This window comes from Pelmatolapia mariae, linkage group LG7 (genome assembly GCF_036321145.2).
Source record: "Pelmatolapia mariae isolate MD_Pm_ZW linkage group LG7, Pm_UMD_F_2, whole genome shotgun sequence".
Lineage (NCBI taxonomy): Eukaryota > Metazoa > Chordata > Actinopteri > Cichliformes > Cichlidae > Pelmatolapia > Pelmatolapia mariae.
The window spans coordinates 41,280,948-41,569,305 of NC_086233.1; the positions used below are offsets into that span (position 1 = coordinate 41,280,948).

Below are 288,358 nucleotides of genomic sequence, written 5' to 3' on the forward strand. Positions count from 1 at the left end.
ATAATATCTGTAACATAACATGTATAACATCAAAATCAAACAAAACATGCAGCTTTGAATAGTTCAGCCACCTGCTGGTATTTAAGTAAAGCACACAAGGATGACAAAGAAGAAGCAGCCAGCTTCTGTTAAATTGTAGAAACTTTTTATTTGGCATTTTTTCAAGTGTTATGCTAAACATATGGAACATAAAATTATTTCAGTGTTTTTAGCATGAATACAAAACACATTTGCTAATATTTGACATTTCAGCTGAAGTTGCTTTAGGAAAATAATTCATAGTGTTGACCATTACACACCCTCTATTTGTTTTGTTTTTTTCATTTTTGAAACATGCTGGGAGATTCTCACTTTATTTTGTAATATTACAGGGTATGCATTGTTTATATTAGGACATTACAATCTTATCCTTTTGACTCAACAGACAAATGTAAGCAATTTTTTCATTAGTCTTTACTTGGCTTTAAATGTGGTATTACTATCTTCTTAAAGACCTCATTTCTTTTAGGGAAAAAGGCCCGAATGAACACAAAAACTGTTTGTTTGGAGGATATAGAAGGCCCATTGCAGAAAATACCAGAGCATTTATTACATATTAATTAAAAAGCCATTCCAAGAGTGTGCTACTTAATTACTTGCTGAAGAAAGTAATCCATTACACTACCCATTACATTACTTTTCCGTTTCTCCATAACATGACCTTAAATGCATTGTCACATAATTACCAGTTAACATTACAAACCTTAGGCTATAGTTTCACACACACTGACACACCCCAACAAACACAACAATGTTGACGAAACGTTTTGCACCGTCAAAGGCAACCGCGGGTGCCGCGGGACTAAAGTCTTCTGATGCTGAAAGACATCTTTTAAAATGAAACCTCCCACACTAAACAAAGAAGGGGAGAAGGGCACAAGATGATGACTTAATACTGCTGCATGTGTCTACCAAAAAGGATGATGTTGCATTGGTGTTTATGAGCAACAATACCTGGAAATGAATAAAAATAATTAAACAAAACTAAATTTGCCCAGAAACATGCTAAGAGGAAAGTGGCAGAAAGGGATGCTGTGTGACACAAATGAGAATTGCATTTTGATGCAGGTTTTTCAGATTCCCACTAGAGGGCAGAATGAGCTCTTTATTTGAAATGGAAAAGCCTTTGAAGTGTTCACTGACTTCTGCTGTCTGCTGTTCAGTCCTCCATTAGGTTGCACTCTCACCCCAGATCCTTCCTGAAACTTATTACCTCCCCCCCTCAGACCCACTGACTTCAACCCCTGCAGACAAAATAGAGCACCTATATTCTTGACCATTGACAAGACTATCATGTAGTTCTCTCCAGCCTCTTTCTCAATTCTCTCTCCATTATTATCCCAGCTTCCTTGAGGAAAACTTTCATCTTGCAGGTGTGCATGAACCCGTCTTACTGCTAAAGATCTCTGACCCAGTTAGTTATCCTTATATAATAATAGTCCACAGGCCCTCATTTAAATCACCAGCTGAATCTTATGCCAGCCTCACCCTCCTTTTGTGTTGTTAAAGTACAAAGCGATTACAGATTTAATTAGCTCAGGACCTTGCTCCCATATCTGTACTGATATTTGTGCAGAGTTTAGAGATAAAAGTCTCAGCTGTGCGGCAATAAGTTGCAAAAGGAAAGTAGCAACGTTTCTGCTCTGCTTATCTGAGACCAAATCCCTGCTGTAAGGTGGTAAAAATCACTTCCCACCCTCAATCAAAACACAAAAAACATCACTTTAAATAATTTCCTAATCTGATTTTCAGTTTTAAAACAAAACAGGCAACATCTGCCAAGGAGATCTCGTGTAAAAAAAAATCAGCATGTAGAGCTGTACTTTACTGACACATCTCCTAAATGTATTTGAGTGGGCTTCCAAAATCTCTGTTTTCTTCGCCCACACTAAAAACAAGTCAGTTTTCAGATTCATCTCCTCTAGAGGCAATTTTTAAAAAAGCTGGGCTTTTTGAGTGGTGAAATGGCTTGATATTCCAACCAGTTATGGGCAGCACAAGGATGTCTGAAAGAGGCCCTTTACAGAAATCATAAGCATAAAGTTACCATGGACAGAAGGTCAAAAGGGAGGGAAACAAAGACGAACTATGAAATCAAGAGTCTCAACTTAAGGGTTGTGATAAATACTACAACCTTCCACCCTTTCAGTCATGTTCTATAGGTAGATAGTTAAACATTACGTACAGACATGTCAGCAGTCATTGATTTTTTTACAATGTCATTTTTAAATAATTTGATCATATAAAAGTTTATGTTGTCATATATAAAATATACTGACCGAAGAAGTAAAAGAAGCACATCCAGTAAAATCAGATGAATGGGGTTATCTCTTCATTCTGAAATTCATTATAGGGCTGTTATTTTTCTTAGGCATCAAACTGTGTTTTTATTTGCATTACTCTCAAAAGAAATTCAAAAAGAGCTTTTTTAAAGAACCAAGTGCTGACAAAGGTCTGTGAGGACGACTGGGGTTTTAAAAAAAGAACCACTGTGACCTTTTCAAAAGACGCATTTATTGCTAAATGACAGCCACAGTATTATTTATTTCTTTTACTTTGCTTGAATTTAGTTTGACTTAAAATGCCTTTTTGTACTTCAGAAGATGAATAGGGTCAAGGAAGGTCTAAATGTGTAAGACAGAAAGAAATAACGCATAACATGCAGAAAAACATTGTTATGATTTTGTAACTTTCCGAAAGTCCTTTAAACTATGGTAATTATCTAACAGAGAGTTGCCAATAACTCTGGATCACAGCAGTGTAATTATCTTCTTCTATGGACAGACAAGGTCGTGCTTTGCACCTTTCCACACCAGCTATTTATACCAGCTTCACCTTTCACCTGCTCCTGTGTGTATTCATCCCTGACCTGAGAACATTCATTAAAATATGAATGAAACACTCCTTCGGTCTTCCCTTGAGACGTGTACGACCTTTCTCACACATTTCAGAACTTCTATTTATCCAGGGAAGGGTTTTTTCAGCATGCTGTTTTTCAGCTCCAAAAGCTCTGTGTTTATACAATATTCATAACTGAGAGAGATACCCAGAACCGGGAAGGTCTTTTACTGCCAATGAGTAACAAGAGTAGTGTGAAAACTTTTTTTCCCTGCAGACTTATTAAAATCAGATGTTAAAAATTATTCCTGTTGTTTTGCGGAGCAGCTGTCTAATTGCTGACCTGTCACACTCAAAATAATTATTGGCAGCAGCTAATCAGCTGGTTAATACCTAAAAATGACAAGGTAACATTGGCCTCTCTTGTGCAATGACATTAAATCATCATTCAAGGATAAAACCATCATTGCAGAAGATGATTCACCAATTTACAGTGACCTTAATAAACATCAGTGTACTATGATAGAAGCATAAAAAATATACTTTGACTGAGGAATAAGAGTCTCACTATCTTTAACTGCCCAAACAGCTTCATACCACATAACAGAGACCTGTTGAAGGGTAATGGCTAAGTAAAGCTAAGTGAAGAAGTCCTCGAAAACACTGACAATTACAAATGAATAACATCTAATAACAGAAGTTCTGAAGACGTCTCTAGAAATATTTGCTCCACCAAACACGTGACATTTTTCCAGGCTGAGGAATAAGCACTACACAAATTCTACAAAGGTTTTTAAATGTTTGTCAGGACCAGTGTTGGGACTAACGCGTTATTAAGTAACGCGTTACAGTAACTACGTTATTATTGTGGTAACGAGCACGGTAACTAGTTATTATGCCAAAACCAGGAACGCGTTACTCGTTACTGGGATTTAGATAGGCTCGTTATTCGTTACTTCGTGTGGTGGATATCGCGGAGCTTCCACAGATTCAGTAACATTAGCAAGTGGTGGAAGCCAGCAGGTGGATGAAGGAAAAGGGAGGCAAGAGGAGAGACCCGAAGCGGCCGCCGGTCCGCGTGTCAGGTGAACTGAACTTCAGGTAAGAAGTTATGACCTGCAGTCTATCTGAGTCAGATATAAACCAAGTTTAGGTGGAGTTTATTTTCGGTATGCTGACATTTTCGTACTGCGTGCTAGCTAGCATGACGGAGTTTCTATACAGCTGGGTGGTGCTATGTTACTGATGTTGAACTTTATTTTGTTCATACGGTTAATTATTAGAGTTGCCAACCGTCCCCTAAAAAACAGAATCGTCTGGTATTCAGAGAAAATATTACGCGTTTCGTACTGAGGTGAAAAGAAACACAGTTTGTCCCGGACTTCAGCTACAATGAAAAAGACACAAAGCTGGAGCTGCACAGCTGCCTCTTCTTCTCTCATTCTCCCCCCTCTCTCTCCTGTTTCTACTTCAATCACGAAACTGATCAATGATCAGCTGATCGGCTTTTCTCTCTTGTTTATTTATCGCCCACTTTGCGCCAGAAAGAGGAAACCAGCGGAGGTCGCGCTAAACAACAGCAGCACGTTTAAGCTTGATCAGCTGTTGTTAGAATTTATTTAATATTAATTTCTAGTATCAGCTGATGTTTGCTGGAGCCACAGCTGTAAAGCTGCTGGTCATGATATCAGTTTGGTTATCTGGTGAGAGGGAAACATGAAGATGAAACCAGGAGATGTCCTTACTGAATCATCAGAGCTGAACAGGTGATGGAGAAACAGGTTTACCTTTTAGGTGACATGAATGAGTTGAAGGGAAGTTATGAACTGTTTCTGAGAGACAAATAACACCAGGATCCTTTTCTAAGTAGCTGACAGCTGGTAACTGTGCAGGGGTGGGTCTAGCAAAGTGTTGCCAGGGGGGCCAGGTAGGGCATTAACAGGGAAAGGGGGGGACAAGGAAATACTTTTCTTTATTATTCTCATTTAAAATGTCTCGCTTTTAAAAAAATAATTATCTGAGTCTTACAACAAACAATTGATAGATTGATACATGTATACCATCAGAACAGTGTACATCACTGTCACAACAGTGTTTGTTTTCATTCAAAGGCTTTATGATTTTTCCTATAATGGTGGGCCGGTCTCTAGTCAAAATGCCCGGGACAATTTTTTTGTCCCAGTCCAGCCCTGTATGCAGCTCATCTGCAGTCTGGTGTTACCTACATCTTCCTATTCAGAAGGCAGAATTTCCCAGTTCTGAGTTCTGAGTACAATCGAAAGCACCACGACTGCAGTTTTTGTGTTGGATGTAAAAAGCAGGCTAGAATCATGCGGCGGTCAACGACGGTCCAGGCGTCCAGGAAATGTGCACATTATTTTTTCCTTTCTATTGGTAGGTGGCACAGTGCACTGTGGCAAGTAAGCAAGCTAGAAGACTGGCAATCCTGCTGCGTATCCAGTTACGGAAGCAACACATTAACAAGAGAATTCTGAGTAAAACCAAAGTTACTTTCCCTAGTAACTAGTTACTTTGAAAGTAACGAGTAACTTGAAGTAACTGAGTTACTTTTTTAGAGAAGTAACTAGTAATGTAACTAAGTTACTAATTTAAAGTAACTTACCCAACACTGGTCAGGACACAGTGTGGCACTGGCGAGCTGACTTTCCCCCCTCCCTTGTTTAATTCTTCAATTACACAAACATTTACTTTTTTCAATGCTACTGATATTTTGCAGAGTAGGAGTATGAATATGTTGTCATTCTTATGCTGCTAGCGTTTTGCTCAAAGCGCTGCTGTGCTTAAATACAGCCTTGCAGCACCTTACAGCATGGCTGTAGGCCCTTTCATTCCTTTTGCAGCTTTGCTGATTGACATTTTAATAGTCAGGTTTAGTATTCAGCCAGGCAACTTTCCACTCACAAGTCACTGTCACCTACATTTTCTCTTCTCCGAGGTAAATTATGCTGAGAAGTGTCTGATGTATTGTGCTCGACGCCTTTTTCAATGTGGGTTCAGTGTAAGAGTGGGAACAGGGCGTGGACACAAACTTGAAAACAATTGACTGAGTGCAACCTTTTAATATCTCCCCCTTGTCCCCTGGAAGGTTTTATAAAAAGTCTCCCATTTCCAGACTGTCTGCCGGGGTGCTGATAAACTGTGGTACATGTGACCCTCTTAACATGTGAATCAATAATGCACTGTGATATCTTCTTTTTAATCTCCCCAGTCAATTACATTGTACCTGACAGGCTAATCTAAAAGAACACATTACTGTTTGAGTGGCCTTTGGCAAAAGGGTATCGCTCTCCGCATAAGAAAGGGGTTTCTGGCTGCTTGTCTGAATTGGAGTACAGACAGCAAAATGAGCATAAATCAAATTGGAGAGATGTGGTAGAAATAATTCACTCTTCATATGAAAATCAATATAAGCCTATGTTTGCAAACCCCCACTCAATTTCTGCTCCGTCACAAGATGGTGATCTGTTGAGCTGTTGAGCTGACTCTTTCAAAAACTTTTCTAAGTGGAGCAATTGATCACTTGTCAGCTATTTGTCAGTCCAGAATGACACAGAGCACAATCCAAGGATGAGTGTGAGAGAATTACTTCACCATAAATACACCTAACAGTATAGAGTGGATGAGTTTTCTCTGTGTGAATCTATACTAGTCTTTATGTAGAAAAAAAAATACTCCAAATTTCTTTCATACAAAAGAAAGAAAATGTTATTTGTTTTTGTGTGTCTCCATCTTGGGAATACAGGATTAAAATATTAGCGCTTCCTATTCATACTCTTCCCTCTGGTTCAAAAACAAAAATCAATATGAGCTCCATTATGTAAAAATGTTCAAAGAAACCTGGTCCCAAGGGTCAGGTCGCTCACTCTGAGTATTCCAGTGCATTTCAACTTGAGGATGTACACCCCGCTGATAGAACCAAAGATTACCTTTAGACTGAAATTTTCCAAAAGATCACTTCAAAGTAAAGCCTTTTTGTTTTTGAATAATACATTTTTAGATTTTTATGTGAAGTATTCACGATGCCTATGTGGTTTGTGTATAAATACTAATGGCACTGTAGCAGTAGATGCTATAGGACTAAAGTGCTCCAGCCTCTTGATGCTGGTTGTATTGATGTCGAAATTATGATCTTATCTTAAAACAAAGAATCCAAAGCGTCCGAGCAAATCAGCTAAAGCTGCCAAGGTAAAGCTTTGAGATTGAGTGCCATGCAACCACGGGAGGCTTTTGCCTTAAGTGAACAGAATGAAGATTTGTGTTCTTTCATGCCACGTCTTTACTCCCTGCCAAAATTAAAATATGAATACAATGTGAGTAAAATGCAATTTCTTTCATCTCTGGACTTGGGCTGAAAAAGAAGAAAAGTAGCAGCACAAAATGCCACTCAAACACACAATTACTCCAGACCTCTGTGGTAATTCTGCGCGATTCCAATTACCACGCCCTGTCATTTGTGCCATTCACACTTTAATGGGCAGCCTAACATAAGAGAGCTAAAGTATCCAAAAATAATTTCTTGCTATGAAAATGGAGGAGACCACTGAGCTAGAAAGTGGTCTTGCTGCTAATTAAAAAGCCACCGTCTGTGCGAGTAGGCTTGCTCATTAATGCCTTCAGTCCTCCCTGGCTCGAGGAAAAACTGTGTTCCTATAATGACCAGGCATCAAGATGAGGGACAGTCAGAGGTTACAACTAAGGAAAAGCAAGGCGGCTTTTTGGAGGATGACATCCAAACCCAAATTAAGTTAATTTGAGGTTCTGCAGTGAGCCTGTCAAATCCTCACAGCATCAGAACTCCAGCACACATAAGACTAATAGGCAGGACAGCTCTGTGGATGAAACACTGTGAGGTGCAGCGTTAGTGTCACATTCTATCTGTGCCTCAGCCCTTCTCATGCCCTTCCCTGACACTGAACATGAATGACATTTTCAGGAAGGAAATTAGAGTTTATTTGTGTGAGGTGTATCTCTGTACATTTTCTCAGGGTTTCTGGTAATGCTTTAAATGACAAATAGTTGCTGTTGTGGGTTGCATGTTGTTATCTGTGCTACTGCACAATATTCTCATTAGGGAAATAAATTGACTTGCTGAATTTTCGTTGGACAATTGCCGTAGCACAATGATGAGGCATAAGCGCCAGACATCAACATCCTCCTTCTTTGATTTATATTCAAATGAGCTGTACACAAGGAATTGAATTTCATGTCATTTCCCAAAGGCTTTTTAATATTCCAACTCACAAATTAGAGGAGGTTATTCCTCATTTTGCATTGCCATTTGATAAAGGTATGTCCACAGTGGAGCACGAACACAAATTAACGTTAATTCCACCCTCTGCGTGGAATCCCTGCCTTTTCTTTTTCGTTTGTGATTTCCTGAAATAATTAATTATCACTTGGCTATTTTCACATTTATACTTTAAAGTCCTTTTTTCCTGCCAATGAAAAGATCGTAGAATTAAAATGAAAACAGTTTGACTGTAGTTTAATATGCTGACATAAATTGTCTTTCTGCAAGGTCTAAATGTTAGCTATGACATTAGATATGCATTATGCTGTATATCATGTCATCAGTTATGATTGTCTGAATTAAAACAAGTGTAGATGCAAACTGAAAACTACAGGGCACCTTTTTGAGCAGAGAAATTCCACAGTTGCTCTGGTCTGGTGTAAGAAATACATTTGATAATATCATTGAACTTCCAGGAAATCCCTTGAGAGCTCAAGGAAGGTCTCAAAACCCAGTACCCAGGTACCCTTCCCCTGTGAGGAAGCACTGTGCGACAGCGGGGAGGAAAAACTCCCTTTAAACAGAAAGAAACCTGCAGATTAGGGAGGGACAGCCATCTGCCTCAACCAGTTGGCGGTGCGAGGACAGAGACAGGACAAAAGACACATGTTGGTAGAGAGCCAGAGAATGACGACTACTGATTAAATGCAGTGAGTTAAAAAAGGTGAGCGAGGTAAAAACACTCAGTGCATCAATGGAAGCCCCCAGCTGCCTACGCCGTGTACATAAGCAAGAATTCTACTAAAAAGGGTTTGTCTCCCAAATGCAAACTGGGAGCTAGTTCCATTGACAGTAAAGTGCTCTATTGGGGTATTATGGAACTATGAGGTCTTTACAATAAGATTGAGGTTGATTAGTCAATTTTTATTCCTAATCCGATGATTAGTTTATTTTTTAAAAACAATTTTTATTTATTTATGCACAGTAATGAACTATATCTTGCTGAATGTTTCAGAGATATTACATATAGAAACTGGATGTCAACGAATAAATATTCACCTGTAGCCCTACCTACAGGTGGATGCTCCTGGGGGGTGACAAACAGCAGGCACCAAGGCATGCCTGTGTTTAGGAACAGCCAACATGATAAATGCAGTGAGCCTATACAAATGACTTCTGGCTTTCATCAGTCAAGCAACATTCGAGGATGCTTTTGTCATGATGCTGCTGCAATTTAAGGAGCAAGAAAGAGGATTACTGAGCAAAAAGCACAAAAACAAGAACTAAACTCGTTGAACCAATTTTGAACTGTAATGGAAGCAAAGATTAACAGCCACAGCTGGTTGTTAAATACTCCGTCTTAATGAGGTTATGTGCTGCAGGTGGATGAGTGCAAAGGGCAGCCCTGCCCATAGGCGGAGACACAGGTATGCACACCTCTCCACCTGAGAGAACAGAAGAGAGTAATCAGAGAAAAACCCAGAGCCTGCCCAGACACTGACAGGTTTTTGATTTCTTCCTTATTAGCGATAAATAGGCCACCACGCTGCTTGACCTTTCTAACGGCCCCTTTTTTCCCCCCTTCTTCATTGCGTACTTAATTGATATCTTCTGTTGGCAACATTTCTGTGACTTTTACTTCCATCTTCTATGTGTTCGGTCCTCACAGAATAAAGACATACCCGAGTGATTTGTACATGGGTGTAATTAAGATGCGGGGCTGTGATAAGAAATCTCTCAGAAAGTTTACAAAATGAGGAAACATGAAATGATAATGTTTAATTTATGTCTGCGCCTTTCAACATTTAATGATGTCCTCTGATGTTCTTTGGGGAGGAAACACACATATTTCAATGCAAATGAGAAGGCAACACAAACAAATATGCTAGTCTCCTGGATCACCACATATCACACAGAACCAGACGTTCAGATTATGCCAGCGTCTGAACAAATATGCCCTTGTCTTCTTTATTCATGGCTCTTTTTTTTTTTTTTTGTTTAGTTTGTTGCCTTGTTTGTTTGTGCAAAGAGAATTATTCTGTTCCAGCAGTTATCCCGCTCATATTGTCAGATACTGGCCAGTTCACTGCTCAAACAGAACGAGTCTGCTGGCGGAGGCTTAGAAAGAAGTGTTTTAATTCAAATAAAATGAGACTAATGTGCAATAAATTTTCTACAACAACAAGGGAAATTAAGCACCTCTATTTGGCATGAAAAGGTGTGATAGGAGGGAAGATTAGCTTAACTGGTTCAATGACACACTGTTCTCCACAGGGGAATCAGTGCTGTTAAATCTTTTTGGTGACTGGCTGTGATTAGGTGATGTCTGATAAGTAACTCCTGATGGGTTTTTGCATTTGTTAATGAGAACACTACAGAACTTTCAGCTGAGGTTTTGGGATTATCTAAACAATCTAACGCATTCAATTTTGAACCCCAAGTCTGCCCGATAACCCTGTTTTATGTTCTTATCTTTTAGGAGTCACATGTAAACACCTCCCGGTTAATATACTCTGTCGGCAAAAAAAAAAAAAAACCCATACATTTCTGCAGAGCTGCAGAATATTCACCTACAGACAGAATAGCAAATACATGATTTTGTTGTTCTTGTTCTTTGTTTTGTTTTTTGTGGGTTTTCTGTTGTTTGCCTGGGAAAGAAGACTTTCAGTGCTGTACCTGCCAGAATAATGGAAAGCAGAATAATGGATTCCAGTGGGAATCTGAGGAATGATGTGTTGAATGCTGTAGATCATCACTGGTAAGGCCACAAAGGGCTTGTTATGTTTGTGCCGTATAAATAAAGTTTGAGTTGTACGAGTTCAGTCATTATTTTCTGTCACTCAAACCCCAGGCACACCTAATTGCAGCATAAACAAAAGACAATTAGGCTGAATCTCAAAAATGCTGTTTTTAGGGCTTCGTAGCAATCAGTGACACAAATTGGGAGCTATATTAAACGTAAAAAAAAAAATAAGTAATTCTCTAAAACGTGTATTCCAAAAGTCTCACTAACGCAAAGTAAGGTGTGTTGCACATTATTAAATATTCATGTCATTTCGATTTAATGTGAGGCTCAGTTTTGAAGTCCAATTTTACGACCTTAAAATTCCACCAATCAGTATTATGAGTGTTTGGGTTTTTACTCAATAAAACTTCACGTATTAAACACATTACTTGTTGCGTTTCTTAAAAGTGACGCATTGTATTACTTAATTACTCCATATCATGATGTGAAATGCACTGTCACTTTGTATACATATGAGCACAAAGAAAAGTTGAGAGACTCAAAAGCAATTGGAACATTGAGTCTACTCTATAAATATGTTCAGATAGAAATGGAGGCTACAATGTCACCAGACTGACTGCTGCAGTTATGAGTTAAAGAGTTGTAGTATTTTTTTTTTTTTTGTGGTTGTTTGTTTGTTTTGTTTTCATGGAATATGAAATCTTACATAATGCATATAACTATACAACATATCTACAATTAAATATGTGTTAGCAAACAACCCTAGCAAGCTTGGTTAGCAAGCGTCATAAACCGTAGCCTACAATGACGCATACTTGCTAACTGGCGCTATGTAATACAATACAACACTAGAATTTTACTCACCAAAGCTGAAGTACAAACTTATCAGGCAGCCTGTACTGAACTGTACAGAAAACCATCTTATTTGTCAGATAATCTCATTAAAAAGGCTCCTAAAAGGACCAACAGCACAGATATGATGGACAGTTCCGTGGCTCTAATTAGCAAAGGTGAAGCCTAACATCCACCCGTCTGCCACAGCTGTCTATGTGTCTGGACACCTGTCAGTCATTGAGGTCTAATCCCTAACTTCAGCGTCCAGACAGATGACTTATTATAAAAAAAAAAAACCCTTTCCTCTAGTGTTGTTATGAAGAAGGAACCTTAAGGAAACTGTATGCATCGAAAGATGGCACAGCAAAAGGTTACTGTGGCACACATCATCTGTGGAATGTCTTGTAATGTAATTTATTATTGCATTGTCAGCCAATGACTTCTGTTTCGTTAGATTGTGGTGTGATGTGTTGCTTTTTCAGATCTTTTAATTTGCTTCACTTTGTCAGTCAGGCTCTATGTAAGTGATTTGTTGAGTCGACATATCTGGCAGTAATCACAACTCAGCTGTCCAAAGAAATGTAGTTAATCACAGTTAATTCATGAGGGGAAATTGCTTTTTTCAGGGTCATGTTTGGATAAGTCCCCCCCCCCTTAAAAACTGAAATAATCTTTTAAAAACTGCATTTTATATTTCTTCTTTGGTTACTTTGTTTAATATCAATTTTTTGATAATTGGAAACATTTAACAGCAACAAATATGCAAAAAACTTTAAAAAAATCAAGAAGAGGGCAGATATTTTTTTCACAGCAGTGTAGCTATCAATTTGCACACAGAAAGTGCATTCAATATGTGGCTGCCGTCATGATGGGCAATGAATGTGAATCATCACATCGAAATATTCGTCTCCATGTGCTGTGATGCATGGAGCCTTGCTGGGCAGCCAATCAGTGCTGGATGTTGTTTGCATTAATTGCTCGTTATGATGGGTCATTCTTCGGTTAATGAGACTCGCTGCACTATTGTATTTTCTTTTGCGTTTTCAATTAATCATCTGATAGTTTGGGAAGTGGTGTTATCTGTTGCTCTCTTGTTATCAGAACACTGGGTCAATAGATTTGTCATACTGCAAAGCACAGCACATTTCTCCAAAACAAAAGGCCTGTCAAAACATTTACTGGACTCATTGTATCTAACTTTGTCAGAGGAATGTAAACTATATTTACAACAGCAGGCTGCTGCTTATGAGTTGTGACATGTTAGCCTCTATATTTCAAAGAGAGGATGAGATTGTTTGCTCAGAAACAATGGTGATTACCCCTGACACTTTTCGTCAACACCTGATTTTCATATCACCGCTCTCTCCTCCGTACTGGCGGCTCTCTCTTGCCCTCCTGCGTTCACCTGTGTCTACGTAACGTGGCAGCCCGCCAGCAATGTGTGCACAGCGCTGCAGAGAGACCTCCAGCTTCAAATAAGAGAACAGAAAGCTGAGTTCATGCTGAGCCAGAGCGTAAAAAATAAGGAGTACTGTGTAGCGAGAAATGGCAGCAGGAGACGTGACAAAGGTTGACAGCTCTGAAAGGAGACAAAGGCTCTGTCAGTGTCAATGCTGAGCCCCGCTGCTAAGTCAAGGTGGTGTTACCTTTGTGGGTATTAACGTGAGCTTTAAGGACTGATGTAAGGTCTTTCCGACGTCTTGCTTGAGGAAAAGGTCAGAAGGTCACGGTGTGCTAAAGAAAAATAAACAAACACAGAAAAAAGAGAAAAAAATAGTCATGCTTTTAATATGCATTATGTGGTTATGATGAATTTCATAACCATCTTACAATGTCCAAATTAGGATTGGACCATATTCCTAAAATATCTTTCACAATATGATAAAAAACATAAGGTAGAGCATAAGCAAAAGATTGAGCACTAAAAGCAAAAACACAAACAAACAAACAAACAAACAAAAACACAAACATCTGGTGACAACAAAGATGTGATTTGGGGGAATCTATTAGCCAGTCATATTATTCTGCTGAAGCATGGTACAAGTTCACAACAATATCAGCTGTATGGCTACTGGCCTAGTTTATATGTAGCTAAGTGCATGTATTGTTTTTCTTGGCTCAGTCTTTTCATACTGTGAATTAGCATTTAGTATTTGCTTAGTGTTTATTATATATGAGCCAGGCAGGTTGAACATGTTATCACTGTGGACTTGAGCTGGAGCCTTAATGTTGTACACATATGTGATGTAGAAGAATTAGTGGAGAGAAAAACAAACCAACTTTTTAACCTTATTTTTAGGCAAAGTCACCAAAGCTTTCAGGTGGGTTTCTGTCAGATTCGACTGATCATTCTATAGATCGAGTTTTTATTTCTCACTGATATTAATGTTTACTCTCCTATACCCTTTAATAGGGGCATCAAAATTACTATCCAGAGGTATTACCCAGATGACTTCCAAGACGCAAGACTTTCTTTTAGAGGGAGTTTGGTATAATGTAAAAGCATCAGTGTTTATTTGCAACACCAATACCACAGATATGGTGTGAAATACACTGTGATAAGTGGTGTCTATCCACTTTAAGAAAATAGCATTGTCCTTGATCTGAGAAGTGAATGACTCTGTTGCAAGTGTGGAAGATGTAACATGAATTGCATGCTAACAGGGCAGGCCAGATTCAGTAGAACAGTTAGTTTTGTACACCATGTTTGTTGCTCCATAAAAGGAAACACGGACCCCATTCGTTGTATCAAGTCGTTATCACTGCACAGTTGACCTGGACAGCGAAGGCTGGTTACCGGCTACGACAATCTATTTTCCTAACTGTTTATCCAGGTGGATTGGAGCCAATGGAGAAACGGACAACCACAAACTCTAAACAAATCACATTAAACAAGATAGAAGTAGAATAAATCAGAATCCCATAACAAACAACAAAAGTGTTTCTGGGAGGACAGTAACCTAATGGAATAGCTGCAGAAGGGACTAAACCCAAAACATGCAAAAAATCACACTGAAGAAGACTTAAAAAACGAGGAGGACTCATCAGTGTTGTAAGGGAAAAAAAGATTCAAAATAATGTGTGTTTTAATCACATGATTCATATAATGCTGTAGATACATGTTTGTTCATAGCTGTTTAGTGTTAGCTTATCACTTCTTTGGCTGGCCTGTCATGTTATTGCCTCTCCAAAAACACTTCTGCTGTGTTTTGTGAGTTTTTTGTGTGAATTTTCGCAGCTTTTTTTCTTTCTATTTCCTTTGTGCTGTATTTAATTTCTGTTGTGTTTTGTGAGTTTGTGCTGTGTTTTTCTATTTGCTAGTGTTTTCTGAAATTGTAGAATGTTTGACCTCTGATCTAAAATGCATATCAAAGGTAACCTGCAATATAAACCAATATTAGATTTTCTGTCACTTCAACAGAATTGGATGAATATGAATCAGTATCTCACTATTTCACCCATCCATGGGATAAGCAAGCCTTAATTTCATTGCATTGCTATAATGCAACCTATAAGTCAAATACTGTCTGGTGACTGACTGGTTGGTGACTCGTATTTAGTCTGTTTGTTTTCCAAGCCAAGTTAGAGCAAGGATTTAGGTACTTCTAGGCACTAATTGGTACTTCTAAGGAGCAATTGTTCCAAGTGCTTCCATCAAATTCTGATTAGTTTTCAGCTTGCCTTGGCACCTGGTGTTTATTTACTGTCTGCAAGTCTATATATTATATGTAATTCTGAAGTACTGTAGTTTCATTGTAGTCAGTGGATATATGGCACGTACCTTTGTTGACCTCTGTGGTTCCATCACATCTGGGAGCTGTTGAGATCACAAAACAGCGTGCGTATGTCAGAGTTCAGTTGTGTGTTTCAATGTGTGAATTCCTGAGAAACTGCCCTGAGATGGACCTGGCAGCTTCACAACAATTTACACCTTCACATGACATATGAAACATCGCTGGACACTGAACTACAGAAGTCATAATAACTCAAAACTCAAAATAACATAACTGAAGGACCACTTTAGCTTCCCTTGACATATGACTGCGTTTAATATTTACCTGTCTTGTGAAGTCATTGTGCTTGACAAATTAAGTCGATTTAATTGGACTTTTCATTTTTACACCATTTTTCAGAATCAACAAATATCAGAGCTTATTCATTCTTTTTTTTTTCTATTTATTCTCATACACACAGCAATTTACTGACATCAGCTGTAACAGTGTTTGGGAATACTAGGTACATGTGTTTTTTTGGGTTGCTCCAATCTTTTGGCATGCATTTGTCTCAAAAGAAAAATGATGTACAAATTAAGTCCAGAGGGAGCAGATGAAGGCCTCTGCACTGGCAGTTCATGTTTCACTGAGAGCTGAGCCATACAATCCGACAGAATCCTGAGAATTTACTGAAAAACACTGCAGGCCACGTCAACCTGCCGACATATATACCTACTGCATGCAGATTGATTCAGTTGAGAATGCGACTAATCACAAGGCATCAGGGGAATACAAACACAGATCACACATGTGGCTAAAAACCTCAAAACATAGCTCTTCACTGAACAACTCAGGCTTGGAATGTTTTGGAGTAGCAGACCGTCTCCTTAGAGAAGTTTCCAGAAGTGTTTTTGCCATGCAGATGGTGCGTGACTTTCATAAAAGGCTTAACAAATGGAAGGAGTAAATGAAGTGGACAGTTCCTCCCAACCGGAACATCCAGGAGGTTCTACAATCTTGGAGAAAATAGGTTCACATCTAGTTTCACTGGTCCAAGGAAATAATGACACAAGAAAAAAAGTATCCCGCAGCAACTAACTTTGTTGGTAGTCCGACTCAGGGAGCTTGATACCCTTTAGAGCCAGTGTTTGTCAGACAAACTACCCTCTCCCTCCGGGTGTGTGAATACAACAGATCTATTGTTATCCGTTTCACAGTTGTTTGAACATGGTGCACAGAAAAGGTTTGAAAAACAACAGCAATCTATATTTCAGTGGAGTCTCGCACGTTTTGAAAGACGAAAAAGGCAAAATATTTCAGAGACTGCTTTAAGCTTCTTTACATATGATTTGTACTGCCTGATATGAATGGGACTCGCACAAGGCAATCAGTTAATTAATCTAAATTTCAATTAACAAGGCAGAAATGTTTGCGTTACCTCTGCTGCTTCTGATAAAGGGAAGCAAATTAAATGAGCATCAGCACTTGGATGGGCATCAGATGGAATGCAAATGCCATTGATGATTATAATGAGTTGTACTGTAGCTTGACTAACAGGTGTAAGTAATGTTTTTCCATAAAAGGCATGAGGGTACAACAATAAAAAGTTAGTTATTAAAGGCTTTTTTGTTTCATTTAACGTGGGTGTTATGTTCATGTGTAGCTTTGGCATAGCTGTCATTAACCAAACAGCTACTGAGAACAAAGAACACGGCCTCTTAAACTATTGCCTACTAAGTATGTTAGGTCAAAGCACTACAGGTCTGAAGCCAGGCCAAAGTGATATTTAGTGCTTTTTTGCTTTTACACTAACCTCGCTTTAGATAAATGTCCACTGTGATTATTTTATATATTATATATATATTGATTCTACAGGAGGATGCATTTTATTACAACTTTATGCATTCTGGATATATTTGTGATCATATTCTTGATCCTTATTTATTGTTTTTGTATATATCTTGTATATATCTTGTAAATTTCAGTCTGGCTTTAAACCACATCATAGCACTGAAACAGCTCTGCTGAGAGTCCTTAATGATCTTCTCCTAATTGCAGATTCAGGTTGATCTGTGGTCTTAGTCTTACTGGACTTGTCCTCAGCCTTTGATATGGTGGACCATAATATTCTACTAACGAGGTTAGAACATACAGTTGGCATTAGAGGTGATGCCCTTAACTGGTTTAAATCATATCTTTCGAACAGTCCTCGTCTGTCACACTGGGTACCTATTCTTCCTCTGTTGCATCCTTCTGCTGTGGCGTGCCTCAAGGCTCTGTGTTGGGCCCAATGTTATTCTCACTCTATATGCTACCTCTAGGCTTAATCTTTGAAAAGTACAACATGTCATTTCATTGCTATGCTGATGATATACAAATTTATTTTCAGCTAACTGACGATGTTGCTCTGTCACTGCACTGCTTCCTAGAGTGCATGAGAGAAGTCAAGGAATGGCTTTTGGGCAATTCTCTTATCTTAAATGAAAAGAAAACCGAAATTGTGGTGTTTGACAGTCATTTCCCCCGGGGCCAGCTAGTCGATACCTTTGGATCCTTCGCCACTTTTCTCTCTGACACTGTTAGTAATCTAGGTGTGCTGCTGGACAGCTCTTTCAAATTTGACAACCAAGTGTCCTCTGTAGTCAAATCTAGCTTCTACCAACTGCGTCTTATTTCGAAGGCTAAGCATTACGTACCACATAAGGATCTTGAAAAGCTTATTCATGCCTTTGTGACCTCTAGATTAGATTACTGTAATTCCCTTTACTTTGGTCTCCATGCTGCTCTTCTCCATAGATTACAGCTTGTCCAAAAGTCTGCGGGACGCCTTTTGACTGGTGCCTGAAGGTTTACCTCTATCACCCCTGTCCTTGCTGATTTGCACTGGCTTCCCATCAAATACTGTATCGAATTTAAAATATTGCTGCTTACCTTCAAAATTATAAATAATACAGCACCTAGCTATCTTGTCGAACTTCTTAGACCATACACCCCTGGGAGAGCCCTCAGATCATCCGACCAATTACTCTTGGTACAGCCTAGATCTCGGCTTTAGACCAGAGGTGACTGTGCAATTTGCCCTGGTTGCACCTAACCTGTGGAACAGCCTTCCCATTGCTAGTCGCGCGTCTGACTCCATCCAATCATTTAAATCACGATTAAAATCTCACTTATTTAATCTTTCTTTCCCAGTTAGTTAACGCCTGTATTTTATACTTAACTCCAATTTTATCTTTCTATATATCTTTTTCTACTTAAAACCTGTGTGTTTTTAGCAAGTTTGATTTGATGTTCACTTTTATTCTTGTGTAATTAGTGCCACTGACCTGTTAGTATATTCAGTACTTTGTTAATGGTCTTATATTATTCATGTTTTAACCTGCTGTTTTATTGTGAAGCACTTTGGTATACCGTTGGTTTTTAAATGTGCCATATAAATAAAATTGTATTGTATTGTATTTATTTTTTGGTTTTTAAGATGGCACATGTAACAGTGAAGATGAAAGTCACAGAGGTAGTGAAAGTGCATGAGCCATTTAAAGCAACGTGAAGAAGAGAGTGCAAGCAAGGTGGAGTGGGTGGAGACGAGTGTCAGAGGTGATTTGTGACACAAGGATAGCAGCAAGAGTGAAAGGGAAGGTTTACAGGACAGTAGTGAGACCTGCTATGATGTATGATGCAGAGATGGTGGTGCTGACAAAAAGACCCGCGGCTGAGCTCGAGATGGAGTTGAAGATGATAAGATTTGGACTGGGAGTGACCAGAATGTATAGAATTAGAAATTAATATATCAGAGTGACAACTCAGGTCGAGTGTTTTGGTGACAAAGAGAAATAAGACTGAGGTGGCTTAGACATGTACATAGAGGGGATAATAGATGTATTGGGCAAAGAATGTTGAATATGGAGTTGCCAGGCAGGAGGAAAAGAATGAGCTCTGAGAAAAGATTCATGGATTTTGTGAAGAAGGACAAGCAGAGGGTTGGTGTGATGGACGAGGATGCTAGGGAGAAGGTGAGTTTTAGGCAGATGGACCCTAATGGGACTAGCTGTTATTTTTTACTGTGGGACTACTATAGAGTGTGGCATTCTCAAAGCAATGTGTGTCTGAGTGATGAGTGTGTGCTGTCCTGCTGTTTACAATGGAAGAAACTACTGTACTGTACCTACTGTACTTGCAACTTATCTACTCACAGCTCAGAGAGACCAGATAATGTTTCCAAACAGGATTCAGGATTAACAAATATTATAGCTGCTGCTGTGTTAATTATTGAGTAGTTTTGCAAATTCAGTGATTTATATGCAAACTCTTAATCTGTAATGTAAATGGCAACTCAAACTGATAATGAATGGTGAAGAGTAAAACATTTTCTCAGAGTTTGGTAAGGGAAACACCTCTAATTCTGTCTTTTCTGCAGATGAAAAAACACTAAATTTGCAAAAATTAACAACTGAATGATTCTAAAAGTCCCTGCTTTGCATAGAAAATCCACTTTCTTTGTTGACTCGATAGAAAAGTTTTGACTGGTGTGTGCAGCATGGAACGAGAAATGTATATTAGCCACTGTGATCAATAAGGAGTTTTAGGCTTATTGCATTCCGATCAATAACACCAAAACAAACTAAATGTTCATTAGATTTCGTGATACATTTGTGAAATCCAGAAACAATAGCTTATTGATTCTTACAGAAGTTTTATATCGCACAGATTTCATAAGCCGATAACGATTAACACATTTGACTCTAAAGTTATCACATTATGGTTTATAGCAGTATTTTTGGAGCTCTAGTGAAGTGCCACAGAAATCTTACAGAAATTAAAGGAACAAGTGGCACATTACAGCTTATGTATATTACATGCACTGCTGTGAAAAGTATTCTTTCTTTCTATGTATTTTTCCATATTTGTCACACTTAAATATCTTAGATCCTTCCTTTCTCTTCTGCTTATCTTTATCAGGGTTGCAGGGAGGCTGGAGCTTATACCATTTATCATAGGGCGTCAATCTGACACAGGGCAAATACAGAGAGACAGAAAGCCATTCACACTCTCATTCACACCTATGGGCAATTTAGAATCACCAATTAACCTAACCGCACTAATTGCACGTCATTGTACTGTGGGAGGAAGCCCGAGTACCTGGATAGAACCCACACAGATCCTGGCCAGATGGTGGAATCAAACTCAGGACCTTGTACCTGTGAGGCCACTGTGCTGGCATGTCAAATAAATGTTATTATCAAATGAATATAACCCAAGTAAATACAAAATACAGTTTTTAAAGAAGAATTTTATTTATCAAGGGAAAAAAGCTATCCAAACCTGCCTGGCCCAATATGAAAAGGTAATCCGGTCTTTAAGTGATGATGTGATGAATCCTGTTTCCAGGCCCAAAGTACTCTGCATTTAAAAAGGCTGTTGTGTTTTTAACATGTTTTAATGCTTTGTATGTTGTTCTATTTAATCTCAACAAGACCCTAAAAACAGTCAGTGATCACTGTCGGCTTCTCTTGGTTTTTATTACCGCTAATCATTTTAAAGCTCAGTTTTTAAACCCTTATGATGTAACTACAGCCCAGCCCATGCAGTAGTATATTAATGACTAACCTCGTATTGTGGATGGATTATCTCAGTTGTTCTCCTGACTGACGTTTGGTCCATTTACAGCATCCTGCCATGCGATTGCATGGAAGCTAGCGAGCTAACTCCCTGCTAACTTCTAACTCCGTTAAATATCATAAATTCTGTTTTCATGGATGCCTGAATGTTAAACTTAATTGTTACACCTGGTAGAGCAGCCACACTGATCATTTTATTACAGATGAAAGAATTTAGACAGTTTTTCAACTCTCAGTAATGCTGTAGTGATAGTTTGACTTAGGGACCTGCAGGAGAATGTGGGCCCAGACATGGCTAATGATGTCAGACTTAAAGACCGGATTGCAACCCCTGTTTCACAGCACTGTATCTAAATAAATAACAAATACTTGAAAATAGAACTTAAGGGAAAACTAATGAGGTAATAAGGTTTCTTCTGCAGCTGATATCTAGTTGACCACGTTGCTGTGCAGGTTAAGCTTGCCTGCACCAGCCAAACAATGCAGGCGGATATAGATGATAGGGGAGTGAGTCCACATGAAGAATAGTTGAATTACATGGTCTGTGATCAATACTCCAATACTGAGCACTAAATGTCACCTCTGTCAAGACACTGTCACGCCACAGACACTCTGACGATCCTCTAAAGATGCTTCAATAATATTTGGCAAGGTTTTTGTTTTACTTCCTTTGCCAATTAAAGATTGAACTTAGCCTACATGCAGAGTATGCATTTTGTGGTATGGCATCAAATGCATTTAAGAACAAAACTGGATGTTTGATTGGCTGAATTTCTGAATTTGTAAGAGACAGAGTAAAGATATTATCTTCAGAGAGACAAATCAATAAGGCCAATCTCACACACAGGGTGGCTTTACTGCCCTGACAGTTATTGATGCGTTCACAGTTGTGGCCCTGGTGTGCCTTAAACCCCTCAGCTCATACTTCTGCCCCTCAGGAATCAACTCTGAAACGACCCAACACTGTGGAGATACCATTTATTTTTCAGTTGAAAGCTTTTGCTTTTGATTCTCTAAGAAATTGCTTCTCGTTGAAACATTTTTACCTTATACCGTGACATTAAGTGGCACAAAAAGTAAAATAAGTCATTTTTGTGCTGTTGTTAAAGTGCTGCCTCTTCATTAATCCTCCAACTTTATCTGAGTTCTGAGTCCAAGCTTACTCAGAGAGAAGTTTTTAGAGCTGCTGGTGAGGGGGTGGGTGTGGGTGCAGTGAGGAATGGTGAGAGGTACGCTCGCACCAGGAAGCAACTCAATGGCTCCTTTTGATGCTCTTCAATGATATACAGTATTTCATTACCACTCTCACCACACACACACACACACACACACACACACACACACACACACACACACAACTATTATAAGAAAGACCATCACAAATGGTATACACATCCATGTAACGTCAATAAAAAACACATTTTGTTATTTATAACCACAGCCGTTTCACACACAAGCACATAGTGTATGGGCACAAGAACAATGACAAAATGAAATCAAACAAACAAAGAAAAAACATTTTGGTGAAAATTTGCATAGAGCTAGTTCTTTTAACTTGAGACAGAATCAGCCTCGTCTCTCTAATAATGATAGTCAAATGGAGGATTTGTCTTTAGTCAGGTTCCAAACTTTCTTCACAGAAGGATAGACTGCTGCTGTGGTAACATATCGGTGCTCATGCTTCATGTAAGTTTTAACAGTTTCTGTTCCTTCTTTCAGCATATGGACTTTAAGATGAGTTTTTAGATAATATACAAGTTCCTAAAGCACGGAAAACACTTTTACAGTTGAGCTGACCTATTAGGATTAGCGGGCACTAACCCATTAACCCTAATCCTGGGCAAATGGTATGGGTCTACAACTGCACTGCTATTCAAATCGTCATGTTACATCACAGGCAACATATTTATAGATATTTTATGTGCATATATGCATTTGTGGTGTCCAGGCTAAATACTTATACTTCTGGTTCTTTTTTTAAAATTTAATTCGTTCAATTGTCAGGGATACTTAACCGTAGTGCATCCTCTGATTCCGTCTCATTTTATTCCTAACATCCTGTCACGTCATTCCTCTATATGTCGCTCTTCACTACATCCAAGTTATGTCTGATAACTTCATATTCAGCAGTCTTTTCAACAACCAATATATGTACCAGTCTTTGTTCAGAGGAGGAATAGTGGGTATTACTGTTTCTCCTCTGAAGATGTCCAAACCATCACAGACTCGCCTCTCTCACTTTCTCTCTGAACCGCTCAACCTGAGCTGCCCTTCTGATAAACTCATTTCTAATCCTGTCCATCCTCGTTACTCTCAGTGAAAACCTTAACGCCTTTGCCTTCTGTCTTATTCTCAGTGCCACCACCTGCAAATAATATATATCGTAGCAGGTCTTTCTACCAACTTGTAAATCTTACATTTTGCTTTTGCTGCTATCCTTCTGCGGCAAAAAACCTCTGACACTCATCTCCACCTGCTCCACCTTGCCTCTTATTCACCTCTCTTGTGCGCTGTCCATTCCTTCAGATGGTTGATACTAGATATTTAAACTACTCTGCCTTCACTAGCTTTGCTCCTTGCAGCTTCATTAATATACCCTGATTATTTCCTCTTATTCACACATGTATCCTGCCTCACTTCTACTGACTTTCATTCTTCTTCATTCGAGAGCATACCTCCACCTCTCAAAGCTCTCTTCCACCTGCCCCTTACTCTCTTTGCAGATCACAGTGTTGTCTGCAAACATCAATGCATTCTGTTTTTACAGGTCGCTCCAGCTTTTTTGGAGCTGTGGTTGTCCTGTTGTGTGCGTTGGCTAGATAAAGAATGTAACTTGCAAACAAAGAAATCTCAGGAGTGTTTTGTCTGAGAAATAAGAGCTTACTCTGAAAAAACTAAATTGGTTATCAGTTATCAAAGTTGCCTGTGAGTTTCCTGCTTGTCCATTCTCCACCATCACTGCCACAGGGAGTGATGGTGGAGATTTGGCTGCCTCCCCCACCTGCAAGCTCATGAGAAAAATACATGTAGCAATCTGAATCAAACCTGAAAGAATAATTCTGGGAATAATAACTATTTTGAAATGGTGCTAACCTTGCTCTCTCCTCTGACAGTCCTGTTGTGTTTGCATTCTCTCTCTCTGCTGTAATACTTACCAGCATGACACTTACTTGAATCCTGATTTCACTTTAATTTGTGTAATTAAAGAGCTAAAACCTGCTTTGAGTCCATTTGATGTTCTCACCATTTGCACTTAGACGTTTTTGGTCTCCTCCAAAAAATCTGGAAAATCTGGAAAGTACAGTCGTTGCAGAGTGACCACTGTGTTGGTGTGGACAAAAAAATAAAATAAAATCCTGCATACTCAAGATAAAGCCACCAAAGTCTCCTGACATTGTCATATAGCTTTGTCTGATCTGATATGACCACTTTGGGTTTGGAGACTGTGGACTTTTCTGGGAAACTGATGTTTGCATTCTTGGCCCTACTTTTGCTCTCTCTTTGAGTGTGAGGTCTGTGTTAAAATTGGACTCATAAAAGCAGGTGGTCAGAACAGGGATTCTGAGGGGAGAAAATGTAGGCAGTGAAGGAAGGAAACCTTGAAAGGACATTCTCCCAAACTTAAATCAGGTATGCTAATTGTTTTTCATGGTTGGTGATGTGTAACTTTTCGAATTCACCTCATACATACATCAGGTCCACTGTTCAGCTTTCCTCTGAGTCACTGATGATGGCTTAAAAGAGAAAAGAATGTAACAGAAGTGGCATCGTCACACATTCCAAAACTAGTAAAACTTCTGTAATCATGTCTTCTGCAAATGTAAAAGACCACTTACCAAATAGCCATTGATCAAATGAGCAATTTAGCCATTATGAGTCAGACAGCATCACTCTTAAGTGTTACATTTTCTAAAAATGGCAAAAATAGTCCCAATTTTCCCCACATGAAACCCTGCTCCCCTGTGCTGTCCCTCTAAAGCAATTTGTAGCACTAGATTGCCTCTGTGCAGTATGACAGGGAGAAGTGGCTGTTTATCAGGCAAGCTGGTATTTAACTTTGTAGGACACATTTGTATTGATTGGGCTTTGTAATTTTCTCCTGAGTAGATTGAGCTGCTGGTTGCAGGCTGGTGTGCATTAAAATTAACAGGATATGCCTCCAGCATGGCTGAGTAATGCCACAGTGTAGAGAGCAAGGCATGATTCTCACACTCATTTGTGTAAAATGGAAGATTGCCACAGGAGAGGTCTTTTTCCTGGCTAAGAGAAACTGTGGCATCTTTTTTGGGGCTACTAGCTAAACTTGTAACATATAGCTGTGCTGGATTTTAAGATGTAAAATTCGATTTTATTGATGCCTGTAGGGAAAGTTAAAATTATAGATAAATATGGTTATTTTAAAAAGAAGAGAGGACTATGCTTCAGTATAATTCAGTATAATTTGTTAACAGCCTTCAAACCAGTGGCCCTGAAGCATGTCTATGTAGATTTTCTTTGTTTTTCCTGTAATTAATGGGAAAAGCTGCAAAGACAGCCATAGTGTTAGTTTTTCTTGTCTGTTTTGTTCGTCTCATATTTGAGACTATGACCTTTTGCTGAACCAGTAACAAGATGTAAGTGAGTTTATTTATTAAGCCCTTTTTTTTCTTTTTTTTTACTTTACTTTTCGTTTCTTTACTCTAGCACCACTAATGTATACATGCATACTGAAATAAAGATTCATTTTTAGTGAGAAAAAAAGAGGCCTGTCTAAATAATTAAACATTCATGCAGACATGAAACCATACATATGTGCTAAGCTGAGCAATTAGCTCATTAGATGTTTATTGTAGACAGCTGGTAGGAACCAGAACACAAAGAATTAGACCTAACAGTAATAAAAGGTGAGTTATTGTGAAGAGCTAGATGTAGCAAAAAATGTGATTGCAATAGAAAAAAAGGTCAATTTGCAGCAAGAGTCTGTTAAAGTAACCATGTCTCACAAGAAAGTTGTTTCTATGCGGAGGTCAGTTGGACAAATTAATTATTAAAATTCTCAATGCTATTTTTTTTTTATTAGATCAACTAATACCTAAAGCAGTTCAAATTTGCTCCACCTCTTGTAACTGCAACAGTATTACAATACAGTTACAGGCTTTTTGGCTTTAAGTGGCATATACAGTGCTTTTGTTGATGTTCTTAAGGCAGAGGTATCAAATGTATTTAGTTGATAAGCCACATGCAGCCCAGTTTGATCTCAAGTAAGCCAGACCTGTAAAACCATGGCATGATTGCCTATTTTTAAAAACAAAACAAAAAGAACACTCCTAATTTTTCCCTTTTTGTAAAGAAGTAAAATGCATTCTTAAATTGATCATATTTAGTAATTAGTGCATTCACAAAGCAGTTGAACTGAGATGCCTGAGATGTTTGAAGAAAAAAACCAACAACTTTGTTTTTCCAGTCCTTGTGTCATGACAAAGAAACGCTACTGCTGAAGAAAGCGAAATTGAAGAAAAGATTTATTTTAAATTTTTTGCCTAAATGTCTTTGTCAGTAGGTTTCTAACAGTGACATCATCAGACCTCTAGCTTGGCTAAAATTAACACTTTTTGACAACCTGTTTCACCCCCAACTGGCCATGGCAGATAACCACACCTCCCTACGCCTGGTTCGTCTGGAGGTTTCTCATATTTAATGGGAGTTCTTCCTTTCCACTGTCGCCAAAGTCTTTGTTCATAGGAGGTCCTGATTTCTGTTGTTTTCTTTCTTTTCGCTGTGTTATTGTATTGTCTTTATTTTACAGCATAAAGTGCTTTAAGGCAACTGCATGTTGTGATTTGGTGCTGTATAAAAAAACTGAATTTCACTGAAAGTAAGTCAATAGTTGCATAGCAACAGCAGATCTGCCCAACAAGTGGACAGAGGAAGACTCTTTGCTTTTTGATGGCACTTCATGCTATTAGTGACACATAGTTTACTTCAGTTTTGCTCACTCCAGAATTCAGTTTGTCAATTTTATCAGCTTGTCATGGTTTACTGCCTCATTCTGGCTAATTTCCATCTGAGCAGAGATGTGATTATGCTCAAAGTGAGAGGAAGTCCTGATCAACACTCTGGGTTCCCTACTGAGATTCATTATCTTCATTCGCAGCATTATGCCAAAGGTCAGACTTATTTCTGTCCACACACGCACACAAACACACAACAAACATACGTGTATATACACACTGACAAATTATGAGACACTATTAAGATAAAAAAAACATTTTTGTTCAAACCTATAAAAGACATACTAAAATCTCACCGCATCAAATATCCATCTACAACATTTCAAATACTTTAAAAAATAAATCTATCATTGTATTCACATGAAAACATTATTTCTTTCAAATGTCTGTCAAACATTGGTACCATCTATACATTGCATATTCCCTGTCATCGTCATAAAATACTTATGTGTAATAGTACGAGAAAACCATTTTATGACTAAAATAGTGTGAAATTTCTTGTATCTGCATATCTGCATTTCCTTAAAGACCAAAACCCTGTGGGCTCACACTCTGAGGACATTTAGTTTGCTTGGATACGTTATGCGTTTTTCATTTCAGGCTACTTTAGAATGTAAAAATAATGACACAAGTCATTTATTTCTACTAACCAACCAGGCATTTATTAGAAATTTCCATTCCTAATCACTCTCCTTGCACCTTCATGACAACGTCAATAGTTGCAGAAAAAGTGTTACTAAACCAACTATTCCAGCAAGGAAACAGAAAAAACAAAGGCGTTTGTATATACCAATTGCTGTCAATTTTTGGGTTTAACAACAGTGCAATCTTCTCCTTCCCTTAAGAGGGTAGGAATATTTTAGAGCATGATCTGGGTTTCTTTATTAAACCAGAGAAGGTTAAACTCAGGATTGCTCGAGCAGCAGTGTTGCCCCCTCTTTTAAGTTTGAAAAGAGCAGAAGAAACAAAGTGAGAAGAGAGGTTTGTATAAATATATTGCCGTATTTATGCTCTATGGAGTGTTTCATGGCAGTAAGCTAAAAGAGCAAGGAAGGCCTGGATACAGTTCAATCTGATTGTGCCTGCACTTGATCATCCTCTGGCTCTCAGCGCCTAACAGGGGAGATGAGTTCTGCTTCCTCAAAGCAGGTTACAGCAATCCCAGCGGTCTTTGCAATGCTGGGGTGGTCCCTGGTGTAAATGTGTGTCTGCAAGGATGTGTGTTTTTACACTTAGCTGTACCTGTGTGCATGTCTATGTGTGTTTGTGTATGTGACTACCCATATACACCTTTCTCATAGGTGTGTGTGAGTGGTCCAGGATGGAAAAGAAACACCACTAATAGCCCTGTCGTCTCTGTGGGCTCTCTTCCAGGCTCAACCGACCTTGAGCGGGGGGCTCTTAAAAGATGACATGCCCAGGCTTTCTACTTGCGCTCGGCTCCAAAGAAATATCGTGTAAACCCTTCCATTAATCACGCAACTCCTGGGTCATTAAGCACCTGAAATCGCCTACTGCAACATCTACTTTTACAGGCATGCTATCCCCTAACAATAGCCAGGAGCTGCTTTTTAATAACAACCGCACACATGCACACACACACATATGCAGTCATGTATCCATGGCTTTAAAGGACATTACACTGACCTATATTTATTTCCTGAAGACTTGCTTTAACCTTAAACATAACCACTGCTTGCCTAACCCTTACTCTGACCTTAAGATATGTCTTCACCTTAAACTTAAACAACCTAATGATTAATGATTTAGGTTACTGTTTTTTTTGTCCTCATAAGGAAGACACATCCCAGGAATGTGACTATGTAGAGATTTCTGTCCCCATAAGATGAGCAATTCCTGGACAGCACACACATCTCTTCCCGCTTCCCTCAGTCCTTCCAGCCCAACACTGTTTGGGTGTCAGCTACTCTGCTAGTTAATGCAGAGAGACAGGTGTAAATCAGAAGATAATGGAAAATTCGGAAGCCCTGAACTGGCTCCATGTGTTAATACCTCTGCTCTCTTCACTGGAGGCAAATAGCACAGCAGACATGATTTCATGCAGCACAAAACCGTTTCCCTCCATTCACAGGTAATGATAAGTGGATAAATACATGGCATGATGGGATATTTGGCGATACAAACAGAGCTCACAGTGAGACCCACTGAGCACCAATCATGATCAGACAAAATCTGGCAATCTTCCTTGTACAATGTTAGCTGAAATAAAAGAACTGTGTGAATTTACTAACTTATCGCATGTAGGGGGTTTAAATTAGTAATTTGTTTAGGAAGAGAGCCATTTGGAAGAGCAGCTAGTTTTATTAAAGAACTGGCCATAATTGGACCCTGTTTCAAAACTGTAAAGTGTACACATTATACTGAGCTCATTATTTTGGGGTTTCAGGGATAACTGAGCAGCCCATTTTATTTTACTTCTCCTTTCCCCCTTTACTATCTGCTATCATAATCATTTTATGAGTTGTCCTTGGTGGAACAGTTGGATGCAAAAAATAAATAAATAAATAAAACTAAAATATGGATCAAACAACAATTGCTTATACATTCAAACAATATTTTTGGTCTATTATCTTTGTTAAATTCATGTAGATTCATATAGAATATCCTTCAGCAAAATGAAATAAGGAAACCCAAATTGCCAAAACCTAATAGTTAATCTGTATTAAAGCCAGTCATGGGGCTGGATGGGTGGGGGGTGGGGGAGACTGTGTACTTCTACAGTGTACCAAGCTCAGAAAAACAGGGATGATTGTGTCAGGAAGGACATGCAGATGGGTGGTGTGACAGAAGAGAATGGGGTGATACGGTGGCAGGTCATCTGCTGTAGTGAGATGGTTAATATGCATTTAAAATATACTGGGATCATTTGTTTAATTTATTTTTGAGTGGTAAGTATTCATTAGATTATGTTGTGATTGAGATCTATATAATTCTTATCAGTGGAAAATTCCAGTGGACTTAAAATACATATATGGAAATATAGTGGCAGATGCAAACAGACTGCACAGAGCGCTGTTCCTCTCAGCTCTACGTGTTTTTTTTTTTTTTTTTACATATTTCAGACCACTGTTTTGGTTTAAAAGGCCACAATTTAATGAATTATTTTTAGCATGTGAAATCTGCTAAGTATGGGGCATGCAACAGGGTAATGATCTCAAACACACCAGAAAATCTAAATTTATAATCTGAAAAGGGGTTGCTGGAGTTGTTGCAACCCTAAACAGAAAAAGTAGAATGAATACTGGAATTAACTGGATAGCCAGAAATACAACTTTAATTCCAACGTGATTATAGCTTTACTGGATTTGGAATTTGTAAGTGGCTGTTTTCCATATTTCTTTTCTAAAGTAACATTGACATATTAATGAGACTGTTCTGCTGGTCTCAAAATCTCATAAAAAAAAACAAAACTTTTTTTTAATAAAAAATGTAATATAAAATTTTAAGGCCTTAACCTTTATGTAGTGCTTATAATCTGTGTATTCATAGCACGGTCTGGGTTAATTTTGATCGGACCCAAGAATGGGTGTCTACAGCAAATTTTGAACAACAGATCAATTTAGAATGTATAAACAGCTTGTCTGATGTTAACAAATACGTGCTTAATTCTTGATTAATATTTTAGAGCATGGAGGGAGTGCATTTTTTAGCTTTTAAAGCACTTATTTTTGAAGAAAATGAGTGCTTCCAGTATTCTCCAGTATTTTTTTTTACTTTATTACCTGCAGGAATCTCCTTTCAAATTTTCATCTTCATAGTATTCTATATAATACTGTAAAGTATAAACACTACATGCGAATGCTCAAAAAGATGAAATAGCTACATAAAATGAGTCAGTGCATAGCTGTTTTTTCCCAGAACTCACCTGATCATTTGCTTACAATTAATGACTTTTGACTCCGGTCTCCTGTCTTTTGAATCTGCCAAGATAGTGCTGGTAAGTGAGCCAATGGCTCTTCTTTGTTGCTATAATACCAGATGGAGTCCAGTTAGATTGCTATGGCCACAGTCTCCCTTTGTGCTTTTTCAAGCAGGCTTCACCATTCAATTACTTTTAATTACTGAGAGGAGAATACACTCAGCACCTTAGCAACAGTTGGGGCGAATGGAATTCTGAGCTCATCGGTTGCTGATGGGGAATTAGCAAGCAACAAGGCTGACATTCGTGGTTTATGAATGACTTCTTCTGTGGCTCGTGGGGAACTTCTGTCTGTGCTCCTCAAGGGCTGAATTAGCCCTCTGATCCACTAATCAACTTGGAGAGGAAGGGGAAATGAACACAGGTTCTTGTGCTTGAAGTCAAGAAGGAAATATACTCCTCCCGGGTGTTATAATTCACTGCTTGTGTTAAAAAAAAAATGCAGTGATAAGGAGCAGGTTATTTGTGGCATAGTTCTTCATTATTATTTCTCCGTGATTTATGGAACACTTTTGCATTTGTTGAGGATTTTTGAATCAGATTCTTGGCTGAAACAGGCCATTTTTGAGGACTGTTAGGTCCTTGTGATCAGGTAAGAAAAATGTATGAGAACCATCCATGACCTGTATAAATCATATCCACTGGCATATTTAAAGTATTATCTTCCCCTGATGAAATATTCAAATGCAGATTGCTTTCCCCCCAGCACAATGGAGAAGGTAAGTCTGTAATGATGACATAATGACCTAGGAGAAATAAATGGGATTCATGGGAAATGAATCAGAGTCTCCAGGACTCACATTGTGAAGGATGAGGCTAGAAAGTGGGTCAGAACCACGGGTTGGTTGGCTGCACATCTGGGCCAAGATACAATGCCTAGGTGCGATCAGGCATCAGTAGACAGGCTATCCCTGCGTTCAGTGACTCTGAACGCATATCCTGAGGTCAATTATAGATTGTAGCTTACCAAAATGAGGCCATGGGATGTTAAGAGGAGAAAATGACAGATAATTAATTTCTGTTTTGCACGTGAGTTAAAAATGAACTTTAATATCTTTTACCCAACCTTATTCATGACTATTTCAAAACTCCAGCTGTCTCCCTGTGTTGGAACAAAAGACGTGTCATTTTTGGTCATCAAAAGGAACTAAATTGAGCCAACCTTTGACTAAGTTCTGAATTTTCCACTAAGTCAGTCATAGTTTAATCATACCAGCCCTGCAATTAATCACCGAGGTGTTTAGTGTGATTGCAATGAATATTCAGTTACCTACTGAAGTCTTTCACCCAACCTTTCCTCTCCCGTCACCTTAATTATATTCTGTTCAGCAGCCCCGTGGTGGAGCAGTGCCTGTTTGCCTTGCTCACTCAGTCTCCCCTTAACAGTCATTAAGAAAAATGACATAAGCGCAGGTAGTGAAAGTACTTCAGTATGCAGAAATTAGTTTAAAAGCAGACGTCACGAAGCTTGCCGGAATGAAATCCCCTCTACCTTCTCCCGCTCAGTGCAGAGAGTCATAAATCACCATGTGCTACTTCCTGACAGGTGAGAATCAGAGCATTCTGTCTTTGAAAGTGTGAGGGGCTGGGACATCTCCAAATGCATGACTGCTACAAACTGCCCTTCAAAATGCTCACGCACTTGGATTAGTGTTGATTATTGGATATTCAGTGTAAACTTGGCAGTAAGAGGAAAAGCCTTTGTACTGCTGAGGTGCTTCATGGAGTGGGCATATAGAGATAAATAGCTTTATTGACTGTTAAAAATAATATACTACATATTGGTACGATGCTTAATAAACTGAGGAATGTTGTAGTCATGTACTTTCCTCATTATTCATACAGACATTGTCAGCATGTTGGCAAATTATTTTGTTTTTGTTTTATTTTACCCCAAAAGTTGGATTGTTGCACTGATCACTCAACCACACTTAATTTCTCATGGACTGAATTTCAAATGATGGAGCTATTCATGTCACCTCCAAACCTCATTGGCTAACACTGATTTTAGACTAATTTTACTTAGTAAACAATTAAATGTGTGTGACTGGAGTGATTTACAAGTCTGCAAGCATGCAATGCAAAACTATGTGGAAGACATATTTAAATGTAGCATTGTCAAAATCTTTGAAGTTTTGGAAATGAATCCACAATCAGTTTGTGTTTTTAATGAAGTTTTATCATTGTTTTTTAATTTTTGTAAAAATCTGATTTCAACTCTTATCGACTGACTGTGATTTTGTGGATGAAACCACACATCACTTCTCATTACTTTTATTTTTGTGATGTCTATCACTTCTGAAATTGTCCTTGTCACTAGCTGATGGCTGTTAAAACTGCTTTTGTTTTGCCTTTTTTGTCTGTAGACACAAATACACTCTTGTCTAGCCTTTATTTTTATATGAATTTATTGAGTTTTTATGGGCCAATCTCTTGACGTGTTTCCTTTCTGAAATATAAAGTAATTAGAGATGGATGGATGGATGGATGGATACCATGCTATCACTAAAAATATTTCTGGTGATAGCATGGTATCCACACACAAGCATCTACCCAAACCAAAACAAATATATAAACGCACAGGGTTTCTTTGCTCACATAAAAGAGTGATATTTAAAAGCATTTACATTAGTGTGGTGCAGTCACAAGGTTATTCTCTGTTTCATAATTTGGTGTGCATCTCATGTTAAATGAAGGTTGGAAATGTCAAAAATTTTAATAATAATTGCTTTTTAATGAAAACAGTGTGACACTTCATCTCCATTAAATCTGCCCTTCAAAATAACTTGCTGCTGAGTGTTGATTACATCATATTGGAGTCTATCATAAAAAATCAATAAAAAATCAAACAAAAACAAGTAAATTCAAGGTTATCCTTTTAAATATGTGAAAAATACAAAATATATGAATGGAAAAGAGTGGTCCTTGTTCTTTTTTAATACATAACAATAATAATAATACATACACAAGATGTATGCTTAAATAAACAACCACCTTTCTGTTACAAAACTAAATGTAGAATTTTATTAGGGGGCACGTTTCCCCACAATGTGGGTAAGAGGCTGTGCCATGAGCTTTTCGCTTTCCCAGTTTGATTTTTAATATTATCAGAAGTATAATTCCTCAGTAAAAGGGGGATTCGTTGACATAAGTCTTTGGTACAGTCAGGATAAAAAAAATCCAACTGAACCAACAACTAAATGATTAAGAGTTTCCTGATCTTAAGAGGTCACTGAGCTGACCTGCAGGACAGCATAAGGTGACTTATAGGTGTACAAACATTCTGCCTTCCAAAAGTTGCCTGTGACTTTCTTTCAGACCCAACAGATCACTTAAGTACTACATTATCTACAAGTTCTACAAGAAACATGGTTTAAAATGCATGATTTAATAACTTTAACATTGAATATTCACTGGCAGCATGACCTCAAAAATAACTCTTTTACAATGTTTGCAGTATAATAAGGAGTCATTATACACTTCACGGCTCTCTTGCAATGCAGTGAGTTATTATTATAATAATTAATCACCCATGTTAGTTGCCTGGGGGCAGATTTGTTGATCTCCCATGGACAAAAAAAGCGTCCTTTCATCTTTCTGTGCAGATCTTGGGAATTAAAAAGACTTGGTGAGAGGATATGTGGATTTGTCTGCTATACTCAGAAACTACTCAGACATGCTTCCTTAATACTAATTTCTAAAGATGGCCTTTTAGAGAACAAAAAAGAAGGAAATTATAGTGAAATGAGAGAGAAAATTGAAGATAATTTGACTGCTTAGTGATAGAATTCCTTTTCATGTTATTGTATGACTTAGCTGCTGACTTACATTAGTTGAATGTGACACCTTTGGCAATGTAAAGCAGATTTGTTGAGACTCCTGCATGTGTTGCTGTCTACCCAAGACATTTATTTTTGGAAACTGTTCAATCTGTTCAATGAGGCGTCTAACATTTCAGACCAAACAACTTTATTGTGATAAATTAAATCTTAATGTTTATGTCAGTTCTGAAATTGCTACCATTGTGTTTCATGATGTTATTCTGTGATGATGCACAATAGCTTATTTGGTAAGCAATGTAGCTGTCACTATATAAGAATGTGATTTAGTAATGGGAGTGTCCTATAAGTCTATCTGACACAAATAACCTGTTGATTATTCATAATCATATCTGAATATTCTATATTCTGAATATGTAGAATTCAGAGATCTAAATTATAAAAACAAAGAAACAAAGAAACCAAAAAGTAATTGTAATCAGTGGATACAATGACAGTGAAGTATGTGCTCTAGGTTGGTACAGTGTTCTGTAATTTTAAACAAAAACACTAGAAAATATTAAGAACAAACACAGTCTCTGTATTTGTACAAGCATACATTTTTAATCATTCAAGTTTTTAAAAAAATGTCCTTCCATCCATTTTTTCCCCATAAAACACACAGCACTAAAATCTACATACCATCCGTTCTCTTCCACTTATCCTTGTCAGGATTGCACAGAGGCTGGAGTCTATCCCAGCCACCATAGGGCGAGAGGCAGAGTACAACCTGGACAGGTCGCCAGTCTGTCACAGGGCTAACACATAGGGACAAACAACCATTCGCACCTATGAGCACTTTAGAATTACCAGTTAACCTAATCCCACTAACTGCATCTCCTTGAAATTTGAAAGGAAGTTGGCGTAACCCAGAGAGATTCCACGCACACACAGGGAGAACATGCAAACTCCACACAGAAAGGACCTGGCCAGGTCGTGGAATCAAACTCAGGATCTTCTTGCTGTGAGGCAACAGTGCTAATCACCGCACCACCAGAATCCGCAGACCTCACAGAAAATAAAACCTGAAGTGAAAAGTTGAATGTCTAAAAAGTGGAGTAAATTCCAGAGGTGACACTGTTGTAGACATTTAAAATGTGCACACTTATGTTCTGTGAATTGTGAATTAAAAATATGACTTTATCATTTGAGTGGCTGTTGAAAGGTTTTCATTGTTAAAACATCAGTGTGGCTAATGGAAACAGGGAGAAACATGAATGATAAGTAGGCAGAGTACATCTAATGTGATAATGAGATGTGATAATGAGATTTCCCACTGATAAAAACTATCACAATTTCTTTACATTGGGTGATTAATGGACAGAAAGGTGTCAAAAGACCCATGAGAAACTAACATTTGATTACCATGAATATACCAATATGTGGTTGTTCCATGAAAAGTGAATTTGGTAAGGAAAAAAAAAAAATTTATATCCCTAAATGTTCACTGGCGGTTATTTATACAAAGACATAAATGATCTATGTTTCAGAGAAAATTGGCTAAAAAATTTTAACTAGTGCAAACAGCTAAACAGCAAGAAAAAATAAACAGCATATGATAACTACATAAAAATCAAAACAAAGCTAACTTATTTGAGAACAATGTGTGAAGAACATATTTAACACATATTTAACACATTTAACATATATTTACCTTTGATGGATCCTGACAGGCACACAGACATGTTCATGGCTCAGTAATCTAAAAGGGATAAGGACAGGGTGCATGGAGAAACTAGGGGACTTCTTTTTATTTATTTAGTTATTATTATTTTACGCCATGAGAATGTATATTTTTTTGCTTGTCCACAATCTTTTCCCAACTTTGTAAGTGTTAATCTATTAATTCTATTAAGCTTCTGTTAATCTATTTATCAGTAGAGGTCCAATAAAAAAAAAAAAAACACATTAAAGAACTGTGTTTTGCATAGCCACATGGACAGATCCACCACCCACATTACTGTCAGTATGAACAGTTCTTTCTTGTGGTGATAATTATTTCTGTCTGACAACCAGTAAGCTGAAGACGAAGCTTCACCTGCTTTGTCATAGCCAGCTTAGCTCACTAAACTCATACACAGCTCAGTGTTAACTGTATTAATGTCAATCTTCCCTTTTTTCACTGTGATTGTTGGTTTATCTCCTCCATGCAGTTTAGCAGATAGCAGTTAGGAAGTGTAATCCATTGTCCCCATTCTTTCATATCAGCTTGTTTCATCCTCTTGTACCTCGCTGCTATTATTCATGATTATTATGGGGTTACAGGAATGCTAGAGTGCCTCCAGCTTAAACCCCTTCCTCCTCTGTAGGCCTGGTGATCCAGGAACTGAGGCTCAGACTACTACTGTGCACTTTCCATGTCCTTTTAGGCAACAGCTAAATTGCTTGCAATAAAGGATGCCAATTCAATGCCAATCAAAGTTATTTTCAAAAAAGGGAGGTGGAGTACTTTTCTTTTTAGGCTATATATATACTCCTATTTGACAGATCGACTCTAATAGTGTTGTCAATGGCCTAAAAAGTGACAACTGACAGATCGAGCACAAGCTGTTGTGTGTGTGTGTGTGTCTTAGGACATTGTGAACATGTTTCAGATGGAAAATACTTAAATTATGTCATCATATGCTGGCACATACCTCCCAGGGAACAAAGGAACCTCATCAGTAGAGCAAGGTTAATGTGGAGTTTTTTCACTGCGTTGAGGCACAGATGGAAATAAGAAAACGTCTTAGAACACACTGTTTATATGCAGCATAATAGTGTATGAATAATTTACTCTCCCTCCAGATGAGTCATTAACACCTCGGCCAGACCACTCCCACCCCCCAGGCTCCAGTAACAATGCTTTCGTTCTCCAGTTTGATTGAAAAGTCAAAGTGATTCTGATTTCTTGGACAAGTTGGACAGCTGTTAATTAGTTTGTCTTTTTTAATCATTTTGGGATGATCCAAATGAAACCTGCCTGTCAGTGTTAATAATTGCGCCTTTTCATCTTTTTCAGAAGTTTTACTAGCACTGCAGAGACGGTCTTGTCATGTAACTGTGTCTTGACAGCTGTGACACCGACTTTACCCAGGAGATAAATGTGCTCTGGCACAGTTGATAGGATTCAAAGATGTAACTTATGTAGAAAAAAATCCAAAATCTAACTTCAGTCTAGAGGTGCTTGAGTGATGTTAATTACCGTATTCCTTGCCAAGGGTGTAAAAAAAGAAAGAAGATGAAGCAAAATTAGCATGTTTTTTCTTTTGTCAAAAGTATGACAGTGCTCTACCATTTAAGCTCTAGCATTTCTGAGAAAATAATCTTTCAGAGTTACATACTGAAATGATTAAAATTTAATGCAATACACAAATCTAGGACTTTTCTGTCTTGCACACAACTCTGACCCTAACCACATCCAGCACCTTCAGAATAAACTGACTAGAATGCTGACTGTGACCCGAGCCTTATCACTCAGCATCAGTTGCAATCCTCAGCAATACTCTTGTGGCTGAATGGGAACAAATCCCTGCAGCCAGGCTTCACATCTAGTAGATATCTTTTCCAGAGGAGGAGGAGGGCTTTAATGAAGCATATTAAGACAAATGAACTACTGTGGTTTTAACATCTTAAAACCAAAACAGTTCATTTGGTCCTCATGTGACTGGAGAGCAGTCACATGAGGACATCTGCATACTTTTAGCCAAGCAGTTTATGTTCTTGAGCAACAGACTCTAAAAAAAGATTCAGAGCAATAAAAAGAGGGATTTTACTGGAAAGGTTTTTGCATCATGGAAAAAGATAGTCAGGAACCTTTCTGGTTGTTTCTCTGCACTTTTCAAAGGCACAAGAAAGTTTCGCTATGTGTCACCCAGGAATGAGCACTCACAGCACATTTACCTTCACACATCACAACAAAAGATATTTTTGTCATACGTGTTACAAACGAAAAAAAACTTCAACCCTTTTTACACCTTAAAAGCATCGATTACTCTACACTGTTCACTCTAATGCTTCATATTTTAAAGCCCAACCTTTCTGTGCACTGTATCTAAATCATTTGTGACATATGGATAAATGTCGCAATAATGAATTTCACCATTAGTTACACAAATACACACACTACAGAACTTCACACTTGTATCTTTAAAGAGGGCTAAAAATGGGAATCAACAGATTCACAGTTACATGCATTTAACGTTAAACAACAAACATGTCTTATTTTCAAAGGCATTTTAACTCTTCACCTGTCATTTAAGAGTGTATGTATGCCTGATATCATTTGACAGACTATAACAAGTATGATCTGTCCTGACAACCACCTACTCCGAAGGAGAACAAGGATTCTGTGTCTATAAATGCCATCTTTGCCATCTGACTGAGAGAAGAGGGTGTTACTTTGCAGGGATGTTCATTGGTCTAAGTGTCCCTTAGCATGATTGCTGGATCAGTAAATACCAGTTATAAGAGCAAACTGATGGGGTCAACAAAACAACTCCTGTGTAAGGAGTTTACATTTAATAAAATCCTTGTGCTGGAGCTGTTTTGGTATGTGGATCAATCAGCTTTGGGGGGGAAATCGCTGACGATATGAAAAAATAATTGAGAGAAATACTGGATATCTGCAAGTGTCTACATTTTATATAGCTACCAGTTGCAATTGAGACTCAGACTGAACAGCCCTGGCCTCATTTATTTATGGGTTTTGTGTGTGTAAAACAAAAAATGTATTTAATTTTCATTTGAGATAAAAATCAAGTCTCTTCAAGTGATTTACTCTATTTTTAGAAGTGTCTGAAACTGATTTTCAAAGTTTTCAAAGAAAAATGTATTGTGGCTTGTAATAGATATATTCTATAAAGTTATATATCTAACTAAAGGACAAAAAGTGATAAATTCACTAAAATGCAGCTCCAGGATACAACTTTTTAGAGCAAGTAGAACAGTTCTACCCCAGAATCTGTTTGGTCAGCTCTTTCGTTTAACTGGAAATTCTAGCCAAAGGTGGCTGCCCCTGCATCTGCTACCCCAGCAATTAATGAGATGGGTCTCAGGAGTCACTGAGGCAGATCCCCAGATAGAGCTGTCCACTTTATCTTAGGCTACATGGAAACGTTGTGGCTTAGACAATGATTTAGTACCTGGGCCTCCTAGAAAGGTCATAGCTTCCTGTACCTCACCACAGGACCTCCCCTACTGTATCCACCAAAGAGTAATGGGGGCTGACTCTGCATGCTCCACAGCTAACATTAACATTTTTCTTTTCTGACATGCTTTCGAATTCTTCAAACCTACTGTAGACTACAGTTTTTCTGCAGTCTGCTGTGGCATACTTGTGGAAATCCAGAGCCAAAATAAAGGTACTATAACATTTTTAGCTGTGTTTTGTTGCCCTGAGGTTCATTATGTTGTCCTGTAGTCAAACCAACTTGTATAATGCCATTTCTAACAAGGATTAAGTTCTCATCACTAACAATATTGGTCCAACAATATAGTACAAGTGTTGCGTTACTTTGATGTCGCTTTGATCTCTCGACTTTCTGAAACTGCTCTTACGATTAATATGCCGTCACATAACTGTTGAGCCTGTTGACACAAAATGTTCCTTACCACATGCTGCCTTGCGTGTCATTTATCGTATCCTCTGAGATTTTGTTCCTCTCATAATTTTGAGCTTGCTTCTTCTATAAATAGCATCAGGAGCACTTTTGTATTTGTACCCAAACTGCTGTCCAAAACATCCATTTATATTTACTGACAAGGCCTTCAGCATTCTTGAAGCAGAAGACAGGGCATGTGAAAACAACCAGCATCACAGAGATGCCACTTCACACAAGACTAACATTATCACATCATATTTTGTGAAGCATAATAGGCAACTTGCACTGAAAATTTCACAGTACAAATTACAGTACAGATTGGCATAGACTAGATTAAGATAGCAGATGACCTCCACAGCTATGAAAACCACTACTAATACGTCAGAGTAATTCAGCCAGTCCAGAGCATTCAGCTAGAGATGACCTTTCAGATTATTCTCCACCAAAGAAACTAAATTCATTGTGTGAAAAAGGAGGATAAGACAGGCCATTATCTGTGCACTTTATGAGGGGAGCCTCGATCACAGGCATTTTCTCCATCTGCCAATGTGCATCTGAACATCAACTTTGGCTAAAAGATTTGAAGTGCCTGCTCAGCTGCCTCTTTACTTCTAATCATCCTTTCTTACCTCTTTTCTATACCTTTAATTATAAAAGAAACTTTATGGATTTAAACTTTGTAATCAAACACCGGTCCAGCAGGAATGTATCCTCTTGAAAAAAACGTATTTTCAAGAGGACATGGTTAGATTTTTGTGAACCAGCTGTCATCACTTCTGTTTCTGCCCTCAGTGACCACAAATCATTCTTTTAGTTCCTTGTTTCACCAACAAATTACTGAAGACTCGAATTATCTAAATGCTAAAGCAATCACATTTATCTGGATTAATGACTTCAGATAAAGACTATTATGCAGTGCAATTCAGAAATCGGTCTGTAGATGTAACGCTGGAGCAGTTAACACTAATGAATCAGCTTTTGTTCACAGAACAAGAAGCCACAGAAATAATGTGCCATTTAAACTGACACTGAGCTTTTGAAGCTCCTCTGCTACTTCATGGTAGGAGTTTTATTCATGGCAGTGGGGAGTTCACACCCAGCACACTCATCAAACTGCTAACACTGAACCATTAAACGAGGAAAACTCTCAAGCTTTTAAGAGGAAAATGCTTCTAGAAATGCTTTGCAATCTATTTAATGTAATGAAACACACACACACACACACACACAGAGGTATATGAGGGTAATTCTACAGAGGCTAAACGAGGTTACTCACAGGGTGCTGGTAAGAAATATCTATATTGCACGGAGATCATGGACTAACCATCTACCATGAGAGCACAGATGCTTAATAGTTCAGTATTTTTACCTTTTTTAAAGCTACCAGTTTAATACGATTCATAACAGAAGGCCAATTAATCAGCTACACATTTCATAGAATTTTCAACAGAAACCCAAAATGATTGTAGTATGTGAAGTTAAAGCTGATTTAATTAGGTGACCTTGAGACTACATCAAACGGTGTGTAGCAATTGACCACTCCTGTTTTATCTCCATCTCTGATCGGCTACCATCGATCTCAGCTGCCTGGCAAATGAGCAGGGGATGCCATTTATTCTCCTGAGATGGCCTTCCGGTCGTCTCGGATGGCCTCCCGGTGAGATCTGACTTAGGAGATACAGGAGAAAACGATTAAGTAAGGCTGCTGCAGGACTCAAAGGACTTTCCTATTGAAGGTGATGTACAGAAAATCCTTAAACTTTGTTTTCCTTTTTTTTCTTTTTTGTGTTTAAGTGAAAACTGCAAGAAGGGCAGGAATGATTTTTTTTAATTGAAAATACACAATTTTGTATTTTTGTGAAACCTAATTTATGTTAGAAAATAAAAGATGTTGAGGCTGAAAATCATATATCCATTAAGAACAGTAGACTTACAGTCCAAACACTGTCCTGACTAGCTGGCTACTAAAATAAATGATATGAATACATTCATGAAGAATTTAAATGTATAATCTTGCAAAATTTTTGAAATATAGAGCTGTCTGTTGATAGACAGGATAAGCTCGCTGTCTAACAACAAAAACTTTCTTTAGAAATATAGCTTAGCATTTGCTTACCCTAACTCTTTTGATGGTTAGGGTTAGTGGCTAGGGAAAGCATTATGTCAATTAGATGTCCTCACTAAGATATGAAAACAAGTCTGTGTGTGTGTGCTCCTGTCTAGCTATCTTTGTGAGGACCGAAATCTGCATTCTACTATACTTGTGAGAACCAACAGTCACTTGTGAGGACACACACCGGTCCTCACAAGTTTGAAGACCTTTTTGAGACTCAAAATGTGGTTTTAGTGTCAGGGTTACAATTTGGTTATGGTTAGATATAAAGAGAGTTTGATTTAGTTTAGTTAGACCGTGCACCAAAAGCTCTTTTGTTAAAGCTTTTGGTGCATGGTCCTAGGGGCCGTTAGGTTTAGGGTAAGGGTTAGGGTTAGGCATTCATTTTTAATGGTTAGGGTTAGGGTAAGGGGCTAGGGAAACCATTATGTCAACGAAGGTCCTCACTAAGATAGCTGAACGGGCTTGTGTGTGTGTGTGTGCGCGTGGTGTGTGACTTTATTTATACGTCAAAGCCAGCAGACGTGCAACTGTGCCCATGCAGGTGTCTGCACTGAGCTGATAGTGCTCTCAGCTTGAGCCTACGACTCAACTGCACAAATAGCTTTAAAACTTTGATTCAGGTGAACCGAGCCCAACTATTATCTAAAACACAGAAGCAGGCTTTGCCACTCACACACCCTCGTCACCTCCTGGCAATCGCCTGTTCGAACTTTTCAAAGAAGTTCCTCACAGAGACGCGCTTTTTACTCTCCCTCATCTTTCTGGTCCGTCAGAATTAAAAAGAAAGCTGATCTTCAAATAACTTCCTGTTCTGTAAATGACGTAAAAAAGGCATCAAAACACCAGCAGGTATGGCTGAATCTGGTTGCAAGTGTATCAGCAGTGCTAATGCAAGATGAGAATGCGAGATGAAAATCGTGCATGCTCAGAAAGTTAGCATGTTTGAAATTCAAGCGAGGAGGAAAAAGTTTTAATTTCATATGAGCAAGAGATTCATAAGACTATTTTTGAAATTTCACTATTTAAAGGCATCTATGACTGGTGAAAATTTCTTGCTTAATATTAACAGATTCTCTTTGTATTTATTTTGCTGTCAAACTATCCCAGGACCCTTATTAAAATTGGTGTCTGTCTTTTATATTTTGGTTCAACAGCAAAAACAGGAGCACTGAATGAGATGTCATCACAGGTCACCATGCAGTCTTTCTCCTATTGAATTCATGTTTCTGACAGAGAGTAATTTTATAAAGGAAGATATGAAAGAGAAAAAAAAATCCCGAGGAAAAGGAATAACATAGTGTCAGCATTACTGGTCATGTAATTGGCCTCTCAGCATGAAAATAAGATGGCTTGGATCAGGTATTGCTGTTCCCTGGTCATAACTACACCTGTCTGTCATTTTTCTGAGGAATGGCAGGAGAACATCAAAATGCTAGAATATTAACTTAAGCTGAGTCTAAAATTGCTGGATGCACTCTAAGAAATAAAATGTTGCATTTACTCCACCCAGTTATGTCAACCGGTTCCACATAACTGGGTTAGTGAAATATAAAATGTATGATACACTTAATTTGAACAACAAATTTTAAGTACATCTGTCAAGCTTTGGCTAATTAAATGCAAATCACAAGAATGGTGTTGTATTAACTGAATATCATAATGTTGATCTAACTAACATGTTGACTTAAATTGACAACACTAAATAAAATCTACTCAACCAAAACAAGCCCTACTTACTCTATAAAATAAGATGTTGCATTTACTCCACACAGTTATGTCAACCGGTTCCACACAACTGGGTTAGTGAAATATAAAATGTATGACACATTTAATTTGAACAACAAATTTTAAGTACATCTGATAAATTGACTAACCCTAAACGAGCTCTACTGAAACTACAGGATTAAATTACTTTAACAGAATTGCAACTAAATAAATCAAACACAATTTTATTCAGTTAACCCAACTTTAATAACACTTGGTGTAAAACGTGCTGAAGCAAACTCTGAGCTGTTCAAAATTCTAGATCAATGCCTTTTTCCTAAACAAAAATATCTTCACATATATGCAAGTGCATATTAAGTTCAGGAAGACATAATACAGAATGTTAAAATCAAGTTATTAAAACTGGAAAGTGTTGTGATTCCAACATTTTTAACATTAACATGACTTAATTTAAACTTGCTTCGGGTACAATGGAAAACTCACAATACAGTCCTATAAACAGCAGGTAGAAATGACTTTAGTGGCATTTTTGTCCATATTTAAAAAACTTTTTTTTTTCCAAAACTTAAACTGAAGTCCAAACTTAGGAGCAGTCTTGTTCAATGTAGCTGGATGGTGGTAAAAGTTCAACAAGAACAAAGAATGCCAAAAAGTAAGAGGCCTTGCAGAAGTTCTTGCGGAATTCAAACTGAACAGTTTATAAAGTGCAAGGAGAAGGGTTTGAGAATCTTGTAACCAGTTCAGTGTCTTCTATAGTTCAGTGCAGGCTGTTTCACTCAAGCAGTTTGTTTTTCAGAACTTGCACCTTCATGGATAGGATGTTCCCATCCAACTCCATCAGTACCTTCTGAAGAAATTCAAATGTGTATTTCAGGTGCTTTGGGTACCTCAGATTTAGACTGTAGATTAGTCCAAGCAGGAGGGCACACCCCTTTGCCACATCACTAAGAGCTTGCAGCACAGTGCATCCTTCTATGATGACACCAATGTCCTCAGGTGTATCTGCAGAGTCTGCTCCTTCATGTCTGACAACACAGACTCCTAAAGTCAGCTGCTCCGTTTCTCTGCTTGCACTAAGATCCACATCCTTAAAATGAAAACATAGGGGGGAAAAATCTAATTGCATATAGATACATATGAACAAATGAGCCCACCTTCAATTTCCTATCCCAAATTAAAAAAAAGAAAATAACTGATCTTTCTCCTTTTCTAACTTACCAAGAATTCCTTGAATAGGTCATCTGGCTTTTTATTTAAGTAGACACAGATAGTTTTTAGAACGCATTCCCGTCGAACATCAATGCTGGTATTCTGGTGGAGATAAGAACTCAATGTGAGACAAGATTTTGGTTCTTTTCCACCTCTTTCCAAAACAAAGTCAAAAATATTAACAGATGAGTGATTAGCGATGAGTAATTAAGCAATGTTTGACAACTCACATTAGTGACATTCAGCGAGGTTAATGATTGGTAAGGCACTGACTCTTCTGAGTCAGATCAACAAATATATGAACACAAAACTAGAAGCTTTTCAATTTTGACAATGCATGAAAGCTTTCACTTTTGCTTTAATCAGTTCTAGACTGTTCAACAATATAATTATTAATTGTACCCCTAAAAATATTAAAATGAAATAGAAGATTAGAACTGGACAATATGAACTTAAAATGCTATCACAATATTTTCTGGTATTTATTACGATAACAAGAGTTACAGTAAAAGATAACAGTTCATAACCACAACCACATCTGAGCCACTTTTGTTGCATCTATTGACAGACAGAACTAGCTGACCAACGTAAAATGAAGGGGGGAACACACAAATTGTCACTTTGATAATCAATGGAAACTGATACAAGGAGTTAAATGCATTACATATAACTGTATTACACATAATGCTGCATTTTAATGACAAAAGATAAATGCATGTCTTACACTTAAATCACTGAGATTAACACTAAACCAGATATCAACACGGGGTAGAATTCCTTCAAACAATGTAGCAACTTATTTGATGCATGTTTCTAAAATACACTATACATATATTTCATTTTTCAAACGGATAGGCTCGCTGGCGCTCCTGGTGGTCATTACTGACACCAGGGAGCATGCACGGTAGATGTTGGGAGTAATTTTAAAGCTGCAGTTCTTAGTAGGCAAGTTGTAGCTTAACATGAATCGTAAAACATTTTGGGAAATTACATCGAAGTGGGCCCAATAATATTTGTTAAATGCCTGACTACTAACACCTGTGAGAGGCATACAAGCTAGAGTGTTAAAAAAATTACCAGACATCATTTGTTTTAAAATAAAACATACAGAAGTACTCCCGAAAATGTCGGATGTTTATCATTTAGTATACATTAACCAAATTTGTCATCCTTAAATTGTTGTACTTACCAAATAATCCTCAAATGGCAATGGATTCTATCCAGGCTTCTGAGCAGGATGCAAGTCTCGGTTGAAAATGGCGGTTGTTCAAACTTTCACACTGCACATGTGCAAACTGAGAAGTACGGAGAGCCTATTAGGACAATCCTCTTCAAATTAAAGTGCTGTTCATTTTAAATGAACTTTTTACGTTGGATTTAATGTACTACATTTTGTTGTATTGAAATATTGTGTTGTTAATTAAAATCAAAGCAATATCCTTGTGTTTAGAGTTAAAAATCAATTGGTGACATTAATTTAACATAAAACGTTTACATAATGCTAGCAACATCAATGTATCATTTCTTAGAGTGTGTTTGTGTACCTGAGAATTATGGAAATTCAACCAATGCAGTCATACTTGCACTTGTCATAATAGGCTGTGTGGTTGCAGAGTGAGAACCCAAATGCAGGACTCAGATGCAACGTTAAACTTAAACAGCATCTTTATTGCTAAACTCCAGAACTCAGGGAATGCAAAATTTAGGCATCATCTGAAACTAAGAAACATGGGATGCAGGAAACGCACACACACGACAATGTGACAAGGAACAAAGGGAAACTGAAGACTTAAATACACACATGAGGTGTATAAAGAAATTGTTGCAAACTGGGGAATGAAATTATAAGCTTTTACAATTAATACTATTAATGTTTCACTGCATGAGAAAGAAACTCTCTTCACTTCTAAAGATACGACTAAAATGAGTTCTTTAACCCACTTAATCGAAAACAAAAAATACATGTGTTTATAACAATTTTAACTGCTAGCTTTACAAGTTTTTTTTCTTGCTTTCAATTTAGTCTGTAATAATTCTTTGGAGCATAATTTTTTTGTTTTTGTAAGTATAGTAAAAAACTGAAAATGGTGCTCCAAACATGTGGTCACTTCGTAGTCAAAGCAATAAAGCTGTGTGCTAACAGGTTTTATTTTTTAGCTATCAGTGATTTTTAGAAAACGTGATCTACAGCATCTGATTAATTATCAACTCCTTCCCAAAACGAAACCACACAAACACAGACACCCTGCAGAAATCTGCTGGGGCTTCAGACACACCTTCAGGCATCTGTGTGTAACAACTCTGGTACATGTTACTCCGACACAGTACTGCGGCCTTGTGGGAGGTATTTCATGATAATATGAATGGCTGTGACCTTTCATAGAAACCCAACACTAAATCATTGCCGGTGCTCTATGTTTCTGCAAAAGCTAAGATAAAGTGAACAGCTATGCCTCAGGATCTGCCTCAGCAACTCTTGAGACCGTTCATTAATTGCCGGGGCTGCAGACTGTCACCACAAATCCACTAATTCAGTAACTGAACACATGATTCACTGTAACAAGCACATGAGTCATTGTAACACAAACAAGAGTTTTAACAACACACAGGTGTCCATTGGAAAGACAGATTTCAGCCTAAAGTTACAATGGCAGTGAAATAAATACAGCTGCGTGTATTTTCACTCCACCGACACATTCCTACCCAATGACAAGTTTCAGTTTGCATAGATCGTGTTGATTTGTGACTTAACAGTAGTTTTATTTCTTGAACAGGTTAAAGAGAAATGTTAAATGCAGAACCACATTTATTTTAAACTTTATATAACAGAGGATAGAATGGGCTGAGTGAATGTGATGTACTCCTGTAGACTTCCAGTTCCCCAAGAGATCATAAAATGTCTTGACTTTGACCAACTAGAGCAGAAAAAAATGCAGCATCAACAACCAGATATTATTGTGCACCTGCAAGTGTATGTTGAGTAAATTTTGCTGACATACTTTTATTCTTAATGTAGTATCTTGGGGAACACTGTTTCTATCTGAGTCTCTTGCATAGATTTGCCTATATACAGCACTCTATTCAGAGTGAAGGAAAAAAGAAAAAAGCACTTTTCATTGCACTTCAGTAAAATTAGGTAATAATGAATTAATACAGTAGAACAACAAGGTAATAATATGTAAATAACATGTTATTACTGCTTAATTATAAAGTAATGTACAAGCAAAGCAAAACAATAACTAAATAATATGTTGTATAAACAATAGTTTTAGTAGAGTACTATTATAATGAAATTCATAAAATCTGCTAATAAAGGACCAGAAACTGGGGCCAAACTGTGGAAACAAAAGTAGGCCTATGACGTGAAACCTCTAATATTAAAGTAATACATAAGTAACAATATTATAACCTGCTAGCAATATATTAGTATCATTTGTGCATGAGAATGTTTATAGGATGACTTTAAACTGATACCTGATAATAATAATAATAATGTAAAGTTTTTGATGGTTTAACATTTTAACATACTATTCCCATATTATAATGCTGGAGTCAATCCTACTATATTCTTTGTTTTTTGAAGGCATCAGTGTCAATATCATGTTTTATCCTGAGGCTTATGACATGAAAACACTTGTGGCAGTTTCTGTTTAATAACCAGGAATCAGGGCTGGGAAATGCAAAACTTCATGTTTCTATAAAACTTCAGGGTAATTTTTCCTATAATGGAAAAGTTTGGGGAGTAAACTATTTGATTGATGCTGCAACTTCTCAAATCACAGTTCAGTTCTCTGATTACGCCATAAGTCATACGAAGGGAAACAAACTTAAACAATAATCCTTTCTTGTAGCTGAAAAAAATGTACTCATCAAAATAATGCATGAAAAAAAACAGATGAAAAACATTTAGCATTTGTAACGTCATGTTCAGAGAACAGTGACAGTTCAGTGATAGTTGTGATTTTGTTACGGTTTATTATTTTTAACCCATTGTGGAGAAGTGGGCATTTCTTGATTCCAGATCAATTTGTTAACATTATGTCTGATAGCTGAAACAGAATAATTAAATAGATTGGTTTCATATGTTTTTGCTTCTATAGGCAGTACATAGGCTCTGTGTAGGACTAACTGAACTATTAGCATCAGAGGTCTGAATTTACTATCTGGACTAAAAGTTCATGTTTAAAAATTTAAACAACCAGCGGTTTGTTGAACTGAATACCGAGAGTTACTTAACTGATTATCCATCCATCCATCTTCTTCCGCTTTATCCGGGGCCGGGTCGTGGGAGCAGCAGCCTAAGCAGAGAAGCCCAGACCTCCCTCTCCCCAGCCACCTTCTCTAGCTCATCCGTGGGAACACCAAGGCGTTCCCAGGCCAGCCGAGAGATATAATCTCTCCAGCGTGTCCTGTGTCCTCCTCCCGGTGGGACATGCCCGGAACACCTCACCCAGGAGGCATCCTTGTCAGATGCCCGAACTACCTCAACTGGCTCCTTTCGATGTGGAGGAGCAGCGGCTCTACTCTGAGCCCCTCCCGGATGGCTGAACTTCTCACCCTATCTCTAAGGGAGAGGCCAGCCACCCTTTGGAGGAAGCTCATTTCCGCCGCTTAACTTAACTGATTAGTTTAGCCAAATGGCTAAACTAATCAAAACAATCATGACATCGTTGACTGGATGATCTGCTCAAGAAAGAAAAAACCTTACATAAGATGACCTTAAATGGGATGACGACTCTCTGCTGAACTGCAGAAGAAAGATTCAGTGTTATTTAGCTTCATAGATGTGTCACATGATCGGTCCAAAAAGAAAGCCCCGCTTACTGCAGCCCTTCAAGACACAGTCATGTGGGAGCCTTCCATATATCCTCAGGCCTCCTCCTGCTCGACACCTACCCATCAGTCATCCTGGGCTGAGGTGTTAGTCTGAAGCCACAAGGGGGTCTTGGATGGAGTTTTTTCTCCCCCCTCTCTGATCTGTTCCAACTGCTACGTCACCTTATCTGAAAATAAGCTATCAACTCAGCTGATGCCCTATAGCAGTTCCATCTCATCCAGGTCTGCACCTGAAAGCAGTGCCTGCTGATATTATTATCTCTCCTTCCCTACATCTGATGCCACTACCCTATCACAGAAGTTGCCTCTCCAGACACACTTCATCTGAACACACAGTATTCATCTGGTCATCTCCTCTTCTCCCCAACCACTTATATATTTGCCTGTTAAATGCTGTCACACACTGCTCAGTGCCCAGCAAACACTTTGTGACTGCATTAAATAAGTCTCAAACTGTTTAGTTATTGTTGGTCCAATGTTTAATGCACACAAACCTGGTAGGTCTGCAAGATGTGGTCAACTGGTAGTCCACAGATCTGAAACGAAATAGGCTAATAAGGCATTGCATTTGCTATGCTGCCCAAAGCTGGAACCAACTATCTGTTAGAGTCAAATGGCAATCTTACCTATTATTTCAAAAAGAAGCTGAAACCAGCAGCTCTATCATTGTTGGTATTCTATTTTTTATAACTACACTATAAATGTTATTATTATAACTACACAATAAATAGTGTTTTTTCTGTCTTTTTTTTTCTTTGTTTATACCAATATACCAAGGCTGTCTGTGAAATGTTGTCTGTCTTTCTGTGTTAGCCTTGCAATAGACCTGTACAGGGTGCACGCTGACTCTCGCCCTATGACAGCTTGGATAGGCTTCCACCCCAAATGCAAGAATCTCAGATCAACGTCTGAAAAGGAGAAAGAGTTTATCTGCGTGTCCAATATTGCTTCTAATCTAAACTGTATATTACAAAATTGTCAGTTGTATTGTGTTCTTCAGTTCTAGTCACTGACATATTTAAAACATGCATTTATTATTGAATTATTTTTCAATACATTTTATGCCATGTAAGTTTTATAGAATGCAATACATATATAGGGTTTTACATTTACATTTGATATTAAGTTATTATGAATAATTGTTACCGGTAATTCTCATATGTCTGTCTGTGGATAACAGGGTGAATAAGGCTTATTCATCATATGATTCATATTTGATTTGAATGACACCGAGCTGAATGCTTACTATCGTGCAGAAGGCTAAGTTGAAAGAAATTCCTGATAAAGTACAACGTTCACTTGATGACTTCATTGTTCACAAAGCCAGTCAACTTGAAAGCCACTACAGCAAAAAGCAATGTAATTTCAGCTTCTATTACAGCTACATTTTAAGAAGTCAGAGGAAAGGGGAAAAAAAAAACAGTCTTCATTACAAGTAGTTAGCCTTGATGGGCGTCTTCAATTGACTCTTAAAAACAGCTGTAATGCTGCCAGAGAAACACATGCTGCTATGCTCTAGCAAAAGCCCACTTAAGGAGAAGGGAAATATCTGGGCTGATTTACAAACAGAAATGAGCCCGTTTGCAGTGTGCTCCACCTAAAATTAGGCCAGAAACTCATGCATTTTTCTCAGCTGGGAATGGCTGAAGAGCCGTTTCGGGACCATTTTAAGCAACCACGCCACATGCGCTATTTGCTGTATTTTAGCAGCTACTTGAACTGCCTTTTGCATCACAGATGGAAAAGCTGGAGTGATCTCCCTGCTGCTGTCAAGGCCACTTTAAAGCTGGCGGAGTTTGCAGATCATCTAAAAAACAAACATTTGATGATTTGTCCTCAGAGGGACTCCTTTCAATTATTCTGGCAGCATTTGAAAAAGAAAGATGCCATGCTGTCTAGTCTCTGTCTGTGCTAAGAGATTGTTCTCTTACTGTGTTGTTACACAGCCACCATGGCACATTTGAATTTCAAAGTTCAATCTTCCCAAAGAAAGTTTCAAGAGTGACTTTCACAAAAAAAAGCTGTGAAAAGGTATCATTCACTCCATCAAATCCCAAGAGACATTGTTTGTCAGTGCCAATTTAGAATAAGTCCCTTCACATATGGTATTCTGAAGGAGAAGACAAGTATTCAAAGGGATTCTCTTTGCCAGGGAAAAAGATTTCTTTCTTTCTTGAAATATATAAATATAATGTTCTGATACAGCACAGTAACCTAGATCCAATACAATATATATTAATTACTGCATACAATTGTCAGTGCAACCAAATTTGCTCAGTTTTAGGTTATAAACAGTTTTCACCCAGTCCAGCTGGTCAGGAGGTAAAGCTGGAGAATGTTAACATTCACATATATGAACTCATGCATATTAACTCATTAATGTTAAAATGTGAGTGAGACATGTTTAGAAATCCTCATAAAGTTTTTGTGGGTATTTGGCTCAACACTTGATTCAATCTTGTTCCATGTTTGTAAAATTGTCCACCTTAAAAATGAAATAATATCTCTGAAGGATCAAGCCTATTTCATTTCAATTTTCAAATCAATTTTATTTATATAGCACCAAATCGCAACAACAGTTGCATCAAACTATTTTCCATTGCAAGGTAAACATGCTTCAATAATACAGATAAAACAGAAAGAACCCCAACAGTCAGATGGCCCGCTATGACCAAACACTTTGGCGACAGCGGGAAGGAAAAACTCCCTTTTAACCTCCAGCAGAACCAAGCTCAGGAAGGGGCAGCCGTGTGCCGTATTTGGGGTGAGGAGAGGAAGACGACAAAGACACACTGTGGAAGAGAGCTAGAGAAGAAGAATAACTACGGATTAAATGAGTGGTGGTGTATAAACATAAACAACTGTAATATGCAGCTGTATGAGTAATGGCAACATGATAACTTCAGCTTAGTAGCTAAAAACAAATGTTTACAGCGGTACCAAAGAATAACGAGTACAGTATTTACAAACCAAGTAATGCTGACATAGTTTTATGGTTTTTAGTGTGCTACAGCACACTAAAAATCTTACAGCTGCCTAAGTTAAAACAAAAGGTCGATTATACAGAAACAGAAAGGAAATATTAACCAGATCTTTCTTTAAAATCTATTCAGATATTGTAGATAAGCTCAAATCATGACCTGAGAACATCACAGGCTTTGTGCATGTCATACAGCTCAGGAAAGGGCTGACAGACCTCACTGACTAGGAGCGACATTTCCCATAATTGGGAAAACAGCCCTGCATCCTCTGACCATGAAGCCACATTGATTTTCTATTTATTCATCCCTCTGTTCCTGCAATTCAGTAGTGCAGCCACTGCAGAGGAGAAGCAGCTCCCAGAATGTCTCACCTCCTCTGGGAGCAGCGGCACTCTGAGGAAGAGATGCTCCTGATGTAAACAGCAGGTTGGTGTGGATGTGTGTTTGTTAGTGTGTGCTTGGATGTATGCGCCCTGGCTTCATCTGTCTTGCTCTTCATGTTAAGGGCAATGACTCATGCTACAGCAAGGGCCAAGAGACAAACATGGTACAAGCTGCAGACCACCTGCTGGGCTGGAGAGCAGGGCAAAGGGAAGTGGCTCCATCTGACATCCATCTCGACTCTGATTCATTATCATCTTTATATGAGCAAAAGGTTGCCGTCTGTAGATTCGGTGGAAATAGCGTGTGATGCATTTGTCCGCCTACTATCCCCCAAGGCTCAGCAAACCTTCCCTCCCTCGCTGCCAGCTCTAAGCACTGTTATTTAGAGTGATGCATTTCCCTCTGCCTTCTTGCTGGAGTGGACTCTTCATCACCTACACAAACTCACACACACACCAACAGTGGCATTCACAGCGTGAAGACACACATGATGGCTAACGCAAACAGACACACTAACACAAACCTACATACACATCAGTGTCACTAGTGTCTAGCGCAGGAATTGGAACACACATGTCAAAGTGTCCAGGGGCAGCAGATCCTCTCCTATGCAGCACAACTTTATTTGAAACAGCTTCGTACTTTGCTAAAGCAAAAGACAAAGTCCTCCTGCTGACACTCTCTGACTGTGCACATACTGAAGGCAAAAGTTTCTAGGTTAAGGTTTATCTGAAGAAACAGACATATAATTTTGTTGCTTACACAGGAAAATGGAGAGAGTAATTTTTCCAAAGTTAACATTATTTTCCTCTAAAAGAGTCATTTTTACTCATTTTGGACTGTAGTCATTTTGATTGGCCGCCAGAGATGGAGCAAAAAAACAGAGGAAATTCCACTGGAGTAATATGGCATGACCACGCCCCGCAGTGGAACATAGACAACTGTCAGCGGTGAGCCAGGTAAGTGAGCAAAGTGCTCAATAATGATTTAACTTAGGATAAAATGGGGAATTTCTGTTTATTTGAAAGGTCTTTAAGTAACATTACAGCTTGTGAGTTTGTGGGTCTTACATGCTGCATAATTAGCAAGGTTGATGCTTACGTTAGCTTCTGCTAAATTAATGTCGTTAGGCTACTCACAGACAGCATTAAGGTCTATATCACTAAACTAAATTCAGCATTGCTCAATAGCTGCTTTAGGTAGTATAATTGACCAGGGTAGTGTGTTTTTAGCAAATCCGGTGCACCAATGTTTTATCCAAAAAACGTCGGTGAGCACATGTGTTTTACTCCAAATTGAGTCATGAAAATTGACTTATTTACCTGATTTTCTGTTAGTAATATGTGTGTTTTATCGTGGATTGACGTTTGTGGATGTTTCACCTGTTCAGTTAGAAAGCACGTGTGGTTTACTCTGAATTGAGTCACATACACCGACTGTTTTCGCCTGATCTTTGGTTAGGAGCATGTGTGTTTAATGGAGTGAATCTTGTATGTGTACTGGTGTTAGTTTAGCAAGCACGTGTTTTACTCGAATTGAAAAGTATACATGGTTGCAGTCTGCACAAGTGTGCAGATTTAGATGTTTCTTAAGCCCTATGTGTTTTGTGTGTGCCTGTGTTTTGTTCAATTTTGTAAGTATTTGTAGTAAATCTAATTATTTAAAAATATCCTTTTCATATCATGAAGGATGCAAGCTGTGCGTGTGAAGTGCAGAGAACAACAGAAGTACATCTGTTTTGAGGGCCAACTGACCTACAGATCATTTTTGGAATGCGGTGAGTAAAAAACGTCAACATTTCCTGCGTGTTTCATAGTGTGAATCAGTCAAGCTTTGGGGATGATGTTATAATAGCTGCTATACCAACTGTTTAGGTTTATTTTGTTCAATGTATTCAATTTCACTTTCTTTGCCTTGTTCTGGTGTTTATTTCAAATGTATAATACAATTTTATTATTTCAGTTAGAGCTGGGCGATATAAGATTTTTTCATATCACGATATGTTTTTTTCATTTCTGGCGATAACGATATATATCACGATATAAGCCAAATAACTATATTTGTAAGATTTAAATGTGCCGTTGCTCACAAGTAAAATGTGAAATAATTAGCAGCTTGTTTTAATTTAAATATTTATTTCCCATAATAAGTTCAACAGGGTAGATGTACTTGAACATGAAACTTCAGTTTCAGATAAATAAAGGCAAATATTGCAAACTACACAAAACGCAGCTGCTAAAGCGTTTAAGTTTCAAAATAGAACAAACAAAACAGACTACTAAATTGTCAATTCCACTTAGAAACAAAATTTTAATTCTAAAAATAAATCTTAGTTTGTTTTACAGAAGAACAGACAAAATTGACTAACTTTTGTCAATATCAAATAAACTGAGAACTAAAAGGAAATTCTCAATCTCTCCTTGTTGTATAGCTTAGCTTTTCAAACAGTTTTAACAGTTACTTTAGTCTGACAAAAGCCGAATGACGAATTAGCGCTTTCAGTCAGAGATTGAGCATGCACCGGTTTATTGTATTTCCAGACTTGCTTTCGGCACAATTTACAGTGCGCGCTACTCTGTTTTTTGTCAGACTTGAAATAGCCGAAATACCTTCACACTACGGAACTTCTATGGCCCTTCCGTTCGACAATCTCTCCGGAATTGGAACCATCATTGTTTTTTTCTTCGGTAACCTTCACTCACGCTCTCGGTTGATTTTTCTCTAGTCGGCAAACTCATTTCCTTCATTACCCGGGCGGCCCGGCTGCAAAAACAAATACACGTGCGCCTTGGCACTTGTGCTGTACGTAACAAGTCACGTGACGTGACGCTGCGGCTGTGATTGGTTAGGCTCTGCGCTACTTAATTTGGATTGGCTGTTCTTTTTTTTTTTTTAAGAGGACAAGAGAGATGAGGCCTATCGCAATAGTTAAATTTTTCTATCGAGAAAAAGTTATTTCGCAATACATATCGTTATCGTTCTATCGCCCAGCTCTAATTTCAGTGTTGCCAAGAAGTTCAACATCCCAAACATATGGCTTCTCTAAGATACTTGATCCAATTTTGAAGGATATGAAAATCCTGGAGAGGGATGGAATTACAATTGTCCTGTATGATGACCCAGTACATGGAACTATTGTCCAAGTTACTACTGACAACCTTGGTCTTCACTGTCTGTTTGGTTTTCTAGAGTCATTTAGTGCCAGATATTGTTGCTGCTTTTGTCTTGCTGAGAAAGAGGACTTTCAGACAGAGTTTACAGAGGATTTACCCAAGATGATCATGCAAACTCAAGCACTTCATACTGAACATTGCCAAAAAAATGGAGGCAAATTCCAGACTGCCTTATGTGATGGGTGTTAAGGAGTCTTCTATTCTAAACTCATTGCAGTACTTAAATACATGTGAAAATTTCTCTGTTGATATTATGCACGATATCTTGGAGGGAGTCACACAATATGAAATGAAACTGATTATGTTACATGCAATAGATCAGTATACAACATCAAAGGAAGTGGGCATGAGAATTAACAGCTTTAACTATGGCTACATGGAACAAAACAACAAACCACCTACAGTGAAGATGGGAGAGGACTCAAATGACTTGGGGTTAAATGCATTCCAGTCCTGGTGTTTACATCGGCATCTACCACTCATCTTTGGAGACTTAGTTTTCCAAACGATCAGCACTGGTATTTGCTACTGCTGTTGTTTCAAATAGTGAATATTGTATTTTCAGCAGTGTTATCAAAAGATATCACTATTTTCTTGAAACACCTGATCGCCAAACACCACAGGTTATTCAAAAGTTTGTGTCCACACAAGAAGCTGCTACCAAAGCATCATTTCATGATGCAGTATCCTACATGTATACTTAAAACAGGACCACTTTTGCATAGCTGGTGCATACGCAATGAAGCAAAACACAGCTTCTTTAAAAAAAACATTTGAAAAATTTCAAAAATGTAACTAATACGTTGGCAACAAAACATCAAAGTCCTATTGCTTTCAGTTGGCAGACATTTGACCCCAAGAGACTGACCACTGGACCAGGTAACATGCTTTCTTGAAATGCATTGGACTGGGGCTGTGAGATGGCAGAGACTCTTCAGCTACCAATCAACACCAAGGTGTTAAATGTTAGATGGGCAAAACACCATGGAAATATTTATCGTGCAGATTTAGTTGATTGTATAAAAGTCCATTGTGAAATGCCAGTTTTTCACAAGTTCTACCATGTTGTTGTGAAAGATGAGAGGTTATTGTTGATTACTTTTGCACTGCAAACAGTGTGTCTCACTGAGCATTTAAATGCTTTTCAAGTTCTGTGTAAAAGAGACGGACCTCATGTAATTTATGCTAAAGAGCTTTTCTGTTGTAAAGCATTTGATTTACAGGTGTCATCCAGTCATGGTGATTCCAGTTTTTATATTGTACCATACTGTTTCCTCTGAACACTAAAGGTGGCTGTTAAAATAAAAATATATTTTTCTGATTTATTTATTGTACCTTTAAAACCTTGCAGTGAATGATTGAAATACAGTTACATAGTGAGTGAAATAAAGTTAATTTTTCTTCTATTTATAATTCTATTCAGAGTAAAATTCTGTTCTATTTAGAATGAAATTAGGGTGGAGTTGTTTTTATTTTATACTAAACTGAGTAAATTATCATCATGTAGAGTAAAATATTTGCACTAAATAGAGTATATTTAACTCTGAAAGTATAACTCTGCCATAAGAGTAAATTTTACTCCATTTAGACTTTTCAATTCAATTCAATTCAATTTTATTTATATAGCGCCAAATCACAACAAAAGTCGCCTCAAGGCGCTTTATATTGTACAGTAGATAGCACAATATTAAATACAGAGAAAAACCCAACAATCATATGACCCCCTATGAGCAAGCACTTTGGCGACAGTGGGATGGAAAAACTCCCTTTTAACAGGAAGAAACCTCTGGCAGAACCAGGCTCAGGGAGGGGCGGCCATCTGCTGCGACCGGTTGGGGTGAAAGAAGGAAAACAGGATAAAGACATGCTGTGGAAGAGAGACAGAGATTAATAACAGATATGATTCGATGCAGAGAGGTCTATTAACACATAGTGAGTGAGAAGGTGACTGGAAAGGAAAAACTCGATGCATCATGGGAATCCCCGGCAGCCTACGTCTATTGCAGCATAACTAAGGGAGGATTCAGGGTCACCTGGTCCAGCCCTAACTATATGCTTTAGCAAAAAGGAAAGTTTTAAGCCTAATCTTGAAAGTAGAGATAGTGTCTGTCTCCCGAATCCAAACTGGAAGCTGGTTCCACAGAAGAGGGGCCTGAAAACTGAAGGCTCTCCCTCCCATTCTACTTTTAAATACCCTAGGGACAACAAGTAGGCCTGCAGAGCGAGAGCGAAGTGCTCTAATAGGGTGATATGGTACTACAAGGTCATTAAGATAAGATGGGGCCTGATTATTTAAGACCTTGTAAGTGAGGAGCAGGATTTTGAATTCAATTCTGGATTTAACAGGAAGCCAATGAAGGGAAGCCAAAACAGGAGAAATATGCTCTCTCTTCCTAGTCCCTGTCAGTACTCTTGCTGCAGCATTTTGGATTAGCTGAAGACTTTTCAGCGAGTTTTTAGGACATCCTGATAATAAAGAATTATAGTAGTCCAGCCTGGAAGTAATGAAGGCATGAACTAGTTTTTCAGCATCACTCTGAGACAGGATATTTCTAATTTTAGAGATGTTGCGCAAATGGAAGAAAGCAGTCTTACATATTTGTTTAATATGTGCCTTGAAGGACATGTCCTGGTCAAAAATGACTCCAAGGTTCCTCACAGCATTACTGGAGGCCAAGGTAATGCCATCCAGAGTAAGAATCTGGTTAGATACCATATTTCTAAGATTTTCAGGGCCGAGTACAATAACCTCAGTTTTATCTGAATTAAGAAGCAGAAAGTTAGCGGCCATCCAGGTCTTTATGTCTTTTAGACATTCCTGCAGTTTAACTAATTGGTGTGTGTTACCTGGCTTCATGGATAGATAGAGCTGCGTATCATCTGCATAGCAGTGAAAATTTATGCTATGTCTTCTAATGATGCTGCCTAGGGAAAGCATGTATAATGTAAATAGAATTGGTCCTAGCACTGAACCCTGAGGAACACCATAATAGACCTTAGTGTGTGAAGAGGACTCTTCATTTACTTGAACAAATTGGAGTCTATTAGATAGATATGATACAAACCACTGCAGCGCAGTACCTGTAATACCTACAGCATGTTCCAATCGCTCTAATAGGATATTATGATCAACAGTATCGAACGCTGCACTAAGGTCTAGCAGGACAAGCACAGAGATGAGTCCACTGTCAGAGGCCATAAGAAGATCATTTGTAACCTTCACTAAAGCTGTTTCTGTGCTGTGATGAGCTCTGAAACCTGACTGAAACTCTTCAAATAAGCCATTCCTCTGCAGATGATCTGTTAGCTGTTTGACAACTACTCTTTCAAGGATTTTTGATATGAAAGGAAGGTTGGAGATTGGCCTATAATTAGCTAAGACAGCTGGGTCTAGAGATTGCTTTTTAAGTAAGGGTTTAACTACAGCCACCTTGAAGGCCTGTGGTACATAGCCAATTATTAGAGATAGGTTGATTATATTTAAGATTGAAGAATTAATTAATGGCAGGACTTCTTTAAGCAGTGTTGTAGGAATGGGGTCTAAAAGACACGTTGATGGTTTGGAGGAATTAATTATTGAAGTTAACTCAGAAAGATCGATTGGAGAAAAAGAGTCTAACTTAACATCAATGGTACTAAAAGTAGCTGTAGATAATATTACATCTGTGGGATGATTATTGGTAATTTTTTCTCTAATGATAAAAATTTTATTTCTGAAGAAGTTCATGAAGTCATTACTAGTTAACGTTAAAGGGATGGTTGGCTCAGTAGAGCTCTGACTTTTTGTCAGCCTGGCTACAGTGCTGAAGAGAAACCTGGGGTTGTTCTTATTTTCTTCAATCAGTGACGAATAGTAAGATGTTCTGGCTTTGCGGAGGGCTTTCTTATAAAGCAGCAAACTATTTCTCCAGGCTAAATGATGATCCTCTAAATTTGTGACACGCCATTTCCTCTCCAGCTTACGAGTTATCTGCTTTAGGCTACGTGTTTGAGAATTATACCACGGAGTCAGGGACTTCGGATTTGAGGCCTTAGTTTTCACTGGAGCTACAGTATCCAGAGTCGTACGTAGTGAGGAGGTAAAATTATTAACAAGATAATCGACCTCTGTTGGAGTAGCGTTCAGATAGCTGCCCTGCTCTATGTTGGTACAGGGCATTGAAGATGATAACAGTGGGTGGATTATATTCTTAAACTTAGTTACAGCACTTTCAGAAAGACATCTACTTTGATAAAGTCTACTCTCCATTGCTGTGTAATCAATCATTGTAAATGTAAATGTTATCAGGAAATGATCAGACAGCAGAGGGTTTTCAGGAAACACTGTTAAATGTTCAGTTTCTATGCCATATGTTAAAACAAGATCTAGAGTGTGATTAAAGTGGTGGGTGGGTTCTTTTACATTTTGAGAGAAGCCAATTGAGTCTAATAACAGATTAAATGCAATGTTGAGGCTGTCATTTTTAGCATCTACATGGATGTTAAAATCACCCACAATAATTATTTTATCAGAGCTGAGCACTAAATCAGATAAAAAGTCTGAGAAATCAGAGAGAAACTCTGTGTAAGGCCCAGGTGGACGATAGATGATAACAAGTAAGACTGGTTTCTGAGTTTTACAGCTGGGGTGGACAAGGCTAAGCATCAGGCTTTCAAATGAATTAAAAGTCTGTCTTGGTCTTTCGTTAATTAATAGACTGGTGTGAAAAATTGCTGCCACACCGCCCCCTCGGCCTGTGCTTCGAGGTTTCTGGTAGTTAGAATGACTCGGGGGTGTTGATTCATTTAAACTAACATAATCATCCTGCTGCAACCAGGTTTCTGTAAGGCAGAGTAAATCGATTTGTTGGTCAATTATTAAGTCATGTACTAACAGAGACTTGGAGGAGAGAGACCTAATATTTAATAATCCACATTTCACTGTTTTACTCTTTGTTTCAGATGTGGATTCTGTATTGTTCTTTCTTTTTGATTTTTTATGTTTAAGTTTTTTATTGCTGGTTTTTGGTTTGTTTTTTGTCTTTTTGGGAGCTGACACAGTCTCAATGGAGATGGGTTTTTGGGGGGGTAGCAGGAGGAGAGAAGCTGCAGAGAGGCGTGTAAGACTGCAACTGGGACCAAATACTGTCTTAGAGTAAAATTTTATTCAATTTGAGTAAAATTTACTCAGTGAATTTTACTGTGTAGCAGTGGGGAAAGCCTCAGTGGTTGCGTAAACTGAGGAGATCTGAAGTCTCATATGTTTCTCATGTATAAGACCTTAGATTTAGAAAGAGGTAATAATCATGTTGGTTAACTCAGTAACTCACACTTTAGCCCAGAAGATTGATGCAGCATGGTGCCTTTTATATCTCATCAATGTGAATGACCAACATTCGGGTTTGGTCAGAAATAATACATTTTGATTTATTTTAACCAGAAGGTGTTTAATTTATCACCACTTAATGCTCTTCTTAAAACACACATTTTTCAATTAACGTAAATAAATAAACAATCTGTATCATAAGTTGCAAATATACTGATACTGAACATAATGTTCACTGACATAAATATTTTTTTTCCACTGAAATATCATGACTGTCAGTACAACATGAATCTGCAAGCCAAAAATGCTTTCATTCATTTCTTTTCTCATTTTCAGCATTTTTCAAGGTTACATCTGACAGTATGTGATTAAGGTTAAGGAAAGATGAAGGTCTGGTCTAATACAGTGACAGTCTGCGATGACTTGAGACATTATGAATTTGTCCATGTTTAACCACACTCCTGAACTTTTCTTAACCTCAAAGAGCTTTGGGGAGTCAGCCAGGACTATTTTGCACACCCAACTGTCCACTTCTGATTCCTAAAGCCAAATCTAATGAAGTTCATAAACATTTATTTATGAAAAGTTATTCAGCTACCAATCTTCTAAACCAGAGCTTCCCAAAGTGTGGGGCCCGCCCCCTAGGGGGGGGGGCACAGAGCCATTGCGGGGGGCACGGTATGAAAAGGGAAAAAAAAAACCAAACGCTTGGACACTGCTAGTACGGGGCGCCCACACAAATGCAAAGCAGGAGATGAAGCATAGCTGAATATGTTTCCAAACCAACTTCATTCTAAGCCAAAGACTAGAAAATATGGTGAAGCATATCTTCCCTTTGGTTTCACCTGCACAAGTGCCAAGGTAGGTCTCCCCTGCATAACTGGTTTTCCCTTCGTGGGGAGCAGGCGTTGGGCTCTTCAAATCACGGACACACAGTATCCCGCATTCTTGATTTTTAGTTCACAAACACTTCTTGTAATGACTAACTACTGACATTTTGGAGATGTTAGCTCTTCATACAGTAAAGTTACAGTGGGATACAAATAATATCAGGCTGATCCTGCCACGATTTGTTCCCCCGGTTCAAATCACGGACAAACAGTATCCCACAGTTGTTTATGTTTTTAAACCTATTTTGCACAGAGAGGCATTTTTTGAAAAATGTATTGATAGCAATGTTGAATATTATTACACGGGAAAAGAACAACTACACGTAAAATAATCACACCGTGACGCCTCTGCCTTTCTAACTGGAGGGACAGTAACTGCGTGTGTATATGTAAGCGTGTAAAACCTGAAGATAGTCAGATTAACAGTAACAGTATTTTGTCTCTATCTGCCATTCTGCAATTCATCTCATGTAAACAATAACGTGGCGCACAGCGTGACGTGAAAAAAGGCACATACCTTTGACGAACTCTGTATTCCTCGTCCACACGTAAACGCAAAAAAGGAGTTTTAAAAATATCTCCGTTTTCGGTGATTCGAAACGCCGTTTACGTGTGGACGAAACAGCTGCATTTTCAAAAATACCCGTGTAGGTGTGGACAAAGCATAAAAGAGTTAGTAGTTTATTTTATTACTACCTGTAATTTATTGCAGACTACTTGTATTTGCTTAATTGTTTACTAAATGTTTGAGGTGTGAAATAAACGGCAATGGAGCAAAATATGGGTGTGTGTGGCTGGAGGATGTGTTTGTGCGTGCGTGCCCGGGGGGGGGGGGGGAACATTTTTCTTGTAAAACAAAGGGGGGCCCAGCAAAAAGAGTTTGGGAACCGCTGTTCTAAACATTACAAATACACAACAAAAAAGTCCAGAATATGATACAGACTTGCATTACAATAATGATTTTGAAAAAAATGTCACTGCTGAAATATACTTAAATACATATATTCAATATCTGGACATTGAAGGTGTTTTTGATTTACTTCAGTATTTCTAATGCAAGAAACTTTATACTTGTACACCGCTGCAGATGGAAGGAAAATTTTATCCTTTAAAGGTTGTAATTTTTTATAACCTTTCCATGCAGATGATGAACGCCATTTTTCTTCACAGTGAGTGACTTTAATTTTACTTTTTTTTTTACTTTTTTTGATGAAGCACAGTTTTATGGGTTGAGAAGACTTTCGTGTATCCTAAGTTAAGTGCATTATTTGAAGGCCATGCTTGGAATCACCAGAAAGCACCTTCACCAACTCTAAATTTAGGATCGCTTTTCATAGCTCATTAATATTTTCGCTACAGATTTTATTCAATAGCAATGTTAACATATAATCATCTTGTAGAATATGATGCATTAGCGTATACTAGGGGTGTCAAACATAAGGCTTAGGGGCCAGAATCGGCCCGACAAAGAGTCCTATCTGGCCCACTGGAAAGCTTTAGAAAATGTAAAGGAGTGCATAGATTTGAACTGTATTGTCAGACGTTTTGCAGCTTTTCTTGTCAATAAAGTCTACACCTGCATTGCCATCCATACCACACATGCTACAGCAGTTAAGTCATAGATAAGCAATTAAATGACAGAAAATTTTCTGCTTTTCCACTAACGATACAGGACAAATACAGGACAGTTGGGGTAATAAACTATCAGAACTATTTTCTGTCTTTTTACACACTTCTCATGTAAAGGAACTGAGAACTACTGTTAAATTGCACTTCTTTTACTTATATTAAAATGTCTAAGGGATTAAATGTTTAGTAAAATGTATTTGCACTGACAGAAAGGGCAGTTTCACTAGTCCAGCCCACTTGAGATGAAGGTGGACTGTATCTGTCCCACATTGTAAAATGAGACTGAGCTATCCATCAAGTACAATCTTGAATACTCTAGTAATATGCAACATGCATATTAAACACAACACAATTATGTAAAATGATTGTTAGTCTACATAAAAATGTTTACCTACAGGTAAGTTTTTCAGTGCAGTCCCTTTACTTTTATTATCATCATTTTCACACTAAGGCCACTGTTAGTGTTTCTTCAGATAATCCAAAGGAGACATCCACCTGGTTACAAATAAAGAGTCACTTTTATGAAGAAAAAGGTGAGTGAGAAGAAACGCAGAAGTGCATCTTGTTCACTTCTTTCTTCTAGTTTGAATTCTAGCACAGAGTTGAACAAGACTGGTACAGAGGTATAAAGGGAAATACAGGACTATAAAATGCACAGACAAGTAACTGAGTAATAGAACATGGGTAAATTTAAGTAAGGCTGAGAAAGCAATCCTAAAGACTTTTTAAAACTGAGACACATAAAGCAAAGAGAGATTAAAAAAAAAAAAGGTATATCAAGGAAAAATAAAATCTGCAAAAAGTGTAGACATAAAAGAAAATATAACATCTCATGTTAGTGTCTTGCTCAGTCTTTAAGACTCATGGAGAGCTCATACTGTTCTCTGTTGTGGTTTATCTCTTGTGATAGAAATAGACAGTCACACAAAGAGCTGAGATGTGAGTTATAGTTTGGATCTCAGCTTGAACGTCTGGAAAATGAAGGTCTTTGCTTCAGGATAGAGTTCTTCGGATTTCTGCTCTGTTTTGGTTGAAGTTCTTCAGCTTTTCTAAGCAGCTCTTCTAGCCATATGGACCCATCTGCATTTCAGGGTCTGGCAGTCAGCGAGACACTCTGAGGAGCCTCCTTTAATGTTTCAGCATCCAGCAGCCTGGCTCTATAATTTTCCAGCCAGTGTGGCGGAGGGAGCTAAAGTGCTAAATTGCTGTCTGGAGATACTCAGGGATTCCTAAAAAAAGTAACCCCCTAATATGTTCTTGTGCAGGACTGCGCAACCTAGTGCATATTTAATCCCTAGTTAATCAGTGCAGGCGATAGTGCATGTAAGCAGATTAGTCCGACCCTTATTCATCCATAACAGGGCAGATCAATGTCCGTCCATTTTGCTGGAGGAGATCACTGACGTGTGACTGGCTATAGCTGGTCCTTTACTTACCAATAAGATTTTTATAAAAAATGTAATTTTGATTCTAGTCTGCTATTGTCTGCCTAATCCTTAGGCGTAATATCATCACTGTCTGGTGAGGACCCTGTAGCACTTAAAAAAAAAAAACAAAGTAAAAAATGTTGTCTTTGTCTTGATTTGATCACCCTCTAAAATAAATAAATAAATAAAATTCTAAATTACGTTTTTTCTGAATAAAAAGATCGGTAAAGTTCTTCCCTATCTGGAAACTCAAGATCCTAACAAAATGAAAATATTCTATGCAGATGTTATAGCTGGTGCTGTATATGAGCACTTGAAAGCATGTAGAAAGCATGTAACTTTCATAAAGTTTTACGCTGTGAGAAAACATGAAACTCAAATTTTTGTAACTCCAGAGATGAGTCCTCAGTCGCTGCACCCCTGGGAACATGCAGATTGTGAACAGAGAAAAGAGATGGAAATAGTTCCTTTAACAGATGGAAATTGATTTTTTTTTTTTTTTAGTTAAATTAGTATCAAACTAAAATGCTACAAAGGGACTAAGGTGTTAAGGACATATTCATTTCCTCATAAAAAATACTTCCTGTATGTCAGTGTTTGCTACAATTGCAGACATCAGTACAATAAGCAAAATATGTTGTGGGATAGCAATGGTCAAACTGTACAATACACCATCTATGGTTGCTCACAGTGCACAAAATATGACAATGGGATGAAAAACTGTCATCTCACAGCAACAGACACTGACATCAGAAATCTGTAGCCCTTTTAACACTTTTTTTAACTGGGTGTAACTTTTTTTTGGAAAGGGCTACAATTCCCGGGTCATAGATTTACAGTTTTCATAAGCAACTTTAATCTTTTTTCAGATCGATACTTTGAAGTTGTTGCTCCTGTCAGTGACTTCTGACACTCATCTTCCCTGTCACATATCATTTTCTGTAAAAGCAGTTTTTTGATCTGTGTTCAGTTTGAAATACCTGAAAGTAAAAACATATAGAAGTGTCACTCGCCTCCATACCATTATATCGAATGTTAAATTAAAAAGGGAGTATTAGCCTAGTATTAGAGTTCTTTTGTAGTCACAGAGGCTCAAGAAGAGGACTAATACACATAATCCTTAGAAGTTTCTTTATTCTGCCACCTTGCCTCTTTGTTGCCAAAAATAGACATCGCTTTTCTATTTTCAGATGTTTTGTTTTTTGTTTTATAAAGTGAAACAGATCAACATACTCAAATAAAAAAAAGAAAGAAAACAACCTAGTGTGGTATGAGCTACTCTTCAGAGATTACAACCAGAGGATGAGGCGCAAAATGCAGGAATATGATTAAACCCAAAGCAAGTAGCTGGGGTCAGAAGTCGTTTCACTTGCTAACTGAATATTCATCAATTTCACCCTTAAACCGTGCAGTGATTAATTGAACCTCCAGTGTGATTAAAATATGAATGAGTTCCTTTCAAAGCCTAAACTCTCAGGGGTGGCACATCCAAACTGAGCAGCTCATGTTTAATGCATGAGCTACTTATTGGTTTATCTTGGTGAGACCACTTACTCCTGCCAGGTAGTTTCTTTCCTCACTGTTCACCTCCACGAGCATAAATCACCAAGAGTTGTTTGTTCGTGGCCTCACTGTTTACCCCAGTCAGGTGTCTTTAGAGGCAAAAAATATAAAAGTCAGTGCTGCTAATGAAAGAGGAAAAAAAAATGTGCAGAGCGTGCCATTTTTGGGAGCGCACAGAAGCTCCTTCATTGCCCTGGGCGTTGTGTCTCGGCCCAGTTGTGCAGCCAACCAACCTGTGGTTCTGTCCCACTTTCTGCCCTCATCCGTCACACTGAAAGTGTTACAGACTCTGATTCATTTCCCATGAATCCCATTTATTCCTCCCAGGCCGCTGTGTCATCATTGCAGACTTACCTGCTCTATCGTGCTGGAAGCAGGCAGGCTGCATTTGAATATTTCATTATAGCATGATAATACTTTAAATATGCCACAGGATATGATTTATACAGGTCACAGAAGATGTTCACACATTTCTGTGCCTGGGTGTAATTGCCACAGGTTGCGATCAGTGACCTGACATGCGAATGTAGTTTTATATGATGAATTATCAACTGTTAGAAAAGGGTTTGTTCCCTGAGTACAGTATATTTTTTATTCTTCTTGCAGATACCAAAACACATATGTGTATGAACCTGTAGCATTTAAATTCACTAAGAGGATCTGTAAAAAAGAAAAAAAAGGAAGAAAGAAAGAAAGAAAAGAACAAGAAACAAGCGCTGTGTTAATTTCTCTTCAAAATGATTAGTGGATTGGGGGGTTAATTTGACCCTTGAGGAGCTACACTTAGACAGAGACTCCCTGAGAGCCCCAGAAGAAGTCATCCATAAACCACACATCACCCAGCGGTTAGCCAGCCTGTCCCCTTCCTCCATACACTTCAGCTGCAGTCTGCTGTGGAAAGAAATTGAGCCAAACGTAATTGAATTCACATTATTCCCTAAAGAGCAAGAAAGAAACAGAGGAAAAGATGACAAATAAGACGATAATGAAAAAAAAAAATCCAATTAAATCCTGACATTGTTGCTTAAAAACAAGTTGTCCTTGTTGAGCACACAGCATCACACAAACACGTAGCATGATTACATGTTTCTCACATTTGAAAGAAAAGACAACTGATTTTTCAAACCCATTTCAGAAAATTTTGGGATGCTGTGTAATACGCAGATTAAAACAGATTGCAGTGATTTGCAAAGCTGATGCAGCCATAGTTTATTCACAATAGAACATAAAAAATGTATCAAATGTATTAGAAACACATTCGCTCATTTTGAATTTGATGGCAGCAAAAAAAAAAAAAAAAAAAAAGTTGGGACATGGGCAACAAAAGGCTGGAAAAGCAAAACACCTGGAGGAAAATTTGGCTGCTCCTTAGGTTACTTGAAAACAGGTCAGTAACACGATTAGGTGAAAAAAGAGGGTCTGAGAGAGACAGGGCTTCTCAGAAGTAAAGATGCTCAGTGTTACCAGTCTCCAGAAAACTGTATATAGAAGCTACTCAGCTTGCACATCTGGATAGGCCCCATCTTTGGTGAGCCTATGTGAATTGTAGCCTCCTGTTTCCTGTTCTTCGCTTACAGGAGTGACCCATCCTGACCTTCTGCCACTACAGCCCAACTCCTTCAAGGTTCAACGCTGTACATTCAAAGAGTGGTTATGTGAGTTACTGTTGCCTTCACTCAAAGCAGTCAGGCCATTATCTGACCTCTGGCATCAACAAGGCAATTTCACCCAGAGAGCTGCCGCTCATTTGACATTTCCCTCTTTTGGACCCCTCTCTTTAAGGGGTCCAGGTGGATGGAGAACCTCCCATTATGTTCTCCTCTCCTTACTGTGTTTAATACTGTTATTTTTAGTTTATTTTGTGTTTTTTCTCTTAGTTTTTTTTTTCTTCAAACACTTTCTGCAGGTACACTATATGAACTATATGGGCCATACCTCTTAATCACTGAATTCACGTATTTTCAGTCCCAGTGTCCCATTGTAAAAATCAAGCACCGAGCTATGCAGTCTGCAAATGAGCTATTAGATCTGAACTGTGTTTGATGTCCTGTTTTACCTGGCTTTTATAGAAACACCAACATTAGTGGTGAAAAAAAAGTAGACTACATTAAAACACATAAATCAACAAGGCATTTCTCAGGACGGATAGTGTCTAATATCTCAACTGCTCACTAATTTGACTGACTGAGATTCCAAATACACTGACTCTAACATAAGTGGTCATTGGAGAAACTGATGGCCTGAGGGAAACACACACCGAGTTAGTAAGTGAAGGTTCATTGGTCATGATCAGGAACACCCTCAGAATGACAAATGACTGCTGATGGCTAGATTTTTGTTTTGAGCTAAACCTGAAACACTTTTGTAACTAAAGCTTAGTCTAGCCAAAATCCTTTGCTTGATTATTAAACTTTTTTTCCCCAGCTGAAGAATAAAATGATTAAAAGGAAGAATTCCCCATTGATTTCCTGTTGGAAGCATTCTGAGACATGTTTTGTTTATTGCTATTCTGCAAATCAGTGGAGCACAGCAGGAAGAGAGCAATTACAAATGCAAATTCCCAATAAGGGCCTGGAAGGTATGTTGAAAGGTCCTCCAAAGGATATAATTACAGCCTGACTTGATTACATATAAAAAAGAGATGAGGAAGAAATATTGCTGAATTATTCAAGCAAACAAAAAACCCTCCAAGCCTGTGAGAAGGAAGAACTTGTCAGTATAAGAATTTTTTGTCTATCCTCAACTTAAAGATTGACATCAGTGCAATGATTACATACAAATCCTATCTTGATTGTTTGCCTAATGCATTTTTGGTTATTTCTCTCTAAACGCTTCATGTTCCTCGTCAAAAATGCATCTCCACTAGAGGAAAATCATATCTTTTTTTCCAATAAATGAAGCTAGAACTGAGTTTTTATGAGGCCATCAAGCCACATTATACATTTTTTATTACCACTCCCCCTAACATTAGCTGAGATTAATGTGAAGTGGAGTCGTTGATTAAGCTTCTCTCCAACTGGTCAGGAGTCACCATCAACCTCTTCACTCTTCTCTTCAGTGACTGAACTGAGATGAGCGAGGCTAAAGTAGAATTTATTTAGTGTGAAACACCATGAGAAACCATTTAAACCCAAACCTTTGGCTTGGGTGTGTCTTTGTCATTTTGTCATACATTAGCTTTAAATGTCTGAAATGATTATTAACTTATACCCACTTCATGATCATGATCTCTGTCCAGAAGAGCGCAGTCCTGGGAACAGCTAAGATACTGCGCAGGACCCTCAAGCTCTCAGGCCTCTGGTAGAGGACCCGAGCTTGAAGGATAAACCGCCCGCAGGGGCGAGATGGGTGTTTTTTTGTTTTTTTTTTACATATATATATACATATATGTATAAACCACTGAAAAGGTCAAATCTGGTCTAATTTCAAATTTCATTTGACCAGATTCCATTAAAATTTACAAACATAAGCTACATACATACAGAGTGTAGTTAAAAGTATGTTACATGAACAAGGCAACACACCACAGCATTTATAGGCTAAGCTACTTTGCAATGCTGGTCCCTAGTTGGCCATTTACAGACTGCATATAAAAGCCTAACTTAGGTATTGTGACATCCCTGGGTGGTATGTGGATATGAAACTGGAAATTCTTATTGTAAATCAAGCTACATTGTCCAGACTGAGAAGGAGTGGGACCATCAGCACACAGTTCAAGCATCTGGGAGGCATGCAGAACTTGCACATCTTTAAAGGCACTGTTAATACTGAGCAACATGTGCTACCATCAAGACAAGATCTTTAAAAAGGGCTTTACATCTGCCACTCCAGCACAGTCATTAAAAGTTTTATTCTCAAAGTTCTTCCCAAAATGTTCATAAACATTCTAAAAAGCAAATAAATGATGCAGAGACATAAATATGGCCCTGTCATAACTTTTTGAAGCAACATTTGTCAGTTTCAGAATCTGGTATTTGGTTTTTGGATAATTTGTTGATGATTTACAATATATACATATGTATATACTTGAATGAACTTTACAGAGTACCAGTTTCTTTGGAAATAGGATTGTAGGAAACAATAATACACCGTTTTACTGAGGTTAGTTTACACTATTGGATAAAACTAGTCTCAGTAAAACCGGACCTTTACTAGATTCCTGGATGCTTCTGATGACCTGAAGACCTTATTGCTTAACTTCAAACTTTTTTCTAAGCTCCAACTCAGCAAAACTAGCCTCAGTAAAACTAGTCATTAAAGTGCTGAGTTAAGTATATATTAAGGCTATATCTTAGCTTGTCTGATTTGTTAATTTTTTCAGTGGGGTTCTCCCTCTATAGGAGTATGAAATAGAAAACGTATTTAAGGCAAAGCCATGTCAAGCAAACTCAAGTTATAAAGAATTAATCTTATGCAGACAGCAGAGGCAACAATAGTGGGCCTCACTCAAAGAGGATCTGCGGGAAGGGAGAGAGACGCTCAAAGGAGGCCGGTGCTAATGGATGTTTCTGTCAATTTCTGGATGTTTTCACAGGCTTACCTGTCCAGGCACAGCGCTGGATCAAGAGAGGGGGGTGCTGGTGGGCAGAGTTCAGAGATAGAGAGAAAGCAACTCAGCAGAAAGTGATTCCAGGTATGTCACTGTTTCAAAGGAGAGTGTCAACCAGTATGACAAGGCAGTTCTGAGCTGGCTGCGACTGTTTAGTTCTAGAGATTTATTAGCCTTTTATTTATCCAGGTAAAAAATCTCATTGAGATTAAAAATCTCATTTCTAAGAGAGACCTGGTATCATGGCAACAAAAGTCAAAATACATGTACCTCATAAGTACATAACATTAAAAACAAATACAATATCGTTGTTATGTTACCATACAATAGATGGTAACAGGTAGGTTTCTTCAAAAGGGAGAGGCAGGAATTCCAGAGAGTTACTAGAAGGAAGAAAATATATGGGAATAGCTTTGTGAACGTCAGCAGCTTTAGTGACAAAACGTTGCCCAACGGGCGTAGAGACAACGATCTGACGGAGAATCACCGCCATAGCCGAGCCTTAAGTACCCCAGCAGGTGTGCAGCAGCGAGTACGGGAAACAGCGGCTCTGCCCAGCTCTCCACCTGAGAGCGAGAGCAAGAGTGAGGGAGAAAAAAATTGAAACGGGGGGAAAAAAACCCAGCCTGCCCCGGATCTTACCCATACCATTAAAAAAAGAGTCTTTAAGGACTATCAAATCACTTTTATCGTGGCTCTGCTGATTTGTCTCACAAAATGCCAAGAAAATGAATAAAGAGATAAAATAAAAAGGAAATAAGGAAAGGAAAGGAAGTTCTGTCAAAAATGAAAAAATTCTAATGACCTTTAAGCAATATTGCAGAACTTTAATTTCTACATTTCAGTTGTGCTTAACAAAAGGAGGTGTCCAGTGTATCAACACAGAAATGGAGAAGATTAATCTCTGTGACCCATTTGGAGCAGTTTATGTGTGACTGAAGAAGTCAGTGTGACCTTTGGTGTAATGGTATGAATGCAGATAATGATTCTCTGCAGGGAGCCTCGTGTGTAAATTAGGGCTGCTTTTCAGTTTGTTATGGAGCATAATCAAGATTGTGCTCTGGCACCTCTGGATGGAAATTAGCATGGCTGAGGCGGTGAACTGTGAAGGGCTGGGGTATCTCGAGGACAGGTGCTCGCTCATACAGATAAGCTAACTCACTGATACACTTCCCATGTGCACAGACACACTTATTCATTTTGAGACACATGCACTTGACCTACAGTGATGTTGTTCATCCAAGGTCTCGCTTCCTTTGAGATAAAGAATTCGAAATGTCGAGGGAGTCCAGTGACGTTTAGATCAGCAGGTACTTTTTAAACAGGTTACAGCAAGTGTTTAGTGTTGATTCAATACTAAGATCCTTTAAGTTGAAACCTGTAGTGTTGTGACTTTCTCTGACAACGAGTAGGCAGGAGTAATGTTAGTGGGACAATGGTGTCCAATGGTGCATTAAAAAAAAACCTGGCAATAGATTTACACCTTCATGTGGCTGACTCTTTTCTCAGGGATTCATAAGTAAAGTTATTCCTGCAGATTGTCAGGCTAGTTTTTTTGTTTCTATCAGAACTTCTAGATACACCTTATTCACAGGAGACAGGTACATGGCAATTAGACACCAGCATCCCTCACTGTACAAGTGTTTTATCTGCCTCTCTCTCAGCTTATAATTAAACTTCTTTTTTGTCCACCATACTGCCAATTAAATGTTTTATGAGAACAGAAACTCCTCCTTGAAATGTTGTTTTATGCTGCTGTAAGAAAAATGTTTCAGGATTAAAAACATGTATGTAAATGCCTCTGCATCGAAATGGCTATGTAAATTGAGAGTTTGTATAATGGAAAATTATGCATGTGAGGATGGCAATACTAGAAAAAAGCAAACATGCTCGACACACTTTTAAAAGGAGGAATGAGGCTTAGAAGTAACACAAAGAGAATGATGCACACATCTCTTCCTTCTTATCAACTGCCACCCTCCTTGATCTGGCAAAGCCATGCCGAGGATCAAATGTGCTTACGAGCTGCCCTCTTTTCATTACCCATCATGTCAGCGTATGTCTCAGCATCTGACACCTGCACACCAAGCCCCCTGAGCCTCTGTTTTTACACTGCACCTATTTTCACCTTCCCAACTGCCAATTGCAACCCCCCAAATCCCCCCTTCCACCTCCACCTCCACCCTACCGCACTACTACTACTCCTTCTATTTGAACCTGTTATATTGCTCATTCAGCAAATTACTATTCATGCATGGAACAATTTCTGCTTCAGGGATGTAGCCGTCCATCTGCACCACTTTATTGTTCACTCACAGCACAGCTTATTGTGGAGAAGGAAGCATATTCTGTTCATGTTCATTCACCCTCAGCACTCCGGCAAAGGAGGACATGGTTTATCTGCCTGCCCTGCAGCGTGTTACTCAACAAGGACCTAGAGATGTTGTGTCACCTAAAGATGTGTATGAACTTGGTCCTTCTATTAAAGCAGTCCTATTGTTTTTGCCTTTTTCCCCTTAATCTGTTTCTGAGATAGTGCTAGAGCTGTTTGAGAAACAGAGCGAGGGAGAGAATGTTAAGAGAATTTGTTTTGTCTCCATGCCAACATGTGGGGCCAGAGGTGGATATTTTAGCATTACAAAATATCAGTGGATTAAAAGATGGCCTGCATGCTGCCAAGGAAGGGGCTTTAGTAAACTGAGTGGAAAAATACAGCACCTGTAAAACATGGTGCGATACATACTACAACATGTCAAATTTTTTGCAGGAGTTCACTGTTTGTGTCACGTCTTTTTTCATACAACTTGCCTCACATTTAATTTGTACAAATCGGGCAGATATTTTTGTCCAAAGCAGTGCACGAAGGCGCTATCTTCCAGGAGAATTTACATGTACAAAGGTGAATAAGTGCTGTTGGAAGAAGTGCCTCATTTTTTATTATCAAGTGGTTCGAAGGCAAGAATTAGATTTTTCTGGGGTTTGCTAGTCATTATCCTTAGGCCTTCCAATGTCTGCCTTTCAGAGATGTTGCATTATATGTAAGATTTTTTTCTGTACCTCATTTCTGCATAGCAAGAAGCAGAATATGCCAAAAATTAAGCTAACATGAACATTGCCCTCAAGTAAGCAAGTCAAAACTAAATTGAGAGAAAAAAATGGCAATTTTAAGAGAGACGGCATATATTTTAAATACTGTGTGGTGACATGAAACAGCAATAATAAGTGTTTTTAGAAAATATAAAAGAGAGAATAATTTCATCACCTCCTGTGCAGTCAGTCATACTGCAGACAAAGCGAAGCCATTCACTCATCTTGCATCACTTTAAAGCTGATGGATGTTAGCTTCCTGACCTTCTAGGCTCCTGGTTACCCAAGTGACCCTCTAATGTATTTACTACCAGGTTATATTAGTAGCTTCATTTGTTTGCATGAAAGCTGAGAAAATCTTATCTCAGGTCCTCCCCTTTTTTTGTCGTCTGCGGTTATTTTGGCCATGCTCACCTGAATGTCACTTAGTTTCTGTTGTTGCCATGTGGGTGCAAATTACTTAATGTTTGTAGCTTATGGCCCTAGTCACACAACACACACACACACACACACACACACACACACACACACACACACACACACACACACACACACACACAGAAACACATCAGGCAGTCACTTTGGAAAGGTTGAATTGTAACGATGAAAAATTAAGAAGTCGCTTAATTTTTATATAGTTTGCTCATTTTGTACAAAGAACCATAAAATGATCATTGACTATATCTTTCATTTTGTGATACCCCAGAAAAGCAAATCAATATGAAGAAGAACTTTATGCGTTCTGTTCTTCAGTTTCACTCTGAATATTTAAACTCAGGTTACCTGAAGTAGTTTCAGTCATACTTACTGAACAGTATGTAGTGAACCTTGAACCTTGAACCTTGAAAGCCAAAAGCTAATCTCTGCGGGGCAGCTGTCAAGTTTTCAGAGTTTCTGTGCTGTTTTCAGTTTCTGTTTGGCCGGTCATTATGTATTAATGGCACTAAATTAATATTAACTTATAAAAATGAAACTTGTTGTCAGTTGCTGTCACTCTTTTGCTCTCCACTTAGACTTTTTACCTGCATCCAACAAATCCTTCCTCAGATATCACTGATTAATATCAACACAAGCAGGCTAAAAACCAGACTGCTTCAGGTACGGAAAATCTTGCCCTTTTTCTATAGATTCATTTACTGAATGCTTTAATAAAAATCTTTTGCAATGAAACATTGTTGTCCCAATGCTTAGATGATGTCATTTAAGTTTGTTGATGTTATCATGAAGCCTTAAATAGGGACTGGAATTGGGCCACAGAAGCACAAATTCGGAGCCAAAAACAAAAAAGAATACTGCAGCTTTATTATAGTGGTGTTGCTGTCAGATCATATTATTATATTTATAAGTTCAAGTTCACGTAGATGTCTTCAGCTGTAGGCATAATATTTATTCTCTCTGTAGTATCATGAATACAAATCACCATGAACACACATGCACACAGTTTTGTTTGTTTTACCGTCACTGTTTTGCATTTCAATTTGACATTTGCATTTGTTTTAAATTCTTGAGGGTCAAATATTAAAAACACATTTCATCTATCATTGAAGCATCTTTCCTGCACTCTTAGGTCTGGTAATGGGATACCCTTCCTGCTTGTTATCTACCTCATCTGCTTACTTAACTGACCCATCAAGTCAATTCACATCAATTTAGTTTTACTTATATAGTGCTAAATCACAGCAAAAGTCACTCAAAGGTGCTTTGCATTGTAAGCTAAATACTATGCATAGTTTTTAAATCAATACACCCACAACAATTTATGTAAGCATACAGTACTTAACAAATGTTTACTTTATCCCACCTCAAAGCAATACAGATCACATATATGGTTAATATTTGGCATGTGTTTAGAGCACATTCATGAATAAAAGTGCTACTTTTTTGTGGTGAAATGTAATTTTAAAAAACTCAATCATAACCAAATCTTTATCTTTATCTTGAACAAATATACTGTAAATGGAGCAAGGTTTATGTCTTTGGACATATTTGAAAATGAACAGATTTGTGTCAGCCTACATGAATCTACACCAGTCCCACTGAACAAATAGCATGTTTGAACCCGCCTAAAAATACACTTTTTGATGCTACTGAACCCAGAACAGAATTTAGATGATGAACCTCGTCCAATCAATGATTTTCTAGATGGCATCTGGGATGAAAAATAAAAAGTCCCATTTGATGTCCTGCACAAAGGTAACTGCCATTTTTTGTTGGCCTTGGCTGACCACATTGGCAGTCATGCAAAGAGTCCCATTCCTTAGACCATTCAGTTTCACTTTTTTGTGACATCAAAATCTTTTGGCTGGCTTAGGGTTTCTTCTGTCAGCCTTTTAGGTTTTTTTTTTCCCCTGGAGGTGTCTATGGGTGTTTTTTGCTTTCATTCAGTTGTTAACTATAAGCATCAGTGTTCAGAATCTCACCTCAATGCATTTGCCTCACAGTTAATGAGATGTTTCTTTCTCTGATCCAAAGCGTTTGTCTTCCATTGTAGAAATGCCATTAATCCATAACTTACAGGTGGCTATTAAGTCCATGTGACACCTTTAGTAGTTTGTGGTGTACAGTTCAGTTTTAAGATCAAAGACTCACCCTCGAGAAAAAGGAAGCAACAACATCATCTTGGCACTAAGCACTGTGGATATATATTTATAGTATTTACCAATCTGTGCCCAGATCTTGTCGTCTGGGCCAGCTCCTGTCTGCGTGCTTTCATTGTAGAACTGACGGCCTCTTGGAAAGATGGCACTGATGAAGTAAATGAGAAGAAAAGGCTGCGGTATGCCAACTTATTAGCTGAAGCAGAGGAGAGAGGATGGGATGTGAGGGTGGATCTATTGGAAGTGGGCTGCAGGGGCTTTGTTGCCAGCTCAACCATAAGGCTCCTGAAGGAGTTGGGGATAAGAGGGCAGGCCCGAAGAAAGGAAATAAAAGAGCTTGCAACTAACATAGAAAGGAGCATTCATTGACTTTGGTTAACGTGGAAGACAGTGTGGACTGCAAAATGACCACGTGAAACTACCATGTGACACGCACCAAGGTCTGATCAGCCTGTGGTGGGCCAGCCTCGGATGAGGGTATATTGTAATAAACACCCAAAACACTCAATGAGTCCGGGGTATACAGATGATGTGTCAAGCTGTCAACTTACAGAAGAGTTGCGATGTCCCATCAGGATTTGTAACACCTAAGGCCAGTCGAAACAAAGGATTAGTTGGAGTGCTTGCCCCAGTTCCAACCCACCCAAGAATTGTTCTGATTATTTTAGGGATTCTAACACCCAGTGCTATCAAGCAATGTACACACAAAACATGCTACACGCATGCATATATGTGCTACCACAAGCTGTATAATATATCTTCAATCACAGTGTACACCTGCAAGCAGGTGTTCTTCACATAACAATACAGATATAGACTCACATATACATAAACACGTGTATGTGAAGTTCAGAGAAAAGCGAGGTTGAAAAGAGAAATTTGTGTACTCATGGCCATGTCAATGGTCATTATAAGATTGGGGAAACCTGCAGTCAGCTGAGATTGCAGAAGTCACTTGGATGTGACGAAACGTTTCTCCAATTAAAAACGTTACGTCCAGATGAACAGAATCAACTTTTTGGCACTAGGACTTTTCTTATTGCTTGCTGCCAAGCCAGTCTGAGTGAATGGGGTAGAAGGGCCTTAGTTAGGGAGGTGATCAAGAGCCCAGTGGTCACTCAGACAGAACTCAGATTAACCCTTTATGGTAGGGTGGCCCGACGAAGTCACTCCTCAGTAAAAGGCGCATGGAAACCAGGCATTACTCTTGAGACCACTTTGCCCAACAAAGTATTGAGAAAAGGCCGTGAATACTTCTGTTTATGATATATATACTTAAAGATATAATATAGAATACGATCATAATGTATAAGGATGGTGTTATATGGATGAAAAATGGCACTCAACAACCCATGATATAAAAAATATCTGTGAAAATCCGTAACGGCAAAGATGGCTTTATCCTGCTCCTGCCCCGAACGAGCCAATCAGCAGCTGATTCAGAAACATATGAGCCCATTGTCTTGTGGCACTGATGCAAGCAAACAATGGAGATTTATGACCGTTTTAAATGCTGGTGGACCTATACCTTTTTATACACTAATCAGTAGATACATGTTGTTATCACTTTTCTTGGCTTACTGTATCTATAATAAAATGGTGTATAATTTAAATTACACTACCAAGTTTAAAAAGTGTGGTAAAATAACTTGGCTGCTGCTACAGTAATGTGGGGAATTTGCTAATAACGACATTCATTTTGACTTCTTGACATTTTATAAACAATTTATACATTATTTTCCGCATGACTATACAGAATCTAAAAATAAAGACTCCTTTTCCCATTACTTTTTTAAAGAACATTTATTACACAAACATTGTTTGTAGTATTACAGTACGAAATATCATTAAGCTGCTCACATGACATGCAAAATAATTCAGTTGGAGCAAAAATTGGATTCAGATCAACTTGCTTTATCAACTGCTATGATCATCATCTGCATTTTCTTAATAGGCCTGTTCCTCTGCAAAATAAAGAAATTTCACTCTCACAACTCAGCGTGTTCACTCTATTTTAAGGGATGACATGCTTCTAATGAAGATGACATTATGCCTTGCTCAATGGAGATCCATTTAGACAAAAATGTATCTGTCACCCTGAACACTCATTTATCAAGGAAATAGTATGCATCTGTGTATATGTGTGTGTGTGTGTGTGTGTGTGTGTGTGTGTGTGTGTGTGTGTGTGTGTGTGTGTGTGTGTGTGTGTGCGTGCGTGCCTGTGTTTCCCATTACATGACAGTGACACAGATGAAATTCTGATAAGCTGGTGTTAACATGTGACTATACATCTAAAGCAAGTAATGTCTATTTATATTAGCACGTCTCACAGACGAAGATCACAAAAGCTTTATAGAGCATACATTAACAGAAAAAAAATAACTGCACAGTTATAAATATTACACAAACCTTTCAAATTATCTTAGTAACAATATAACTGTTAAAAATGTAGAGTACATAAAGTATCTACATTGGACCCGAGCCACACAAGCCTAGAGACAGTGACCAGTAGGTATTACCTGACCAGTTGGATAGCTCCAGGTTGTTGGCAGTCTCAGAATAAAAATGGTTGACATACCAAAAATCTACTTGTGATTGCATAGTTTACATGGAAGCTGGTAACTTGTCTATACACGCAAAGTGGTAGCTGTGTGGGAGCATAACTGTGAAAAGTGTGATGCAAACCACAAGCAGAGAACGTTTTCCTTCAAAGTGAAAGTTGTGCTTTACTGCTGCTACCAACCTGCTTCAAAAGTCAAGCTTTTAGTTTGTTCTCTTTTTCCAGTTTGTGTAGTACTTTCTTAATTTTTACAGTCACTGCCAAGTTGGTGAATGTTTATAGACACATCAGCATTTTCCACACAAACTATGGGCAAGGGGCCAATTTGTCAGGCTCCAAAGAAATCACAAGAAGGATTAGGGTGAAGCAGCCTCTTTGCAACTGATTTCATCTAGCAACAGACAGCAACCTCCAGCAACCAGAGCAGCGACAGGAGGTTCCAAGGGGACTGATGACAGGTCTCTTTGTGACAGTTGGTCATTTAAAAGAATCTACAGACTCTGAAAATATCGGCAGAGCAGTCCACAGGTCAGCCTGTAAAGCTCAGTTAACTCATCTTTGGATGGTTACACGTGACAGATGTGTATTTGGACTAACTAAGCAAAATGAGGGATGATGAAGATGACACGTGCGATGACACGATGAGCGTTTGCATGCTTTGTATGGAAAGATCACAATTTTAAATTATATCCTGAATGCAACTGGGAGCCCTGTGAAGAGATATAAATAATGGGGTGATATATGTCTGTTTGTCCTATTAAGTAGTCCAGCAGCAGCATTCTTGATAGCATGCAAGTGATCAAAGGCTGACTCACTAAGTGAGAAGAAAAGTGCATTAGAGTAATCAATGCTAGGAGAAATAACAACATGCATAAGCGTCTTTAGCTCTTTGTAAAATATAGGTCTAAGTTTATTGATCCCAGAGAAAAAAACAAGTTCTACAATCAAAATTAACCCCCATTTAAACATACATATATAGTGTACTATGTAGTTGTATTGCACTATCTAATGTGATTGTGATTATGGTATATGTGCATCTTTGTGTGTGTTTCGGAGAAACTAGGGGAACACTCATGGACATTATTGGTCACGACAGCTCTGGAGCTGAGCCCAGCCTTGAGCCACGTTAACTGATGCGTCAGGTGTTAGCATTTCTTTTTCCTACCATCTTGTCAGATCAACAGACAGATACAGTAAGTCAAGCTGTGCCAAGCAAATCCAAACCAGGCCTTTTCCACTCCACTGCTTTCAGCACACCAGTTTTTGCACTTGCCCTTGGTCAGCACTGACTGTCCCCCACCCGCATATTTTTTGGGGCTGTCAGAAGAGCACAGGGCATATCTAAAAATGGCAACAAATTGGACAAGATTCTGAATCAGATACTGGAAAAAGGATAAAAAAAAAATCTTATTGACTTAGGTTAGTTTTATTCAACAAATCAGAATAATTTGAACCTTTACAAGGAACATTTACCTGAATTTATCATTTGGATATAAATATTCCTAGACCTATATAAAATCTTCTAGAAATGATGCTATTTTGAATGGAGTGACAGAACAGATAAAAAAAATAGATAGAAAAGACGTGTGGTATTGCTCGACAAAGACAAATCCAGATCATGTAAATTCAGCAACGCTTATTGCTTCAGCAATAACAGGAGAAATGAAATAAACACTACAACCACTCCATTCACTGGTGTATTGTCGGGAAGGACAATTCCACTCTATCGTATTGATCTAACTATATTGCCACAACATGCTCCAGTGCCTTCCTTACATTCGTAAATGGATGAGCACTTGTAATCTCTAAGTTCAAACACAGATTGCAACCCTTTTTCACCAAAGGTTTATTGCTCACAAACGTAATATATTACAACAGCACATCATGTCACACTTGCCTCAGGTATAGCAATGTACTGATTAGCAAGAGGTGATTAGGATGAGGATAACACTTGGGCCAGACAGTATTTTGTCATGATTCTAATTCACGTGAAGATTGCATAATTAATCAAATAGTTTCTGCCTGACTATACACTACAAGGTGTGACTTTCTAGGTTGCAAACTAGAAATCTGATCCGCTTTAGCATGTGATAGCAGAGCTAGGTGGTACCCCCACCCCCTCCCCTGATTTGGATGTTTATATCCAAGTCAGAAGAAGGAATTGTTGCCTGTCATATGTCTACGAGGGACATCATTTGTAACACTGATGATATTTTCATTTTCATCTTAGCTCTCTGAACTTCAACACTTTAGTTTGGTCTTTCACAGGTGATTTCTGATGTACTGTAGGGACTTAAAAAGGAGAAGAGGTAAAAAAGGTTTTTCTTTCTTGCTGACTGGTAGGAGAACAAGTGAGCAGCTGAAGGAAGCTGAAGCTGTATACTGCATTGAGGATTGTCATATGATGTCATGGACACATTACTCAAGAGTTGGCAGCCATACTGGATTTGATACAACAACAAGTTGCAAGGTGTACTGCCCCATGCAGGGTTTCCTGGTTGTTACTGGCTGTTGCTATTTGAAACTGGTTGCAGAAGCTGCTGCACCAAAATCCTCCTAGTTATAGCTTTCCTTGCAATGCATTGCTTGCAAGAAGATTGCCACAGTTTGCTTTTGATTGTCATATCTGTCTTTTAAATTCTCGCTAACTACTAGCCAAGTGGTAGTAAAACTTAAAAAAGTACGATGCAAAACCTGAAATGGAGGAGACTTGCCTTTAAAGTAAAAAAAAAAAACTGCTTTAATGTTACAGCCAATATGTTTCAAAGGACAAAAGTTTTACTATGAAGGCAAACAGTCTCCATTTTTGTGTCAATCTTAGCTAATTATAGGCCAATCCAAACGTCCTTTTCCTGAAAAAGGTAGTGGAAGAGGGTGTCCTGATGGTCGTACTGGTGCTCAAGCACCCTCTGGGAGCACTCTCTGTCCTGCTGGGAGCACTCTCTGTCCTACTGGGAGACTTCAAAGCTTATAGACATAAGGGTGTCCAAAAGTACACGTGGCACCAGGACATCCTAGGGCGCAGGTCGATGATCCATTTTGTAATCATGTCATCAGAGCTGCGGCCATATGTTCTGGACACTCGGATGAAGAGAGGGGCTGAGCTGTTAACTGATCACCACATGGTGGTGAGTTGGATCAGGTGGTATGGTATGGATCAGGTGATTGACACATGGAAGGATCCTGGACAGACCTGGCGCACCTAAACGTATAGTAAGGGTGCACTGGGAATGCCTGGCAGAGTTCCTGGTCCACAAGATCTTCAACACACACCACCGGCAGAGCTTCTACAGCGTTCCGAGGAATACTGAGGACATTGAGTCTGAATGGATCCTGTTTTAGCACCTCCATTGCTGAAACAGCTGCACTGAGCTGTGGCCGCCAGGTGGTTGGCGCTTGTCGTGGTGTTAATCCCTGAACCAGAGTTGAAGGGAGCCACCAGTCTGAAGGAGGAGTTTTGGTTAGCCTGTGGGACTTCAAAGGCAGCTGACAGGTACCAACAGGCCAAGTGGAATGCAACTCAGGCAGTGATTGAAGCAAAAACTTGGGTGTGGAAGGAGTTCGGATACACACTGGAAAAAGACTTTCGGACTGCCTTGAAGAAATTCTGCCAAACTGTTAGGCAACTCAGAAGAGGAAAGCGGTGCTCTACCTGCATTGTGTATAGTGCTGGTTGAGCACTGCTGAGTTCAACAGAGAAAATTGTCGGGTTGTGGAGCAATCACGTCGAGGACCTCCTTAATCGCACTGGCACGTCTCTTCCTTGGCACTCACGCCTCCTTAATCGTACTGGAGGAAGCAGAGTCTGGGGAGGAGGGGGACGATCTCCAGGGGTGAGGTCACTAAGACAATTAAACAATTCCTTGGTGGCAGGGGCCCTGGGGTCGATGAGGTTCGCCCTGAGTTCCTGAAGGCTCTGGATGTTGTAGGGCTCTCTTGATTGACACGCCTCTACAATGTTGAGTGGAAATCAGGGGCAGTACCTCTGGACTGGCAGACTTGGGTGGTGGAATCTTTAAGGAAGGTGGGTAATGGATTCCGCCAGTGCCGCCCTGTGTAACAAATTCTGTTCATAATTTTTATGGATAGAATTTCTAGGCTATGCCTAGAAAGAAGGATGTGGTTCTGTTGGCTTCAAGTGAAGGACTCCAGCTCGTACTGGAATGGTTCGCAGCTGAGTGTGAAGCAGTGGGAATGAGAATCAGCACCTCCAAATCAGAGGCCATGGTCCTCAGCTGGAAAAGGGTTGAACCCTGGATAAGAAAAGAATGGATGGATGGATGGATGGATGGATGGATGATTTGTTCTTGAATTTGCACAATAACTCTAACAATAACTAAGACCCGTTTATGTATTTGTTACTTGTAGGCTGGACTATTGTAATTCATTATTATCTGGATGTCCTAGAAACTCCCTGAAAAACCTTCAGCTGATCCGAAATACTGCAGCAAGAATACTGACAGCGATTAGAAAGAGAGAGCATATTTCTACCATATTAGCTTTTCTTCACTGATTCATAATCTGGCTCCATCTTATCTTAAAGACCTCTTAGTACCGTATCACCCCAATAGAGTGCTTCGCTCTCCTGGTTTACTTGTAGTTCCTAGCATATTTAACAGTAGGAAGAAAGGCAGAACCTTCAGCTTTCAGGCCCCTGTTCTGTGGACCAAGCTCCCAGTGTGGATTCAAGAGATGGACGCCTTCTGTACTTCTAAAATCAAGCTATCCAGCAATCACTTGCAACCAGTCGGGGAACATTCATTTTTCCCTTGGGTTCACTGGGCCAAAATGACAGAAAAGTTAACATGACATGTTTAGTGGTCATATGTCTGCAAAAACCTCAGTAACAGGACAAAGATGATCAGACAAAAACACTGATACTGAGACTGATACAGTATATTCATGGTGATATGGGTAGTTGTTATTCTCATGGGAATGAGCAGCAACAGTGCAGATGACTGTGTGGTGAGGTAAAAAGAAAGTGTAAGACTGGAAAGATAGAAAGGGAATGCGATCATCGCAACATCATAAACTGAATGTAGCTCCAAGAACATTTGGTTGCTTAAGAAAAAGTCCTTTGTTGTCTTGTAAGATCTCTCTTTACCATTTCTCACTGCACTACATATATAGAATACATTAAATAATAACTTATGTGAACGATGCATGGACACAAACATGCTACTTGCTAATACAAACTTTGTCAGAGACAATATCAGATTTTTGGAGTTCAGACAGATCATTTCTTCAACAAGTTAACAGGATCTGATATCTTTCTTTCCTCCCAGTCGACAATTTCTAAAGTGCTAATGCATACACAAACACCTGAACAGACACACACACACAAAGGCATTTGACATCCCCAGAGTCCGCCATTATACACAGCTTCATTTGAACACAGTCCTGGGGATGAATAATGATGCAGAAGTGTGAGCACTTTGTCTGCTCACAGCAAGAGCAGCTCAGCTTACTTTCTAAGAGGCTGTCAGGGTAGTCAGCATTTATCTTGTCATTGGACAACAGCACCCTGCTCTTAACATAAACGAACACAGACACATTTGCATCAGTATACACAAGGGACCTTTTCTGCCTACATCTACTCCTGAAACATTAACCCTTGATATTCAATATTTATTGCAAACCTCTTTGCTACCAATGTAGCCTTATCTTATAGAAAACGTTTGTATTTTTAAAGATATATAAAATATAAAAATGTTGTTCATGTAGGTTTTTAGCGAAATGACAGCAGATATTGGGGTGGATGCCACAATTCAACTTTTTTGCACATAATAGACGTTTGTGAAGTTCAGAATTAGACAGATGTGACTTTGTGGTGAGAAATCCTTAACAGTGACCCTTCCCATAACCTTAACATATTGCATCCTTACTCTGTCCAAACTGATCTTACTTTAAAGGTTGAAAACTCAAGGTGATTTTCAAAGCCTAGCTAGTTACACACATACACACAATATGTGTCTACCCTGGACTCAGTGGGAGCCACTTTTTGAAGACTTCTTATTTGTATTTCAAGGTTGCGCACTGCTCACATTGCTGGAGGGCAATGTCTTTGTGTTGATGGCACATTGGAGTTCATGGCAGAAACAGTGAAGTCACTCTGCTGTAAAATGAACAGCAAAATGAAAAGTTTGTAATTTCTTTAATATTAAATGTAGATTATGTTTGCGACTTCTATAGAGGAAAGATGGGCATGCTGCAGAGAGTGCACTGCTTGAATTAAATGTGAGACCGTATTATTACTTGAGAGACATTAAATTATTTTCCATTTACTGCAGTTTCATTTGCAGTGGGTTTTTTTTTTAGGTTTTATGTTTTCATTTTTGAAAAAAGTAAATAATCCATCATGCCAACATTTAGAAGATAAATGCTGGCTAATAACAGTCTCAGGAACATAGCTGTTTTTCCCCATAATTTCTTTTTTATGACAATCTGCATTTTCATATATCACAAGGAATACAGAATCTGTAGAAGAGAGACAAACTTCAAGTTTTGCTTTAGGAAAACATACCAGAAAATGATTTCAGGGTTTTTAATTTCATTATCTTGCACAAATGAGTCCTACAAAATACACCATTTGAGAGCAATTCAGTAATTATAAAATGCAATCATAAATGTCTTAGGAAAATAGGGCTCTGTTATAATTTTCAGCTGTGCCAGTCTTTCTAATATCGTGTACCTCGTCTGAATGCGGTAAACACCATCAATCTAGGTTAAAGAAAACATGAAAATTACAGAAACCATCTGAGGCCAGTAATAAGACATTATTTCAATGTTCAGTGAAAAAAATAAATAAATAAATGTGCTACTAAAGTTAAAGAAAAAAAAAGTCTCATTGTCTGTTTCATGGTGCATCACTGGGTTCTTGTGCTTCAGGCATCCAGTCACATCATTTTGTAACTCTGAAATGTGGCACAGCTGTCGAAGCTAACAAAACTCCTCGAGTGTGTAAAGAGGTGATTAAATACACTTTCTTCTGCTTTATAAGACTTTGACGTGATACTAAGTTCATCTTCATTCACTGAGCCTCGGGGCAATTTAAATGAAAGTGTTGAAAAGGGGTTATTGAGGTCAGGAAAGCAAATTTAAGAAAGAAATATGGAGGTAATAAATTAACAAATAAAACTTATGTATCTTTCATTTCGAACTTATATGTTTGATCTCCAAAGAGTTATAAAAAGTATCTTTTTTTAATGAGAAGAGGATTTACATAATGCATCAATCCTGGTGTTGATTTAGGGTTAAAAGGACAAAATACAAGTGTATTTAATTATGGTTACTAGAAAATAAAAAGGAGTAAATACGTTATTCCTATAATTTACTCACTTTGTCATTGAAAAGAGGAATGAAGTTGTCATGAAAACTGTGGCTGTAAGATGACTCTAAGAGCCTACATGTTTTTTGTATTTTGTCCTGTACTTTCCTTTTTAACTCCTACTGCTCCTCTATATGACATGAGGGGGGCAATAGCCTATAATATAATAATATATAGCCTAGTATAAATTTAAAGCTATTTATACATGTAAATGTCTTTTCTTCACACAAACAAGTTACATAATGTCAAAAAACAAATAACTTTACCTTTCTGGGAATTAACATGACATTTTTGTTTTAGTCAAACATAAGATTCAGACTTGCAGATTGTGGCGGAGCCTTTAAAAACATTTTGAAATGGAAATAAAAGTCATGTCCTCTCTATATATCACATGTGTCTACAGCAGGTAGTGGGCTTTTTAATTACTTCCTCTTTTTTTAATTAGCAGGCGTTCTTGGAATTTTGTGCTGACAAGAAGAAAATAAACATTAGCAATCAATTATAAAGGGGTGTAGCTTTTGAAGCTCAAGGAAAACAGCAAAATGAAAAGTTTTTTCATTTCTTTGTTTACAAAAATATTAAACCCAAGCATATTTCTGGAGAGCTTAGCTGAATCTGTCATCTAAAAAGCAGCCAAAGTCATAGCTGACTTCTCTTTTTGAAACAGGTCAACCAGAGGTCACTGGAGCAGCAGCATTGCCATAGAAACTCATTCTGCGTGATATGAAACAAACATGGCCACCATGGTCATCCATCATCTCTCTAGTGAATCCCATCCATCATCGCAGACGCATGCTGACATCCACTTTGCTCTGGTTCCTCTCGGCTGGAGTGTGATTGGACGGTGTTAGGGAGCTGAGCTGCCTAAGTACACGGGTGCTTTCATGCTTGCAGAGCAGTGAAATGCCCAAACTGTACAACCTGACAGAAACACACTAATTTAGAAATCTATAGAGATGGGATTCATCAACCTTGGAGTGTGGTTCACAAGAAAGATTACTTTTTTTCTCCTTTCAGACAAAAAGCAGTGTGAAGACCATGAAGGTGGACAAAACAACAGTAAAGTATTTTCTGATACACACCAGTGTATGTGGGTTTTTTTGTTTTTGTTTTTTTAGGAAGATGAAAAATTCACTTTACCAGAGTTTTGGTGAGAAACATCAAAAACTGGATAATTCCTACAGGGAAACACGTCAACATGTTACTACAGAAAATTTCAAACCACGTTAATAGCTTAATGCACTTCCCTTTCCTTCCCTTGAAGTTCATAAGCATTAATACATACTCAAAATATAGTTCAAACGATATGCCACCACACCATGTTGAAAAAATACATTTATATCTCTAGTAAATGAAAAACAAATGTACTTTTGTTCAGAAGGAAAAAAACTTTTTAAAAGTTTGTTCGTCCATGCATCCATTTACCCCGTGCTGGTGACTAACAAGAACTGCTATATCATTTTGCAGTCATGTAATTATAAAAAGCCATTCATCCATCCATGCTTGGTTTTTGTTTTATTTTAATTTTTCTGTGGCGGGATGGGTGGTTTTAAAATGGAGTTTTGCAACAATCTGACACTTCTAAGGCAGGAAAAAAGAAGAAGGATGTGATTTAACAGAGAAAAGTGAACAAAAGCACTTGAGTTACAGATGCACACATGTCAAAGTTTCATCACACTGTCAGCAGACATTTACTGTGACAAAGTGACAGACTCAAAGCTGATTCCATGAGCAACTTACATTATTTATCTCTGCCATTAATAGTAAAAAGAAAACTACTGATGCTGACATTTCCTCAGCTAACAACAACAGTGCAAAGTGCCTTTTCTTTTCAACTTTCAGATAGACTACGTTTTTTCAGAGATGAAAGCAGCATGACTGGACCAGAACCCATCAAGGCATCCAGATAAGATCCAGCAGGAGATAAGTCAGAGTGAGCCCTTCATACAGGGTACAAAGAAAAGAAAAGCGCCAGTTTCAAATGCTTTTCTTTGAAATTCCACTGAATAAAATGACATTTGAATAACATAGCTATCTACATCTTTGGGAGTTCTGGGTTGTGAAGCTGGTTTTTATCATACCTCATTGTCAAACCATCTCCGTAGGATGAATACCTAAAACACCTAAAACAGCCCCACGTGCAATAGACACCTGTCATTTATGAATCAGTATTCTTATGATGTGCTGTGATGAGAAAGAAACTGTTCAGTGGGGAAACAAGATGAGAGTGCCTCAATGTTTGTGATGCAGAGCGCCAATCAATTAAGTGGATAAGATGTGAATGATTACTCTAAGAGAGTGGCAACTTAATAGCAACATAGACTTCTGGCAATTACGTTAATTACTTCATTTAATTTACAATGGATTTTTGCAGATGGTGCATTACCGTTGTGGCTAACAGGAATGGTGGACAGAGTGAAATCACGTAAATATAAACAGACCCCATTTTACTGAAACTTTGAATTTAAAAGTTGAACAAAACGTGAGCTACCTTTTTAAATTTTGAAGATGTTTAGCTTGTGTCTTTTTCACTGCTAAGATAAGTGCAGACAATGGGTAGATTAAGTGTTCCTACCTTGTACAGCTTATACTACTGACAGCTTCATATTGGATGTGAAAAAAATCACGACCAGCTGTTTTAACTGCATGTGACTGCAGGTATGTATTTTATCTAATAACACTGAATTTTTGTCTTGTGATAATATGAGGTCAATTTTTCATCCAACCTTTCTTCTGTCCCAGCTGTAATTGTTGTTTCTTGCTCAGCATGCAAACATGTTAAACATGTTAAACATTACAGTTGTACATTAGCTGTTAGTGTTGGGACTGACACCACATTAACATATTAACCACACTACAGTTTTACCAAACTTTGTAGTTCAGATTTAACGATGCTTACATTTTCATTTGTTTGTTTACATTAACAGAACAATTTCAAAGATCCATAATTAAATAAGTAAATAGAAAGTAAGAAAGGCTGAAGTTCCCTTTTATTTAATATATGTAAATGGTTTTGCAGGTAATTATTGTGGTATAGTACCAAAAAAAAGTTATCAGTGAGAGGGTTTAATTTCTTTGAACAGATGTATATGAAGGTCATCACCCTCACAATCATTATCATTATCGTCTTAATTATTACCTCAATCAGCATTATCATTATCAGTAATACCCCACTCTCATCCCTGTCCCCGTCTCCCCAGTCAAAGCTTTAAGAGGCTTCATATCATAAGGAAGTCAAGTAATAAATATTTATTGGATTTCAGACTCCGTCTTTTTTTCTCGAGGTTAATTATTCAGGAAAAAAAATTGTAATTTGTACATCTTGGTTTTGCATATATAGTAAATGTGCAAGAGAAATCATTATGTTTTAACAGACTTCTGGGTCACCCAGGTAATTTGGTAGAGGCCGAGCTATGCTAACTGTCTGATAAAAGACATAGCATACTTCCCAGAATCACATTAGTGTATGTTGTAATGGGTTACCAGGTAATATAAGAAAGGACGGAGCAGAAAGATTGCTGCCGTATTCAAAAACGTCAGTAGAATTAACAAAATGCTGATCTGGATCCTGTTAGTCAGACGTTGTGAATATGTCCTTACAATAGATTTTTCATATAATTGCCTGATTACTTTCATATTTTCTTGCCATTTTACTCAAGTGCTTCCATTCTAAAGCCCTGTGTACTTGGCCTGTTATTGGAAAACAAGGTGTCCCCATTTTTTTGAAGGTTGCTAAGCATAGCCTTTTTCTACTGAGACTTAATATATCATTTGTTCTGCTTTATTTCTACTGCATCAAAATGCATTTTTGAGACTTTTTAGAATGCATTTATTTTGTAAGGCCTTTGATTATTGTCTAATTTGCAGTATTGATTATGCCAAAATGAAACTGTCAATATTTGCTGGAGTTTTACAAACCTCACTGGACTTATCATGTGAACAAGAACCACTATATTTTACATTTTCTCTTGACTGCACAACCCAGTTGTTTATTTGGCCTCACATTCTTTCGACTATTATTCATTGAATTAAGGGATATATTTCTGATGGCTTCATTGGTTAAGGCTTATCCTAAAACACAATTTCAGAAATTGCTAAATAAAAAAGCAGAATGTAGTTAAGTATTTATCTTACATTTGTGAGGCTCCAGACAGCTTTAGCTTATAAATACATTGCTATACTTGAAAACAGATCTACCTTATTAAGATTATGTAGACTGCATCTCAATTTACATTCACTGTTTTCTCTTTTGTTTTTTCCTTGCAGACCCTATTCTCATTAGGACATTTTGGCTTTGCCTTCATGGAGAGCCGTGGACAAATACACCCCAGCAGAGTCCATCCTTTTTCGGTTCAATTTTTTCTATTGGACTCATTTCCCACAGCGCAGGTTGTACTGCGTTACAGGGTTACTGTAGCAGAGAAAGTTTTCAAATTAATTTTAAGATTTTATTATTTGTTTTTCAGGCGTTCCACGGCTTAGTGCCCTCATACCTGTCTGATCTTTTAAATTGGTACACTCCTGCAAGATCACTGAGGTCGTGGACTAAATGCTCCTAGCTATCCCGAGGTCCAGATTAAAGCACAGAGGAGATCGGCCCTTTGCTGTGACTGCACCTAAATTGTGGAACAAACTGCCCCTTCACATCAGGACCTCCCCAACACTGGACACTTTTAAAACCAGTCTGAAAACCCACTTTTATTCCTTGGCTTTTAAATGAGAATGAGTTGGTATTACTTTTATTTCTCCTTTTTCTTACTCAAATATTCTTATTTTATGCTTCTTTTCTTAATTTTTATCATGTCTTCCTATGTTTTCATGTCTTTTGATTATCCTAATTGTAGAGAGCACCTTGGTTAACACTTGTTGTTTTAAATGTGCTATATAGATAAATTTGACTTTGACTTTGAGAAATCCTCTCACCTGACCTGTTCAGATGGAGGACAGATGGAGAAGAGTGGAGGTCTTCACTAGTGCCCCAACGACTTCACTTCAGGTAAGGACAAGTGAAGTGAGTGACCTGATGGTGAACATTGGTGACATTTCTTTTTTCAACACAACTCAATAAAATGTGATTTGATGATATTTGGTCTGTTTACAATTTTTTAATGTAATTTTTTATCTTACACCTTATTCCCCACCCTATTTCTTCTTTTCCTATAAGATTTATAATGATTTACACCTAATTATACTTTTTATGGGTTTGACAAGCCATTAAAGTTCATGAAGACTGTTGAGCAGCCAAATACTTTTTTTTCCAAGTTAAATGCAAATACCCACTGCATTATATAAACTGTCATAAAAAAAAACCAAAAAGTATAAATGATAATGATAGCTTTATATCCCTGCCAGATCAGCCAGTGTCAGGTCAGCTTAAAACTGCTCATTTGAGTTTATTGTGATTGGCAGAACATAGATTGATCTACCCCACTCCCTGGCAGTGAACTTTAACACTGCAATAGGCAGTGGACCACAGTGTGATGCAAATGCACGCCTACACTCTGTCACCCCAGTGGACAAGTGTCAACACTTTCTGTGAATATTGATCTTTGGACGACACTGGATTTAATATGCTTTGTACTTGTCAACAGCCACAAGAGAAGCATCGCCTTGGCTCTACTTACTGTGATTTGATGAACGTTTTGCCTTAAACTGAGAGGAGAAGTTCTATTTTGAGCAAACACAGCAGCATCACAAGGCTTACACAAATATGCCATCCAGTTGTAAATGCAATGATCTATCACAATGCCAATTCTGATTCGTTTTTTGGGCTTTTATTACAGTGTAAAATAATACTTTGTTGAATTGATTAACATCATTCTTTAGTATTTAGCTTAACAGCATTTATAAACATAAGTTGATAGACATACATGACAACGATATTTATACATCTGTTTTTAGATTATTTTATAATGTACAACTCAAAAACATTAAAGAACACATTTTCATCAGAGTGCAGCATCATATCAGTTAAACGTGTGGGATATTTATCTGGTCAGTTAACTAGCAGGGGGGGTTGTTAAACAGTTTCAGCTGCTTTAGTGTTAATGAAATCAACAACACTTGCACTAGAGGGGCAACAATGAGACAACCCCCAAAACCCTTTTATAGGTGGAGGACACTGACACTTTTGCCTCCTCATCTTTTATGACTGTTAACTAGTTTGGCTACGGTCAGTGTCATTGTTGGTAACATGAGCTGGATAATGGATCCAACAGAGGTTGCACAGGTAGTCCAACTCATCCAGGATGGCACATCAAGACGTGCCATTGGCAGAAGATTTTCCGTGTCTCCCAGCAGAGTCTCAGGAATGTGGAAAAGATTCTAGGTGAGCTGGACAGGGACATAGAAGGTCCTAATCCCATGAGCAGAATGGTGTCTGCTCCTTGGTGCAAGGAGGAACAGGATGACCTCCAGCAGGCCACTGGTGTGGGCTACCACCCTTGTTTGGTTGGGTATACACCCTGAATTCGATTAGGCCCTACCCTGAAGCTGTGGGTCCTGGGTTCCTTCTGGTGCACAACAATGCATAGGAGGAACCCTGTGGCAATAGTATGAAGGTAGTTCTTGGAGTTGGAAAAATACATATCATTGCTCATCCATGCTCAGCTGACCTAATCCCAGTAGAACACTTCTGGGACATTATGTATTAGTCCTTCTGAGGCTTCATCTCAAACTGTCCTGGAGCACAGTGATGCATCCTTTCACTCTTAACATATCACTCAGTCCATATCAGTGTAGATATCCAGCACGATGGTTTTCCCATTGAGATCTGATTCTGTGTTCTAAGTGTTCCTCTCCTTTGGGATTAATAAAGTATTCTGATTCTGATTCTGATTTAATTTTGTTTGAGCAGTGTACTAGACTGATAAAACGAGACAGCAATTTAAATTACACATGTATGTCAATACTAGACCCTTCAATAAAGTCAGCATTGGTGCAGTCGCTGATGCAGTGTATGTGACTGGTGCATTACTGCTTTTAAAGTAAAAATGTGTGGCATTTTCATCTGTCAGAGTCCTTGCTATTTATCTCTCTCTTGTCTGATCATTACAGCTTTTTCAGCCGTCACATACGACATGATAGCTTTCACAGTTTTACAGTTTTATAGTGATAGCAACATTGTCACCATGGACATATAAAGCTATAGATACGTCTTCAACAGGAAACCCATGGGGAAATAATTTCACAGCAATGTGCTCACTGTTTGACAGGTCCTCTGGGAAATGCAGCTCAGCAACATCACTTTTTTTTTTTAAACTGAAAATGCTATCAAATATTTAATATATTCTGTGAAATATATTTAATTAATTTATATTAAATAAAATGACTTTTCAACACAAGCAAAGGGGCAGCACGGTGGCATGGTGGCACTGTTGCCTCACTTCAACAAGATCCTGAGTTCAATTCCACTATCAGGCCGGGGTCTTTCTGTGTGGCGTTTGCATGTTCTCACTGTGTTTGCGTGGGTTCTCCCCGGGTACTCTTGGTTCCTCCCACAGTCCAAAGACATGCAGTTAGTGGGGTTAGGTTAATTGGAAACGCAAATTGCCCATAGGTGTGAATGGGGGAGTGAATGTGAGTGTGATTGGTTGTCTGTGTCTATGTGTTAGCCCTGCGACAGACTGGCGACCTGTCCAGGGTGTACCCCGCCTCTGGCTCTAAGACAGCTGGGATAGCGCCAGTGCCCCCCATGACCCTGAAAAGGATAAGCGGAAGCGAATGGATGGATGGAACACAAACAATATTGCTGCTATTTATGACCATCCTCTTAATTATCACTAATCTTGCTTCTGTGGGGTTTGTTTGTTTTTTTTTGTAATTTTTAGCTAATAGCTAAAAGCTGAAAAGCTAGTGATTATATAGTGAAGAAACAGAAATATTAAATAGCTATAGGGCCAGATTTTTTTTAAGAGTTTGTGGTGTGAAAAAGAAAAGATCCTTTAAAGATATATTCATCAGGTTGACAGAAATATGATAGGAAATTAATGCTAATATTGGTCTATGCCTGCCTGTTACAAATTTTCTTGCTAAACCATTACCATAACATGCCATGGCTTCACCCCCCCCAAAAGTTTCATATACAGATGAAGTATTATTCATTAGTAGCCAATATCAGTTAGCAATGACAGTTTTCTTGGGTGTTTTGTTTTGTGTTATTTTGTGATGCTTTCAGTTCTCTTGTGTAGAGCTACAACAAATGGACCTTGTTAGCTGCTTAGAGCAGGAGTGGACAACTTCTGCTCCTTTCTTGTCTTTTTGCTTTTTGTCTCTCTTATTGACTCTGGCTGTACACAATTATTTAAAGTGTTTCCTTTGTTTCAGCACATTATATATTCATGTGCAAATGCCTCTCTCTCAGTCTCTCAGCCGGAGCAAGTTAATGTGAATCTGCATTATTTATCCCTGAGCTGAATGAAGAGTCCTAGCTTCCCCAATTCACTGGAATATTACTTGTCCCAAAGTGTCAACACAAGCTCGGTTGTCGACATAATTACATCACATTATTAAATAGCCTAGCGTCATGCCTCATTCAGTTTTTGCATTTCTGCTTGTCTTTCTCTCATTTTATTAAACCTCATACTTTAATATTTCTTCAGTATCCAAGTGGCAGTTACTGATACTTGTCTGAAAATGTCCCCATCCGCAGCCTAAAGGTTTAACATTTATTTACATCACCTTCCAAATGAACAATTACTGGTGAAGGTAAAATTTGCCAAGCATGGTGGGTGGTGATTGTATGCCACACCAGTAATCAAAGGTAAAAATCTTCTTAGATTAAAGCAAGCACTTGCACAGTCCTCGTTGTGTCGATGTGCTGTCAGCTCAGCATGATGATAAATGTTTACGGCACTACATTAAGAGGAAATTACCTCTTTTTGCTAGAGGCCAGATCATTCATTCACAGGCGTAGCATGCCCATCGTCAGCCCTGTCGTAAATTAGTTTGCACCTTTCAGTAGGAAGAAAGGTGGGGAGGATTAGGAAGATCAATCTTTCAGACGGGCAGTTAAAATCATTATTTGGCTTCCTGCAGGACACAGGTTGCGCTAAGGAGTGACAAATTGTACCACACTGTCATAAACATCCCTATTCATGGCAACCCTGGGGTACGGTCGCTTTGTGTTCCTCTGTATGGAGATGACCAAAATAACATAGGGGAAGAGAGGAGACTGAGTTAGTGAGGTTATTAAGGCTCCTGGACCTCCACAGTTATTCATAAGGAGAGACCATAACAAGCCCACAGTGGCTTTTCTAGCCAAAGATTTACAGTGTATTTTAAAAAAATCCAGCCATATCTCCACAGAATCTATTATTTTGACTCCATCTCCTCTGTCAAGGTTGGAAACAGAGTTGAATGAAAGTCTTCCTCAGGCATTGCTTTGTGCATCATCTGTCTAAAATTAATCACAATTAGTTTGTTTTAAAGATGTTAAAAAAAAAGTCCTCATCGCTCTGTGACTGACAACAGTTGCATTCACGTTTTTTTTTTTTTTTTAAAGTAGAGATTTGGGTTTTTAATAAATATAGATCTAAACACTTTCCACACTGATACAATTCAGACCCACAGCAATCACTGCTTGGCCACATCATCTGTTTGCTAATCCAGTTAATCTTTCCATTGGCAACTGTTCTCGGAATGATGCTTTCCCTGTTATTTTAGGAGAACGATTAAGCATTGTGGAATTAACAATGGCTTAACCTCTTCACAAGATTCCTTTACATCCCGCCTGCAGAAGGCTTGGGAAAGTTTTCAATGGGGAGCTCTCCTGCTCTTGCTTCCTGCAGTGAAAACAATGTGAACCAAGATGTCCGGACCAATTACCAGATATAATTCACTGCACAAATGATACTGGGAGAAAAGGGCCTTTCGTCCTCTATTGTGAAATCTTGAATTCTTGTTAAGCGTTTGTTTGGCTGACGTGAATTATCTAGTGTTGTCCTTTCAGCACATAATACACCTCGTACTGTACATGCTCTGTGAGATATGAGGCACACGGTTCTTGTTAAATAAAAAAGCTTAATTATTGGTAATTAAGCTTTTTTAATTACAAGTCAGATCAATTTCCCTCTTTTGTAGCTCAGTAATGACTCATTCCAGGAAATCAATTGATATATTAAGAGGGCAACAGTAAAGTTACTGGAAGGACTTAAAAATAGACCAGATATTTTGCATACTTTGCACAAAGCACAAACCCATAAATTCAAATTAATGCATGGCGACTGGGCCAAACCTCTATGAAAGAATATATGGATCAAATTTAATATATTTGCTGTGTAATATACTGTAGGTTACTGAAGTTTGCTGAAACATGCACAGTATCTAGTGTCCTTTTTTCACGTGAATACAGCACAGGCCTATCATTACTGTAATTACTGCACTATGTCATCATGCTTTGTTTTTGGTGATAGCCACGCTGTTGAATGATGAGAATAATACTTTCTCATTTAAACAAGATGTTTATTGGATGAAACTTGTGTGAGGAGGAACTAGCAAGATGGTGTTATGTTTCAACCAGGCCCACAGCTTCATGCTTGAGATGGATTGCATCCCAAAGACTGTTCTTTGTCAGTCCATATATCAATAGATTGCTCAAGCGTACAGCTGAAAGCCTCTAAATGTTCATCTATATAAATGTTCTAAGGCAAACTGAGATCCATCCAGTCTTCGATCAGATCAGGCTGTGATCAATAATCTGCAGGCATTGTGAAATGATGTAAAATCATGTCAGATGAGGCCAGTTTGTGCAGCCTGCTTTCTGCTTCAAGTGATCTACTCATATTTACCTCAGGACTTAATATAGCGTATGCATGTTTGTAATATTTTTGTATAACTCATTCTATCCACCCAGCTGTCTGTAGTAAAATATAATTTTTTATTCTGTATAAGGATAAGATAAGAATTCATAGATGTTGTGTAAACAATATTTGTTTTTGTAAAAGTAGTCACGAAGCAGTAAAGGACTTATTGTGATATTATGTAAGTCCATGAAACAGAAGTTAGTTCACATAAGAAATTTCTTTTGTATTGTCACCCTCCCTTAACCCCAACTAGTCGCAGCAGATGGCTGCCCCTCCCTGAGAATGGAAGTTTCTTTCTGTTAAAAGGGACTTTTTCCTTCCCACTGTGTGCTCATAGGGGGTCTTCTGATTTCTCTGCATTATTGTAGGCTCTTAATTTTTCAATATAAAGAACCTTGAGCCAACTGTTGTTGTGAGACGGACGGACGGACGGACGGACGGACGGACGGACGGACGGACGGACGGACGGACGGACGGACGGACGGACAGACAGACAGACAGACAGACAGATAGATAGATAGATAGATAGATAGATAGATAGATAGATAGATAGATAGGAGACTTCACCGTGCCCTGAAACAAATATTTGTATTTCTTGCTGCTAAATTGTTTACAGTTGGTATATCAGAGCAAAGCGTCAGAAAACAGCTGTTTGCTGCATTTCTAAATGATGCTGATGATACAGCAGCTGTAGGCTCTAAACCCAAATTAATGACCTAAAACTTGCTTTAAAGCTGTGAAGAGCTCCTCGCTATGAGTGCCATTTCTCATACAAGAAGTTATGTGATCAACACGTCATGGAAGAATATTTACGATGGTGGCTTTAAAACAATAAATGATGTTAACAAAAATTTTCTTCTCAGCTGTGTATATATTATATTGGCATACACTGCAACCCCTTTGAAATGGAGTGTGATTTGTTTGTTTGTTTGTTTTGTTCTGTTTTTTTATAACACTTTATAGAGCTTTTTTAAAGCTTTTAAGAACATTAGCTCTTCATAGTGTTTTAAAAGAAACTAAAAAAAATCAGGTCACATCTATGTCTTTACATAATGTTGATAATCAAGTTATGAATGCAGGCGATAAAAGAATTTGAGTATTTTCTTCCTTTAAACTAAACTCTGACCTGGACATGGAAACAAGAAGTATCTGATTTCAGTGTCGAGAAAAGTATCAAATGTGTATGTAGTCCAGCTCTATTAAACCTCAAGAGAGCCAAACCAGATTCTCTTTCCCTGAGGTGCATAAAAACTTCTCTCTCTTCTTAGTTTTGTGCTGAAATAATCTCTGCTGAGAGCTGAGGGGCTGGAGAGGGCTTAGGATAAGTCAGAATGACAATTAGTGGAATGACACATCTTGACACATCAGACCTCCAAACACCCACTAATGAATCATAGGAGCATGTCCAGAAATAGCCCCTGCAGCCCCCGCAAAAGAACAGCCGAACGCCTGTGTCAACTCCGTTTTGCATCCTAACCTGAAACGGTATCCTTAAGCCATTTGTACTTTACGAGGGAAAGCAATCCAACGAGTCCTCTAATCTACATCTTTACACAGCTTGTTTGTCCCTATCCTCTCATATATCAGGTCTTTTAAGCAGAGGACCAGAGATTGATATTTTGGATTTGCTCAGTGAATTAATCAGAAAACAAAACAAAACACTTCTATCAATAATGAATCTCACAGCACTCTTAAAGTGGCATTAAAACAAGTCGAACATCCTACTGATGCTTACAGAAAACCCCAAATGCATTATATCTGACACACTCACCTACTTTTAAGCAATGAATTGCATAAAGATACCAGATGTAGCACAAATGATACAAATAAATCCAAATTTATATTTTACTATTTTTATTTTTTATTTTTTTGCATTTGTCAGAAGGTTCAGGTAACACTCAGCTTTTCACATTTGGAGTTCTTTAGCAATTATTTCATGGTTCACACTTTTAAGGGCTAATATGTGGACATGCATGTAAAGAAGTCCTGCCTGTCAGTAGAATATTTCAACACTGCTGTCAGAAGTGAAATACAAGAAAATACAATATTCGGTGACACAAGATTATATGCGACTCGTGAGATACTTTACCCGCATCATCTATCAGTAACCATTTAATTTGTTTCAAAATGGATTAATAATTCAAATGTTTCTGTGGTTCATTTGTTATATACAGTGAAGCAGTTGTTGATGACCACTGTTGGGGTTGGTGTTAGTCCCTCTGCTGTGTTCGTTCCTCATTTATTATGTAAGAGGCTGCTGTAAAGGACCAGCAACAGGTTTGTGTGAATGCATAAAATACAAGGCAGATCCCCTGTGCCCCTGCCACACTGCAAGCATGCCCCTGTATTAGATCTAAACATGGAAGGCTGTTTACATTATTCTAAGAACCTCCAAAACTGTGAGGGGGAAGGGCTATTTCAGGTCAGTGTAAGAGTCTCTACCACATCTTTCTGCATTCTCCTCTGGTCTGTTTAGCTGCACAGACCTACAGCACCCTGTCTCTGGTTTAAAAGTACTAGTCTTTGGTGACTTTCCTGGTTAGGAGTCAGATAGTTACCATAAGAATATCAGTCAGTCACATATTATATGAACATATTATATTCTCATAATATGTGGGGGGATGAAATTATAACCACAGAGAAGGCAATTCTAATTTTTCTTGCTACCTTATTTTAATCGGAAAATGATGAATTTTACAAAAACAAAAAAAGAGAAGCGCTTGCATCAGTGAACTTTATTAAAAAATGTTTTTTAAAAATGTACCAAAATAAACTGAAATGCATTTCTTGAGTAAAGACATCCTATTTTCCATATTATATCTGCTGGAAAATGAATGAAAACTTTGCCAAAGCTCAAATGTTAAGAGATGTACTGTTATCAAGCTAAACTTCCCACCGTTTTTGTATCACTCGCAGCGCTGATGTGATTTAGGAATATAGTACTAAGTAACAGTGGCTGGCTTTCTTCGTGTACCAAAAAATAAATATTTACATCAACAGTGATACACAACTAAATGCTATAATGAAGGCATTTTCATGCACATTTACACCCCAGTATTATTCAGGAGGCTCAGTATTTCCATTTGGGCCATGAAAACAGTGTTTCCCATCTGGTATAAGCTCCCTTCACAATTATGTGCTGGGATAGGCTCAGGATATCCTAATGTTATTTTGCTGTCACACTAAGTTCTCTATCCATAATAATATCCAAAGTATTCAGCTCAATTATGTGTGCTGAGGTATTTGTGATTAGGATATGAATATGCATATAAACAGCTTAGCCCAAAAATGACCTCAAATGGAGCGTGAGCTGGTACCAGCATTTTCTCTGAGTGACTGTGTTCTTTCGTGCAAAGTCATTTTCAGTGAAAATTTCCAATCAGCTTGACTTAATAGGCCCACCATGGATACTTGTGATTATAAACAGGCTAATATTTTCATGCTGCATATTTCTTTACTGATTAATGTCAGGGCTTTCACGCTGATATCAAAGTCACATTTTATGGATGATTAATTTTCTGCTTAGATATTGAGCAATTTATACATATAGTCAGAAGTCTGAAACTATACAGGCTCAAAACACAATCAAATTATTTTTCAATTTGACAGCTGTCATCATAAATCAGTTAAAGATGGTTTGAATCCTTCTTCCCACTTATTAATGTATTGCGATTTCAGTTATTGAATATATATATATATATATATATATATATATATATATATATATGTATGGATAGATAGATAGATAGATAGATAGATAGATAGATAGATAGATGATATGAATATATGGAAAATGGCAAAAGATAGTGCTTTCTAATCCAGGGCTCAGGGTCTTTAGGTTATTTCTGAGAGGTCACTATCAAAATAACATTTGCTTCAGTTTCAGCCTGTTATCTTCTCCTTCAATAGTACAGAAAGGGAAAAAAAGGGACCTGCAATGAGATCTGAATTGCTTTTTTCACATAAAAATGTGAGCAATATGGCTCTAACTTTAGTCAACGATTTCTTCTCTAACCTGGCGCATTCTACAGCATGTAGAGGGTTTCTAAGCAAATTGCTGTTATTTGTTAAACTTCTCCCAGAGGAGGAGGGGGTTGGACAAATGTACATCCCTGTTGGATCAGAGATGGGATCTCCTAAAATGTTATCAGCGCCCCTGGACCCGAGAGTTATAGCCTGTGAGGTATGTCTCATACTCGGTGCATTTTGAATAGGACACATGCACTCTGTCTTGCGATAACGGCTGAATCCTGGAGCGTTCGTGCCACGCATGCACCGCTGGAGCGCACGAACCCAGTCGCACCGCCCTCCTGTCCGCCTGCCGCCGGGAGGAGCTGAGGAGAGAGCAGACCGGAGCGCAGCGGTACCTTAGGGATGTGGCAGCAATGTTTTATGCTTAGAAATAACCTTTGAAATTGGCAAAGTTTGTCTTTTGCTAGAGCTAAAAGAGAATATCAAACCGCGTGTGAGAGAAAAACAAATGTCCATCGGTCGTTAGAGAAATTTCTTACGGTGCCTGCCCGCCTTCCTGGGCTCTGTCGTAGGAGATTGCGAAGCGCATCGGAGCCGGTGTCCGCGCCAGTCTAACCATCAGAAGACAAGAAAGAGAAACAGAGAAAAACAAAGAGGTCGTTGGCTCTGCAGAGCCCCCGCTGACACCTGCCTTCGGTCCACGATAGAGTCTGCCGGTGTGGAGGTGAGTGCAGATGTCATGTTTGTGGGATGTTGGCTGGTTTGATATCCAGTTGAGGTGACGGATGCTGAAGGTAAGGCCACGTGGTTACACTGATAACTGTACCAGCACGCTTGTTCGGGTTCTTATCAAGCTCTGCACAGCATGTCACCGAGATGCGGACCAAGTCATAACTTTTGCACATTACAGCCTCCCTCGCTGCACAGGCGTCACAGCATGTGGGGTTGCGTGTCTGATAACATCAAAAATGCAATAAGTCACACTCGGAGAGCGTGTGTGCAATTTCTATCCAGCCTAGCAACCAGGCAGCACCAGAGGGAAGGAGTTCACATCTTTAACTGTCTTAAAGCAGCTGTGGGAGGCTTTTATTTATTTATTTATTTTTTTAAATCTAAATAAATCATTTCTCGAACCGCCACATAAACATCCGTGACATGTGATGTCATAGCTTCGGGCTGTGCCACATTTAAAAGATCATGGCTCAGGATTCGGTAATATTGATATTAGGTTAATAAACCATAGCCATCTATTGGAATATCAAGCACGTTTTAAATTGTTCAAAAAATGTAAAAATCTTCTACAAAAGGCTTGTTGTTATGAAGATTTGGTATTTAAAAAAAAACAAACAAAAAAAACACAAATAATTATTATAAATTAAATGTCTTTGGAGTATTTTCTGACCAAACTAAGAACTTTGGACAATTTCTTTTGTGTGTCTTCTTGTAAACTTCTGCACATTTTAAAGACTTAGTCATTGTGTAACTGTAGTATTCAGTAGGGTTATATAATTACATTTTAATTGGCTGAAACTGTTCTGCAAATCAAAACAGCATCTGCATCACCTGAATAATATAACTCAACAAAAGGAGCAATAAATATGAATATGAGTGTATTATTTCAAAGCATGAACAACTTTGTCCCATACTATGATATCCACAATATGAAAAGCACAAGATGCGATTGCACTTCTGAAAGGCTGAATTAAAACTCTAACAGTAAGGCTTCACCAAAGGCATGCATTGTCCTTAAAGTCATCAAAGAATTGCATCATCTGCCAGAGCTGCTCATGGCCTGCGGTGCGAATGACAGCTCCATGGCTCATCTGAAAGGCCTGTAGCAAAACAGCAGCTCATTACAAGAGCAGCGGCTCGGGCTTCCTCTGGCGGGAGGCTGCTGGCTCATTAGGGGTCACAGAGGGGCGAGTCTCCCACTATGAGCTGCAGCTTGTTACCACGGCACTTTGTGAAATCACTGTTATTTGGAATGAATTCATTTTTACAGAAAAACTGAAGAGACGCACAAAAACCAGTATAAAACTTGTGCTATAAATAGCTTTTCAGTTTAAAGCTACAGTAAAAATGAACAAAACCCCAATGTGTGTACATTATACATTATTATATATATATATATATATATATATATATATATATATATATATATATATATATATATATATATATATATATATATATATATATATATATATATATAATTCATATATAGACACCTCTCTTCTAAATCCCTCCCATCAAACAAACATGTCTAATGTATGCGAAAATAAAGCCGATGCAATTGGCTTCACAGAATGAAGTACTTTGTTCAACCCAGTGTGCGACTATCTTTATTCCATTTGTATTCTTTATACTTCTTTATTTTACTCATCTGATCTGGTCTGAAAAGACCTGTAATTGGCCAGCCTGACACTACATTTTTCCTCAAGTCTGAAAATAGAGCCCAAAGGAGGAGAGAGAGTCGACTTCTCTCTAAGGCCTCTTGAATAACATATTGCTTATCCCAGCTTTAACAAGGCATCGTTGGTCATGGAAGTAGGCTTTGAATTAGATATATGGAACAACAACAACAACAAAATAGTTAGAATACTTCATCACTGACATTAAAAAGAAAAATAAATAAATAAATAAATAAATAATCCACTTACATACTGCAGGAGATGCTGCTTCTGATTGCCCCAGTCCTCAGTGTAAATATGTGAAGTAGGACATTTCTGATTATTCAGTGTATAATGTTGCAACTGATATCAGCTCGAAAATAAAAAAAAATAAAAAACCCATTGTCAACCAGAAGACAGCAGAAGAGACAGGGCCAACTCCACAGAAGTCATCAAATAAAAATCACAGTGTACATACATTTACATAAGATCACTGACTGGTCACTGACCCACTGTTCAAGCCTACTACATGTAGACTTCATGAACATAAACTTTACACTGCCCTGTTTGGTACAGTAATACTAGGCAAATCTCACTCTTAAGTGTGAGCATGGAGTAGAAGTCTGGCTAGAACCAACAATGGAACTACACCCCTCCCCACCCGCTCCACTCCTCCGCCTCCACCAGTTTAAAAAATGACTAGACTCCTAAAAAAAAATGAGTCATGCTTTTACATTCATTTCTACTGTCCAAGCAATTTAAATAAAGTCATACTTCTTTAAAAGGATAGAGAAACTGTGTGCTCAGGCAGAACGTAAACCTAAAATGCTCTAATCCTTTCTGCTTTCTGAATGGAATTACATGCAGGCTTATTTCTGTTGCCTTGCCACAGTTAATACAGACGTTCTATGTAGTGAAGATGGAAGTGTCCATCCTAGTAAGACATTTACACTTGAATCCATTCTCAGCTGTTTTTTTTTCCAAACATTGTCAGTATAACTTCACTCTTACTGTAGTTTATTTGAGAATTTTCTAGAACTGGCAAGCGCAACTGAAAATGCTGTGAGGATATCCCTCCTATCGTTAGACTGTTTTCAGCTTCCAAAATAAAAGAAGCGCTAATTAGATTTTTAAAAGAGTAACTTTATCCTTGTGTAAGATGCACTGAACTTTTAGCTGTCTGGAGACACTGAAAATTGCCACAGCATCCGCTCAGATAGTCTGGGCAGCCACTCACTTGATTTATCCGTGAAAGGTTAGACAAATGCCATAAATAATTGTTAGTCTGCCTCCTGACCATACTATTCCCCCTAGTGACTTACCATGTTGATTTTCTGAGGTGGCGCAGGTCATGAATTTCTGGGCAGCTCGAATCTATTGGACAGCCACTGAGCTTTGCTGTGACATGAAGGATGTGAGGCGTAAGCGTTGGAGTATGAAGGCTGCTTCAGTGATAGTGGGATCTTAGCTCTGGTATATGTTCAGTTGCTGTGAAGAAAAATCTTAATGTCAGTGCAATGACTGAATGACTGAGTTGCTGACTGGTTTCCTGGCTGGCTGAATGAGTGAAAAAATGGACTTTACTTACAGCATGCTTAACATCGATGCCAAGATTAGCACAGGAAGGAGATGAAACACTCCAGGCATGAATCCAGACTGTATATTCATACACTCAGAGATGCACTGATGTTGCTGTCAAGTGCTTAGCCGGTTCAGTGAGCATTGTGATGCAAAGCTTGAATATCATGTTTATTAAGAGAGGAGAGGAGGGGTCTCTGGCTGTGGGTATAATATTCAGCCCCATGTGCTCAGCATAATGTTTTCTTTGGGTTTTTTTTTATATCAGAGTGTTTAATTGAATTCACCTTAAATGTTGGCAGCTGTTCCTGGAGTTACTTTAACATCTCAAACTTTCTCGTTTTTTCATGATCCTGTCAACAAAAACAGGAATCCTTGCTGTAGGTAGGTTTTATCTCAATTTGATTTGACCAAACCATCTCCTGTTTAACTTGCATTACTTTTCAACTATTTGACCTCATTAGCAGCCAACAACTCTAACAAACACAGGTCAGATTAATGTATTCAGTGCAAATGGACAGCAAGAATTTCCTCAGATGGCAAGAGGGCTACAAAACTGAATCAGGTGGTGACAAAAATGACTATTCCTTAAATATAAATGTAATTAAATATATTTTAAAAAATATATTTTAAATATATTTTAAATATATTTTTAAATATATCTCTTGACCTTTACTCTCAAGAGAGATTTTTTTTGGCATTTTTTTCATAAAATATCAATTTTAAACAAAAAATACAAAATTGAAAAGGGAAGTTTTATTTTAAATTGTACAGGACTTGAATAGATGTATTTAAGTTGCATGACATAAAAAAGTCCCAAACAAATTAAAGCTATTTGAATTGAATCCACTTGTGGTTACATGTGTTAAATTTTTTGTCCACCATAGCAGAAAGAGTCGGCTTTAATGTGACAGCACTGAGCTAAAAAATAGTTCAAGCAAGAACAGCTTATTAAATCCATACCAGGAAAAATACTTATACCTATTAGCTGAATTAAGTCTTATGTTTGGAGATTGACCCGAAACTCAGTGAAGTGTTCTTTGCCTTTGTCCTGTCTACAACTATTTTCCTGCAGTTTTTCTCCTTGTGCTGCTCATTTATTATAATGTGACTTCTGGCCCAGTGGTGGCCAAGAAGAGTCATGCTCACAGTTTATTGCTGGATTTAGATTAATGAAGATAGACTATTCTTTTTATAGGAAAATTTAGGTATTTCTAAAACTAGGCCCATTTTTTGGCATTTTTCATGGTCTAATATTTTACATGGACCAAAAAACCTTTGGAATTGGTTCAATATTGCGTGAGATCATTATGACCTCAAAGTCCTGTCAGTGTAATCCCATGGAACAGCTGTCCATGTCAAAGTAAAGGTACTTGTTTGTTGCAGTGACAGGCTCAGATTGTTGAGCCAAAACGTCTGAAAATATTATGGAAAGCATTACTACAGAGATCTGTCTAACATGTTTCAGAAGTCAAGCTCATACAGAAGTCGTTCTCTGAAATCTCACAGGAGTTGAGTTGTTGCAGGAAGACAACAAGACAACAAGCTAAATGTGAGTTAGAGAGTTGCAGAGAGCTTTTGGCTCTCTGCAAAGAGGAGTGGAAAGGTATATATACATATATATACACACATATATATATATATATATATATATATATATATATATATATATATATATATATATACATATATATATACACACACACACACACACACACATACATACACATATATATATATATATATATATATATATATATATGTACACACACATATACATGGACAGCCATATATATATATATATATATATATATATATATATATATGTATGTATGTGTGTGTGTGTTAGTGTAGAGAGAGACTACAGTAAAGTCAAGTTAGAGTAAAAAAGAAATTGCTTGTGGCTACTCTTTTTCTAAATTGTGGCAAATATAGCAATCAATACTGGTCCAATTTCCTATTAACAATTTACAAATTTTGGACCCAAAAAAGAAATACCAAAATTTTCTTTAAAGGATTTATCTGTTGTTTTTGGAATATAGTCATCACCCAACAATGCCTCTTTGTAATTCTGTTATACAGCCTATTGGGTTTGGCTTGTAGTACCATAATGTATAAAACATTTAATTCTAATTAAAACTGTGCATATTAATAATCTGATGTAATGACTAACCATGCTCTTATACTCATCAAATCAATAAAAATAACCTGAAGCGCATTGTCTCTCAATTATCATTTAACAGTATAAACTCAAGGCAACAGTTCGCCACAACAACACAGATTCCCATCCTAATAACAGTAGTGTTTACATATGAACCCAAAACATGTAACCCTCACTGCTCATCACTGCATTTGTTACCTGTTGAAGTTGTGGCTCTGGCTGCTGAACTGGGGTCAGTATTCACACAGCTTTATTATCACTTTGTGCTCTTGGCTAGCTTGGCTAGTATGTTAGCGTACTGTCTGTGCATATGCTTGCAAAGAGCTCAAGTTATGATTGCAGGACAATGCAGTTGCTTCCACCCTTAATGCTGTTTGCCCTTTATCATTGTGCTGTTGTGCTTTTGTGCAATAAAAGTAAAAGTAATGTCCATATTTCCACTCCTGAAAAACTGTAGACCACCCCACTATTACCCCCGTCCTGCACATGAAATGAAATCAGATGATTGAAGCAGAACGAAAAAGGCAAATTTGTTTGATGTTTTTTTGGTTTCTATGCATCCATCATGCAGGTAACTGAGAAGCTTTTCTAATGCAAGTAACAAATTGCAACTGTAGTGTAATTAGTAAATTTTGTACATTAACGCATTACATTGCCGCTTTACTGAGAAATGTGATTACACCCAACGCTTGCTTCATAAAAGGATGTGAATACCAAGGAGTCTGGAAAGCGGCTTAATAAAGATCTCAGTATGAAGCATTACACTGTGGGGAACATCATCTACAATTTTCAAACAACTGCTAGTTTGTTCAGAAGTGGAACCTCTGTCGTTTCAAGGGCAAACTATTACAAAAACCAGTCTCCAAATTTCTGTCAAATTTTACTGAAGATTCTGTAGGCACTCTGCTACTGTTATTGTTACCAAACATTCACAATGAAGATGTGCATGGGTGCCAGTAAAAGTAATGTGTTCTAAATGGAAAAATCACAGAGAGTTTCTGTCACAACAATATTAGACATGTTTGCTGTGGACCAGAAACTATTTTAATATGTGAGGTCTTCTTTCCTAAAGTTGAAATTGATCAAGAAGTGTACAATTTCATATAGGGATAGAATCATTCGAAGCACATTAACAATGTAAGATTATGAAATTTTCTAGTCAACATCGTACCTCTTGTGGGGGATGTTAAAATGTGTAGTACAAGCAAGAAAGACTTTAACCATTGCACATAGCTAAATTATTTTTTCAGGTTAGTCAGCAATTTCATGTACTTACTTTGTCACGTCTCTAAATATTCATTTTTTAAATGCATCAGTTCTGTTTAAAGTGTATGAAATTACTTTAGCGGTGTGTTTTATCCTAACAGTTAGAGAGCATTTTAGAGAGCAGAGCTGAGATGTAATATACAGTGTATTAGAGTGGTAAGAGACTTCTTGCTATCTCTGATAAAGACTGTAGAGATGATAATGGGCACTAATGTATTGCTAGACAGCAGCACCAAAGTGCCGAAGAATCAAAGCAAGACAGTGAATTCCCTTATGAAATATGCATCAATGACAATGAAATAAGACCAAAGGCAAGCTGTGTTTGTTTGGAAAATAGGGTGGAGCGCTGGTTGAAATAGGTTGCATAACCATGCCATATTGCCATTCCTTTTTTAAAAATCTTTACACCAGCTGCTGATGAAGACACAAGCAGCTTTGATCAGCAAGAGTAGGTGCACTAACGTTGACAGTGCAGATGTGGACCTGAAGGCAACTGACGCTGCCTGTCTTCTTGATTTATTTGTTTATTTATCCTAAAAGAGTTTTATTGCTATACATTTCTGTTTGGAAATTCAACCGAGGTAAATATTTTAAAGCTGAGTTTGATTGGTTAATTTTGTCCTAAGAAGTTTTGCTTTACTTCCCCACACTTAACAGTTAAAACTGTTAAAAGTGGTAAAAGTATCGTGGGCCAGCTTGTTTCTTTAATATTCCGAGTGAATCATTTATATACAAACGCTGCCAGTTTATGCAGGTGTTATGCAAAACACATTCCAGGACACACTAAAGCTTTTATGAACTGCTTGTAGATTTTCTCCTAATAGAGTCACAAGGATTACCAAATAAATGACTGAAGAAGTGGCTGAATGTGCTGGTATTTTCAGTTAATAGGTCTGAGTGAGCTATTAAAAGCTGCTCACTAAAAGCTCAGATTGACAAAAGGAGCAAACTGCAAAACTCAGCATATGCACAAGGTACCTTGGGAAGGAAATTCAAATAGCACAGTTGATGCACCTGCGATTGAAGCTGTTCGTTGCCATCACTAATCTATCAGTGTAATTTCAGGTAACACAGGTGTTCAGACAGTATGTGTAAGTCTGAAGACTTCTGCTGGATTTGGTTCATAAGGTGCTTCTGTAAATTTTCCTAAAATATTTTGACACATTTCTAGCAGAATAATTTGAATAATACAGGTCGCTGGTTCGAGGGGCAAATTTCTTTTTGGGGTTGTGTTAGGAAGGACATCTCAAACCCAAATTAAAACATGTGAAGTCACTCACTGTGGCGACCAGGGAGCAACCAAAAGGAGCTTTACAAATAAATACATTTAGTACGTGTTTGTTACACAGTTATATTTGACATCGAGTCTTTAGCAATGTAATTGACAATGACACCTGAAGCCGTTTGAATTTGATATATTTGATTTCTTTTTCCCATTTAATAGAACAAAAATATTGTCAAGACTTGCATTGTCATAGCCTCCTGTTCAGGTTGAGCCCTTGTCACTTCAGTTTTTTGTAGCTTTATTTTGAAATTGCTCCATTTGTTCATCTTTTAAAAGCTCAAAGCTTTGGTTTAAATGGTTATAAGATGATACAATTAGCATTGTAACACTAGTTCATTACTAAGTAACAACATTTAATAACATCAGTCACTATGTACCACTGTGCACTACTTTCACTGTCCAACAAACAAAATATTTTCAGTCCTTAAAGGGTAAATTTTAAGGGATTAAAGAGCTGGCCTCTACATCCCTATTCAGTGAGATTACATTGCTGGATTTAAATAAATGTCCAACTGTGATGACGCTGGTTGGAAAACTTGATGAATTTGAAGATTACCCTTAGTATTTTGGGCCTAAACCAAAATAGAAAATGTGCTTAAACATGCCCAGCACCAGGGGAGTGGTTACATGTCATAGTCTTTACACAGCAATTTAAAACAAAAATGCAAAAAAGAAGTGCATCTAATGGTTGGAAGGATGCTTGAATGACTTGAACACATCAAACCGTAAGAACAAACCAAATCAATAACTTCTGTTATTTTTGACCTGAGTATTACATTAAAAAGCACTGATTTACCTTTTATTATTATGCCTAATGACTGATACATGAACAATATATTGTTTTTGTGGAAAGAAGATTTGATGAAGAAATCATAAATGGCCCCTTTTTTTTTACATAAGAGCTGTTCTACCAATCACACTGCTATTTAACTGCTTACTTGTCTCTTTTTTGAAAAATATGATTTCCCTGTTTGAGCCAGTTACAGGCCACACATACCTCCAGACCTCTTGATGCTGACAGATTTGTTCAGTTGCCAAAAGACTGATAAATGCAGGAGATTACTCGATAGCCTTTCATTTATGCCGTGTATATCTCCAGATACACACACACATACACAGTGTCAACAGGGTGTCTCTAAGAAAACCTAATATTGCTCCTTCTGCAAGCTTCGCTACTTTAGGTACACATCTGCCGTCACCCTTTAAATTGAGCTCATGAATTATGGATGTCTGTCCCGCTGCTTCAACCCCTAAACTGTAATTAGTTTTGCCCAACACTTCTCATCATGATACACTTTGTGAGCTGCAAGAACAGAGAGGGGGCAGGGTTGAGGGGGTGTGAATACATTGTTCCTTTAAGACAGCAAAACAGGAGACCGGAGGAGAATAAAGTGGAATGAACCAATAAGAAACCAGGGTTTGCAGAAGCTGTTAGTGACACCTTGACGAGGAGAGTAAGGCTTTGAGGGATAAAGAGGAAGGTGTGGTGGGACTTTTGGAGTGTGGGTGGGGGCTCTTGAGCTAGTCAGCAAATGCAGGAGACAGACTGGAGGGGGGGTGGAACAGAATAATGAAAGAAAGAATGTCCACGCGCAGAAGTGAGAACACAAAATTATTGCCAGGCTACTCACTGCCATTACAATGAGTGTTTATCCCACTTTTCTGAACGCCAATTATCTGTTCCCGCATGAATCATGGAGATCATTTAGACTGGTGGCGTGCGCAGAGCACCAGCAGAGCTCCCTCACGATACACACACGGTAGGAATGACTGAGTGCAGAGGTGCATTTACATGCTTTAGGCAGGTGAGTGTGTGCTGATTATTTTCACGATGGTGCTGCTGCGAATGAGCGACGTGGTTCGATTCTCTGCATGCTGCTCCATATATATATGTTATTCCCAGTCTCGTTGTCTTAACAGAGGAATATCCGAGTGCTCTCTGGCTGAGTGTCTTTCTATCTCACACTGTGCCTCTGCTCCCTTTCAAATTAAAATCCCTGATGTCCCTGTGGTGTTCAATATTCTGCTCCTCCACTCTGTAATTTCCTTTTGTTTTTTCCTCTTTTGCCACTGACATTGCCAAGATGTCATTATGTCTGATCCAGACGTAATAAGTCATCTGAGACATATGGTGCTTTCCATGCTGCAACAGTTAACCTGCATAGTCGTGCTGCGCTGTGCAGTGTTTGCCTGTTTGATGACCCAAGTTTTTAGTCTCAGAGTCATGTGCTCTGTTCATCAAATTAATTAATATGCCTTATATTACGTCCAACATTTACCTCTGCAAACATGGCTGGAGGCATAAATACAAAGCTGTATCATCGCGTCATATTTGTCTTGTCGTTCCAGTGAGGTTTCTTCACGTACCTCAAGCTCAGCCCCTCTTACCCTGAACTGTACTGGCTCATTCCATACATCGAAAACTTCATTTAACTTTGCAGAAGTTACCAAACAGGTAAACCTCGGCTGTCTCGCCGAGTCCTTTAGCAATAGCGATGAATTGCCTTCCTGGCCTGCTTGACTCTATTTCATACTATTGTCTGCTCATGGTGATTAACTGCCTGCGCTTGTGGCTCGGGTGATTTCTGCTTTGTGTTGAGAGCTGGGCTGCGGCCGGAGGACAGGCCTGTGAGAAGGGGACGGCTGCCAGGATTGGAGGGTCAGCTGATCAGCTCTGAGGTGCGGGAGATTTATGACCCCCCACAACAAAGCTGTGTCTGCTGAGGGACCATAAACCATAAATCAGGAAGAAGTGGGTCAGTTTGGGTCAGTGCTCATCTGCTTGCTGCAGATCTGCTCGCTGTTTTCCTAAAAGTGTTTTTTTTTTTTGTAGCTGACTTTGTGACATTATAAGTGACTTCCAGCCTTTGCTCTTCAACAACAAGGCCTGCTATGTTAATCGCAGTTTTATTTTCTCCGCTGTTAAATTCACTGATTTTTCAACTGTCAATCACATTTACTAATGAATTCCTGTTTTCTATTTTAAAAACCCATTAAGCTTCTGTAAGTGAATCACCCCTAATCCTTTTATTATCTCAAGCTATGTTAACACTGTTGGCCTTTAGTCTCTGCTCATCTTAATCATCCTAATTACACAATGTTTGTCTTTTAAGAGGGTGATGAGAATGAAATGGCATTGAGGCAGCGACTTGTTACTGATTGTACAAGAGGCATTATACCGTCCTCTGTCTGAATCCAGTCTGTTTGATTCTGATCGCTGGTTTGACTAGTTTTGTGATTTGTCTTCCTAAGGGCAGCTAAGGCCAAAGTGAAAAATTGATTTTCTGCAGAAGGATTAGTGGTGGGGTTATAGCTATAGGCATGCATTACATTGCAATGATTTATGCGGCATCTGCACACCAAAGCAAGCAAAACAAATTCTTTATTAGCAGTTGTATAAGACCTTTATTTTACAAAAACATGCACAGGCGTGGAGACGACTGTAGTCTTTACTGTCAAGGCAGTGGGCGATGAGTATGGGAATAGCAATGAATAACTTGAAGCTGTGTTTTCGAAGTTCAGACAGCTTGAGTAGGGAGATAAATAATCTCTGCCAGGAAGGACGGATCTTAATTTATTTGTGTCTGTATTGTTGCACAAAGAGGCATTGCAGACTGCTGCTGGAAATCAAACAAATGCAAATGCTGGCTGTGGAATGGAAATGACTGTGAAACATCAGAAGTCTCTCAGTATGACTGCCATAACAGCAGGGATTTGTACTTTTGTTTACGACAACACTGATAATATTTTCTCCCATTTTAGTTTGAACAGGAATTAAGCATGAATGCAGAGCGGGCTGTGTTAATGTTTTTCACTGTTATCCTATCACCTGACATGTTTACATTATGTATGGTATTGTCATGTGCATGTGTACGTGTTATGAGAAGAGAAATATCGAAAAAATGTTGCTCTAAATGAGTGTACATAACAAGTGTTGCTCATATCTTTAAAATGAAAAAAAAAAAATCCTTTTCCAAGCAAAATGTTAATTTTTAAATTATTTGAAAAGCTACTGAAATGATTAGAGAGTGAAGTTTTGCTGCTATTATAGCTTTTACTGTCAGAGTTGCTATAATGAGTAACACAAATGCCACAGCCAAGTCTCCAGGGTCAGCTATTTGGCCAGTGATTGCTTTATTACTGCAGTCCATTCTTATAGTTATCAGTAGTTTGGATGTAGGACTTTACTGGAAAACTGTTTTCTTGCCCATTAAAACGAATTCCCACAGCAGTTTAGCAGCATTATTATATGGTAATGTACAGTTCAAAGCTGCAGTGCTTTTATGACCATCTCAACAGTGAAGAGTAAATGAGAAAAACAAAATGGTAACATGTGCACTTGGCAATTTATCATTTTAATGTGCGTTCTCTGAATAGCACACTTGGCTTGTCCCTGCTGAACACTTTGGAACCTTAATCTGGTTTTAGAAGTAGTTTACATATTTCTCTTGGGTGTACTCTTTATTTCAATGTAAAGATCTGAATTTAACTCACCGACTACAACTGAAATGAAAAAAAAAAGAATACTGAAGGATTTTTTTTTCAACATAGCAGGAGAGTTTACGTTTAACGGGGGAGATTTTTCTGTCACTTATAATGATCATCAGACCACATTGAAAACATGTACAGCACTATGGAAAATTCTTGAGCTACCCTTTGTTTCTTTATGTTTTCCTTGAAAAATGGGAACTTGGTGCTGCAGTTTATTGAAACATGCAATCATACAAGGGAATACAATATATATGGCTAAAACAAAGTTGGTACAAGACTAATGAGCTTGAAAGTCAATATTTGGTATTGCCACCTTGTTTTTTCAGTATAACCTAATAATTTCCTTCGGGTTAATAAAGTATTCTGATTCTGATTCTGAAACTCTGTTAGACAAACTTTCTTCTCATTTCTTCAAGTAGTCTTTAGAAATAGATTCTTGAAGGATATTCCGAAGCTCTTCTTCAGATTTTGTCTGCCTTTTTTGTGTTCTCTGCCAAGACGATCCCACGCTGCTCTAGTAATATCTGGGTGGGGGCTGGGGCTGGATGTTCACAGTGTTTCATTGCGTGCATTTTCTATCCAGGTATGCCTTTACTGCATTGGCAGTATGCTGAAGAAAAACCCATTGCCAATCTGACATTTTCTAGATGGTATTACACGGTGGATTAAAATCTGATGTCATTTTTCTACAATCATAATTCTGCCAGTTTTCACAAGATCACCAACATCACTGGCTGAAAGCAGCCCCAAACCATGACAGAGCCTCCACTGTGTTTTACAAATAGTTGTAGACATTCGCTGTTGTACTTCTCTCCTGACTTCCTCTGTACATATTCAGCCAAAATGTTCAAATTTCGATTCTTCTTCCATTTCTTGTGGTATTTGGTATAGCTCGGGCTATTTCCTTTCCTTAAGAATGGCTTCTTGACAGGCACCATCCAACTGAGACCATTTCTGATGAGGCTTGAGTATTCAAAAATACTATTTTATGGCTGTCAAACATTGTTATCCTCTTGCCATTTTTCATGGGTTCAGCTAATGAAAGGGGACAAAATATGTTTTTTTGAAGCAGGCTGCTTTTAACAAAGTTCCCAATTGGTACTTTGCTATTTTTTCTGTTATGTGCAGACAAAGCACACCGGCTTGAGTTAGGTTACTTTTCTTGAACAATTCATAGGTCAGTTTTGTAAGTGGCTTAACAAGCAAGCAAAACATTCTTCTGAAAATGGTCAGGTACAAGGACTGCGCTGAAAACCAGTCAAAAAGCAGCAAATATCCAAAAACAAGCTTTGAACTTCAGATATCCTGGAGAACTATCGTTCAAGACCACATTAGAAGTAGCGGTTCAAAAATCTTTTGTACAATACTGTATATATACGGTATATGTATTACATAACATTCACAAAACTGTTGACTCTCCTCTGTACCTAGCAGGTTTCCCCCACAGAGCCTGGTGAGCTTGGAATAAAAATTTTTTATTGTGCTTTGAATTTAACGTCAGCCCTGCATCACTTCTATGGGTTTAATTCATAGAACATCATAAGGCATCATAATTTCTCCCCAGACAGCCTTGAATGAGCAATAATGTCATATGCAGCAAACTGATGGCCTTATGCTTAGTGGGAAATAAATCATTGTGCCATTTTAAAATTACAGTGTAAGACAGAGCTGCCAGTAGTCACTTATCTAAAGAATTTCAGGTATTTTTGGACACGTTAAAGCCATGCCTTTCCAAAAGGACATTACAGTGCATTCCAAATAAGTAGCTAATGAATTGAAGTTATTTTAATCACAATTTGTCCTCAGCTGAATGGATCAGATCGACAGGTCAGGTATTATGCACAGCACAAGACTTTAAAAACCTCTGCAGGAACTGGGAGATAAGATAAATGACTATAAAAGCCTCATTTCAGTACATTGCTGCACAATTGAGCTCAGATTTGCTGACAGATTTTAGCATTACTTCTAATGAAAGTGAAGCAGAACAAAAGGAAGGAATAGATGTAGCTCAAAGTCTTCATAGTTGTTATGCTGTGATTAATGGATTTCTGTTTTAACATTAAAATTAAATGTGAAACAGACTTTACCAATACTATGAAAACATTTACAATATTGCAAAAAAAATATTTGACGGGTAATGTTTGCAAGATTCAAATAATTATAGCTTATGCTAATTCAAGTGGTCTGAGTGGTATATGGGCTGTTTTTCGGTTTTAGAAAATCTAGTTGATGATGTGAGACTTTGGGCAATCACAGGTATTTTCAGAGCTTGTAAAGCAAGTATAAAGTAACAGCACAATAGCTATAGCTGAAGGAAATGTCTATATAGAAAAAGGATTCATTTTATTAAATATTAAGCAGGGTTTTTACCTGGAGCAGTAGGGATAGAATCAGTTATTTTAGCTTAGCTATTGTAATTGTCAGAAGTTTGTAACTAATTTCAGTCAAGGTCTTAATTTCTGTTTTATCAGTGCTGTAATGTTTCTGGCAGCCTTCAAGTATGTTGGTGTCCTATAAAGGTGTCCAATACTAATGAGTTGAAAGCACGAGTTTTGTTAATTTAGGCTAAATTAGCATTTTTCTCATTGCAGATTTTAAGGCAAATTATACTTCTCTGCTTGCCAAATTCTAGTCTGCTGCTGAAATAAACATTTTCGCTGCTCTTGAGTAACAGTGGTATTTGACACTTTTAAAAAGAACATGTTAGCGTTTCAGGAGCCAAAGTAATGCATTTTTAGCAAAAAGCTCCTCTTTCTGTATTGATTAGCAGTTTATCCATAATTTGTGTTTCAGCTTCACTGTGTTTCACTTCTGCAGCTCATTCAGCTTACATGAACCAAAAATGGATATAAACATGTATATGAAAATAGTTGACAGCAATGAATCTTGTTCTGTATCAATACTACTTACACAGCATTCACATTCAGTCCTCCCCCAAATCTATATTTATAGGTTATGAGTATTGAAAAACACACCGGAGCACTTTCAATTAAAAAAATACCAGTTAAATCTTGGCTGACTTTCCACCTGTTAATACAGGATTAGATGTAAATATTTTGTTTTTATAGGATGTTTTTTCTCTACTTCTCTTTTGCACATACACCTTCACAAATATGTTAATTGATTGTTGGACTGGCCAACCTTAATGTGCACTATAATGCATACATATAACGCAGATAAAGCAAATATCTGCCTTCACACACATATGATGTCGGCCCAACCTATGCAGCTACAACAGCTTCAACTCTTCTTGGAAGGCTTTTCACAAGGTCTAGGAGTGTGTTTATGGGAATTTTGACCATTCTTCCAGAAGTACAATTGTGAGTTCAGACACTGATTGTGAAGGAGAAGGCCTGGCTTGCAGTTTGCACTCTAATTAATCTCAAAATGCTCTTTTGTGTTGAGGTCAGGACTGTGCAGACCAGTTAAGTTCTTCCACACCACACTCGCTCATCCATGTCTGTACGGAGCTTGCGTTGTGCACTGGTATGTGGTCATGTTGGAACAGGAAGCGGCCATCCTCAAACTATTCCCACAAAGTTAGGAGCATGAAATGTTTGAAATTGTCTTACTGAACCATTAAGAGCATTAGGAGTTTCTTTCGTTGGAACACAGGGCCAAAGCCCAACTCATGAAAAACGACCGCACATCACCACTGCATCTGACACGCTTGCACTTCATGATGTAAGGCTTGGATACAGCTGCTCAGCCATGGAAACAAACTCCATGAAGCTCTTAACACACTGTTCATTAACTACCCTAAAGGCCACATGAAGTTTGAAGGTCTGTAGTGACTGACTCTGCAGAAGGTTGGCAACCTCTGCACACTATGTGCCTTAGCATCTGCTGACCATGCTCTATGATTTTACACCTACCACTTCGTGGCTGGGTTGCTGTCATTCCCAATCACTTACACTTTGTTATAATACCACTAATAGCTGACTGTGGAATATTATATAATAGTGAGGAAATATCATGACTTGACTTGTTGCATGAGACATCTGATCACGCTGACATTAACTGAGCTCCAGAGAGCGACCCATTCTTTCACAAATGTTTGTAGAAGCAGTCCTCATCATTAGGTGCTTGATTATAAACACCTGTGACCATGGAAGTGACTGGAACACCTGAATTCAATGATTTGGATGGGTGAGCGAATACTTTTTACAATATAGTGTAGATGTGGAGACTTTGTTTCTGTGACCACAACAAATTGGTATGTTCAGTAACAGTACCTTGACCGCAGTAGGTTATAAATGACATTTTTATAGTCTAACTGACTTTTTTATAGTCTCTATTTTCAGTGTTTGCTGCAAAGGAATGTTAAGACTGCGCCTCAAAATTCAGGCCATGTGCCAGCAGTTTTCCTTGGATGTGTATCAGCTCTGCTGGTTTCAGATGCAGGATTACTTTGCAGCACCATCTACCACTGAGGTAGTTCCTATTCCTGGGTTTCCCGTTGCCTTTGTATCCTGTGTAGGATAGTGTGAGCAGATAGAGACAGAGCAGCGGAATGAATGGGCGGCAGAGGCAGCAGCGAGGTGGACTAGAGAGATTAACTGGGAAATTGACACTGACAAATCTCATACATTAAGGCTTCCTGGGAGGCAGGTATCGGTTGAATAGGTGGCAGGTACCATATCCCATAAATGGCACTGGGTTTCTTTAATGCTCGGCTCACAGCATGTAAAAAAGCTGAACCACCCTGTTGTCGACAGCAGAAAAGATAAGAAAGCCAGGTGTGCTCAGAGACATTTCATTTGACTAATGTGTTTACTGCTAGAATAATGAATAGAGTGAAGAAGATGAGAGTAATTAATTTGAGCTGTGCTAGCTAAATAACAAAGCAAATATGGGTAAAACTGTTTGATATCCCTTTGGAAGTGATTTTTTTTCTCACTTTCTTGCCTGTTTTAATGAGATAAAGCCAGGCTTCTTTGATAAGGAGTCCTTTTTACTGTTAGTAGCATAGTAGCCTTTTGATCTGTTCTAAGGGTATTTGTTCACTGTTTCATGATGAAAAGGATATAACCATAAACACAATTTACATTTTACACCCTAAACAATTAACTCCATTTTGGAAAAATAGAACTATGTATTGCTGTTTTCAAAATATGAAATGTAACATTTGACCTTAATAGGTCATCATTGTCCTACTCACACACTGTAATCCTTTTAGAAAATGTTGCTATTCTGTATGTTTCTTTCCTTCGTAAGAGTAAAGAGTCTCAATACTAAACATAAGAAAACCTCTTTGGCCTCTGCAGCCACAGTACTTGATGTTGACTGAGTGTTATTCCCAGCGACTTAACCCCGCTCAAGAGGTTCATGGTGTGTTCCTTCTATCTTTATTTATTTTGGACAGTGAAGTTGTTTTCCTGAAAAAGGACTGGTGCCCTTGCTGTTGCCTAGCAACCGCGTGAGTCCACGGACTTAGCATCTTGCAGGATCTTTCTAAATACCTTGAAAGTCTCCTCTTTAGGCGTGAGAAGAAAGTTTGAGTATTCATTATTGTGCATGACTAATGAAGTACCATTTACAATAACGAAAAAAAATTAGGCCAGTTGATAGTCGCATTATTCAAAGCTCACCACAGGTTTAAACGTGTGATTTCCCTTCACAATAAAAATTGCTGTGAATTAATTTTATTAAGGCTGCCAGAGTACATGTGTGAAGTTTTGTTTTTAAAGTGCAAGTCATTTAAAATGCTCCTTGCTGTATTAATAAAAATAGACGTCTTGTTTTCTAAGACCCATTACTATTATACAGAGATATTGTACAGCACTGTCTTGGTAGCAGCAGCATTGCATTGGCATTTTTTCCACTCAGATCGTGAATTCATCAGACTTTTTACTGTTAGCTGTTAAATATTCATGGCGCTGTTGTGTTGTTAAAATAAGCCTCATTAGCACTTCCAGCCTCTTTTCAAGTTCCGCCTTTCTCTTGTCACTCTCAAAAGAGCAACACAAACATGTTATTCATCTCTCACAATCTCTGCACCCAAACTGGGTTAAAACATAACACCAAGCCTTTGTGTTGAAATCAGACTTGCTGTAATACTGTCACATGATATTTTCATTCTGTTATTTTATAAGAATATTGACTGAATACAGGGTGGATTTTTAAATTAATGTCACCATATGGTCTTAAGAGGATATGTGTGTATTCCTAATATAATATAACCATTTAACCTGAGCACATTGAGATTAGGATTTAACCTACTACAGTACTGGGATGCTACAGCAGGTTGTAGCCCCCTGTATCCTACGGATGCTAAGCATAGTAATACAAAAAAAATATTGGACAGACATTAAGATTGATCCTTGGACTGCCCTGTTTTAATCCACCGTTTGTTTTTGCACTCATCAAAATGACTGAAAAGAAATTCTGACATAATGAGCCCAAAAAATATATTTGCTTTAAATTGAAACAGTTTAGTTAAATATTATTTTAATAATTGATTTCAGTACTTTGTGTCTGTTACTCCACCATCAGTCCTAGCTATAGTAGTTTTATTTCTTTTTTATCACCCCAAAATTCACTATATGATGAATAACCCATTTTAGGAAAAGTCATACATAAGAGATGATGGAGTTTTATTCTAACAGAGTTACATCACTTTTAAAATGCCAAGAGGTCAAAATTACCCCCTTGGTAGTTTTAGTTTTCAGCCACTGTAGATGTCCAGATGGATTCCTCTAATGCAACCTTCTCATTTATGTTTTTAGTTGACATTAGTTATAAAAGTTTAATATTACGTGTAGTTTTGGAATTGTGTAGTTTTGCACCTGTGGCTTTGATATCATTGTTTAGCAGTGTGTGAATCTGAAGCCTGTTATTGAGTGTACAATTAGAGAGAGACAGCAATAAGTATGTGGGTAATGACTATCCATTACTTTTTAAAGGTTTTACTAATCCATCTGTTGGATACTGTGCAAACTCTACAGCTCCACATTTGTTTCATTAAGGACAGATTTGGTATTTTACACAGTTACACATGCACTTGTCTCTTTAATAGTTGTTTCTGCTGGAGAGGGGCTCACCTCACTTAGAGGCTTGGTGCACCCATAGGCAACCTATTAACATCCACTTTATCCGCCCTTCCATATTTCATGAACTAGTTCATCAAACTTTAATGCAGTTCTGCTTCTCTCTCTTTTTTTTAATGGAAAGCCTTGTCTGAATTGAAAGCCTCACCTATAAGTCGTTTGCTGGAATCTTTACCACAGTTCAAAGAGGAAATTATATATATACTCTTTTGAAGCAAGGTTACTTTTCACCTCTTCATGTGCACACTGTCAGTGGCTATCTAAAAAATTGGGAATGGATGGATTATGGCTTGTGAAAGAACATGTTTAGAGATGTGAAATGATTTCACAAAGCCAACAACTAGCTGAAAGAAACTGATGGGCCAAGCACCAGTGGTTTCTCACTCTCCATGGACATGGCATTCAAGCTGCTATGCCACACCAGAGTATGTCTGGGATAATGTGCTACTCTCAGATTGTTGGAGTCTTAATGAGCCTGTGGGACACACGATTAGCCTGTGCCCAGACCTGATATCCAGTAATCAGAGCCAAGCACCAGTAGATGAATAGAAAAAACTGGAGAAGATTGGAAAGGACAAAAGTAGGCCCAGTATAGATGTGTGTGTCCATAATATGTGGGAAACACTGCTGGTTTTTGAGCGTTTTTTGTGCTGAAGCAAAAATGCATTTGCCACTGAATTATTGTGTGTGTGTTTGGTGGTGGTGGGGGCGGGGGTTGTCTCCAAGACCGTTTTATTGTGAATGAAAATGATTTTAAAAGGGTGCACTGAATACGGCAATCACTATGAACAAACTGCATTTATAGCTTTACTGTATGCTACTGATGATTTCAGTTCGACTCCAGGTCAGTGTGCTGTATTTTGAAATGATTTTCCTGGTAGCAGAGCAAGGGCGGACACGTAGTCTGGAAGTCTAAGAGGTGTTGGGCTTAGTTTATGGTCCCTGCATTCTGGTTACCTTTGATAGCAGTAGTAGTAATTATTAATTTAGTTTTTAAATATTGTTTTGGTGCTAAGTAATATAACAGATTATTTGATAAGTGATTATTTGATTTGTTTTCAGCGATAAAGTAATTGTCTGCACATACTCTATCAACTGTCACTTTAAAATAATATCTTTGGATTTGGACAAACCTGTATAAACGACAATGCAGGTTGTTTGTTAGTCCATTTGTCTCGTCAGATATACTGCTTCCCCTGTCGATTATGGCCAGTTAGAGTCAGTTAGGCAAGTAAAGGCATGCTATAAGCGGATTAGCTGTAAACCAACTGGGACTGAAAAATATACGCCCACAATGAATAATTGAGAGTTTAATGAGACGAGGCAGAGCTAAAGAAGTGACCTAGTTGGTGGTTAAGTGAGTAGGGAAATGGCTACCTCTTTGTTATGCATAAATTAGAGAGCCATACCTCAGTCATATGTCTCAGTCAGTGTTTAGTTTACTGCTTACTCTTTTTATTCAAAGAGAGAGTCGATGAGTTGGGTTAGGAAAAAACAATAACCTAAATGGCCCTGCCTAAATGGAGTCTACCATCTGCTCTGGTAACCATGGCATGAGCTAGGACAATAACTGAACTGCCAAAAACACTATTTACATAGCAGCAGCAATAGGAATCAACAGACTTCATTATCCATTATTTCAGAACGATTTTATCCTTTTCACAACTTGACAGTTTAGCTTACTCCTTGTTTTGAAGATTTGATGTGCATTTGTTCTTGCTATTAGCAAATAATCAATAGAACATAATGAACAAGGACAAAAATGTTCTCATGCCATTTACTGAGCTCTGGATCTTAAGAAATGTATAATCTTGTACATCGCAAATAAAAATTTCACACCATAGTCAACAGAATCACTGAATCAATAACAGCATTTTATTAAAAAAACCACGATCACATTTTTTTAACCAGAACTTTTGTTGCTAAAGAAAGCTTTTAGGTCCGATCACAATGAGATCTCACATGGCAGCAGATCTTGACAGCATGTTAGCATGTCAGCATGTCAGTAGTCAGAAGTTGAGTAAACCAATGCACGTATTCCTATAACAGAAAACTCCTGGCCCTTGTTGAATATTATGCCATGTGACTATTAGTAGTCTGCTTAGTAGTCTGAATAATTAAGGTGATACTCTCAGTGAGGTTGTATTGAACTATAGTTGTAATTTTTCTTTCGTATCCAAGATACAACTTGAATGGAAGATTAGAGAAGAAAATAAAGGCTCTTTTGGGATATTAAGAAGCAACCAAAGCTGCAAAAGTGTTTAAAAAGTATTCATGACTCAGATTCTACATGAAGCATTAGAAAATCTTCTGATTCTGCTGTTCCTGCTTGGTATTTTTATCATTCATTGATTCAACATTCAACTAGTCTCATCAGATCATTTGACCAGTGAATTTACAGATATAAATACCTAAACAAATCTTAAAATAAAATACTCTGGGATAGAATAGAAATTTTTATTCATACAACCAAATTTTATCCGTGCATGTAATCGGGCATGTTTGACTTTGCCAAAATCAGACATGTAATGTAATTTATTTGCAAAATATGCTTTCCATTAGATAAAGGTATGCCATGGAGGGATGATTGGGTTTTAAGATTTGAAGTTTCTTGTTTCAAAGTTTCTTAAGTTCCCTTACAGCTTTATTTGAGATTTTTGACTGTGTGTGTGTGTCTCTATGATGCTCTTGTGTAAATTTGACTAGAGAGCCAGGCTTTGTTGTAATTTTTAAAGTGGTTTTGACCAATGAAACTCCAGGCTTTCAAGAAGTTTTTCTTTTGACACTAACTACTTTTCTGCTCATTTGAAGACCAGTCTTTGTACCTGAACATTTTTAGAGGAATGCCACTTAACAATGACTTATGCAGACCAGCCACGTGTTTATTCACGGACATTAAAAATACCATAATATAAAACAAAATAAAACAATATAGCCCAGTGGTGGGACATGGTTCCAACAACAGCCTCTTATGTTAACTGGCAACTAATTGACTCTCAAGCCATACCATTATCTGAGGTTACATACTAAACTTATCACGGCTGGAGACATGTGGAGTGGCGAGAGAAAGGACCCAAGTGCAGGCACTGACAAATGCTTATTGCGAGTGAGCTTTATTCACTGTGGGGAAAACAAAAGCTGAACATGGCAGCGACTAAACTAAAACAAAACCCAAACTGGGTGAAACTAAAAAATTATACAAAGGAACAAAAGCCTGGGACTAGAAACCTGCGAGATGAAACAAAAACTTGAGATGGGAACATGGAGGCTGGAACATTGAGAAATACAACGAATGGAACACAGATGAACCTGCAACACACAGAGGAAGACACAGTGCTTAAATACAGGTGAGGATGGGGAACAGGTGGGAACACAGTTGGGGCAAATTAGACATAATGAGACAAAGGAAGCAAGCCAGAATACACTGACATAAGACAAAGACTATCAAAGTAAAACAGGAAACATGAGACATTCGCAAAGACGCAGACTCAGAGACACGGACTTGACACAGCGACATGACTGACTGGATATGAAACATGCAACACAGGGAAGACACAGTGACCGAAACTAGGAGCTAGAACTACAAATATAAAATGAACAGAAAACCACCAACAAAACCAAAGCCATGAATAACAAATAATCAAGGAGTATAACTTAAACGCAAAACACTCGGTCACCAACCCAGGATCATGACAAAACTAAACTACACATACATCTTATCTAGTAACTTTTACTAACATCTGATCAATATTGTAGACATAATTACAATAATTACAATTATTAAATAAAATATTTTCCTGTTTGGAATAACAACTACAATCTACAATAAAACGAATATGGCTATTCAATCCCTTCTTCAATCACTTGGTGCTACTGGGAATCTTTAAAAGGGCACTCAGGATACCTGAGGACTCTTTTTCTGGCACACCATCAAGAGAAAACACAGGTAAGGCAATCTTGTCCTCAACTTATGATATACGGTGTCTCCCCTACCCATTAGGTTACACATCAGGAAAGAAAGGGGACCGGAGGACTGGGGGGAACCAGCACCCCAGTCTGCCAATCCAGAGGTGCTGCCCCTCATCTCCACTCAACATTGTAGAGGTGTGTCAACCAAGACAGCCCTACAACATCCAGAGCCTTCAGGAACTCAGGTGGACCTCATCCACTCCAGTTGCTGTTCAATCAAGGAGTTGTTTAACTGCCTTAGTGACCTTGCTCCTGGAGATAGGTGAGTCATCCCCTTCGTCCTCGACTCTACTTCCTCCATGGAAGATATGCCAGTGGGATTAAGGAGGTCCTCAAAGTATTCCTTCCACCTGACAATTTCCTCAGTCAAAGTCAGGAGGTAGAGCACTTCTTTCTCCTCCTGAGTTGCCTGATGGTTTGCCAGAATCTCTTCAAGGCAATCCGAAAGTCTTTTTCCATGGCCTCTCTGAACTCCTCCCACACTCGAGTTATTGCTTCAGCCACTGCCCAAGCCGCTTTCCACATGGCCTGTCGGTAGCTATCAGCTGCCTGATAGGTAGTCCCACAGGCTAACTAAGCCCGATAGGACTCCTTCAGCCTGGTGGCTCCCTTCACCTCTGGCATCCACCATTTGGTTTGGAGGTTACCACCACGACAGGCATCAACCACCTTGCGCAGCTCAGTGCAGTGGCTTCGGCAATGGAGGTTCTGAACATGTCCCCACTCTCCCTCGGAATGCTGTTGAAGGTCTTCCAGAGCTCTGCTGGATATACAGTGGTCCCTCGTTTATCACTGTAGTTATGTTCTAAAACTAAGCCGCGATAGGTGAGATCCGTGAAGTAGCCAATTTCATTTTTAACAATTATTATAGATGTTTTAAAGCTGTAAAACCCCTCACTACACACTTTATACACTTTTCTCAGACAGGCATGAACATTTTCACACTTTTCTGTCTTGTTTAAACACTCTCAAAATTCAACCTTTCCTAGAAAAATAAGTCCAGTATTATAGAATCAAACCAAAGGCACCCACAGGTTCCTTTGACGGTGCAAAATAGTTCATCGACATTGTTGTGTTTTTTGGGGAGAAAACTTGCAAACATACAGTACAGCACTTCACACTGCTAGCAACAGAAGATTTATGTAATTTTAACAAGCTGAACGCATTCTGTACTGTACAGGACCACAGCATGAGATTGACTGACAATGGTCTACAGCCAATCCGGACACAGAACACAATGCGCTGTAAAAAAACAAACAAACAAAAAAAAAAGGCGTGCAAAATTGCACACACAAAAAAAAAATCCTCGAAACAGCGAGGCTGCACAAGGTGAACCACGTTATAGTGACTATGTCCATCTTCCTCTGCTTGTTCACCACTACTATGTCTGGCTGGTAAGTCATCAACAGTTTGTGATGTCCTGGAGGTCCTACAGGATCTTATTCCGTCATTCTCGACCACCCTATTGGGCATGTCCCATTTTGACCTCAGGACTTCACAGCCATATTTAACACAGATGTCTCCGTATACTATGCCAGCTAACTGGTTATGGCATTCCATGTATGTTATGTGCTGGATTCTCTCACGGGCAACTTTACACAGCCTGCAGCTGGGGTCTTGCCTGGTGTGGTAAATCCCATCCTCTATCGATCTTGTCCTGAGAGCTTGTTCCTGTGCTGCCATGGTTAGTGCATCTGTGCTGTCTTTCAGTCCAGCTTTGTCCAGCCACTGGTAGGATTTCTACATATCTGACACTTTTTCTGTGTGCCTGTCATACATACCGTGCAGGGGCCTGTTCTTTCATGATGGTTCTTCTCCTTCCTCCTCTTCTTTCTCATGTTTCTTCTGCCTGAGGTATTCTCTAATTGCATGGTTGGTTGTGGCCATCTTTCTGATGTACCAATGAATCTTTGTTGTCTCATCCTGGACAATGGTTCTGACACTCACCAGTCCACGTCCTCCATATTTTCAGTTAGGGTACAGTCTAAGAGTGCTGGACTTGACTTGAAACCCTCCATGCATGGTCAGGAGCTTCCTTGTCTTGATGTCAGTGGCTTCTACCTCCGCTTTGGCCACCTTATTATTATTCCAGGGGGTTATCTGATTACCAACAGAGTGTAGGTGTTAACTGCCCGAATCTTGTTCTTTCCATTCAGCTGACTCCTCAGGACATGCCTTTCCCTCTGCAGGTATTTGGCAGTTGCGGCTTTCCTAGAGGCCTCTTCGTGGTTCCCACTTGCCTGTGGGATTCCCAGGTACTTGTAGCTGTCCTCAATGTCTGCAATGCTGCCTTCTGGAAGTTCAGTCTCCTCAGTTCTGACTACCTTCCGTCTCTTTGTTGTCATCTGACTACAGTTCTCCAGCCTGAATGACATTCTGATGGCATACAGCTTGATGTCATCCATGTAGATGAGGTGGCTGCTGATCACTACATTCTACAGTCGGTATCTGTAGCAAGTCTTGTCAATGATCTCCCTGAGGGGGTTCGGGCCTATGTAGAACAGCAGTTCGGATGGAGTATCACCTATATAGATCTCGCACTTCATGATGATTTGTCCAGTTGGCTTGAAGTTGTTCACTAGTGTTGTTCCCCACATCCCCATTAATTTACTGATGAAGACTCTTCGTGTCCTGTTGGTCTTTTACACTACGAGGCATTCCAGGGTCCATGTGTGGAGCACTGAGTCATAGGCTTTCTTGTAGTTAATCCAGATGATGAACAGGTTGGTCAGTCTGGTCTTGCAGTCTCGGTCTACTGCTCTGTCTACTAGTCTGTGGTAGATAGAGCTCATGTATTGAGCCATGTTCCTGTCCATCTTACCCACTATGATGTCTGACAGGAGCTTCTATGTGGTACTGAGGCAGGTTATTGGACGGTAGTTGGATGGGTCAGTCCCGATGTCCTGCCTTCAGTTAGCCATTCCGGGTGTGCCTCATCTATTATCAGCTGGTTCATGTGTGCTGCCAGGTGCTCATGGAGTGCAGAGAGCTTCTCCGGCCAGTAGGCATGAATCATGTCAGGGTCTGATGCTGTCCAATTCTTCATCCTGGAGACCCTTTCTTAGATGTCTGCCACTGTGATGGTTGCCCGTAATGCTGCATTCACGTCTTCTAGTAGACCTTCAGAGGATACTTCACATAGTCTTGGTAATGAGCTATGGAGGGTTCAGGTATCCAGCTTTCTCATGATCTTATCTTTCAGGTCACCTGCTCTCGCACTCCACAATCCTTCTGTTGTACTTGAATCTTGGTACCCAATCTCGGGTGGAGTGAGGCTATCTCTCCCCCCCAAGCTGGCGTCCTGGCTCCCTCTTGCCATGGCATTTATATTGTGCATTTGTTAGTACCTCATCTATCTCAGCTGTGATACAGATTCTTTCTTCTGAATATTGAAACACTGAGTTACGAGTTGTTTTTGCCATCTGTCTGGCTGTTTGTTATTGAAGATTCCATAGGTCCCACAGCCTCTTCCTGTAATGCCTTCCACTGGGGTTATTTGCATAGTAGCATTGCAACAGCACCCTGCTGTCATCTCTTGCCCACTTCTGCCTTCATGTTCCAGTAGCCCATATCTCATCAATGTGTCCTGGTTCCTTATCACCATACAAGGATCTTGTTAATCCCGGCAAAGTCCGACCCAGTGTGGCTTCAGTTATCTCTCTCCTGCTCATATCCGAGGCTTGGTTAGCATGGAGGGTCTAACTAACCACCATGGGAGATGTCATGTTAAAATGCTCCATAGCTGCTGATTCTTTTACAATTTTTTGCCTTTTTGGTTGTTCCATAATCTGTCCCATAATCTGTTAATTAATGGTGGCCCCAGACTTCTGCATAGTCTGATTTCACAAGTCATTGCCAGGTTAAAATAGAAAATTTCAGTTATTGGTTGATTAGTGCTTTTGTAAGAATGAACATAAATGACCAAAATGACCAAAACCAAAACAATTGTCTGTTCAGACATCCTGTACTTTGAATACATAGAAAGTATCTAAAAGTATGTGTCTTTATCTGATACTTTTTGTCTTTATCTTTTTTTCATCAGACTTAAGACATCAGTATTGGTTTTTTTACACTTTCTCACCAGCATTGATAAAAGTTGCCTCCCATGCACCTTTTAACACCCCACTCTTGAGCAAACTGTCATTGTCACCCACCTTGTGGTATGTTTTTATTTTCCCAATATCCCTCTATAGGCTTTAACCATTTATATCATTTATAGGCAATATGCGCAAGCACGCAGACATTCACACAAAAGTGTCCATAGGGAACTGAAGACAATAGCAGTTAAATGATCTGGATTCCTCCAGGACACAGTGGCATTCAATCACCGGAGACAGTCCAGCCCCAAGAAATGCACACAATAATAGCACATTATGGAGAGGAAAATGGAGAAATATACAGGGCTTCACAAACAACAGTTTGCTCTGATTCCATGATGCCCTCCAACTACCAGTATAACCCATTAATTATCATTGTGGACTCATAACATGGTTGATTAGTGCCTTAAATGGGCTCTGCAGCCACGGACCCACAGTTGTTTGTACAGTAAAATTATGAACACAATGAAAAGTGTGGCAATAGTGGTGATTGATGGTGTTCTTTTTCTTTGAGTCTGTTCATGAATCCGTTAGTTTTCAAATGTGCTTAATGTAAAATTGAACTGGAGAATTCTTTGAAAAAAGGAAGAAAAAAAAGCTAACGCAACTTAGGAATAAAAAGGCCATAAAATATTGCAATGCACCATGCTTAAAATAGTTTTTTCTCCATGCTGTGCATTGGGTCATTAAAATATAATATTAAATTTATACAGAACTCCAAACAGGCAAATTTGATATTATCTACTTTATTTTGTTTCTTTTGAAACACTGTTACTTTGCCCATCTTCATGTTTTATATTTCTAGATTTTCTAAATAAAGTTCTCTTAACAGACAAAGATGCTGTTTATTGATGAACAGGACTCCTGCTCCTGCTGGTCTTTCCATGCCACTGACCACCACCTTCTGAGTGCCTCCTTACGCCTCATTGCTTCCTTGTGGTCCATGGTGTGGTAACTGGCATGCCACTTCCTCTCATCCCCATATCTACCTGTGGGGTGATTGAAACAAGAGTGAGCTCTTGTCAGGGCCTCGGCCACCATGTAATTGAATTCTTCCTTGTTTCACAGAGTGCAACAAAGCATAGCACTGGATAGAGGGTAAATATACTCAGCACTTAGAGGCAAACCTAGATGACTGTTCAACAACAAACAGTACAACAAAAGGGTATTGCTTGGCATCATTTACAGACTTGGTGTTACCTTTAGAGTAAAACACTGAAATAGGGCTGGCAGAGATAGTAGTATAGTAGTGACAGGTATAAATCAATAGTCAATATAAATAAAATAGCTTTTTCTGTCAAGCTTAAAATGTCATTTTTACTCCTAACTGAAGTTATACCTTTATAGTTAATTTAGATTTTAAATATTTGTTTTCTGTTCTGTCAGAATTTGAACATGATAAGTGTGCTGTAGAACGTTACAGAACAGTATTTTAAATAATAAAATTAGGTATTAGTTATATATAATAAACAAAATCCTAATTCTGGCTGGTCTAAAGTGTGAAGTCTTTCTTTGGTCAGTTTCACATAAATAACCTAAATATGAATACAAAATAAAATCACACAAAAAATTGTACTGTGTTAAATTGTTGGAAAACTACCCCCCAAAGAAATTGATGAAATCTTTCTTTATATATCCTCATAAAAAATTCAAGAAGCTTTCAAATGTAAACAAAGCAGAATATTAACAAACCTGAAATAGTCACTCAGCCGTGGTCCGCTTTTGCTCCAAGACAAAGAATAAATTAAATTTAAAAAAATAAATAAAAAGACAGCTATTCAGTGGACTCTGCACACCATGTGTAAGTTGGAAAGGCCATCAGAAGAGAAATGTTTGTAGAGTTGGTAACAACATTTAATTAATTTAATCAGCCTGCTTAAATGAGACATTTTTGCCTGTGCTTACTAGGATAATGTATTTTGCAATACAGTAGGCTGTTAGATTTGTGGTTTCACTATGTCTCTTTTTTAATACTCCTCTTAGTTTCTGAGCCATGTAAAATCATACTATGCAGCTTTGGGCAACAGAAAAAATAACCCTTAGGTATTGAAAGTATTTATTATCAGCTACTGACTATAGAAACCCTAAAAATGTGATAATGTGATGACACTGAGTTGAATATATAAATGAGTAAGTCTGCAATCATTTGTCTTCTAATTCAGCTGTATTTTAGATGTACAGTAGATCTACAGTATGTATATGTAAAGGTTTAGTTAACATTCTGCAACAGCTAAGGTCATACTCACAAGCAAAGTGACCTTCAAAGTCCAGTTTGTTTGTCTACTATGATCTCTGTGTGTCATGCCCAGGCACAGTAAAGCAAACTGTGCCCGGTCGGGTAGGTAAGCCACGGAGAGCTTCAGTTGCACTAGAGCACATAGATCATATAGTGTGATCGCTACTCCACAAATTCCTAGACAACAGCTTCCTCTGTGAAAACTGATGAGATTGGTAAATAACAAATCTATAGTACATATGAGAGGATGGAGCCGCAAAGTGCACAAAATCATGAACTTGACTTTGCTCAGCACGAGGCCTTTTCAAGTGTGTATACACGAAGAGAGAGACAGAAAGTGCAAGAGCGACATGCATACTTGGCCTGGAAGAAGTAGAAGTAGCGCGATCTTAAAATGTTCCCATTTCAGTCGTTAAGGGCTGTGTGAGGCTTACGGGCAAGTGGCAAGAATAGACAATGGTACAAACAAATTGAACAAAGCAACTGTGCCTAGTGCGAGCACAATTACAATGCGGTCTAGTCTTATCTTTGCCTAGTGGGAAAGTATGTATCCTTTGTATGTTTTTGTAAAAATAAAAAAAGGTTAGATGAAAGCACAACTCCAATTTTCAGAAGGGAAAATGGTACTATATTGTCAAGCCTGCTTCAAGGCATTGCATATGTCATTTCACCCAGGCGGGAGACAGGAGTCATTGGCCTGTTTGCTGTTGGCTAATCTAAAGAGATGGATTCTCAGTGTGGGTCTCACTCTGGCTACTGTGCTTAATGGGTCTGACTCCCCAGGACATCGTTTCAATCTAAAGGTCACCGTGGTCTTAACTCTAACTGAGCACCTCAAAATCCAGACTAATTTGCTTCTGAACCATACTTCCCACTATACTTGAGAGGGTCATTTTCTGTTACAACTTTTGAAGTATTTCTGAGGACATTACTATGATCTTCAATATATGAGCGGCAATACCTTAAAAGCATTTAGAAACAATATCTTTATTAGAATGATAAGTCAGGACATCTTATACTTTTGGTTCATTTCCAGTTGTTAAGTCCCCTTAACAACTCTGACCTGTCACTAAAGTACAGCTGATTTCACTACTTGGTCATTGCATTACATTACAAAAACAGAAATAATTTAATTAATAAATCAGGTAGCACTGCCTGAAGGTTGTCAGTAAGACACAGTCCAGTCTGGTAAGTTCAGTGTTAATAAGATTAAATTATTAAAAAATAAATGAAAGTTATATAATAGAAACAGTCGCTGTTCGAATTACTGACCACTGATTTGTCAAATCAGCATACCATGTGCAAATTGTTAAGTCAGACTGCCGTCAGACTTTGTCACTTGTATCAGAATTATGGCATGAGGTGTAAATTGCCTTTATCTAGTATAAAAAGGATGAATTATGCAGAGACAGTGGCTTAATGAGCAATAAACAGAAGAAGAAAGAGAAATGATTGTCTTCTCCACTTGCTTATTATTTTAATCCTACTTCACTGAGGAATTCAGAGAGCACTTACTTTGTGGTCAAAACTTATGTGAATATGATTCATTACATTTTTTTTCTTAGAATGCAGATGAACAAGAAACTTTATAGGGGAGCTTTCGAAATTCTTGTTTATTACTTCATTTAATACTGTGTTATGTCACTAGGCAGTTGGGAGCAGGAACAACATTAGGTTTTGTTTTTCGCTGAACGGCAAACAGAACACGTACTTCATTACTTCATTCACTTCAAGTACTTCATTGGAGGAGTATTTATTTTCTCTTAAACAACAGTCTAGCCATGTATTATTCCTGGAAGTCTTTTCTTTTCAAAAAGACCAAAAATAAACAATCCTAACTTGGTTGGTTACTTTGAAACTCGACTGTACTGTACAGTTGGGTTTTCCCCTTGTCAGTATGTTGGTGCACTGCTCTTCTTTTAGAAGTCTCCCACTGCTTGGTAATAGAACTCAGCTGCTTTCTGCCATGTTTTGGTTTCATGCCACCTCTAAGGTGACATGTGGCTTATAAGGCCTCAAATAAAGGTCTAACAGAGTCCACTTGCCTACTCTAATTTATCTAAGGGATTTCTTGTGCTGCATATATTTTGTTCCTTGAGCAGCCAAGCATTAAATTGCTTTCCATTGGGAACAGCTCGTATGCCGGGGTCGCCAAAGCTGTGGCTGGTTTCCAATGAGATGGTTTGGCAGCAAAGCCAACACTGTAATTAGGGTCACCCAGCTCTGGCGCTGCTGCAGGGGTAAAGGGTCTTCATGGTTGCATAGTGCATTTGAAAGTCACTACTAAGCTGGAGGATGATAACACATAACTTCTTAGATCATAAATCAACAGAACACTAATGTGGCATATTATCAAAACTTTTTTTCTATAAAGGAAAAAAACTTTTAAAAATATATGCATTCAGAGATAGGGCTGCTCAATTAATCGAATTTTAATCGTGATTACGATCTGGGCTTTCAACGATCATTAAAAATGACTGAGCCGATTATTAGCTCCTCCTCTCGCGCTGCTCCGTGTGGCAAATCGAGCGCACCTCTCTGCGTTTCGAACACGCGTCACAACAATTAAGAGGACCCGAGGGAAGCTCGGAAAGCTAGGAAAGCTAAGCAGAAGTTATTTGGAGAGGAGAGGATAATGGCTGCTGAAGAAAGAATGCCGTTAGTTGAAAAGAGAGGTAAAACGACTTAAGTGGTGTGGAAACATTTTGGGTTCGCGAAGTCAGACGTGGATCAAGTAGACATAGTGTGGAAACTTTGCTACGGTGTCGTAGCTGCACCACAGAGCAACACTACAAATTTATTCAATCATTTGAAGACCGCTCACAAAGTGACATACGATCAAACAATGAAGGAACATAGAGAAAAAACTCTTGACAACAGCTGCTTCATCCTCACAGACTTCCATTCACGCTACCCTGTACAACGCGACTAAATATCCCACCAGCTCCCAGAGACACAAGGAGATAACAAACGCGGTAACGTTTTCCTCGCCAAAGACCACTGCTCAATTAACACAGTGAACAACCAGTATTATGCAGTATTTTGAAGTTCACTAAACATAGATGTTTACATTTTTCATTTATTTTTTATATTGCAAACATTTGCACTGTTATCAGTATTTGCACACTATTTTATATTATTTTTTGACATATTTAAAGCCATTATTCAATACATTGTTATTGTTAAATAAATATCGTCAAATAATCGAGATCTCAATTTCAGTGAAAATAATCGTGATTATCATTTTTGCCATAATCGAGCAGCCCTATTCAGAGAACTTTTCAGGAAATAATTATTTATTATCTCAGATAGTTATATAGGCAAATTCTTTGAATTGCTACTATATAGCAATAAAATGAAAGGAGGAAGACTAAGGTAGATTTGACAGATAGAGGTAAGGTGTGAATATTGAATGTGCCATATATAAGTAGTAGCCAGCTTTGTTGCATTTTGCCAGAAGCGCACTTCAGCAGCCTCTATCATTTGAGCTTTCAATAAAGCTTCCTGCCTGTAGAGTGTACCTCCCCAAATGTAGCCTGTGGTGCTTTTTCATAAGAAGGCAATACAGCATGTGACCATCTGCAAAGCTCTTCAATGTGTCCAGTGGGATAAAATAGAAGTCACTGTTATTCTTAGGCAATAGAGAGTGCAGGTGCTTCTGCAAAACGTGTAGAGAAGAAACATTCGAAGAGCTGCTCATAAGAATTTTTAGTGTCTTGACTTTGTTGTAACTTGTGATTTCTATGTGAAATTGGATAAGCAGAAGAAAATGGATGAGGTGGATGGATCTTAACCATAAGTGTTAAAGAGACTGTTTCTTGAAATATGTCTTTTTTAAAGGTACAGTGTGTAAAATCTCACAACTAGATGGCAGTAGAATGGAAATTGCAAGCAACTGAATTCTGTTTTCTTATTCCTCCCAATTTAATTGTATAATCCGAGCTACGGTGGGCAATGTAGGACAAACAACTATGGCTGCCATTCATCTCTCATGAGTGTAGGACGAGTGTCCACATCTATTTACTCTGGAAGAATATGTAAAACTTCATGAAAGAATCCCAAAACACGTCTAAATGAGTCACTGAGGTGAATTATTGAATTTTCCTGTTAGTAAGCGCTGCTGTGTTAGTGAAACTTTCTTTGAAGTGGATCGAACATTACCGGACATTTAGGGAATAAACTCCCATACAATGAAATCAAACTGTTTACTATTACCATTGTCAGTGTTGTCAGAGACTGTAGGGTCTAAGTAAGTTCTGCACAACAGAACTAAAGAAACTGGAAAGGACTTTAAACTGTGAAAGCTTAACTAAATGGACTGAGAAACAAAGACTGTTGAAACAGCTTTACTGCTGAATTGTAATGTTGAATTAATGTGTTCTGTTTTAATAAAACAAGATGCAACAAGATCAAAGATCTTAGCTTTCTCTTGTAGAATTAGTGGTTAAATATACATTGTTACACAATTTGACTTTATTTGAAAGCTTGGAAATGTAACTCAGTCACCAAAGAATTTTTGTAATTGGACAGTTAAATATCCAAGTTAGAATACAAGTCACGTTGCATTATGATTTATTAAATATATTTTAGCTTAAACAAATCCTGAAAAATAAAAATGAATTTTGCTAGTTAGCAAACAAATTTGTAGGGAGCGCTACAGCCGGCAACACCTGCACACCCCTCTAAAGCAGATAAAAGACCACCTTCCTCAGCTCCGCCGTGATTGTTCTAAGGAATTCAGCTTATTAAAAAATAAATATTTATCACCTTTCAGAAAACCCACAACACTGCACACCAAGCATATTTTAAAAACTAGCTTGCGTTCTCTGGCAGCTCTTGTTGAATTATTAATCCATTCATTTTGAATGGTACCAGCCAGTGTTTAAAGTTGTGATTAATTGCGGTTATAATATTTTGACAAAAGCATTCTCACATATTATCTTACCATAAATACATATAGTGGAGTTCGACGGTAAACAGATGCTCATATAAACGACACCATCCCAAGTGGCTGGCTTAAATTAAGCAGCATCAGAGGAGCAGCAATTTATTATGCTTTTATGCTCAGATATCTACACACCCACACAACATATGTCTGTTAATACACAGTGACAGTAATGGTGGATTTAGTTGTCCGGGGAAATCGATGAACATAAGAGATTACTTTGCATTATTGTCAATTTATAATGCTAGAAATTACATTACCAGGGTCATTTTGACCGTGGCGTGTGACAACAATGGCAAAGAGGTCATTTCCTGAGGAAGTTGCATTTTCATTTTCATTGGATTTTCTAATTATAAAAAAGATTAGACAAGTATTTAAGATAATGTGGTAGAAGGTTTATTAGTTTTGCAAATTTTTTATATTATTAATTAAATACCATTGATTATTCATTACATCATAAAGTTAATATATAAATTTGAATTCACTAATAAAAAGGTACATCAACAACACAATTGCTAAAACAGCTAAAATATGTAGTTTTTGTAGAAGAAAATATTATGGAAAAGTTGAAAAATGAATTTTAGATAATTTTGGTTGCACTGAAATAAAGAGGGTATAAAACCAGATCGCTCACTGTGAAATAGATTAAAGAGGTGACATGCCTATGTTTTAAAAACACCCTCACAGTTGGCTGAAGCAAAATAAGAAACAAATAATTAATAAGTTAATTATTGTAACTAATGAAGGTTTTTCGAAAACTCGTCTTTGCCACACCTCCATCTCTCTCATCATCTATCCCCACTGCTCCACCTCAGGTCTGCTCCTCTGACCGACTCGGCTGCTGTCCTTTGGTTTCTCTGTTTATTTGCTTGGATTAGTAGTCCAGACTCTGAACTCTCTGCTCAGTTTGGCTAAGGTTGTTCTGATGCTCTACACAGCCTGCAACTCTCCCTGGGATGTGTTCAGATAAAAATTATCTGTCAAGACTGTCTGGAGGAGCAGCACTCTCTAAAAAAACTTCTTACATTTCTCACCATGTTCCACAGCCTGTCAAACATATTTAAAAAAAGAGCTGTCAAACTTGTATTAGTCCTCCCCTCTACTAGGACTGGTCACATTAAGGTTCAGCACTTCAGAAGTGAGATACGTTATTAAGATATGTTATTTATTTCCTCAATATTTAATGAGGAGCCACCCTGGGAAGCAGATGGTACGTTAGCTGTAATAAACCAGAGCTGACTTAAGTGGTTTTGTGAGGAATTGAGCCGTTAAGCTTTGCTATTTCACACCCCACATTGTTGAAGGGTCAAAAGGTGTGCAGTGTGTGGGTGTGTGTTCACTCAAAGAGTGTGTGTTCATTCACCAGGTACAAATAGATTCCTTTTATAACTCTGGACAGGTTCTCATTGCCCCCAGTGAAGCATCATATATTGATGCAGAGAGAACAAAAATTACTGTAAGCTCTGACCCCGTTGTTCACAGAGCCAGCATTAAAGTTGCTGAGTAAGGGTTTCACAGTTCAGCTGTGTTTTATTGTTACGCTCAGCAGAAGTGATGCGAGTGTACACACATGCACAAACTCAGACGGAGATTCACCGAGAGTACACGATCACACGAGTGTCCTCTGAGATTTCTGTGAAGTTCTGGAAATGAGGAAAGTTACAGGTGTTTTGGTCATCAGAAAATAAAACACGATTCTTTATTCTCAAAGTGAGAGAACTAACAGATGAATATTGCTAATCTATGGCTTAGACCAAAAAAATAAAAAAATACATGAAACAGATGGTCTTTTATAGGTGCATCAGGATGAAAATATGATGGCTGCCAATTCTTAAAAGCTACATCTGGCAATGAGCATTTTTCCCCTAAAGTTACCTATGTGATCGGTGATTTCTTTAAGTGCTTAGCCCACAGATGGTGGGTTGTAGCTTTCTGTGATGTCTGAGTATATTTCACGTCTTCAGTTCACTCTGAAGACTCTGAGAGAGGCTGGAAACTGGTGGCAGCTGTCTGAGCCTGAATATTCCCATCGTCTCTGGCTAATGTCGATAATTAAGGAGTAAATACATTTTAGGAAGTCCCTGGTGTGTAGTAGCTTCTACTTTCAACCTCAACCTGTCGCAGGGCACCTTGAAGGTAAATCCGAGTGGGTTTTGGGGAAGTTGGAAGGTGAAGAGTGGGTTGAAGTGATTCCTCTTCTCAACTAGGTGCTTTCACAAAGTGAGACAAAGGATGTGTGTGGAAAAAAATATCCACTTAGTGCTGCATATTAAATAGAGGCCTGATGAGTAAAACATGAATGTTTAAGCTCATTTCTTTTGATACAATCCAGCAATTACGGCCCCAGGGTTGCAGACTGCCGGGGCTGACCGTGTGTACTTATTTTCAGACAAATACCATTGTTAAAGGGACAGAGAAGAGATCTTAACAACTTAAAGGAACCAACCACGAGATGGACCGGGAAAGAGAAGGAGAGCTGATGGGATGGAAAACAGGGGATCACCACAGTGTGCTCATTGAGAAGAATGAATGAATAAATTGGAAGCGATGGCATTCCTGGCGATCTTCAAGGCAATGAGACATTATTGATTTCGAAGGAGAAAACGCATTCTTAATGTGTCCAGGGATCCAGGCCTTCTTTTTCATTCTGCTTGTTGTCCTTGCTCTTTTTCTACAGCTTTGTATTCCAAAAAAAATGTCTGAGGAGTGAAAGCGTGATGTAAAATCCTAATGTAGCTCATGATGTGTCAGTCTAGCTGCTGGAACACTGAGCACTCGTCTCAATTGACAGTGAAGGTACTGTATACTGTACCACAGCCATCTGTTCCCTTTTGACACAATGCAGTGAATCAGCACTTGAGTTTTTTGAACGGGTGCATCCTAAAAGCCTTTTATCTGCAAGGATGGAGGCAGGGAATGGCTGTGAAGATGGTAATCTGTGTTGATATTAAGAGGAAGGGAACAATGCATTGTGCTATTGCTACTGCGCCCATTTTCTCAAAACATATTGTGAGGCAAACAAGCTTTTTGTTTTGATTTTTAACTCTCAACAACATGATGGTCCATTGGTATATGGTTACCACCCATCCACTTTCTTCTGCTTACCCTTATCAGGGTCGCAGGGGGGCTGAAGCCAATCCCAGCTGTCATAGGAGAAAAGGCAGAGTACACCCTGGAGAGGTTTCCAGTCTATCGCAGGGCTAACACAGGGAGACAGGCAACCATTCGCACTCACATTAACACCTGTGGCCAATTCACCTCTTTGGACTGTGGGAGGAAGCCAGAGTACCCGGAGAGAACCAACACAAACACGGGAACACATGCAAACTCCACACAGAAAGGCCCTGGCCAGATGTTGGAGTCAAACTAAGGACCTTCTTGCTGTGAGGCAACAGTGCTAACCATGCCACTGTGCTGCCCCCCACCGGTATATGCTTACCTCCAGCAAAATAGTATTTTTAGCATTTAGGATTTTTTTCAATAAAATGCTTCTTGTGAATAAATGAATGAATGAATGAATGAATATATGATTCTGACATTATCTGCCACAGTGTGTACATTTTACCATTTTACGACGCCCTGCCTTGGTTCTGAGTGTTAGCTGTACTTTTCATTCTGGGTGCTGCTCCAGGGTAAAAGATTCTAATGTGAGGTGGTAAGCCATAGATTAAAGATCATATCAAACCCAGCAAATAGACAAAGTGTTTCAAGTATGATGGCACAGTCAGGAGACGCAGCCAAAGTTTGAGGTGATATGGAGTACAGCCTCGTATTTATCATATAGAGTAACAATAGCCAGTGTATAGCAATCAAGGAGATGGTGTACTGTGCGGGATGGTTTTGCCACGGACTCAGAAAATGTTTAAGTTCAAGGACACAGAGTTATGTAGGCGTGTAAAGCCTCTGTTTGAGGCTGTAATATTGTGCCTCACACTTTTTATATGGAAAGATACAAAAGAAGAATGGGGGGCTTTGATGCGGGACCTTTAAGCCGACTGCGGAGATATGGACATTTGTGTAAGTGGAAGAGCTGGCATCTCAGACTGCCGTTGCTGTTGTGTAAGATGTTATGCCCCCTATATTCCACATGATATGAAAAATCGCCCACTGGAGAGGAATTACACTGGCTTGGTGTGGGTTAGTCTGAACAAGCTAAGGCCTCATGAAGAGCTCTTCTGAATGCCATTATGCCAAAACCTCTGTATAAAAAGGGATTAAGTAAGTTTATGGTGTATCAAAGCATCATTTAGTACACAGTGGTGAGTGGAGTCTGTATAAGGGGCTTTGAAGTAATATTAGAACAGTATGTACCTAAAAGGCAGGGAAATGTTTAGTACTTCATGCTATATTAGATTTGGAGACAATGCTCTAAAGAAAATCCAGAATCGTTAACTACATGGTACGGTATTGCTGTTGGACAGTCTGATGTGTTTACTTTAAGTTTAATGTTGTGTTTTCTAAAGGAAACTGATTTTATGATGTTGACTGAGGTCTTTATGTCAGTCAAGGTGGCCCACTTGGAACTGGCACATAGGGGAAACTTGACATTGGTAGTGGCACTTGGACTCAAACAAAGAGCACTTGATGAGTACTTAGCCTAGAGGGGCACTTGGGCCAATTTGATTCCCATCTGATGTGACATAAATAGATAAAAAGAAATCTTGGTCAGTTTAGTCCAACAGTGCATTAAGTAGCTGTACTATAACAATTTTGATGTCATCATGGAAGAAATTCCTTTTCATGTATTTTGGAAGGTGGGTAAATTCATTTCCCTTGAATAGCTGTATATCCAAGAATCGCTTAGCAAAGAGAAGATTAAGTGCACACATTAATCCAGGAGTCAGAGCAATCTTGTAATCCACTCAGTATGCTAATTGCCTGTTCTTTCTCCAGCAAAGGGGTTTACAGGCCATTAAATGGCACTGAGCAGTTGACAAAGGATAGCCAGCATGCTCCCCCACCCACTTTCCCTCTTTCTCTATTTCTCACTTGGACAGGCTGTTGCACACCCACACAACGCTCCTCTAAAGAAATATGCAGAATCTAAAAAGTGTGCCACTGTGTGATTCCAAAGCACTTATTTATTTTACACCGTTAACGTAGAAATACCAAGCCAGGTTTCTGTTGATTCTGACAATGACAAAAGTGGATGTCTTGGTTGCTGCAGAAACTTTTTATCTTCCTGACTTTGAGGAGTTGTCGTTGGGCAATCTTCACCAGCATGCCAACGTTTTTTTGTTTGTTTTTTGTTTGTAATATTTGTCCATATCTGACAGTTGGACAAGTAAATAATGAAAGATAGTTGCTATTGTCTCCATCACAGCGCACATGCCTCTCTTTCTCTCCCCACAAGGGGATCATGCCAAGGTAAAGTGCAATTCGTAGCGCACTACTGCCTGTGTAGTCCCTCAAGTGGCCTTGGCAGCCTTAACATGATGGATGTTGTTCCAGATTGGGTTTCTCGCTACACTGATAAAACAGCCTTGTCAAAACACATTCACTACCAATGTAAGCATATAAAGATAGCTGCAGATAATTAGAAGATTTGTGCTTTGCGTCATTTCTAGTGCCAACTGCCAAGGAACGGGGCTGTGACGGATGACTCAAAAAAGAGAATTCGGCATGAAGCCTGACTGCAAATGTTGCTAGTAATGACCAGAGTGTGTTTTTCAGATGCAGCTAATGAGCACGACCATTAGACATAAATGACATTTTAAAAACCTGGGGAGTAAGGAAATGAAGAAATACTTGACTGCCTGTAGGCAACAAATATGGCAAGAGCATCTGGAGGATGCAGTGCTCTGTTCACATAGATGACCTCCATCCAGAATGTTGATGCTGTCAGTCATTATACTGCTAGTAACTGTGAAGATGAGCGCTTGTTACAGTGAAATTCTTTAAGCCGTGTTCCTGTCAGTATCTGCATGGCCTCTCAGAGATATGTGAAAGTGACACTTATCCTTACATGACTGCAGAAAACATGGACTGCCCAACAGCAGCCCCAAAGTGAAGCCAAAATGTCGCCCCCTGGTGTTTGGGTGCAGTATAGGTCGTAAACCCGCTATCTCCATACTAGTTTTACTTTCCATAACCACCACTCTGGGCTTCAAACTGACAGACTGAGGTATTCCGCACTAAACTGGACAAATCAATATAAGGGATCTAAGGGATCGTCACAGTTTTTCATTAGGTAAATGTGTGATATCTAGCCTAATCAGTAATTAACATTATTAGCTAGTTAGCTAAGATGACCAGTCAGCTATTGGGAGGAAGCTGATGTTTGGAAGCTAATCTGTGTACATTAATGAATTTACATTGACTAAAGAAATCTCTGATGTGCTTAAATGTTAATTAAAAGTCAGTGATGTAGTTTAGATATTAACGCTGTATATCTGACTACAATAAACTGAAGGATGTTCAGACCTGTAGCAGGCAGCCAAAGATGAGGCACTGCATTGATTTATATGTGAAGCAGAGAAAAATCTGCAGGCCTACACAGTCACTAGCTTACGCTACTGTTACTGTATTTTTATTATTAGTATTACACTGCAAGAGCAACAGGCTGGACTTTTTTTCAGCTGCTGTCCAGAAGAATATTATTACATATCTAAAAACAGCAGTGTGAGCATGTCAGTAGAACTGCAGACTGAAAAAAAGGAAGAGCAGAGCTACAGAACCTGAAGTCTGTGAGATGTTCTACAGTTTGTGATGGTTTTCTCTTTCTGATTGTAGGAGCTCCTCTCAGACTCAGACCTGAGTACCACCCAGTGACAAGAGACAAAAGTACTAAATACATTTATTTGTTGTAATATTGGTGTAAATTTGCAGTAACTCCATAGTTAATTGATTTAAAAAAATAGTACATATACTAAGCTAACATATTATGTACTGTCAGTGAAACTGGCAATGCATAAAATGATATGTAGATTATTTTTTTTTGACAGCATAAATAAATAAATAAAACAAGAGGTAAAAAGTATAAGGTAAAAAAATTCTTCATGTGTATGAGCCAAAAAGCTTTAATATGAAATTCTTTCACACTGTGTTTTGCTAATAGTGTGTTATTTACCATAAAGTAATTAAGAAGCATTCATGCCAAAGTAACCAGGGAGTATAATAGATATTTTAAATCTATTATTTTCTGCAGGAGGGAACAACATAATTTGGCAAAACTCCAGAGCCTCTGTGATGATGTAACAATGTTCAGTACTTCTAACATTACACAAATGAAAGGCTGCTACCACACTGTTCATAATGCGATTTGTCCTTCTTCTCAACTGAGCCTACGCTGGGGCTCTAAAAAAGAAGATTTTACTTTGAGTCCTGCTTGGTACCTGCAATGAGTTTCAGTTCTCCTGATTTTTCTGACATGATATCTGCCTCACTGGGTCAACAGATCATTTAGTACAGGAAGTCTATGATGAAAAAAAGGGAGGGCATTTCTGCAAACCTCTCAATCCAGGAATCCAGACTCGGCTTGGTGCCGATGGTCTACCTCACTCATTTTTTCCCCCCAGGGTGTACCTGTTAATAATAATGTGGACTCTGGGTCCTGTTGTTAAATGGAAAGAACAAATTACACTTCTTTGAAACCTTTGACGGATGTGCTTTTAAATGTAACATTTTATTTAAAGTTTTCTATTTTCTATTTATATGTTACCAGGATATAGAGTGCTCTGTGAGTGTGTAATGGATGTAAAACTATTTACATCTTTAGGTTATTTATATCATCCTCAGTCTAATATTAAAATCTCAGAAATCAACATTTCATTTCCAGATAATTCTAATATTTACAATAACTCTGGGCCTCATCAAGGTACCAGTGATGAGAGAAACACAGGTGTGTAGACTTGCTGACTAGCTAACAAATGTTTTCTTACACAGTGCATGTGCTAACTGCTAGCTTAACTGTAGCTTAACACATTAACTGTAAGAGCTACAGAATGATTTTAATGTTGTATAAAACTATAGTATGTTAAGATTTTTGTGTTTTTAAATCTAGTGTCAATGTTATATTTGTCGTGATTTAAGAAGCTGTCAATTGCATAAAACCACCAGCAGAAATCATTAAACAGCTGGGTGTGTCGCAGTCACGTCCAGCAGGTAAGTGAGTGGGCTCTTGCTCCAAAAATGCAAGATAGTAGCCCCCATAAGATCTGACATCACAGTTTATAATTTGAGTCAGTATGTTGATTCAGTCGCAAGGAAAATGCTGCCTCTAAAAATACAGAAAAGAGAATGCTGCACAAAAGAACTCACCAGATGGACTGGTTTTCCACTGTTTAAACAGTACCTCTAAAGCATGTGCTACTTAATCTCAAGAATCTGCAGCTAATTTTTGCAACCAATCACCATGCACACACCCATCTATAACTGAATGTGTGCACATAAGGATGAAAGCAGGCAGATTTAACTTTTAAAAAGGTTGCAAATATATAATTCTAGTTATGTAGTTCGTTGTTATGATGTAGGTTTAACAATACTGATTCTGGTCCGGTGAGATCTTTTAAATTTTCTTTTTAAAAAGAACAGTGGTTGTGATATTTTTCTTCACATAAGGCTGTTCTGTTGTGTTCATAACTATCTATCTCCTCTTTTTTTTATTTGTATTTCTTTCTACATTGTAGATACAAACTGAAGATGTGAAATATATCAAGTAAGATATATGGAATAATGTAGCAAAGAAAAAATTAATAAATAACTCTAATAATATCTAAATATGTCTTATATTTTAGATTCCTGAAAGTAGTCACCCCAGCACTGCAAACCCTTGGCTTTCTCTCAGTTAGCTTCATGATGTAGTCACCTGAAATGGTTTTAATTTCACAGGTGTGTCTTGTTAGGGTGTTTGTGGAATTTCTTGCCTTCTTAAAGGGGTTGGAACCATCGGTTGTGTTGTGCAAAAGTGCACAATCAGAAGAGATTTGTTTGGGCCAAGAAACACAAGGGATGAACATTAGACCAGTGGAAATCTGTTCTTTGGTCTGATTAGTCTAATTGAGATCTTTGGCTCCACCTGCTGTGTCTTTGTGTGACGCAGAAAAGGTGAACGGATGGTCTCAACATTCATGGTTTCCACCGTGAAGCAGGGAGCAGGAGGTGGGTTGGTGTGGGGGTGCTTTGCTGGTGACACTGTTGGGGATTTATTCAAAATTGAAGGCACACTGAACCGGCATGGCTACCACAGCTTCTGCAGCAACATGCCATCCCATCCAGTTTGCGTTTAGTTGGACCATCATTTATTTGTCAAGAGAAAAATGACTCCAAACACACCTCCAGGCTGTGTAAAGGCTGTTTGACCAAGGAGAGTGATGGAGTGCAGTACCAGATGGCCTGGCCTCCACAGTCACCTGACCTAAACCCAATCGAGATGGTTTGGGATTGGATGGGCCGCAGAGTGAAGGCAAAAGGGCCAACAAGTGCTCAGCATCTCTGGGAACTCCTTCAAGACTTCAAGAAATGGAAAACCATTTCAGGTGACTACATCATGAAGCTCAGAGAGAGAATGCTAAGAGTGTGCAAAGCAGCCATCAAAGCAAAGGGTGGATATACTGAAGAATCGAAAATATTAAACATGTTTTGAGTTATTTCACACTTTTTTGTTTACTACATAATTCCATGTAAATAGTCATGAAAAAAAAGAAAAGCCATTAAATGAGAAGGTGTGTCCAAACTTTTGACTAGCATTGTACATATAAAGAAAGAGAAAGAGAGAAAGAGCAAGAGCAAGAGAGAGAGTAAGGCAAGCAAGTCTTGAGGAGTCAGCTGGGCAATCCACACCTATATCCTATCAGTTGTCAGACACACTGCTGGGGTAATAAGTTGGCCAGAGGAGGAGATAGAAGCCACAGCAAGTATACAGGAACATTTGTGCCAACATTTGGGTCTGGAAAACCCAAGGTCAAATGGGACACCCCCCAATGTTTGAGAATGGCCGAGCTAATATCCTGTGGGACTTCCAGATACAGACGGACAGACTGGTGATGGCTAACCACCTGGACATAACTGGACAAGAAGATGGTTGTAGAGATAACTGTAGCTATGCTAAGTGACAGCAACATCAAGAAAAAGGAACAGGAGAAGTGTGAGAAATACCAAGACCTGAGAGAGGAGCTTGAGAAGACATGGATGGTGCAACAGTGGCCTCAGTAGTAAATGGAGCACTCAGGCCAATGACCCCCAAACTGGGCGAATGGCTCCAGCAGATCCCAACAACGACATCGGAGATCTCTGTTCCCAGGAACAGCAAAGCTACTGCCCAGGACCCGAAAACTCCCAGACCTCTGGTAGAGGACCCGAGCCTGAAAGATAAAGATCACCCGCAGGTCTCTATCACATTTGAATTCATGTGATAGAGACCTGCGGGTGATCTTTATCTTTCAAGCTGGAAATGATTTAATCATTGACTAGGAGAGTGTTGCTAGTAACTGGAGATTTATGCTAGGTAGGTATGAACCGCAAACCATTCTGAAACCCTATCGTCATACCGTGGAGTGCACGCCACTGGAAATGTAAGTGCACCTCACGCAACCTGCAGCTACTGTAATTCGGTATTTCTACCCAGAGAACTGTGCTCACTGGATAAAAAGCTACTTTCAACTGCTACCTTATATACAGGTGGTCAACACAGTGGGTATTGGGTATGTTGGATTTGGTAGACTTTTACGCTGAATGCCCTTTCTGACCCAAACCCAAACGGTTTCTCCCACAGTCAAACCAGAGGTCTGTCGCTAGTTAAGTAAATGTGCAAACCATAACACTATGGTATCCCATCAGGTACCTACAAGCAAAGTAGCTACAAAGTCACTTAAATGACTGATACTTGGTCTGAATTTCATGTCCATATGCCTAAATACATTGAGTTGCTGTCATGTGATTGACTGATTAGGCAATTGCATTAACAAGCAGTTGAGCAGGTGTACAAAGTGGCTGCTGAATGCATATTGCTAATAAGCGCATTCCTGTGCCTACATTTAGACAACATCCACTTACCATAAAACAAAAGTTCTAGCATGCTGACTGCTAGAAATATGTTTTGTGTATCTGTGTATTTGTTACACCAGTGTGTAACAGTATCACAGTAATAATAGCAATGTGAGACATGGAACATGTCTTTTTTGCATGTGTAGGTGTGTGTGTTTTAATTTGTTTTGCTCATGAAACCCTCGCTAAAGGATATTTTCCTGAAAATGATAACCTTCAAGTATTCCCTTGGTATTTCTGAAGGTATTCTGAGGTGCTATCGTTCTGTTGCTCTGAATAAAGGGCAGTGGGTTGGGGGTATTATAAAGTGCAGATGAGTTGCTAAGGTAGGACTGTATGTGGGTGGTTGTCTCTCAGGTTGAGAGTTTTTCTGGAAGCTATGGAGGTCACAGTAGAAAGGTGCAGTAAATATGCTTTGTGCCAGCACAATGTTGGGAGTAAAATCCTTCTCTGCTCACTCTATGAGAATATGATTTTTTGCACTGAAGCTTGCTTAATCCATCCCACATACCTTAGCTAAAAACAGTCAAGCCCCTATTTATCATTTGGTTCAGTTTAAATTTTATATCTCCAAACCAGAGCATAAGTAAATTTTAGACAGCTTACATATGTAAGGTCAAAAGACCCTAAATATTGCCAATGCACCCATTAAAGGTCCAAACTTTCTAACAGGAACGGACTACGGGGATCTTGCTATCAACTTGTACTAACAGGTGGAGAAATAATAACAACCCAACAGGGACAGCTCACAAATTTCTGACTTACAAGACATCACAAGGGTAGAGATTGTTACATTTTAAAAACTACATGTAACTGTGTTTTAGTATATTGCCATGGAATTAAACATTTCTGAGGTCTGATTGGTTCACAGTTGCATCCTTTATACCCTGACTGTAGATATTAATGCCACAGAATAATAAAACACCATTAATTTTAATTTGTAATTGTAATTTACTTTTTACAAACACGCCTCAGGACAAAAGCTGTTAAGTGACAAATGCAAGTGTTCAAAGGTTATATAATTTTCACTCAGAACAGTGGAAAAGGAGCCTAGTAAATTACTTGTGCATTTTACAGTAAAAATCTCACATTATCTTACCTTGCAGAGACATTAGGCCCAACTGATGGTCCCAGGGACATGCTAACAAGTAGCTCCTTAGTTAGCAGTGATTGAAGCTACAAAATAAAATACACATAGCACCTTTAAAGCTTTCAGGCAGTTACAAAAACTGATCTGTCAGAGAGGTCCCTCTTAAAGACAGTAGCATTTTGTATAATTCTGAAGGTACTGCGCTCATTTCATTCTCCCTGACAGTAATCCCAGCCCTAACCCTTTAAAGAAAAACATCAGATCAACAGAAATCACACAAATTTGGATTTGAAACTGATTTTCGACAAAATATGACATGTTTGTATCCCAGCGATTTAAACTGATGCAATGTAATGTGTAAATAAAAATACTCCTAATAATGCAAATGCAATATGTAATGTCTATATAAATTATGTTTTAGAGGGAAAAAGGAAGGAAGAGTACTGTAGAAACAGTAACCTCCTTAATTCTTGGGCCACAAAAACCAAGTGAGTGAGAAGCACTTTGTAAAATGAGGTCATCCCCACACATCCTTTGATCCCTCCATTCTTCATCTTGGAGGCAAGTGGCATATAAGAGGATCTATCTTTGTGAACAGTTTTGAGCCTCCAAAATTACAAACAAACTAAAGGCAGGGGATCGATACAGTGTGTCTCACAGAATGATGAAGTGGCACTTCAGAGGGTGAAAATCAATGTCGCGTTCCCTTTCTCTCCTTCTCCTCCTCTCGCCATCCTTCTTTGTGGGTCCTAACCTAGCTTCACAGTCCTTATACCACGGTGTTAAAGTGTGTATGTTGCTTGGAGCTTGGTCTCACACTGTGATTTAATAGTCCTTTGTTTTTTTTTATTCCTTTTTAGCCTGGAAGACCCCTGCCACTATGATGTGTGAGCACACCCACCAATAATGGCCCATAGGATACACAGTGAAAGTAAGTGCTTCTGGTCTGATTTATGATTGGAATGTTCCTTCACCCTTTACTGTCCTTCTGAACCTCAGCTCATTTGTTGAGGCAGTATCGATCAGGATTACATAGCAATCATTAAATCATAGCATAGCACTTTACATGAAACTGCCAGCATGAAAGCACATATTTAGAACAACACATGCACTGGATAAACAAGTTCATTTCTGTGCATTTTTATAGCTCATGAAGTGTTGGAAGTGAAGGAGCCATTTACAACTTTGGAAAAATAAAAGGAAGTTCATTATATATATTAAACAAAGAATTAACAAAGCTTCCCAAGGAGAAAATTGGATTTCAAGTGCTCTGGCAGTGGCTAGAAATTAATTGTAGCACTGTGGCAACTTTTGAAGATCGCATTCACAGCAGAAGGAAGCATAGTTTGCCTCAATACTGGGACATTGTCCCCAAATAAGTATAGGATTTAGGTTTTGTTATGTGTTACTTACTGCTTGAGTTGAATAGGTTCAGTATCTGTTTTGCACTTACTGCTTTCGGTTAAGAAGGAGTTTTTCAATTACTGGAGCATGATTATCTTTGGGTTGGGATTTTCAGGTTATGGCATAGACTAATGTACATCATTCATGTTTGTCTTAGTAATATTGTCTCAATATCAGTTCCCACTTAAATGTGGTACTTTTTGTGATGGATTCTACCAGAAACATTGGTAAGTAAATAAAAGTTGTTTGATGAGCATGTACTGTACAAATATGTACAAAAAGAAAAAAACTGTCTAAAGTAGCTGACAGTTTGTGGTGTAGGTAAACATTTCAGGCTGCTGGTTGGCACAACTGTAAATTTGGTAAATATATTTATGGTCCTCACAAGGATTAGGGTTCATTGATTATAACAAATATATCAAACTGAAGTAGTATAGATAGTTCAGTGGTGTGTAAACTGTTTGCCCGCTTCCTGATTTCCTGTTTTTTGTATGTTTGTCACACTTAAATGTTTCAGCTCATAAAGCAAATTTAAATATTTAAATCACTTTTTCACACAGGGCCATGTAAGATTGGATTTTTGTTCCCCACTTAATCATAAACAACTTCATTTAGAAACAGCATTTTTGTTTTTATTTGTGTTATCTTTGTCTGATATTTAAATGTGTTTGATGAGCTGAAACATTTAAGTGGGACAAACACACAAAAAAATAGAAAAAAAGGAAGGGGGCAAACATAACTGTAGATTTCAGTTGCGGCCTGATGATACATCCCTATAGTTTCAAGAGGTTTTATCTAAGGAAACCAGCAGGCCAGTGTGTGCAAAAAGAAAACATTGCCAGCATTGTGTACTGTAATTTACAGTTCTTGTAGCGATGAGTTATTATTTGCACTGATAACCGTGTCACTTCATCATCATCAACATTGTCTCAAAATTTCTTTAGTACCTTGAATGTAGTCACGTGCCCTGTTTCTTGTACAGTCTTTGCATTACTTGTCTCGATGTGTGAATGTATAGGACGTAATCTGCATGCACATAATCTATATGAGCGAATGTATTCTGTGTTTGAGAGCAGTCTGCAATTCTGTTCAGGGCGTTACTTGCTTTTGTGATGTTGGTGAGCTCTCAGACAGCCCCTGTTGGTGCTGGAAGGCAGCGCTGTCAGCTGTGGAAAAGTCTTCCTGTCAGCCCTGCCTCAAGTTCTAGAGCTGAAAGATGAAGCCTGAGACAGGTATCCACGTAGTGAAGTAGTTGGGGGAAATAGATATGTATTTATCTTACTCTCCATCTATAGTTATCTATATACCGTATGTAGCTACAGAGTCTATTTGTCTTCTTTTGTTTGTCTTTGTCTGTCTCCAGGGGTGCAGCATGGGGTGAAAGGCTGCTGTGTTTCAGCAGTGAAATATTCATAGTATGTGCAGGGAGTTTGACGAGGAGCACTTGACACTTCCATAGTCACCACCCTCATTTTCATTTCCTCTCTGGCGCTGGCACTTTACCTCAGAGCTCCGCTGGTCTTTCATTCAACACTGTATTATAGAGGCTCAGTACAGTCATGATGAAAACAAGCCCACAGCATGCTGCTTTCACATTTCATCGCTGAGTGAATGTGATGTTAAACAAAGAAAAATACTGCATATTAGTGAATATTTTAGCTGTAAATCTCAAATATGAATTTTTATTACTATTCTCTGAAGGTTTTCATGGTAAAACTGGTACTTGAGATGCTTTTTGCCATCCCTCTTGTGCTGCGATAATAGCAACTTGGGAACATTTTCGGTTTAAATTCAAAACGGATGATATATTCTACATCGGTTGTACCTGACTTCCAACATTTCCCTGTCTTACATCATCAGTCAAAAAACTCAGCCAAACACACCCAGTCGGATTGCAGGTTTAATTACCGAATATCACGATAAAATAGAAAAAGAAATCATATTAACAAGACAGGATTGGTCTGTTGAAAAAAGTCTGACCTCTTTCTAAAGCTGCATTGCACCTTGCCCCTGAATTATGGAATTATTGAAATTGGCGCGTCTCTGTAAAGAACTCAACATTTTCTACCTTTTTATTCTCTTGTATAGTGATAGTATCTTAACAGCATCTTACCTAAATATAGGCATCTATCCCAGATATAAGGAAGTAACTCAACCAAAAAGGTTTCAATATAAATAACAATTTTTCCAGTTTAGATTTCTATAAAAATTCATGTGAGAAGGTTTAAGAACAACAAAACACAGGATCATAAGCTCTTTTTTTAAGGAATTATGTGCAAAAATCTCATGTCATCTTTCATTTCTTTATATTTTGCTAATAAAATGGGAACTACCTGCTGTGATTTATTGAAACACCTGCAGACATGCATATTACTACACATATAAAGCAAAATATATAATATAGAAGTTTGTACTCATTGGAAATGGGAAATAGGTTCAATTAATTGAAATATATGTGGTACAATAAATGATACAAAATGCAGTTCTAATGACCTTGTAATTTAATATTTGTTATGACCACACACACACAGGCCGAACCCTCTTAGACAGCATTCTTGTAATTTCTTTAAGTAATCTTCAGGAATAGTTCTGCTGTTGTGTTTTCTTGACAGACACCCATGCACTGAGATCATTTCTGATGAGGTTTCAGAATCACAGTCATCTTTAAAATCAGAAGATTATGATTCTGAGTGAATAGAAGATGGATAAACTGAAGTCCCAAATGACTTTTTTAGGTCCTGTGTCAGGTCTTTGCAACATTCTTTTCCCTTTTTTTTAAAGAACATAACCTTCAGATTCTGTTCATCTACTGTAGATATTTTTTAGGCCCGGCAGTTCTTTTGTGCTTCACATATCTCCACATAGTATGGTGGGCTGGGATATGCCTAATTTTGGATTAAAAGCTCTTTGGGATTCACCTTGTTGGTGCAAAAGTACTATTGTATCACTGTCAAACTGTTATCATTTTTCATAGACTTAACTAAAAATATGGACATAAAATATGTGTTTTTTGACACAGGCTGCTAGTAACAAAGTACCTAGAGATACAATTTTTATTTGGTTCTTTGCCAAGTTGTCTATTATGCATAGACACAACATTAGTTCATTCCTTGACTTAGGTGCTTTTTCTTGAATGATCTATAGGGCAGTGTTAAGTGGCTTAAACCAAAAACAGTGGTAAGGTACACAGAATGGACTAAAATGAGTAAAGAAGCAGTTATCAAAAAAAAAAAAAAAAACCTCTTAAAAAATTATAAGACTTCGGGGCTGTTTGGAAGCAAAATCTAAAGAAAGAGGGTTGACTCAGGAGATTTGCACATTACTGTATGTAAGTACTGTGTGTAAGACATTCTGTGAGATAAAGTTTTACATTTGACAGTGTGTGCAACAGTTTCAGTTTCAATTTTTTTTTCCATTTTGTGTAAAGGCTCATGAAATTACATTTAATCTACTGATTTTTGTTAAGAGACCTGACATTTCCTTTAGTGTGTAAATGCATACAGATATGTTTCATGTCATAAACTCAAACCTCTTGTTTTACTTTATACCCACTGCACAAAGTGATGCGGGCTCTTGAGCTAAAACAAAAGTGAGCAGCTGGTCGGTGGATTTTACCAACCTGCTGAGCATCGACAAAGACTGTCGAGCAGATAGTCAAGTTCATACATACACACTTGCACAAACTTCTCACAATGTGCCTAGCAACTTCTCTCAGTCCTGCTACCATTCACAAACACACGCACTTCCTCTTACAAAGCTCTTCACAATAAAATATACAATACAATATGCTCTTTTAAACGTATTAAACATATTGCACTCCTTTTAAAAGGAATTGCAAAGATGTTTCTGAATACTTTAATCATTTTTATTTTACCATTATTATTACAAATTATAAGTTGATTAATAAAAATAAATGAACCAGTTAAAGAACAACAGGAAGATGTGAAATAACAGATAAAAAATAAAAACCCACATGTACTGAATAAATCAATAGCCTAACACCAGTGTTGGGTAAGTTACTTTAAAAAAGTAATTAATTACTAATTACTTAGTCAATATTGTATTTAAAATACTTATCTAATTACTGTGTCAGAAAAGTAACTTAATTACTAAATAAGTAATTAAACTAAATACTTCTTAAAATCCCTATAAATCTTGAGTGGACAAACAATAGAAATTAAACTCTTTAAATAATTTTTTTTTTTTTAAAGACGGAGACTCTACAGTACGCAGCGGTAGCATCTCTTCCACAATGTAGCCTGCAATCATTTTTTTAAGCTCACCAGACGCTTTCTGTGCTGCTGAAGTAAAATCAAGTTTTGCCTGCTTAGCAGGAGTTGGATGATGAACAAGGATCACTCAGAAGTGTTCGTCTATGCTCTCGTGTCAGGCGCTTCAGTAGATTAATCGCGCTATTAACAGCAGCCGATAGTTTTTTCTCCCCAGGACATAGCTTACATATTACTGTAATATTCTTGTCTGCTTGTTTCAGAAAAGTGAAGAGACGGGAATATGTCCATTTCATAAAACAGCCACACGCTTCAGCCGAGTCCGACATCTTCCGCTTTAGAATACGACTATGCAGCAAACTGGCGCGAAATGACGTGCACCTGGGCCACAGCGATGTTAAAGCGGCAGAGTTTACTTTTACGTTTAGAAGATAAATTATTGAAATTAAATAATGATATTCAGCGAGTTTAATTATTTTACATTGTAACGCAAGTACATTGTAAGTAACTGTAATTAAAATACCTAAAAATGAACAGTAATTAGTTACTCTACTTTTTCAGTGGAAAAGTAATTTAATTACAGTAACGCGTTACTTAGTAACGCATTACACCCAACACTGCCTAACACATAATAGATCTTGTTTGTTTATACAAAATCAGTATTCATATGTATCATGTTGAAAACAACAATGTTGATATTTGTAAATAAAAAATATTACATTTATTAATCATGTAAATTTCCTGCACCTGTCATAGACGTCCACATGATGTCCAAAGAAATTACCCAGTCCAAAGTTCAAATGTTGAACATCTTGATGCCGAGGTTGGGTCATGGTTGCATGTCCAAATTGTGAAGTTCGGATGTCGTCCAGATGTCCAGAATTGGTCATGGACCAACAGACACAATATAGACACGTTTATCCAACGTCCATTGTTTAGCAGGTTGGAACCTGAGCCAATCTTGGTTTGGATTAAAATAAAAAAAAACAAAAAACAATCAGAACATTGCAATCCTGGGAGATAGAGTATCTTAATCTTAGCTGGCACAAGAGGTGTGCTATTTCAGCTGTTTTAGTCTGCTTACAGCTGCTGTGCATCTGCAACTCACTTTGCAACCCACTGCAAGATCTTTAGTTCAGCTTTGCTTTTTACTTTGTATCTGTTGTAATCATTGTCACATCTATTGTCACTGATGCCTGATTTGTTGCTGCTGCTCTCTTTGCTTCGAGGCTTCCATGGTTTAGCATGAAAGGCTGGTGAGGTCTGCTATCAGGACATCTTGTCAATATATACTTTTCACCAAATAAAAATAGCAGTCGACCATTCGCCTTTTGACTTAACTCTGACTTTTAGGTTTCCTGGGAACCTGTTGGGTGTCACGTAAATATACTTCCAATTTAATTATACTTAGGTTCAAAGTTTTTCTGACTGTCAAATAATATTTAGTACAATAGCATTCATGTACACAAACAGCAGTATTACCTTTTTGACACTATCATGTTTTGCTAAGAGGCAGATCATTACAGGCAGATGTGAAATGTAAACATGAGATCCGAGGTCAAATGTCACATGATATTTCAATGCAAACTATAACGTGATATTTAGAGTGCTCATATATTAGCATAGTTTCCTAAATGTTGCCAATACAATCAAAGGCAGCTAAATTTGACGCATAGGTTTAAACACATTTTTTATAAAAGTTTGACCTTATTTGACTTTGAAGATGAAATCAGAGGTCTAAAGTTACATTTTTAGAGTCCCCATAATATCATAATACCCCAGCATGCCTATGTGTTGTCAATAAATAAAAATAAAATAGATAAATAAAATAGTTCTGTATAGCATTAATATCACGTTGACCTTTAAATCAGTCTGTTGACCATAAAGGGGAGGTCAGAGGTCAAATGTGACATCATACTTTAAATCTTATAAGATACTTTCTTCATGTTGGCAATATACACCCGACTTGTAAGAATCATAGTTTTTAAGTTATAAAAAAAAGACTTTTGTCAGTTTTCAACCAATAAATCATTAAGCTAACCTTGAAGAAATTGGTGGCTGTAAGCCAAATTTTAATGGATTGTTAACATGACCTCACTCGACATCCCTTTCATTCATAGCTTTTTGAGCTTACAGATAGACACACACACACTTAAACGTGAACAAATCCTTAACCCACTTGGCAAAGGTAATAAATATAGAATTGAAGTATATAAACTTATATTAAACTTCTCCACATATCAAAAGCAGAAAACGAGCTTTCATGACAGGAGATTTGTTAAAATCCACGACTCTTGCTGCGAGATGGCATTGATCTACTCTTTGCTCGCTGCATAATTCTCAGCATCGTACTACTGTAAAATTAGTCTCAGAGGGAAAAGTAAACAGAGCCTGGTAAAAGTTGAAAATCACATCGTCATTATATTTTTATGCCGCCACCCTCGTAAGTCATCCTCACAGAGCCCAGGCCCCTTGTTCTGAACTCTGCAGAAATATCAATATGGATTTAGGAGACTCCCTGAAGCAAGGTCCTCAGCTAATTAAATCTGTAATCACTTTGTACTGTAAAAACACAAGCAGGGGAGGGGAACAGAGGGGTATGTGGTGGTTTAAATGCAGGCCGGTGGAGTTTTATTTAACAAAGACGGCTAATTGGGTCAGAGCTCTTTATCCTCATAAAGTTCCAAGGTTTCTTGCTATCCATTTGGACAGCTTATGGCACTTCTGACGACATCTAAGAAAGTGAGAGAAAGGAAGAGAGGTTAAGTCGGAGATGGAAAACAGCCACTGTTGTCAAGGCTACTGCAAACAGCTATTTGATATTGTCTTTGGGGTTTGAAGTCTGTTGTACAATGTAGAATGTAATGAAATACACAGGAGCTGCGTGGCAAGAATACATTTAGCGGGAGATGTTACAGAGATGTACAATATCATGAACTCCTTCCATCTTTAATTTCTAGAGGGAGAACCATTCAGCCATGTTGTAAATATGATCCAGTCATTATCAGGTCAGCTTCATTCAGTCTTTAGACGTCTCAAAATTCTCAAAGATTACTGCCTTGTGTGGTATCTGCATTTTATCACACCTTCTTTAATCACTTTATATGATGATATTTGTGCAAAATCATTGAATGAAATTAAAAACTAAAAATAGAGTAATAATACATAATCAAATTGACTGGAGCTGGTGATAAATGTTTAGGGATATGAAGTATAACTAAATAAAGTATTTGAAACTAACTGATTAAACTTTGTTACTCATACTAGTTGACACTAGTAATACCTGCCTTGGGGTTTTTTTTGGCCTTTTAACTGGCTTTATTGATAGGAACAGAGAAGATTGACAGGAAAGCGTAGAGAAAGAAAGAGGGGAAGAAGTGCAGCAAAGAGCCACTGGTCGGACTTGAACGGCTGCTTTCAGCCATGCGGTATATGGGCACCTGCTCATAACTGAGCTGAACCAGCGCCCAAAACCATCTTCTTTAGCTAATTATTAATATCATCAATACACAGTAATAGTTAACTATCCACTGCAATGCAACTGTTCCAGTAGTAGGTTATAAATGAGGAATGTGGATTATGGAACAGGTGACATCTTATAAACGCAGCATGATTTAGCATAATTTTGATGTAATAAATATGGCTGTGTGCATAGACGGGCATAAAAACCGAAGGATAGTGTGAAAGCCTAAGTATTTTATATTTTGCTAACACAGAGACAGACTTTTTATAAATGATCTTGAGCAGTAATCCTGCAAGCTTTGTGATAGTCTTTCAAAGTTTTTCTTCAGACAATGGCTGCTTTTTCACTTCTTTTCAATCCAGTCCTCGTACCTGGCCATTTTCAGCCATATGTTTGTTTGTTAAGCCACTTATCCCTGATCCATGAAATATTTTGTTCCCATTTAGTTAAATATATTATATATGAGTTAAAAAGGCATAAAGTATCATTTTTGCACCAAGAATGTGAATCCCAAACTACTATTAGCTGAAAACGTGACATGACGTGTATGAATGGTGTGCAGCGTGTTCTTTAAAAATATGAGGAATCTGGACAACGAGAACAGCAGATGAACAGTATCTGTTCTCACAGAAATAGAAAAAAAATACAGCCATGACACAGAGCCAAAGAGATCCATTTGGCCTTTCAGTTGATCCATCTACTGTTTGTGGATGAATGGCTGTCAAGGAGTCATTCTGAAGTCTTTATTTTAGAAGCGAGACAAAATTTTAGAGAAAAAATTCAAACAGTTCTGGAAAGAAGAGAAGGCTAGCTTTATGGGGATATTTAGTGTATCATGGTAGCACAAGGTATTCACAAGGTAAATACCTTAAGACAGAAAGAGCTCGTTTCTTTCTGTCTTAAAATGGACAGAAAGAAACGAGCTCTGCCTAGATTTTACCTTGTGCTCTACATATTGCCATACTCCTTAACCATTTTGTGCTAGAGAAATATTTAAAATGGTTCCTCAAAGATGAGAATTTTCTTTCTTTTTGCATTTTACAACCAAAATCCAAAGCAAAATTTCTTGTTGTTGAAGAAATTTGCAATTATATGTAAGCATTTTAGATATTAAACATGTGATACCTCCTGTTTACAGTAAATAGCTGCAAAGCACAGAAATACTTCATTAAAACTTTAGAGCGAAGTCAAATGAAGAAACAAAAGGAGGCTCTTTCTATGGACGTTCTCACTATTTGCTCTCTTTTCCCTCTGAATTTTAAGCCTTAAGGAGTCACAGTGTATCTGCGATTACTATTTGAGCTGCAGCTCTGAGGTGCTGACCTCATGCTGCCTCCATTCTCTGTGTTACTCACATTTGTGTCTGTCCCCAGGGCTCTTCGTCTAAAGAGCCTCAACTGAAGAGGCAGGCGGGCCAAGCACAGTATGGCGGGGTTAGACCTGCCCTGGAGAAATCTTTACAGCGACCTGATTTCACTCAGTTGCTCCCCTTATTCCCCAGATCTCACGCTCATATTCACCTGATCCTGTGTCAGAGCCATTTTGGGTGGAAAAACTTCTTTAACAACAGTTAAACTAGAGCAAGATTTCAGAATCCAGTGATTGTTCATGCGCTGCAGCCACAGTCCTTCTCCCCGAGATCTTCGTTTCTGTTTAATCTAGCACATAATTTCATTCATTGTTCGAAATCTTTCGTAATGTCTGAGAGATCTGATCGTGACCATTTTCACGAATCTCCCTCAAAATTGCACATTTTCAGTATCAGCCCAAAAACAATGTGTTGAAAAGAATCTCTCATCCCAGCTTGTTACATGTATCTCACAGGGATCTGAATTAATATTAGCGATTGGTCCCCAAGTCACGTTCATCCCCATCTTTTCACTCTAGCATCTGGATTTAATTGGTGCTACGCCGTAAAGCCACAGCTGCTCTTCCTGTTAGAACAATAAATTATCCCAATTAGGAGTTGAACAAAAGAGGCTGTCTGACACAGCAGCCCACTGCCATGCCTAGAGATTGGACTGCGATGGAATGAGGCTTCTCGCTGACATGAAGCCACACCAAAACACCTGCCCCATCATCTCTCTGATCAAAATACAGTTCCAGTCCAGGGAATATATAGAACGGGAAGAGACTGCTTTGCATGACTTACAAACACGAGAGCTTCTTGTATATAAATTAAACAGAAAAAGAATCACTGTGTTCGAAATCAGTGAAAGGTATATTGTGTAATTGCTGGGCGGATGATTAATTGGTGTTTGGATGATGGGTTGTGGATACAGCCGGGTTTTCTGGCAGCTGCCTTCCATATCGATGGCACCAGTAATGAAGGCAATAATGAGGTAGGGTTCAGAAAGATGTGGAATGGGAGGAACAATAGGAGCATCTGTGCCTCTCAGTAGTTACGAGTATAATTGAGACCATATTTTAGCTTGCTCTTTGAAAACTAGCCTTACTGTATTTCCCGTCTCCTTCCCTGACAGACGAGACATATTTATTTGCCACTGTGTCACGTTCAGGTGCTTTGGCAACTCAGGCGATCTACCGTTTAAAAGAATGTAGGCTATCCACAACTGCGATGGCGGCCTGTGTTGTGATTGACACTACTTCCACATCCTGGCCTGGCCACACCATCTCTTTGTCTCACCACTTGCTGCGAACATGCCATTAAGCCAGTCGAAGTTTGACAAGAAAAATGAAGTGTGCCGGTTCCTGTGGCCTCGAGTGTCTCTCTGAATAATGAGCACATTGCCTGTACCCCCCTGTCTCTTCCACTCCGTGCCATCAGTTTTACTCTTCCCCTTGAAGTTCTAGTCTGCTGAGAGAGTGAAGGGGTCTTTAGGTTGTCACGTGTCCAGGAAAAAAATGTGGTCATGCAAATCTGTCAAACTAAATCTGTAAAACCCAGAAAAGAAGCGTATGATGAATGAAGTATATTTTTATTGATATAATTCCCCCATTCCATTTCACGGCATTAGGACGGGGAGTGCTGTTTCGTAGGAGCTGTCCAATATGAGGGAGCGTCATGAGATGTTGCAAACAGCTGCAATTTTGCGAGCCAAATTAGCTGGCACTGTTTTCCTTGTTGACTTTATTTCACTGCTTTTTAAAACACAACAAACGGCTGAGCAGCGCTGCTGGATCATAGCGTCATAGCTGCCTTGCACAGCAAACACTGAGAAGAAAGGGCAGCTCCACTGCTACTTCCTTACCCAGCCTTATTTCTCCCAATTACCAGCGTGTGAGCAAACAGTATGACATGACTGACCTCCTCTCAGAGAGCTGTGGTCATGACTGCGAGGCTCTCTCGGCTTATTATGACAGAAGTGTTATGGTAATAGAAGGAAAGTCTGTGCCATGGCGATAGCACCTCAGGAGCGGATAGCCTATTATCCTCCACTGTGTAGTGGTAGTAATGGTGAGACAGAGGGCATCCTATCTGTTATGGTGATGATGCATTTTGAATGGGTAGTGCCTATTATATATCAGTGGATGATAATGCCAGGAAAGAGCATCCTCTGGGTATGGTCATGATGCCAAGAAATGGGTGAAAGGGTCTGAACAGAATATACAATGTGCCATATCAGGTTTATGGTGATAGATTAAAGAGAATGGCAGGATCTTTTTTTTTTTGAGTTATGAAAATTGGAGGCTAGACCCTGTGTTCAAAGAGCGTGAATATCCAGGGAAAGGAAGACAATGAGGAGCATGTGTGTACGTGTGCATACGACAAACAAGAGCCACGCAGTCGAAGGAGAATCTTAGTTAGCTGTCTGCTTGGTGCTTCGCCGCCCCTGTGATGTATGTTTATGGCCCATCATCTCTAGCCAATTACCCTGCCTCAGTGTGGGAGCACCGCACCTTCTCATCACAGCCGTCAGTGTCTGAGTGTGGAGAGAGACGGTGACAGTTAACGTTCTTGGACATCTCCTGGCAAAGTGCTGTTTTCCTTAGGGGACTCTTGAGATTCATCTTTAAAAGTAAGCCACTGGGTAACAGAGTGTGTTGAGCCTTATAGCTGCTTTGGGAATCGAATGCTTGTTTATTGTATGTATGTTTGTGTGTGCATATGTGCGTGCGTGTGTGTGTGTGTGTGTGTGGACGGTGGGTGGGGGGTGCTAACGCATGTGTCTGTAGGTGTGCATGAGTGCTGTGTGGGTGCTGTAAGTTGGAACAGTATCTCTGTAAACTTTGTAAATCTCATGTTTCCCACGCACTCCTGTTTCCATCATTATGGCATTATAGGATATGTGGATAACTCACTGCTCTCTATATTGATGTGTGCATAAGGCTACATGCTGTAAATGATGTGTGAAATAACCTTGGCATTTTTGGTGTCTTTGTTTTTCCAGATATAGCTGAGGTAGACGTGCTTATGTATCCCATCCATGTCAACCTGCAGACTTTCTCCTACAGACACATCTGACTTTTACAAGGTACGTTTAAATGCCTTTTTTGTTTTTGCATGTGTGTCGCAAATCTGCAGTGTGCTTGTGTCTAGTCATAGTAAATGTAAATCCCCTGCAGAGCAGTGACATTAGAAAAGGTAAAGCAAATCAGACTCGCAGCTCAGGAGAAATGAAGGCTAATTTAGTTTTAGGAGAAATCTGAAACATTTTTGGGAGTGCTTAAACTTCATGTTTCGATGATTCCTTTGTAAAACTGAGAATGCACAGTGACAAGAAAAGGATTTGCAACGATAATATTTATTTATTTATTTTTGGCTCCATATTCAAACTGTGTGACAGATTGAAGCTGCAAAGCTGTGTTTGCGTTGGCTAGACTAAGGAGCGCTTCTGCCCAGAGGGTTTATCAGGGAGAGAAAATATTGACCGCCAACAGTTGCACTTTGGTGGTGTTATTGCTTTTCACACTTGTGTGATACAGACAGCAGTCGCCAAGTACAACAATTGTAAACCCGCAGCCATATCGACGGTCGCATTGCTCTTCTGTACAGGACAACATATTCCACTTGTGGTGTTTACATTTTAGTTTATTTCACTGGAGTGCTTTTTGCAGATAGATGGTGTAAGATTACAGGAACCTGGTAAAAAGAAAAGGAAGTACTTATTGTTTAGGTGAAATGCAAAAACCCAAAGTGGCCTCTTAATTTGATTCTGAAATATGAATGCAAAACAACGTGACAAGACAAATCTGTGTTTGTGCACGTGGTGTGATTTTTCATTAATATATACTGGGATTTCACTTGTTAAATCAGCTTTGTTTACTTCCTTATTATTATTATTCCTTACTGGCTAGTGCACAGTTGAAGTTTATCACCTCAGTTTTAGAGTAGCATCGAGCTATTAGCTATCTCTGCAGGTGTGCATGATTCTCTGAATGAGATACTGATGTTACTATGATTATATGACACTGGTAAGTTTATTGGTACTGTAACAATGTGTACTCTACAATAAAAAAGCCAAACTGTTGCACCTAATTCTTGTTTTTTTAAGTGATATAATAACCGATATATGTACATATGCTATTACTAAATCTAAGAACCATTTAATGCCAAAAACTTATTAAACAAAGGCGTTTTAACCCAATCATTCTTTAATTCTTCGTTATTAATTCTTTAATAACGAATCATGCTTCTTAATTGTGTGGCACCTCACATGCACTATCAACATTGCTCGTTATACTTCAGAAAATGAAAAAAAAATTTAAATAGACAGATGTTAAATACGATATGAAAACATGTTACCACAAAAGTTAGCGTATTATAAAATAATAAAAAAAAAGTATTATAAAATATGACAAATTACTTTCCAAAAAATTACTTTCCAAAAAACTGAAGAAGGATCTCCCTCTCGCTAACCACTTCCTCCAGCTTATCTGGGGAAATGTTGAGCTGTTCCCAGACCAGCCAACAGATTTGTTTGCTCCAGTGGGTCCAGAGTCTAACATGGGTCCTGCTACCAGTAGGACATGCCCAGTCAGAACACCTTACCCAGGAGAAGCCCACCTCGGCTGTCTCCTTTCGATGTGTAGCAGCGGCTCTACTCTGTGCCCCACCCAAACGACTGAACTCCTCTCTCTATCGCTAAGGGAAAGCCCATCCACCTTTCAGATAAAGCTCATTTATGATGGTTGTCTCTGAAATCTAATGTTTAGCCTTTAATTGAAGTAGTGATAATAGTGTTAACAAAAAGGCCACGTTGAGATTAAAGGATTCATGGCGTTTCTCACCAGTGATGCTCCATCTGGTGGCAGATGGCTGCATAACATGAGCACACAATTATTTACCTGCCTTGGGTATCAATAAAAATGCAAAACAATTAGATTAAACGACTAGTATGTCTCCTACCAACTACAATATATATACGTATATCACTGTACTGTACGTGCCACAGTTTGAGTAAACTGTTGTTGCTGTTGTTGCTTTGCTAACCTATAACATTTTTAAGTGGCGCTCTCCAGAGAATGAGGCATTTGACATTCTGAAATGGCAGGGACTTCAAATAGCTTAAATCAAGGATTGAGGTGATCCTCCACATTCTCATCTGTTGAAATGGCATACCAGTGTGGGTGTACATTAAACATTCATGCAAACAGCTGTTTCTTCTACAGGACAGCATGGCACAGAGCATGGCTTAGATTTCAAATCAGGCAAGTCTAGAAGAGCTGGGTTTGAAGAATATCACATGCAGTGTCGTGTATGAGGACAGGAAATTAACATATGCTTGGCTCTACTATCAGCAAAAGAAACACATTTCTTGAAACTGGCAGCAGGAATCCATAAATTTCCTGCAGGAAAGAAAATTGTGTTTACAATAGAGTTTGGTAAAACTGACTCAAATTTGCTAAAACAGACCAATTAAGCAACAGTCTACTTTATGATCCTCAGTGATTCTGATCTGAAACCACTGAGTGAGTGAAACGTATTCATGGAAACACAGATCATAGAGCCCAAATAAGTTATTTTCACAGAACACATTGCAATAACATTTTAATTCATGTTAAACTGATGCAACATGGTCACAGACAGCTTGAAAGGATGCCATAATTTCAATGCATTTCCAACACGTTTCAGCTGACATTTTAAGGATGTTTCACAATAGATGCAGTGATAATGAATGCTAGTTCTAGGCAGCTATGTTGTTAGTGTTAGGTATGAGGTACACATTCACAGCAAATGCATTGCTATCATCATGCCTTCTCTTTCTTGTGCCCACATGCACCCTTACTCTCATGATTACTCTCATATTTGTTCAGTTTTCTGTCTCTGCGTGAAATATCTGCATCAGTAGCGCTAAAATCCAAACACAGCAAAGATGAAAACACAAGGTGTGTGTTTACTTTTCCATATGTCTGCAATCTACTCTTCATACCTCCCAAATGATCTTTAAAAGTGTACCATAGGTCACAGGCCTGATCTCTTCACAGGAGCTTTACAGTGACCATTTGAATAGCACGGTGACAGACAGATTGCCAATTTACAGCCCACACAAAACCAGCACACCAGTAAATCAAAGTGCAGCTCTGTAATGACAAACACACACACAAAAAAAAATACAGCTGGCTCCTGTTGAACATTATCTCCTTTCCCCCTTCTTCATCTTTAAAATTATACTGAGTGTGAAAAAAGATTGAGAATGTTAGTGACTAAAACAAAAAAGACATTGTCACCTATTACCACAAAGTCACACCTCACTCTAAACCACCCGCCATGCCAAATAATATGATGGCAAGCCATTCCTGCTGCATAGTGCAGGAATAAGCAAATTGTCCCCTTTAGAAATAACAGCTGGTTGTGTTTTTTCTAATGGTGAGTCTCCATCACTGCCCGTCACTCCTCATTCATCAGCAGCTGTTAGCCATCACTCTCACTCTTCTGCTGGAGTGCAGTTTTTCATTGGCACTTATCAGTTTGGATAAATGCATCATAACACAAACATTAAGGTGGATGAGGACAATTTCTGCACAAGTAGTTTGCAGAAACATGGCTATCTAGTCCGTTTCTAATAACAGTTGATCAACTGAAAAAAGTAGCTGTTTCTGATGAGGTTATGAGTAGAAGGAACGGTATTGATTCCAGCTTTTGAAATTACATGTCTTTGTTAGAACTTTTTTATGCATGCTGAACCACCAGACATATTAGAAACCCTTAATGTTTGTTAAGCTTTTCATTTTCTAATTAAATTTGAACCCCACCAGGGGAATACATACCTTAGACATATAACATGCTTTCATTGCAAATTAAAATTGCCTCTAAATCTTAACATTCCCTTTTTCAGCTGAGTGAAAGTTACTCTTGAAAGCTATTTCTTTTTTCTTGCTTCTAATATTTTTGTGAACTATTGTTCACTGACTATACTTAAATGTCTAATTTTCAGTGTCAGTTACTCACACCCCATGACTTCTGTCTTAACATATTATCCACATTCATCACTCACAAAGACAGAAATTCATCATAAGAGGAGACAAACACATTTTTACATTATTTGCAACCTCATAGTCTCCTAATGATTGTGATAAAATCTTAACAAGACTTGCTACTTTCTTACTTGAGTGTCTCTCAACTGCAGGAGACGGCCTTTTATCGAGGTTATTTAGTTTCATTTTACAAAAATAATTTAACAATATCCGTAAGTGTTAAATTTAATGCATTAAAGTGTGGATTTTTCTTGGAGGTGCACATCAGAGATGTGTAAAGCTTGCCCCTAGATTGTTGGAATGGCACTATCTTTAGCGTACACCCACATATTTTTCTGCATGCTGGTAACCCTCTCAGCCTTCTTCATTTCTCTCAGCTCGGTGTGAGAAGAGACTCGACAAGTCAACCCCACATGAATCTTGATTCCCACCAATGCTCGTTGACTTATGGTAGCATCTTGCCCCAGTGTCAGGGAAAAGGAGAGGAGAAACAGAGCGAAGGAGTGAAGACTATGAGCTTAATGTAGATCTGTCATCAGCTGGCTGCAGATCAAAAGAGCAGCATTGGCAGGCGGAGCACAGAATCCACCGGAACCTCCTCTCTATGCCAAGCTTCAGCTTCTCTGAGGTAGACTAGCACAGAGGGGCCTGGCTCCAGGCGAGGTGTGTGCATATCTGCTTTCATTGTGTTTATGTATGTGTATTTTAGGAGGTGGAGAGGTGTGGGCACATGCACGCTGTCTCAAGGCAAGGATCTGGCACTGTGAAAATGTCACCGAAATCCCAGAAACACACAAGAAAAAAGAAAGAAACATGAAGAGAATGGAGAAAGTGTGATGAGCAGACGCATTTGCTCTGGGAGGTGTGGGATTTGGAGACTATGAAAGGCTGAACCGTTCTCACAGAGTGGGAGATTGGGAGGAATAAAAACAATGGCACAAAGACAGAGAGATGCAGGCTGTTTTTGGCTATACACCTTTACAGCACCAGTGTGCAAGTGTTAAGTGGATTCAAGGACGTATCTAAATTTCAGCCTTCAGAGGGTTGCAAGTGATTTCTTGCTTTCAACTTTTGATATAAGAATTATCTTTGAATGCGCCAGTTCACTGTGCACTTCAGTGTGTCATTTTAAAATCAGACAAACCAGCAGATATTTTTTCTGTCTGGATTACCAAATTGATTTCAAATATTTAATCATTTGCTCATTAGCCAACTCTCAAATGCAATTTCTGTAACATAATACCAATTTGATAAATCATCATGCTTCAGTTTTGCTGTGAGTGAAATGGCAAGGGGTATTTCAATTCAGTGCTTGAGCATTACATATTGATCCTCAAAGCAAAACAGTGTGTAATTATGTCTTTCAACAAATGGATCCATTCTCATAAATTTAGAATTAATTCATTAAAAATACATAAGAGTGGATTTGCGGTTTGCGGATTCTGCCATGTTCCCCCACCATATTGGAATACAGTGGATACAATAGGTCTTTCTTTCGACTAATCTAATTTTATGTGAGTGGCTAGAGACCAGCCACATATGAATAACATTAAAGATTGAGAAGAAGAGAAGTCATAGGAGCCGTGGAGGAACATTTCAGTTTGTGTCTGCAGGAACGGAAAGAAACAATGCCAGCAGCAATAAAATCCTCTTCCTTCTCACCTCAACCCTCATTTCCTGATCTGAAGTGAGGGCTTTAAACAACAACTACAGCAAGTTATAAGCTAAACATTATGAAATTATAAGCATTATAAGCTAACATTATGCCAGCTAATGGTAGGCTTGAGTGTCCTTAAAGTCACACTTTCCATCTGATAAACCGTTTTGATTACTTTCTCACATAGCATAGTTCATTCATTTAGTGTCAAAGTCGAACAAAGTTGCATTCACTTCAAAGACAGTTTCACTAACAGCAGCTAACAGCAGCTAACAGAGGCTAATAATAGCAAAAACAGCCGTCTTACTGACAGAAAACTTCAGCATATCCTCAACAACTCACCTCACTATCACTGTCATCATTTAGAAAAGAGCTGAGGTAAACATTGGACTGACATCTTTCCACAGACAGGGAAAAACGCTGGAGCAAATGTAGATCTGGATCCAGTCTTGGGCTGCAGCTATCGGTTATTTTAGTTATCGAGTCTTTTGCTGATTATTCCATCGATTAATTGAGTAATCGAATAAGAAATACATTGGTCTTATTAATGAGCAATAATAAATATTCAAAAGAGTTAAAAGGCAGAAAACATCTGTAAAAAAACCAAAAACAACTCAACCCTTTTAATGTGTGTTATGTGCTATATTAAATTTTAACTTTTTAATGAAAACATTTTCTCAACATAATCTCAAGGATGGTAAAAGGTCAAATAAAATATAAGCAATCCAAACTAAGGCAGAAAACATTTACCTTTACTCTGACGTTAATAGGAGGGAAAACGAGTTCTGACAGTGTTTTTTTTCTCCTGGATGAGGTAGCTTTGGTGTGTGTTCATGTTTATGAGTTTTTGTGCATGTTTTAGTGTGTAAGTGAATAAGTGAGTTTGTATCTGTAAGCCTTTAAAAGATAATGTGGTGGCTACAATGAAGAAAAGTGAGGATATCAGCATTCTGAAGTTTGCCCTGTGCTTTGATGCGAAGTTTTTGTGAAGCTGAAGAAATAAAATTATGATAGTGTAAATGCTAATGAATATTAATAATAATTCAATGTCTAATTTAACAACTTACTAGCAACAAGTTGTCCGTAGTTCATAGTTACTGGCCCATTTACAATTTTATTGGTTTGTGAAAAAGGTTTTTTGAATTTGACTGAAAACAAGCTAATAAAAAACTAAAAGAACTTCCAGGAAGGTTTGTTTCTTACCTGTGAGTTTCTTCTTTATTATAGCAAGGAGGAAGTGGATTATCTCAGGACTGCTACAACTGTCTTAATGTGAGATTTTGCAGAAAGTTGAACAAGTAAGGATGGAGTAAAATGGCAACAATTTAAAGACCTAATTTCCAATATAAACCTTTAATAATGATTATTTCAAATGAATATTTTTTATGATTTTCACACTGAAATATCTCAGAAAACATTTCATTTCAGAAAAAAATTACAGGTAAAATGAAAAAAGTTTGAGGCAATTTGTGAAAATTACAGAAAATCACTTTTCTGTAGGCCTCAAATCTTCTCTTCAGTGAACTGTATTATTGCATATATCAAATATTTGAATCAATCAATAGTTGAATCGTATCAATATTCTGAATGTTTAACAGAGGGATTTGATCATATATCACTCAGAGCCTCATTTATAAAATCATTAACACTTAAGACATTTTTTCTGTCTATTGATAATATTTTATGACTTATCCAGTTAAAGGAGGACATTTCCAAACTTCTCTCAGCAGATAAATTTAATTTTCAACAATCAGCAAAATGAAGCTAGAATTCTCAATCTGGCTTTTATTCATGGCCAGATTTCCGTTCTGCTGAAATGTAGACAAATGCTGCCTAATTTCCAAAAGAATGTTATCAGTTGAGGTTTAGAGTTAATGTTTGCTGTTGGCAATTTTCTGTTTTATTATTCCATGCAATGTGCATCTGTAAACTGAGCAAATAATCGGCAGGGATTTGAGCTCTTTTGTTGATAACGTAGATGTGCAGGTTAGGCAAATTACTGCTGTAAGCAGCAGATACTAAAAGGGGAGAATCTCTGACAACAAAGATGTGTGAGCAGCACACTGTGTACATGTTTATCTCTGTAGCCCGAAGAGTTTTTAAAGAGGTGGTTGCTGAAATCACAGCTTGTCCTTACCAATCTTGCCCCAAAGTGTTAGTGTAAAGGTGCAACAAAGGAAGTGTGTGCGAGGGAAAATGCAGACATTTGTTTTTTAAAGTGTGTGTATGTGCGTTTGTGTGTGTGTGTGTGTGAGACTCGGTGTGTTCTGACGTTTACTCGAACTCAATGTCAAACCTATTTCCAAACCACTGATTCAGCTGGTTGTGGAGATATACAGTGGTGCTGCCATTGCTAACCTTTAGAGATTACGGTGACATTAAAAGCTGCATATGGCGAGTGGTGAGACCCAACCACTCGGCACCTCATCTGATGCAAATGTCCTCTCTCACCTCTATCAGCAAAAGTAATTATGGCAAACCACTGTGACATCTCAGGCTGCACAAAAGAGGGGAAGTGTACCTAGTATAGGTCACAGAAATACACCCGTCTCGCTGGGTAAGGAGGTGACAATTATCTTTCCATGTGGAGAGGATAGAGGTGTGGTGGGAGGAGCTCTTTAGCCCTCCAACTCCATCATTTCTCAAACGGAAGTATCTTTTGTGCCATCAGCCTCGAAGGACTCTGTTGAGAAACTGACACTGATGCTAACATGCTCGGGGCTAAGAAGATGCATCTGTATATTTGTACTTTCCCTCTTGGTTACTGGGGTTCATTATGTTGCCAACAAATGTATTAGGTCTAGATTTTATAATGCATATTTTTTTCAGTCACCACACAAATATGAAAATGGAAAGCACTCTGGCAGTGTCTCTGCTGCAGTAATCAAATGTTGAAAAAGTGTCTGAGCAGAACAAACATGCATGTGGACATATCCATACGCAGCGACTTATCCATAAGAGAGAGAGAAAGAAGGAGGAGAAGAAAACAAGCTTATTAGATTTGCTGTTTTCTTTGCCTCACTTGTATCTGCTTTCTTTGGTATTGTATTTTCTCTTCAGCTTTTATTTGTGATAGAAAGTGTAAGTGGGCTTTTAAATCGAACATATTCTGACAAACAAAGCATTTATTTGTAAAATAGGCCACCTTTTCAATAGCTTCGGGCATCTTTTTGAGAAACCGATCTAAAAAAAGGGTAAACATTTGCAGCATTTACTCATGTAAATTGTACTTTTTGAAAATCTTTTGTGTTTAAGCTGTGTGATAAATAGATAACAGATAACACTGCACATTTTCCATGCTTGAAGCAGCCGTAATCCTCTTGAAAGGTTTTTTTGTTTTGTTTTGGTTTTTTTTGCTTTTCCCCCCCTCCAGTTATCATGTTTGTGTTGCTTGTGTGTTTTTTGTTGGAGTGCTTTATCAAGCAGAGGGGTTCTACAGCCCCGCCGCTGACCTTGCGGTTCAGAGTCAGTGGGCTGTGGTGGCCCAGAGTGGCTTACGCTAACCTCTAACCCCCTGGCAGTCACTGCTGGCTTTGCCAAACAAGTCAGCTGGGCTTTGTGCCCGAAAGAGCCGACCTGTGTAAGTGTCATCTGCCCCTGTGGCGAGATCCCCTGCACCTGAGGGTGAGCCTCACCACATTATCCAATTCACTCGTGAGACAAGGTGGCATGGTACTTTACAAGGCTGGCCTGTTCAGCCAGTAAATGTAAGTATAAATATATTATTTTTTAGTCATAGCTACATTTAAATTAGTTAATGTTAATGTAAATGCACCCAGGATATATCATCTTTTAGTCCAATGAAATTGTGGAGAACATGTCTGCATTTATTTCAACCTCTTCTAGAAACTAAGGAGTACTGCATTTATGCAGATTATACCTAAACTATCCTGGAAAATACTGTAAACTTTGGTTTTCTACCACTGGCTATATGCAAAAAGTTGTGTAACCACAGTGTCGTCACCCAATGGTATATGGACTATAATCTTTAAGCATGAAATTGCAAATTTTGTGTGATTTATCTTGGGCTTTTCATTTGTTTGTTTTTATTTATTTATTAGTTTTTTAAACCTGAGGTTTCAAGTGGCAGGGGAAATGGAGAAACTGAGAGCACAGTATGTTCAAATTTTCAATCACACTGTTGCCATGCCCTTAATTATACACGGTTTTATTGTGCTGTTATATTTTAAATCAAACCAGAATTTACAAAATGAACACTGTGCTGTAATAAACAAGACTCATCATTTTATTTTTCCATAGTTGTCAGTCGCTTATGAAAGCCCGTTTCCGCCACTAAATAAAAAAAAACAAGTATCCATAACTCGAAATTTCGACTTATTAACTCGAAATTTCGAGTTAGCTCTGCCAATCAGTAATCTACGTGAATGAGGTCACTTTCTTGTTACCCGGAAGCATATGGCGCAGAGTAACGCGCACTCAAAACCGGATCGCAACAAATTGGCTCTTTCGCGAGTACGTTGGCTGATAGTAACGCCATGTGATTCAGCTAATAACACAAGGATTTCATAATTTTTGAAGCCACGCTGAAAATACTCAGCAATCTGTGCATTCATGACTGGATGTAATACTGGTAGCTTAGCTGTAGCATTTGTAGCTGAGGGCTTCAGCTTCCGGGTAACAAGGAAATGACATCATTCATGTAGATTACTGATTGGCAGCGCTAACTCGAAATTTCAAGTTACTTTTCTCAAAATTTCGAGTTAATAAGTCGAAATTTCGAGAAAATAAGTTGAAATTTTGAGAAAATAACTCGAGATTTCGAGAAAATAACTCGAAATTTCGAGTTATGGATCCTTTTTTTTTTGTGGCGGAAACGGGCTTCCATAGTCGCTTGTGAAATCAACTTTAGCAGCAATAACTTTAACTAATCCTTTTCTGTGAGACTTTGTGGCATCTCTGCCACTCTGCTTTTAAGCCATTGCACCAGTTCATTGAGATTTGCACACATTCATTTATGCACGTCTGTCTTAAAGTCCTGCCACGGTATTTCTGTCGAGTTGAGGACTTTGACTTGGCCATTGCAACAGCATGATCCCTTTATTTTAGACATTCTATTGTAGATTTGCTGCTGCGTTTGTTGTTGTTGATCTGTTTAAATAACTCAGACATGTATTCAGTTTAATTGTCACTAAGCCAATTTAGGCCAAGCTTTAGCTTTGAAACTGACTGATGACTTCAGACTGATTAAGCATAACTGAAGAGTTCATGGTTGTGTCTGCAAAACAAGCCCAAATCATCACCTCTCCAAAACTGTGCTGGACAGTCGATATGAGGTGTTCGTGCTAACTGGGTGTTTGATTTTTCACCAAATTGTCTAAAGGACATCGTTCCAACAGTATTGTGGTTTGTTCAGTTTAAATTGGCAAGCATGGCAAATCTAGGCCATGCTGCTGTTCTTCTAAGAGAAAAGTTGCTTCCTCCTGGTACCCCTTCGAAACAAGCCAGACTTATTCAGTCTTTTTTTAATTGTGCTGTCATGAACTTACACATATGGCATGCTAACTGTGGCCTGTAAAGTCTGAAATGTAGCTGTTCATTTTACGCAGTTTCTCTGAGTATTATACGCAATGAGGGTCTAGAAGAGTGTGGCATTGTGCTAAGATGCACCTGAATGCTCCATACAAGAAAAATTCCAAAAGTTCTGTTCTTATAGAGGTGGAAACCAGCTGATGATTGGTTTATCAAATGCATTCAATTAGCCTCATCTGGCTGCTACTTACTCTTAATTCCTACAGAAGCAGTAAGGGTGCAGTTAGTTTTCACAGACGTGCACAGTCCTGTGAAAACTTTCTTTTTCACGTGACTGTATATAGTACATGCCATTTTCCTCCAATTCGCATTGTTCTCTTTTTTTGGTAATTATATTAGTTGCATCATATTAGTTCTGCAATTTCATAAATGCAATAAAAAATATAATAAAATATTGTAAAAGTGAAAAGCACCAAATAATCATAAATAGCTCACTGCATAAAAGAGTTTTATTTTTATGTCTCAGTATAATTTAGACTTAATAAGTTCTTTATTGGCAAAAGGAGAAAAAGTGTACGATCTTATTTTTTAACAACTAAGTCGGGGGGGTTTATGCAGGGACTATGTCTCAAAACTTTTCTGCTTTTTCTCTTGCAAAATTACAGTATGCAAAATGTTAATAAATGAATAAGAAAAATAATTTTATCAAGTCAAATAAAAGTTTACTTCACTAGTGTTTTTTTTGATTTGTTCTGCATGATTTGCCCCATCTTAGAATAATTTGTTCAAGCTGGATATGGAAAGTTATACATTTGAAACTGCAGTTAATGCAGAGGCTGCCTGATAATAGATTGTGGTTAATCCGGTGTATTGTTGTGTAGAGTAAACACATATTTCTCATGTTCGGGTTATCGGTTCCAAGTAAAACACTTGCCATATTAATTTTGACTGTGTAGGAAGAGTGGGGGCGTTCAGGCAGTCTGTCCAATTAGTTATTGCACTGAGTGAGGAAAAGCATCACATTCATTATGTGAAAATATGGCCACCATGAAGGAGCCTCTTGAATTGTAATGAAGGAGGTCCCTTGATAGCCATGAATTCACCAATTAAGGTTCTCATATAACGTTCAAATTATGTGCATTTTAACGACTAGTTTTGCCACAGAAACACTTGCGTTTTCCTTTGGTTTCAAGGAGCTTTCCTGCTCACAATTGTACAAGTAATTCGAATAATTAAAGCTTTTGATGTTCCACATAGAATGTGACGCATGGCAATATAGAGAAAATGCAAAAAAGTTGTAATTAATTTTAAAGCTTTGTGCTCCTGTTCTCTCCCATTAAAGCAGCTCTTATTGTCTGAGATTCCATTTTCATTCAGTGAAACAATTCTTATTAGTTGGGGAGAAAATGGCAGCTTCATTTTCCAGAATTAACAACTTTGTCTCTTTCACATGTCAACTCAGTAGCTGAAGTAACTCTATTAGAGGAATCCAAAGTAAATTGCTTTTCTTTAAACTTTTTTTCTTCTGGGAATGTTTTATTTTTCTTATCTATTTATTTTTTTCTGAACACACACTTATTTCTCCCACTCAGGCCCTCTTGATATGTGGTTATATCATAAACACAGTCTGACCCCACTATTTCGCTGCTGACAGCAGAACAAAGCATAAAGTTTAGCTGTGAAACATCCAATGCCAACCACAGGTTTCGCTACGTTTTTTAACTCAGTTTTGTCCCTAAATGTCCTTATTTCCATGCTTTGTAACGTGATGGCTATTTTAAAGCAAGAAATAACATCTTCCTGAGATCAGCTGAATGCATGGGCCTACATTATGTATGCGTGATATATGTGTGAGAAAGAAAGAGACAGCAGAAAGAGGCAGGAGAGCTCCCTGCCTGAGTTTTTATCATCCTTAAATATACCAAAATGAGTCTTGGGGAAAAACGAAGCTGTGTGTCTTTTGAAGAATTAATAAGCCTGTCTCATTTGAATGTGTGTAGCGTCTCGGACAGTGTGTGGAAGCCCCAGTTCCACACTTTCCTGACAGCGCCTTTGATGAGCACTGATAACGTACAACGACTCCCAGGGAGTGAGGCATCCAACAATGGGGGTAGAGTCAGTGGAGGCTGGCTGCACTGATCCTGACTGAGCTTTATTATCTGGCCTCTCTCCAGCTAAGTAGTGCATTAGGTATTCCCGAGACAAGGTATTTGGTACAGAGTGTGTGCCCATTGTTCTCTGCTTCTACTCAAGGAAATCTCTTACTCTCACAGAGGTCATTGGTTTCCTCACCTGATGGGTGCTGTCTCTTTATCACATGGGTAAATGTTAAATCCTCTATGTGTAGCATTGCATCCTTAGCATTGTTTGGGTTTGTCTTGAAGCTTTTTTGCAATCTGAAGAAAAAAAAGTCAAATTTTCAAAACAGAATCTACTTTGACATGAATTTAATTGGATGGCTTTTGCAATTTAAAGGGTGTTTTGGCACACTATATAGATTCAGAGGCCCTCTCCGTTATCTATTCAGTTCCAAATTATAGTTCACATCCAGTGTTGAGTTTTCCCACTTGTCATGTCATGTCTATTTAGTGTCACATTAATGTGGTTTGAGGAAGGGTGTGATTAGTGCTATTGTGATAAAAGCTACCATCCAGAAAATTTGATAAAACGCGATGAGTCAGAGGCCCAGAAATGGGTTTCGGCAAACAAAATGAGTGGGCAGAGGTGCCACTGAAGCAGGTACATAACTATGAGCCCTTGCCAGGTAATTTTCTACTCTGTGGCTCATAACCTACAGGAAATGACAAAAAGCATTATCTGCCTTTGTTGGGGACAATTTTGTGATTATGGGGTTGATAGGTACATTTTGCCATTTGATAGCAGACACATCTGCTCATTTTAGCTCTAGTTTGGCCAGCTCTTTTTGCACCAGCTTCACCCCCCAAAAGTGCCCCTCCATCCTTTCATCCTTACATGTTTGTTACTCTAATTACTGCTTTCTGTGTTTAGAGCATGATAAAGTAGCCAGAGGAGAAGATTCAGCTTAAAAGTTTTGAAAAGCACAATTTCTTTGATGTGAGGCTCTCGGTGAAGCTCTAAAGGCTGTACTGATGGAGTTTGTGCATCTCCAGTGTGTTTATCTGTATTTACTGTACATGTGGCTAGCTATATAATTTGGGCGGTTTTAATATTTATATGTGTTCTGACTTCCATATAGTCTTTGATGAGCTGTGACGATAAGCAACAATGATTTGATCCAGTTTTGAAAAGCTAGAAGATGTGCTTATGTGTACATAAGAAACTGCTCAAGTTTCTTCATCTATGTATCTAAACTCCACCAGGTTCTGGCAAAAATACTAATGAAAGCAGTGGGGTATTTTCCCAAGGTCAATTAAAGTATATCTGCATTTAATTTACTGATGCAGCCGGACTCTAAATATGGTCATTTCTGAGATGGTTCGCTGCATACATTTCAACCTCACCTGAAACATACTTGTTACATCAAAACGAAAATTTGACAAGGAGCCCTGGGGAAAGCTAGCCTGTGACCCTGTTTTAATATGTTGCCTCGGGCAATTTCTCTGCTGCAATAACATTCACTCACACTGGTAACTTGACAGGTGATGTGAAGGCCAAGAAAAAAAAATGCAATCTACCCGCAGAATGCTGGGAACCATCCATAGGAGAAGGACAGTACATATAAATAAGCCTTGAGGGACATTTTTAAAGAACTAAACTTTCTAATTGGCCAGAAGAGAAGAAAAGTTTCCTGTCTGGCCAGATACTTTAACATAAAGCTGAAGTGACTGGCACTTGTTGGCGGCAATGTTATTAAATTAGACATGAAAAATCATTTTAGTCAACTAAAATATGTTAATAAACTATCTGAAAACATTTTGTGAACTTGGAAAACTAACTAAAGTAAAATCAAAATGTAGAGGAAATATCCTTTTTTAGTTTTAGTATCTGTTAGTTTGGTAAACACTAAATTACAACTTGCCTTGATGAAGCATTGATTGAGATGTTTATTGGGACTCTGGGTGTCTAAAAGACTGATTTCAAGAAGTTATGTTTTATTTGAATATTATGTGAATATTTATGCAGATTTTTCTAAATCTGTCGTCTGATATATTTCCTCAGGACAATAATAGTTAAAAACACTAAACCTAACAATGAAAAAAAACTAAAACTAAACATTTTCAAACAATAAAAACAAAACTGAAAAAAGAAAACAAACTCTGGGAACTAACTGAATTGAAACTGAATTAAAAATAAAAAATTCATAAATTAAAAACAAATACAAAACTATGACTATATAATAACTCTTGCTTACTTGCTTAAAGTAATCACGGCATTACACAACTTGATAACCAGGAAGTTGTTATCATGTAAATAAAAAATAACATAACCAAAGGCCTGGATAATGGGAAAAGCAAGTATGCTTAAATGAAAGTGAGCCATGAGCAGGATATTGACATGGAGAGCAAAATTGGAATTGATTTGTGGGGAAAAGGGGGTTGCCTTCTTCCAGAAGTAGCAGCTCCTGTGAATTCCTAATCCAGCAGAACCGGGCTCCCATTTCTCTCACAGACAGTCCTGCAATCTGTAGGAGATTGGAAGCTTGACAAGCATCAGCCTGTATTAAGATTCAACCCCTCTGCGATGTTGGCAGACCACAGGTCTGACAGGAGTCTTGTAAACAGGCAGCTCACCAGCGGGCATCTGGGTACAGAGCAGTTAAAACTTAAAAAAAGAAGGGAAAAAAAGAAATTCTGTCCATATAACTGCAACACATATTTTCTCTGAGCTGTTTTACTTTGCTGTGTTTAAATGCGGTTTTCTGTTTTGCTAATGAATATTTTTTAATAATACACATTGAGAAAGACTCAGTGGAAAGACGGTTCTACTGCTTTGTGTCAACATCTTGCAGAGACATGGGTCCTGCTACTCAGCGGAAAGTTGTTTTTTAATCCCTCGTCCCCTACAGTGTTAATTGGACAGCAGGTCCACAACAACAGACAGAACTCCCACCGCAGGTACTTTAGTGCAAGGCTGCAGGGAGGCAGTGAAATCTAAACTGAAGTGACACTGAGTGACTGGGCCAGGGGGGAAGGGAAAATGAGCTTTTCCTGGAGAAAGGGGAAATCTTTGAATAGTCAGATTGACAGGTTGAGCAGTCGGAGGAGATGGAAAGCACTTGTTGCTGCTCAGACGCACCGAGAGGTCAGATGCCAGGGTTGACAGCTTTGCCGGAGTGGCGGCCGTTTTCCATGTGACATTCTTGTCAAATGTTTGGCTGCTGGATCTCTCACAACAAACACAGCGGTAAGCTGACGGTTAATCTAATTTCAGCGGCCACAATCATGCGCGTGGCCTCAGGGGGTTGTTTTGCCTCGATAAGATGTTAGAGGGGATGTAGACAGAAGTCTCGGCTGTGCTGTGTGCTTGGCGGTGGTTCGTTTGAGAGGAAACCTTTAAAGTGATACGAGGAAGTATATATCAAAATGAAAAATTCACCTGTTATTGCTCCTGTGTGTCAGACTGCGTTGATACGACAGAGAAAATTGCTTTTATCATGGAAACACCACAAGCAATACAGTGCAGGGAACAAAGAAAAATCATGACATATGTCACTTAGAAGAGAATAAAGAAAACCGCTGTCAACGCTAGTGGCAACCTGCACTCAGAGGAGGTGTCGGGTACGACTCCAGTGTGTAAGAAAGGATTCTTTAAACTAGGAGATGGGATTTGAAAGCAAAAAATCCCACATTAAAGTGCGTTTTGTGGTTTGTGAAAAGACAAATTAATTTTTTCCTGACTATCTGTTTGTCAGTAATCCAGCAACATCAGTCAGTACTGTTATATCTAACAATGGATCAAAAAAAAAAAACAAAAAACTGTGAAATCCTCCATTAGAAAATCAGAGAAAATCACTAAAGAGACATTTCCGCATTTTGCTGTTAATACTTTACTAAAACTTTACTAGGTGCACAAACACAACAGTCAGCCACATCATTAAACCGATTGACATGGCACTGCCCTGGCTTCCCCAGCAGGATATTACACCACAAAAAAGAGAGAAAAACTACTCAAGAACATCATGAAGAACATGACAAAGTGCACAGGGCTCTGTCTCAGCCTCCAACCCCCCCCCACTAATTTAACCTCTGCTGGAATCATGAGAGCACAGAAATGCCACCCCCGCAACCCGCAAGACCAAAACCATCGGTCAGAGAAGGGTTGATGACACAACAGAGACCCAGACAATATTAGACTGGTGGTTTTAAACGTTGCGGCTCGTTTGTGTGTAGTGGAGCCATGTGTCTGCTAGCTTGTTTTAGAGCTAGTGCTGTTACTGAGAGTTTTTTGACATTATTAAGTTGGTGGATATTAATGGAGTCACATATTGTTTGGGTATATAACATATTTGCAAAAATGCAGTCACAAATGGCGTCACTCATTTGTCATAATTGGGTCAAATATGCCCTTGGAGGCAGGGCTGAGGAAGAACATAAACAAAGTAATTATGTTTTAGTTTACTTGGTCGTCTGCTTTTCCAGCAGAGCTGCCAGGGGATGTTTGATAAACAGCAATGAGACGACTGCTCCAGGTTCATTTGATACAGCGCTGCCTCAGCCTCTGAAATAAGCTGATAGTGGGAATGGATGCCGTCCTTATAATTTATAAAGCCTCCATTATGTTGTGTTCTTGACAGGATTTACCTTGAAAGTGTTCCCTTGGCACTGCACGAGAAGTTGAAAACCTACTTTTTAAATGACAAATATTCCCAAACATGTAACAGTATCTCTTATACCTTTCATCTTTTAGTGCTCACAGTTCAGTGTTGTACACCTAACTCTTAATCCGAAAACAAACAGAGGGCATAAAGGGAGGAAGAAGAATATTTGTTGCTCTCAAAGTGCATTAGTGACCCGCTGATACATTAATCAAGAGCATTAAAGGAAGGAGGTCTTTATCTTCCACTGAACTTACGGTTTATTTAATTTTGCAAACACTGGAGGCATACAGCTCTATATGAAATTGCTGTTGAACAAAAAAATGTAAAAAAAAAAAAAAAAAAAAGATTTGATAGAGCATATTTTACATAAAAGCCATAGTGCTGAGAAATTTAAGAATTAATATGCATAACTGATGCACTTACAACATCCCAGATTGGCATTTTAATACTCCCATTATCTGCTGAGGGAGAGACAGCTCCCATGTGCAGCTGATCATGCTGACTTGCGTAAAACTACCTGTGCTAATGCTGGATGAAAAGGCAGAAAGGCAGAAAACAAATCATGAAAAATCTTTAATTAGTAAATAAAACAGAGTGCTTTGAGAGTTTCAAGCATAAGAAAGTCAAATTATTGTTATTTAGAGAATCCACCACTGATCCAGTGTCTCAAATCTGAACAGACTCTTTGCAACAGTTAGCAACTTTAATGGTCATCAGGGATCCACAGTGTTTCCATTCATTCCAAGTCAAATGAGCTATTACAAAAGCATAGGCTACAACTGAGGCATTTAACAGCACAATTAAATTCCAATGGCCTAGTATCTATTGAGCAATTAACCTTTGGTAAACCAATTATTATTTAGTGTATGATGACAAAAGTTAGGTCCTGGAGGAGCCATGTCCTGTTTTAATAGACGGTCTTATGCCCTATAAAAGATGGAAATGTGGAGCCATTTTAGTACCCCATTAGCTTAGCTGTGCTGAAAGGCTGCCAGCTTACTTCAGCCGTAAGTATTGATTAATCGGCACAGAACGTCTCACTGTCTGGGTTGGCAGGAAGGAGACAATGAATAGATTTTTAAAAAATACTTCCAATCCATCCAGAGCTGGTACAACGCACCAAACTCTTCTCATTCCCAAGGTAACTTATATTGCTATTTTGTTATAGCTTCTGCCATCTCTGATCCATGTACCAAATATTTCAATATTTGACAGCGATGCTTTGAAAGTGCCACAAAGACTCTATAAGACGGCATCAGTCAGCAAACTGTCCTCCTCGAGACTGTAGATTCCACCACCTGTTTTTACACTTAGTTTGGTTTTATTTTCACTTACTTTTTACTTTGGATGTCATAGTTGTTGCTTGGTAAGACATAAATACATAAAAATGTACACTGAAAAATATCACAATGCAATAAATTGCTGCCAAGGGGGTCTGACCAAGTGTCCATTTGTCAGTTAGGAATAAAGTTCACCGGCTGTTCTGTTGTCCATCAAGGGCCGTCCTGTTAAGTAAAGTTTCCAAAGCCTCTTACATCAAGTCTTTGGAATCAGGTCTACTCCCCTCTTGTCTTACTGACAGCAATTCCGTAAGTTTGACAGCTCTCTGTACAGCCCGTCTGTTCATGCAGCATTGTGTAAATATAATGCATCGACTGCCATTACAGCACACTTAGTCATTTGAATGACATTGTAAATGACGTTGTTGATTGTCACTGGAGGGTCATTTGTCATTTTAGTTGTGACTCCAACAATCTGGACAATTCCCAGCCCGTTATATCCCTCATGGAACATGGAGCAGCTCAGCCATAAATTTATCACCAGCAATGCCATTACCTTTAGCTTGACGGCCCTCAAGCAATGGCAGTGCAATAATAGAGAATAGATTTTATCCCGTACGGAGCCGAGGCTTTCGCTTGTGCTTTATTTCCTCCTTCCAGCCTCCGAGATAAAGGAGAAAATAAGGTAGCCACTGAAGTGTTATACCTACCTTAATGAAAGGTTTTAAACTGATACTGATATTGACTCAGAAGCCCCAGGAGCATCCCTGTATATCAGATTCAGTGTCATAAATGAAGATCAAGAATCCTGTTAACTTTCCCCTACACTAACCTAAAGGAAAAACAAATCAAGCACTGCACTGATGAGCCTTCTAATTATATTTTCTGTTGCGATACGCAGTGATTCTTCAGTGAGATCATAAGAGACGATGAAATGCCTCACATCATGAAAATGTTTAATCTTGTGATGGTCTCTGACAGCTCACAAAATCGCCAGCAAACACGACAACTCAGATTTCTTTTATATAAATGGACTTAAATAGCGGCGTTTGATCCCCCCTGATTTGTCTTGTAGATCGATAATGATAATGGAGGATGATCAATAGCTAACCGTTGGGACTCTGTGTCAGAGTTGATGTCTATTTGTGATGCATTGTGTGTGAGACGTCAGCTGGGATATTGATATGAGTGCTCATTTCCTGTGTACCACCAGCACTTTGGTGACGATATGAGCCGTTAATGAAAAAAATCAGTGGAGCTTGTCAACTGTCATCATGACCAAATGAGGCAAAAAGAGGAGTGAGAGGTGGGGGATTTAATAAAGCACACATTTTCCTTTTAGTCCATATATGTAGCATAATCTAGATATTTGTTTTAAAAAATAGAATTTGTGATGCTATTTTTTATTTCTTCAAGTGGAAATCCTATCAGAACTTTAAAGAGAACCTGTTAGGCACATATTTTTCTGCCAACATAAATTACGACATCTAAGATTACAAGATATCCTTTCATTGCTTTATTTGATTTTCTGGCTTCTTTTTTTCTCACATTTTTAGGCTGACTTGCAAAGAGATTTTAGATGTGCCGTGATTGCATGATTATGTTGCTTCTGAGGACTATGCGCTGGTCATTTTTATAGGGGAAATACTGCAGCCACCCCAGACCATTTTCTCCAGCCTGTTAAATGCTTCTCCTATTGTTATCTCTATCTGCTGTTTTTACTCCTAGCTTGCTGTTCGAGATAGCAAAACTCCTGCTGTACTTCCCCAAAAACTAATCTGATAATGTATGTGGGCAGGAAATAAGACATTGTCCACTGGCCAGACTCAAGAGCATAAGAACGTGCACTCGCCATGTCACACTTCTTGCTGCCTTATTAGCATAAATTCATTTGTTTCTTGTTAATTATGCATTAATCTCAACCTACTAATGAAGGCAAGGTCAAGGCACTGGTAAAGGATTCCAGCAGTGAATACACCCAAAGGAAATTAAGAATTTCAAGACAGGGAATTCTTGAATATTTCTCACATTCGGTGACTGCTCAGTACCTTCGAGTGCAGGCATCATGGGATGATAGGTGTGCTCGTTAAAGGTTGCATAGAGCTACCGGGCTCGCTGTCATCACAGCGCCTGTTCTTCCATTCCTCTCTCTATCTCCCGTATTCTTTTTCTCTCAGTCTGACTGAATCTGAACCCGGTGCAGAGCATTCGCTGCCGTGCCCTAGCCTGAAAACAGCACGGCTTCTTTCCTCACTACACCTCTACACCCTCATTATCGGCCACCATCTGCCCGACCTTAGCCTCACATCACCCCACCACCCCCCACCACCCCCCTAGCAAGCCCATCAACACTCCCTCTCACTCTCCACTGGCACCTTGGCTCACAAGGCAGCCCCAACTGCCATTTCTCTCCCAGTCACACATTTGTCCTCTTCAGCCATGTTTTTTTCCCCTCTGTAATACCTCTGTTTTGAGACCCTCATACGTGAACAAGCTGTTTGTTCTAAATTAGTCTCAAGACTTTTTGTCAGTACTTATAGTTTTTTACCCTTCAGCCTGAAAGGCTTGGGGTATTGTCATAACCCCACTGGGTGGACGGCCAGTTGGGTGGCTTTTACACCCAACTCTGAGAACACAGTAACTTGAGTAAAAGTAATTTAGGATTTTCAAATTAATAAAATAGCTTACAGGCTAGAGCTCATTTTAGTAAATGAGTCCCTTATGGATAAATTTGACTTCTAATATCTATAAAGAAAACCTTGTGAATAAGTTAAGTACATTTCGAAAATGTTCACATTTCATGAACTCGATCTCTAAAACAAAATAAATAATTATTATTCAGTGTTTCCACTTTTAGCTAGTCTAAATGTAACACACAGACAGGTTATTTTAGTAAAGCAGCACAGCTGGGTGTCTACAGGCTAAGAAATCAATCTATAATCGTACAGAAAATGTATGTAACGATCGCTGAAGTCATGGAAAAAGGCGGATTTTTCCTGTTGAATGAAATTGTATATATAGTCCATTGATTCATTCATGATGAAAACCCACCTAATTTTATGTTTTTTGATGGTGTGTCTACTTATATTGGTGTAGCATGGCAGGCCAGGGATGGTTTCTTTGACAGTAAGAAGGTAAAAATGATGAAGATTCAAACCTGTGGACCAAACTGATGAGTTTGGACTCTGATGACATGATCTATTCTTAAGGACAAAGGCCAAATACATCTGTGACACCCCCATCACACATGTATCTACTAAAAATCTCGGAACACTTTAACTTTTGGTGGTCATGGCCTCATCGTTAAGGCTAGAGGTCAAGTCTGCTAAAAATCTTATGAACATAAAAGCTCAAGAAGAACGTCCTGTGCTGTCCTGGGTAAGCCACAATTGACCAAACTTCTTGGTGTCGGGAGTGTTGATGGCACAGCCACTTTTTCTATCAGCCCTGTCTTTCTGTCTTCATGTTGTCTAAGACTTTGTCAACCCAGAGAGCTTACAGGCAGAACTGGGAGAAAATGGGGCCCTACAGCCGCTCATCCTGACAGATAAACAGGATTTTGTGCCTGGCAAGCTGAAGATTGTCAGCTCCAATCTCTGCAGAGAATTACAACCGGCAGTCAATGCTGGGACACTGGCTCAACAGACAGAGCATCAGACCCTGTGTACCAACGAGTGGGAGACGCTGACTCCTTCATCATGATAGCACAGCATGGTTTATTCATGGCTGACAGAGCCAAGGGTACAGTTCACAGTTTCAACAGCTCTGTTTTTCAGTGCCCAAACGGCCCTTTCAGAAACACATTAGAAAAGGACAGAATGTAAATGTCACCGCGTTTGTGTAAAAACTAATAACTTGAGCTTGAATTCAAGAGAACAGGTAGCTGACAAGGCATCGCAGCTCATGCTTCATGATTTATGAGCTTTTTATATTTTAACCTTTCATCTGCGCCTCTTTATCTTCAGGCACCGTCTACTGTGCCACCTAGTAGTCTATACAACACTGGCAGTGAAAGAACAATGGCTTTAATTGCATAACTAGCATTAACGTTTAACAAATAGCCTTCACAGTCAGAACTGTTCTTTCTCAGCTTGTGAGCGCTCGAATCCAGCTTTTGACCCCTTGTTCTTTGAATGGAGCCCTGGAGGTTGCATTGTTGTCTTTATTAAATGCCAGCAGTTAGCGTCTCAAAGCAATGTCGGCAGTTTAAACTATGCAGGGTGGATAAACGCTTGCCTCTGTGTCACTGAGTACTTTAACCAGGTTGTTGCTTCCTTTCATAAAGGTGGTGAGTTTTTGATGCTCTCTAAATCAATTGGAACCAGTTGGCTGCGAGGCCCCTTTGGTGTTGAGTGGCATTACCCAGAGATAAGGGAGCTCAGACGTGACAAGCAATGTTAACCAGAAAGCTCTCCTCCCAGTTGGATCATTGCTGTGCAGCTCGTGTGCAGGAGGGAGCCTACTGTCTAATTGAACAGTCTGAATTTCTGTTGACAAGACTATAATTTCTACATATCAGCAAGCAAAACACTTGTCTTGTTTCTCTGCTCGTGCGCCAAGGCTCTGATAAATGTGGGCTAATTTCTATTTGTGAAGACATGCCTCATTCACGTCAGAAACAAGGTTTGGTTCGAGATAATTTACTGGAAAGGGTAAGAGGGCTGTGGATGGGGGCTAAGCGGATCTATATCCATATCTTTAGCCTACCCAAAGCTCAGATGTTAATCTAATTTGATGTCTGGGGGGGAGGAAGCACAGACTAGACTGGAGGAAGAATTATATCGGATGTCATCGGGAACATGACACAATAATTTCGTTACCAATGTGTGGAATGATATTTATTGGATTGTGACAGGCGTTTTTTAGAAAGAGTAGTTAGTACCTGTCTGACCTTCCACTGCAAAAATGTTTATTATATGAAGAAGTGAAACAGGCATGAAAGTTGTCTTCAGTAGAAACGTCGATTGAGCCACAGTTTTACAACACTTCATAAGACAGTTGCTTCTTGTCACCCATGACCAGCTGTTCTGGTTGTTTTGTTGTTCAGTTCACCAAGCAGTTGGTGTCATTGGGAAGGAAGAACTCCCTTTTAACAGGAAAAAACTTCTGGCAGAACCAGGGAGGGAGGGGCAGCCATCGGCCGTAAGTGGTTGGAGGTGAGGGGAGGGAGAAAAGGCAAAAGAAAAACTGTGGAAGAGAGACAGAGTTTAACAATAACAAATGATTAAATGCAAAGTGGTGTTTAAACACACAGAGAGTTCTGGATGGATGCTATTTTTTTCTCCTGTTTTCGATTGAAACCTGGATGGATTTTTTTAGTACATCTGTGTGTGCGTCTATGTGCGTGTGCCTGTGTGTGGGTATAAAATATTATTTTTCATTTTTTTAAGACTGTTGTGCTTCCTCTAAAGGTTTTCTTCAAATAATTAATGTAATCAAAGCATTTATGGTTGTTATTCACAGTTCAGTTCGTTTGCCAACACATTTCATTCCTAGGCATCACAATCCAGTCGATTATAGTAAAGTCAGTCATAATCATTTGCCTGCTGCTGTTGTCATCTGCTAGCTTTTTATGATGTCATTTATGAGAGCATGAGATTTTTCACTCATCAACAGAGGTGTAGTGCTATTTGTTTGAGTAGCGGAGTGCATCGGTCACGTGCACGCCCCTACACACGCGCATGTTTGAGTTGTAAATTGTTTCTAAGGCTGTTTCCTCACTGTGACAGGTTTACAATATTCAACTATAAGTGAGCAAAGTGGTCAAATGTCAGTCTGAATTAAGAACATAAAGATGTCTTCATCAGCTTGCAGCTCTGTCCTCCCTGGTCTTCTTGGCGCTCTCTCTCTAACTTTGATGCTGCGTCTCGCTCCTTCACTTATTTTCTTGTGAATTTTGAATTTTACCATTTTTCACAGAGTTAACGTCACAGTTACAGATATATCTGTCAGCTGTGGTCGAGACAGGATTTATCCAGAGGTGAGCTGCTTTATGACAAACTATTCCACTGTATAAATCCTCAAATCTGTGTTACAGCTGACCTGTACAGGGTGCTGTACGTTGTTTTGGTGTCTGCTATGTAAACTTTTTCACATTGTCTTCATGGGGTATTGTGCGTGTGTGTGTGTGTGTGTGTGTGTGTGTGTGTGTGTGTGTGTGTAGGAGGGCAGTTTTATAAAACAGTGCACAGTCTTGAGTGTATGTAGTGTATATTTAGAGAAGTGAATAAAAAGTCTGATGGCCACACATCCACAGCCTGCTATGGGTAACTACAAAGTTGTGTGTGTATGCAAATTGATGTGTGAAGTCCTTGCTTTAAAGCTGTCAGGCTCAGGAAAGAAAGATATCAGCACCATCAGACAACTGTGTCTACAGCAATGTTTCAATATTTTGCATGCTCTGCCTCCCATATGGCGTGCTATTTCCTTCATGAAGAGCCCACCATGCATATTATTGTCTTCTGTTTTGAGAGACTCCCCACTGTGCAGTGTGTGGAGTAAAATGTAGGGGGGTTTACCAAAGTCTGTCCCCACCAGGGCCAGCCGTACAGCAGCTGTGACTGATAAAGCGGATCCTCTCCACAACAGAAAAAAACTTGTTCTCTGCTCCCACTCGACTCTCAACCCACTCCTCCTGTCCTGTCCCTGAGGCACAAACGTCCAACTTCCAAATGCCAACTCAGTCAGGAGTTATTGCCACTATTTCCCAAGTGAAAAATGTCAGATGGATGGTGATTTTCTGCTTTATGATTTCACAGGAGTGGTGACTGTACAGTGTGAGGGAGATACTCTGTCCCAGTTTGATAAGTGGGGCATAATAATGAAAATGGCTTTTAGACAACTAAAGTAAACCTCATTTAAGCTCTGGCAGGGGTCATCTGAAACGGTAAAGAACAGTGTTTACCACACATTTCCAATTGTTATCCTTTTTTTTTTATCCATAATATTGCATGCACATTTTTGCTAGGATGTCATAAATATAGCAGCGGCCTTCTCTGAGCTTTGTTGTCGCACAAATTGTTCGTTATGGGTATATTTCACAGCCGGTGAGACACAAATGAAACACAGAGCAGTCCATGGCTCAGCAGCCATTCTCACTCTTCCTGAACACAAGGCAATAATCGCCCATGCATCCACAAACTCGAGACAAGAATAAAAAGGTGAGAAAATAAGTGCCAAGGCACCACTGCAGGGGGATGAAATGTGAAAGGATACTCAATGACACGCCTTCTACATTTAGCATCACTGCACTTGTTAAAAGTTATATATTTTGCGGTTATCCAAGCCCAGCAGCATTAGGACCCTAAAAACAAGACTGCACTTTTCTCCTGATGGCTATGCGGAGTGAAGTGGTCACAAAGTGAATACAGTGATTCCAGTGTAGGTTAATATATACTGTCACAGTGGAAGCTACCTAAAGCTGTTACAGTCAGATTTGACTGCTATTTGTCACATTTCTTTTTAAAACATGAATGGAGCAGAGAGAAGAGGCTTACTGGGTATTTTTAGACTCTCTTTGATGGCTTATTAGCTGGACTGGTATGCTTTGACTTGCTTAAACCCACATATGAATATATCACAATGATGGAAAAGGACCAAAAATAAATTACTATTTCTGTGACTGTCAGCGGAAGAAGGAAAACGAAGGAAATGATTACTTCAAAATTAAAAGAATTCCCTGTGATTACAAGACCACTGTTAGCCTTGAAACACTGGTGTATTTGATGTCCAGTACATGCCATTTTGCTTGTTTCAGTGCTTTTTAAAAACCTTTAGAATCTTAAGAGCCCTTTGGTCTCCTGCTTCACAAAGGTCTTCTCAATCCACGACTTACATTGTAAAAATAATTCTGGATTCACTAGCAAAGACCCCTAATCCCAAGTGCGAGTGAAAAATATTTGTTGATAATGAAGCAGCGAGCTTGGCCGGAGGCTGCGGTTTGAGGAAGGCTCATTGAGTATCCCTCTGATACCTTTGAGACAAGTGAACAAACAGAAAAAAAGAGGATGGACGAGTGAGCAGCAACAGGTGTGTGTCCAAGTCTGTTTTCATAGGGTTAGGTTGACCATGTGCTGCTTCCAAACGTATAAACCTTTCTTTGAAGTAAAGTTTGTTACGTTTGTGTGATATTGTTTCATGGTGACTTGTACAGCCTATACATGCTTGGAGATGGTGGAAACTGATGGTATTTGTCAAGGTGAGGTAAAACTCCTCTGCTTAGGGCTAAGACTGTGACATATTTTTTTTATTTTACCTCTATACGTCACCACAGTGGATTTCAGATAAAACAAATAAAACAATCTGGAGTGCACAATTGCACATTTAATTCAGTGGTTTAAGAAATGTATTGGAATAACTTTTAAAGAATTACAGCCATTTTTATACATAGTGTCCCATTTCAGATGTAAAAGTAACTCGGCACTTGACTAGCACAGGGGTGTCCAGAAATCTGGACCCTATATGCAAGCATTCTCTTTGGGCCCCCTTATTAAAGTAAATGAATTAAACAAGAGGGAATTTTCCACAAGTTCAATTTTATTTATACAACGCCTAATCACAACAACAGTCGCCTCAAGGCGCTTTATATTGTAAGGTAGATCCTACAATAATACTGTAGCAAGGACCACGATCTGACACACTGTTTTGTGTTAATTCTGTCAATTTTATTGGTGACAATACTGTTTCTGCTGTTCTTCAGCTCGGCACCTGCTTCAGCATTTCAGCTGGCCTCCAGCACACACGCTGTCTCTTCTCTGGGCTCCAGCTTCACTATATAAGGGAGAAACATCAATTTGATTTTGTGCCCCTGGCACCGCCCATTGAGTTAACTGCACCACCCGTCCCCTGCAGCTCAGCCAGGGACCACACCTCCACCACTAATACATGCAGAGAAAAACCCAACAATCATATGACCCCCTATGAGCAAGCACTTTGGCAACAGTGGAAAGGAAAAACTCCCTTTTAACAGGAAGAACCAGGCTCAGGGAGGGGCGGCGATCTGCCGTGACCGGTTGGGGTGAGAGAAGGAAGACAGGATAGAAGACATGCTGTGGAAGAGAGACAGAGCTTAATAACAAGTATGATTCAGTGCAGAGAGGTCTATTAACATATAGTAAGTGGGAAAGGTGACTGAAGAAGAAATACTCAATGCATCATGGAAATCTCCCAGCAGCCTACACCTATTGGAGCATAACTAAGGGAGGATTCAGGGTCACCTGCTCCAGCCCCAACTATATGCTTTAGCAAAAAGGAAAGTTTAAAGCCTAATCTTAAAAGTAGAGATAGTGTCTGTCTCCCAAATCCAAACTGGAAGTATCACCATATAACTTTCTTTCATTTTTTAATAATGAACAAACTGTCTTTATGATATTTGAAACTGAAATTTCATCGGCAGAATGCACACTGGCTTCTTCAAAATATCCTGCTTGTTTCATGACATACTGTTTGAGACCCACTGGTTTAATATACAGGGTGGGCCATTTATATGGATACACTGTAATAAAATGGGAATGGTTGGTGATATTAAAGTCCTGTTTGTGGCACATTAGTATATGTGAGGGGGCAAACTCCTCAAGATGGGTGGTGACCATGGTGGCCATTTAGAAGTCGGCTATCTTGGATACAACTTTTGTTTTTTCAATAGGAAGAGGGCCATGTGACACATCAAACTTATTGGTAATGTCACAAGAAAAACAATGGTGTGCTTGGTTTCAACGTAACTTTATTCTTTCATGAGTTATTTACAAGTTTCTGACCACTTATAAAATGTGTTCAATGTGCTGCCCATTGTGTTGGATTGTCAGTGCAACCCTCTTCTCCCACTCTTCACACACTGATAGCAACCCCGCAGGAGAAATGCCAGCACAGGCATCCAGTATCCGTAGTTTCAGGTGCTGCACATCTCGTATCTTCACACCACAGACAATTGCCTTCAGATGACCCCAAAGATAAAAGTCTAAGGGGGTCGGATTGGGAGACCTTGGGGGCCATTCAACTGGCCCACGACGACCAATCCACTTTCCAGGGAACTGTTCATCTAGGAATGCTCGGACCTGGCACCCATAATGTGGTGGTGCACCATCTTGCTGGAAAAACTCAGGGAACGTGCCAGCTTCAGTGCATAAAGAGGGAAACACATCATCATGTAGCAGTTTCAAATATCCAGTGGCCTTGAGGTTTCCATTGATGAAGAATGGACCCACTATCGTTGTACCCCATATACCACACCAAACCATCACTTTTGTTGTTCCAACAGTCTTGGAGGGATCCATCCAATGTAGCTGGAGTTTGTAAGGGTGCCATTTGTGAGTAGCTAATATCCGCCGAAGGGATGTTCGACTAATGCCACACTCCAGTGACATGCGGCGAGTGCTACGCTGTGGGCTCTTGCTGAATGAAGCTAGGACAGCCACTGATGTTTCTTCATTAGTGACAGTTTTCTTGCATCCACATTTCGGCAAATCCAACACTGAACCAGTTTCACAAAACTTAGCAAGCAGTTTGCTAACTGTAGCATGGGAGATGGGTGGTCTCGTAGGGTGTCTTGCATTGAAATCTGCTGCAATGACCCGGTTACTGCGTTCACCAGATATCAACACAATTTCGATCCGTTCCTCACGTGTTAACCTCTTCGACATGTCAATGGCTGTGAACACAGAGAAACTTGTAAATAACTCATGAAAGAATAAAGTTACATTGAAACCAAGCACACCATTGTTTTTCTTGTGACATTACCAATAAGTTTGATGTGTCACATGGCCCTCTTCCTATTGAAAAAACAAAAGTTGTATCCAAGATGGTCGACTTCTAAATGGCCACCATGGTCACCACCCATCTTGAGGAGTTTGCCCCCTCACATATACTAATGTGCCACAAACAGGACTTTAATATCGCCAACCATTCCCATTTTATTACGGTGTATCCATATAAATGGCCCACCCTGTACAATGCTGCAGTTGTGTTCTATCAGGGCAAAGTCAAATCTAAAAACACATTAGTTAAAACATACCAAAGTAAAGCAGTTTAGCTGTTGTCACTGAAAGCTGTGCTTGGTTGGGCAACCGTGTCCCATTAATGATGACTTGAACTAGGCGAGCTGACCAACCAGCAGCTTTTTTCTGGTGGTTTGCGAATTCACATTGTTGTTAAACTTGGAGTAAACTGATGGTAGACCAGCGTCCCAGGCAAGCTGCCGTTGGCTCTGCTTTCACTGCTCTGTGATCAGTTACGTTCTGCACTTTGTGTGAAAACAGAGCTAGCATTAGCAAGTAAATGGGATCCCGTGATTTATCAACATAACACATGACTTTCCACTTGCTAACCACCAAAATGTGTGATGTAGAAAAAATGGAAATTTGTGTGATGATAGTATCTGAAAAAACGGAGGTTCAGCGGATACTAATTGTCAGGCCACATGCCTGCTCAACTGATCTGTCAGCCAATATTAGCTATTTCTCGATGTATTAATAACAGGCTAAAAAAAAATTTAAGTAAAGAAACAAGACGAGAAAAAAAAAACACCCTTCAGCTATGTCATGAGTTATGGTGCATAGTTTGTCTAGCAGAGGGTATTAGCAGCTTCCCTGTTGGCAACTGATCCATGCAGTTAGTGTACACAAGTTATCCACAACTTTAAACTGTGTTGTCATATTATCTAGAAAGAACTCATAAATAGCTGCATAAAGCAAATGTTAAGGAAATCTGTTTATGTTTCGTGTGTCAGAAAGAAACAAAATTAGAACTAAGATTGCAAATTTTTAAATCACAAAATACAGGTATCACTTTAATTCTTGAAAGTTCTATAGGCCACAGCCTGTTTACCTAACTTCCATCCATGAGCTCATTTCTAAAACAAAAAGAATAAAATAATAAATTACCCACCTATTTTCCTGTTTTGTGATTGTGTTTCTAGTATTTATTTTGGTGTAGCATAGCAGGCCAGGGAGGATTTCTTAGTGAGTAAGAAGGCTGTAAAAACAATAACAATTCAAAACTCTGGACCATCAGTTTGGACTCTCAAGACTTGATCATTTCTTCAGCACAAAATGCAGTGAAGAGTTCACATTTACACCTTACTTCATACTTCTTCTTCACAATTTTCACATTTTTACTTCCTTTTCACAATTTTCAAAGCCATCTACTGAGCCGCCCCGGGCCATATGTTCAACACCCCTGCTACTAGGCAACCCCTGAAGACCTCTCTCCACCCTGTAATATTCTGTTACTTCTAGATACACGGTAAAATACCAGAGCAGTCCAACTCTATGCATTCATTTTCATGCACAGATCGCCCAGTACACTCTTATTATCTCTCATTTAGTGAGTGTCTCCCTGAATACCAAGCAATCTGGAAAGAGTACAAGTCAGATACTGTAGCATAACATGCGGTACTGAACCACCCAGTGAATGAGAGGTATGTGACACTTTTCTAAGATGATGCAAGAACACCTCCCACAGCTATTCAAACCTGCACCCTTTATGTTCTTTTCTTTCTGAGGGCAGGTGAGGATGCAGTGCCTTTGCACAAATGCATATACAGACCACACAGCAACAGAGTAGAGGTCATGAATATTTGAGGTGGGAAGAATAAAGCTTTGAGAACTTTAAGGCAAACTCACTGGTCTCCATGCATATTTAATCGGGTCTGTCCCTCTTGTTGGACAGCAGGAAAAGGATAACTGCAGGGACCCAGAGTTTGAGAAAGTGGTTGGCCCTCTCCACCTTGATGAATAAGTAAACACATTCAACCAGGCAGAGATGCAGTCAGCAGCCTTTGAGTCAATAACAAGTAGATTTGTTTTCTTCTGAAAGCAGCATTGTTTACAAGCTACCGATTAGCCCTCAAATTTGATCCATCTCTCAACAGTTTTAGTCCGGCCGCCTTCTCCTTTCAGCTTGTCCACACGGCAGCATTTGAAAGGTGTATTTCATGGTGCAATAAAAAAGAAATTAGGTTGCGACTTCTCTGAGCTCGTGTTTATGAGGTTCCCATAAATATTTTCTGTCTAAACTCGTGTCAGTTCTAAAGCTGTTTCCTCCTATGGAGACAAACTTGAATTTCTGGAGCCAATATAATATTCACAGCATATACTTGAGATGCACAACGCTCAAGGTTATTTTCAATAAATGTTTCAATGTTAAATCCGTCTCTGCATAAACTGAAAAAAAGAAAACTTTACATACAAGTGTGCATTTCTACTCAAGTAACAATAACCTCTGTGAGTTGTAAGCTGCACAATCCAAGTCAAAAGGCACATTTTCTTCAAGTCAGACATTGATAAGTGTTTTATTTTTCCCAAAATCCAATTCGTTCCATTGCCTGCATGTCATCAAACAAATAAACAATAATGTTTACCAAATGGCTTTGTTGTACAACATACCCGCTTATTAAAATGGCATCTCATTAGAAGCATTGAGCAGCCGTTTTACATGAGATTAATTGGGTTTTTTGAAAGCACTTTCTCCTCATTATCATTCTGTCTTGCAAATGGATTCACAGCAAAGGCAATGCATATTCATTTTACAGGAAGCTTGAAAATTGTTCAGAAATGAGCCAAAGGTGGAGCTGGGCTGGTGTGCAGACTTATGTTGAATAATAAACCACTAGAGCCTCTGCTCTGGAGGTGAACGAGAATGGCTGCGTCTGTAGAATATATTTGTGCTGGAAACACGACTCTCCCCTTCTGTAAAAAGGTTGCAGTTAATGTGTTTAAGCCTTTAAATTTGATAATTTTATCAGGCCTGATGTGATTTTAACTCATTATTATTTAGATTAAAATTGTGTACGTTGTAAACATTTGTGAATTTTAGACTCAAAATGGTCAAAATGTTTGTTTTTTGTTTCCCATGAAGCCAAAAAAAGATTTGGATTCAAGGCATATTCTTGGATACTTCTTTCACTATACAGGCATTAATAATGCAGACAGACAAGCTTTTAGTGGATTCTGATTTGCTATTTCAAAAGGCAGGAGGAAATGTGCAGCATCCTTTCTTGATAGAGTAGGAGTTGCGCTTTCATGATATGAGCGGGGTTGTTTCTGTGTCTCTCTCTCTCTCTTTGACATACTATTTTGTATGTGCAATGTGTATATTTCAACATCAGAGGAGCCCACTTGGTTTGAAAACCTGCCCGAGGCAGGGAACCAAACAAAAAGTTTTCCTTTTTGCCAAGTTATGGACACTTTTACCTGAGGCAAGATGAAGTACTTCAAAGGCAAAGGGCATCCTTTGTCAGCATCTCAAAATGACAGAAACAGATCCTCCTCAAGAGTAATTGTAGACAACTGCTGTTTAAAAAAAACACTTCCATTGGCTCCACATTCAGAAACAAGAGGCACAATTTGTCAGAACCATAATGCACATGTATATCATAGATGCTTGACCTCAGCAGGCTCAGTGAAGGCTCGTTGGTGGGAAAAGGTCATTTAATAATACTCTCTGTAAATTGGATGAATTAACATGCTCACATGCAAACATGTCACCATCCATCCATTCTCCAATTCAGGGTTTCAGTGGGGCTGGAGCCTATCCCAGCTACTATAGGGCAAGAAGCAGGGTACATCCCGGACAGGTCCCCAGTCTGTCGCAGAGCTAACACAGACAGACAGAGAACCATTGGCACTCACTGCAGGGCCATTCAGAATCACCAATTAACCTAAGCCCACTCACTGCATGTCTTTGGACTGTGGGAGGAAGCCAGAGTACCCACTCACACACGGATAGAACATGCAAACAGCACACAGAAACACCTTAGGGAGGTGGTGGATTAGAACCCTGTTTGTATGATGTATTACAATCATACAAACAACTGCACTGAGAATTTTAAATGCTCTTTTAACTGACAGGATGGCTTTCAACCTGAGTTGAAAAATGAAAGGAATCAGAGCTAGAAAATGTGCCAGTGTCATCTTTGTGGAGACATCAATGTTTAGTGCTTTGCATAAATGTCACTGAACAGTAAAACTCATTAATTAAAGTGTAATTGTGTTACAGTTGGTTCGGTGCCTCGTTTACTTCGATCTGATTATAGCCATAAACTGCCACTATAGTTTCATATATGACTGACAAAAAGGAGCTAGACAGACACAGAGTGAAAGCTTTTGTGTTAGTGTGTAACAAGGGATGCAGTCAAACAATCAACATTATGTTGAATCACACAGGACTTTGGGTTTCTTTCCCCACCCCTTAGAGGCTTTGATGCATTTGAAGTCAAATGATAGAAATTAATAAGAGCGGCTCGACGATGACCATGCTTTTTCAGATTTCAAGAGAAACTAAATCTGGCAGGGGAAATGTAACATTTTTCCATATTATTTCACAGTTTTCCACTCTCGCTCTTTGTAGATCGGAAGAGCTGCGTCAGAATAGTGGCGAAAGGTGCTCGATATAAGGATTGTTAAAGGCCTACAGAATCTGTATCAGGTTTTATGAGGGCCTGTAAGCTCATTTCTCTCAGCAGAAATGCCAGTGTTTTGCATAACCAAGGTTATAAAATGATGGGAAACAAAAGGTCTGAGGAATGACTGCAGGAATTTGCTGAACATTCTGCAATGTTGCTGTAGCACAAACAGGGTCGTTGAGGTTGAATGAGTACAGACACAAGTCCAAGAATTGCTAATTAATAGACAGCATGTGCTCCTGAAGACTCGTGGGAAGCCAGCAAACACAGGCGGGTTAGCTGTACAATAATATACGTCTCACTTTTACATTTCCTTGGTAGAGAGAAATATGAATCTAACATTTAAAAATTGATATGTCTCATCTTTGTATCAAGTTTGAATCCTAATGAATTCTCAGTCTTCCATACATATATTATAGCAGTATCGTTGATTCTCCTGAAAGGGCCTTTTTTTCATCCATGAAACGTTTGTTTTTGATTACCAGCAGAGAAGCTCAGCAAGGGCTGCCCAGTCATGGGTATTGGAGATAAACGTCTTTTAGTGATTGGCACACACATCCCTCATCAAATATTCATGATGGAGACTTGGGAGAATTCAGAGGATGCAAGGATATGGGATATTCTCCCATCAGTCTAGCACTGGGATAGGTAGTCAATTGATCAACAGAGAGCTGCCTCCAGGAGAACTCTGTTATTCAAGACTGGTGAGGCTGGCAGGAAACATGTGCTTCTCTGCTCAGGTAATGTGCTGTTCATCTCACTTTCTGCTGGTTTTTCATTCTCTTGCTTTCAGGAGGAAAGAATTTGTGATTTGCAGGACTGTGGAGATTGCTTTTGAAGTTATAAATCTTTAAAGATTACAGATTTCTTGATTCATTCCTTGATAAACACCGCTGCTTCAGCCCACTGTAAGCTGTGATATTTTGCTTCCACAATCCACACAAGATGCAATTTACTCATTGTGACAATAACAGTGTTATCAACTGAAGAGCTATTAAAGATTTTATTAAAATGTTGAATTTTTAAATCAAACTGCTTTCACTCCAAATGATGTTAGCTGCTTCAAATGTATCTGTGTGCTCATTAAAAATGAACAAGTTCCCATCACCTTTTAAGCTGTGTTTTAAATGATCACAGAGATTTGCTGTGATTTATTACTCGCAAGCTAATGCCGCAGTTGCTCAACAGAACATCAGTTAACAATGAGGAAGATGCTGGAACGCTGCAGCCTTAATTAAACATGACTAGTACAACCTGGGGGTCATCTTGTAAGTCAAGGTCGCAATAAGCACTTTTTGGATGCTACACAAGCTGAAAAAAAGATAGCTAATATTGCCCATACAGTTGCTGCGGCTAATAGTTTAGCAAACAGTTAACACCTAAAATGACATTCTGCGCCACTTCCTCTGTTTAGCTGTTTGTCATCGGCTAATTATAAATATATCTAATTCTCTAGCTTTGATGCTGCGTTATGGAGTGAGTGTACAAAGTGTAAGTACAGTAGAAAAGAAGAACCCTAAGAGTCTGACTGTGCAAACACAAGATAAGACCAGTATTAGATGACTTCTGTTAAATGATATATGGCTGATATTTACGGTGGCCCTTACAGGTCAAACGTATAGCTTAAGAAAACACCAGAACACAAAAGCACACAAAACACAACGGAAGTCGGATAAAAAACAAAAGAAATAGAAAAATTGCACCACTGCACAGCAGAAGTGTTTTTTGGGAAACAATAGCATCACAGAACAGCTGCGTAGGTGACAAGCTAACTGTAAACAGCTACTAGCAAACATGTATTAACAGTATTATATGGGTTAAAACACACATTACTTTAGTCTTTTTCTCAGCTTCTTTTAAGCGTGTCTCAGTCCAGTCTTTCATATGTTTTGGTTTCATCAGAGTGAGGTGATATTGTTTTACACACGATAGACACTACTGAGTCACACATTGATTAAAGCAGTGACGTCCATCTGCAGCTATTACAAATCACTGTGGGACTCCAGGTGATGCTGCTGTTTTGCGCAAACAGGGCTTATATGTTATGGGCAGATTTTATGAGTCACAGCTGCAAGCCCTGTACTTAAATAGGCATAATTTTGTTGGTATATATTTCACAGAAGTCCATGAGCCCCCAATGTCAAGAGATAATTCAGCATCAATGGCCCATTTCCAAACACTTGATGACATCAATTCAGGTTTTACTACTCCAATTTGCACCTTAGGGAGAGAGTAGTAGATGTTCACTCTATGTGACTCTGAGAATTTCAGTTGAGTTCTAGGATCCATTTCCTTAATGATAACAACAGTTCCTGACTTAAATTGAAGGACAAGGATGTGGCTTTAAATTTACCTGAGTGATTAAATGCAAAAACCCAGTTGTGTGAGCTCACATTCGGCTCTTTGGCTCTCCACTATCTGCTTGACCAAAAGCCTCATTCTCTAAGAGCACTTCAATGTATGCGCTGTCATACTTGGTGAAAGTGGGCCATCTTATTGTGTCTCCAGTCCTTATTTCAACCTCTTTTGTTTTGAAAAGTCTGCCAGTGCCTCATCCTCCACTGAACTAAATGTGTAGGGGAAAGATAGTGCATTCTCATGTTATCTGCTACTGGCCTATTGCCCCTTCAGCTATTTTCTCATTTCACAGATTTGACCAGGAGGTGACCTTGGTTTTTTAAGTGCTTTTAAGGCAGAGCCAAGTCTCATTTTTGCTGTCTCCCAAATGGAGACAGAGAGAGGGGAGGAACGGGAGAGGGGGTTTCTTCCTGGTACTTTTTTTTTAAATGGCCGTTTTCCCTCTATTGTTTTCCATTCTCTGTCTTGCCCTTGGCACAGTCCAGTTTTTTTGTTTTTAAGAATAGACACGATGACAGGATGCTGTCGGCTAATTCACATGGGTCTGTGTTTTTAATGTAGAAAATGGCCTCAGGGGAGCAGCAGCATATGTTTATGACACATGATGTCAGGCACAGAGGATAGATGTGGAGTTTGAAGTCGAGATGCCACGCGGTCCATTAGTGGATTGCGGTATAACAAAGAACTAATTGAATATCTTTGCCCTGGAGAGAAATTCACAGTATCCAAATACTAATCATATTGTGTTACAGATAGAGATACTACGTAATACTTGATATCAAAAATGAAACCAGTATGCAAGCGTCTGCATGTGTTCAGGGAGTGTACATATGTCAAGAGTGTTTTCTTGTGGAAATAAGCAGACAGTATCGCAGTCCTCCATTGCCATGCCTCCCAAGTGCACCTCTGACAGAGTGCTAATCTAGGTCAAAGTGCTAAGTGGTTAGAAGGGCCTGGGAGAGACCAAATTATTTCTCACACTTCACTGTCCTCTTTATGTTCACTGCCTCTGGAACCATAAAAAGCTTTTCAAAATTCCCTCTAACCTTATATCCAGAATATACTTCAAATATACGCTGTTTAACGTAGCTTCAGTAGGAGCCATACATCATAAATCTCTGTGTATCACTGTAGAGTGTGAGTGTGTCTATGTCATGAAGCAAGTACAGTGTATGTTGCCACCTTATCAGCACATTACGCTCCTTGATTGCACTCAGTTTGTGTTTTGTGATAAATGCAGTCTCTCTTTCACAGTGCTGCTAAAGTTAAGGGTTGGCTGCACAGAGATGGCACAAGTGGATTGAAGGCTATAAAATTATGAGACGCCTCTTCTCCATACAGTAAAATAAATAATTTAAACAAAATATATATGGACCGATCTGATGAGGCTCTGCACAATCACATTTCAGTTACGGACCATGAATAATCTGCACAGTTGTACCGCGGCAGAGCGAGTGCCAGAGCTGTTTGTTCAGACTGTTTTGATGCTTGATTGCTCTGAAGCTAGCATCAATGGGATGTGCATGCTTAACATTTCATGAGAATGTATTCGAGTAGCTTGCGCCACCTGTGCCAGTGCTGATGAATTGAAAGCCTTTACTGGCGTCTCCAACACATACTGGAACTAGAACAATGGACTGGCCTCTCACTGTGTGAGCTTACAGAGGCAAGAACACGAGGGTGGGTGTGCGAGGGGTGGTGGGGGTCTTGGTGGAGGCTGGAAATATTCTAGTGTCAGAGCACCTGACAGGATGACTAGCTGAGACCATTTGGGGGGTTTTAAAGCGTCATGGCTTGTCTTGCACACCAGCTCCTTATGAGGGAACAGCTGGAAGTGCCATTGTCACTGGTCTGCATGTTTCTCCCAGGAGGGCCACGGCGGTGGTAGCAGTGGCAGTCGGTGGTGGTGGGGGAGGGTGGCACACTTGGACAGTATGTCCACGGGGAATGCATCACATTCAGCACTCACTCTCCCCTCTGCTGCCACCGCAATACTCAACCTCCCCCCCATTAGAGTGAGTGAGCTCAGGCTGCTGACAGCAGTGACAGGCCCAGCACAGGGAGACAATGGGGGGAGGGTAGTGCTGCCTCTGTGCTGGGGTGGTTACATCTGTTTGGATCCTTGGCATAGCAGCCTGTCCTCTGGAGTTTGATGCAACCGGGATGGGCAAAGCGAACCATCTGACTCGGTTTTATGATCAGAAATCTGCTTGGCAGTTTACAGAGGGAAAATAGGAGTGTTCTCCCTTTGGAAGAATACCTTTGTGGAGATGACAGGTCGTCAAAAGTGATTGGCTGTTGTGATACGCGGGGTTTGTTGGAATTACATGGGGGGCCTCGCAGTAACAGCTTTCAGGCTTTAATTTGATAACACCCTCATTGTGCATCTCGATAATTAAGATCATTTCTGTGTTTCCCTAACAGCCGTGGCTCTCTGACAAGGGTCTGTGGACTTTGTAGATGACAGATTCCTTTCTCTGGCACGCTGCGAGAATGCAGTAATTGGTAAACTGTTTGACCAGTTAGATTAAGAAAAGACTCATTTCATAATAAACAGATTTATTATTCCACTGCATGCCACAATTTTGTTATCAACAAAAGCCTCTGTTACTCTCAGCTTTTTATCGAGAACGAAAATCCATTGAAAGTGGCTGAAGGCCTGACACAAAGCAACTGCTGAATACCTGCAAATCTCCCGGCTTAATTGATTATTTGTGCAGAGCTGTATATCTGCAAGGTGCAGGATACCCAGGGGAAATAATGTAAAACAGATAACAAGATGAAATGTGGGAGAATTGCTTTCTGCTGCCCATTTTATTAATCTGTTCCCCTTTTCTTATTCACAATGAGTTTCCCATTTAGGTTTTCCCATTACAGAAATGCTTCTTCACACTTCTAAAAACGTGGCCTAAATTGAATGTTGAAAGTTGATTCAAGCTGGCAAGAAATGTGTTTGTTAAGAGGTTATTTTGATTTTTGAATAGCACGTGGAGGGGCTCGCTGTTGTGTGTACCTGAGATTCCCAGAGGAGAACATTTTATTTTCAAATCTCTTCTTCATTATTTGGCCTTTTCCCAGTTCGCTGCCTGCATTCAGAAAAATAAATTCATTAAGCTGATAGTATACACCAACTATGTTTTGTTTTTTTTAAAGCTATCCATTTAAATTATTTTCAAATTCAGGTTAGCAGGTGTTACGCTTCAACCAAGCTACGTGTCCTCCAAGGTGCAGTGGTATCGCCACAGTGGAAGTGACTTTGAAAAAACAACCTCCGGAAGATGGGATGTGAAATTACTGTGGAGCTCAACTCATGTTTGTGTCACTGCCGCTCTGCACCGTCCTATACCTTGTTTCATTTACTCCAGCCGAGCTCTTCGTTTTCCTTTCACAGCACTTGACAAAAAGAAAGTGGTATCGTTGGCATGCAGGACTGCTGCCACTCTGCACCAATCAATCCACTGCAAATGGAGGAAGACAGGAAATCCTTTTGTTTTTGTTGTTTTTTCTCTAGTTTTTTTCTTTCTGATTTTTTGCCATCATATCGAAAGCTTGGCATTAGAGCTGCACATCAGGCTGGACCACACAATTGCCTTCTTCGCACGGGGCAGCTCCTTGGTTTCCATTTGCAGTTGGCCTCTGTCAGATTTCACCATTAGAGGATGTGGAGGATGGGGGACAATTTCTGAATAAGTCATGTCGTACGCACTGCCACAGAAACGTGGAGGACGTTGAGGATGAATGCAGAGATTGCTTGTCAAGGTAGTTTAAGTCTAGATACATGAAAAAAGGGATATTGCTTACGAAACATGTAAAAGCTCGCTTTAAAATTCTCGCCCTTCATGATACTGTTTCAACTAATAGAAGTGTTGCATAATGAATCTGTTATTTGTTATGCGTTTTTTTGTCTCTTTATTGTGGTAAATTTTACAACTTTTACTTAGACTGTGGAGAATTATTATTATTATTATTATTATTATTATTATTATTAATAATAATAATAATAATAATAATAATAATAATAATATCATCATTGAATAAATAAACCAGTTCCAGCCTATAAACCTTTATTATTACTCTCCATTAACTTCAGTGTATCGATGCTCCCATTCAGTCAAGATTCACTAATTGCTCTTAGTGGTAACACTGGGAACATAAATTTTTCTTCATTTTGTGACCAGTCCACATTAGAGGTCTTCTCATAATTTTCCAAGCCCCTTGTTTACCATTTTCTCTTCCTCTGGTGCTCATCTTTCTGCACAACAACATAATAACCCTCAGCTCGCTGTGACGTCAAAGATTGATGGGCAAAAGATTTCCAGCTGAGAGCCATTTCCAACCCCTAAGGCTCTGGTGTGATACAACCAGGTGATAGTTTCCTTGGAGGATTTTTGAAGGGGCATATTTTCTATCTTATCTCATCCAGGAGCAACCGAAGCATCGATCTTAAAGGATTTTTGCAGACTGCTTGTTATAGAATACAAAGCAAAGTATGCTGAACAAAAATTACAAGGCTTGAGAAGTTTTGATCATGCTGAGCATTTAGTGGCCTAATGCCTAAATCAAATTTGGGAGGTCTTTACGGCCAGAGTGCTTGGCTTTTGTGACAGTTTTGTTGCCACCGAGCCCTTTTATGCCAGTGTAACAGGATTTAACTTCTTATTGAGAGCACGGTTTTCAAAAGGCGTTTGGGACAGGCAGTTGATGCGACTTCAGTGCACAACGCACTGCTAGGCAAAAGCAAGCAGAGGGGCGGTATTGTGGTTTATTTGGTCCAGTTCACACACAGCGCATAATGGATATTTAACAGCCCCAGCTTGCTGGAAGTATACTGTGTCCCAAAATGGTGCTGGGGACATCCGAGGGGCTGTGTGACTGCCAGGATGACACACCCATTAAAATACACTTAGTGCATTTCACTGCTGCAGCTCCACTCTGGATTCATGCCACAAGAATAAACACAACAAGCCGCACATCCCACCCACTTGTTATTGGAAGCTATCGGTGAATTCATACAGCATGCTCGCGTATACCTGGTCTATGTTCTAGCGCATTCTCAGAGTAAGGAGGTGACACTGTTTTAGATGTTCTGCTGTGTAAAAAATAAATAAAATAAAATAAAAAAGTGAAATCTAGGGTAGCAGAAGTGAGCATGTTTCCCAGCTGTGCCTGTGGCAGGAGGAGGATCTCATCCTCTTCCTGCTCTGAGACCATACTGAATTATTGAAATAAGAAGCGCCTTTCTTTGTCTTGTAACTTGATGACAGACACTCAAGTCTCCATCCAGAGGCATAAACTCCTCCCCAACATTGGAATAGAAAGTTGTCTAATTGTAGCGTTCACACAGGAGCATGCAAAGAATTTAATTTGATTTAATTGTATGCAAAACGTCCCAACACAGCTTATGTTTGTGCAGAGGGAAAGATCTGCTGCTGATTTCTCACTAAGGAGGTTCTAAGAAGCAAAGAGAGTTACCTGAGCTGTGGCGTCAGGAGGACTCTTGTACTTGTAGCCATCAGCTGAGATTTCTCCAGAGTCGGCCTAATGATTCTTCTCATCATCGTGCTCCACTCAGCTTCCTCACACAATATGCAAGCTGTTTTGCATCAACCATAGTTCTGCACGGTTATACAAGATGCATTTCAGACAGCTAGCATATTCCTTTCAGATATTATCTGTACTTCAGTAGCTCATGAAGCGTTCATGAAGATTGCAATTCCTCTTTTTGCAGATAAAATATTAACTCAGGTGCTCAGACTGCATATATTAGAGAAAAATCTAGCAAAATGTTTCTTATGTGATAAAAGATATCACCCCCTACAACTCAGACTGAACTGATTACAGTTCATTCAATAATATCTCAAGATGTGGTCTTACTAGAAGGATGGTGTGCTGCTGCATCTCAAACAGCACAGTTTGTTAATGTGTAATGACGTCATAATGACGATTACCAAGCAGTTCACAACAAATGCAGATGTGTTCATCCACATCAGTGTTTTATATATAAACTTATATATAAAAAATAGGGAAATTTGTGTTTGATGAGTTATTTCTTTGTTATAACGATGCTTTTTTTGGCATCTTATACCATTTTCCTATACTATTCTATTCCTATACTATTTCCTATACTATCCCACATTTGTAAGGAGAATGCATTTGTGGGTTGAGCAGCAGACTTGAGTATGTGGGTTGCGCCCATTAAAACCTTGCCAAATCTTCTCTGTCAATGCCAGCCAGCTTATTCTGTGACCAGCACAACCACATTGGCTGACTTGCGATAAATGCTGGTTGAAAAATGCGATGCCATCCTACAGCAATGTGTGACCGAGCTGGTGACCAGCATGAGGAGGAGGTGCCAGGCTGTTTTGACTGTGTATGGTTCTTCCACATGCTTCTGAGGTCCCTGTTAGTTAAGTTAGTAAAACCTCAATCATCCAGTCCAATAAATAACACCAAACAAGAGGCAATAGTAGAATAAGCTGGTTGGCACTGACAGATAAGGTTTGGAAAGTTTTACATACTCAACTCTGTTGCTCAACCCACACGTAAATGTTCCTTACAAATGTAGCACAGTCTAAGGGGAAATCAACCGGCTTCCCGGTAGTGTAAGATTTATTGCCAAGCAGCATTGTTATAACAAATAATTAACTGACCAAACACAAAATTTCCTTGCTCTTTGTGCTAAGTTTACACATACATAGATATATATACAAATATATATACAGTTATGTCTGAACCACAGTGAGGTGAAAATAGCAGAGAACAGGCCGTCTTGGACAGATATGTTAAATTTAGTTTTCAAGTGTGCAAAAAGAGGTATTGACTAGTCAAATCCCCGGTGAAGCTGACTCTTGGTGTGGGGTATCGATTTGTACGTGGTCATTGAACTGAGCTTAGAGGTAGTTTGTATTCTATTAGGCATCTCGTGGGCTTTGCAACAATGGAACAAAAGGGAATGCTGATGCCTAATTGGTGGCAAACAAAAGGACAGACACCACTTGCATCATGTCTGTGGACTGTTACTTCTGCTGCTGCTGTTTATAGGCTTTTTCTCCCTCAGTAGGTTTCACTTGTACATGTGCTTTGAGAGCTTTCTGCTCCCGTTGTGACTGAAGCTAGTGTGTATGGCTCTGTTCTAGCTGAAAGCTGTGTTTGATGTAGCTTTTATTTGTTGAATTGTTCATGTACCAACATTACACAAACTGTGTTCTGTATTTCTTGTACTATTAACGTCGGCAATAGAGAAATGCCACAATTCATACATTAAAACTGATTTGTTGAATGGAGAAATTGTGTGCGGAACATGCAACACATAAGTATAACATAAGCTTCTTAAAAGTCATATTTAGATATATATTAGATTTGATTGCACAGGTCTATAAATGGTGCTATATTGTGCTTCTCCTCTTCCTTCATAATCCTACTGTTGTCCTTGCACTGTTAGTAATAGTAGTTAAAATAGTAGTTAAAAGCAGACATTGAGAATGGCTTACAGGATACAATAAAGAGTGTGAATGTGAGTGCTTGCTTGGCGACCAAGGTCACCATTTCCCAATCCATCATAGTACTAAAATAAAACCTAAAATGTCTTTATATAAAATTATAAGTTTTTGACCTGAAGTCTGAGATTTCATAGATAACTAGCAGTTATAATAAGTAATTGTAACAAGACAGACTGATAGATAAATGTATCTATAGCTTTTAAAGGATGAAGAAACTGTTTTGTGCATCACCATTAAAAATGATTCAGTTTCTGACGCGTCACTCTGGGAACCCATTGGCTAATCTGTTAACTCAGCAGATTTTGGGGGCTTTTGGGCCAGTGTATCCAACAAAGATTTTTTTTTAAGTTCAGTAGTTAATGTTTAGGAATTTATGATGCTATACGCATGTGCTGCTTTAAGGGTGGCTGTAGCTCAGGAGACAGAGCAGGTCATCCACTAATTGGAAGGTTGGTGGTTTGATCCCTGGCTGCTCCAGTCTGGATGCAATTTGAACCCCAAGTTGCTCTCTGATGTGTGATTGTTAGATAGAAAGCACTTAGGCGTAGAAAAAATTGCTTTGGTGAATTTGGGAAGGTTGTATAAAGTGCTTTGAGTGCTATAGACGAACCAATCCTTTTACTGCATGCAACCAAAACCAACAATGATGTCCTTTGGATAAAAACCAGTAGTAGTACCAGTAACGCCTAACAGAAAATACAGTGACGGTTCTAAAATGTTTTGACTTTTTGCCCTTTTTATAGATTCAGTACTTTTGAATTTTGCACTGACAGAAAGGAAGACTTTACCTACGATGGGAAGCAAAAATATGTCATTGTAGTTAATAGATTATTGAAAGTACTTATTTTTTTGCAGCTTTAGAAAATACCTATGTACTGACTAGCTATGAAAAACCTTTCACCCATTTTGCTCTCTCTTCTTTTGGCCTTTGTGTCTTTTCATTTCTTTCTTTTATCGACCAGAAATCGGAAATAAAGAGACGTGATTGAAAATTGAATTTTCCTCTCCTCTCGAGTGATGGTGGCCTGTAATCTACAAACATTATTCCACTATGAAGGAGTTTGCTAGCTGATGAGAGAAGGCAGAAGCATTGTTTTCTTTGACCAAGAAAGCATTGAAATGTGTGCTGTCAAAAATGGCATGAGCCTTCATCACTGAAGACCTAAAAATAGATTAAAGGGGAACGGGAAATGAACAAATTTAGTGACTGCTCAGTATATATTAATGTATTTGTGTACAATAAAAAAAACATTACCCATTACACTTGTGGGGGATAATAATACATGAAAGATGGTCTTATGTTGCTAAAATCTCACAACAGTCTGCTAAAGGCAAACTATCTGCAGAATCTGTGGCTGATGAAATTCAAAGCATACACTTCTGTCTTGTGTGATGTGTTTTTGCTCATGTTTATTTCGTGCAGATCTCAGCAATACTGTGTAGAGCATGAGGCTGATGTGGAAATCCCTGGACAAGATGAGATGTCTGAGGAAACGCTCCACTATTCCCTTCCTTGGCTTCCTCATCACCTTCCTCCTCTTCCTGAACCTCTACATTGAAGATGGCTACGTGCTGGTTAGTCAATTGTTCTACGTATGCACATTTGCAGAAGTGTTTTTTACAGAGCATTGGACACTTTATCTTTGTATTTCTTCTGGATGTCTTCTTGATGAACACTTGACCACATTTCCAGATGTGCTTCCTGTTTGATGTGCAGTTGCTCTTTTGTAAGAGAGACATATTTAAATTTTAATGAGGTGGACACATTGAGATCATCTTTATAATTTATCATTTATTCATGATGCCAGCAACTCTTGTTGATCTGAGTATATTATCAGTGTTTGTTCTTTAAAATATTAAGGTGGTTTGCTTTTCTCCTCACTGCCTGGAGGGGTTTAAAGATTTCTTTCGTCTTCTGAAATGGAGGTTTAGTTGTGTCATGTCAATAGATTTGATATCAATATAAAGCAGAAAGAAATGTGTTTTCTGAGGCACACTTGAGAAAATAGTGTTTTAAGCTACTCAGCTAAATTTGAATACTTGAAAAAATGACAAAGTATATAATATGAAGTTTCACAACACAGGGGTGTGTCTGCTGAGGATGAACTGCACAAAATAGTCAAATGGTCCTGGTCAAACACAGATTTGGGGTGTGTGAGGGGCTACACTGTCAACTGCAATATTTTTCATCAGTTTAAGGCTGTTTCAGTGGTTCTGTAAGTTTAGAAGCCTTGTAAAGTTTTACCCAGTACTGAAATGATCAGCAGTATCCTAATATACACAAACCCTAATACACATACTATACATAACTAGTTTTCTCAGCTATCCATCAACCTGGCTCTTCACAAAATGTATCTAGTTCTTCTTCTTCTGATCAGGAAAATAGGAAAATTGATGTTCTTTTAATTTTTGCACATAAAGAAGCTCAATTAAAGGATAAAAGTACTGCTAGCTACTAAGCTATATACTTTAAAAACACCTTGAAGCAACTCTTGTTGCGATTTGGCGTTGTTGCGATTTGGCGTTGTTGCGATTGTACATAAAATTGACTTGAACTGAATTTAAACTGAATACTCTGAAAATCAATAGATGTTAATGCATGTCATAGAGCTTCAATACTGATGGAAATGGTTTCAGTCTTAGACTTTACAGGCTTTCCATGTTTTCTGCGGTAATGTTTAAATATGTGTAATATGCCAAGACACAAATTTCTGACTTTTCATTTACTTGAAAAAAGAAACATCTGATGTCCGCCTTATTTGATGATGAGATGTGAAATACTTTATTTATTCGATAATTGGGAACTTTAATAATTTGCATAATTAGATTTTTTTTTCCAGATTTTTTTTGTGTGCATCAGTTCATAATGTGTTTTTTAATGTTTCGCTCCAGGAAGGGGATAAAAGGCAGCTTAGGGAAACATCAGTCCACCCTTCAAGCTCAGAACGATACGTCCACACCTTCAGAGACCTGAGTAATTTCTCCGGAACCATTAACGTCACATATCGCTATCTCGCTGGTACCCCACTGAACCGCAAGAGTAAGTTTACTGTTTCTTTTTAATAGAAATTTACATTGAGTCTTTCATGGGCTGGGGCAAATTACAGTGAATTGTATTTGCAAGCAGAGGATGCAAAATTAAATTTAAAATCTGTGACATTGGAATTTAAAGCATAGCAATAAAGCGAAACTGCACCACAGGGGCTTCTTTACCTCAACATTAAATTCTTCTTTAGTGCTTTGTGCTTTATTCACAAAGCTTTTATGTCTATTTTCCCTCATAGACAATAACTGTGTGCTGTTAAATAAGTGAGCACTGAGCATAATTGTTTATTCAGCGCTATGATCGATTAATCAAAAATATTTAGAAAATGCTTTGAATAAATACAAATGCATTTAAAAAATTGTGTTACGTTTATTTTCTCAAATACTACTGGTGGACTTTGACATAGTTTGAATTCAAAATGACTTTCAACTATGCTGGAACTTTGGTCATGTGATAAGGGCTGATTGTAAATAAAGATCAGCTGATGACCATTTGAAGGCTCAGGAAGCAGCTAATAAGCAGACCTTGAAATAAATTTACTTAAACTCTAATTTCACGTGTACAATTTTAGTAGTATATTTTCTCAGACAGCGTTGAAACTTATGCAGTTCATCTGAAACCTGTGTCCTTTAAACATGTTTTTGGAAATGGTGATCAAAGTTGACATTCATATTTTTTTTTCACAGAGTATCTCACCATCGGGCTTTCATCTGTCAAAAGAAAAAGAGGAAACTACCTCCTGGAGACGATCAAATCCATATTTGATCAGTCCAGTTACGAGGAACTGAAAGAGATTGTGGTTGTCGTCCATCTGGCGGACTTCGACCTGGTCTGGTGTGAGAACCTGGTGCAGGAAATCACCAGGAAGTTTGCACACCACATCATAGCTGGACGTCTCTTAGTAATCCAAGCTCCAGAGGAGTACTATCCGTCTCTAGACGGATTGAAAAGGAACTACAACGACCCAGAGGACAGGGTCCGTTTCCGCTCTAAGCAGAACGTGGACTACGCTTTCCTGCTCAACTTCTGCACAAACCTCTCCGACTTCTACATGATGTTAGAGGACGATGTGCGCTGCTCCAGGAACTTCCTGACGGCACTGAAGAAGGTGATCACCTCCAGAGAAGGTTCCTACTGGGTGATGTTGGAATTCTCCAAGCTGGGCTACATCGGGAAGCTGTATCACTCCAGAGACCTGCCGCGCTTGGCTCATTTCCTGCTCATGTTCTACCAGGAAATGCCCTGCGACTGGCTCCTCATCCACTTCAGAGGCCTGCTGGCACAGAAGGACGTGATCCGCTTCAAGCCTTCACTGTTCCAGCACATGGGCTACTACTCCTCTTATAAGGGTGCCGAGAACAAGCTGAAGGACGATGACTTTGAGGAAGACTCCATAGACATTCCCGACAACCCCCCCGCCAGCCTTTACACAAACATCAATGTCTTTGAAAACTATGATGCCACCAAGGCTTACAGCACAGTGGACGAATACTTTTGGGGAAAACCTCCCTCCACTGGAGATTTCTTTATTATAGTCTTTAACAAATCTACCAAAATCAGTAAAATTAAGATTGTTACTGGGTCTGATGACCGGCAGAATGACATTCTTCATCACGGAGCTCTGGAAGTAGGAGAGAAATTAGTTGGGACTAAAAAAGGGAAACAGTGTTCCTCTTATATCACATTAGGAGAGTTTAAAAATGGCAACATTGAGGTCCATGACGTAGACCACAAAATAGCCTTTGACATTGAGTGTGTACGCATTGTGGTCACAGGCAGCCAGAAAGAATGGCTCATTATCAGAAGTATAAGTTTATGGACTACGCAACCCCCCAGCCAATGATGACTATACACAGAGACTTTTAATATGTCATAAAGGCAAAGGTTTTTATTATTATTTAGTAATGTATGTATTTCCAGATTTATTTATTCATTTTATATGTATTTATTGATACTCGTTTTGATTGCCAAATCAATCTATAGTTTTTTACCTGCAAGTTGTACTCTTAGTGGAGCATCTTCACAGTCATTCTCAAGGACTGTTCAGCTGACCTCAGTGTTCATCAACACATGTTGAAGTGTTACAGGAGTTTATCCATTTCAGCTTTTGATAGCGATCCTTAATACACGGCTGGGTGATAATTCAGTATTATTGTTTAGCAGCTTTAAGTAATATCATGTCATAATGTTCTGATTGTTGGGTTTTTGTTTTGTTTTGACTATTCTCCTGCCCAAAGGAAAATATGGTTTACAATTTCAGTATTTTGTTTCTGTAACAAAATCCCATGAAAAGACTAAAACATACTATTTTGTACTCTCTATCTCCAGTCTGATATACAGCGGTTGTTTCTCAGTGTCGTTAAGCTCAGTTATCCAAAATATCATTTTACCCTGTTTCTGCTCTTACATGGTTGCCAAAGCACTGAGTACAAAATAATGTATCTTTTGCTTACAGCGCCCAGCAGTAACAGCAATGGAGATCGGGCATATTTTTAAAAAAATTTGGAAAGTTTTGAGAGACCGAGCAGAGTTTTTGTGTTGGCTTTTTTTTTTCATGGGATTTGTTGACAATAACAAAGATGTGGGGAAATTCAGTTGAAAGTGTAGTCATTAACAGTTTCTCTTCATACATTCACACATTTAATATGCTAACCGTGAAAGACAAGCACCGCCTTGAACACCGTCAGGTCATAAATGCATGATTATGCGTCCATTTGGTGTACAATATCATTCATATTTAATAATTGTCAAATTTTAGAAACTGTTGAGCTGATGCTACGCTCAGTCATCACACCCACTCACCCATTAGTAATTAAAATAACTATATATTATTTAGGAATGTTTTTGAAAGCTTTTCAGGAAGGCACTTCGTGTAAATGATGAACACAAATTTTATTTGTAGGACAGTGTACTACTGATTTGCTGCGGGGGGGTTTTCAGAGTATTATTAAGTACTAATTTATAATTGAAGGACTTATTATTAAGTGTAACATGGTATTCTTTAAACAACCACCTTATTGAAAATCCTGTGGGGGTTTTTTGTTGTTTGTTTGTTTGTTTTTGTTTTTTTTATTATGACGGACAATGAACTGGCAAAAGTGTAGCCCTTGGATTTCTCTCTGAGGATGTCCCCTCTTGACCCTTAATCATTTTCCAGCTCGAAATCTCATCAGGAAGTGTCAGAGGTCATTGTTGCCTTGAATATTCATCAAGTAACACCAGATTTCTCTGCTTTAAATATTCTTTCCTGTTTAATCGTCTTCTTAGTTACGGGTAAGGCAGATGTGTGACTGAGTTGAGCTCTTTTTCAAACACTGTATATCCTGTCAGCGCTGCTGACGGGAGAGCACTGTTTGTGTTCGCCCATCTTCTCCAAGAGCTGAGATTAGATTGCACAGTGAGAAATGGGCCAGGTCTGCTCATACGACTCTTTCTTTTTTTTTCTTTCTTTTTTAACAACACAGTTTTCCTCCTAGTAAATTGGTCTGTGTTTGCCTCACTCTCTACACCAGCAAAACAACATCTTCCCTGGAGCTATAAGATCTCAATTCGTTCTTTCCCCAGTGCTGGGTTCTCACTCCTTCACTGTTTCTGCTCTTACATGGTTGCTTCTCCGTGATCTTTGATCTCTGTTCATACAGTCTCTTTTGGGGGAACTTGCTTGAGTTTCCCCTGAAGATGCTTTTGGACTCCCCCTCATTGCTCAATATTGTTAAACAGCTAACCTTCTAAGAATTAACCAGACACGTGGCATGTTAACTTAATCATTGCCATGATACCCAGAGCAGTTCAGTACCATGCTTTAAAAGTAACCTTGTCGTGTAATTAGAATCTGCTATATGTCACATTAGGTTCTAAATTGAAGTGGTGGCAAGAAATGTTTACATTGTACCGATGTTCTTTGGGAACATGCAGCGCACGCAGGTCATCATTAAGCATGCTGGAACAGTTTTGTACAGCTTTGTTCCGCTTGTGTGATAGCCACCTGTTTCGTGTTTTCCCTCAAGGTCTTGTTCAGTGTTACAGATCGAGACCTTTCACAGATTGGCTTGTACTGCAATCTTGAAATTCTCCCTGAGCAAATCCCCCATGTACTATCTGAAATGAAATTAGAATGCCCACCACCTTACAATACGGCTTATTGTTTTTCCTCAACATTTCCCTGAGAAAACCACTATTCATTTTAGTAAATGATTCCAGGACCTGCATGGATCAGCTCCTTGGAGGGGATGTTGTTTGAATGGATGATGCTTGGAAGCACAATTTACATTGTGCTGTGTGTGTGTGGCATTCTTCATGACACACATCGCGGTGCCAATTCAACCCAGTGTTACCTGCTTATTATCTGCCTATGAGCTATAAACACATGATGTTACCACAGGGCAGTTGGCTGTTGTACAAGTGTAATGGATAGCTTTAATAAGCCTCATCTCCAAGCAGTGCAACCATGTTGTGAAGGTGATATTTCTGGAGGAGAAATTGCTGTCTGGTCTTTATATGAAATAAGATGTCAGCTAAAAGTAGCCGCACACTGCAGAATTATGGACAGATTTACATCTTGAGGATCAACAAAGCCTGAATAAATTCCTCAAAAGAATATCAGCAAACTGCTGTGCAGAGCATTCTTTGCTATTGGCAATATGTTTGGAAACCTCAGTTCATACTATGGCCTTGGGTGAACCGCGTGAAAAGGATCCATTATACATTTGTCTTAATACTTAAAGACTGCCCTTTAATTTTCTTAAGGTTGCAATTGTCTAAAATCAAAGAGTAACTGCATCAAACCTCACAGGACCTGTGAGGGAAAAAGCAGAACTTTATGATTCACCTGCAGGAAACTAACTATCTAAGTTGTTCAGTTATATTGGCTTTGAAGGTCTAGTCCCCAAAGCTCTGAGCAAATGATGAATGTGAACGTGATGTGTGGGAGTTATTTGAAATGTGAGCTGTCTTCCAGTGGAGCATGTACAAAGTGCATGAACAAAAGCATTTTCAGTGGATAAAACAACTCCTTTTGTATGTAAGGATCTATGAATTATTGTTCAGCTTCTGCTAATGAAATTGTTCTAAGTCTGTACGTAGAAGCCTACCATTCACCAAGTTTGGAGTTGACATGCTGTATATTGTTAAGTGGAGCGGGTGTGTTAAGATGTTGTTTCTGTGTCTGTTTTACTTTCCATCGTTCTCTAATTGGTACTGTATTGTAAGATGACATATATTTTTTTATACATATCATTTCAAATGTTGTATTGTAAATGCTGTATTTAAAAATAAGTTAGATTAAACAAATGAATGCTTACTTTGTTGTGCACTGACTTCTAAGACACACCAGTGAGCTCAATGGATCACAACACACTGAATATATGTCTGCAGTGTGTTGGGGCTTGAATCTTTGCTTTGAAAGCCCAGCGGATAACTAAACACCATTTACATGACTCTAAATCAAAAATGTTGATCTACTTTTACCTAAACTAGTTTTGCTTCAGTACGAAGAACGACATTAAAAAAAGATCATACTCTTACAACATACATTTTCAAGAAAACTAATAATTTACATTTGAAGTTTCTTTAAATTTGCAGCAAGAGCGAGCCTGCTTTACTCAGATGCAGTTGTAGCTTAAAGCAAAAAACATACATTATTCATTTCAATATTCATAAGCTTTCTGCTCTTTTTACTGCATACTTAATGAAGGTGTACAGATGATGCCAGAGAAATTGGGGGTGGTGTGTGGGGGGGTACTGTAACGTTTAAAGCTTTGTGCTCTTGGCCCATTGGTCAACACGAGTCACATATTTTCTGAAAATGCACTGTCAGGCAAAAATGCATTCTGAAGCAAACAGTGTTGTTAAAGTGGCACTTTATACAGTCTAACATGCTGTATAAGTTTTATGGCCAGTGTAAATGGATACATACACCTCTGTATGGTAAGTGTCTGTTTAACATGTGCCCAGTGCATTAAAAACAACACCACTGTTTTTATAAATACGGGCATTTTACAATTTACAGTGTTATCAGCAGTGTTCTCTCCACTTTATAGTAGTTATACATTTAAACAATCTATTTAAACACAACTCTTAGAACGTTTTTATTTTGTAGAACGTTGTACAACAAAATGTACAAATTATGACAAAAAACAAAATTAATTAAATAAAGAAAAACTCCACTCCATGTTTGATTATATGAATGGGTGAATGAGGCATATTGTATAGGGTGCCTTAAGTGCTCAAGTACAGTAGAAATCCCCATATAAGAACCAGTCCATTTACCATTTACTATGGGAAAATAAACGGGTTTTCCAACAGCTATAAGATTCATTGCCAAGAAGCACTGTTACAACAACAATACAAGAAATGATCAACCCAACATAAATTTGTTTACTTTTTCTAAGTTCATATGAAGAGCCAAGATAATAGTGTTCAGTGATGGCAGAAATAACAATGATATAGACCACAGAAGGTGGACTGAAAACACTGCCCAAGAACCTGTTTATACTTCCTTACCTGATGGGAGTAGTACTGTCCACATTTTACACATTCCTAGGCCATAAAATGATACATCAGCACAATCTGCTAGAGCTGATTCTACTTTTTTTAATTATTTTTTTTATTAGTGAGTGACTTTAGAAACTAAATGTTTATGTATGTTTATATACATGCACAAATTCAAAGTCCATTTCCCTTCACTTCAAAGAGAGTTTAATTCATCAAATGAAGAAAATTAGTGATCATCACTTGAACAAAATATGGAGGTGGATGTCCTGAACACATATTATCTCATATGTATGTTTTTTGTTTTTGTTTGTTTTTTTTGTTTTTTTTAATGTATGTGTTGTTGGTTTTGGGGTTTGGGGGTGTTTTTTTAACCAGAAATTAGTAATCTTAGAATTCAAGAGATCACATAATCAGAAGTGTCTCGGTAGCTGTAACCTAAATAAAGCGGAACTCCTGGAGAAAAAGCCACACAGGCATGTAAAGAACATGCAAACTGCACACAGAAGGAGGCTATCCTGGATCAAACTCTCTTGCTGTGAGGCAGCAGCAGCACTAACAGCTGAGCCACCATGCTGCTGTCAAGTTAAAAAAAACAAGTTTAAAAAAGCGTTCTTGGGGGATTTTCACTTTTCTGCAAGAATTCGATGAAACACGAGTGACAAGGTTATTTCCCAGCAGTGCATGAGTGAATGAACATTTTATAAAATTTTACAAAACCAAAATGAACAATGTCACTCTTATCTATAAAACCTTTCACTGAATCAGTGAGAGTTCCATGAAGTTGGGAGATACAGGGAATGCTTTTAAAATATAGAGAAGCATAACATATTAATTAGAAGGAATGGAATAATTCTCACTGACAACTGGAGTTTATTTAATCAGTAACGTCAAACAATGCTAAAGATTTAGATTTCAAATTTGTATGTAAACTAACTTCTTTTTTTTTATAGAGGAATGGTACAGAATCAATAAATCAAATCACAAATATTAGGAGTTTCATGACATTAATAAAGGAGTTGGGACTTGATAGCACTGGCCCTGTTTCAGAGCCTCTGAGTGTTTTATCACAGTCGTCTCTGCCTCGCTCCACATGCTGCCCTTCAAAGTCATCCAGAACCAAATGAAAGGTAAGCATACATGACGACCCGGCACCCGAGAAACCACGGCTAATACACACCTGAAGGAGCCAGGGAGGCAAGTAAAAAACCAATATCCCACATAACAAGACCTGCGCTGTGCACAGTGGGAGACATCGGCCAATCAATGATGTGGTTGCCATGGTGCTGCCAGCACGAACCTACACAGGAGGAAAAACCCCACATGATATCAAACTGATATGGATTGTGTGGATTTCCTCATTTGCCTCTTGATCTGTCCTGCACTCTCTGGGAATTCAACATTGTAGATGGATTTTAATTCCACCTCACATGTCTGTTAAGAAGCTGCAGCAATGTGTTCAGCAAATCAAAAGAACAATGGGCAAGGCTTGTTTGTTATTTTGGCTGCTTCTTCTCTTAAGGTGCAGATGCAATATGCTGTCATGCACACAGCAGTGCAGCATCAAAGCTTGTATATAGCTTTTGATTGAGTCCATTTTGTGCCTTGTGTTTTATGGAGCTCTTACAGCACAGACCCACGAGCCAGGTGCACTGGCTGAGGTTGGGCCAAGCTGGGGAAATGGTGGAGGAGAGATAAAAGACATATTGAGGAAGCTGAAAAGAAGTGTAATGAACAGGCAAATGGGCAAATACGGGGGATTTGAAAGCATTGAATTTGAAGCGAAGCTTAAGGTAGAGAAACACAAAGCAGGCGCAGATGATGAATGACTCGTAATAACCTGGCTAGCAACCTGTGATTGTGTGCCTTTCAGTGATGGAGGGGTCCCCGAGCATTTTGGTGCTATCGTGTTGATGAGAAGCCGGTTACAATAGATGCTGAGATGCCTGAGCCAGCCTGTGCTGCTGGTTGTGGAATCAGAGTGCATTCCTAACAGCCAAAACTATGATGAAAACGGCTGAGAGTAAACAAAAAAAAAACATATCATCTTTTGATCATCTTTTGTTTTCAGATGGTGGAAAAGCAAAGCAATGCGAAGTAGAATCTACTTGTGCTGACTGGGGGCTTCAGCTTTCGACAGCAACTGTATGTAAACAGCAGTATACTGGTATTCTTAACATGAGAAGCATGATTGAATGACGGCATGAATAGAAGGAGTGTTGGAATGCATTTATCTTGCATGTAAAGTTTCAGTGTACTCATACTTTCTATGCTATGCTACTTTTCACTATATTTTTGGATGCAAATATTTCACTTTCTGACCGCTGTGCAGATTATTCAGACCTAAATTTGCTGCTCTTACACTGAAGTTTGTATCCCAGTATCAGGTGGGTCATTCACTTTGGATATGACAGGGTAACATTAGCAATTTATAGCCATGAGACTGTGTTGTTTATGTTGTTTTGAATAAAAATTTCCCAAGTATCTTTCTCTGTCACACCCACCCTCTGCATATCCTCCCTCAATACATCTATGACTCTTCTCTGTGATCTTCCTCTTTTCCTTCTGCCTGGCATCTCTATATTCAATATCCTTTGTCCAATAAATCTACCCTCCCTCCTCTGCACATATCCAAACCATCTCACCCTTGCCTCTCTAGCTTTCTCCAAACAGCTCAACCCTAGCTCTCCCTCTGATGTACTCATTTCTAATCTTGTCTATTCTGGTCACTCATGGTGAAAATCTTACCATCTTCAGCTCAACCTCCTATCTTTTTGTCACCAAACGTAGATCATAGCAGGTCTAGCACCACTATTATCTTGTAAAGCTTCCCTCACACACTTCTGTCACAAATCCCCTCTGACACTCGTCCTCACCCAGTCCACCCTGCCTGCACTCTCTTCTTTCACCTCTCTTTTTTAGTTGGTTTGGGTGGTTGACCCCAGCTATTTAAATTTATCTACCTTTATGACCTCTGCTCCTTGCATCTCCACTGTTAGTCTCATTCGCACACATGTATTGTGTCTTGCTTTGTTTCCTCTTATCTGCAGAGCATACCTCCACCTCTCCAGGTTCTCTCTCACCTTCTTTCTACTCTCAGTACAAATCCCAAAGTCGGCTCCAAACCTCAGTACACAGAGATTCCTGCCCGAGTCTCATACTTTAATACTGTTAATATACGGTTTCATCACCTGAGTTCTTTATGCAGTTCTCTGGAGGAGAGGAGTAGCTCTAGTTTTGTTGTTGTTTTTGATTTTTAAAGACTTGTTTATTTCTGCTGTGTACTTGACATGTCATCATGCGAGTCTGGAGGGGTTGATTTACTTTTAGAGCAAACTTCAAGTGACCAGTTGAGGAACTGACTGTCACACATGGGAAAAAAAAAAAAAGTAACGGCATATAACTGTGTAGGTCATGAGTTTAATTACATGGGTTAAGCCACAATCTCACTGCATAGATTATCCATTGCAAGGGCAGGCAACCTCAAAAAAATTCTTTTCATTTGCCGTCATGATGTTGAACATTAACCACGAACCCGCCCAGCAGAACACTGCGTGCTTCCCTTTAACAACTCCCATGGCATTTACAGGGTCTTCTTGAGGAGTGGAGATAAAAGGGACTGTGCTGCAGGCGCTGCTGGAGCCAGCTTCTGCCTCAAAGTGTATAGTCCCTACGGCGAATGAGAGTTTAATCGCTCCCAATTGCTTTGCTTCACAAAGGTGTGACCCCCCCACCCCCACCCCTCCCCTGTTCCCACCACCACCCTCCCATCTGTCTCTCATTGTTGCCAGCGAATAAATCTTGCCGCAGGGAGATGTGCTGCTACTTTTCCTCAGTCTCCTCTTCCCTAAAACCTTCACTTTCAGCTTTGTAATGCTTTCATCCAACTGGGAACAGGGAAAGGAGTAATCAAAACAATTACCTAAGTCCCATTTCGTTTCATATGAGACTTGTCTTTTTTCATGTGAATTGTCTGCCAGGATGAAACAGGTTGTGTCTTGGGGACTTTTTGTGGAACATCACACAGGCAGCAGCTGTCACAACACAAGAACAGCTTCAGTGGCATGCTGGTTTTACCAGCAGGTTTATCACTTGGCTCTTTCGACAAGAGATACACAAACAATTACCAAAAACAAAATGAAAAAGAAGAAGTGCAAAAAAAATTCATTTTAGTTATCAGAAGACCCTCATGGTAGAACTTATAGCACTGTGTAGAAAACAGACAAGCACAGTGCACGTTTCACTATTATTACCTCTGGGGATTGTTATCTATTTTCTCAAATGATACAAAAAAAAGCTTCCTCAGTGACAAGCTTACCTCACAGTGTGCCTCATGATTAGCCAAACAGATGAGAAAAAGGAAAAAAATAAATAAATTTTAAAAAGCCAGGCAATATTTTGGCAGATCAACAGAGCTTTGACTTTGATGAGACAAAATGAGCTCACCACAAGATATAACATATTTCCTGGCCCTCCCCACTGCTCATATCTATCCACTACAGTAACTCTCACACTCTCAGGCATGTCGTCCGAAATTGTAAAGGCCTTAATTAAAGATTAATGTCAGGGTTTCTTGCATGCGCCGCTTAGATAACACATTTCCCAGGGCGCAAAGCTTAAAATCGCACAGGCTGGACACCAGATTTTTCAGCTTTCAGAACAAAAGCTCTCAGTTCTCTGGCCAACCAGATCTTTTCAACTGAAGGACAAGCAATAACAGCTCCGCTACTGTCTTTTGCAATGCCACCAGTGTGACTGAGGATGGAGGGGGGGGGGGGGGGGGGGGTCATTTTAATAATTATCATAGACAGTCAAAGTGACACAATCAGCCAGTTGAAGACCCACTGCACCAACCGCATGTCCCTCTTCCCCCTCGAAACAATTACTGATCCTTGTCTTATTCATGAAGCCTGCTTATAATGCCAGGGCATCCCGCAGAGTGGAGGGATCTGTCTGTGACAATCAGCCTTGTGAATGCCTTTCCACACACAATGGCGTACATGTATGCACAGGAAGCAATTCAACCACGTGTATGCATGTGTGCTTATGTAAACATGTGTTTCAGCAATGTCAGACCGATGTAGATGAGATCTGACCAGCTCCAGTGGAGCGCCCCGCAGTGCCGGCAGTGCTGCAGTGGGGCTTGTTGCTTTAACTGTCACCTGACAAACAACGTCTTGTCCCATCATCTCTTCTTTGAGGACGATAAGATCCACAAACAGTGTCACAGCAACCACACAGGGACATTAGCTTACATGTTTAAAATCAAGTCTTATTGTGAGAGAGCTTGTGTAGGTGCAAGTGAGATAACGCTGATGGTTTGAAAGCCATGTAATATAGCCCTTTCTGAACACCTACGCTGTAGCCTTCTCTAAATAACAAGTGTTAAAAGAACAAAAAAGAAAGAGACTATCATAAAGTAGCGAGAGAACTCTGCAATAACCAGCAGCTGTCTTAGCCATGAGATAACAAATAGTTCTGCAGCACAGAATATCAAGTCTGGGGAGGAGAGTGTCATATTTACTTAACTTTTCTGGAGTTAGAGAGACTATGTTACTGCCAACACTTTTACTGTGAGAGCACATCTTGAGCCTTACACTTACAGTGAATGGCAGTTTCAATCATTATTTTAGTTTGGTATCGCCTTTGTAGCTGTTAAGGTGATGGTTCAGTTTGCCCTGTTCAGCAGCGACTTATGTGTGGTACTGGCATAATTATACAGGTGAACTATGAAACTGTGTCAGTGATCATACAGTATCCATAGCTGTAGTTCTATGGAGAATGCATATACATTGCCAATTTGCTTGTTTCATTAGCAATAACACCAGGAATAGAAAAGCCAGTTGAATGGGTGAGGTCCATTGGTTTCCTTTATCAGAATATGTGAAAGGACATTCTGATAAGCTACTGACAATTACCAAAGAAACAGAGAATAGCCTTTGTTTAATTAACTCAAGTCAGATTAGCAAGAACATTTACTGAAAACCGTACCTAGTAGACCCTGGTTGTGTTATCCTTGCAAAAAAGAGCGGATTAACACTCTGCCAAGCCAAATACCCATGGCTGCCTAAAGCTCAAAACTCATTATCTGTGAACTGCTTAATTCGATTAACATTTGCTTAAAATAAATATTTAATTAGTTATAGACATATGATAGTTGTAGACATATAAGACATCCTGGGTAATATGTTATCCAGGCATGCAAACAAACATATCAGGCATTTCTGGCAGGCAGTTACCCCTTTACTCCAACAGTGTCATGAAAAAGTGTTTGCCACCTTCTTGACTTCTCAGTTTTTTTGCAGCGTTTTCACATTTACATGTTTCAGACCATCTAACATATATTAATATTAGACAAAGATAATAACAAATATAATATTGTTTGGTTTTGGGTTTTTTTGGTGGGGTGGGTGGGGGGGGGGATCATTGTCTTGCTAATCATGTCAGTCATGTCAAGTGTCAAGTTTCTCCTAAGTATTAAAGCTCCTAATCCCATTTTAGCACATCTTAGTAACATCAATTCAATTCAGTTTTATTTATACAACACAACAGTCGTCGCCTCAAGGTGCTTACAGTAAAAACCTATCTGGCAAGGGTGAGAAGGAAAAACTCCCTTTTAACAGGAAGAAGCCCCTGCCAGCCATCTGCCACAACTATTTGGGAGTAATGCATAACTATAGGTCAACCCTTAAAGGTTCTGACTGCCTCTGTTATGTTAACTTAAATAAATGTCATGGGGTTTTTTTGACTTGGCATTTTGTTTGTGTTCTCCAGTAGTGGCGAACGCCGAACTGAGTCTCTTAAGCCTTTTTTTTTGTTGCCCTTTGTCTCTGTCTGCTGTCTAACTAACCAGGGAGCATTATTCACAACTGACATTGACAGCCTTACCTGTGACAATAAACTGCATTGACATGGCTCTCCCTTCACTGCCCTTGCTGAAGGCTTCGGTAATGCAGCCCATATGCAATCCCTAATTACTTTCTCCGATGGCCCCTGCAACAAGGTCACACTTGTTATGCCACTGTCCCATTCACACAATCAGATTTTTTACAAAGGAAGCTAATCTCATTCCTTCACAAGCCATTATCTTGATCGGACTGGCTTTTTACGCAATTTGCAACGCTGTCCAGATGAGAGAATGACTTTCCTTTAGAAGGAGTGAAGACGCTCCCATCAGCATCCCAGTGAGAAGCTTCAAACTGTCAGCCAACATTCACCAACTCCAAATTGGAGTTAAATTGAAGAGGCGTTCGGCTGGAGAAAGGCCAAGACAAGCAGGCCAGAGCACTGCTGCAGCGGCAGATGTCGATGAAGGTTTTTAATGGAGTTGAATTAATTCACGCAGGGTGTAATTTGTCCCGTGGATGTGGGAGGCGTACTAAGCCTGAACTTTTTCAGGGTCACAAGAGTCGTTATATTGATAGACATCTGCTGAGGCAGCCTGCAAATTTGCAAAAACTGACAGATCTGTTCTGATGTTGAGATAATGATAAATAGCATTCCTCCAGCGCGAGGCTTGTTGTAAAGCCAGAGCTGCACCCTCACATATGTTTGCCCAATACTGAGTAAATAGAGAGTGTTAAAGTAAATAACTGCCGATTTACTCTCCTAGTTAATTTTCCAAATTTAAATTGGCCAATTTATTGTTGAGTGAATTCTGTGCACCATACCGTGGAAAGGTTTGGGCTCTACAAGTAAGGATGATTTCAAATGCATGTAAATGAAAGAGCTTTAATCTACCAGTTGTTAAACAGCAGAGGTTCTTCTAAGCAGTTTCTGAAAGTGTTTAGCTTTTAGCTCTCTAACTATCTAACGTCAGCCGCCACACTTCTGTTACAGGAGTCCTTGTTCTTGTAGTTGAAGATAGTGTATGACTCTGGTTGTATATCTCGAGTCAGTGACCTCCTGTAGACAATTACATGAAGAATCTGAACATCTGAGGTGCCAAAAGCCTTTGCATAGTACTTTATCTTTATATTAAAGCTAAAAATCCAATCCACATTTATTTTTTTCTATTCTGAAACATTTGAGAAAGGTTGTCTGTCTCTATTTGTTAGCCCTGCAACAGACTGGCAACCTGTCCAGGGTGTACCCCGCCTCTCGCCTTATGGCAGCTGCTGTGTTCCCCTCATGTTTGCTCGCCACTCTTTTTTTCTTTTCTTTTTTTTTTTTGTGGTGTATATATTGTGGAGCCTTCCCGTCAGCCTTTGTCATGTCATCCACGCTGCTCTCTGTTTCCCTTGCTCTGATTTCTCTGAGTTTCCCAAGCGTGTTTGGGATGTTTGGATTCTTTGTTATCTTTTGGATTTGGAACTTTGTAATTTTCTGGACCAAGGAGCATTAAAGCTTGTTTTAAAGTTTATTCCTGCCCCAAGAGTCAAGCATTTGGGCCCATAAAGGTTTGTCAGCCTTATAGTGTTTCATGGCACTGCACAGCAGTCAAGTGTCTGTAGCATTTATGAGGCTTGATGTAACAGTACCAATCTAAAGAGAATTTGTATAGCTCTATTTGACACTGAAATAAAGTTCTCATTCTTTCCTAATAGTTGGAAGTATACTGTTGCAGAATGTGATTAAAATGAAACAGTTGTAGTAATCACTGGAGAAAGACAACATTTGTTTATTAAGCACATTTCTTACTCATTTCTTGTGTGATTGTTAGACTTCTCCTTCTAATAATTGCAGGATTTGTATCTCACAACATACATGCCTTGAAATGGCTACTGCTGTTACCTGGCACTATATGCATAAAACTGAATTAACTGAATAGAACTGAATTAAAATCAAATGACCATTTCAGGATTCCGACTAAAATCTATTTAAGCAGGAAATTATTACTAAAGAAGAACCAAAGGTCAGTCTTGAAACGTCGGTGTTATCTTCTTCCCTCTTCCCACACCAGTATAGCAAGTGGTCTGGATTAGCTTTGTAATGTACTGCCATCTGCTGGTAGTGAACATGCATGTGCACAACTAACAAAATGAAGCATTTTGATTTGTTTACAATCCATCTTTTGAAATACATTTTTCCTGACTGAAGCTAGGTTGGAGTGTAGTAAACCAAGAAACAGACCTGTTTAATATAATCATAATATCTGTTATTATGTATTATGATGGGTAAAAGCCTGCAGGATATTGCTATTGCTTTTTGAACTCCTAGTTTTACAATATCCACAGCTAAATCACTTAAAAGGTTTCCTTGATCGCAACACAAACAAGAAACACTGCAAAGCAACAGATTACTTTGACCTTTTCACTAGTTTCATTGAAGATAAACATGCAGTTATAATGTGTTGCTGAATGTAAGTCGCAAGTGAACGTAATATCACAGGGTCATTTCTTGCATTGATTTGACTTATTTTGTTAAGCTTTGAACATTTTTGTTTATACAGAATATTGACAGTCTTTCCAAACAAGTATAAGATTATAAGCATGGTTGTAGACTTAACTGATTTCCAGATGTTAACAGCTGTGAGGCTATGAGGCCACGAAACACCACAATACTGCCCTGCTACAAAACTTGTTGCAGTTTAAAGCTACAACTACAATTACAGAAATGTGTTTTCATTGACGTGTCATAGTATGTGAAAAATTATCATTCCAGTTTTTCTTAAACAGCATATACTTTTCTGTTAAAATTTAAAGTTGACCAAAAAAATTCCAATGCTCTCACTTTATGATGCAGATTTCTACAAAGATTTTGTGACTATTCTTTCTTTTTTCTTTTTTTTCTCTTGATATGTGACTGTTCCCCCTGAAGGTATACTTGAATTTCTATGACAGCAGCTATTCACACAGTAAATCTGAAGTAGTTACACAACACCGCCATCCACTGCCCGTGATAGGCGCATACACTGTTGGTGGCCACTGACTTGAAAAGAATAATAATGACAGTTGTCTATATGATATATTTTTAACCTTTGTTCATGCAAAGTTTGACCTTTCCTTGTTACACCTGATGTATTTGATGTATTCAAATGGAGCTATTTGAAACATTCTGGGGCATTCAGCTGTGCAGAACTACCTGGTTTAAAGGTGCGCCGGCAGTAATTTTGGTGAGAAAGTTTAAATGGCAGCTTTAAAACTAACTGACTTGATAAATACCTGCAGTAACTGGAGTGAATGAAAAGCTAGAACAATGATGGCTGCATATTATTTCATCTCAGCGATGTATTTTAAGTTCAGGGGACCTTTTACCTTTTTTGTGTTACATTCAGAAAAAGATACCGAATGAACTCAGTTGGTGAATATCATAAAAAAGAAATTTGACATCCACCTGTATCCAGGAGTACAGTTAGATTTCGTTTCACATGTGGGACTTTGAGCTATCTGTCTCTGAGATTTCAGCTGTCACCCCAATACAAAGGAGGTGAACATCATTTTCCTTTTAGGTACTCAAAAATTGAGAAATTACATTTGAAGATTTTCTTGTAACCTTTCCCTGACAGAGAAATGGTTCCACTGAAATATGACCACATCGAGGTCTGGGGATTATCCCTGTTATCCGAAATGCTTTTTTTTAAGGAGATAACAAGTCCATACCCAAGTATGACCCTTTACTATCAGCAAGGCTGGACATAGCTGTCCCTCTTAGAAATGCAGTTTTGCTTCTTGATTCTTTTTCCTACGGGATTACGTGTTGTAAGCATGTTTTGAGGGGACTGAGTTCAGGTGAAATATCAGGTGTTGATGGTAACATGAATTTTTTGTGCCTGATTTCTCACTTACCTTCATCTCAAAAAGTGTTACCAAAACTTTTGTAGAGCAAAGAAATCCTTTGTACCTAATTGTTTGGCCCAAACTTGTTTTGAATAAAAACAGCTTTTCCTTTGCTTCAAACTCCAAATCTAATCTTCTCACATCACCTGCTCTCTCAGGCAACAAGATGAAGCCTTCCCAAGTGTGTGTTTGCCTGTGTGTTGCACGTCATCCAAGTGCTTTGGCTGTCAAGGTTAAGAACCAAGTTTCAAAGAACACCAAAGCTTTTTGATTTAGAGAGGAAACTGCCATTTATTAAGGCCAAGACCTCTCATTTGCTGTAGTAAAGGTGTATTTCATCTGCTGAAGTCAAAGGGCCCCAGTGCTCCTTTGAAAAATGCTCAGCATAGCACATGCTATTAAGATCAATGTGTTGACATTAAAGGCGCCACAAGCTGAATTTTAACATCAAGAAATCATTATGGCATCAGTGTTCAGACCTGACTGTAGTTGCAAGTGGATCCCCAGTCAAAGAGTGGCAGCATTTATTGGGCTGTTTTTCATTATATTATAGATTTTTCACCAATCTATAAAAGTTCTTGTTGAAAAACACTCATGAAGGAGACAAACGCTGTTAATAATAAATTACATTGCAACGATGCTGCTACCGGCAAAGTCTACTATTTTTTTCCAAATTATAAATGTATCTTAGGATAGTTAAAATTCCATCACTGATATTTGTACAAATGATTGATTTGATTTGAATTCCAAACAAAAAAAGACATAAATCAAGATTGCAGATTGCATTATTATACATAAGAATGGATGTCTAAAGAACAAGGTTATTCTATATTTCCATACTAAGAAATATAGAATAATCTTTTTGGTCTTATGGAAGACCAAAAATCAGCAGCATGTTTGTGCTTTTTTTTAAAAAATGATTAAGCATAGCTAACATTTTAGGCACTATTTGTGTTTCATTTCTAATTTGTTGGGATTTTTCTAAGTGCATATCAATCCATATTTAGGATCCAGCAGCCCAATTGTGCATAAAGATAAGATAACCTTTATCTTATCTTTATGCACAGTTTTATGCACAATAAAGTACTGAGTCCTAAACTAAATTGTGTTCACTGAGATTAAAGTGGAGAAAGAATGAGGACAGATGAGAAATTAAAGCGAAAATATGAACTTTGACCGCTACTAGATCCTGGGTTTTATGCTGTGGGAGTAGTTTGATTTCACAGTATGGGTCCACAGAGACATTTTTCTATGCTGATGAGAGTGATCTTTTCCAAGATGACAAAACCTCTATCCATGGGGCGCAGTGGGACTGAATTAATGATGAAGGTGAATAATATGCTGTGGCCTTTGCAGTAACCAATTTTCAACCAGTTGAACAGTATTGCTTCAACTCTGTGCTTCCATGCATGGCAAAGTAGAGTTGCAGAGACTTGGAGAGTTTGTGCTAAACCGACTGAAGCTACTGGTGACACTTAGGGAGACATAAACTGCCATGTCTCCTGGTTTTGTTTGGTCGGAGCAGTAATTTGTTGTACGTTGTGATCCTGTGAATGCTAATTAGGTATTATAAAGGATGAAATATGACACAACTTAGCTAAGTCGTTACATAAATAGAAAAAGCAGATTGTCACATTGCGCTGGTTTTGTATCATGAATCCTTTAATTTCTGAAACAAAATAGATTTATTTAGCAGTGAATAAATAGCATACATAAATACAGTTTCTCAGAGATACACTATTTTTCTTTGATGCTAAGGATTTTATTTTCAGGAGCAGAATAAAGACAGGCCTCTCTGTTGGACATACAATCAAAGGGTCTGATTGGATAAAAAGGAACAGGAAAAAAAAAGATTGCATCTACAAGAAGACAGAAAATAAACACAATCACATAATTGCACAAAATATGTGGTCCGGTCCCTTAAAATGGTGCTGCGGTCTCTGGGGTGTCAGTAAAATGTACTTCGTTTTAAGATGTACGGCCGCCGAGTCTTAGTGATGTGCCCCACTTGCCTCTTCAATATGTAGGGTGACTTTCGTTTCAGTGGAGCGTCGCTGTTCTCCTCTGAATACTCTAGAGAGTCTTGGAGTAGCTGTGAGGAGTGAAGGGAGACACAGCAGAGGATGAGTGTCACACAACATGAGGGAGTGTGTGTGTGTGTGGGGGGGGGGGGAGATTTAATGAAGTGTGTTTGCTTTAGGGGAGAATACACATGCTCCTGTGTGTTCTGGCGATGTGAGTGAGTAAGTGTGTATGTACACAAGTCTCTGTATTTGTTTTGACTGGGCTTTTGGTTGACAGTTTCTTCTCAACAAGTAGCTTAGGTAGGGGATTAGGACTTTTGAGAATTTCCTTAGCTATCCATAATTTATGCAAGGTGCTAGTGGAACCTCTGAAAGTTAGATTTTACCAGTAAATATCTGCTTGTGCTTATGCAATTTGTTGTTATTTGAAAAGTAGCCCACACAGCAAAAGAAAGTAAGTTAAAGATGATTGTCTGACCCTCTCCTCCCGGCTCTGCAGTACTCGGCAGATGTGTTGCAAGTTGTACATCTCATCCAGCAGCTGGAGGCTCCCCTCCTTCAGACCACCATCCTCGTCCTCCTCCTCGCCACTCCACACCTCCTGGCGCAGGGCGCTCAGCATCTTACAGAGGTTGGCCAGAGACACGCGCCAATAGGGGGCACTCTGCTTATTCTGTTTCATCTGCACAGAGGGCACAAGATACCAGGATGAGACAGTTAAATGGATTGAATGGTTGGGTTTTTAACACTCAGAGTGCATCACTTCATCAGATTCCTGCTTTGAGCAATATTTTTGTTGGTGTTTTAGTGTATTTTGTGAACTTGGGTGAAGTGAAAACTGTACTGACCACTCAAGAGGAGAGTGAAAAGCAAACAATTTAACAGCCTAATGTTTCAGGTGGTTTAGAAGCTTTTTGGTTTAAGGGGGATTGTTTTCTCTCGTGAAACATTTATATCGACAGAAATGATCCGACTGAAAAATGAGATTTTCAGCTATTACTCAATCCACGTCCACAACACTGTAAGTACAAACTGTGGCCATAATTTTAAAATTCAGCCAAACTGTTGATTCGGTACCTCGATCTGACTTAATCATTTTGATATTTTTCCTTTCATAGCTTATTTTTGAGCAAACAGAACACAGTCAATATTGTGATCTACACCTTAGTCTCACTCAGTGTTTTAATGTTGTACATTTTGCATTTGCAGCAGTAAACACTCAGGCAGTTCCTTTAAAAGGGCACTGAGGATTCTGCATGTGAGACTTTTACAATGTAATCTAAGCACCGATTATTTCTTAAAGACACATGCACTCAGAGTGAACTTTTCAGCCACACGTAACTTCATTTAAGTGCAGACTACTGAGTTATAATCTAGTGTCTCTAGATTGCAGTGAGATGGTAAGGAGCCCCCAGAGTCCTCTGCGTGTACTGGCTGTCACGTGCATGTTGCAGTCAAAGATGTCAGTGTCAGGGAGGCTCACTCGGGTCATCATTTATATACAGTATCCTCAAATATAAAGACAAAAAATCTTTTTGTTTGCCAGGCAGGAGACGTGGATAAAAGCTTTAGTGGCGTCAAATGAACAAGCGTCAGGATCAAACATAAGCAGCTGACATTTGGAAATTGCCCGTGCACAAAAGACAAACTAGCTGAGTTAGTGTGGCCATGCAATTGTGCTGTAATCTCATATGAAAGATTGTGGTGCTTCACTGGAAATTTCTACCTTAACGTTAGTCTCCTGGGCTCTTTAGCGTTCACAAACTTGCATTTTATAGAGACGCTAAAGCAGTTACAGCAAAAGTTCAATCTAAATTCCAGCATCGGAACAACTAACAACACTGAACACAGAGGTCAGTGACTCACTATGCAGAGTAATAGGAAGGTAATTTAGTTGTATTCAGTAGAGAATGAAAAACCACAATGGAGCATTAACCGTGGTATCTAATCAGATGAAAGGAAGGGAGGAGTATATCAGTCAATTTTATTGTCAAATATATAGTGTGTAGATAAAGAGCCACAAATAGGTCTATCTTCCACCATACTGCACTTTCCAGCCTCTTGAGCAGTCTGTCAGTCATGCAGCAAGTTATTATTACAATCATCACCCCTGAGCAACCTCTGAGCATCGGCAGCCATGAATCAAATGGCTGATTTGTCACCGTCATGTCTCCGTGTGAGCATCGCGGTTTTTCATCAGCAAGAAGGGTAAAAGATGTGTCGTAACTATACTGCCAGGTCCATCTGAATCCTATTAGGATCGGCCATCCGTCTGTGCGTGCCTTTGGTTCCACATTCACTGATTTCATACCTGATCTTTGCATAGCCTCAGGCAGACATCAGATAAATGTGATAAAAAGCTCAAAGTTACAACTGAATTAGAATGCCCAATCTCAGCTCTTATTTTCTCCTCGTTTCAAAGGACTGCAGCAAATGGAAAGGTGATTATTTTTTATTTTTCTGAGCACATTTGAACTGGATACACTTTTAAAAAGAGCCAATCGACTTAAAAAAACAAAGTAAATGCTCAGGCACCCTGAGTGGCACAAAAAGCCTCTTGTGGTAAATTATTTATCTCCCACTCAGCATGAGCACAACCGCAAGCTGAGGTTGCCACTGAAGCGTGGATGTAGATTTCATGAAAGAACACCTGGAAAGCCTTTATCGGCGAGGTCAGAGACCGACCCGGCAGGATGAAGCTTTTCTTTCCAGTCTCTGATATCACAGATGTAAAAAGACCAGATACCTTGGAAGTGAAGAGACTGCTGAGTAGTTCCTCTTCTAGCGCTCGCTGCTCCTGGTCAACATCTGTCAGTTACAGAAAAACAGCTTTACAACATTCAGATGTCACACAAATAAAAACACAAAACAAAAGATTTTTGCCCTCATTAACATAAGTCAATATAATTAAAACAAATATACTTGGTCTAATCTAAATGTATACTGAATCAGTTTCATTTGAAAAGATTCCATTAAATTTAATGTTTTACATTCTACTTATGTAACAACATAACAAAAAAAATGACATGTAATCCAACTACTTAAAGAAGTCAGTATTTTGGGCATAAATATTTTTGGAGTGTAGTTTAGTTCAGTCCTCAATGAAATGTTATTTATATTTAAGAATTAAATATAAATAACATATATATACATATATATATATATATATATATATATATATATATATATATATATATATATATATGTGTGTGTGTGTGTGTTTTATATATATACATATATATATATATATATGTGTGTGTGTGTGTGTGTGTGTGTGTGTGTGTGCACGCACGCATAAAAGTTGTCCTTTATTTGCTTATTGATCCAAAAGTAACTATCATCTAGTAACAATCCATTCTCATGGATTTTGAGTATTGGAAATAGTTCAGTGTAAACTGCATTTAATGTAAAATAAATGAAACTAATTAAGTTTCATTTCCCTAACATAAGATCAAACAAAGAAGGTGAACAATAGTGTAAGTTACATTAATAGTTACATTAATAGTATTTTCTGCTGTGCCTTGTTTGGAAGAGGTGAAATGAGACTGTCATAAAAGCCCATATTCACGTGTGACTATGGCCACTTTTAAGCTTAAAACAGGTGACACTCTTGATCAGCCTGAGTCCCAGTGCACCCTAACAGTTAAACAAAGCACAAATTATGCATGGATTTGAAAGATTGGAAGAGGCAATTGATCTCTGAGGGGGAAAGGGGTTTTATAGTAGCCTAAGAGAGCTGTAATCCTTGAGCAAAATTAAGATTTTCACTTATACAGTTATTTTTTTTAATAAACCAAGGTTTAAAAGTTAGCTATGTCATGAAGTCACACGCCATTCTCTGATTTTTCCCTAAAGAATAAATCATTTCAACTGCAGGTTATTTCAGTATTTAATCTAAAGGACCAAACTCAAAACCATCCTGTTTAACCAACTTTGCCATTCAAGGTTTTTCAGAAATATTTGCAGTATTTTTTCCTTCTTTTATGCACATGCAACATTTCAGTATGATGCACCTGTTTTGTGAATAAATCCATAAAGTTCTGCATAGAAAACCTGTTGAAAGAACACCAGTGCTTACCTGTACAAAGTGCACCACATGTTAAACAGAGGAGAAGCATACACGCCAACTGTGTCTGCATCTTGATCAGAACAAAAAAATCTGAAAAGAAATACCCCAAAAGAACAAAAAAAGGATCCCACACTGAAGAATTCACCTGAGGAGGAATCTAGTCCATAAGGTTAGGGGTCAGACACAGGCAAAAAGAGGCTGGAGACAAAATTTAGTGAAGCTGCTGTTTTGTTTTTTTCTTGTTCTTCTTCTTCAGATCTATACACACTAAGCAGTTTTCTGCTGCTGGGATGTGAAGCACAGTGGGCTCCATTCCCTGAGTATATAAGAGCCAAAGTGATGTCACAGCATCTGCCCCCCCCCCCTACCCCACCCACACAGACACACATCTCCATCCCCACCTTCCCACCCATTACCACATCCCACTCATTCTCCCTTCATGGCATCTCTTCACTCATGTCACTGTGTCATCAGATGTTTCATCCGACGACACTCCAGCATCATGACGTGAAAGGTTTTTGCGTCAAGGATTGGAAGATGTGGTTATTTCCCCTCATGAATGCACACAGTCTGAGGTTAGTTTTGCCTCATGTTCCACTGATGGGTACCAGCAGTGATGAGGCAGGATGAACGAATCTGGCTCACTTTTTGCTTCACAGTTTGAACAGTCTTTTTATTTATTTTTTTCTAATTCACCAGGTTGTTGTCTTGGTTAACAAACAAAACCAGTACATGCTAAAGGCTTAAATATTGGTGACGATTAGAATTTAATTAACGTGAAGGCACAACTCTGCCCATGTTTCTCTAAAGCAGGTTTTACTTTGTAATAGTTTTTTTTCTATTATAAATTCCCGCTGACATAAATGTAATCCATTAACCAACAAATAGCTTGAAATTTATTACTGCATTGCATGATCATCACAATCAGTCCAACCTGCAGACGTTGGGATTTCTATTTTTTGACTTTAATAATAAAAAGCTTTTTCACTGGAGCTTAACCTGGCTTTCACAACTTGTTAAGAGGACCTTGGAAACAATGACTAAGAAAATAATCTTACCACCAGGTCTATTTGGTAGCTTTCTGAAAGCTTTCCATCAAATATCCTCCAACTTTATTTCTCTTTTTTAGGGTTATATTTTTGCGTAATTCCATAGAAAACACTTTTAAATCAGCATACTTACTCTATGAACTTAAGAGCGAATATAAACCCATGCAGTAATTTCTGATTCATTTTGTTAATGTAGTTTAAATAGAGCTGTTTTCTGGTTTTGTTGCACAAAATTGTAAAGGGGGAGCCATTTGTTGTGACCGGTTGAGCCTGTGGAAAAAACATGAGATGAGGAAAGTGAAGAAGAAGCCTTCTCAGAGCCTAACTCTATTGCAGCTAACCAATGGATGGTCCATGGTCACCTGATCCAGCCCTTACTACAGGCTACACCAAAAGGGAAGTTTTTAGCATAATTTTAAAAGTGAAGAACCTGTCTGTCTCCCAAACTGGGAACTGATTAAGTTCAAATTAGTTCAATTTTATTTATTTAAATAGCATCAAATCACAACAGTTGCCTCAACGTGCTTTATAGACTCTTTATAGGCTCTGTATTATCGAGAATTTTTACTCGATAATACAGAGAAAAACTTCTCAATCAGATGTCACACTCTGGTGACAGTGGGAAGGAAAAACTCCCGTTTAACAGGGGAAGGAAACCTCTGGCAGAACCAGGCTCAGGGAGGGGCCGCCATCTGCCACAACCAGCTGTAAGTGAGGGGAGGAAGACAGGATGAAGACATGCTGTGGGAGAGAGCCAGAGATTAATAATAAATAACGATTAAATTCAAGGAGACAGAAGCACTGTAAAATGTAATATTGTGTTTAATTAAAAATATTAAATAGGCTGAACTCAATTTTTATCAATTTGTTATTAGAACTCAATTTAAATAAGTTACCAATACTTTTTATGCAAAAACGCTGATAAACTCGATTAATTTGAGTTGTCCTAACTTAGAAAAACTAAGTAAGCTGGAAGTTTTGCTTCTCAGGGCGGAAGGATGAAAGATGTGTTTTGAAAATGCCACGTGACTACCGTCCTCCTCCCTAGCACGGATCAGTCCGCGTGTTCACGGTGCATTCTTTATGGAATATGTTGAGCAAACCTGGAGAAGCGTCAGCTCAAGATATTATTGTTGTCATTGCTGTGGATCTTTACCTGATACACTGACTTGGTGAGTAAATGTTTACTCTTATTCAAACTGATTTGTGGCTTCTCTTAGTTTAGCACCAGGTTTCTAATCTTGCTAGCTAGTTAGTGTTAGCCTAGCGTTGCTGCTGCCGCTGGGCTCATGTTACTTAAAAATTAACACCACAGCCTTAAAAACCTTACATAAAACTATGTCGGTGAAATTTTCTGTTGATTGTTTGAAATAAATAAGTGAGATAAGAGCCCAGACAAAATTCTTTGGGAGGTGCAGCCGTTAGGGGTGGGATAGGGTGTGGGGGGTGGATAACAGAGCTCTCCGAAAACATGGAAGCACTTTTGCAAATATGTGATATTTTGATAAATTAAGTAGATATTTGAGCATTACACAGCTACATTCTCGCCTGAAAATATCTTTAAAGGTTATTTTGTGATCCAGAAAGGGTAGTCTGGGGAAAAGGAGGATCGCATTTGTCGGCCGGTTGTCGGAGCCTGTGCGTACTTGTAAGCGCGGCAATGGCGGAGGAGCGCGGCTAAAAAACTTATTACTTTTTCTGGGTCACAAAATAAACTTTTAAGATTTTTTCAGGCGAGAATGTCGCTGTGTAAAGTTCAAATATCTGCTCGATTTATCAAGACATCACATATTTGCAAAAATGCTCCGACGTTTTTGGAGACGTCTATTTTTTCATGCTTTGTGGCAGCTTTTGAACATCTGTGGCACCTATTAATGTCAAATCTAGCCTTTATTTAACAACATAAGCAAACTCTATGTTACAATGATTGCACAGCCATTAAGGATCAAATCAGTTTCTGAAATATGTTCTGTTTTTTCTCAATCTGCTTGCTTCTTACTGTCTTTGAGGCTCGGGACCAGCACTCCTGTTGTTGGACAGAAAGACATCAACTCAGTGGTAAGTATTTTGGTTTTCCAATATATTAGCAACTGTCAGTGACATTTATATTAATCAGGCTGAACTTTAATCATACTTTAGATCAGCCTGTTTTACTTATTGTTTTATTTGTGCTTTGGTTTGGGGAAGTTGTTTCTTTACTGATCTTTTCCTGTCTTCTGTTATTAGACTTGAGATATGACTGCACTATGCTGTTGCTGTGACTCCAGTTAATTCTACAAGACATGCTGTGTAAATAAACAAACAACAACAGTTTGGTCTGCATTTCTTGAAAGATCACATCCCCCAAACTTAGTTTAGAGGGTCTACACTGTATATAGTGAAGTCTGCAAGTTTTCTAACAGCAACATTTGTTTTGTGCCCAAATCATTTTGCACATCATTAGAATGAAAGTTATTGGCCATGTTTGCATAGCCCTTTTTAAAATGATGCTTTCATGACATTATTGTATGTTGGGTGGTGGTCACGGCTATCCAGACTGACAATTGGGACATTGAATGTCACCTCTCCGGTGGGGAGGGAGCCTGAGATTGTCTAAATTGGAGTCTGTTCTATACCAAATGCAGAAAAAAATGTTTTAAGAAAGCAATTAAGTTCATGTTCCAAAAAATATGATTGTTTGCTTGCAGGACACCAGGAGAGATGAGTCCTCCGTCACAGATGGTGTGGTCAGTGAAGATGGTCGCCTGCAGGTTCAAGCTCATTGCATCTCCAACCCACATCCACTGCCACTGTACTTAAGGGAAGTTAAAGACTTTCTTCTGCACCTACATTTGGATCACCTGGATCCATGACAGTCATTCAGGCAGTAATGCCTGGACTGGAAACAAGCCATCCTTAAAATATTACAACATTCCAGCTCATGTGTTGGAATGAAAAACAAATGTGTTGTTTGAATTAGAGACTGCACTTGTGACAGAAAAACAAATATTTTATTTTGATTGTATAAGTAATGTAAGTACAAAACAAACTTGTGGTAGGCCTAAACTTATTTTCAGAATAATTAAATCTGAGACTTTGTTTCATTGTAAGATTATAACAGTGATGGCAATATAATTGTTTGTTGTTCAGCAGAACAGTGTCCAGTATGTTGGCTGTTGTACTTTGTTGTGTTTGAAAATAAAAGTTGGGCTCATTTTAACATCATTACAAAAAGTGTTGTTAATTATTTTTAATCATATTCAGGTTACCACAAATTGTTTTTTCATTTAGTTGAACTTGAAATGTTTGTCAGTAGGTAAACAATTAGTATTATGCAGTCAGAAATATCAAGTTATTCTTAATACTGCAGACTTGCAATGTATAAGTTGTCCTAACAGTCATCTTAAGTAAGCTTTACTTAGTTTTTTTGAGGCAACGAGTTTCCATAATTTTTTTGAGTTCTGGGAACTAACAAGGCTGTACAGTGTACTCCAAATGAGTAAGTTGCCCTAACTTGGTCATCTTACGTAAACTTGATCCAATTTTTTTGAGTTCTGGGAACAAATGAGCTTGTACAGAGTACTCAAAATAAATAAGTTGTCCTAATTTAGTCATTTTTAGCTAAGCTTTACTCAATTTTTTTGAGGCAACGAGTTTCCATAATTTTTTTGAGTTCTGGGAACTAATTAGATTTTACAGTGAGAGGGACCTGATAGCTGAAAGTTCCACCTCAAATTCTACTTTAAAAGATTTGTATGTGAGGAGAAGAATTTTAACTTATATTCTTTATTTAACAGGGAGCCAGTGAAGAGAGGCCAATATAGAAAAATAGGATTTCTCTTTCTAGTCCCTGTCAGAATTCTCACTGCAGCCTTCTGATGTAACATTTAACTGCAAATTGGTCTGCAGAAGCAGACACTGACAACCATTAATGGGTTTAACTTGTTTATTGAACAGATAGTAAAGGGTAGGTGAGTGACTTAGAATACTAGAACCTTTATGGGAGTCTCTACTGAAGGAGACAGAGTGCATGCAGGTAAGTCTCTGTAAGTTATTAGAGGTGAGAGAAAATTCTTACTTGTAATTTGCTTGAACAGGGATTTAAGAGGGACTGCTGGGATACAGACACAATACCTTAGGAGTAGTGAGTGGGTTGGTGGAAAGTGGGGAGGCAGGTGAGATGAGGGTGAGTCCTTCTGTCTTTAAAGCTCAGATGATGTCTGTAGAACTCCTTGGTGAAGCATGGATCAGGAAACTTGAACAGAAGAAAGTTCCGACCGACTGAGAGTGGACATAGGGAGGCAAAGCAGATAGAGAAAGAGAGAGAGACCAAGAAGAAAACCCCACATCTGCCCAACCATAACATCTGGATCAAATGAAGACCTTTTCAGGGAGCTTCTGAGCGAGCGAATAATAATAATTTACAGGAGTCCAGTCTAAAAGTCATAAATGCAAAAACTAGCTTTTCAGCATTACTCTGACACAGGACATTTCTAATTTTAGCAATATTCTTCAAGTCATTGTAGGTAGTCCTATATATATCTTTAATATGCACACTGAAGGATATATGGTCAAAGATTTCTTGCAGTGTTATTGGAGGCCAAGGTAATACCATCAAGGCTTACATGTCTATTAGACACACCTGTAGGTTCAGTAATTGATTTGTATCTCCTGCCTTTATGAATAAATAAAGCTGAGTTTTATCAGCATAGCAATGAAAATGCATGCAATTATTTCTACTAACATTGTCTAAGGGAAGCATGTGCTGTCAATAGTATTGATCCTTGCACAGAACCCAGAAGAATGTTTCCCTAATGGTTAAAATTTTATTTGTAAAGAAGTTCATGCAGTCATTAGCAGTTAAGGTCAAAGGAATACTTGGGTCAGCAGAGCTCTGACTCTTTGCCTGGCTACCCTCTGAACAGAAACTGTTTTCCTCTATCAGATGTCTAATCTTTGAGGGCTTTTTAAAGAGTAGCAAAGTATTTTTTCCAGATCAGAAGGTCTTCTAATTTAGTAAAATGCCATTTCCTCTCTAGCTTAAAAGGTTCCCTGCTTTAAGACAGATGTGACTTATACAAAACTGTACATTTCTCTGATTTGTTGAGTCATAGTTGGGCTATAACGCAGGTAACAAGATAATCTGCCTCTGAGGGAGTAAGATTCAGGTAGCTGCTCGGCATCATGAGTCAGTGCATGGTATTATTGAAGATAACAGTGCAGGGATCATGTCTTTAAACTTTGTTACAGCACTTTCAGAGATACATTCACTGTAATGAAATGTATTCCCATTATTGTAAATTTAAATTTAAAAAATGGTCAGACAAAATGCGTTTTTAGGGAATACTGTTAAATACTCAGTTTCTATGATGTACCATATGTCAGGACAAGATTTAGAGTGTTTTTAAAATGATGAGTTAGTTCATTTACATTCTGAAAGAAGCTAATTGTGTTTAAATCATATGCAGTGTGGATGTTGAATAATGAATAATGTTAAAATCACCTTCAACAATGATTTTAAGTAATGCTCAGTTAGTTGATTTAGCTGTGTTGTTTTGTGGCTACCCTATTTAGTAATTAACCCCCAAAGACAATTAAATAATTTCAATATGTGTTAGCACAGCTTGAAAAACCACGTGCCCTTTGAAAGAGTTACAGCATCAAACACTCTTAGACTTTTTTTAAACAGGCTGTATTTATCTCAATGTCACATTTGTTCATCCAGAAAGGAAGACCATTTATCAAAACCCAACATGTTACATTTTCCTCAGTTGTAGTGAAAACATGTTGTAACATTACATTACAGCTTTTTATGTCAGCAGGGTGGATACATGAAAAAAAATGCTGTTATTCTGTTATTGTATGCCTTATCTGCTCTATATTTTATATTATAGTTTTGCTAATATTTCAGCATAATCTACAATGTTTTCTAATTGTTACGTTATTTCGTATTTCTGCAGAGCTGAGTATCTTTTTTGAAGAAATTGTTTTGTTTAGTCGTTCAGGTTGTTCCTGCAGGTGGAAGGGGGCAGAGTTTCACCATTAAATCTCGTTTGGCTGTAGGAAACACCTCCCTCCGCTTTTCGGATGGGGCGGATAGAGTTGCACCCGGGACACCCGTCAACTTTTCTGAAACATTCCGATAAGTGTCCGACGTCTTACCATGCCTGGACTGTAACTCACTTTGGATCGCCGGTCTGTTTTCTTGTGCTCCTGAGTCATGGCTCCATTTGGAAAAAACTTCCTTAAAGCCCGACTGAAAAACAGGTAACTTGATCAGATGAGTATGAGCTTTCTTTAAACCTGTTGAGTGTGTTTTCCCCCAACTTCGAGCATTAGAAAAAAAGACGTTACAATGAAACGCGTGAGGGAGACGATTTACGCACAACTCGGCGCGCATCGAACTACGAATGAGCAGCACAAAATAAAACGCAGTTAAGTTGTTAATTTAGTTCTGTATATCATCTTTTTGACTATTATTATTGTTTAAAAAAATGATGTCTGCTCGGTCCAGTTAGAAAAATTGACAAACCCCCCATACTGAATTCCAAGGAAATAATATACACTTCCGTGGAATATGAGATTTTGAGTTTTCTTATTTTCATCAAGGTTATTACTATCTTAAACAAATTCATTCTTAATTTCCTTAATACTATTTGGGGAGTAATATATATTAATCTTACTAATTAAAAGCCAGTTTTGGCGAACCTGTCCGTGTGTGCACATGTTAAGATTTTTCATGTTACATTTTTAATGTAACTATACATGAACGATTTTATCAGTGTGCCAATGAGTGATGTGCCTTTTAGTGGTGGTCTTTATTGTTTGTTTACAACACTGCAGGCCTACTGTACATTAGCTTGTAAACGTTTGGACTTTCTTCTGCTATTATAAAAACACGCACACACATATGTACACATACAAAGTAGTAGAGATCATGTCATCAGTATTACCATAATTTGCTTTTTGCAATTTCTCTAAGAGCATAGCTTGGCCTTTTGATGTGCTTCTCTCTGCAGCTGGGGTCCAGCTACAGTTCTGTAAAGGCAAGGAGGAAAGTAGAGTTACTGAGCCACAAGCTGTCGTCTGTTATTGGTGTAGACATTCTGCTTCTTTTGTTGACTACAGACTTTTGTTGTGCAGAGCTGGTAAACAGAGTTCTCTTTCTGAGTATCTAGGTCATGACTGAATCCCTTGCTGCCAAGACCAAGATAAGGAAAGTTAAAGTGTTTTAATTAGCTTTACTCATTAAGGGTCTCAATTAACACCAAACACAGCAACAACGCTGAGAGGTATGGTAAAGTACAGTGCTAAGTTACAACACTTTGACAGAGGCACCATCAGCAGAATTGATGCATTTTCACATCACACAGAGCTGAGATGAATTATCTTTGATAACTTCAAACAGTCTGACTGAAGTTGTCTCCAGTGGCTGTCTTATTTTTTTTTTTTCGTGCATAGTAATTATCATCGAGGCACCTATAATTATCTCAAGTGTTTAGATCTTTAGACATGTCAAACGCTTCACTTCGGAGACACCTGAGGCCAGCTCCTACTCGAGGTGAAACTTTGAGCTGGATGTTGACAACACGTGCAGTCAAAGCAAACCAAAGCATCAAAATGTTCACAAAATAAGAAAACGTTAATGTTGATTTGGTAAATGTAAAAAATATTGGAATATTCCATACTAAAATCAGGGAGTCTGTTCCTTCAAACAACAGGAAATACAAGCCTCAGAATTATGTGACCAAAGCAATGTAGTGACCACTTGCACTAAGCCACCACTATAGCATTGTGTTAATTAGTTTTTAACATTGCTAGATTAATACAAATTTGCAGGCTGCAGAAAGCAATAAAAAAAAAGACAGTTTGTGTTTAAAAAGGACAGGGGAAGTCATTTCTTTTAATGAGAAAGGGTTGTTATGGTGATTTAGATACTTCCTGTGGGCAAAAGATAATAGGGGTGGGCGATTTCACATAAGAAAGGAAAAAACGGGGTGTGTTGTGTCTCTGCTCACAGATGCCTATCAGGGAAGGAGTCTTCCCAGAGATCAACATATCCAGATAGAAAAGTCACGTGATTTCCTCAGCAATCCCTCATTCTCATCCTCAGATAAGAACAAGAGGAAACGTCTCCTGTCCAGCATCCAATAGTTTCTCTTCTGCATTCTCTGTGTTATGCAAGCCAGACAGACATTTTGTAGATACTTTAGACTAGTATGATTTATTTGTTTTGGCTTGGGTTTCTATATCTTACCTTTTCTAGTAAACCCCTATTGTTTTATATGCACCAGTCAAACCTGTAAATTGTTAGATAAATTACAAGTGTTGGTCTCAAAGAAAGAGAAACTTTGATTAGTGTAGGAAATGCAAATGCAAGCTTTTTATTGTCCCCTTTCACTTGTCTGATATTATTGACATTTACGTTTTTGAAGAAAAAAAAAGTGCAGAGGTCATGAGTCTGCAGTGCATTGTGTCATATCCTGCAGCGCACATTCAGTTTCCTTTTAAAGGAAATACAGCTGAAAAATGTCTTCACTTCATCTCTAGTTGATCCAGTCAGCCACAACTTTTTATCGGAACTTGTTATTCCAGTCAGCATTAGTTTAGTCATGAAATCAGGACAAGTAAGTAAGAAATGTTGTTAAGACAATTGGATTGCACATAGGCCTTTTTTCTGGTTTTAACTTGAGGTTAGCATTTGTGATTTGAGGATTTATGTTAACTTATTTGTTTGTACTTAGCTTGGCTTAACTGAACAGATCAAGATGCCAGTAAAATTCATGACTTTTTCATCAACCTTGTGTTAAGTGCTAATTATGAGGTATTACAGCTATGAAAACCACAAACAAAATCAAGGAGTTAGCATAAATCACACAGATTTTAATTTTAAATTGGTTGATGCTGCATAGAAGGTGAATTAATCTATCTGGGGTAAGTTTGATAGTTTCACTCAGGACTGTTTTGAGCTGTAAAAGCAAACCTGTGATCTTATCAACAGCAAATATAATCAAATCCAAATATACTCACGATTCCATAGTGAGACGTGTTGACAGCAGAGGCTAAAGGACATGTTTGCCTATCTACTATCAAAGCTTTGTTTCTGTTGAGCATATTTGCATCCCTTTTTCGTCATTGATCTGCCAAAACATGTCGGGACACTTTAGAGCTATAACTCTGTCATTTGCTATGACTTGCTCAAACCACCAGCATACAGGCCTCTGTGGTAACTTGTACCTTGCAAATTTATCACACAAGTGGGAATTGTTAATTCCTTCCAGGTTGTCATTATGAGCATTACAATATGCTACCGCAATGCAGCCGTAACGTAATCATCCAACACAGAAGCTGGTACGGAAATTCCTATAATTTAAGGTTAAACTGAACTTAGACGTGTGGGTTGTTTCCTCCCACACGTCCCAGTTCTAACTGGATATCTCTGCCTCTAAGTTCAAGGTGAGGTCAAGTGGGTCTGCTCAGGTTTCTCAGGTTCATTCAAGTGTGAATTTAAAGTCGAACCTGTACTGTGCCAGTCACCGTGCAACATCCGTCTTCACACATAAGGGGTTTATATTTTAGTTGTTCTTTAAAGTATGTGTCATCTGAAGCTGTAATTCCACATTAGCTTTGAGTTCATTACACTATCAGTGTCAGCTTTGTCATTTACCACCCAGCGGTGTGACCTATGAAGGCACCCTCATTTGCTGCGTCTGGAACTGCTGTGTAATCCCAAGCTATGAATATCAAATGGCACCCAAAGTGACAGCCCTCATAAAGTATGTGGTGCGATGCAATCAGCGCAGCAGTGCATGCACTACTTGTGTATGTCTTGTCAGAGTCCTAACAGTTTGCCATGCATCTAATTGTTTGCTGTCAAAAAACACCGCAAAGATCTGGTTTAACCACATTTCAGCCAGTGCAGTAAGTCAAAGTGGTGATGTCTGTGAGGCTAAGCCAGCACAATTCGAGTTGCCATTAATGGAGTCATATTCCTGCAGTATTCTTTCCAAAATAAACACAGCGGAAGAATCATTGTTCTATGAGGTAGAGCTTTAAAGAAAAAAATATGCTATTGTTTAGGCTGAGGGGCTAGTGTACAGCCATCTTTAAAGTACCATGGTAAAAATTGGGGTTTTCCTCAATAAGGAGCACTGTAAAAAGCCATAAAAGTGCAAGTTAGGTACTGTTTACAAGGATGTGTCAGTGACAGAAAACTTCCAGGAATTGCTGGGAGTTTATGTGGATTTTGATGTACTAGCAGTTGACTCACAACCCCGAGGCTTACAGGGCCTTAAAGGTAAGTGATAATGCTGTTAGCTGCAGAAATGCAAAGCAGGATACCAAGAGCTTTCAAAAAGTTCTGCCACAGCAGGACACAGACTTCACATCTACTAACTGCTAGGAATCATTGAGGTTTTGCCATTTTGGGTGCATTACATAAGCTACAGTGTTTAGACATTCTCCAAGTCAATCCACACTGGCATTAGTTGCAGCATGTGTACTGCACTTTAACAATCAGAGAACGCTAACAATAAATATGCCTTTAACTAATTAGACTAAATTAGACTCATAAAAGTCATTCTCATGAATAAATGAAATATTTATTTCTTTTTCATCCAAATAAATCATTTGCTTTCAGTTCCAATGTGTTCCAGTGATAATGTATAATAGAAACTGTTAGCTCTTTCTTCACAGTAGAATGAAAATTAAAAGTAACCATAGTGACCGACATGGAATCTGTTTCCCCCCTTCCTCCTACAGTGCATAAAACTATAGTAGCAGGATGTTGCCTGAGTGCTGGTGATTGTGGCCTGAGACAAATACAGGTGTTTCCCTGCCTAACTGTATTGTCTTCCTGCACAGCTGTGGCCTTGGGTCACCCTTTCTGAAATAGCCAGTGTATGTACAGCATGTTTATTCACCTGCAAGATTAGAAATGAGGACAGTATGTGACATGTTCAGGTTTATTGGAAATATCTGCATTGTGTATTTACAGATGTGTTGTATAGCTATGCTGCACTGAACATGTAATGATGATTTTGTTCCATTTTCCTTTACCTTTCTTCTTCCGTTCCCTTGCCCTTCTTGCCTCAGCCATTCTTTCATCCTTGCAATACAGTATAACAGTGGCTCACAAAATATTTTTTGGCCCCATATAATGAAATCGCTTTGATTTTTGGATTCCTCATCACATGTTGAGAGTGGTAGGAGAGGTTTTGGCCCATTAATGCGCATGTGAAAGTAACCTTTAAATATTTTTTTCATCAATAATAAATAAAATATGTATAATTGGTCAGGTTTACCACTCGTAATTCATCCAAATGAATTTGTTTTGTACATAGCATTTTAATTTAAGCTAACAACTACACTATGTTTAATAAAAGTAATGGGTTAAAAAGTGAACTAATGTATTGTATTATATTATAATATATAAGATTTTTTCAAACACACCACAAACTTGCCACAGTTGATGCCATGGTTGATGCTCTTTGGATTTTCTCAAACTGCCCTAACACATATTGACTGCTCTATGATGTTGAGCTGTTGTGTCAGATAAGCTCATTTTTTAAGCATGTGGCCACTATGTACGGTGTACTGTGTACACCGCCTGTTTTCTTTCCTGTGCAGCAGTAGCACTGGGGCCGTGTTGTATTGGGTGAAGTTGGAAATTCCATGGTCAAAGCAACAAGGGTCGTTGTCTATTAAATGCTTGAGGCATGTTGGAATTGTTTGGCCTACACATAGCTCAGGTATTTGCTTTGCTCCGGTTTTCTCCAAGAGTCTCAATAACCATTAACCAACCTATTGCGCTGTATGAATTGCATTCCTGAGACCTTATTCACCAGATGTTTACACTATGCTCCAGTTGGGTGTTCATGTGTTATGTGGGAACCAATACATTGTGGTATCAGTCTGTCAAATCTACAAAATGAGAGATAAGCCTCTTTCTCCCTTTGAATAATATACATAATGTCTTAGTCATGCAGGTTGGGGTATCTATGTCATCTTAATAGGATGTGGTTTGTTGTTTTTTTTGTTGTTTTTTTTTTGCTTCCTCCCGCATTGGTGACGTAAGTTAGCATAAGTTGCATTCGGCCAAGGTTATCAGAACAAATAAAGGCAAAGCAGGTACCTGATGTAGGGTTTAGATGTGAAGACGTTGCTGGATACCAACCTGAGGAAAAACACTGAACTTTGATAGCTAGGCTAAACAAAGGACTTGATTTTAATCCCAAAGTCTGTTTTAATACATTGTAAATATAGATAAGACTTTAGATTTATCTAGATGGTAAAGTGAGATATAATTTTAAAAGGCTTAGATGAAAATCCCACTTCCAGACAAGTGAGTGACACAGTGTGTTGGCCCATTCTTTTTACCCATCAGTGTCACTATATCAAATTTCCTGACGAGCTACAGCCAGATTTCCTTGTTGATGTTATCTGCTTTTGTTATTTAAGGCTAATTTTTTCAACTTTTTTTTCTTCGTAAATGTGATATTATCCAGGATTAGAAGAATGTTTTTCTGATCTATTACTGTGAACTGATTAAAGAAGCATTGTCTTTTGGGTTGAAAAACCACAGACCAACATTCCTTTAACCCACAAAAATCAGTCTGCAGTTTAACCATCAAAGGAGGAGCTCTACTTTTTTGTGTCTGTGATTTTTATGTGGATAATCTTTCTCTGGGTTTCTTTGCGATTAAACTGTCTGCAATTATAGGAGTATTATGTGTCACTTATTTTTCCCTGAAGACTAGAATTTAACTTTGAATAATTCACCAAGACAGAAACTTGGCAGTCAGAGTTTCCCTAATGAAACACATGAATCGCAGAATGTTCCTAACATGTTATCGTTCATATAAATAATAGAGTGATACATCATTCTTTATCCTGAAATCAGATTTGAATGTCTGGTGATGTTATCTTCTTATTTGTGGCCGTCTGCATTGCCGGTGCCTATCATTTAATGACTGGATATTAGGTCCTGAATATTACCGGTGGTTCATTAAGCATGTAAAAAATGAATATCTTCGGTCCATCAGAGGTCAATTTTTGAACAGGTTTTACGATCCATGCAAAAACTTAATGAGGGCCTTGAGGTTAAATAGCTCAGAACCGAACTATTAAGTGATCATCTCTGATGAGTAAGACGATGAGAAACAGTAATAGAATCAAGCCAGGAAGCACAAAATGACTGAATGTAGTTTTCTGCTCATTGACCTAATGGAAAGCCATCAAACAAGGATGCATTCATAAAAACATAGTACTTAGAATAGGAAAACAACTTTTAAAGTATTATAGAGAGAGACTTATTTTACTTCAGACAGCAAGTATGTTGAAATATGGCTGTCTAAATTTCCTTTTGGGATCAATGAAGCATTTATCTAACTACATTTTTTTAACCCTTTTGTTGAACTGCTGTCTAGAAAGGAGCATTTATAATCACCAAATGCACGTGTCTAGAATTGAATTTGTGAACATAACTACTACTATCACTTAAAATTTATTCCAATTCAATTTATAAAACTCCAAAACACAACACCAAGTTAAAGACTTACAATAATACAGAGAAAACAGAGAAAACCCCAAAAAGCAGATGTTGCACTTTAGTGACTGTGGGAAGGAAAAACTCCTTATTTACAGGAAGAAACCTGCGGCAGAACCAGGCTCAGTGGGGGTCAGCCATCTGCCCCAACCTGTTGGAGGTGAGGGGAAGGATACGACAAGCAATCCAAACCCGCCTTAATGCAATGAAACATGAAGGGTTATATTTTAATGTCACAGAGTGTAAACATTGTAGAGCATTAACTTAAGAAAGCATTTCCAAGTTTTCATGCATAGCCAAAGTTGTAACCTTTGTTTTTCTGTCTTCTGCGTAGGACAAAAGATGCAGAGCCTGTGGTAGGAAAGGAGATCCAAGTTACTGTCTGCAATGAAGAGAAGGTTGTCTGTGGAGTAACAAAGCATACAACATGTGCAGATATGATTCAGGCATTACTGGATGATCACAAGTCAATCCCAGAGAGCAAGCGGCTACTGGATGGAGAACCCAAAGACTTCTGTCTCGTTGAACGGTGGAAGGGTTTCGAGAGAGCTTTGCCACCTCTTACCAGAATACTGAGACTCTGGTATGCTTGGGGTGATCAGAGGCCCTTCATACAGTTTATTCTAGTTAAAACCAGTGATTTCGTGCCTCAGCCTGCTAAGAAAGGTGGAAAGTCCAAAGGGGCCAAGCTGAAGCGATGTGAGCACGGTCGTGCTCAGTATTCCCAGTCTCTGCCAGCGGAAAAACAAAAGCGCATGGTAAAAAAAGCTTTCCGAAAGCTGGAGAAACTTCATATGGAGAGCAAAAGCTCCCTAGGTGCAGAGGAGATCGACCAGATGGTGCAACTTATTCTCAATCAGGACCACACAATTAGAGAGCAGATCCAGCGGATAAGGGAGCTAGATTCAGAGATTGAGCGGATTGAGCTGCAAGTCCAGCAAGAAACCAAGTCGGAGACTTCCTTGGCTCAGGCCTGCAGTCCAAATTCCAAGGCACACATTGAGGAGCAGCTGCAAGAATACTTGTACACCAGCGATGGGGTTGTACAGCTGGACATGGAGGTTCAGAGGCACCAGGAACTCATCCTCCAGTTGTCCCATGAAATTGACGCTGAGCTTAGGATGGCCAGCCTCGCTCTGGCTCAAGATGAAGACCAGGAAGGAATGGCCGCTGGTTCCTGGATCCCCGCTGACACAGACGAAGCATTTTATACTGCTGAAATCGAGAGGCTGCGGGGCGAACTGAATCACAGCCTCTTCACCGGTGTTTCCATTCACAACCAAGCTGCTGAAATAGACAAGCAGATAAAGTACTTTGACAATACACTGGTTTCTAAGGATCAAGAGTGCTGGCAGTTAGCCGCCCAGCTGAGCTCATTGCAAATCACGGACAGCACAGAGGAGGAGCAGCCCATAACAGTCCAAGGGAAAAGTGAGACCCAGTGCGGCATTTCTCAGACAGTGAAACTCAAACACACCCTGTCCCCTCTAGACATTACAGACACAGACTCAGACACTGGGATTAGCTCCACACACAGTCAGGACTCTCTGTCACCGTGTCTCGATTTCCCTCCCCCGCTGGACACAGACGTTTGAAGAACCCAGTTCACTCAGCAATGTGTTGTTCTTCAGTCACCAGCTGCAGTTTTTTACTCCTCACATGTGCTCTTTGTTTCATGCTTTGTGCTTGCAAAATTGTCAAAAAGACACATTTTCTGCAATTTTTAGTGTCTCTGGAACTTTGTTGCATCGTCATCACACTATGCCAAAAAGAAGAATGTAAGAAATGTCAACTTGGGTTCCAACAAATTAATATAAGTGTACTGTGGTTGATTCTTAAGAGTGTTCACAGAAAATTGGTCAAAAATGTTTTTGCAAAGAGTTTGCAAGATGCAAAACATATCCTTGTTTAATATGAATAATTTTCTCAGGTATCAAAGTAACAGATGGTTAAGTATCAGTGTAACATGAAATAATACATGCAAGACACTAACTGAGGCTGTGCGTGCACTACTTATAATCCTACATTATTGATAGAAAGTTTTCCCATTTTTAATTGCCAACAGAGATGCAAAGAACAATTTTTAGATGTTTAGTTTTGTCACTTTAGACGATAGTAAATAAGCTTTTTGCTTTTTGTAAAGTTCTCAAGCTATTTATTAAGTTGCACTTCTTACACACTTAAGGCTATTAACAATGTTTTATATTAAAACAAAAAGATAATAGTTTTGATGTAGTATTTGTAAAAGAAAAATATACTTTAAACACTGTTCTTGACTATTCTGTAAATACAAACCTACTTCGCCCTATTTCAAATGGTAATTGCCCCTTCTTGATATATCATTATTTAACTGTGATTAGATGACATCTTTCCGTCTAGAAAGGGCTACAAAGTAATTTCTAAGGCTTTCATGATTCAACACTAAGAAAGAGAATAGATAAAAATGGCATCCATTGCAGAGTTCCAAGGTGAAAATCACTGCTGACCAAAAAGAACACAAAACCTTGTGTCACATCTACCAAAAACATCTTGATTCCCGAATATTCTGTGGATTGATTAGACAAAAGCAGAACTTTCTGAAAAGTTTGCATCCTGTTACACCTGACGTAAAAGGTAGCACAGCATTTCATAAGGAAAACATCATACCAACAGTCAAACACAGTGGTGGTAGTGTGATGGTCTAGGGCTGCTTTCCTGCGTCAAGGCCTTGGCAACTCTCTACCAAACAGACTCTGTCCTGGCAGACAGTGACCTGTCATCACCTGAAACTCAAGTGCACTGAGGTTATGCAGCAGGACAATGATCCAAAGTACACCACTGAATTGCTTAAATACACACAATGAGCAATGAGCTCACAAGGAGTCCAAACTGAAATCTAATTGAGATGTTTTGGCATAACATCTCAATTAGTTTATGCTCAAAAATATTCCAGTGGGGCTTAATTAAAACAATTCTGCAAAGAAGAGTAGAACAAAGTTCCTACACGGTGACGTGAAGGACTCATTGCCAGTTATTGCTAATGTGTAATTGCAATCCATGCTGCTAAGATTGGCACAACCCGTTATTGGGTTTAGGGGTTTAGTTTTTCACACAAGACCTTGTTGCATTTAGTTATTTTACCTTAAAAGATGAAATCATCATTTAAAAAGTGCATTTTGTATTTACCCAGGTTATCGTTGTCTAATGTTTAAAACAGTGTGACAAATATGCAGAAATAGAAGATATCAGGAAGGAGGCAAGTACTTTTTCACAGCACCTTATGCTCCTGCAAGTAGTATAAGTAATTACTGAGAAAGACACAATTGTAAAAGAAAAGCTTATTTATTTACTGTAGTTACCAAACTACCAGTTACCAAAATTTTGGGACATTGTGTAAAATTCAAGTAAAAATAAAATGCAATGGGTTCATGAGATTTGCAGATCTTGTAAACCCGTTTTGCTCGTAAACATTTCAATCATTTTAATATTTCATGAAAATATTATCTCATTTTGGATTTGGTGACAGCAGCATGTCTCAGAAAAGTTGGTGAAGGGCAAACGAAATTCAAGTTACAACAATTTCTGGTACATAAATAGCTGGTGGGACATTTTTCAGATAATTTGGCAACAGGTCAGTAAGATGACACGGTCTGAAAACATGTGAAGCCAAAAATATGACAAAGAAGACAAAGAATCTTATATCAAATAAGAATGGGACAACATTCCTCTCCCACGAGTCCAGCAACCGTTCTCCTGAGTTCCCACATGTTTACAGACTTAGGGGAAGCTACACAGCATAAACATGGCTCTCTTCCAACTTTTTTGTCATGCAGAGATGTGTTGCTGCAGTCAATTTCAAAATGAGCTAATATCTTTTTCTTAAAATGCCACATTTTTCTCAGTTTAAGCATTGAATGTGCATCCTGTTGTTAATTAAATATGGGTTTATGAGATTTGCTTATCACTGTATTGTTTTTATTTGCAATTTTCACAGCGTTCCAGCTTATTTGGAAATGGGTTTGTATTTTTCAGATGTAATTTTGTGACAAATCACTATTCGCTACCTACCTAATCAAACACTATATTCACTATCCACCAAATTCAATTCACCTGCCCTGCGTTTTAACCACTTAAAACATAAGCTATTATAAAGAATAATGTACATCTTGACTTTCATAATAAAAACTAATACCTTAAATACCTAAAAACACTGTCGTTGGGTTTTTCGGCACCATTTGTTTAGGATTTGATTGTCTTTTAAATAAAACCTAGCAACAGTGCTGCCTAAGGAAGGGCATCTTCTTATGCAAATCATAGGATTTGAAATCATAGGGCTGCTTGCCACATTTCCAACAGTTTCACATCTAGTTAGGGTCTATAAACACTTACAAATTGGTTTTGATCAAACACAAAACTACGCCTGGAGACTGGCGTAGTTTTGTGTCCTTTTTGGGAAGAATACATCTTCCAATGTTTTTTATCATTATTATTATTATTTTAGTTGCCATTTGTATAGGCACAAAATCTTGGGTTATTAAAAATGCAAAAAAAAAAAAAAAGTGGGGTAAAACAGGCCATTTAAGCAAACTTTTCCCATCTTTTTCACCATTTCACAAGTTTGATCACAAGCTTATGTGTGTTAATGGTCATTTTTAATCACCTCCAAAAGTCAAGTTAAGCACTGGGCTGCTTCTAGAAAATCTTAATTCAAAGGTTAAAAGGGGAAAAAAAAAACTAGTGTGTCATACCCATTGAATTGAATTAAGCTCTCAGTCACCATAGAGATATGACACAGCTACCTCAGAGTCCTCAGGCACCATATAATCAGACGAGATGGTCACCAGGCTAGCACAAACAACAGCGAGCACTCTCCTCATGTCTAGGTACTGCTGACAGATGAACACTTTGTACTCAGGGCAGAGCTGGGCTGGAAAAAAGCAGAGGATATCTATTTCACACACTAATTGACTCACCCACCCTGCCCTCTTTCTTTGCTCCTTCAAGCTACCAAGTAACCAAGCATGAAAGGCCTGAGAGCTTACAGTTCGAAGCGATCTTGCACTGGTATCCCTAACCTGTTGATGAAATGGAGGTTTATGATGTTATGGACCAGGCTTTCTATAGCTCCTTTCTACTCCTTTCTGAGAACTCAAGCACTTTCTTCTACTAAGTGTCAATCACATAATCATACATGCACATAGTGGTTTTATCTATACAAAAGCACTTTGTATCTAACTCACTCACACTCCGATGGATACATCAGGGAAAACTTGGGGTTTAGTATCTTGACCATCTTGCTCTTTGAGACATGGGGAACACAGGAATATCTGGGGATTGATCTGACCTTGTATCCCCAGACAGTCTGCTATCCAACTACTAACCAGGCGCTAACATTTTCCAAAATCCGACAAGATCGGATTCGTTTTATTAAACTTTTAAGAAATACACTTTTGGCACATTTGAAGGAAATGATAAAATAAAGAGCCACAGAGCAAATAGTTTTCATTGTGTCATAATAAAGTTTGATTTCCCTCTGATCTATAGAGAGAGCCCAAGCTGTTTTTTGATACTGCATTTTCTAAGTGACCCCACTGATTGTGGCCACAGCAGACTCACTCACTATGAGTCACAGCATCTAGATAGAAGAGCTAGATTGCTTAGCTGTCTGCTGCTGAGGCAGATAAAAGACAGACTGTGGCTACAGCCATGGTTGTACTTTGGTTCTTATGATTACGCATATGACACATTAGCTTATAATGAGTGTTGCACTACGTGCAGAGGTTTTATGACGTGTGGAGTGGAAATCATGATTGTGCTAACTAGGCATTGTATTAAACTACTGTGTTCTTTAACGGCTTAGGTGGATTGGTAGCAAATCTTTCAAAAGTAATGAGAATAACTTTTGTGGCTAACATGCAGGTTAATGCCAACAGGACCACTGAAGGACAGTCACAGCACAACACACACTGAACCGAAGTTACATGTGCTTGAATGATATTGATGTGGATTGTGCTTTGATCAGAGCCACCAGTGCACATTTAAAATACCAGAAAGGCTGGTCCAACTGTAAGTGAAAATATCAAGAGGGCCCCCTCACTGAAAAAAAGTATGCAAAAATAAGAACAGGTTAAAACCAAAGTCAGAAAAATCAGCCGTGTCTATGTTGAAAGATCTCATTAAAAATGACAATAATGGTTTACAAGTGCAATGCCGGAGGGTGAAATTTCACTGCATGAGTCATCAGTGCTCTTAATACCTCAGGGGGAGCAACAGAATCAAACTCCTTTGTTTACAAGCATCAATAAATTTAAGAGTTTGAGCATGTGAAGCAATAACTTCCTGAAAAAGTCATGGACACATGAGGAGAATGTGGGTGTTTCTGACAACAAGTCTGAATTTGGATGAGCCAAATTTTCAAAAATAAAATCTGTTCACATCAAGAGCACAGTGTCGTGCCTCAGACACATGATCAACGTAAGCCAGAAAACAGGTTCTCAGATTCTAGCAGGAGAATGTGGGGTTCAGAACCAAGGGCTTCAAGTACCTCTGGAACAGCCACATGTGTTGAAGCAGAAGCTTATATGGCTGCTCTTCTTGCTCAAAGACTGTTTAAAGCCAAATATCATTTGGTCCCACAATAACAGGAAATAGGAAAAAGAAATGAACGATTCAAGTGTTGACAACAGCCTCACTTGCTCTTATAAACCCCCTTCTCAAGTCAATAAGAGCCTCAAGAAGCCATGTGCAAAGCAGCGTGTCCAATAGATGTAATTATAAGGTATCCTATTTCAACAACATAGAGAGCGAGGATCTAACGGCCCTGCTGCTGTTAATTCTTATGGTTGAAGAGAATGTTGAAGTCCAAACTGTCCGTGAGTCTCATATGAGAGGGTCTATGTTCCTGGCAGGGCTCTGCTGGGCTGTTTGTGATTGAATGAATTTAAGAGGCATTAAAACACAAAGCTGGATGTTGAGATCTCAGTTTGGTACTGGCTAGCATTGGAAGTAATAATCCTTTAAAGTCTGAACCATGAAATTATGGCCAGAATATTCAAATTCTTTGTAACCGGAGCGTTTTGTTTTTGTTTGTTTTTTTTAAACCTTCCAACAATTCTTAAGAATAAAACACATGTTTGGTTTGCTTAGAAATGCATTGTGCAATTTATTGTGGGGTTTTTTTGGGGGGGGGGGTGGCATACCGACGTTGTTAAAGTCTCAAAAACTCAAAAAAACTCGTGTATGAAATATGATGTACTGGGCATTAAGGGGAAAATGTAGGATCTGCGATAACCAACCAAAATTAAATAACTGCTATGCTAATAGATTTTAGAAAGCTCATAAGTGAGCAGTAGGCTACGACACAGAAGAGCTGCAGCAGTGGTTATAGCAAGTGGCTGCATACTTTAACATCTTGGACCATTTGAAATAATTCAGCACATCAAGCGTTACATAATTACACTTTGCACTGTACGATGAACTGAAATGTAAAAGTTCTGGTTTAGGTCGAATAAAACAAAAATTACTAAGAGGAAGCCAAAAGGAAGTAGATCCAAAATAAAAATTTCCATTGCAACCCCTGCAGGGGTCTATTGAAAACGGCAAATAGAGGTCTTAAAATACAAACTCACCCTATCTCTTTCTGCAGTTAAACGTGTTCAGGCACCTACTGTGCTCAAGTGGCAGTAAATATTAAAATGAACAGAGATTTTGGCTCTGGTTCTTTAGGGTGTTAAGGAGCTGCTTGTTCTTTCGCAAACTATTTGCTGCCAAGGCAGCTGACGCACCAAAAGACGTTTAACAAAGATTGGGTATACATTTCCAATCCTAGGCAGGCTGAAAAGCCTTAGAAGCAGTACTTAAGCTGAAAGGGGTAAAAGAAAACCCCATTTACTGTCAAGGTGCCTTGAAGATATGCAATGTTTTAAATACTTCCCACAGAAACACTTTTTTTTGTTTGAAGGACGCTGCAGGTAACATTTACCTCTTCTCTCTGCTGCAGATCAGCAATTCAAAGACTTACCAGCTCACAAGTGTGTTTGCTGACAACAATAATTACATCTACCAAAATGACAATTAGAGACACTGCAAACCTGTCTTTGTTCAGTCCATCCAGTTACGACAACTGGGCAGTTTGAGTAAACCATAATCTGGCATCAGCTGCCTGTGCTAAAGATGAGAGCTGATTTTTTAATGTATATTTTTTTGTGTAGTATATCTTTACCCAGAAACATAGTATCTCAAATTACAGACAAACAAAAACATGCTTGTCAAAAAGATCAAAGAGGAATTTACTAAATGTATTAAATCTATTACATCTATCTGATGTTATTATCGCAGCCTTGAGAAAACCAGATCTTTTAAACTCAGAAAAAAGTGAATTAATAGTGAGGAAAACAATGTGCACACCGTCGTATGCAAAGTGTGCTGCGGCTATGGTTTGTTAAGCAGCGTTCAAAACCAGGGAGTATCAAGATGAACTGATAATTGTCATTTCAAGTTTGCGAATGGTTGACTGAGTGAGCTCAGAAAGCAGCTTCCAACCCACAATTCTTGTGTCTTGGAGCAAACCTAACAACATGAAGAGCTGGTTTAAATAATTACTTAACTGTCACACTCCTGTCCTGTGAAAACAGGTTTTAAAGGCACAACCCTCTGCTTTTAAGATCATGTTCAGAGTTAAAAATTCTTAATTAGGCTTTTTCCAGATGGCTCAGGTAACTGCAAAGTGCCGGTTACCATAGCTTTAACTAATGGCTCATCCTACTGAGGGACTTCTTGTGATGCATCAAGGATTTCTGCTTCACCCCCACTTTTTGTCATTAAATATTATTTAATTTCTCTCTCTCTTCCGTCCAATAGTTTGCACAGTTTGTAGTTTATTTTCTCTCTTTTCTGACCTTGTCCCCAACCATTCTAGAGGGGTTTTTTTCCTGTTAAGCTGATGTTTTTTGTCCCCACCGTCTTCAAGTGCCTTCTCATGGGGAAACACTCGAATCCTTGAGGTTGTAGGTTCTTTACAATAGAAAACACCCAGATAGGACTGCTTTTTTAAACTGATTCTATTTGAAGTGAAGCTTTTGTTTTGATCTTAAAGGCACAGTAAATTGCCAGCAAGGACACTGACAGGATTCCTTTTCACTGGAATAATACTGTAAAATTCTTATAGACGCCATTACTACTCCGAGTTTGTGGCAGATGAGGTGAGACAGAAAAATACAGCTGACTACCATGCCTAATTGTTGAGTGAAATGAACAAATTCTAAATCATCACTGTAAGTTCAGTGGCTTGTAATGCGGGGAAATGATTGAAGAAGCGTGCAAAACACATTCAGTTTTTGTTTCCACGTGTTTGTGTGGAGAAACATTACCACAGCACACCCAGCAGTAAATGTGGTTTTATTATACTAAAATCAAAGTATCTGTGTCTGTTTGTGTAACTTCCCTCTCGCTACATACTGAATTCAGACTGGGGAGGTTTATTTTATGAGTATGACCTGGAATTAACGCGAAACACATCAGGATTGTTTCTTGCATCAAATGATGTTTATGTGGCATTCCAACAGTCCCATCAGCCAGCCCCAGTCAGTCACATCTGAGTTCAACTTGGACAAATTGGGACCTGTCAAAGTAGTTTAAATGCCTTGGGCTTAATTGCCTCAATCAAAGCACTTTTGTAGTGCCACCCATCCAAAAGCCATGAAGCCAAGTCATGAGTCATCCTATAAAAAAGCCCAAAGTGCAATAAACTATGACTGCTGCCAGATAACAGCAAGAGTGCAAACAGGGAACCGCATGAGTGTGTGTGCACGGTGTGTTAAAGATAAAATTTCAGAAATGTGATCTGGGTCGTGTGGTTGTTTATTGCAGAAAAATTTTAATTTGTTCCCCAACATTAATGTTTCTTTGCAAACACTTTTTTCAAATGCTCTCCTTTGAATCCTCCCACCACCACTTCTCTCCTTGTAAGCTCCTGTAAACACATTTTCTTTTGGCATGGATGTTAATTTTCCTCTTTATTAGAGTTGCTGCCCTGGCCTTTCGACAGGTGTTCTCTGATGCTGCTCGCTCCCCCCGCAGACGTTTATTACAAGACTGCCACTCAGACAGTCAAAAGCAGAGACAGAAAACATGGTTCCAGTTGGTTCAAACAGAGGAAGAAATGGAGAAAAGAAAGGGTGGATTTTGCTCTGTGGCTGAGCTGCTCTAGAAGCAGAAATAATCCAAGTGGGAGAATGAAAGCTCAGTGGGCACAATCAAACAGAATCACATTCTTCTGGCAAAGTAACATTAGACTGGAGGTCCAGTTCAGTCAGGTCAAAGATGTAACTGCCACCTTTAGTATAAAGCCCTTCAGATAAAAGCCAAAAAGCACATTTTAAAGCTGCATTAAGGTAGAATTCCTGAGGTTTTACTCCTTGACCGGTTAGTACTCACATTCTTGTGAGTCAGCAGGTATACATTTATTGTCTGATTTATTTAAACTGTGTGTGTTGATCTTAATTCAGGGTAACCTTTCACAGTTGTAAAATATCATCTTTCAAAGAAGTGGGTTCCACAACAGTTATTATTTATATTAATATCAGGGCATTTACCTGGTTGAAAGAATCAGAATCTAGTCTAATCTAATCTAGTGCTCTTAAAGCATCTGGCACAGGATCAATTAGTTCCATATTTTCATATAATTTCCATATTTATTTGATCGTATTTGTATTTCTTGGGCTAACATTTCTGACATCAGTTGTCTCACAGAAAAATTGCATATTTAGCTCAGATTAAAAGATCAGCAGCATGACAATGACCAGAATGTCAGTGTCAAAATTATTCTTAAAAAGCACATTTTGAACCAAAAGCACTGGTAAGAGGTCCTGAACAATATTTTCCTTGGGAAGTTGGGTGAATAATAGGAATTTGTGAAGAAAGAATGTGATAACACCTAAAGCCATGCACCTGTGACGAAACAACGGTTTGTCGAACAAAACGACTTACATGCATGAGGAACTAGTGGCAGGTGCAGACATGTTTTAGGTGTGAGTTAGCCTTCAAAAGTGACAGATGGTTCAACCAGTCACCTGCCAAGGATTTGCACGCTCTGTTGCAAACGGCTTCTAAAGAATATTTCTCAGATCAGTCTATAACAAAAGACCCAGAACAACAGGTTTGGTTGCCATTATTATTATAACGCAATATGAAAACTTTTTACATTTTTTTAAATTATACCTAATTTGGTCCCATCATGGCTGTCCCCTTGTACCTCTGAGGAACACATCCAGCATAGCGTGTCATGAGTTATGGAATGTGGACCCAATTACTGAGAACAGAATTATTAAACAAAAGGCAAAACTTTATTTAGGCATAGCAGCAGCTCCAAAAAGGCAGCAGAAAGCAAAGTCTATAAATATAAGCAGAAGACACAATGGGGATGATAACGGGAACACGATGGAAGGATAACAGACGTTATGACAAAGGCCAAGGGGAGAACTGAGTCTGTAAATACACACAAGGCGATTAGGACAAAGGGCAATAGATGGGTAAACAAGCCGGTGCAACAGCTTAAGATAAATAAGATACAGGAAGTAAAACTAAAACATGATGCCAGAGTCTGAAACAAGGAGCAGTTTGGAGGATTGGCCAGATGGCCTGTGGCAGGGACTAAGCAGTTCATGGAGCCAACCAGAAGGCCAGCACAGGGGGCAAAACAGTTCAGAGGGTCGACAGGAGGCCAGCAAGGGAGACCCTCTGGTAGCTTACCTTGAGGCCAGCAGAGGTGACAGGGCACCTCAGGAGGCTTGGCCGGAGGCCAGTGGTGGGAGTAGAGATGGGACTGCTTTTTTCACTCCTGAACAGCAGTCATTAGGATTCTTGTGTTTAATGAATGGCCAGGGTCAGCCCATATACCATCATTTCTCTGAAAGCCCGACTGTTTGATGAACTTAAGTGAATGTAGAATTCTATTTAGCTTCACCTCTTTAGAAACCTGTCACATGATTGTACCAGTCCTGCAATCATCCTCTTCACTTTCTTTTGTAAAGTGTTTTGATGTCATTTGCCATTTTCCACCATCTGCTGGAGAATGGTGACCTTGCAATGTTGACGAAGACAAAAATCCACCAGGGTCATCAAATATCAACTACTCCAACTACTCTGAGAGTTTAGTTCAAGAGCTCAGAAGCAAGTTTTATTTACAAAAGGAAAAGTTTGCATTTGGTTTTCTGGTGACCCTATTCTTCATTATAAATTCGACTGTTTTTTAATATGTATGCATAAAGTATGTATCAGTATGCGTAAAGAGAAGGGTCAATCTGATTCTAAATTCAGTGTAAACTTTAAGTTTTTGACTTTAATTCTACATTGAATAGTCTGATTAAATATATTAGCAGTTACACAAGCCTTTGTGTCTGTGAAGGTACTCAGTCATCCAGGTCATCGTAGTCTAAGGAGCTTGGAAAGAAAAGCCATCTATGTCCACTGTGAACGACCAGAGGTGGAGGAACAGAGGTGGTGGCTTACGACACCAACTGTCTGCCATCTATAATCCAGCTTTGAGATCCCAGATGCCTTAACGCCCACTCACATCCACTCATTAAATCACACGATAAGGTGGGGCTAGGTTTCACAATGGGTTCACCCGAAACCTTGGTTGATTGTGACCCAAACCTGTTTTCACACCTTGGCTCGTGTGATTAGGTAGAGGATCAATAGGGGGTCCATGACCCTCTTGGGCACACTCCCATAGGGCTTAAAATCTGAGATGCTCCACCAATTGCTCTTAGAACTGAATAAGCCTCTCGATGAGAGGTGAAACGTCTTCAAGAAACTTAAAGAAGTCCAGATGCTGTATATATATGCAGTGATGCAGATTCTTGTAGGCTCAGAACTGGACTGTTATACTGCAGAGACTGATACGCAGTAGGTAGGCAGTGACATCATACACAGAAGTAAAAAACATTAAAAAAGTAGTAACAAGTAAAACTTCTTCTTCTAAACATTACTTAAAGAAAGAATTCTGGCCCGTTTTGAAGGATTTTAGAGCAGGTATTACTTAAATTAAAACAAAAATCTCCAGCCACCCTACCAGCTGTTTTACGCAGTAGCTTTCTTTGAGCTAAATCACCATACTAACATGCATGCTGCTATCATTTACAAGACTTACTAATTACCACTAAACAAAGATCACACAGGAGACTGATACGAATCTAATTTGTTTTTTGCAGTTTTGTCTTTGGTAATAAGTATCCGACAAATTAGAATTATTATATGATTATAGTGTTAAGAGTTACAGTCCAGTTACCATAAATATAGCAATCGATTAATTTGATTCGATTCAATTAATCACCATAACAGTTGTCCCTAGGCACTTTATATTGTAAGGTAAAGACCCTACAATAATCCAAAGAAAGCAGAGAAAGCCCCAACAATCATATTGCCCCCAATGAGCATGATCTTTGGTGACAGTGGGAAGGAAAAACTCTTTTAACAGGAAGAAACCTCCAGCAGAACCAGGCTCAGGGAGGGGCGGCTGGTTGTCTGCTGCAATCGGTTGGGGTGAGAGAAGGAAAACAGGATAGAAGACATGCTGTGGAAGAGAGTCAGAGATAAATAATAACAATTATGATTATGATTAAATGCAGTAAGGTGTATAAACATATAGTGAGTGAATCATGGGAATCCCCCAGCAGCCTAGACCTATTGCAGCATAACTAAAGGAAGATTCACCTGATCCAGCCCTAACTATATGTTTTATCGAAAAGTAAAGTTTTAAGCCTAATCTTAAAAGTAGAGATAGTGTCTGTCTCCCGAATCCAAACTGGAAGCTGGTTCCATAGAAGAGGGGCCTGAAAACTGAAGGCTCTGCCTCCCATTCTACTTCTAAATACTCTAGGAACAACAAGTAAGCCTGCAGTGCGAGAGTGAAGTGCTCTAATGGGGTGATACGGTACTTTGTGGTCATTACGATAAGATGGGGCCTGATTATTTAAGACCTTGTACATGAGGAGCAGGATTTTGAATTCAATTCTGGATTTAACAGGGAATTACAGTAGTCCAGCCTAGAAGTAATAAATGCATGAACTAGTTTTTCAGCGTCACTCTGAGACAGGATATTTCTAATTTTAGAGATATTGCGCAAATGGAAGAAAGCAGTCCTACATATTTTTTATATATGTGCACTGAAGGACATATACTGGTAAAAAAAAAAAAAAAAAACCTCCAAGGTTCATCACAATGTTACTGGAAGCCAGGGTAATGCCATCCAGAGTGTGTTCACACCAAACACGATAGACGCGAACGAAAACGCACCAGACGCCCCTAATTTGACGCGTGCACATTCGCACCTCGACGCGTGTCCAACACAAATCAATCGCGCGTCAAAATATGCAATTTTGACGCGCGTGAACCAGAAATGTGGGAGGAATGTGGGAGGAAGTTGTGCCAGACGGTATCTTTGCAAGATGGCAGCTGTCGAGCTAGCGTTTGAAGAGAGAGTCTCCCTTCTCTATTTACTGTGGAGAGCAGAGCAGCGGCGTTAAGGACGTCCTCGCCGTACCTGGGTCCATCAGGTCCTCCAGAAGCGTGAGCAGTTTGGTGAGTTTCACCATTTGCTCCAGGAGCTGCGCCTGGACGACCGCGGCCACCGTCTTTCCCTCGCCCAGTTTGAGGACCTGCTGTCCCGCGTTGGTCCAAGCATCGCCCGCCTAGACACCAACTACAGGCGCTCAATCCCACCTGCAGTGCGACTGTCCATCTGCATGCGGTTAGTAAAAGTGTTTAATACGGTAGTCCTTTATTGATACCTGTGCTAATATATGCTAAACTATCGTTTATACACTGCTAACATGGATGTGGTATGCTATCAGTGAATGCCGTCGGTGTTTACTGAACTGTGGTATGGAGACAACTGTTTATAATATTTCTAGTCATGAAGTCCCGATTTAATTTGATTTATGCTGTTATCAGTGTTTGCAATGATAGCATGGCTGTGGTGTCTATCAGTGTATGCTCTCGGTGTTTGCTGATATCAAACTGTGGTATGAGGACCACTGTGGGTTAATCTTTGTAGTGATACTCACTCCTTTTTTTTTATTTAGACCTGGTTTAATTCTGGTATAGTTGAATATTTGTATATAATCCTCGCAGCTGTCAGACTCTATAACAGGGGTCAGCAGCCTTTTTAAAACAGAGCTAGATAAAATTGTGAACAGTTTGGTTCATCTTTAGTTATATGATTCTATCTAGCATATTCTATCTTGATAAGCTGTCTTATCACAGGTCAATTTTTCAAAAATATTAACAATGATTTAAGCAAGAAAAGGGCTACATGTCAACATACAACTCTTTATTTCTATTAATGTCTTACTTCATTCCTACCTGATTGACATGTCTAGGAATTATGATTGATTGGCACACTGTAGTGGTAAAAGTTGCTACCAATCAAATTATGATATGTTAAAGTTAAAACAAAACACAACTGACTGTTTTATATTATATCTAATATATATTATGTAATTATCCTTATAATTACAAAATGTTTTATGTAAGATTTATGTTTTGTGATTTAAATCTGACATCACAAAAGTATTTTGGAATTTGAATAATGTATTTTGTAACTGCAGTACACATAATACTAATTTTGAACAATTTTGCCCAGGTCCCTTGCCACCGGGGACTCCTTCAGGACCATCGCGTTCAGTTTCAGAGTCGGTGTGTCCACGGTGTGCCAGATCACCCCCCAGGTAGCAACGGCCATCTGGGACTGTCTAGTGGACGACTTCATGGCTGTGCCTTCACCTGGAGACTGTCCATCACAGAGGGATTCCAGGAGCGCTGGAACTTCCCTCTCTGCTGTGGAGCTCTGGATGGGAAGCACGTCCAGACAAAGGCACCCCATATACCATATAGGAGACACACACATTGATATACACTAAATATTTATTTCATTTCTTTTTTTGTGGTGCCCAAATTTATGCACCTGCTTGATTTTGTTTAAACAATTATTGCACACTTTTTGTAAATCCAGTAAACTTCTTTTCACTTCTCAAATATCACTGTTGTGTCTCCTGTATGATATATTTAACTGACATTTTTTATTGTAACAACCAACGATTTATACAGGAAAATGATGGCTATTAACAAGGTTGCCCAAACTTTTGCATCCCACTGTCTTAGTATATTTTGTCATTAGTATAATATGAAATAAATTCTACATGTGTCAAGTCGTGTGCCAACATTTGCTGTGTAGTAGAACTGAGACATTAGTCATTATAAAAATTTATTTGAAATAATATTAAAATTCTCAAACAGAAAAACATTAAACATAAATATATAAAATATAAGTATTTACAGAGAGACAGGAATAAAAAGGACCCAGCTGCTCTCCAGAGCAGGAACAAGGCTGAGGAGGAAATGTTCCATTGGAGACTGGCGTGGCCTCTTCAGGGACACCAGGATGGCCAGCTCCACCGCCGATGGACCGTCCTGGGACCCGTCCCTCATCTGCCTCGGAGCTGTTCTCCTCTGTGGGCCTGTAAAGCACAGCACAAAACACAAAGAAATGAGAAGGCTGCTACTAGATTTTAATTTCAACATTGAAAAAAAAAAAACAGGATATAATCAGATTGGTTGTAGATATTTAGTAAAGGTGATCACAAGGGAATCCCACCGAGTAAAAAGCTATCAGTGCTTGCTGTACATCTGATGCTACAATTGCATACCTGTGGGTGCAGCAGCAGGAGCTCAGGGACTGGGGAGCCAGGAGAAGCAACAGGGGATGCTCTGCTGCAGAATCAGTTGGTTCTATCAAGACAATATTAAATGTTAACAGGTTGAATACAATAATCATAGAGAAAGTATATACAGTGGTCCCTCATTTATTGCAGCAGGGGTTCTTAGAATAACTAGCCCCTCGCCACGCACTTTATACACTTTTTTCCCCACACACATGAACATTAGTCACAGTTTTCACGAGTTGATTCTTAAAGTACAAACCTTTGTAGATTGCAAAACGTAAAAGTATTATCTCCATCTGCCTGCCACTTTCGTGCGCCTTTTTCCCTCGCGGTGCAGGTGTCTATTTCCGAATGAAGGTCATAGTTATGGGTGTTTTTGTGCTGTTTTTTCTATTGGACGTGATGGTTATCAAAACCAAACATGATAAATTTGGCAAGCGCAGGAGACACAACACGGAGGAGATTTGTCAATCAGGCTGCAGAATGCAATGCTGTATGGTGCAATAAAAAATCAGCGAAAAAGCGAGGCAGTGACGGATGAGAGGGACCACTGTGTGCTGTTTATTAATAAACAAAATATATTCCTATATGACAACATGCATAAAAGCAGAACGGTATTTGTACATCAGTGGGAAAATAGTGGCGGCTTGCTAGCTTTTGTGCGGCTTCCCCAGGTCAGTCAAAAATTTCAAAAGAGAAATCAATGAACTTACCAGGTTGCCCGATCTCTTCACATATCTTCCTCCAAGCTCGGTCCTTTATATTCCTGTCTCGGTACAGAAAGCAGCTGGTGTCGTACAGCTCCGGGTTGTTTGCTACGGCGTTGATTAGCCTTTCCTCCATATTGAATGAAGAATGAAGGGCTTTGGCTGTATCTGCCCCTTTGACCTAGGTCACAGCCACGTCACCAGGCTCCTGATTGGTTGTCGTGGCGCGAATTGGCGCTAGAGTTCAGATTTTAGTAATGATACGCGCGTATGCACAAAATGCAACACAAAAACTGACACGCGTGGTTTTATTCGCGAGTCAAACGCGCCAGACGCGGTCAGTGTTGGGAAGGTTACTTTTAAAATGTATTCCATTACAGAATACTGAATACATGCCCCAAAATGTATTCTGTAACGTATTCCGTTACGTTACTCAATGAGAGTAACGTATTCTGAATACTTTGGATTACTTAATATATTATCATGCTGTTTACAACTACGTGAATGTACTATTGCTGTGATTTATTACTGTTACTGAAGGTCCGCGGCCGTAGTAAAGGGACATCTGGCTAATACGGTGGGTTCCGTGTCGGGCTGGTAGCCGAAAACTAGCTTTACTTTGTTGTCTGGGTCAACTTTGCTAGCGAGAGACAGAGAGAGGCGTTGAAAGGCTGCTCCAACGGAACTTATTGTTTCCGGAGGAAAACACGAACACAGCGTACAGTCGAGTCTTAATAGCTTACTTACAAATGGGCTCGTCAGGCACTCTTCTTGGCTGCAGAGGTTATTATTATATTTACATGCTTCCAGCTCCCGTTTTTGCTCCGTGACAGCTCGGACTTTTCCTTTCTCTCCCTCCCTCGCTCACAGACACATAACGTGTATGGTAGTCCATTCTCGCTGCAGCACGGACTACACTGCCCATGAGGCTACATTCTTTAGGGCCATGCCTGTAGCATTCTGCCTTTTAGCTTAGCACAACAACAACAACAAAAAAGCGCTCTCTCACCCAGGAAACACGCAGCGAGAGAGCGCGTCACCCTGTAACCATGGCAACCGTAACGCTGCTGCCTGGAACAACAGAGCGTAGCTGTCAAACAAACCCAAACAGTCCTGACCCGCGACAATATGAAACAGGAAAGTACCACCGTGTAATCCATTTATTTCACCAAAGTAACTGTATTCTGAATACCACCTTTTTAAACGGTAACTGTAACGGAATACAGTTACTCATATTTTGTATTCTAAATACGTAACGGCGGTACATGTATTCCGTTACTCCCCAACACTGGACGCGGTACACTGACGCGCGTTTCACGCATTTTCGCGTTTTCGCGATGCAAATCTGCTTCCGAATTTTCGCGGGACCCGCAATCGCGTGTCATCGCGCTTTTCCATTGACTTTACATGTAAACCTGACGCTCTGTTCGCGTCTATCGCGTTCGGTGTGAACACAAATCGATTTTTTAAAGATTTTTAGGGCCGAGTACAAGAACCTCAGTTTTATCTGAATTTTGAAGCAGGAAATTAGAAGTCTTTATGTCTTTAAGACATTCCTGCAGATTAACTAATTGGTGTGTGTTATCTGGCTTCACGGATAGATGGAAGTTGGGTGTCATCCGCATAGCGGTGAAAATATATGCTATGCCTTCTAAAGGAAGGATGTATAATGTAAACACCTTAGAAAAGTAATTTGTATATGGCGGAAAATATATTCCAAGTTATTTCAAGTTCAACTGAATATATATCATACAGAGAATAGGAGGATGGAGGGGGGTACTGAGTTACATGTTGCTGTTAAAACAGTACAATTGGGCTGATACACTTCTGATTCAAAAAGAAGCAAGCAAAAAAGAAGACTTTGAAGAACTAGCTTGACTCGCGAAAGGTTTGAAGTGGCAAACTACTGACGACCGATTCTTTGAGTTGAGATCTGCTGTGGCTTTGATGGTGGGCAAGAGGCCCTCTTTTTTCCTGTGCAATGTTGAGCCTAGATGACAGGACTAATCTAGACATACTTCCCCCTCCAGAGCTTGCACTTTGAAGACCCCAGCCTGAGAGATTATGATTTGGGCCTTACTTACAGAGAGGGTCCTGTTATTGCAAAGTCACTCAGACATACAGTACATCCTGTACACTAATGCACATATAGAGCAATCACAGACATGTATATGCCTACTACTTGTACAAGTAAACAAAAAAAGCCCACAATCTACAGCAGCTGTTTCCTCCACAACTCATCGCCATGGGAACTAAAAGCACACTGAGCTCCTTGGCAGTTAAGCCCAGCTCTGTACTTGTGAAAAGGTGCAAAAGTCCCAATGGAAAAAGCTCAGAAACCTTGTTCTGTTACAGTCTGTTCACTGTAACCAAACTTTCTCCATATTTTCTGCTGCCAATTGCAGGTTTGACTTTTTTCTATTATTATCATAAAGATCCAAAATGTTCTAAACTGAATTTTTCAGAAAACTATGTGTTAGAATTCACCATTTAAATAAATTGTCAGACTCAGACTTGACTGTAAATCCAATACACCCGTTTTGCATGTCAAGAAAAAGAGAGAAAAGCTATGATTTGAGGTTGTGCTGACTCTGACACAAAGAGCTGCATTCCTCTCCCTTCGCTGTATGACGGAGCAGGGCCCAACCTGGACTGGTGGGCCGAGGCCTCTTCCTGTTGCTCCTGTGCGCTCGTGGGTAGTGGCTTCCTGCTATGTTTCCTGTCAAAAGGGGGGCTTTCAGGGCAGTAGTTACTGCCCTCTGGGAGGAATGTAAAAGATAAGAAATGAGCTGGCCATTGACATGGGCTCAAAAATATTTACAAACAGTAATTTTTTTATGGGTTGTTATTGTCTTCATATGCGTACACACTGTGAGAGAAGGCAATAAACGTCACAGTAATAAAGCATGGAATTCAAATTCATAGTTTTCATTGTAAGCAACAAGACAATATGTTGAAATAAAGAATATCAATCAGGCTCAAAATTAGACCCATTGATAGGCTTCTTGCTCAAGTACACTGAAGAAACTTGTGTAAATTTGTAAAATGCAACTAAATCAGTTGCTTTGTGTGAACAGATCAGATATTCCTCTGTCTGATCTTTCTGCATTTGTTCACTCATGCAACACTCATGCAGACATTAGAGTTTTCTCTTAAAATTTAGCAAATTAAGATGCAGATAAGCACCATCACAGTCACACTAAGTGACAGATGAGTGTTTACTCTGATCACCAATATCCCAAATCCAATACGGCAAACGTGCCCGCATGGAGAGTTGGCCACTGAGAAAAGATGAGATGCATCATATTATAATTGCGCATTTGAATAGTGAGGAATACCCCTACATTTCTTTTTACTTTGTGCCTATATTTCTAACATTACTAATTCTAAGAAAAAATGGAAGGCTGTTCCACAAATTCCATCAGGATGGTGCCAGGCAGCACAGGAACTCAAGGAAGTGGGATGTTTTTGCAGAGAAAGGTCAGCAGTCAAAGTGGAGCCTAACTGTATGTATTCTGGAGGACTGCACTGACAATCAACAGTTACAGGAGACAGACATGCTTAGGCACTTGAGAGTCTCTTTCTGTGTGAAACCAGAGAAAACAGAGATATAACACAGTGTTTCATGTGGTTCAGTCCAAAGCAAAACATAATGGAACACTGAACTGCTTGTCTTGCTTACAAATGCCCAGACGAACATGAAACTTTAACTGGTTATTTCTAATGCCATCATCATCTCACGGGACAAGTGTCTCATTTACACATCTTGGCTCAGATTGAATTGTGAAGAGATGTGATTTTTATGTTTCATGTTGTGACTATAGAGCAAAGTTGAAGATTACTGCCTTATTATACTTACTATTTATACATTTTACAATTACTTTATTGGGCAGATTGATATAGAGTATTTTAGAATCTAAGTCTTTCTTCTGTTGTTTAGACGGATCATATCATAACTTTTTTTTTCACTGCACACACTCTTTGCATTTCAGTAAATGTTTAAAACTGTGAGGAAATGTGAAGAATGTTGAAGGCTTTGAACAATTTCTTAGCATAAGGGATTTAGTGTACTGACCAGTGAGCATGCGGTCACAGCTCTGTGTAGATCTATTAGTGTGCAAATTCATTTATTTTAAAAAGCAAGTGATTTTCCACCAACCCAAGAAAAACATATCCTGCATATCAAAAGTTTGGTTTTCATTATAGTGGCCATCAGGCAACTGACGGAAAGAAGAGTTCATTCTAATGCAGCACTGATATGAAACTTTAAATCAAATGAATGATTCATGCCCACTGGGATCGTTCCTATCTGTGAAGGTTGTGGTATTGAAAATAGAATATAATATCACTGTAGACACTGTGTAGCAAGAACAGACAGTTAACCTTTAACACAATCTTACATAATATTATACAGGTCGGGTCATCTGGTCTCCCTCGCTCGTATGAGTCAGAATGCTGATCACATGATTAAAACTCAGCTATCACTAAGAGTGCCGCTCTGCCTGTTGTCATTAATCTTATATAGGCATTTCTCAGATTGCATAGTATGCAAATTTCAGTAATGTAAAGATTCCTATTTTTATTATCTTATTTATTTATTGAGGTAAAAATCTTATTGAGAGTAGCAAATCACTTTTTCAAAAGTATTTTTAACTGTTCAAAAGTCAGGAAGATTATTCTTGTCATATGAAGTTAATTATAGCAAACGCAGTTGCTATGAATGATATACATGTTGGGTTTCTGTTTTTGGCAGGAGGTGTTTGCTGGCTATAATACTTAATACTATAATACTGTTGGTGTTGTTCAATGAACTAGCGCAGTTAAAAAGTATTGTCAAATATTTAAATATGTGTGTATTTTTTGATATCACAGATATTTGATAATACGTACATAATACTAAATGCGTTAAAAAGTTCACACATTCACTAGATTAACTACATTTTTGCTCATGCTTTGTAGAGTAGAATTTTCAGAACTAGAATTTAATTAGAATTTAGTTACTCTTAATTTCCTAGTGTTAACAATTGTAAGTATCCCGAAAGTCCAAAAAGACCCCAGGTTTGTAATCATTTTGCTGATAATCTTTGTCCGTTGCATTCCTGATCCTACATCCTCTGACTCCTCTGACTCTTTATCTGGTTTTCAGCTGTGCCCGCTCTTTCACTAGAATTTGATTATGTCGGGGGTGTAGCTCCACATTTGTTGTATTTGGATACGAAATAACTGGAACAGTGGAAAATCCCCCGTTTATGATCACCTTTCCTGGAACAGGCCTATCATACTCTTCTCTTACGCAACAGATTGAAGTGCACATAAGTTTAGGACAGCAGGGAATTAAATTACCTGAGAACAACAGCAGCACAGCTTTGAAAAACCTGCTGATTTTCTTGCAATAGCCAAGAGCCAACAAGCCCAATGTAAAGAGGGTTTTTTTGGCGGGGGGGGGGGGGTTGGACTAACATCAAAAACTATTATTATTTGGATCTGTCGTTTCCTCTAAGGGTATGAATGGATCCAGGTCATGTCATCAAAATGTTACAAACCACCTTGACTGGTTCATCTTAATGTGGGTGCAGTCTTCTCTTGGGTTAGCACAAGCTAACTGCCTTATAGAGGGAGAAAGGCTTGTGCGGTGTACTGAATGTTGAGAAGCTCCCAAGGCTGTGAAGATCCAGCTAAAACAATGCTAATCAAGTACTAGTATAAATAGGGTACAAAAACCTGTGGAGGTAGACCTGCATGTATAGTTGACAGTGATTTCCCAGTGGTTGATTTGCCAACAGAACCTGGACCGATTCCACCCGAAATGTCAATGCAGAGGGGGGCCTGGTCTGCCCACCACCCTCAATATCCAAATATCCAGAGCAGGTGTCTGGTACAGTGAGAGTAGAAGGAAACTTTAAATTTATTAGCAACAGCTTCACTGTTAAGTCAAAGAAAAGCACAAACTACAGAATCATATTGACAAAAAGATCAGAGCAAAAAGCATCACAGTAAAATATAGCACATGAGTCACTGGATATAAAGTTAGCTGGGCAGTTCACTTTAGAACTACTTTATATTCCCCACGAGTATAACAGGAGCAATCGCCATTATTGTGTTAAATGACTTTCATGACCTTTATGACCATGACACTTTGCAAAAAGAAAAAAAATCGCTCCTGCCTTCCTGGACTCTGCAGGAATGTGCTTTTTCTTCCCCCTTTTAAAACTGAATCATGTCCGCAGTGTTTCCATTAGCTCTGACAGTCACATTAACTCTCTCCAGGGAGACGTGGTATGTTGTAAACACTGGCCCCTGCAGGACCAGTGACATCACTTTTTTTCTCTGTCCATCCCCTCCCTCAGACTTGATCCAAAACCTCTGGTCTTAATTATCACTTCGCTGAAGCCTCACAGTGGAGATGAACAACCCCTGCAGACAGTAAACAAACAAGTGAGCTTCTTTCATGAAGCATCATCACAAAAGTTGATTGCACCACAGAAGTGCTCACTCCCAACAGTAAACAGCAATTACAGCACTCATGGCTTTTTATCTCTTTCAAACATATTTCAAGAGCTCCTCCTTCACAAAAGCTTCATCAGTGGCCTTTTTGAATGCTTTATTACTCATTTGGGGTAATTTTAGAAACTTTAGACCACAAAAGTGTCAGAGGGTTAGAAAAGCTGGATAAATAAATGTGGAAGTGAAAAAAACATCCACAGTGGTCAGCCGACTGTCCACAAAACATAAACACTTCCTCTGTCGGCCTATCCAGAACACAAAGGCAGAATTTAAACACCAGACTGACATTGCCAAGCCCCCTTGACAGTCGTACAGCAACACGAGCCAGCTGCCTGTGGGTAAACAATAGGTTTAAACATGACCCTTTCCCACTGCCAGAAAAGCTCCTTACAGTCCACTGAAACCTGCTTGTCTCAGTGAGCGAGAGCACAGTTAAAACCGGAATGCAATTACCCACTCCGATAACGTGACAAGTAAACAGTTTATTCTTAAAGAAGTTTCTGGCAGAGAGCCCACTGCTTAGGATTTTGGCTTCAGTTTAAGCTCAGTCAGTTACGCATTATACTTTTTTGAATATATAATCCTTGTTTCTCATGTTAATAAGGGTCAGAAAGAAAAAGGCATGTAATTCTATATTGCTAAAGCAAAATCCTCTCCAGAGTTACTGCTTTTTACATCAAATGTACACAGAAATTCAGCAAATGACTTTTTCAAGTACACTGTTAGGGCCGCAGTCCGGTGGCTTCCATTTTTCTGGTTCAGGTGATTAGTCTGATAGTTGATTAATTTGATTAAGTATGTAAGAGAATTGTTTTATTCAAAATTATGAGTAAAGTGTCTTACAAACAACAGCCAAAGTAGTAATGATAGTAATAAGCATTTGGATAACAACAATAACAATAATAATAAGCAATTCGGTTCATTTCAATTCATTCATGTGACTTCATGGCGTACTTTCACCTAACAAGTAAAAAACCCTAAATTTGAAACCAGGAGGAGACAGAAACTCCTTTTTGATTGGTTCTGATGTAAAAACCTGCCAAATCAAACATGCTAAGCTACATGTTGTGGTGCCCCCTTATGAATAAGTTATCAGCTGAAAGCAGCTGTTTTCCAGTGGAAAGCAAACATAGTTAGTATCCTGTAAGTCTAATATTGGACTACATTTTCATTCAGATTAAGCTTCTGTAATTTTTATCAGATTTCAGTTCATATTTGCAAACTTCTTTGTCTGGGTTATCGCAGGAAGTCAACGGGGCTGTGACGTGTACCATTTTTTGACTGCTGTGTGTTCTTCTGGCTTTAAAGAGTGTGGAAACAAAAACAGATAATAGAGACTGGCAGTAATTGGGAAAGCATTCATTTTGTAACACACGGGATAAGCAAACATCCATACTGCAGACAGTTCATATCAAAGTCTTAGCAGTAATCAGGTAATAAGTTTATGCTGCTTTTCTAAAATGCCTACAAAAGACATTCACAATAAAGGAGGAGCCCCATATGCCATCCAAGTGTGGCTCAATGCTTATGAAATCAAAGCACTATTGAGACAGCCCACCACACATGTATTTTAACCTCTCACTCCCACATTGTTTTTGGTCTGCTTTCTTTGGCTTCGGTACAGCCTAATAATGCTACGCTTTGGGATATGATGTCAGGGCAGACGTAGGGAGCACCTGTTGATTTACGCACAGAGGCGGGGAGCGAGCTGATAGGTTCATGACCCCTACCGGCACTTACGTGGAAGCATCTGGATGCAACGACTGCCCAGCCAATTATGTGCATAGAGTGTATGTTACTGTGGTCAGAGTGAAGCACATCTATGCAACGCTAGATGTTATTAAAGCACGATAACTGCCAGCTTCAAATGCACAAACACTGCAGATGCACTCCCTCAGTAATCAGAGGAAGGTGGTAGAAGGCTTGCTTTGATTCCAACAGGAAATACCCTCCATTGTTCTTCTATGGTAGCTAACCCACACCCACAGTCTGCCCTCTCATTAAAAAGTCATTTTTACACCATTGTTCCTTGCTCTGACAGGTATTTGTGTTTTAATATAGTCTCTCTTATCCCGTTGTGCATTCCAATTCCATTTTAGGCAAGAGGCTGACACCAAAAAGCTTTAAGAGATGCTGCATGTTGTCCTTAAAAAATGTCTGAAAATAACCAGTTAGCAGGTAAATCCAGTGACCCCAAGGATCACATTAAGACTATGTCAGTTAAAAACTATGTTAGTTTAGCTCAAAAGTGTCCCCATATATATATATATATATATAATCACTTCTATAATTCATATTATAGAGGGGTTTTTTTAGGTCCCCACAAAAAACAGTGTCATTCATTTCTTATGTTTCTAAATGTATTGCTTATTTTTTCACTTTTCTTCCCATGTTTCATTTATACAAAAAACACAAGGATGCAAACTATAGGAAATATTTTTTTAAAAACAGATTTTTTTTAAATATAAAGGTTATATTGTTGTTGTTAAAATTCATTAATAATGATTAGAAAGTAAAATTTACTGTGTAAACCTTGTCACATAAAATTATAAAAGCCATTTATAAAAATTTGCCATGCTGCGTTTTATCAAATGAGACCCAAAAACCTGTGTGAAGGACTTGTTAGAGTCTTGATGAACCACACCTACTTTATTGTATTACCTCCATCGTAATCTATTTTCCACACAAATTTCAAAACAGTATTAGAGTTTTGTAGAAGTATGTGAACACATTTAATCCAAACATAAATGAATAAAATAAATTATTAAAAGTTACAATAAAATTTCCAGATCTTTCGAGTCTTTGGCATTAAATGATGAGGCCACGTAGATAATAAGGCCATTTCCTCCAAGTGAAGTCTGAAAACACTGTATTCTGTGGAACATGAAGTGCCGGTGTAGTAGATCTTGTTATTCATCCTTGCTCCTAATTATGTTGCAGAATCTTACACATTACACTGACTTCCTGTTTATATTTTTCTCACCTATCTTCAGGCTGTATCTTATCTTAGACTGTCCCAGAGGACTGGCCAATCAGCAGCTTGACTCATCAAGCCAGCATCTCAAAGGAGGGTGCCCACGCTAGGAACTGATTCCCACAGTATGAAAATCCCATTCCCAATACATTGTTGAGAACCTCTACATGTAAAGTAAGTGGGTGAGTATGCTTCATGAAAATTCAGCAGCCGCCTCCAAGCAAGATACAAGCGCGACAAGATAGAAATCCAGCTCTGTAATATACATTTTATATACATTCATTGAGCTTTTGTGAAAGCATTCAAACATGGGTGCTGGTCATGTCTCCCATTTATACTTTTTCATAATGGACTGGCTAATAAGCCACATTTGGAGTACCCATTAGAGTTCACACTGGTTAACGGAAGTTAACTGGTTAACTGCCTGCAGAAAAAAAGTAGTTGAAGCAAGAGCACTGAAAGAGAGAAGGTGAATGTACACAAACACATTATTTATTTAATTATCACTATTATTGTTCTATTTATTTATATATTAATTTATTTGATTGTTGCTTTTGTACGGACACGGTGGATGAACAAGTACAAAAATGAATGTTGCCCTATAAGAACCATACCAAATTCTGAAAGTGCATTATTCTACCAACTCTGCACAGAACCAATGAGATAGCTAAAAGCATAAAACACACAAGTAATTGTGTAATTTCAGGTAGTTGCAAAAAACAAACTAAGCTCTGAATCAATTTCCTTTACTTTGAGTAAACTCTGAATTTTCCAAAATGCAAGGTTTCGGGAATGTGAAGAGGCAAACAAATCCACAACATGCCCCAGGCCCTGCCTGTGCCAAAGAAGGTGATAGCTTTGTCTAAAGAAGTCTCTGTTCTTAATCTCACTAAGGCTAAAGAGTGTCTGGTGTCTCTTAAGAACCACACTGTCTATAGGGGTGAAATGGGAGGTCTTGTTTTGACACCATGGGATAGTTTGCTTTGTTCTTACTTATCTCTCCCTTTTGTAGCTAACCCCTACGTGCTGTTTCCCTGTGATGTCTGGGTGTAAGATACCAGACTATGAAAACACGACCTGCTCATCTCAGAGAGCAGCAGAGCTCCTCTTTTGGTTGGGAATTTATCTATACTTATATAATAAATCCTTATTAGAAATCTATGGGACACAAACAGATATCAGATACAAACTACAGTGACTTACAGTCAGTACTGAATTTTCTTTTTCTTTGCATATCAATATCATGAATTAGCATGGACAAGCGATGTTGCTCAACAAATGTACAAAAAAGCTAAAATAATGGATTAGCAAGTAATTCTTCCCAGGCTCTGCTGGACAGGATGTAAGTTTTCTTTTTTTATTTAACAAAGAAACATACATCATTTAAACAGGTCTTGAAGAGCAACAAGGCTGACCTAAGTTAGAAAAATCCCATGTGATATGTTGCAAAAAATAAAGGTATCTCTGATTTAGTAAAGGACCGTCATAGAAAAGCCCACCAACATGTTTACTGAATAATACTAAAATAAATTATTTTTTGTCCAAATGGTTAAATAAATAAAAAAGGGCTGAATCTCAGAAGGGATTTTTGGTTCTTAAGCACCTCTTTAGCTTGCTTTGGCACTGCGTTGTATTAAGATTCCTGTCAGGAGTTCTTTCTAGGACCATTTGCAGAAAGCTATTAATCTGTTTAATGATATACAAATCCCATTACGATATTGTCCTCCTTCGATTTCACGACCTGTGTCACACAGTTTATGTATTGTTTCAATATTGAAACTGTCAAAGCCGTGCACGTACTCATAATAATCCATATCAGTTACCTTATCTTATGAGCATTCACCCCCTCTACTCACTCCCCATTTACACTACCTGGGTGTATTGTTTCCTGGAGAGCCCATGTGATTTGCTGTGCTGAGCTTAAGATTGTATTTCAGCCTGAGGCGCTAGAGTGGCCGTACATCTTGGGAGAGTGAGAATTAGCTCCACGGGGGGAGGCCAAACAAGTAACTGCCGACCAGTTCAAGTTCTAATCCTATTGAATGGCAGTAAGAGGTGAGAAACTCTACCGCACATAAAAAGACAGAGGCCTCATTTTACACACTCTGCTCAAAGATCTCAGCCTCCCACAGCCTGTCTACAATTGGAATTAATGGATTTGTGGCTTTCCACAGCAATGTTTGGCCTAAACACCTTAAGATTTGCATGAGAGCTTTTCATCAAGAAGATGGAGAGCACGACTTTGTGCCCAATATAGCTTAGCTGTACTGAGCAAAGGATTAACTAAACTTGTATAACGGTTTTTGACTTCCTTTGCCCGGCCTGACTCACAACGAGCCCACAACTAAGAGTGTGTTCCAACTCGTCGTCACAATCTAACTGAGCTGTGTTTTCTGTATTTCTTGCTGCACAAAACAAAAGGGAAACATATCTGCATACAGATCGGTTTTTGCTTTCAAAATTAAATTAATCTGACGCTTATCTCCAGACGCGGTGCATCCAGGAAATGGTGGAGTTACAGCTGCAAAACAATTAAAACTAATTATGAGACTAATAAGAGCTTCAGGAACATTTCAAAAAGATTACATTTTGAATTTCTTCATCGAGACATTTGGACTAACAGTTTGCTAACAAGTTGGAGAAATCTAGCCAGTGTTAAAACTATGACAAAAGATGCCATATTGTTTATATGCGACACTTCTACTACTTTAATTAATATTATAGTTTAAATGCTGCTACAACTGTTACAACTGTAACTAATTTTAACTTCTGTAATAATTTGGGGCGATCGTGGCTCAAGAGTTGGCAGTTCGTTGTGTAATTGGAAGGTTGCTGGTTCGAGCCCCAGCTCGGACAGTCTCGGTCGTTGTGTCCTTGGACAAGACACTCCACCCGTTGCCTACTGGTGGTGGTCAGAGGGCCAGTGTCCGGCAGTCTCGCCTCTGTCAGTGCGCCCCAGGGCAGCTGTGGCTACAATGTAGCTTGCCATCACCAGGGTGTGAATGGGTGGATGACTGAATGTAGTGTAAAGCACTTTGGGTTCCATTGGGACTAAGAAAAGCGCTATACAAATACAGGCCATTTACCATTACCATTTTTAAAACTGTCTGTCAATCTTATCCAATCAAGGCCCAGAAAAAGTGAAAACAACAACAAATGAAGCAACACCAATGACAAATCTTTTTCAATTGTAACTTATGAAGGTTGAACTTCAAATAAACCTTTAAAATGAATATAATGTCTGCCAAAAAAGAAAAGTTAGAAAAACAGAAGACTGACAACTAGAAGTCATTAAAGACGTATGCTGTAAAATCTTTGGATAAAAAGAAGAGTTCAGAGAAATCATTAAAGCCCAAAATGACCGTGACATTTAAGTAAACTTCTGACCACAACTGTAACTTTTAAAATTGCTTCTGTGAGCGGAGTTCTCCACCGTGATGACTCTGTTGATTGTGCTACTCAAGGATATAAAAGCTTGATGCAGTGTGTCTTCATAACGCACGACTGGCACGCTAAAATGGTATCCAGGAGCTTATTATTTCCAGCTTATTAGCAACCTGAGAAAGCGCGTGTAGTTCTTGTACGAGTAAATTGATACTAAGTGGTGAGATTAACCCAGTGTTATACTGACAAATTAGTTTTGGCTTTGTCTTTTATTCCATTCCATCCTCTACAAATGATAGAGTCTGAAAGGCAGAAAATATGATGAGTGAATATGAGAAATGGGTGTTCTCTATGAAGAACACTGAAAACCTTTTGTACTTTAACATAAAAACATGTGTTGCGCATCAGTGAGGAATTAGCCTGAACAGTTCACAGGTGTACAGGTCCGGACGTATTCAAAGTTTCTGATTTGCCTTCAGGTGGTTAGACAAGTTGTTTATTACTGACGCCAGCCAAGAGAAAACTGCTGTTAGGAGAAGTGAAAAGAAAAACAAATCTCTTCAAAATTCACCTCAAATGACTGACATGTGGTTTATCAACTTTGCCAGTGTTCAGTCTTTGCCAAGACCTCATACAGTGCTGTGAAAAAAACTATTTCCCCCTTTCTGATTTCTTATTTCTTGCATATTTGTCACTTTTACATGTTTCAAATAATCAAAAATAATAATAATTTAATACAATGACAAAAATGATAACCCAATTTATTATTGTTAGTTACTATAAAATGCATAAAATTCTATTTTTTTAATGATTTAATGTATTGAGGACAAGCCTACCTGGCCCTTGGTTGTACTACCTTTGGCAGCAAGAACTGCAATCACCCATTTATGACAACTGTCAGTGAGTCTTTCACGTAGGTTTGGAGGAATTTTCACCTGCTCTACTTCGGCTGACTCAGAATCATTTTAAATCAACCACATTGGAGCTAAAGCTTCTCAATTGGATTTCAGACCATGTTTTGACTAGGCCACTCCAATGCCTTCATCTTTTTTTTTTTTTTTTGCCATTCAGAGGTGCTGGTGTGTTTCAGATCAGCTCTGATCCATAACACCAGTGTGATGGGGCTTCAGGGCATGCATTGGTGGCCAAACATCAGTTGCAGCAAGTTATCCGGATCCTGAAACAGGAAAGCAGCCCTAGTCCATAACACCACATCTATGCTTGACTCTCAGTGTGATATTCTTTTTATGAAATGCTGTTTTAGTTTTACACCAGATGTTCATCTATTCATTCTTCCTTTAGCTTGAGCCTATCACAGCTGCCATACGCCAAGAGGCCTGGCACACCCTGAACAGCTCGTCAGACTGTCACAGGGCTAACTCAGAGAGACAGATAACCATTCAACTCATATTTACATCTATGGACAATTTACTTAACCCTAAAAACTGTTCGTCTTTGGACTGTGGGAGGAAGCCAGAGTACCTGGAGACAACCCACATTAGAAAGGCCCCAGCCTCGATTTGAACCCAAGACCGTCTTGCTGTGAGGCAATAATGCTAATCACCAGATACACCAGATGCATGGGACAGATATTTATGAGATGTAATGTGAGCCGAACAGCCAAACAGCTCAAAATATTCAACTTTTGTCTTGTCAGTCCACAGAATATTTCCCCAAAAGTCCTAGGGATCATCAAGATGTTTTCTAGCAAATTTAAGACAAGTCTCTGTGTTTTTTATGGTCAGCAGTGGTTTTCACATTGGAACTCTCTCATGGATGCCATTTTTGCCCAGTCTCTTTACTGTTGTTGAATCATGAACACTGACCTAAACTGAGGCATTAAGGTCTCAGACATTGTTCTGGGTTCTTTTATGACCTCCTGGATGAGTCAACAATGTGCTCTTAGAGTGATTTTGGTAGACTGGCCACTCCTTTCCATTTGTGGATAATGGTTTCTAAAAATTGTCATTTATCACAGTTAATTGATGATTTAACAAATTAATGAGTGAAATCTTTATTTAAAAACTCCAATTCGTATTTATTTCTAATATTTGTTTGATGATCTGAAGCATATAAATGTGACAGGTATAGGTAACTTTGTGAAAGTACTTTATCACAGCACAAATACCATTCTGGTTTCAAACTGCTCAAAGTGGTTATCATAAAGTCTCTTTGCACCATTGTGGATAGACTGACTGATCAATGTAATGTGCACACAACTGCAGTCAGTGGGTGTTGGCTTCATACTCTGAAAACCTGTAATTTGTTGCTGAGAAGAGCTGTGACTCAAAGACTGCGAGCACTTAGCCAGACTGGTCATATTAGAGCATATGTTTCCATCCCTTTTGCATTGTCCAGAGATGTTAGTCCAACTGCTTACGTTTGTTTTCTGAAGAATGGTTCAAGGTCTGAGACAATTACATTTTCTTCCCTATGGAAAAGTTATTCTTTTTTTTTTTCTTTTGTTGTTTTGAGCCTAGCCAATTTTAGGACACTGGCAAGCAACCAGGAAATATAAAAATATCAAAGAAACTGCCCTTTTGGACATCTAACACAGTGAAAGTCCCGTTCTGCTAAAATGTATTTAAACACCAGCAACATATAAAACATATTTCAGCTCCATATTAAGGATTAAATGATTCACGCAGGTGTTCGTTTAAGCTTCAGTGCCACATTCAGGTACGCACAACTGCACATTTCTTTCAGCGTTAACTTGAAGCTGTCCATGCATTAAATCACTTCTTCCTTTATTCTTGACCTGCAGCTTTAATGTGCATTAATAAAGCGCAGCTGGGTGTATCTGAAGTTGCTTTTCTGGTGTTGTGACTTCTTCGTCTGGGGTTGTCAAATCATTATTAATCAAACAAAGCCGCTTTACAGGCTTTATTGGGCCATAGGTCGTTGAAGTCATGTTTTACACTGTGTAAGTCAAACCTATGAATTTATAACAGAAGACAAAACTAGAATTTTTTTTATCAGTGTTACCGTGTAAATCTTACAGGATGGTGATCTTGTGACAAAATGAAGTCCTAAAGGATTTCAAAATTTAATAAAGTAAGATAAAATGAGGCACTGCAGACTAATGAACTGCAGTATTAAAAATACAAGCTTTCAGTACAGCTGTGTTTATTAAGATGAAGATTTTCTTAATGACCATTATTTTATAACTCCAGATTTCAACCCAGTCACGAGGAGGCCACAAGCCAGTGTGCTTAAATAAATGGAGAGCGATGTGTAAGGAAGGGCAGCTGGCATAAAATCTTGGCCAAGCATGGGCCCGGGTTAACAACGACAACCTTTGATGGTGCTGGCCAGGAGGATGCTGGTGGAGAGTACTGAGCTCCTGTTAACTTAAGACAAAGGAAGAGGAACGGGAGCGCATGTTAGGAGGCAGTGGTAGTGAAGGAAAGATAGGAGTGTGGAGATGAGAGTAAGGACGTTAAATGTAAGGTCTATGACTGGTAAAGAGCTGCCAAGAAGAAAGGAAAGAGGAATACCACAAAGAATAGTCATGTATGTGTTGAAGGAGGACATACAAAGGGCTGGTATGATCATGCTCTAAGTGTTTACTTAGGTCAAGATCCCCGAGGACCTATATACCAAATTCTAGGCAACTTATTTTTAAAACCACAGATGGCGCCCTCTGATGGCTATTAGAATGAATGCAGGCTTAAGAAGTGTGCATTCATTTCACTTTTAATAAATGGAAGCAATGTCTATCTTTTATATACAGCCTATGATGTCACTAAGTACCAGATGGTCAAAGCACAATGATCTGTTCTGGTAGCATGTGATGATGCAACGTGTTACTTTTTTTGTTAACTTGTATGGATGTGTGGTTTTATTTTTTATTTTATGGACCACCCATTATGAGTCTCATATCTTGTAAATCTGCTTAAAAGTTCCAAACAGTGAGACTCACAGGGCAACTTATATCCAACAGTGTTTTTAAACAAAGCTGAGCTCTTCTCTCACAGATTTCCCAGTGCTCCCAGGGCTGTGAGTAAATCAGAGCAGCAATCAGGCAATGTGTTTTGACTGATATTAGGTTAATCAAAGCACACAGATGTGCGTTATGCAAAGCGTTTCTGCTAATTTACTTAATTGTTTGCTGAGGAATAAAGCCAGGAGAGGAAACACTTTATGTGATTAATTTGTAATTTCCAGTATGTGTCAGGACTACATGGGTGTTAATTCACAGTTTTGAGAAAGCACCATCTTTCATCACCTCCACGGAAGCCTGTGTGCCATATAAACTGAGTCTTAACATGTCAGCTAAAAGGAAATTTGTAACATCAAGTCACACCCAAAAGAAGTATAATATTTTCTCAATGTGTAAGCTATGCCTTTATATTAACTCCCAGCACACGCTAAAACTTGTGAACATGGTATTTACTTGTGCTGACTGCTCATTCATTTTGTCTTGCCTGCCACTTTGGACAAGACTGAATTTCCCAAATTCAGTCTTGTCCAAATTCAACCAGCACCATCAGCAAAATTTTACACGATAGTTTGGTTAAAGCACAGATATAGGCAGCAACTATTAAAGTGTTCATCAGCCTAAACTGTGCATTTCCTTAAGCATGGTAGCTAGTTTTAATAAAACTAAACTAAAATATTGACCATTGTTGGCTATGCCTGCTAAATACTAAATATTTTAGCATTGTTAGCATTCCATATGTTTGCAAATGGGATGAGTGAAGATACATGGCTATTCATAGTGTAGAATCCTGTGGGAACCAAGGGACTTTCTGTGCTGTGCATATTTTGTGCAACATTTTTGGGCTAAGACTCCTTGTTGACACAGTATTAGCAAAGATACTGCTGTAATGATTCTCTCAAATTACTAATAACAAACACTTGTACTGACTATGCTAATGTAGTGATAGGCTGCTCTCACACTCTAAAAGTTAGCCACTATTTTGACTACATAGAGGTGTGAACACCAATTTACAGCCAGTCAGAAGAAAATAGCAGGATTAGCAACCCGTGCCAGCTAGTTAGCTAAAAGAGGGAGACTTTTCAGTGATGTGTGGTGGTGCTGTTTGATGTTTATGCATGTTTTTTTTTTCATGCAGCCATAGGTTTGAAAAGTAAATGTTCACAAATGTGACAACAAGCACAACAATCATGATCAACTTCTAGAACTACTGCTTCGCTCCCAACAGCCTAAGAGTACAGCTTGTTTTGATATGTCCTACTGTAACAGAGACCAATTTAGGTTAAAAACGTTAAATCAAAGGAAGTTAAACTTACAAAAGCATGCTGATATAAACCTCTGAAGTGCTGAGGAGGCTCACTGGGTGTTACAGTCACTGTAAAACTCCTTTACAGTTGGTTATACTACTTTTGGCAAGAGCTTTAGGCTTTTAAGATGCGGTTGAGATGTTGCGAAAACAATGAGGTCAAGTAGAGGACCCTGAGATTATCTTTAAATCATTTCTCTGTCTCTCTCACACTCTCTCTGCCATTACATCTCAGAAGCTGAATAATTTCCACGTTTATAACAGCCCCATAAATCTATCACAGAGTGAAGTGAAAGTAAGCTACTGAAGAAACTGTGCAACAATAGGCACATTTATAGTGCCTTTTTTCTCTCTGCTCTGTTGGGAAGGGACTCACTGCATCACGCTTTTGATTAAAAGCATTAAGTCAATTCAGTTCAGTTCAATTCAATTCAATATAGCACCAATTTTGAACAGCTGCCTCAAAGTGCTTCAACACAACAGCTCTGCAGGATAATTTTTTATTATTTAGAGCTTCTGAATAGCTACAAAATTTTTAACAGTGAAAACAACTTGTATTTTAAAGATGAAGCTGACACTGATGTATGTGTCGCTTACTGTCTGTTGAATCTAGAGGCATCTCAGTCAAAAGTTTTTTGTTGTAAACATTTAATAAAAACAATGTTTGCATATTTTCAGCTGGTGGGATGGCTATGTGAAGACGTTAGCAAAAACTGTTTATATCTGGCAGACACAAAGCAACTATCACAGTTAAACATACTAGATAAGAGTCCTTTTTCACTGTGCAGGGTTAAGCCTAGGAAAAACCCACTAATAACTTAACCTAACTTACTATTGCTGTTAGAGAACTTGACCATTTGCTTTTAGGTGCCTAAACCTAACCCACAAATGAAAGCAAAAGTGAAAAAACAAGTGAAAAAAAACAGATTACGTTAAAATTAATAAAAACGAGTGGACTCTGAAGTAAGACCCAAGAGGGAGCTTTAGTTTCCCAAACAATTTTTTATATGTTCTGATGGTTTGCTATATTCTAAACTTCAAAAAGTTAAAATAACTTCTAACATTCTGTTCATGATTGTGACTCGTTCCTGTTATCTTTAAGAGAGTCCATGAATCATCATTAGGAACAGCAGGAACATCTTTGCCAGGTTCCTCACCTCTGAAAACTCCATTTTCATGGCTCTAAATTTAACTACAGCTACAGCAGAAAACACACATTAGTGTTTTATAACAGAGTTTGAAATGTCTGAACTCTGACCAACTAAAACTTCTAAATGCTGCAGATGGAAGTGCCTCTTCTACATAATGAAGCACCATATTTGGAGCAACACATCCATGTGCCTAACACCAGGTGCTAAAACATGTGACTCAGTGCTCTTAGATGTTTTTACTGAATTATTATTTATTTGATGCACAAGAGGGAAAATTAGGCACACCATGGTGGGGGGGGGGGGGGGGGGGGGGGGGGGGGGCATCCTTTTCAAGGATCACTGCCAAGTCACTCAGACCAAGCAAAGCCACAGTAATTATTGTATATTTGAGTGTATCACACATTGTTCCCTTAAACAGCATGGTAGATTTCTTTAAATCACATTTTCATGATTTCATCTTCATCATCCTTCTTCTTCCAGCAGAAAACACTTTGTAGTAAGTAACTAAGTATCACATCTGTATGGATTATTGTAGGGTGTACCTTACAACATAAAGCGCCTTGAGGCAACTGTTGTTGTCATGTGGCACTGTATAAATAAAACTGAATTGAATTGAAGTGTTGAAATAAACTGTTGAAGTAAAAATAAAACTAGACCAGAAAAAAGGATGGCATGGGGATGCAGTGGTTAGCATACTGCAAGAAGGCTCTGGCTTCGAACCCTTGTGTGTCGTCATTTGCATTTCTCTCTATGTGTGTGTGTGTGTGTGTGTGTGTGTGTGTGTGTGTGTGTGTGTGTGTGTGTGTGTGTGTGTGTGTAAGTGTAAAATTAAACTTATTTGAAAACAAAAAATCAAAACTTAAAAATGTTTTTTTATTTTTTTTATTTTATTTTTTTTTTAAAAGCTAACTCAAAAGCAAAGCTATAATATCACTGATTTTGGGGCACATAGACACACCAAGAAATGTTATGGGTTTTTTTTTTTTTAATTTAATCTGTCACCCTATCTGCAGTTTCAGCACATTTGACTTTGAGATAAAAACAGTCACAATACTAAGACTGACGAGTTTTATATATTATCACAATCGTAACACTGCCGTATCTGTGGCATTTGCACTCAGGCTGTTTGACTAACACATTCTGTGCATGCCATTTAAAAGTCAATTATGGGTTTCTCCAGTGTTGACAAAGGGGAACAGTGAACTCCAAAGAAAGACATCTAATCTCTCACCTCTCTCTTGAGGTTTCTGGTAACATGGACAGTACCGGTTCCTGCATACTTCAGATTCCACAGACATCAAAAGCTTTGATGGTATTTGCTTCTCGCTGTTTCCCTGGTTTTATTTTAACTAGGGGAAATTTGGTGACAGCAATCTCCCCCTCCGCAGACATGTACTTTGCTCCGGTTAGGACTCCACTGTAATGGAACACTTTGGTTGACTACAAGAAGAGAGTATTTCTTGTTGTGACAGCTTTTCTTTGTATATACTTCAGACCTATTCAGCACATCTATGAGCTTTTGTTCCTCCTCTATAGTGTAAGAGCATTTATTGGGCTTTGAAGAGTGTATTCAGCCCTTCTTGTGGCGACTACGCTCATTTCTTATAGACTGAAAAGGAGCACTGAATGCGGTGGGAGAGTGTTCAAGTGTTTATACCCACACATCCTCCCCTGGGCGTTCTTACAGTCAAAGCAGCAGCTAAATCTATTTCAAAAGCTTACGTAAGGCAAATCGTGGCCACAGAGCCAAGTCCCATCAAACCTGTGGGGGTGCCCAGTGGATGAATAAAATTTGAGAGAGGAGATGGTGAATATGTTTGACCTTTTGCGAGGCACACACAGAGGGCCTGCCTTCTGAGCTCTCTGGGGCATTAACCTTATCTTAGAGTCGTATAATAGCCTATTGACTGCTGCCCATTATCTATCCTGTGGCTCAAAGTTCAATTGTTGCTAATGTATTTTTTTTCTCTGGGAGAACTTTTTGGTACAGCCTGACACTGCATGGATTAAAGGTACACGTCCAAAAGCACTCGTAATTTGTTTCAATTTTAAGAAATACCTCTGTATAAAAGTTGGGTAACTATTGTAATTATTTAAACAATGCAATAGACAAGAAACAGAGAAGTGTATGGCAAAAGTAAACACAGAACTGTAACACTGACACTGAAAGTCCATGCACATGTAATGTTACACTACTGACTGACTTGTGGCTCACAGTAGTGAGTTCTTTTTGCTGTGGTTGCTTCAGAAACTCTGAGTCATGTTCTCTTGACATTTACTTGGATGTTAGTTTTGTCACGTTATATTATCTGTAACATTAGAAAATACCTGTTATGCAAAACCTTTGATTTATCATTAATTGTGTTTTTATAGAATGTAAATCCCAGAGCTGGATTGTGCCAGCTGAGTTTCCCTTGAGGCTAAAGAACTGTTTCACTTGATAAGCACTCTATAATTGCCTCATCTTGCCCAAAACCCCTAATCTGTCAGACACGCCACATACTGTAAATACAATGTCTCCCATTATTGGATCAAATATCCAGGTTTGCAGTTCGAATTTAGGAAAATAAAGAGTTTGTCCTACCCAGTATACATCCCATTTATTAGAGCATATTTTTCTCATGTTTTGCTTTACATAAAGCAAGTTTTTCAATCCCAAATGAAAAAGTAAAAAGAAAATACATAAAATATTGAAACTTGAATTCCTAAAATCAAGAACATGCTGTAATATATTTTTTAATTCCTTATAAAATCAAGAAAAATTGAGTTTAATAAAGAAAACCTTAAATGTAAAAAAGCATAAACCTAGAGGATGAGATGATGACCAATTTTACAT

The 288,358-nt window shown here is 38.7% G+C and overlaps 3 protein-coding genes across 4 annotated transcripts; 2 read left to right on the top strand and 1 right to left on the bottom strand.

Moving 5' to 3' along the window:
- The first annotated feature begins 102,555 nt into the window (after window positions 1–102,555).
- mgat4c (mgat4 family member C) lies at window positions 102,556–216,270 on the top strand. Of its 2 annotated transcripts, none has more exons than XM_063479124.1 (6): window positions 102,556–103,225; window positions 150,902–150,972; window positions 163,490–163,573; window positions 209,360–209,511; window positions 210,829–210,976; window positions 211,669–216,270. In XM_063479124.1, exons 4-6 carry the CDS (start codon window positions 209,383–209,385, stop codon window positions 212,823–212,825), a joined length of 1,434 nt encoding a protein of 477 aa, XP_063335194.1. In that variant the 5' UTR covers window positions 102,556–103,225; window positions 150,902–150,972; window positions 163,490–163,573; window positions 209,360–209,382; the 3' UTR covers window positions 212,826–216,270. The 2 variants fall into 2 exon arrangements, with proteins under 2 accessions (XP_063335194.1, XP_063335195.1); XM_063479125.1 differs by lacking the exon at window positions 102,556–103,225 and adding an exon at window positions 126,894–126,952.
- Window positions 216,271–229,887: 13,617 nt separating this feature from the next.
- Window positions 229,888–234,559, bottom strand: nts (neurotensin). Its single transcript, XM_063480940.1, has 4 exons — window positions 234,292–234,559; window positions 232,960–233,021; window positions 230,692–230,895; window positions 229,888–230,281 (listed from the first exon to the last, which is right to left on the bottom strand). Exons 1-4 carry the CDS (start codon window positions 234,350–234,352, stop codon window positions 230,138–230,140), a joined length of 471 nt encoding a protein of 156 aa, XP_063337010.1. The 5' UTR covers window positions 234,353–234,559; the 3' UTR covers window positions 229,888–230,137.
- Window positions 234,560–241,456: 6,897 nt separating this feature from the next.
- Window positions 241,457–253,214, top strand: rassf9 (Ras association domain family member 9). Its single transcript, XM_063480941.1, has 2 exons — window positions 241,457–241,577; window positions 249,191–253,214. The coding sequence occupies exons 1-2, from the start codon at window positions 241,531–241,533 to the stop codon at window positions 250,449–250,451; spliced, it is 1,308 nt and encodes a 435-aa protein (XP_063337011.1). The 5' UTR covers window positions 241,457–241,530; the 3' UTR covers window positions 250,452–253,214.
- Window positions 253,215–288,358: the final 35,144 nt, after the last annotated feature.

Coding starts and splice junctions, on each gene's coding strand:
- mgat4c (XM_063479124.1), top strand. CDS start 209,383: ATGAGGCTGATGTGGAAATCCCTGGACAAGATGAGATGTCTGAGGAAA. Junction 209,512..210,828: donor TTGAAGATGGCTACGTGCTG/GTTAGTCAATTG, acceptor GTTTCGCTCCAG/GAAGGGGATAAAAGGCAGCT. Junction 210,977..211,668: donor TACCCCACTGAACCGCAAGA/GTAAGTTTACTG, acceptor TTTTTTTCACAG/AGTATCTCACCATCGGGCTT.
- nts (XM_063480940.1), bottom strand. CDS start 234,352: ATGCAGACACAGTTGGCGTGTATGCTTCTCCTCTGTTTAACATGTGGT. Junction 233,022..234,291: donor ATGTGGTGCACTTTGTACAG/GTAAGCACTGGT, acceptor TGTAACTGACAG/ATGTTGACCAGGAGCAGCGA. Junction 230,896..232,959: donor GCAGTCTCTTCACTTCCAAG/GTATCTGGTCTT, acceptor CCCTCTGTGCAG/ATGAAACAGAATAAGCAGAG.
- rassf9 (XM_063480941.1), top strand. CDS start 241,531: ATGGCTCCATTTGGAAAAAACTTCCTTAAAGCCCGACTGAAAAACAG. Junction 241,578..249,190: donor AAAGCCCGACTGAAAAACAG/GTAACTTGATCA, acceptor TCTTCTGCGTAG/GACAAAAGATGCAGAGCCTG.